Source organism: Cheilinus undulatus, linkage group 5 (assembly GCF_018320785.1).
Source record: "Cheilinus undulatus linkage group 5, ASM1832078v1, whole genome shotgun sequence".
In the NCBI taxonomy this organism is placed as follows: Eukaryota; Metazoa; Chordata; class Actinopteri; order Labriformes; family Labridae; genus Cheilinus; species Cheilinus undulatus.
Window position 1 is genome coordinate 32,974,795 of NC_054869.1, and position 243,921 is coordinate 33,218,715.

The 243,921-nt window shown below is 38.6% G+C and overlaps 17 protein-coding genes across 27 annotated transcripts; 6 read left to right on the forward strand and 11 right to left on the reverse strand.

Annotated features, from left to right (window-relative positions):
* Positions 1–2,583: 2,583 nt before the first annotated feature.
* ikbkb (inhibitor of nuclear factor kappa B kinase subunit beta) lies at positions 2,584–36,360 on the forward strand. Its single transcript, XM_041788283.1, has 22 exons — positions 2,584–2,762; positions 3,789–3,915; positions 8,639–8,733; positions 14,690–14,810; positions 19,213–19,282; positions 21,574–21,662; positions 23,829–23,918; positions 24,005–24,129; positions 24,703–24,810; positions 24,898–25,027; positions 27,006–27,200; positions 27,293–27,407; positions 29,352–29,475; positions 29,555–29,706; positions 29,896–29,957; positions 30,037–30,137; positions 30,229–30,278; positions 30,376–30,475; positions 32,272–32,419; positions 34,149–34,246; positions 35,143–35,236; positions 35,331–36,360. Exons 2-22 carry the CDS (start codon positions 3,811–3,813, stop codon positions 35,388–35,390), a joined length of 2,232 nt encoding a protein of 743 aa, XP_041644217.1. The 5' UTR covers positions 2,584–2,762; positions 3,789–3,810; the 3' UTR covers positions 35,391–36,360.
* Positions 36,361–38,030: 1,670 nt separating this feature from the next.
* Positions 38,031–52,379, reverse strand: vdac3 (voltage-dependent anion channel 3). 4 transcript variants are annotated; one of them, XM_041788285.1, is made up of 11 exons: positions 52,269–52,379; positions 45,925–46,041; positions 42,748–42,819; positions 42,502–42,551; positions 41,988–41,990; positions 41,387–41,539; positions 41,236–41,288; positions 40,803–41,030; positions 40,519–40,669; positions 39,130–39,187; positions 38,031–39,035 (listed from the first exon to the last, which is right to left on the reverse strand). In XM_041788285.1, the coding sequence occupies exons 2-11, from the start codon at positions 46,031–46,033 to the stop codon at positions 38,944–38,946; spliced, it is 969 nt and encodes a 322-aa protein (XP_041644219.1). In that variant the 5' UTR covers positions 46,034–46,041; positions 52,269–52,379; the 3' UTR covers positions 38,031–38,943. The 4 variants fall into 4 exon arrangements, with proteins under 4 accessions (XP_041644219.1, XP_041644221.1, XP_041644220.1 ...); XM_041788287.1 differs by lacking the exon at positions 45,925–46,041; XM_041788286.1 differs by lacking the exon at positions 41,988–41,990.
* A 1,042-nt stretch (positions 52,380–53,421) lies between these two features.
* enkd1 (enkurin domain containing 1) lies at positions 53,422–57,264 on the forward strand. Of its 3 annotated transcripts, none has more exons than XM_041788193.1 (8): positions 53,422–53,639; positions 55,007–55,097; positions 55,350–55,574; positions 55,701–55,855; positions 55,953–56,102; positions 56,302–56,438; positions 56,568–56,704; positions 56,799–57,264. In XM_041788193.1, the coding sequence occupies exons 2-8, from the start codon at positions 55,013–55,015 to the stop codon at positions 56,957–56,959; spliced, it is 1,050 nt and encodes a 349-aa protein (XP_041644127.1). In that variant the 5' UTR covers positions 53,422–53,639; positions 55,007–55,012; the 3' UTR covers positions 56,960–57,264. The 3 variants fall into 3 exon arrangements, with proteins under 3 accessions (XP_041644127.1, XP_041644128.1, XP_041644126.1); XM_041788194.1 differs by having other exon boundaries at positions 55,350–55,544; positions 55,701–55,873; XM_041788192.1 differs by having other exon boundaries at positions 53,428–53,639; positions 55,701–55,873.
* Positions 57,265–57,470: 206 nt separating this feature from the next.
* polb (polymerase (DNA directed), beta) lies at positions 57,471–66,337 on the forward strand. The gene is made up of 14 exons (XM_041788624.1): positions 57,471–57,654; positions 57,972–58,029; positions 60,152–60,218; positions 60,888–60,962; positions 61,050–61,108; positions 61,234–61,283; positions 61,443–61,494; positions 61,627–61,681; positions 61,765–61,837; positions 61,928–61,998; positions 64,298–64,384; positions 64,499–64,566; positions 64,850–64,989; positions 65,114–66,337. The coding sequence occupies exons 1-14, from the start codon at positions 57,594–57,596 to the stop codon at positions 65,206–65,208; spliced, it is 1,011 nt and encodes a 336-aa protein (XP_041644558.1). The 5' UTR covers positions 57,471–57,593; the 3' UTR covers positions 65,209–66,337.
* Positions 66,338–67,960: 1,623 nt separating this feature from the next.
* On the forward strand, positions 67,961–70,544 carry dynll1 (dynein, light chain, LC8-type 1). Of its 2 annotated transcripts, none has more exons than XM_041788513.1 (3): positions 67,961–68,073; positions 68,830–68,968; positions 70,170–70,544. In XM_041788513.1, exons 2-3 carry the CDS (start codon positions 68,837–68,839, stop codon positions 70,305–70,307), a joined length of 270 nt encoding a protein of 89 aa, XP_041644447.1. In that variant the 5' UTR covers positions 67,961–68,073; positions 68,830–68,836; the 3' UTR covers positions 70,308–70,544. The 2 variants fall into 2 exon arrangements, with proteins under 2 accessions (XP_041644447.1, XP_041644448.1); XM_041788514.1 differs by having other exon boundaries at positions 67,961–68,069.
* Positions 70,545–73,657: 3,113 nt separating this feature from the next.
* rpl6 (ribosomal protein L6) lies at positions 73,658–80,688 on the reverse strand. The gene is made up of 7 exons (XM_041788224.1): positions 80,670–80,688; positions 79,771–79,920; positions 79,585–79,683; positions 79,207–79,350; positions 76,484–76,532; positions 73,945–74,129; positions 73,658–73,845 (listed from the first exon to the last, which is right to left on the reverse strand). The coding sequence occupies exons 2-7, from the start codon at positions 79,918–79,920 to the stop codon at positions 73,693–73,695; spliced, it is 780 nt and encodes a 259-aa protein (XP_041644158.1). The 5' UTR covers positions 80,670–80,688; the 3' UTR covers positions 73,658–73,692.
* Positions 80,689–83,487: 2,799 nt separating this feature from the next.
* On the reverse strand, positions 83,488–93,807 carry acaa2 (acetyl-CoA acyltransferase 2). The gene is made up of 10 exons (XM_041788497.1): positions 93,673–93,807; positions 91,290–91,456; positions 91,052–91,180; positions 89,907–90,023; positions 89,600–89,747; positions 89,262–89,437; positions 86,981–87,110; positions 86,798–86,868; positions 84,214–84,368; positions 83,488–84,120 (listed from the first exon to the last, which is right to left on the reverse strand). Exons 1-10 carry the CDS (start codon positions 93,686–93,688, stop codon positions 84,039–84,041), a joined length of 1,191 nt encoding a protein of 396 aa, XP_041644431.1. The 5' UTR covers positions 93,689–93,807; the 3' UTR covers positions 83,488–84,038.
* A 228-nt stretch (positions 93,808–94,035) lies between these two features.
* Positions 94,036–98,063, forward strand: mrpl40 (mitochondrial ribosomal protein L40). The gene is made up of 5 exons (XM_041787746.1): positions 94,036–94,216; positions 94,413–94,496; positions 96,717–96,872; positions 97,366–97,447; positions 97,578–98,063. Exons 1-5 carry the CDS (start codon positions 94,155–94,157, stop codon positions 97,803–97,805), a joined length of 612 nt encoding a protein of 203 aa, XP_041643680.1. The 5' UTR covers positions 94,036–94,154; the 3' UTR covers positions 97,806–98,063.
* Positions 98,064–99,258: 1,195 nt separating this feature from the next.
* c5h22orf39 (chromosome 5 C22orf39 homolog) lies at positions 99,259–102,407 on the reverse strand. 2 transcript variants are annotated; one of them, XM_041788502.1, is made up of 3 exons: positions 101,982–102,407; positions 100,089–100,256; positions 99,259–99,761 (listed from the first exon to the last, which is right to left on the reverse strand). In XM_041788502.1, exons 1-3 carry the CDS (start codon positions 102,009–102,011, stop codon positions 99,630–99,632), a joined length of 330 nt encoding a protein of 109 aa, XP_041644436.1. In that variant the 5' UTR covers positions 102,012–102,407; the 3' UTR covers positions 99,259–99,629. The 2 variants fall into 2 exon arrangements, with proteins under 2 accessions (XP_041644436.1, XP_041644437.1); XM_041788503.1 differs by lacking the exon at positions 101,982–102,407 and adding an exon at positions 100,691–100,886.
* Positions 102,408–102,615: 208 nt separating this feature from the next.
* Positions 102,616–106,845, reverse strand: ufd1l (ubiquitin recognition factor in ER associated degradation 1). The gene is made up of 12 exons (XM_041788501.1): positions 106,711–106,845; positions 106,366–106,495; positions 105,467–105,499; positions 105,251–105,372; positions 104,842–104,972; positions 104,675–104,747; positions 104,516–104,584; positions 104,366–104,434; positions 104,238–104,288; positions 104,041–104,129; positions 103,460–103,544; positions 102,616–103,259 (listed from the first exon to the last, which is right to left on the reverse strand). The coding sequence occupies exons 1-12, from the start codon at positions 106,720–106,722 to the stop codon at positions 103,185–103,187; spliced, it is 939 nt and encodes a 312-aa protein (XP_041644435.1). The 5' UTR covers positions 106,723–106,845; the 3' UTR covers positions 102,616–103,184.
* A 1,656-nt stretch (positions 106,846–108,501) lies between these two features.
* dhx37 (DEAH (Asp-Glu-Ala-His) box polypeptide 37) lies at positions 108,502–119,996 on the reverse strand. 2 transcript variants are annotated; one of them, XM_041787408.1, is made up of 27 exons: positions 119,690–119,996; positions 119,399–119,513; positions 119,143–119,312; positions 117,282–117,394; positions 116,812–117,181; positions 116,568–116,716; positions 116,373–116,465; positions 116,143–116,239; positions 114,462–114,575; positions 114,097–114,313; positions 113,755–113,853; positions 113,589–113,659; positions 113,358–113,493; positions 113,187–113,263; positions 112,739–112,971; positions 112,508–112,619; positions 112,289–112,395; positions 111,739–111,927; positions 111,447–111,571; positions 110,996–111,112; positions 110,744–110,916; positions 110,539–110,653; positions 110,128–110,265; positions 109,946–110,040; positions 109,161–109,234; positions 108,975–109,072; positions 108,502–108,878 (listed from the first exon to the last, which is right to left on the reverse strand). In XM_041787408.1, the coding sequence occupies exons 2-27, from the start codon at positions 119,499–119,501 to the stop codon at positions 108,802–108,804; spliced, it is 3,462 nt and encodes a 1,153-aa protein (XP_041643342.1). In that variant the 5' UTR covers positions 119,502–119,513; positions 119,690–119,996; the 3' UTR covers positions 108,502–108,801. The 2 variants fall into 2 exon arrangements, 1 of the variants encoding a protein (XP_041643342.1); XR_005991896.1 differs by lacking the exons at positions 108,502–108,878; positions 108,975–109,072 and having other exon boundaries at positions 109,188–109,234; positions 109,550–110,040.
* Positions 119,997–120,150: 154 nt separating this feature from the next.
* Positions 120,151–126,003, reverse strand: gp1bb (glycoprotein Ib platelet subunit beta). The gene is made up of 2 exons (XM_041787410.1): positions 125,861–126,003; positions 120,151–123,116 (listed from the first exon to the last, which is right to left on the reverse strand). Exon 2 carries the CDS (start codon positions 123,102–123,104, stop codon positions 122,484–122,486), a length of 621 nt encoding a protein of 206 aa, XP_041643344.1. The 5' UTR covers positions 123,105–123,116; positions 125,861–126,003; the 3' UTR covers positions 120,151–122,483.
* Positions 126,004–128,737: 2,734 nt separating this feature from the next.
* On the reverse strand, positions 128,738–154,888 carry sept5a (septin 5a). Of its 2 annotated transcripts, XM_041788317.1 has the most exons (12): positions 154,773–154,888; positions 154,614–154,627; positions 137,110–137,200; positions 136,777–136,863; positions 135,669–135,792; positions 135,425–135,559; positions 135,122–135,239; positions 134,921–135,022; positions 133,716–133,812; positions 133,480–133,615; positions 133,221–133,323; positions 128,738–129,863 (listed from the first exon to the last, which is right to left on the reverse strand). In XM_041788317.1, the coding sequence occupies exons 1-12, from the start codon at positions 154,816–154,818 to the stop codon at positions 129,801–129,803; spliced, it is 1,116 nt and encodes a 371-aa protein (XP_041644251.1). In that variant the 5' UTR covers positions 154,819–154,888; the 3' UTR covers positions 128,738–129,800. The 2 variants fall into 2 exon arrangements, with proteins under 2 accessions (XP_041644251.1, XP_041644250.1); XM_041788316.1 differs by lacking the exons at positions 154,614–154,627; positions 154,773–154,888 and adding an exon at positions 140,125–140,498.
* Positions 154,889–155,965: 1,077 nt separating this feature from the next.
* Positions 155,966–198,917, reverse strand: zgc:63587 (uncharacterized protein LOC393431 homolog). The gene is made up of 12 exons (XM_041787532.1): positions 198,791–198,917; positions 187,802–187,852; positions 185,074–185,173; positions 184,902–184,988; positions 184,363–184,486; positions 183,387–183,521; positions 180,684–180,801; positions 162,553–162,654; positions 162,219–162,364; positions 161,954–162,037; positions 161,815–161,872; positions 155,966–157,526 (listed from the first exon to the last, which is right to left on the reverse strand). The coding sequence occupies exons 2-12, from the start codon at positions 187,826–187,828 to the stop codon at positions 157,461–157,463; spliced, it is 1,047 nt and encodes a 348-aa protein (XP_041643466.1). The 5' UTR covers positions 187,829–187,852; positions 198,791–198,917; the 3' UTR covers positions 155,966–157,460.
* Positions 198,918–200,353: 1,436 nt separating this feature from the next.
* On the forward strand, positions 200,354–202,089 carry cldn5a (claudin 5a). The gene has a single exon (XM_041788383.1). The coding sequence runs from the start codon at positions 200,582–200,584 to the stop codon at positions 201,227–201,229; it is 648 nt and encodes a 215-aa protein (XP_041644317.1). The 5' UTR covers positions 200,354–200,581; the 3' UTR covers positions 201,230–202,089.
* A 22,881-nt stretch (positions 202,090–224,970) lies between these two features.
* Positions 224,971–232,878, reverse strand: cdc45 (CDC45 cell division cycle 45 homolog (S. cerevisiae)). 2 transcript variants are annotated; one of them, XM_041787681.1, is made up of 18 exons: positions 232,683–232,878; positions 232,465–232,524; positions 230,972–231,064; positions 230,736–230,873; positions 230,396–230,542; positions 230,242–230,300; positions 230,114–230,162; positions 229,868–229,929; positions 229,715–229,765; positions 229,502–229,621; positions 229,219–229,350; positions 228,992–229,090; positions 228,730–228,891; positions 227,343–227,481; positions 227,169–227,252; positions 226,967–227,085; positions 225,823–225,899; positions 224,971–225,359 (listed from the first exon to the last, which is right to left on the reverse strand). In XM_041787681.1, the coding sequence occupies exons 1-18, from the start codon at positions 232,731–232,733 to the stop codon at positions 225,295–225,297; spliced, it is 1,707 nt and encodes a 568-aa protein (XP_041643615.1). In that variant the 5' UTR covers positions 232,734–232,878; the 3' UTR covers positions 224,971–225,294. The 2 variants fall into 2 exon arrangements, 1 of the variants encoding a protein (XP_041643615.1); XR_005991903.1 differs by lacking the exon at positions 224,971–225,359 and adding an exon at positions 226,789–226,846.
* A 1,235-nt stretch (positions 232,879–234,113) lies between these two features.
* On the reverse strand, positions 234,114–243,402 carry plpp5 (phospholipid phosphatase 5). The gene is made up of 8 exons (XM_041788557.1): positions 243,258–243,402; positions 241,823–241,966; positions 241,599–241,707; positions 240,590–240,680; positions 240,423–240,486; positions 240,203–240,327; positions 239,709–239,879; positions 234,114–238,317 (listed from the first exon to the last, which is right to left on the reverse strand). The coding sequence occupies exons 2-8, from the start codon at positions 241,891–241,893 to the stop codon at positions 238,148–238,150; spliced, it is 801 nt and encodes a 266-aa protein (XP_041644491.1). The 5' UTR covers positions 241,894–241,966; positions 243,258–243,402; the 3' UTR covers positions 234,114–238,147.
* Positions 243,403–243,921: the final 519 nt, after the last annotated feature.

The window sequence follows — 243,921 nt, forward strand, 5'->3', positions numbered from 1 at the left end:
TTAGGTGTCCCAGCTGCAGCTAATCCTTTGCAATCAAGACTTCCTCACCTGGTGATGAACCTTCAGACACCTGTGTACTACAGCTTCTTATCAGGTAACCTGGCTCCTCTTCAACCTTTGGTAATCGAGTGATTTTAGGTGAGTTCCTGCCTTGTCTAACTCCATTTTGTCCTCTTTTTTTTGCAGCATCTCCATCTCACTGCCAGTGATTCTGCAAACCACCAGCCAGCTCACTGTCATATGCAATGTTGTTGTCAAATAAACTTCTTTAACCTTACTGCCTCATCTCGTGCTCTGCTCCTGGATCCTTGTCATGTTCATCATTATTGTTTCTGTAATATTAGAACACTATGTCTAATATGTATAAGCAAAAAACCCTCTTTTGCTGTTGTCCCATTTATAGGTGGAAAGGTAGAATTATCTATTAAGAGGAAAATGTAGCTCTTTATAAAGAGGAAGATAAATCTGATTAGAGTAAGATACAGTTATACATAACAAGTGTTATCCAGTTGTAAATGGAGGAGAAATTGTAACCTAAGGAGTGGAGAACATTTCTAAAAGGAATGGAAAAACAGCTCTGAGGACTACATATCACTTTATATTGAGGAAAAAACTCTATAATGAGTAAACAATGCTCTGTTTTACTCTCTAGTAAGTACAGTTGCTGTAGAGTTGTTTTTATTTTGTTCATTATGGAGCGCATAATCATCATTTAGAGTTAAATGAAAATACTTTTTAGAGTAAAAACAGCTCTGAAAACGTTATCCTACAAGCAGAGTAAACTTTACTCCAAAAAGACTGGGACCAAATGTTATATTTTTAGAGTAAATTTTTATTCAATTTGAGTAGAATTTACTCAGGTAAATTTACTGTGCATGAACATTCAATATGAACGGGAAGGTTTGGAGAACCTGGCTCCAACGGAGCTCCAAAGTGGACTAATTTTACTACAGTGTAAATTTTTTTTTATATGTCATATTGTATGATTTTATAAATTTATGAATAGGCTATATTTCTTATGCAACACAGATATGATCCTCCTGACTAACTGTTAGTTATCATCACCTGTTATTTCTCTTCCCTACTTTGTCACTTATTTCTCCCTTTTTCTATCTTCCTTAATGGTGTCTGTATTACACTCTTACGTTCAGACACAATGCTAAGGTGCTCCTCATTCATGCTGGGGGACACTCACCCTCGTTAAAAGCAGTTTTGAGGCAACTCAGAACGAGTTACAAGCACCTACTAAGGAGACAGTGACAAGATGGAATCAAGTTTGCAAACGTGTTTTCTTGCTGGAAGTGCGACAGTCAGTGGTTTTGAATGTGCTGTTTTGCAGGCAGCAGATCTCCTAAGGCAGTATACCATACCAGCTACTTTCACCTTGGTTTGTAAAGTCAAAGCATTAAGTTGACAGCTTGAGGATGAGTGTGCACTCCTAAAATCCGCTCCTCAGCTGTCAGCATCGGTTCCATCTCCACTAAAAAAGACAATTCTGTCTAAGATAAAAAATACCATAGAGACATTCATGCCAGGGGTGGTCATGGACCCCCCTGGCCACTCCCCAGATTTGTGGAAGCCTTGGAAACATTTTACAATAACTACACACTATTAAGCATGAGTAGAGCATTAGTAAGCATTAGTTAACTCAAATCATACCATTTACAAACACAGTTATACATGCTTTGGTGATGTATTATAAAGAATCAGTAAAGGGGTGCAGCTGGGTTGAGGGCAAGTGTTTGTAATGTTTACCAGTGTTTGATAAAGCATTGATTGCTGTGTTCACAAATGACATATAAATTACTTCATAATGCTTCGTAGATGACTACTTTAGCTTTATTAATGATTTACTAACTCATTACAAAATGTTTATAAATGCTCCAATGATGCATTTATAACTAAGTTTATAAATTACATGTAAGTAATTATTAAAGAGTTCAATATTTACTATACGTTATTAATGCTAAAAGTGTGTAGTTATCAGGTTGTTATAATAAAATAATAATCATGAAATAATGGTCAGATTTATTCTAATTGTTCACAGACTCCAGAGGCTCCAAAGCATCAGTTTTTTGCCCTGCTGGGCTACAACACGTACACACAGTAACACAGGTTTCAGCGTCATGAAACTCCTGCAGCCTTTTCTATATAAACTGATCATAATACTGTAAATTTTAAAATAGCTCTGCATTCCTCATCATATATCATAAATCTTAAAATTCTTGTTTTGAACGTTTTTAGATCAACAATTAAGGCTTTTAATATACAAAGACATGTATCAAACGTTTTCCTATACAATCTGAGTTAGTTTTATTGTTTTCTTCTCATCATTGCTGTTGCCTAAAAGTGATGAACACCTCCAAGCCTCCAAGCCAATCAAATCCAGGGTTTATATGACCAGGATTGTCTTGTGTATTTGTTGAATCTGAGACGATGAGTGGAAAATGTCATGTTTTTCTTCTTGTTTATGTGTGACATTTGATGCACGTGAACCTCTGATGGTTAAGAAAAGTGGGAGACAAGCAGCTATGGCCCTGAGCCGAGCACGAGGACTCTGCCTTCTTGTGGGCGGGTCTCTTCAGGTTTACAGGAAACATGGGTATCAGGAAGTAGAAAGTTTTTGTGATTTGTTGTGACGGTAAAATAACCACAATGGTGTTTTAGTGTTTAACCTGGTTTACACTAGAGTCGTATTTTCTTTACCGTGATCAGAGAAAGTAGGGCGCTAAAACGCGGGAGCACAACAGCCACGTTTGAAGGTAGGTTATATCAGAGATGAGCTGTTGCTGGTTGAGTCGCTGCTCTACATGAAAACATAAACGAGTAGCTACGTGGAAAAGACACTGTAATGACTTAAGATAGCTGGAGAGAGGATGAAAGCGATGACTGATTTTTGTGTTTTAAGCATGATTTTGTTATTAATATAAAGAGTAGCTCAGAGCATGAGGTCAGAGACAGACATGGTAGTGTTGACTGGACAGGTCAGGACAGGACCACTCAAGGCCTTCTTACTAAAAGGTCCAAGTTTTAACTAGATGAAGATATTCAGGGATTGCGTTATTCACTTTTCATGTACTTTCACCTCCTTAGATCATGAGAAGTATATCTGGCCAGTGTAGATCACTTATAAGGGATGCAAAATACAAAATAAAACACGAAACACTGAATTTTAAGCTAATAGGTCGATTGATTTTGACATTTACAACATGCTGCATGAGCCAACATTATCTTTAATATATTTAAATAAAAGTGTACATTTTTGACAGGTATTCAACCAAGTGTAAACTGTTTTAATGATACTGAACAATGACCAGAAAATAATGTTGGTTTTATGGCCTTACCTGCCTTTCCCCCAGGAAACACCTAAAACTGTCATATTTGACACAGCACAGGTGAAATTAGGTGCACATGTAATTTATCCATGATTCAAATTGTTACTTGTTCAAAGAGGGGATGCTTTTGTGCTTTCATACAGTCATCATTCGGATATCCGGTACAACAGCACAGCCGAGGGTGCAATATTGCATCTGCACAGCAAGCAGCATGTATGAGTATATATATAAGTTTCTAACATAGATTTTCCCCTTGATAGTCAATTCTGGCATGAGCACTAATAGCGGATGCAACTGCACAGGGGCTTTTTTATCACTTCCTTTCAGTTCTAAATGTCTTATTACTTAATATTTTACATTTGAACACTTCATATCACTACAGCAGTTATTTTTCTGCTCAAAGTTTAATGCTAGACTCTATTTAATAGTATTTCTTTGTTTTATTGGTTGTAGCTGAGGGGCGTCAGCTGAGGCCATGAATCGAGTCCCCCTGCAGCAGCCGCAGTGCTGTGGCTCCTGGGAACTGAAGGAGCGGCTTGGCACGGGCGGTTTTGGGAATGTCACCAGATGGCAGAATAAGGTACACAGTCTAGACACTTTGACACACTTTAAGTCCTTTTCTGTGACTATGTTAGACTGGAAATTTTACCAAGTGGATGGTGTTAAATAAAACAAAATGTTGAGCATAAGGGCACAGATGGCCTATTGGTTAGATCAAGTCCCATGCACAGAAGCCACAGGTCCTAATCTGACGTGTGGCTCCTTTCCTGCTTGTCTTTCCCAGCTCTCTTTCCATGATTTCCTACATTATTATCTTTGGTAGTTAAGTTCCTGTCATAATATTCAATCTACCCAAAGTTCATTAAGGTAAAAACAGCTCTTTATTTGAACAGGAAGTCAGTTACCCTTAGTTTAAGACAATAAAAAAAAAATCCAAAATGAAACGAAAACAGGTTTAAAAGCATCAAAGTTAAGTTTCAATATGCAACAAAAGTGCAAGTTTAACTGCAAGTGGCTACAGAAGATCTGAGGCTGATTGCAACTCTTCCGCCCTTATTGTTGTTTTCTGTGATTTCTAAGTGTGTTGATGGTAGTTTATGATGGCATAAGATATAGCATAAGATACAATTTTATATGTGTTTATTGTCTCTGGATAGATCCTTTTCTTTGTCAGTCCAGTTCAAGTTACAAACAAAAAAACAACAGGAAACTAGAAGGAAAATTCAGAAGGAATCTGAGCATATGTCACACACCGAGGCTGTTATTACATGGATGTAATGGCTTTCTATTGCAAAGATATGAATAATGTTTTGCTGTTGTTACATATGGATGAGATCATGTGATTTAAACAAGGTGCAAGTCATGCTGAATCTAAGAGAATGTGTCATATCTCTTTGTGCAGATATGACTGAATTTTGAGTCAGTTAAATAATTTTGAATCAAAATCCCTCATAATATGTATATTTCTAGTTATAATTTGTAATTAAATAAAAAGCAAATTGTGTGTTAAAATGTTGTTTTGTGCATGGTGCCTCACCCACATCAGTTTTAGTACAAAGTTTGTTGAAGGAAGCTGTCCTCTTCACTTACCTAAGCTAGGTTGAAATTGTGTCTATTGTAATGATATCACGATAAGTCACAGGATGAGAGCATTGTAGAGTTTCATCATTTGCAACAGGACACTATAGGAGTATGAACACACCTGCTTAGTGGACCTTCCTCTTCCTCTCTTTAATCCTCAGATGAGTTACTCACACTGACATATGAGGTGGACTTTGAGCTGCGTTTAAGCTCGGCAGCTTCATCATGTGAACAAACATATACAAGTGATGAAGAGTCAAAAACTATAGGACATACAAAAAAATCTCTTGGAAATAAATTTTAAGAAAGCGACATTGAGATTGATAAACTTTTAATTTAAATCAGTTCTGTTCACAGAGAGACAGCGCTTAAGAGTGATTAATGTTGGTTTATCAGAGTCAATGGGGTTAAAGATGGTGGAAATGACCTAACTGAAGAGGGGACTGATGGTGCTGCTGCTCCTCTGATGACTACACATCCTCTGTGGGACATTTCCTCTAAAAGTGACAATACTGTGGGCTATTATTAGGCCACAAATCAAATAATGGGAAGCAGGGTGGGAACCTTTTCCTTGATGATGCCATGAGAAACTGGAAGTGGGACACACTCATGTTGGTCATCATTTTTGGCAGCTGGTTAAATGTTCAATATACTGTAGGTTTGTGTCACTAAATATTAGGGGTGTAATCACAGGATGACTCATGATATGATCTGATATGAAACAATATGATACGAAACAATATGATATGATATGAAACTAAACAATACGTTATGATTATGGGTGAGTATTGGACCTAGGTGCCAACATGGCGCTGGTACCAACATAACATTGAAACTTCAATTTTAGTACCCCTCCACCCAGACATGACCCGCTGCTACTCCAAATGAAAGGCACAAAAATAGGTTGTGGAATATTTGCAATTTAGGTGTGCTTGCTTTATTTCAGCAAATAATGTCTTCTAATCTTTTCTGCCAAAGCAATGTCTGTGTTTTCCTACTAAGGACACAGTCACACTGACACATTTACTTAATTGTTTGTCTCTGATGCAATGCCACTATACAGGAGCCTGTTACAAAACATGTAACACCTTTTTTTCTTATCCTATGTTCCAAAGGCATTTTTTAGCTGTTTCTCTGAATCACTTATGATACTGAGTCAGCTTTTATTCACTTGGTGACTTTGAAAACTATTTTTCTTCTCTTAAAAGTATTGATTGAGGCACCATTAAGGCAGCTGCAGCATTAAAAAAGATTCATTTTAGTACTGGTATTGAGAAAAAAACAAACAAGGGGCTTGCAGATGGTCAAGTGGTTTAAGGCAGGCACCATGTACGCGGGCAGCCCGGGTTCGAATCCAGCCTGTGGCCCTTTGCCACATGTCGCTTCCCACTCTCTTCCCTGTTTCCAAGTCTATCCACTTTCCTCCTCTATCTAATAAAGGCAGGAAAAGGCCCATAATTAAATCTTTAAAAAAAAGCAAACAAACAATACCAAACTCTAGATACGCTATGATGTGATGCAATACAATAGGATATTATACAAAACAATAATGCTGTCTAACATTATTCCACAGTCACCTTCTTCTACTTGTATTCTGTTGTCAACCTATTTTGGGCTATTAAACTTCTGTATGCCTCATCTCCATTTGTGTAAAAAATGTTCCTTGATGAGTTACAATGTAATGTTGCAATGAGTCAAACAAGGAAGGAAATTCATTCAGAATGCCTTTTTTTTTTTAAATTAAATATTCATATTTGGGACCACACGGCGGTGTTTGGTTTTGCGCTATTACCTCACAGCAAGAAGGTTCCTGGTTCGCTTCCCAGTCAGCGCCTTTCTGTGCAGTTTCAGTGTTCTCCCCGTACATGTGTGGATTCTCTCTAGGGGTGGGGATTAGGCACCTCACGATTCATTTCGATTACAATTCATAGGGCTGAGATTCAATTTTTAATCAATTATTGATTCATTTTGATGCACTTTTTTATTTTTTTACATTTCTGTTGTTCTCACTGTGTCCAAAATAATAAAAAAAATACATTTGTGTTTAGAAAAAAAGAGATAAATTTCCCCTGTACTAAGATGTGTGTAAAGTGGAAATTTACAATTGCACTGAACCAAAGAGAGCAGCATCCTTTCCTTGTAACATATCTGAAACATAAGAATGTCCTTTTCACAGATGAACAACTGGGAATCTAAATCTTGCTGTTACACGCTGCGTGTCAGAGTTCCACCTGTTTGTTCCTGCTATTCCACAGTATTGAATATTTAAATTATTATAGATTATCGATTATTGGACATTTATAAATCAATTCAGAATCTTTCACATCACGATGCATCTAAGAATCGATTTTTTTCCTCCCACCTCTAGTTCTCTCCAGGTACTCCAGCTTCCTCCCACCACCAAGTACCTGCTTGTTAGGTTAATCAGTGACTAAATTGGCCGTAAATAAGTGTGAGGTGAGTGTGCCTGGTTCTGTGTCTCTATATGTCAGCCCTGCAATTGACTGGACCAGTCCATGTTGTACCCACCCCTCACCCAATGACAGCTGGGATAGGCTCCAGCCCCCCCACGACCCAAAAAACGGCATAAGCGATATAGCACCTACGTCAACAATTAACCTAAGAAGCATGTTTTTGGTGGTGGGAGGAAGCCAAAGTACCTGGAGTACTCCGGGCTCCTGACTGAGAAGCCAATCAGGACCCTTCTTGCTGTGAGGCCACAGTGCTACCCTCTGTGCTACCGTGCAGCCCACTAGTCAAATAATCGTTTAAACAATTTGTCAATCTAGGCAGGTAAACATAGTGATTACAGGTTCTAAGATTGAAATATATCTGCTGTTTCCTGAGGTTTTATGAACCAAACAGTTCATAATACTAGTGACACAAGACAACTCTAAGAATTAAAATTGGCATCAGAAATGCCTTAACATGAGGTGCACAGCTGTTGTTGCTTCTTGATTCTAAATCACAATTTAGATTTTGCTTAGTCATAGTCATGTCCTCCTGGAGGTATTTTGGCCAGGCTGGAAAGTAACTAATTACATTTACTCGAATTACTGTAAGTGAGTAGCTTTTTGTGTACTTGTACTTTTTTGAGTAGTTTTTAAAATCCCTACTTTTCCTTTTACTTAAGTATATTTTGAGTAAGATATTGTTCTTAATTACATTTTAAAAAGCATCAAAACTGAGTTTAAAAAAAAAATAAAACACCAAATGCCACAACAAGGAGGTCTAAGCTTTCTGCTAACAGTGGTTTGGCTTTCACAATGCATGACTGTCAGTACATGCACACAGCAAGAGGAGGATTCTATATTTCCTCCCAAAACAGCTGTTGCATTGTACTTTTGGTCAAATCTTATAATAAACAACCTGGCTGGAGGTCCATATTTTCTTGATGTTATTGCACATTGAGGACAGGTCATATTTCACTGTGAAAGCCCCATGGGTATCAAAGGTAGCTACTCTGTAGTCAGTACTTTAAGTAAATTTTAAATCACTTACTTTAAACTTTTACTTAACTAGATTTATAGACCAGTACTTTTACTTGTACTTCAGTACATTTTAATCAGAGTAACTGTACTTTTACGTGAGTACAATAGTCTGGTAATCTTTCCATCTCTGTATTTTGGTGGTTACATCATACTAACATTTTCTTTACTATTTTACATTTCTGTTGATAATGTCTTTGAATAAATTGTCTGTGTGTTTTTCTTTTTACCCAGGACACAGAGGAGCAGATCGCTGTAAAGCAGTGTCGTCAGGAGCTGAGTGAGAGAAACAAAGAAAGATGGTGTATGGAGATCCAGATCATGAGAAGGTTAGTTTCGCCCTTTAATCAGGTCATTGACTCGATAGTTGTGTAAACGACATGTAACAAACTTTTGTGTGACCTTTAAACTTATCCATCGTTTTTAGATTTTTTGTAAGATTATGTAACACAGGCACCACCATAACTGTGATTTCCCATCAGATTTCTACAGGAAACACTGCAGGACTAAGCCATCCTATTGACTTGGCTTGACTTTTCTATTATTGGCAGTCTGCCTTTATTATAAGATGACATTCATCGTGAAAGCAGGAAACATAGAAGAGAGGGAATTTACCAGCAACAAGAGTCCCTAGGTATGATGTACGTAACCACACATTAACAAAGACATCCTGTTACCAGCATGACTGTGCTATTAACAGAAATATGTACACTTGCAGGATATGATATACTGAAAAATAAAAATAGATTGTAAAGGACTTGCTTTAACAGCATGCTTTAATTGGGGTAACTGCCAAACAACATGATGTTGAAGTATACGCAATACAGTATTACCATTACCATTATTCGGTTAGTCCCATGACAACTCCAGAGGCTATAAATACCAGAATATATTAAAATATGTCCTGGTATTTAGGGTAACTTTTTCTCTTAATCTTTACAACGATTAAACCCCCCCCCCCCCCCCCCAAAAAAAAAACAATAAAAATTCATATATTTTTTATCTGGAATGACAGCGTTTGATCCATACAGAAATTCACCTGTCAGCCATTATTATGGAACATTTAATCAGGAGTATGAGCTACTGTTCTCAACAAGCTTTGTTTTCTGTGCTTGTTGTGCATTGAGATTCACATAGCCGATGGATTGGCCCTAATCCATGTCTGTCATCAGGCAAATCTTTCTTAAAAAGCTCTAATCCACAAGGTTTGTGCTGAACAATACACGGTTCGGACCAACGGGTGTCATTTGAGGAGAATGAGGCAGTAGCTAAAGGCGGAGTTTATTTGTACCATGAGCTGATAACAATGGCTTCCACTTAGCATAGCAGCTACCTGGATGTAGCTTTAGTATAGTTCCAGTTTTATCAGAATGGGAGCACATGTCTTTTTATAATAAAGAGCCAATAACAACACTGAAGGTTGTCATGATGATAGAGATGTTCTCACACTTCTGCCGACCTGCCTCAGCATGAGTTAACGATCATTACAGGGGGGTTGAGTGGTACTACAAGCCAGGAGGCATTAGCTTGGATCTAGCTGTAGAAAAGTGGCAGTCTAATCAGACCTCGACCATATTTTCAAACAAGAGCAAAGAGCCACACTGTAAGCTCCTCTTGGCTAGGAAGACGTTTTCGCTCATCCCCCTATCGGCCTTGGCATTCATTTTATCCACATCATGCTCCACTGCTCATTGAGACGGTAGCGTTTGCTTGTCCAATTCAGTGTTTACCTAAAGTAGTGGTTTTCAGCTAGTCAGACATCAGGAGCCACCACCACCTCCTTAAGAGGATTCAAGACTCAGATTTTGAAAAATTGCAAACCGTTTAAACTTTTTTAAATTAACAATGTAGTGCGGACCCTAAACTGAACAAAACAAGGCTGAACAAAGAAAAAAAAGACGTAAATCATTACAAAAGGACATGCATACATCTCTTTAACTCCATTTTCAACAGACGTTTGGTTAAAATGTGTTAAGGAATCTCCTCTTAACTTGGGAAAACCAGTTTTGTTACCCAAAGAAAAGGATATACATAGGTAGAAATCTTGAGACATATACTGAAATTAATTTGTCATCATGGAAAAAAATAGTTGTATTAATTTACAGTGTAGCCACTTTGACTTCCGTAAATGGACTTTTAGCCTTTTTTTTTTTTTTTGTCTTGGCACACACATTCATGACCCACTTTTGGGTCCTGACTCACCAGTTGAGAACCACTGCCCAAGAGCTCAATTTGTCTTGTCACTCACATTGGCCCAGTCGTGAATGTGACAGACAGAATATTTGTCCAATCACCTTTCAAGAATTTTTAAAAACAGCCCTGCCCTCCCCAAGTGCTCTCTATGGGAGCTTTCCTAGATGAATCAGAATTATATCCATGCAGTGAATATATGAAACAGTCTATCTGGCATGTCAGGCTATATTGAACAGTAGTAACTGAGCATCAGTAAAACTGAAACAAAATCTACTCTTTGTGCCTCATCCTATCAACATCTAAGAATAAGGACAAACTGGAAGTTAATCATCTCAAATGCTGTTCTGAACTAATGGTGTTTTTATGCATAAAATTGTATTTTTCTTCAAGTCTAAATAAAAAGCCTATCAAACTGCTCATAAAAGAGACACACAGGTAAAACCTGTAAGCTAACAAGACAAACATGCACTTACCAGTCCATTCTTGATTATAGCTGTAGTTTTCCATGTCAACTTTCTACTTCAGGCTCTATGAAAAAGCAATTTTCCCTGCCTGAGAGTAAAAACAACAGACCTGTTGCCTGCATGTGTTCTTCACTAGTCATGACACAGCATGTTAGCGTCAAACTCAGTGATGGATAACATGACAGCCTCAGAAATTTGGGGCCAAAAGATCTCGACTCCCCCCATGTGGCTGGCTGCTTTATATGTGATAGAGACTAAAAATGTCATATAATTTGGGAAGAAAATAAAATGTATTCATATATTATTATATTAGGAATAATATATTCCTAAGGCCAAAGTATTTATTTTATTTTGAATAGAGAGGGCCCCTTGCTCATATAGAGTTGATGACCCCTACAATACGAACCAAAACGATGTGTTATGTGGCCCACAATAATGGCACACCACTGTGATTGTGTGATAATTGATCTATTTCAGGACAACTATGTAATGAAACTTCATGATACCTGATTAACTGAAGAATATAAAATGCTCATTTAAAGGTAGATTTCTAGATTTATTTAGCAAGATATGGGGCCAATTTCATCTATTTATTCATTTTCTCCACTGTTAAAGATAATCCTCCTGTCTTCTTTTTATCCTGCTGTCTCTCTCTTTATCCCCTTCATTCGTGCAAAATGGCTACCTTGTTTCTTCGTACGCAGTGGGTCAAATCTGTTTAGGGCGCAATATTCTTCATTAAAACACTGATGCTGTAAATGGCATCCCAGTGATTTGTTAATTGTTTTTGTCTTACTGCAGCCTCTTGTCTGAGCTTGTCTATCTTTCTCATTCAGACGACTGAGATACTATTTTCGCTGAGAAATTAATCTGGGTGTGTGACAGTCAATGATTTCTCATCTTGGCTTAAGAAGCAGGTGATTCCCACCATTTCCGTTCACCTTGCTTTGCCTCAAGGCTGTTTTCTTGGGTGTTTTACTTTGACGTGTCGTGACTCACTGTGGTATATTCCCTGGCCAGCTGCGTGCCTACGACTTCGATGTTTGTCTTTAATTTACCCATCTGTTTCACAAGTTTTCTCAAAATAAAAATAGACTTATGTGTATCCTTAAATAGTAAAAAAATAGCACAAGCCATTAAATAATTAGAGCACTATGGAAGTTTGAGTTATTTTGGTCTGGTTGTGGTTTTTATGACAGGGTGAAGAGCCGCCTCCTCATTTTGTTCTGCTTTTGAGTTTCACTTCCACACGTCTGTGTTGTCTATTAACCGTTTTAGTTTGTGTGCCAGCTCAGTTTGGTTTTTTCATTTTTTAAAAATCCTTCTCTTATAATATGTTGTGTTTCACATCTGTGACTGTTTATTTAAGCTGCTTCCCGTGTTGGTCAGGAAAATGGGTTTTTAAACTCACATAGGGGTCACTTCTGGTTAATACGTGTTTGTGTGAGTGTATGTGTCTACTCTGTCAAACATGAAAACCATTTTTTCCTAATCCCAGTTTAACAAGTGTGTTGTTCTCAGACAGACATGGTTACAACCACAGACCTCTGTGCACCCACGCTAACTTGTGGAGAAACCACAGAGCTGGCGATACATTCATGGCAGCCTACAATTATATTATTACAGCCACTTAAAACAAATGTACAAATGCACATATTCTCAAAGCACATTAATTTGACATATTTACAGTCATGATGTGTAAATAGAGCTCGTTCTGTATGACCTCTGCTCCCACTGATTGTTACTGGGCCTCATGTACATCCTATTCTGGGGAATACGATATTTTAGGATTCATTTGCTTGTGAACACAGCATCTCAAGAATGTTTAGAGATAAGATAACTTAAATCGCTGTTGTCAGATCCCTCACCTCAAATGCATACTTGTACTAATTACCTCCGCCAAGGAGGAGGAGGTGTGGTTGTTTGTTTGTTAGCAACATAACTCAAAAAGTTATGGACAGATTTTGATGAAATTTTCAGGAAATATCAGAAATGGCATAAAGAAGAACTGATTTGATTTTGGGAGTGATCCGGATCATCATCTGGAATTTTTTTAAAGGACTCTGTACTATTGGGAGATAGGGCTAATGGCGGAGGTCTGCACTATCTGTGGTAAAATGCTTCACCTCATATGCACATTTGCACCAAATTAGCTGTCTTGAATGATCATATCTATCCCGTGTAAATCTGCCGGCATCGTTGTGTATATTTAAATCTCAATTTTTCATAGTTTTTTAATTCTATTAATTTTTTTATGTTTATTTTTAATTCCTGTGCATTAAGAGCAAAGCTAACCAGAGTCAAACCCTCTGTCGGGTTAGCATATTGGCAAATGAAGCTGATTCTCATTCTGAACACTTGTAGGGATTTTCTTCTAAATTTTCCACAAATACCCACTATGATTCAAGGATGAATATTCAGATTTTGGGGGTAAGGGTCATTGGGTCTCATGTTAATCCCTTGTTTATTAGATTTCTACAAATTACATTACCACAGAAAACAATTCTTATTTTTGACTGACATCTGTACTCACACTGTTCGACAGGAGTATAGCCCTCACAGAGGCATATCTCTACCAGATGGTGGTTCTAGTTTATTAATAATATTGTTATCATAGTATCATTGCCATAACTGTGTGCATATAACTTGTTCATCCCACTTCTTATACTAAAATTAAGAAAGTTGCATCTTAAAAACAGGCAGAACAATGATGACAGAAATGTTCCCCACATTATGTCATCCTCCTCAGCACAGAGTCCAATGATAACAAATAACCAACATAACCAAACAAAACATAATAACCAAAGTGACTGATCATTCCTGTGATGACTTTCGTCTGTCTTCTGCTGTTGTAGCCATTACAACACTCTGACTCTATGCATCATAATAAGTTTTGGCAATAATCAAATCTGGTTCCAGTTTGAGTTTGTTATCTTTACATTTCCTCTTTTTTTTGTTTTAAGATCATCCTGATCCTCTGATTATCAGAAACACATTGTTTCAGGATAAACCACAAAGTGTGAGACACAGAGATCGTAACAGAGCACGTCAGAGATAAGAAGAAGTGTGGGGAGAATGAGTTATGTCATGAGCATAGCAATAGAGGAGAGATGCAAGATTCAAGTTTATATCTATGTGGTGCAATGCTGGTATAGACTGTAATACGGCTGTATCCTGTTTCTTCACTTTAGTTAACTTATCTTCAAAACTTTAGCGACGCCTCTCCCTGAACAGTATGGTGCAATTACATGAGAACAGCATATTAATATGTTAAATTAAATTAAATATGTTTAAAGTTTAAGAAATAAATGAGAGACATTATAAAGAAGCAAGATATGTTTTGTGCTGCGCAAATCCTCCTGATCTTTCATTTTCTTGTCAAGTGCTGTTTTTTTTTCTCTTCAGGCTTCTACAACATGTAATGATTGAACAATGCTGGATTTTTTTCATCACACCCATTTTCATCATATCAGACAAACGTCGCTCTGACTTGCACTTTTATGAATCTCTAATGCCCAAAAGTCTGTCCCAGGCAGAGGGAATGTGGTTGAACTCATTATCTTAGTACTGAATGAGCTAGAATTTAATATGTTTTTTGACTGTTGTCTTCTTATCTTTACCCCCACAGGATGAAACATGTTAATGTCGTTGCAGCCAGAGAAGTGCCTGAGGAAATGGAGAAACTGGTGGGTGCCAACCAACTGCCCCTGCTGGCCATGGAGTACTGCCAGGGAGGAGATCTAAGAAAGGTAAAGGCTTGAGAGCCATTGTAATAAATGTGAAGTTAATGACTGTAGATTTGAGCCCACAGGCCTTAAGGACAGAATCACATATCAGAAGAAATACTTCTTTTTTTTTAAGTTTTGAACCATGAATAACTCGGCAAAAGAAATATTTCCATTAGAATTAAGTGTTAGAAAATGTTGCTTTACAGTAAATATAGGAAGGCCTGTGATATTAAAAAAATCAAACCAAAAGATGAAATTAACTTCTTTGTAGAATTTTAAAGTTTATATTGTCAGGCATTAAGTCGCCTTCCTGATTAATGTCTTTCAGCCTGTCTAATTGAAAACTGAGGCTCAAAAAACAAAACGTATTTTTAAACAGAGGGACACCACATTTGTTTTTCTATTGTTTACTATAATTTTACAAAAATATCCCAAATGCAAAGAATAAACAAAAAAGAGGCCAAAAATAAACTAAAGAGGAAGAGGTGCTGGGCCATCCAAGCACTAGACTGTCACTCAAAGAAACTCTCCCTAAACAAACTAATAAGCTAAACTAACCTGACACACAAAAAAGCAAAAGAAGGTCCTGCAATCTGAAATGTAAAAGGGAAAACAGTCACATGATGTACAGCACCAAGATTTTTTTATGAGGAGGTTGTGGAGGTATTATGCAATTTGGGGGAAATTATTTGTAAATATTTCAGAATTTTATTAGGAATTTGGGGTGTCCTTTGGATTTTCTTTTTTTTTTTTTTTTTTTTTGAGATTTTTAATAGCAATTTCAGGGAATTTGTTCGAATTTTTGCAGAATTTTCACAATTTTCATGGAATTTTCTTGGAACTTTAGGGAATGTATTTGAAAATTATTGAGAATTTGGTAAGAAATTTTAGGGGGTATTTGCTTTTAAATTTTTAGGAATTTACAGCAATTTTGTTGGAATGATTTAGGATTTAAGGCTTTAGGATAAGGAAGGCTTCGGGATAAATTTTGTACTGAACTATTATGGGAATATTTAAAGAAAGTTACCTTTATGGGGTACCCTTAAAAATGTGCTGAAGAATTTTCACAGAAATTTTAGGGAATTTCTTCAAAATTTTAGTGAATTTGTTGGGATTTTGGAAAGGAAAATTTCTAAGAAACTCAGAACTTTTCGTGTGAATTTTGTTGATACTTGGCCTTTACAAGTCCTTGTGGTCCATCTTCAAAATGAATCCCTCTCAATGACTGGCACCCTTTCTTACTAACTGAAGACCACAACGGACAGTGAATGTATGCTTTAAAACCTATCCAGTGCTGTCTTTTCTGCAGAAACAGTAGGATCTTGGTAAAAACAACTTCCTGTTCAAAGAAAAGGCTTAGCTTTCAAACTTATCAGGCCCTACGTATCCCAAATAAATGGGAGTAACTAAAAATGCATTCCAAGCAAAAGCTCAGGTGTCAGGAGGTTAAACAGGAAGAGTAAGAGTGCATCGAGTCATAGATAATCTCAGTTTAGTCTTTCTTCAGTAGATTGTAGTTTTTACCCAGCAGACCCACACAATGTATGTAACAACTGCCAAGTATAACTGCGGTCAGATTCTCTTATCGCTGCAGCTGTCTTTTCCTTTCCTCTTATTCACACCTTTTCTTGACCCTGTGATGCTTTTCATCAATGTCAGGAAAGGACTTAAGTTATTTTACTTTTCAAATGGACTCCAGTGAACCTGGGAGAGAGACAACAGGGCCGCACATGGTTCCTCAATCATGAAACTTATTGCAGTTGTAGTTCTTCAGTGGGAGAGATCAGCAGTAGTTTCTATGTGTAACCATCTTGAATGTGCAGCCCGAAGTGATGGACAGTATTTGCACCAGGAAGGGGAGAGAGGGAAAATGCCAACCAACAAAAACCACAGTGCCATAAAATTTTCAAAGCATCCCAGATGGTTGGAAATAGACAGATGGGGGCAGATTAGCGGAAAACTGCACTGCCCTGTATTTTTTGTCAGGCCACAAGTTTCCAGCACTTGATTGCTTAAAAATACTGTTAGAAGTACAACAAAAGACTGTGAAAGCAAATTGTTGCTAAGTTTCCAATTTTTAAAAGAGATAAATGATTGTTAGATTAGCTTTTGTCTAATCCTCCATAAATGTGACGTAAAGTGCCATGAAAAAGTAGAACCATCCATTCTTCTCTCCACCAGAAAACCCTGAAGGAGAACATCTGGCCATCAGTTGGTGACCTCAGGCTCAAGCACACTTGGGTTATGCAGCAGGACAATGATCCAAAACACACCAGCAGGTCCATTTCTGAATGGCTCGAAAGAACACAGAAATCAATCATATAGCATTAGTTCAGGCAGGCCACAGAGTCAAGTGCTTCCATATAATTGAGATCAGCTGACCACACACAAGCCCTCATCGGCTGACACGCTCTGAGCATGCTATTAGCTAATTGCACTCATACTACCATATTTAAACAGCTCTAGCCTGGCTAAGATTTGCCGGTCCCTCTACACGCCAATTTTCCAAACCCTCCTCAACCCCCCCAGAGCTTAAGCTGTTCCTGCTTGATGCTTTCCACATAGGCTCTTGGAAGGGCAGGGGGATCCCACAACAACCACATCAATAAATAAATAAAATAACAGCAATCACAGCGATGACTCTTTATGTCAAAATAACCCTCCAGTATAGCTGAATTAAAACAATTTTGCAAAGAAGAATGGGATAAAAATTCTCAAAAGACCAAAGGACCTATTGCCAATCATCACAAACGCATGCTTGCAGTTGTTGAAGCCAAGGGTGGCACAATCAGTTACTAGGTCAAGAGGGCAGTTACTTTTTCACATAGGGCCAGACTAACCTTGCAAAGCAGATGGATACGCCCGTTTCTGTGTTTCTCACTGGTGAATCCATCTTGCAAAGCTCCCATCTGAACCGTTTGGGCCCGGTTAGAAAGTGACAGGACCAATCAGCGATGAGGGGCAGTACTTTCGGGCGCGGCGGAGTCATGACTATCAGCAACAAGAGGCTGGTGCAATTATGGCGGAAGAAATTAGTGTGAATGCTGCTAAAGTGCCAGTTTTATCAGAACTTGACGACATTTCTTTGTTAGGGAAATATCAAAAGTATTCACATTCATTACTCAGGTAGAAGTATAGATACTAGGGTTTTAAAAGACTTCTGTAGAAGTTGAAGTATCAACTCAAGCTTTTTACTCAAGTAAAAGTGTGAAAGTACTGGTTTCAAAACTACTTAAAGTATAAAAGTAAAAGTAATGTAAGGGGGAAAAAATGCCATGAAGGACAAAAGCTTAGGCCGCGCCACAGGGGCCTATAGTGCACTACCCCACCCCCCCAAAAAAACATTTTTCAAAAGGCCATAATGACTATAATGTTATATTAAAATGTTAATGTTGAAAAACATTAGGATTCACCCGTTGCAGCCGCATTTATGCCCATTGAAAATGAATGCATTTTAGTACAATGCAAATACATTCACGAATCATAAATGTGTACTACTGAGCATTAACATGTGTTTCCTTAAGCGGAAGATATGATGAGTAGTTGCCTATAAGTATTGGTCTTCCTGGCTACCAACCTCCTCGCTGGTGCTTGGTTGGGACATTTCGCTCGAGTTCTCTTGAGTTTCTGCCACGGACATCTTCATACTAGCCTACATACATCTGCTATTTCCTTGCTGGAGTGTGACGTGATTTGTTTAATATGCGCAGGTGCGATGGATCGCGTACAAACCAATAGGGTGTTGGAATGGTATTATGTTTATACTTCTCATCCAACCACAATCAAATTCACTCTATCCAGATGGCGCGATTTATTTGGATAGGTTTTTGTTTTTTTTTTGTGTGTGTTTTTTTGAACAATGAAAAGCCAGAATAAAAACAAGCTAAAATGGAATAGGAGTAACGAGGCTATTTTTTTTTAAATGTAAGGAGTAGAAAGTACAGATAATTCCGCGAAAATGTAAGGAGTAGTAGCTCTGATTGGCCCGTAAAGATGTGATGGACAAAACGTTCATCCAATCACCCTCTGCCCTTTCCCAATCGCTGTCTATGAGTGGTTTTCCAGATGGATGTGTGAAACAAATCCATCTGACGTGTGAGGTTAGGGCTAGACAGGTTTGGATGACTTTTTTCAATTAAAAAATGCATTTCATATTAACTGAGGTTATCTTTGTCTGATATTGAAATTTATTTGATGATCTGAAACATTTAATGAAAAATATGCAAAAAATAAATAGATCAGGAAGGGGGCTTATACTTTTTCGTGGCACTGTACTAAGGATGGAAAAGAGTTGTTTTTAAGAAGAAAAGTCCATAATGTTAACAGAGGAGACAGATTAATTGCTTGTTTCAAACACTCTGTCAGCTTATAACATAGCAGATGTTACATAAGTATCAAGTGTCTGTGTCTGTGCTCTCTACAGTATCTGAACCTCTTGGAGAACTGCTGTGGGATGAGGGAGGGCTCTGTCCTCATTCTGTTACGTGACATTTGTGAGTATCAAACTCCACTCGCTGCCTCTACTCTAGCTTTTTTGATCTTAGGTAATAATGACAGATTGATTGTGTGATATGAGTGAGCTGGCAGTGTGATTTGTTTCCTGTTGTATGAAGGAAGTGGTTGCAGTGGTGACCAGCATCGTGATGTCATCAGTGACCCTAAACCACCAACCTCTTAGTCACCATGGCGACGTATACACACACATCAAGGCTTACGTCAGCAATCAGACACTCACACTCTGTCACAAACTTAAACTACGAATACTAACATCTTGGAAACGTAAAAGGCTGTATAAACATGTTAGAGACAACACATATGGAGCAGACATCAAGATTCAAGAGCTCAGCAAAAAAAAAAAAAAAAAGACATGCTCACAAAGAAACTCCTTTTTCCTGCTACCCACTGGTGGACATTTCCTGATAATGAGTGATCCCCTTTAAACTGCCTCATGAGTGAGGGTAAAGACTCAGGCATGCACACAAACACATAAAGGTGCCCAAAGGTTACGAGTTCCGCTTGGTCGCCAGCACACTCACTAGTCACGCTTTGACGCAGAGGTAAAGTCACATTAAAGTTTCAGCTGTAAGTGAAGACAAAACTCCTTTATTGAGTTCCTGCAGATTAAATCTGTTAGAATGTAACCACGTCTGCTCCTCTTATGGATATTATTAAATAGTTATATAACATCAGGATGTGTTCACATGATGTTCATTTTAAGTGTTAAATCCCTGAGCTCACCCAGCAGTAATGTTACAGGAACATCAAATGCATCTGTGCATGACAGCTCTGAGGGGAGAAGATCAATCAGCAAAACACCTAAGTCTTAAGTGGCTTAGATTTACTTTGTAAAGATCAGCTTGACACTTCTAAATATTTTTTGGTGCCAACTTATCTTAAATGTTAAAGGGGACATATTTTACCCTTTTAAGACAAGTTTATATTATTCTCAGAGGTCCCCAAAACATGCCTGTGAAGTTTGTTGCCGAGAAAACACTTTAGTATAGGATTTCTGCATGTCTAAAAACCCCTCTGTTTCAGCCTTGATCATAACGAGCTGTTTCTGTGTCTGTGGCTTTAAATGTTAATGAGCTCTCTGACTCCGCCCCTGACTACACCCCTCTCAGGAAACGTCACCTGATGTTACTGTCTTACAGATATTTTTTTCCCAAAGTTTAGGACCTTACTGGGATTTAGGGAATGGATTTTTTGGTACTTGAGGGGATTGTGGACAGGCCAGGGGCACATATTTGTGTTAGAAAAGCCTGAAAAAAGTGATTTTTACATAATATGTCCCCTTTAAAGTTGTCCTAGCCAAGATTGCCAGCAGCAGTTAACAGAATTTTAGACAAACAACAAATAACAGGACATAATACGCGATAGGAAGTTAAAATACTATGCTATATGTCCAACCTGGAAATAGTGAGCCCACAACAGTACAGAGGGTGGAGTGGATGGAGGTCCTGTGCTAGGCATTTAAACCTACAACTGATGTCAGAGAATAACGTAACATCCAGTGTTTCCATAGCAACAATAAACAAGTTGTGTCTTTCGGGGTGGTTCCACCATGAGAGCTGCTGTGACAGAACATGTCCCATTACGAATATAAAAATTAGAATTTTACTAATTTTCATATTGCATCTTAAAACTTTTTTTTTTTTTTGGCTTTAAACGCAGTATTAGAGTGGGTCTCTGTCTTTTTGTGTCTTTGTATTTTATTTATTTTTCAGTAAGAGAAGGATGAACGTCACAATATAAACTTTTTACATACATATTGGAATTACCTTAATTTGTAATATATGACAAACAAAAACGTAAAAAAAAAAAAAAAAAAAAAAAGTGGGAGGGAGGTTCTACCCTGGGTTTGTTAGGGGCAAAGTCTTCCTCAGAAAAATCCAGTGGTTATCATTTCCTGTAGAAACGCTTTTTTTTTTTTTTTTTTCAAATGCAAGACATTTCATGGCACTAAAAGATCTTATGAGATACAGACAAAGTGTGTAAGGCAGAACAGAAACACTTCAAACAATGCAAAATGACTTCATGCAATGTAAATATATTAAGTGACACACAAAAACGTGTGCTCCCTGCCTCAAGTGATGTCACTTGAGGCAGTTTAAGTCTGGGGGTGTGGCTTGAAAGAGTTAAGCTAACCAGACTGCTCTACTTTAAGTTAATGGATAAATGCAACAAAAGCAACACTTAACATAACACTGAACCATAGGCAGTCAAGAGGCATTGTTGGTAATGTGTCAATGTTTTATTGACTTATGTTTTTTTGTCCCTCCAGCCTCGGCTCTGACCTACCTCCACAAAAAGAGGATTATCCACAGAGATTTGAAACCAGAAAACATTGTGCTGCAGCAGGGAGAGAAGAGAGTGAGTTAAAGACACTCTTAACTGTCTTGTTATGACAAATACACCCAGACCACAGCAAAGAGGGGCTGTTTGTATACGGCTTTTGTGGGTTAAGTTCAGGAGACTCGTCTCTCTTATGTTCTCTTGTTTACCCTCAACAGCTGAGCAAGTCTACTGCAGAGAATATTATATTTTGAGAACAGAATTATTTAGCTTGATGCTTTAAAAGAGACACAGAATAAACTTGTTTTGACCTTCACATTAGGGCCTCGGTTTGTTTTGTGCCATATGTAGCCCACAGGACTCGGTAACATAAAAAATGCCGTATAAACGATGCCAGACATATTAAAGAGGTTATATACTCATGTTTATGCACACTGCTGTGTTTATAGAGTGTAGCAGCCAAACTATCTGTACCTATTTTATGGTTTTGCATGAGGACTTGTTTTTGACATACTACAGGCACAGAACATCAGACATACAGACTTTTTTTCTTAGCTCGTGAGGCTTTTAAGACAAAAAGAGGTTGTAAACAAATGTATAGTAAAGCATTTAATTTCATAATACTGCGCTCTGCTTGTTTTATTTGTGTTTTTGTGGATGGAGAAAGACTATATACTTTATAGAAGAAAAATGGAGTAAAAAACTAAATATTAAAGCATTAGAAGACTGCAAAAAGAAATTAAAATGAAATTTATAGAACTACAAGGTCAAAAGAAATACAGAAAATTATTATTTTTTTGTTTCTATGGTCAGTCCATTTGTTTTAATTGTTTTTATGTTTTTTTATAATCCAGTCCCAGACATCCTTACATCGTTGCTATGTGAAGACTGATATAATTTTTAAGCATTTCCTTCTTTGATAAATAATTTTTAAAAGGGAAGATCAATGGATGTGGAGGGGCCATTTGCCTGTGCTCACCGTGGGCTCCAAAGTTGCTAAGTCTGCCACTGATCACATGAGTGGTGGGCATGTATTGTTATATGATTTTTAGCTTGCCTGAGAACAATGAATGTTATATTTATTTAAATGTGAGTTCCAGTCATATTTTTACTCAAACAAAAGGTGATGTACGAGGACATTGCTCACATTAGGGTAAATCCTGTAGTCTTGTAGTACAGTGGCTATGTTAAGTGCCCTGATAGTTGAATTCCTGCAAAAGAAAAAGTCTAAAAAGCATCAATTTTACAATTTTCTTTGCCACTTGCTAATTAAAGAGGTTTCAGACATGTCCTCGCATCCATAAAGCAAACAAGCAGAATTTCCAAAATGTCAAGCTATTCGTTTAAAGCTCCTGTGAAGAACTTGTATTTGTGTTAGTTTTGGTGCCCCCTTTGGAGGAATTATATAATATTGCTGTGCTGAATTTATCCTGCAGGTGATTAGGTAGTGTTTAATGACAAGTAAAATCCTGCTTTCTTGAAACAGTAACTTTTCATTTTTAGTGAATAGGCTGCAGTGTTAATTTTGGCAGCTATTTTTAATTGTAGTCTTAGTCTTCAGGCGAAATGTCTTTTAGTTTTACTCACACTTTAGTCCTTTCTACTCTTTTTAGTTTTAGTCTAGTTTTAGTTGATGAAAACTAAAGACATTTTAATCTAGTTTTAGTCCATAAAAATTCCTCATGTTTACTTTTAGTCCAAGCTTTTATTTTCTTGCCTAAATCTGGTACCAAGTCATGGTAGTGTGTTCGGTGCACTCTGCTAAACCTGGGGTCCCTGCTTTCGACAGCTGAGAGACAGAAAAGCTACAGATACATTGTTTTTGACAGATTTACCACCAGTAGAGAAATATCATTGGATTTTGAATGTCAGACAAAAACTAAATTACATTTTAGTCTAGTTGTAGTCATCTGGATGAAAACTAAACTTACTTTTTGTCAGTTTTAGTCATCACAGATCTGTTTTTGTTAGTCTTAGTCTAGTTTTTGTCATAGAAAAAAAGGCTGTCGAGTCATAATTTTAGTCGATGAAATTAACACTGATATGCTGTGTGTCTGACACCTTCTACACTGCAGCAGCTACAGGCATTGAAAATAATTACATAGACACTAACAATCCATGTTCGTATCTCTGTCTTGCACTGAAAAAACAACGTATCACAGGAGCTTTAAGTTATCCATTTGTGATTATAAAATAAAGTTTTGCTACTAACACATTTTTATTCTTCTTTAATCCTGACCACAGTTGATTCATAAGATTATCGATCTGGGCTATGCTAAGGAGTTGGACCACACCAGCCTCTGTACCTCATTTGTCGGAACACTTCAGTACTTAGTAAGTGCTAAAACACGGGCAGAAGCCTTTTATTCACATCACAATGTACGCAGAAAAAGCTGAACTTTTTTATTTTTGTGTTTCAGGCTCCAGAGCTCATTGAGAGACAGAAGTACACAGTCGCTGTGGACTACTGGAGCTTTGGCACTTTGGTGTTTGAGTGTATCACAGGATTTCGTCCTTTCTTACCAACCTGGCAGCCTGTTCCTTGGTAGTACCACCTTTCAAATATTCCTATGTCTAAGCTGGTGATTTCTTTAAATGTCATGGTAAAGTGGAGTCACATTTTCTGGCCTAGTTAAGGGATGATGCATGACAAAATTTCCACAATTTCGTTCCTTTAAAATCTCCTGTACTTGTTTTTTTCACTAGTGTGATGATGGTTTCACTTTTGCAAAATGAACTAAACAATGATGTTGACAGTGAATGGCTCACCATGATAAGCTCCATCCCAAAATAATATTTTTGTTACATGACTGGATTGTAACCCACAAGGATTATAAATATATGGGTTGCCAAAGCAAAGAATTGCAGGAAATGTGAGTTATGCCAACATCAATGCCTCTAGTACCTCACTAATACGATGAATGAAAGGTATGAAGTCAAGGGAGAGCAGTGGTACGCAGTGGAAAAATACTCCCTAATTATTGCAGAAAATCAAGTTTAGTTGGAGCGTAACTGGCTGTGCTTACAGGGCAGAATTAAATCCAAGCACTGGTAAAAAAACAGGATTCCACAGAAACCTTCTTCTGAAATGTTCTGTAATTCACCTTGCCCCTTGCAGGCACAACAGACTGAAGCTGAAGCAGGACGACGATATTGTTGTCTATGAGGACCTCTCAGGAGAAGTACGTTTCTCTAAACATCTGCCCCATCCAAACAACCTCAACAGGTGAATGTATCTATGACAGACACATACATGCACGTAAACAGGCTTTCCTTATTATGCCAGTCTAATGTGCTGGTGGTCATTTTTCAGTCTGTTACTGGAGAAAATGGAGAGGTGGCTGCAGCTGATGTTGAAGTGGTCTCCTCAGGAGAGAGGCAAAGACCCCAAAGCCACACCAAGCGATTGCTTCTCCCAGCTCGACATCATACTGCAGCTCAAGGTGAATTATATAATTCTTTTGTTTTTACAGGTTTTCTCATTTCCTCTTCTTTGACATGATGTTCTTTTGCTCTGCTGTTGGAGATTGCTCACACATTGCTCATATTGACAAAGCTTATGAGGATTTGATATGTTTGAATCTTTCCTCCAGCTGTCATTGAAGGAAACATTTCAAACGTCTAAAGGTCCACCCCTGTTTAGAATATTTGACCTGTATGTTGTCCTTGGGTCATTTTTTACCAGTTTTCAAAAGTTCTTACTACACAAATATGGGGTTCTTCAGTGTCTGTAGTGGTAGTGGTCTGTAGCAACTGACTCTGCAGAAATTTGGTGACCTCTGCGCACTATGTGCCTCAGCATCTGCTGACCCTGCTCCATCATTTTACGTGGCCTACCACTTCGTGGCTGAGTTGCTGTCATTCCCAATCGCTTCCACTTTGTTATAATGGCACTTACAGTTGACTGTGGAATATTTAGGAGCCAAGAAATTTCACGACTAGACTAGTTGCACAGGTGGCATCCTATCACAGTACCACGCTGGAATTCACTGAGTTCCTGAGAGCGACCCATTCTTTCACAAATGTTTGTAGAAACAGTCTGCATGCCTAGGTGCTTGATTTTATACACCTGTGGCCATGGAAGTGATTGGAACTTCTGATTTCAATTATTTGGATGGGTGAGTGAATACTTTTGGCAATATTGTGTACATTGAAATGGACCTGCTGGTGATAATCTATCATGTGTTTGTAACTACATTTAAAAAAGTTCCATGTTTCTGCAAAATTTGATAATAAAAAGGCTTAATTTCAATTTTACTGAGGATATTCGGCTACATACTCTATGTAGACTTTAAATTATAAAAAGAAATTTAAAAATTTGTGTGAAAGACTTGGAATATAGTTGGCTAAAAAGTCTAATCACAGAAATGGGTGATAAATCCTAAATATGCTATAATGGGGCAAACCAAAGCGGGTTAAACCGGGGATTAATTGCTGCCATTAAAACTTTTATTGTTTTCAGATTTTGAAAAATAAAATAAATTTAACATATGCCAATCATCAATCATAAAATGTTCCTCTAAACATAACTAGAGTGGGAAAAAGTCACCTATTATTTGAAAACTCAAACATGAGGAATAATCGCACATCAATGAGGCATGATGGACATACATTTAAGAAAAACATGTAAAACTTGTGTTAATAAGTAGTCAGAGATATATTTGGAGAGAATTATGTCACACAGAAATAACAGACACTTTATGCTATCATACTTTAAAATCTGTAAAACCAGGGTGGATCAAATTTGACCCACAAGGACAACAAACCCATAGTCCAAAATAAGAAAACACAAGGATTAAATAAATACTTGTGAAATTTTCACATTTTAACATTTAGCTTAGCTGTATGATAATCCCCCTGTAGCCAGTCACACTATCTAAAGAAACAAGACTGCAAAACTCAATATTATCAACTAAAACTGGCTAGTTTTTCTTAAAAAAAAAAAAACACTTACTAAGAAGTCTAAGTTTTTGCATTAAGGTCGCATCATTCCCCTTGGCATCAATTATCAATTTCTCACACAACTTAGAAAAAAGTTGTTCCTTTCACTCTTTGAAAAATGTAAGTTTTTCAAACATTTTATTTTTCAACAAGGATTGGGAAAATGGCTTGAACTTCTAACATTTATTTGTAATTTATCATTTTTATTTCACAATCATTGAGCACTGTTTGAATACTAATCTTTCTTTTATAATTACATTCTCTCTCATCAAACTGATATAAAGCACTTTTACAGAGGGAGGGATTCCCTGAGCCTTTTTTCAGAGCTAAACAAGTATTCTGTTTGGATTTTTGGACATGTCAGAATAAATGTGTTATTTATTGGTGTCCTCATTAATTAAAAAGGATTCGAGGAGATTTTGCACACATTAACCATTTCTTTCTTCACCATGTTTGGCTCCTCTGCTTCTTTACCTTCAGCTGGTTCACGTACTGAACATGGTATCTGCTAAGATCCTGACGTACTCAGTCACAGATGATGAGACTGTTGCAAACCTGCAGCTGAGGATCGAAAAAGACAGCGGCATCCCTGCAGCCAATCAGGAGCTGCTACTGGAGGCAGGGTTAGCTCTGGAGCCACAGGGACTGGCTGCTCAGTGTGCCATTGACTATGCGGTAAAATCATAAGAAAAAACAGCATATAATACCTTTAACAGAACAATGTATTCATGGATCGAGCCTGTAATACGCATCCGTATCGTCTGTAGGAGACAGACGGGAGACGGACGGACCTGCCTCTGGTCTTCCTGTTTGATCGCTCCTCCTGCACTTATGAACCTCAGTTTGCTCCTCGCACCCTGCCAGAAAACATCCGTTTTGTTCGTGAGTACACAGCCATAAACAATATATAAATAATTCAGAAGCCTTGGGCTGCTGTTGGCGAGATCATCACTTATTATCTCATTATCTCCAGATAACAATGCAAAGAAGCTATTTCTCATTATCTCTAAAAAACATGGTTTAGACAAATATGTAGAGATTTATAGAAATAAACCAAATTTAACTTGTTATCACAAGATAAGGAATAAGGATATGATATTGCTCAGTTGGTAGAGCAGGCACACATTTACAGAGGCTGAAGTCCTTGATGCACTTGGAATCCTGATCCCAGTACTGTTTTGTCTATGTCTTTCCCCACTCTCTCCCTGCCTATTATTTCCTGTCTCTCTTCAGCTCTCCTATCACAATAAAGGCAACAAGCCCAAAAATTATCTTTAAAACAAGTACAGATACATGTCTTTTAAGGAATTCCATGAAATCCCAGTACTCCACTAACTTTGACAGTGCTCGAGATACTTTTCCTCTTTTCTTTCTATTTTGCATATTTCTGTTAAATCTGCCTTATCTAAAAACTTTTACATATTTTTCAAGCAATTATCACAATTAATGTAGTTTTCATTCAAGGTTGTAACAACTTTTAGGGTGCATTAAACTAAGACCAGTTGCCCCATATCCTACTTCCTTCATCCCCAGTCCCCTGCTGCCCTGCACTCACTCTGCTCCAAGCTCAATCAGGTCTTCAAGACATGTGCTCTCGAAAAGTCATTACAACGGAGAAATACACAGACAACATGACAGTAACTACTCTCTTTGTGACTCACTGTGAGCTGATTTGTCCAGATATACTCTCTAACAGTCTACCATTGTTTAAAGTGATTGATTTTTATTGATTATACACATCTCACACCCCTGCTCATGCATGTGCATGAGTCATTGCGCCATGCCAAAGTGCATCTTTTCCATCCGTGCCACGGCAAAGGAAAGGCATTGTGCACTCACACTGGCCAAACTCTACAATATAGCTTTCTTTTTAAGATGCACCTTACATATATTTCTCATATTACACAATTCTTTATGAACCAGTCAACAGTCACAGAGTTACTCTGATGACAATTCAGCAGTTACAGATTCTGTAAAATTGTCCTTTCTAGCACCAATACACATCTTTATACCCAGTTTTTTTCAATTACAGCTGTTTATATTTTTATTGATAATTTTTATTTTATTTATTGTGCTACAGCCACTTTGTCTACTCAGTGTTGTTCCATTTTCAAATTGCTATGTATATATATTTTTGGTTCCTACTTCTAAATGTCATTACTGTCAAAATCTGAGACTAATATTTAAAATGGTCTGTACATAGTGTTCATTATTGTATATAAACACATGTGCTATATGTATAGTTTATAAATTTCTCTTTCCTATAATAATAATGTTTTATTTGCAATTCTGTTTTTTGTTAGACTTCTGCTCTTTGCTATTCTGCTGCTCTAAGTGCCTTGAATCGCCCCCCTGGGGACAAAAACGTTTTGAATTGAATTAATTGAATTGAATTCAGTTTAACAGAAAAAAAACAAACTGGCCTTTGGAGCTCAAAAGTGCTCAGGCACAGTACAGATTACCTAATTTGAGTGTGCCCTTAAATCTTATCTCTTAAATCTTTTCTCTGAGGTGTTTCAGGAATTTAAGACTTATGGCTACAATTTGTTTTTAAAGATACTCGGCACAAATCTGTACCCTCTGAAATCATACGCTGTTTAATTAAAGAGAAAAAAACACATTATTATCTTCACAAATTAAGACTTATAGATCAATTTCTGATAACAAAATAGATAAAACTGTACAGTAAACATGCATGCAAACTAAAAAGCTAATTATGTGCAGGAATAGAAAACAGTGGGGTAAAAAGCTCTTTTAATGACTGAGTTGCATAACTGGAAACATCATATGTTTTTGTTTGACTGTGCGTGATGTTCTTACTCATAGAAAGCGACCCGAAGCACGTCCTGCATTACAGCCCTCTGAGGAGGACTTGCGGTCAGGCGTGGCACACCATCCGCTTGCTGAAAGAGGACTGGCAGAGACTGCAGCAGGGACAGAAAGCTGCCATGTAAGACACACAAATGCCTCTACTTTAACTTTTGTTGTATCAACATTAGTTAAATAAAATCTCTGTATGTTTCTTTAAGCATGAGCCTGCTGAGACACAACTCCTCACTGTCCAGACAGAAGATTGAGATGGTGTCCATGCATCAGAGACTCATGGCTAAGCTGGACTTCTTCACCACCAGTCTTCACATAGACATGGACAAATACCAGGAGCAGACAACCACTGGGATCAGTACTGTGTCACAAAAACATGTTTGTAGATAGCAGGAAGCTTACTCTACAGTTGCAGCTAATCTTTCCTTTAATCGTAATCATTTATAGTTTATTTGGATGTTCAGTTTACCTCAGGAGGTCCAAACACTTCAGTGTCAGGGACAGTTTATCTTTCTGTTTACTAATGTTAGTCGTTTACATTTTCTAGCATCAGAGAAACTCCTTGGCGTGTGGAGGGAGATGGAGCAAACAGCTATCAGCTGTGGTCAGGTAGCGTGTTTCTGCATGTGCATATACTTGTTTGAGTATGCTTTTAAAAGATTATAAACCAATGTGTGGATGTCTGTAGGCGAAGGTGAGTGAACTGGAAGAGGAGATGTTGTATCTGCAGCAGGACATCATGGATGTGCAAAGACAGCCATGGAGGAGTGGAGAGGCTCTGGATACCCTGTAAGCCTGAACCAAACTTCACTATAAAAACAGCTCAAATAAATCCTGTAATCATGGTGGATTTTCTTTCTTTCCCCTTTTTATTCCTCAGGGAAGGAAAAGGCATGGAGCTGTTTCGTAAACTCAGAGAGAAACCCCGAGGTTAAGACAGCACGCATGTGTTCTTTTTTTACCTTGCACTCATGATGGTGATTTCGTGTGAAAATAAACTTTCTTCTTCCTTTTCCTCCCTGTTCAGACCAGAGAGGTCCAGGGGACAGTCAGGAGGTGGTGCGCCTGGTCCTTCAGGCGGTGCAGTTTTATGAGAGGAAGCTCAGAGACTTCTACACCCACCTCAGGTAAAACACACACAAAATAACCCTGGAAATTATTGCATCTATACTGAAATGAAGAGCAGATTTACAAGAAAGACTTAACCTTAATGACTCCATTATACTGCTTTGTAGAGCAAAGTTTGTTACTCTCAATAGGCTCAGTCCAGTGGTGGAAGCAGGATGTTTGAGGGACTGAAAATAATAAAAAGTGTATCTGCTATATGGGCACCAGTGCACCAAAAGTAATCATATGCTGTATTTAAAAAGTGGAAAATCCTGGATAGTACCAGTACAGCTTTGCAGATAAGCCCATGAAATTCTGAGGGCACACCGGGCTGGCAGATTTATCTGCAACTTTTCAGTTATTTCCAAAATATAAATATAGCATGTTATTCCCCACAGAAAGCTCTGATCCTCGGGTTACTGACCATGTAAAACATTTCAGGGTAAATCCACCACAGCAGCCACAATTAATGCATTTTTTAGACAACAAACAATCAATAATATAAAAGACACAGCTCACCATAATAAGCTCTCCTGTTCTCTCCTGATCATAATATTCCACGATCAAATACAAACCGTTTGCATCAGAAAGAGTCAACACAATCTAGATTGAGTCAGATACTTAGTCCAAAAACACAATTTCATCCTTAAAAATCCATGGACTGTCGTTTGCGGCGGTGTTTGAGCCATGCGGTGTTTCCCCATCTCCCTGCAAAAACTACGAAAAGAGGATATTTTTAAACACAAAATTAACGCTTTTAAATATCACATTTGTGTTACTTTTTTCACTGAATAAGTAGTTTAAATGTCAGACATGCATAAAATGAGAATAAACGAAAAATGATCATTTTGAAGAAAACGACTTTGTATCCATTTTTCTCAACCACCGGAATGCTGACTTGCAGGAACTTTATCTGGCTTCGGTCACAAATGTTGCCACACCCCTGACTTTTTCGACATGTTGTCAATTAACGGGAAACAAAAAAAATAAAAACACATGACGCCCCCCTTCTCACCCCTGCAAAAAATTGATTCTTCCAATTAAAGTAGCACGTGCAATTGTTCGACCAATTGGATTTTGGTCGGACATGAGGCCGTTGACCAATTAATCGACCAATCGACTTGAGGCTGTCAGCCCTAATTTTCTCTTCTAGTGTTATCATCTTTGAACCTAAATCAGCTAAGTCTTCATGCTTTGGTCCACTTGAGTTTTCTAGCTACAATCATCTACAGGCCTCCGTTCTGTTCCGTTTCTGGGTAGGAGTTTTTATCCAATTTCACCCTGAATTCTAAGTGGTTAAAATTATGATTGAAAACCTAATGTTGTAGTCCTTTTCTACTTTCCAATATGAATGATAATTAAAAAAACAAATATTGTATTGTTAGAATCACTAGCGATTTTGACAACCTAAGTATAGACAACCACACAGTCTAGAGAAGTGATGCAATCAGTCTGAATCATTAAAAACAAGTGCTGATGACGTATATAAATTTACAGCTGTATTATGATGTCCATATTTAATGTGACAAATTTATAAGACTTAATTAAGAGCATACTGACATGTATTAAAATGTGTTAAAGTCACAGCCTTGTGCTAATGAAAATGGTTTTTTTAAAGCCCATCCAGTCTGTGGTTAGTAATGTCACTAGGTCATAAAAATTTGGCCTCTTTCTTAAATGCTGCACGTCTGGAAGAGGGATGAGATCAATCCATCCGTTAGAGGCGACACTCCTGTTCACAAGCCAGGAACCACAAAAATTCTTTCCTTTTTGAACGTCCTTGTTTGACCATTCTTGTTATGTGTGCTATATGCAGTAAGACTGAGGTGTGCCGTCAGCGTGTGATGGAGCTGCTGCCTAAGGTGGAGGGGGTCGTCCAGAGCATGGCGGAGAGTGGGCAGGTCCTGATGGGTCTGCAGGAGAGGAGACAGAGGGAGCTGTGGTACCTCCTCAAAGTTGCCTGTGTAAGGGTTTAAAAAATACACACAAAGTTTTATTCTTCCTTTAAATGTGTTCATTTATGCTTTATACTGTATTTAGTTATAGTAGTCAAAATATCCAACACAACACAACTCAGTTCTGATGATTTACTCAAAGAGCTCACAGGGGCGCCGGGCTTTGTTTGCTCTGAGGTTGTCAAAATTATATGTGCTCATGTCAGGTAAAATCATGATAAGATACTTCATATACAGTTTATACAATATTTTTTCCCCAGCTTCTCTGTGATACAAGGAGGGGGGGCTCCAAGGAAAAATGGTTGGGTAACACTGATGTAGACCCTGCTGTTACGGTCCATCCTTAATGGAGTTAGATAGAGATTGTATACGAATTCAAAGTTTTTTTTACAGCAGTACAACATTTTTTTCTTTCTTAGGGGAGGAAGGGGATGCTCAGATTTTATTATATATAAGGTGGAGGGCTTCCAATGTAAAATTGGGAACTGCTGGTCTTTGGTCAAGACTTCCAGAGTGTTTTCTTTTTTTTAAATACAGCTTCCCCAAATCTCCTGTCCCTCTGACGCTAACGACTTCTCAGTTCCTGTTATATTTCAGGGAAGAGACCGAATGATTAAATCCAGAAAATTTTTTGTTGTGAGAAAATAGGAAACTGAAGCTGCACTGAATAGCCTAATAACAGCAGAAGATGGTTCAGTACAGTGTTGTATTCGAGTCACCAAACCTCGAGTCTGAGTCGAGTCCCGAGTCCCTAGTGTTCAAGTTCGAATGGAGTCTGAGTCACCAAAGAAAAATCCGAGTCGAATCCGAGTCAAGTCCTCTTTATCTGAGTCTGAGTCAGGTCGATTATTTCTAAGCCATTTCAGCTTTACAGGTGGGCTACGCTGATGTGTTTTATTAGTATATGTATTTCTTCAACTTTTTATCTAAAAGGCTAGAGGAGCTGTTACACTCTTCATCGCTAATGTTAGTTATATTAACAGAATTCTGAACTCATGCTTAACATCTATCTTGTACTAAATATTCCTCCTTTAAAATGACTGATTTATTCAGATTTCTCACTAAAAACTAAAATTCCAATTTTCTCCGTGGGACATTTAAACACATCATAAAAGGGTCTTAACTTCGTCCCCCCCTTCGATACTCTAAAGTCTGAGTTGCCATAAACACATCATAATTTTACTGTGTGTCACCTCGTTTAGCTTACTAATCAGCATTACCTCACCGTTGTTAACACAGATTTCAACGTTGGATGATATTTTTAACTAACGGGCTCACTACAAGGTTTAAGAGTTTTTATCACTCTGTCCAAGACTGAGGATTACTGTACAGCAGCAACAGCAGCTAATATGATGAGACTGAGCAGCTGATAGAGATTTTCAACGATTCAGAGGTAGGCTGGCTGCATTTTAGTTTAATTTCTTGGCATGCAGCCGAACGCACACACCGGGCGCTGCATGAACACTGATCAAGTTATGAGAAGTTTTCACACAAAAACAACAAATATTACAGAATAAAAAAAGTCTTCAGTAAAAAAGGTTTGAGTCCTCCTCTTCATCCTCAAGTCCAAGTCCTGGACTCGACTACTACAAGACTGGTTCAGTGGTATTTACCTCATTTCAAGAATACCTTGAAAGTTGAAATGCAGAGAGTAAGAGGTTGTAACAAACCAGGACATTTAGATTCATACCTGAATGTGTGGTTTTTTTAATGAAGTGATTCATCTTGTCCCCTGCAGAGTAAAGTTCGCAGCCCGGTCTGTGGGAGTCCTGACGGTTTAACAACCCCCTCCTCAGTGCCTCCCTTACTGACCCCCAGACCCAGCTTACAGCAGTCGTAAGTGCATTTTCACCCAGGCACACAGACATGCACACGGATATGAGACAAAATATTAAAAGAGAAGAAAACTACCCTCTTCTGTATCAGACTCCTGGAACTAGAATCCTGTAGATTTAATTATTAGCTATCAAGTTGTAACCATTCATAAGCTACCAAAATGTGAAACAATGCTATATGCTCCTGTAGAAGATGACAACTGATGAATTATCAACCTTAATCTAAGAATGGCATTCTCAGTCTTGGGGAAAATAACACTACCACTATCCTTGTGTGTGGCAATAACATTTCTGATCGGTGAAGCCTGATGTTACTTGAAAATTCAGGCTATTGCCTGCTACCACAGAAGGTAACAGCAGGTAGTAACTGTAAAACTTTGTGGTGACTAAAGCTGGCACCATATACAGGTGCATCTCAACAAATTTGAATATCGTGGAGAAGTTAATTTATTTTTGAAGTTCAATTAAAAAAGTTAAACCCATAGATATATACCCATATTATATAGATTCATTACACATGGCGTGAAAAATTTAAGTTGTTCTTTCTTCAAATTTTGATAATTATGACTTACAGTTAATGAAAACCAGAAATGAGAAGTATGTTCATTTGTAAGCACTCGATGCTTGGTTGGGGCTTTTTCATTAATTACTGCATCGTCACCTTCTACCAGATCAGCCAATACAGATAATTAAACTGCTGTGTCCTGGTTTCGATCTGTAGAGGGCAGTCGCTCTGCATATCTCTGTCACAAAACATAGCATTAATTACCCTGTTTCACATGTCAAGTTATGTACCCTAACAGATATTAGTGCTACTTCATAGCCACACACAAAGTTTTTAGCTTTAAAAAAGTCTTGGAGTTTATTTATTTTTTATAAACTTGTGTTTGTCTACAGGGATGAGTGTCTGGTGGAGGAAAACAGGACATTTGAAAGTCGACTCCAGAGTTTGCTGCACGACACCATCCAGGAGTCAGAGAACAGTATGGAGGTACAAACACTCAAACTCATCTTTTCCTGAAGTCAGAACAGTGTGATATTAATTTTAAAAAATGTTTTTCCTGTTTTGTGTTGTTTTATTTTAGGTGTTGAGTGAGTGGACCTGGCTGCAAGGAGGGCAGAACTTTTCCAGTGACCTCTCCTAATAGGGTTCAGTTCTCTTCTCACAACAGTACTCTACTGCCTCCATGTGGATAGGATGTCAAACTGCACGGGAGGAGGCAGTCACCTGTTGAGTAATGTGAATGGAGTAAAAGATGCTGGCACATATTTGCTTAGGGGAGTAAGAGAGTAGGTACTGACCACTGCTATTTGTATTTTAAACCAAACCTTGAACCCCCTACAGTAAATTTATCAGTTCTGGAGAAATTACTAAAGACCTAGTTAAAGACCTGGGACCTAGTTATTTACCCATAACATAATGACAGTTTTGGGTATAATAAGCATGTAACACATTTAAATAAGATTATTGTAACAATCGTTATTGGAGAATTAGAAGCTGCTAACAGAATGTAAAATAACTTTTCAAATGTCAAGCTGAATTTCCTTTTAAAACATGACCTTAAAACAGCTGACACACATGTAATGCACATTTTCTCCAAAGGTTAACAAGTGACAGAGTTGATGAATGTAAATAATGTTTTGCCAAGAATAAGACAAAAGAATTCGCTGATGTTTAAACTACATATATATTTAAATTTTATCTTGTTTTTAAGACTTGGGAGTTTTATTCTACTCTAAAGATAGACTTTCTGCCTTTGTTACAAAATCTTAATGTATTTGTCTTTATTTTGTATTGAATGGCAATTTTTAATGCAACTTTTCTTTCAGAAAGACCTTGAATGAATGATGTTTTTTAATGGTAAAAAAAAAAAAAAAAACGGTCTTGCCTGTAAAACTGAGAATGTGATACTTTATATTTTTGATACTACATAAATATGTGATTTGGACAGTCAAATAGAAAAATGTCAAATTAGATGCAATAGTTACAGATGATGTGAATCCCATACTGTATGAGGAGGTAACATGGGTTATAGTTTCACTTGCCACAATTAAGACGGTTTACTCTCTTCAGCGGTACAATATGAAAATAAATTGGGTTATTCATGGTCTAAATCTCTATTTTTAGACGTTTCCCTCTTTCTTGAAACTATGCAATTTTAAATTAGTTTTCAAATGTATGTTTATGAAAAAACTGTGAAAGTGAGCACAAACTAATTATTTTGATAAATATAATACATGATCTTTTTTCATGACACTTGAATTGAGCTCTAAGTGCTTCAGCCATAAAAACAGCTGCTGCAACCATCTGGAGGTAGTTTTTACTACGCATTCACCGACCACTTCATTAGGTATACCTATTCAGCTGCTCATTAGTGCAAAAATGTAACCACATATAGTACTATGAAGGAAGGCTTAAATGGCAAGTAAGCCTGTCTGCAGGCACCATCAGGCAGGAAGGAGGACTGACACAGCCCCGGTATTCCCCACATATTGCCAGGGGAATGGGAAAATTATCTGTTGAAAAAATAACATAGTTGATACCTTTAAGGCAGAGTAAGGGGTGGAGTAAGCACAGCATTGGGACCATCTGGGCGGGTAGCAAATAGTGCCCCTGGTCATGCTGTGGATGTCCCAAGGGCCCAAAAACTGCCAGAGGTCTTCAGGCATAACACAAGGGGTAAGAAGGACTAGACTAAAGAGATGCTGTCGAGCTTGACTTTGGATGCTGACCTTGAGGTCCTATGATTAATCCTTAGCGCCCTACATACCTACAACTTACACATATGACTGTATAACTAATCACATGGCAGCAACCAATGCATTTAAGCATGCAGACATTGCCAAGATGATCTGCTAGTGTTCAAACCAAGCATTAGAATGAGGAAGAAAAGGGATTTAAGCGACTTTGAACATGCCATGGTTGACAGTACCAGACAGGTTGGACTGAGTATTTAAAAAGAAAATGCTGATCTACGGGAATTTTTACCCACAACCATCTCTAGTGTTTACAGATGATGTTTAGAAAAAGAACATATTCAGTTCATTTGAGACCACACCACAAATGTTTGTCAGCCCTGAAGAAGACCAGTTTGGTCGAAACATATTGGCTTTTTAATGATTTGGCCATTACAATAAAGGCTTTTTAGTATTTCTTTCCTCATTTGCTCATTTTGTTGTTTGGAGTGCCTGGTTTTCTCCTCTTTTTTGGACAGTTTTTCCCCCCTGTTTTCCAAGAGCACCAAATTTTGGTTTATTATTTAAGCACCTTAGTCATATTGAGCAGCCAGTCAACCTCCCTCTTTTGCTGTCAACATATTCAGTGAGTTGCAGTTCTCTAGGCCAAAAACCTGGATGATGGCAGAGGTCAGATCAGTCCAAGACGATTAAAGGCTAAAATATGCATTCTGATGCAGCATATTGTCTTGACCTTGTCTGAAAGCATAAATACATGCATTGCTGCCAAGTGACTGATTAATGAGATATTTCTGTCTACAAAGAAATTGAACAGGTGTACCTATTGAAGTAGTCATGAGTGTATAACGATGACACAAGGTGATGAAATATGTAAAAAATGTGCCTACTTTTTTGGTGTTTGTGTTAATTCTCTTTGTTTTTATGAAATTAGGTTTAGAAAATGTGAGACATCTCTATCATAATTTAAAAACAAAGCTGACAGTTATTGACATTATTATTTTACTTTCCTGGTAGTAGGCTTTTCTTTCTTTCTTTTTCAATTGCTTTATGTCAATGAAAATAAAAAGGATGACATGAATATCATAGTGTTTAACATTCTTTATTCCTTTAATTGAATAAAATCAGTTTGAGGTCCTAACTGGCGACTAAGTCTCCTATACAAAGCACAGCACAGATCAAGTGAAATGTAGTGGTAAAGGTTGAACAGGTACAGGATGTGAAACCAGACAGAGGTGACATACAGGACCTAAAAAATAGGCATTTAGGCAACTGAAGGTCCACAGTACAAAACTGTGTTATTGAGGTTTAAATAGTGAACTGAAGTCAGTCCACGTGGTCTGAGAGGGATCAGCTGCTCTGTCTTTATTCCCTCCAGGTTTATTGCATCTGTTTAGTGTCTCTGTACTCGCCCATTTGACACTGAAAAGTCAAAAAACTTCCCTCAAGCCTTAAAAGCATGCAACAGAACCAAAATACACCAAAAAAAGCATTCTCTACTATATTATTAATGTCTAAAACTTAGACTGAGCTGACCACACATTCAAAATTAAAAGGTGCATTGAATCCTTGTTTAGAAAGATAAGATAAATCTGACACACATGAAGGCTTTATTTAAATTGCACTTTTATCCTGTCAGTGTGGTCAGAAGTTGCACATCATCTGGAGGTTTTGCATTCATTTCCTGCTGATAAATCTTTATATCTGATGTTTTCTGACAATATATGCTCTCAAGTCAGCAGTGTGTGACCAGTAAATAATGTTTATTTTAAAAAATAATGTTTGAATCCTTGAAAAGTTACAGTACTGGAGGTCTTGGAGGCTGCGTAGGGTTTCAGGGTTAAGGCCAAAGAATGTGTGCGTATGTGTTTAGGACTCAGAGGAAAGATGTGTTTACGTGTCACTGAGTGGACCTTTTCCATGTTTTCACATTTGGGCTCTTTAATCATCTTCTTCCTGTGTTGCTTCTCTCCTCTTTTCTTGACTGTTTTCTCCCATGATTCCTTATGCCTCCAGCTCAAAACCCATGCCCACTTTGTGTCCGCCACCGTTCACGTTCTTCCCATCAATCAGACCAGAGAGGGTGAGCTTCACTCCTGCAGGAAAGAGGATCAGATTATGCATGAAGTCATCACACCTGTATGGTTTGGATTGTTGGTAAGAGGATAAAAACAATCATCAATAGCTTACCTGGCCTGAGGGTTTGTGTGTATCCAACTCCAACAAGGCAGGCATTGTCAACTTTGGCCTGTGAAGAGAGAAAAACAATGTGGGAGAGATCATTTACAAGACATAAGGAGACAGAAAAATAAAAACAGGGAACAATATGATACTTTCTATCAGATACTATACAAATAAATCAATTTTCTAAAACAGAACGTGAGAAAAAAGTTCTGAAAAAAATTTTTCTGACTGATCTCAACCACTTTGTCTCAAACGCTAAAAAGACTTTTCCTTATGCAGTTTTTGGAGTTTGAAAAATATATTTTGAATTTTTGTCTGGATTATATTGATGTTATGCAGTGCCTATTAAAGGTATACAACCCCTTGGATATTTTAAACTTTCATTTATTTTATAAATAAATCATGGTCAATATTATTTGACTTTTTTGACCAAAAACAAGAAAAAAGTGGCTGACCTAATTCAAAAGAGCTCCAGCCAATTTATCCTAGTAGTCTTGCAATAAGTGAAATGAGGATCACCTGAGTGCAGTGAATGTGTCTCAAGCGATTGTAGTATAAAGACACCTGTGTCAGGAAGGTCCAGTCACTACTTAATCAGTATTTCTAGCTACTATTACACCATGTAGACAAAAGAACACTCCGAGCAACTCAGAGGAAAGGTAACTGAAAAGTAAAAGTCAGGGGATGGATACAAAAAAAATGCATGGCACTGAACATCCCCCCGAGTCCAGTTAAATCCATCATCAAAAAACGGAAGGAATATGGCAAGTGTTAATCCTCCTAGACCAGGCTGCCCTCACAAACTGAGTGACTGTGCAAGAAGCAGAATAAAGAGAGAGAGGCCACCAAGACACCTATGACTACTCTAAAGGAGTTAAAAGCTTCAGCAACTGAGATGGGAAAGACTCTGTATGCAACAACTGTAGCCTGGGTTCTTCACCAGTCTTTATGGGAGAGTGGCAACCAGAAAGCCACTGTTGAAGAAAATTAAATAAATGTAAACTAGAGTTCACCAAAAGGCATGTGGGCGACTCCATGGTCATGTGGAAGAAGGTTCTTTGGTCTGATGAGACTAGAATGGCACTTTTTGCCATCAGAAAAGACACTATTTTAGGACACTAAACACTGCACATCACCACAAACACATCATCCCCACTGTGAAGCATGGTGGTGGCTGCATTATGCGGTGGGGATGCTTCTCAGCAGCCAGCTCTTGGATTTTGAGATATGCTGCCTTTTTTAAAATTATAAAACAGGATCAAATCTCAACATTTTGTTGGACTTTAACTCAAATTACACTTAATTGTTCTCTACCCACTGTCAACTTGAGTTTCATAGGGGTGCTTTTAATCTATTCATTCAACAAGTCTCCAAACATTTGAAGTAATTTCTTACAGACAGGGAGGCATCCTTATCCAGCTGGTATTTTGCTCCAATTCCAAAGCGTGTGTTGTTGCTGCCAGCTGTCCAGGCCAGTTGGACCGCTGTCTCCAGGTTGCCATTCACCTTTTGGTAAATGGAGCCACCAAACTCTGTGCCGTCATTACTGAAACAATACAGAGAAGAGACATGAATAAACAAGGTGAGCTCTAGTCTGATTTCGCGTTTCATCCTGGTGAACGTTTCCTTTACGGATGCATCACTTCCACTTCCTGTGTCTCTGAGGTGCAGTGACTCACACGCTGGTGTGAAGCTGGAAGTCTCCGGCTTTGTATCCCAGGGCGAAGTTGTTCTGGGTCAGTTTAGATTTGGCGGTGTCAAAAGCAAGCTGGTAGCCGGCCAGCCAGCCCTCGTAGCCAAGCACAGCAGCCCCGTGGACGGTGGGTCCAGCCATGTCAAAGTCCAGGTCACAGCCAACGTTGACATACTCACGCTTGTAGCCAGTCTTCAGTTTGGCACTCTTCTTACTACAGAAACAAGGAAATTAAGGAGGTAATGTCATAAAATTCCCGAAATATTTTAGTTTATTTTACAGCTCAAGAAGTATTAAACCATGCTTGGGCTTAATCCTCAAATAATAGTTCCTTAAGTTCATCTTCCCTCATCTTATTTATTCACTTTTGCATTTTTTAAAGACTTAAATCTACTAATCATTAGCAGGATAGTTCTTACCCAGTATTAGGCACAAACGATGTGTCCAGACTGAGCTTCAGGCCTTTTGCCAGCTATAGACAGACAACCAAACACACCATGAGCCTGTGACTCTTTTAAAAGTGGATTTACTGTTGTTTTGAAAAATCTAAAGGACTTTTTTATACTCTACCTGGTCCTCAATGGTGATTTCTGTGGTGAGAGTGTTGTCTGTGTTCCACTTCTGGCTGAAGTTAAGGCCTAGATCGCTCACTTTGTACTTGGTCTCCAGGTGGCCACCTGACTTTCCTGTATCTGTGTTGTTGGAGCCAGAGGTGTTAAACTCCTACAGGATAAAGCATAAAGAGATTGGTAGGCAGTCATGGATTGGGAATGATTTGGGAAAGGAAACAGGAAGAACATTGCAGCTTGAACAACAAAATCCAAAACTAGAGGCAGACGTAGCTAGAAGGACATACAAAGATTTTTCCTCTGCCACACAATCCCTCTCAGGTTTGCATGGCTGCTATTTAACTTAAAAACTACACCTTTAAGATGGAGAAGTAAACCGGGAAGGAATAGTGAAAATATGGGCAGGACTGTGAGGGAGAGGTTGAGTTTCAGTGCTGTTAATGGCTGCAGCAGCTTGGTGTAAATGTTGACACTTGGACAAACTAGTTGGCACAAAGCCTGCACAAATTGTCTGCACACAAACACGTAACTGGTACCACTGGCTTACCCTGCTGTGTACCTGTGTTTAATCACTACATACGCATAAGCACACTCTCTCTTACCATCTGACATCAACGTCCAAAGAAGAAAGCAGAAAAAAGGAGAGAAGAGAGGAAGTTAGAGAGGATCACCCAGAGTTTTCATGCAGACATTTATCAGCTCACTACGGAAAAGAAAGCGGCTACAGAGAGCAGAAAACTGTGAGTTTGGTTGCAGTGGGAATACTTTTACAGCATTGTTTTCCAATAAGGTTTGAGGCATGTGTGGATCTCCGTATACAAGCAATAATTATGGCGTTACCATGGCAAAAAGGACACGCAGCATGTCTGGAGCACACTAAACCTCTGTTATGATGCAACACGTTGCTTGAGGGGAAAGAGTTGGGTGTAAACTCGTCTGTCAGACTGTTTCTTTGCTGACTCTGAAGGTCAGACCAAGTACATGTCAGGCAGCAAACACAGTCTGACATGAGGTGCTGTAAGGCCATGAGTCAGCCATCACATCTACTCTGCAGAGCTGAGGGAGAGGCCTCAACATGCAATACATGAGGAAGAAAAAGACAACAGAGGTACTCACAACACCACTCTGAGACTTGGTCTTAACGTCCAGCTTGAGAACGCCATATCCTGCAGAGAAAGGAAGTTGGGAGATTCAAAAGAACAGACAAGGTGGAATAATAACTCACATCCTTTAACTTCACAGCATGGCTCTCAAACAGCTGTAGTTAAAATAAACAGGCTGTATTTAAAGTTAAAGAGTGTAAAATGGTTTCTGAAATTAACACTACTGCATACAGAGCAAACACATGAAGCATTCACTTACCAAAGCCCTTGCCAAAGATGTCTTTGGCAGATTTTCCCAAGTCTGAGTAGGCAGGGGGGACGGCCATTGTGCCTGAGGAAGCAGAACTGTATTAAAAATGCAGCCTTCACTAAATCAGACCACCTGAAACAGGGATTGGCAACTTGGTTTGGAAAGAGTTTAAAAGTTATTTTATTCTTACTGCTAGAGGAACACATTTTAAGACACTGCTGGTCTGTCTTTATTGGATAATAATAATTACTTACATTTAAACAAAAAGAGACCAGATAGGGCTTTTGGGAACTCCGACAACACATCCCCATTGATTCAAAATGTATCAGTCCAACATTTTTATTGTTTCAACTCAAATGGTAACAGTGATGCTTCATTTATCAGGCTAGCACACTATATAAGAAATTTGATCTATTTTTAATTGTAATGAATGCGACTGAGAGGAAAGTATTCTTAGGTTATTTCTTACTCAGTGGTTAAGAAAAAGAATCCTGAAATCAGGCAATAATAAACAAATGTTACTTTGACCTAAATACTCACTATAATCTATTTAATAAACACAATTACACATTTCAATCTTTGGTGATTCTGAAAATGTAGCCTATTTTACAGTGTAAGTCCTATTTTCTTAAAATTGTGTAAACCTTTTTAGAAATAATATTAACATCGTAACGAGGCCAACTAAACGTCAACTACTGGTTGGTTTATTGCCACTACAGCACCTGCGCAAAAGCTGTGATGGCAAAAAATTAAAGGGGAAGAAAAAGACAGAGCTAGTCAGGGCATTTAACCCCAGAAATAACCTGTGAACAAAACCCAGAATCTAATTATGTTCTATAATCATTTCTGGGTCTTTCAGGGGCCCTGCCATTTATGTGGTTAGGCCTGCTTGCACATCTGTTTTTAATGCATTTAATAATGCTTCATAAAGGAGTTTAAATTACATCTTATGATATCTACTTATTTCTTCATTCCAGTTTTAAAGGTCAAATATTATGCAAAATACACTTTTTCAGGCTTTTCTAACAAAAATATGTGCCCATGGCCTGTCCACAATCCCAAGAATTAGACCCCCCACCCCCACCCCCCCTTTATCCACCTCTCAGAAAATGTGTGCTGAAACAAGCTATTGTCAGATTTTCCCCTCATGATGTCATGTGGGGAGTTAGCACCGCCCTCAGGTTGGAAGAAAGTTCCACCCTCCTCTCCAGGAGAGCCACTTCTATTAAGCTTCATCCATTTCCTGAGAGGGCCAGAGTCAGACAGCTGATTAACATTTAAACAGCTCGTTCTGAGCAGGGCTGAAACAGAGAGGTTTTTTAGACATGCAAAAATCCAATCTTGGAGTGTTTTTTCAGCAAAAAAAACTTCACAGGCATGGTTTGGGGACCTCTGAGAACAATATAAACTTGTCTTGAAGGGGTAAACTATGTGACCTTTAAAATGGTATAGTTTACAGAAATATTTCTGTTTTCCATGTTCTAATTGATCAATTCTTTAATGTAGACTATGAGATGGTTTCACTATGTTTATGACTTAATCATGGGTGAGTTACATGACGTGCATATTTTTGTGTCCGAATCACATATTTCCTTTAAAAAATGTTTCTGACTCATGTGCATCACTGAGTGAGGAGAGGGGTCACAAGTTGCCCATCCCTGATCAAAGTGACTAAAGAGAACTTGGAAAATGGCAGAGGGCATAATACTATAAAAAGCAATGTTAAAGATTGAAGCAGGAAAGGCCTAGATATGCAGATCTTCATTTTTCTTAGCACAAACAAAGCTCTGAAATCCACATTCTACATTACCCATGGTGTATTCCCCATAAAACCTGCATATCTTTATAATTCTCCAGTTGTGAGACAAACTTTCTGCTTAGATGATGTGTTAAAAAGTCTGCAATTCAATCAAAGATGTTTTAGGCTTTGTCTGTGACATAAATTATATTAAGCCAGAGAAAATTGCGTCAAATGTGAAACTGATGTAAAATTGGTAGGGGGTGGGGGGAGGTAAAAGTCTATTAATAATCATCTTTATTATATCTTTTCATTTTCAGTGTCTTTCTTCTCAGTGTCCTTTTTCCTGAAATATCTGGCTCTAATGTGGACATGAATACTGCGATAATTACTGTTGATTACCTAGAGTTCAGCTCTTTCTTGCATTAGTGTTTATGCAAATGATAATAGTTGGAATGCCCTTTTAAATATTAATGCCTAAAAAGAAAACAAGCTGAATGTCTCTCAAAAACACACAACGCTCTGCACTATTAAGCAATGACACTCAAATGATCAGTGCCCCTTCAGGAAAAACATGCTTCTTCCCAGAAACAGGAAGCATTTACTATCAGATATTAACTAACACACACGCTGAATACATCTGTGCACATATTTTTCTCAGCTGGCAGACCCTCGCCATCTGGCAGGGCCTGTCTGGGCACAGGTGATAAACAGCCTCTCTCCACCCCCACCATGTGAACCATATTGATTACTCAACAGCAATCTATTTGCAAGCAGCAGAGAGACTGTTTAACTAATGGAGGAAGGGACCAGAAAAATGTCTGTTTTTTAAAAAGATATAATAGCCATCTGACAAAGGAATGTTGCATCCAGACTCATTCTTATTTTCATATTAACAGCAGCCCCATAATGCAATGCTTGTGAAGTAAAAAGGATGTAATGTGTATGATGTGTAATGAAATACTACCAAGCCAGTGTAGTAGAGCTAACCTAAGCAGAAGCAGGTTTGGTTAGTCAGCATGTACCACTCCTGCACACCACTGCACTGCACCCAGCTGCACACAGTCATCAGGGTCTCCTGGGTTTATGTATGTGTTCGCTCTTTGCGCATGTGAAGAAGACACTTTTTGACAAGGTGACTTTGTCGGCACATTCAGAATACCCCATATTCACTTAGAACCTAAAACTGGTTAATGATTTACTATTGACTCTGCTCGTCTGTGCTTCTCCCTCCATATCAGCAGCACAAATCACCTTTTTTCAGCAGAGGATGGAGACAAATAGCATGTAGGGGGACACTGGTTAAAGCAGAAAATCAAAATAGTCTGACTACTCAGACACAGTACAATTAATAGAGGGAAGAGATGAAGGTTTACCAGCTAGAGCTCAATCCAGGGACCCTGATGATGTGTAATCTGTCTCTATCTACACACAAACCCCCCACTCACCATGTCCCTTGGGTGCGTGGTGTTCACATGTCACACAGTGGCCTTTGTTCTCAGCCTGCTTGCCATTTCCTGCCTTTTCCTTCTGCACCACCACTCCTTTATCTGCCATGTGTGTCTCTTCAGGGGAGAGAAGTGCAAGGAGGGACAATGGAAAACTTTGGCAAGTAAAGTAGTAGTGTTTGGACAGCAACAGCACACAATATGTGGGTTGTCTGCAGTTTCTGTGTCTCTTCAGCTGCCCTTTCAATGCAAAGAACTGGTCAACTATTGCATCACATTATACAGTCTGTGCACAGGGGTTATGCACATGATGAACATGTGTACTTTGTGCATAGCATTTGAACATGATAAGCACGGTGTGCATCCACAGTACAGCTCAAAGAAATTACATATTTATCAGATAAAGAATACGGATTGGCTCCATGAGGTGAACAATGACGCCCTGATGACCCTTATGGAGGTGTAAAGAAGCACAGCACATCATCAGGTAAGCACCATCTGTCCACAGGTATTACGTCAGCAGGTATTACACATTACAGCAGCAGTGATGTAACTTGATGTTGGTGTCATTACTGCCACGTAACACCATGAGTCCTACTGTTAATATACAGTATTGGATCTAAGGCATTTACTTTTTCACATTCAGACGTATAAAAGTCGGAAGTTGAAAGTATTTATTTAAGGTTTATTTTTGTGCCTTTATTTGATAGAGGAGGACAGTGGAAACAGGGATGAGAGCAGGGGAGAGACATGCGGTGAAGGGCCTCAGGCCGAATTCAAACCCGGGCCGTCCGCATACATGGGGCGTGCGCCTTAACCAATCGGCCACCTGTGCCCCAAGTATTTATTTTTTAAGATTAAGTGTAACTACAACAGAACAGCAACTAAAACACTGATGTATCATCATATTTTGATTTGATTTCATACTCATCAGCCAGTAATTGCTGAATTACACATTAAAGCTTCTTATTATTCCTATAAATTATATTTTTAATGTCTGAAACTGCTACTTAGGGGTGGTAGGAGGGGGTTGTCACCAAGTGTTTCAAATAACATTTCTAAAACAGACTATGTACGCAATGATTGATAAATATGGGTATCATCATAAATTAAAGGCTTTTTGTGAAATACATGACATGTAAAGTACAGGATCAGCAAAAAGATAATACTTTTTGCGCTTAAGTCAACACAAAAGTTTCTCACAGGAACTTTAAGCACTTAGTGAGCAACATTTTGATTCATTTGCAGACATTTTCTAAACTGGCAAATGTAAGTACAACATTTACTGTTTAGCTGTTTTTGGCCTCCACACCCTTCTGAGAGAAAACTTGGTTCTGCTTGCAGTTGGTGGTCTTTCATTAAAGCATTTAAGCTAATCAGACAGCAATCCAACTTTCTCACAGAGAGCGTGTTTTCTGAAATTTGAATGCATACAGATGTGACAGCAACTCTCCAAAAATTATTTTTTAAGTTAGGATGAAACATTTAGTGGCTCATGGCTTTATTTATTATATATCATAGGCACGGTTGGATAGTAGCTTATTCAGTTTACTCAAATTACTGTTAATGAGTAGTGTTTTGGGGAACTTGTGCTTTTTGAGTACATTTTGAAATCAGTACTTTTACTTTCATTTAAGTAAGTTTTAACCAGAGTAACTCTTGAGTACCAAACTCTTGTATTTCCCCCTCTGTTGACGACACAGTAGCACGTAGCGACAGAACGATTCCACTTCCCAAAACAGCAAAAACTGGAGTGATCACTTGGGTTACTGTATGTTTTTCACTCATTTTGATTAAGAAAAACATACATAAAACACAAAAAGGAGCCATTATTAAAAAAATGACACTTGAATGTTTGCATAATGTGCATAAAATCTCTGCCGCTGCAAAAAAAAAAAAAAAAAACTGATTTATTAAACTGGTATTTTGGCAAATTTCAAGTTAAAGAAATATTGCAACTTCTGCAATTTGAAAAATGCAGCACGCCATATTGCAATTTTATCTAATTTGCGATTAATTGCCCAGCCCTATTTCCTTCCACTCAACTTTCTATGAATATGCTTGGATACAGCACTCTGTGAACAACTAGCTTCTTTAGCAATGACCTTTGGTGGCTCACCCTCCTTGTAGAGGGTGTCAATGACTGTCTTCTGGACATCTGCCAAGTCTACAGTCTTCCCCATGATTGTGTATCCTATCGACCCAGACTGAGAGACCATTTAAAGGCTCAGGAAACCTTTATTGAAACCAATATTGAACTTCTTTTGAACTTGAACTTTTTCACAATTATCTAATTTTCTGAGACACTGAATTTTGGGTTTTCATTATCAGTAAGCCATAATCATCAACATCTCAATAAATAAAGGCTTGCAATATTTCACTCTATGTTTAATAATATATGGGTTTCACTTTCTGAAATGAGTGACAAAAAGTATTGAACTTTTTCATGATATTCTAATTTTTGAGATGTACCAGTACTGTTACTGTCTGTGACACTGTTTTTATCTTTGAATTTGAAAAAAAAAGGTTCTCTTGAGTTGTGGGTGCTGCTGGCTTTTTGTGTAGTAAAACATTAAGTAACCTGACTTCACTTCCTGATCACTTCTTGCCCTAAAAAACAAGAAAGCCATGACTGGATGCTGTATCTGAGGCTTAAATGCTTTGGTCCTCATAGCAAATGGACTTCATCAAAATGTCAATGTTAAATTCACATACATATGCTCATTTATTACATTGTTACATGTGAATAGAATTGGTTTGTTGGCCTCATCAAGACCATCTGTGTTTTGATCATAAGTAACTGTGCTGTAAATGTGAGAAAGCAACCATAACTTTACAATTTACACGCTGTAAATCTGAGAAATCACTCAAGAGAAATAACCAAATCTGATCAAAATTTAGTCTGACTTCTGGCTTACCATGAGTCATCATCTTATCCTGAATAACCTAACATATTTACAGCTCTTAAGGTCTCTGTCTTTCTCACCCACAAACACATGACAATAAATCACAGTAGGTGTCAAAATGCCATGTCTGTCTCTGCTGTCGTTCTTCATTTCTCAAACAGTAAGCAAATGTGTGCCAGCTGACCTGCATTTTGCTGACCAAGTGCAATCCCAGGACCGTCACGCCACCTCACAAACAGTCCTTCTCATCCGCCTAACTCCTCCACAACACAGTCCATTTTTGACCCTGTCCCTCCTCCTCGCTTTCATCCCTCAGTCTCTACACTCAGCTCTAAATTTAGCTCAGGTGAACCCAACACTACGGCGCATGTGACAAGGATTTCACTGGGTGTCCTCCTCCAGGTTCAGCCCATTAACCCCCCCTGAATAATGGCTTTATTTATCTGTATTGTGCCTCATTGTTTTATTTATATACAACACTTGATTGTGCTGCAGCTAGGTGACAGTCTTGACTGAGCTCAAAGTCAGCAGATGTGTGTGAAAAGAGAATTGTAACCACACGGTAAAGAGGGTTCTGAAGATGTCAAATTTAAACACAGACTAGCCTGATCTAACGCTGACACTGCCAATTTATTGTGATTTTTCTAATGATCTGTGCAGTTTAGACCAGTGGTTCTCAATGGTGTGGCAAGGCATACTGGTGGGTATGCCTTTGGAATCCGTACAAGCATAATTATAACAACAATAAAACAACAGAAGGTTGTTGTTAGGGATGTTCCGATACCATTTTTTCCTTCCTGATACCAAGGTGTTGGGTATCGGCCAATACAGAGTACTGATCCAATACCAGTCTGAACTTTGAGAACTACCAGTCTGAACAGGATCGGTGCATAAACCTGTGTACTTGCCGATACTGATACCTGCATTTTAAGCAGTATTAGACATTCCGATACAGGTATTGGTACAGCCCTAGTCTTTTATTTTGCATGGATGGGAATATGGTGTGCCTTGAGATTTTGGTGTGGTCATAGGTGTGCCTTGGGCAAAAAAAGGTTTTGAAAACCACTGGTTTAGACAGTGTGCATTTTTTGAAAATTAGTGAGATGTTTTGGGTATTTAAATCAAAGAGTTAACCAATATTGAGTGCCTAACATTGGGTCAATCATTTCATATCAAAGTTATAAAAAAATCTGGTATCCTGACAATGCTAAAATACTGTGGCACAAAAACACAAACTAGGTCTGCAATGTGCATCTACCAGTGAGTATGCATTTTTTTGATACCCATAAAAATGTATACGTCAGTTTCTCAATTCCCAAGCCTTCAATATGTCAAAAATAAAGCCAAATTGAGATGCAAATCAAGATGAACGTTTAAATCTGTGTAAAGTGGTTTAAAAAAAATCTGTATTTTAGGTTTGTTGTATGACAGGCCACTGTGTTATGAAAAACCAGGCCAAATTTCAGTCATGAAAAAACATACCTAAATTTATTAAATTAATCTTCAAATTCATAAAAAAAAATTTGATAGCTGAATCTGCTCTGGGATGGTGTGGGTGTTTCGTTTGAATAAACTGAAGCCACAACCACTGACAAGAAAATCCTCTCAAATTTAAAAAATGCTTCTCTGATCAGAGTGCAGCTGTGTGGCTCCTGACCCTGTGCCAGAGCAGAGAGATAGAAGTTGGGGATTATATTTTCTGTTTTCTGGCACAAATGTCTCCATTAAGGCACTTTTAGTGACCTGTAGGCCATTGCCCATCTGGGAAATTTACCTCACAATGAACAAAAACAAAGCATGTAAGGCTGTTGACTTTCAACGAAGGCAGTGACATCAGCTAGCAACAGACTGAACTGAAATGAACTGCTGGGTTATTTTATATTGTTGTAGTGTTATGGGGGGGGGTTGGGGGGGGGGGGGTGCTATGGTGATGTTTGTCCAGCTCAATAAAACCAAGGAAAGATGTGGCCAACTTTTCAACAGTCTAAATCAAAAACTCAGTCACACATAGATCTCAGTGTTTTACATGTTTACTGTAACCTTATTCCAAAATATCTTGTGTGTTAACACACAAATTTGGGATTTCACTTTACAGGTACTTTACGAGTGGAACTTTTAAAGAAAAAGCCCATTTGTGAGTTTTCTTTACTTTATAAATATTTAGTTATTCATGAAAATAAGTATAGATGATCTAAGTAATAATCTGACATTCATTCAACAGCAAAATTGGGGATTTTGCTGGTTTAAGATGATGCCCCTCTTCCTAGTGATGAACAGATGAAGTTGAAGTAGTTTTCTGAAGTTGAAAACTATAAAATTGTGTAGACAGTTAGTTGCCCAATAGCAACATGACCCTTGGACAAGGTGAAACCATGGCATGTATGTACAGCATATAATGGAAGGAATGTGTATGTGTGAGATAAGGTCAAGTGCAGTCAAGTTACACCTAGACAATTTATAGCCTGGATGTAAACTGCTTGATGTATTGATGCACTTGTTTCATAGTTTCATCTGTCCAGCACGGGAGTGGGAGGTTATGAGGTGAACAGAAACAACACAGTACCAGCTGTCTGGGGGTCATGTAATGCTGGTTGCATCACTCTTGCTGTTTTCCCCCAGCTCTGAAAAACAACAACTCTGGGGACAGATTTTGACCTAATCCTTACAAAAATTAAAACCACTATCATCGTAAAACATGTTAACGTGTTCGGCCTTCATCCAATGGTTTTACTTATTTCCTCAAGCTGACCAAGATGTTTGTTAATAACTAGCCTACTCAGTGTGGGTCCCTATCATCCATGACGTGCGTAAAAGTAGTGCCAAAAGATAGTTTTTCTTAGCAATGTAACGGTCCGTGGACCTTGTGCTTTAAAATAAACTCACAGATAAGAATGTTTTATGGTTTCACGTCCCGTTGTCCCATCAGCGGACGAGTTTGTTTTATTATATGCCAGATGCGTCCAGCTCTGCCTTCTTTGTTCCTGCGACTGTGGACGTCTGGTGTGTGCACAGGGGGGTCTATTACCACTGAAAATACTGACAGCAAACCTCCCATTACAAAACGAATCCTTTCTCCCTTTTCAATGTTGCACTACAGTTTATTTCTCAGTATTCTATTTAAAGCATTTAAAGAGAATGTGAGCACCGCTGTGTCTGACAGAAACCATCCCAATTTGAAAAAAAAAATCCTCCCCGAGTGGAGACAAGTTTTGAGGCAGTTAAAACGTGAATTTAGGGGAACTAGAAGGATACACAGGCCTGAACTGGCACTTAAACCACCCTGTCGGTCCCGCAGCTACACTCCCACCTCTTTATGTGTGACTCATATTTGCCTGAGAGTCAAGCCACACTGACAACTGCGAAATCACCATGCAGATAAAACAACATAAAAGCAAAAACTTTTCTACCCACAAATCTGTTTAAGTTCCCTTTACTTACCTTTATTTTCAGGAGGAGCGTGCAGTTCCTAACCACAGTTGGGTGCAGCGGGGCACAGTGAAGGAGAAAGCAGAGTCAAGCACACTGAGCACGCGCAAGTCAGACCTCCGGTCGAGGGCGGGGCCGTTGTGTAATTGACATTGAGCAAAAAAGTTATACCTTTTGTAAATGTTTAACATGTGTGTATTGTCATCGTAGACCCTAACAGATGTGTTGGACCTGTATGTGAATCGTTTCTTGAAGGCCGTTGTTTCCAAACATCATTTCCCTACCTAGTCATTGTTATGATGGAATTATTTTATATGTGATTGCTTGATTAGTGATAAAATTGTCTAGTAACTATATAAAACTGGACCCTGCCTTTTACCACAAACTGTCATAAAAAATCACTTAAATACATCTTTTGATAGTGTTGATGCTGTATCAGCTTAAAATGTTTAAAACTAAGTTCATAAGTAATGTGAATACAATCACTGCAATTCTAAATATTATGATTCATTTTAAAGTTTCATATCCTTCAGGAAGGGCAAACAGCAAAAACAAGCACTGAGGAGAAACTGCAATTGTTTTGATGTAATTTGACTCCAAGACCACTCGGGGGCAGTGACCTACAGCCAACATCCCTGACAGGCACAACGTCAACAACTAATAACACTGGGTTTTGTTGTCCAGAAGTTCGCCTGCCAGGCAGACCGTATTCTAAAAGGGATAAAGTTGTTTCCCCGTCAGCCCTAACAATTTAATGATTCGTTTTAAAATCTTGTAAAACATTGTTAAAATAAGGGAAATGGTCTGTGTTCTGGTTGGGGAGTCTTAATAAATAAGGAGCAGGTGTTTAGTAAACCTGTAAGGCATATGACAGGGATTAAATTTCACATAAGCATTATCATAGAATTGTACTTGCTAGAGCTGATAGCTGCTTTGAGGTAGGTAAACAATAGTTTAAAGTAGCGACCTGGTTTACCTAACAAACCCTTAATTCGTTGTTATCAGGGCCAAGGGCTGTAACTGGTTTTATTTGTTTTTATCACTGGTATGGAAATTCCTGCTGTATTTTTCTGCTTGTCTCTATACCAATACATCATTCTTTTAACAAACGCTGACTGCGAAATGCTTGATTGAACATACTTTTCATTGAATTAAAGCGATTATCTGCCTCAGTGTTATTGACGAACCCCCAGCTGTAGAACAATAAAACAGTTTTGATTCACTTTGGCGGTCATTTCCAACTTGATCATAGTCTAATAGATATAGGTCTATGCGCGGCTGCTCCGTTGCCATGGTGGCGAACATTTAAACAAGTGTTGATACCTCAGCGTCATCAGTCTGCGTGAACAAAATCCTCAACTGAAAAACAAGACCGCATTAAAGGTGAGATTATTATCTTATATATTTTGTATGCGGGCTAACCGGTTGCATTTAATATAGAATGGACGATAAATGCTGGGGACGAGACTTTGAATGCCTGTTTGTATTTTGCGTTAGAGGATGTCGTCGACAGAGCCTCTTTTGAAAACACAGCTTGCTAATTTTACCACGTTTATTTACAATACCTGTAAGTTAAGATTGTTTGGTAAGCCTGGCGATAAAGTGGGGGGAAACATCTAGATAAATGTTTTAGTTTCACAGAACGAATATTTATAACATACTGTATATTTGTGTCACTTTATTTGAGAGGTGATGATTGTTATATACAGTGCTTAACAAATTTATTAGACCACCTGTCATGTTTGTCTCAGACACCATCCAGCATCAGGAGTGCTTTAATGCGGACTCTTTCATTTACAGTGAGCTCTGCACGTTTTACCATTTTGAACAGGAATGAGGACTTTCAAACTGAATTCACCTTTTTATACCCAAATTTGAGCCGGCTCACTGGGCTTCTCTGAGAAGTCAGAAATGAATCAAGCATAACATTCAACCACTAAAACTCATTTTTCTGTTCAGGAATGCAAGTAAATAAATATATTTGACATAGTAATCAATAAATAATAATGTGCTTTACTATTTTTTCAGTTATGTTGTAAATCAGTAAATTTGAAAATTCATGGATAACAATAATGGTTATATTTTAGCATTAAAAATATCATTTCAGTGAAAGAGCTTCTACATATTGGTGTATTAACCATTGCAGAAACATAAAAAAGGATTTTGGTAATTACCAATGCTGTTAATTTAGGGCAGCTGTGGCATAAACCTTACTTTGGGTGGTGGTCTAATACATTTGTTAAGCACTGTTTGTATTGACTAATGGACTGCAAACCGATATAGCTAAAAACTAAAAAGAAGAATAAATAAGCTCTTACATGACATGCATGTGTTTGTGTATGGCACTGGATGAGTAACAACTGAAACAAAAAGGTTGAATATTTTTTTATATCTCATCTTGATAGCCACTGGTGTATTAATTCACTTGTTCGTTTTATCCAGGTGTAAACAAAATAGCTGTTGTAGTATTCGAAAATATACACATGTAATGCAGTGCAGCACTGCAAATATTCTTATGCAGAGGTTTTTTTTTGTCATTCTCTATGATTTGTTTTACAATCATTCAGGGCTTGTATTTATTATGCTACCTGCATTCATAGCTAAACCAGTAGTTTATTACTGTCGTGGTTTTTAACTTATCACAAGGTGGAATAAATCTTTGTCCATACTTTTTTGAGTTTAATAGTTACTCTTAATACGTTTAAATTCTCGATTTTTGCTTGTTGTTTTTATATTTTCATGGATTACAGCTTCAGATGTGTGAGGGACCTTCATCCATATCTGGCCCTATACCCCCTGACCCTTCTTTGTTTCCTCAGTACTACAAGCGACCTGCTTCAGGTATGTTGCAACCTAAAATCTCCATGAGACGGTCAGTGATATTGTTCTATGTCAAGCCTACTTAGCATCTGTATGACAGACTGAAGCAGCCTTTTTTGTCAGATAACTCCCAGCTCAGCGTAAAGAAGTTGTCAGTCATTTGGATTGGACTGATTCTCATGTGTTTTGTGTGTGTTCATAAGAACCATCCCAGATAGTTCCTTTTTAATGAATGATTTACATTATTTGATATCCTGATTTTTAACTCTTCAGCTCGTGGTCGCTTAGAGGGAAACCACAATGGGACGTTGGACCTGCTCTCAGGGCCGCTTGCTCCAGATCCAGTATTGTACCCTGGCTGCTACAGTGCTCGTACCCCAGCACATCCTCCCCGTATTGGCCCCAGTGCTGCCCATATCCTGGAAAGAGGACAGAGAGGGGTAGTGGGGGAACTACTCAAACTAGACGGTATTGCTATCACCCCTGTTATCAAACAGAGTAAGTGATGTTCATGCTATTGGTGACTTCTGTTTTATCTTGCACTTTTTCCAGCTATTAAGGAAGCACAATAACTAAATAAAGAACTGAGCAACTTAGATCACCATTGTGATTCTTTACCCACAGAGCAGCGAAGTCACGATTTTGGTAAAGAGAATGTACGCCGGCTCAGAGAGATCCAGAGACGCTGCAAGGAGCAGGAGGCTGAGAGAGCTCAGTCTCGTCCAGTTCCTGTCAAAGCTCTGTGGACCTCCTCCAAATACCAAAATGTTTCATCAAAGGTGACGGCACAGCTTCAAGTAAGGAGTACATCTGCACATTATAGAAGATTTGGACTATTTCACATTGATTGCCTTTAATTCATTTTCTTCAATGTAGGTGTCTAGTTCAACCCCAAAACCAGAGTGTCAAAACTTCCTGAAGGCCCACTCTAAGGGAGGATCTGCTGCCATTCCAAGACCTCAGTCCACAACCTCTCTTGTAGCTCTGAAACGCCCAGCATCCTGCAACTCTGTAGAGAGCCTGCAAGTGAGAACTACCAAAAGATTTTTACTCATAAACATACACTTATGTAGTTGAGGATATATTTTTTTCTGGTAAAGAATATTAAAGAAAAGTGAATGTAACTCTCCATTTTCAAACATCATGAAATTGCATTTTCCCAAATCCCTAATTATCTTCAATTGTCTTTGATATTTTTAATTCTTACATGTATGCATGGTTACAGGTGCAAGGCCAGCCAATAGACTTCATAAAATATAATGCAAGAGCTGCAGGGAAAACTACTCTGCGCCGGTCCCAATCACTGACAAACCTCAAAAACAAGCCAATCCCCACTGCAGTAAAGGGTCAGGTGCCTCAATAGTGAGTATTATTACACCCTATTCACCTAATTATTCTGAAAACATTATTCTTATCAATTCAAAACATATTCCTCCATACTGCTTTACTATTGCCGGTAATTTTGTTCTGTCCAAAACGAAACACATTCAGTCTTGAGGAAAGGAAGGAGCAGTGGCAAAGAGAGGAGGAGGAAAGGAGAAGAAATGCACCTGATCCTTCAGCTCCAGCTGGTCACACACTGATGCCTGAAAATGAGAGACAGGAGACGCTGAAGTCCCTCAAAGACAGTATGCCCCAGTTTCCCTGTATCAGCCCTTAAATTAACAACACACATAATGAGTATTTGCCTCTCTAATTGTTGCCCTGCTGTTTTTCCCACAGCCCATCGCTCCCTTGTCACCGAGTTGCTGTCACTCCCTCTCAAAGCAGACAATCTGAGTGTTCGGACACGTCGGGCTCAATTTGATTGCAGGCTTTCAGAAATCGAGGAAGCCATTAAAATATTCTCCAGGGACAAAGTTTATGTTAAAATAGATTCCTAACACGGAGGGAATGAGGAGATGGACCTGTACATGCACTGCTTTGTTGAGATAATTTCAGATTTGGTTGAATTATGTAACATGAGGCTGACCCTTGAATTAAATTGATGTCTGTGTCATTATATATAATTTGTCTACAGTATTTGTTGTGCTTTGAACATTTTTTTAAATTAACTTATTGGATTTTACAATGTCTAGTTAATGATCATGTTACCTCTAGCACCTTATATGCTACTGAATAACAGATGCACTGTTGTCTTCTTCTGATCCATAGAAGCGTTATCTGATTAGCTTGTTCATTGTGTAAAACTGGCTGGTGCTTTTCAATATATAACATTTTCGTTATGTTATGGTGTTTGTGTGTTTTAATGTACGGGGTATCAAAAAGTGCAGCGCGGTTCACTGCTGACAAAGTAGAAATGGTACACATACTTTTGTCTATGGCTGCTGACGTCCCAACTTTGGGCAATGACGTAACACGTACGTCCCACCCCCTCAACGTCCTTCGGTCATTGTTCAGCTTTGGCTAGCTACTCTGCTAGTTAGCAGCTAGCGAAGATTTGAATGAAACTTTAAGGTTCGGTCGTGCTTAAAGGGTCAAATTCTCACTGACATTAGAAAACTTGTTAAATCAACAATGAGCAAGAGAAAGGCGCCACAGGAATCTCTAAACGAGGGAATAACAGACTTTCTTGTCGGTAGGTGAAGAGGAGTCAGAATGTGTAGCATTACATTAGCTAACCATCTCTTACAGTGTGACAGTTGGTCCCGTTTAAAGTATAAATAACACTGGTTACACAGCATGCACAAGTAGCAAATGTTATACAGCAGAGAAGATAGTCGTGTGTTATCCCAATGTTTGCCATCTGGTTTGTTTTGAAACAAAATCCGGGTGTCTATGCTTAAACATTCAGTGCTTAGTCACTTAAATGGCTCTGGCTGACGTTGCAGATCCTGATGTATTGGTATATGACATATATTTAAAGCCATAGGATTTCTTTTTTTCGATTTCCAGAGCTGGCCAATTACGAGAAAAATGTCAACAGGGCAATTCATAAGTACAACGCTTACAGGTAAGCTTCTGAATCTCTAGTTGTAAGGTTTGCTTTGTTTGAATACTGGGGTTCTTATTGTGCATGAAACAGCAAAGCAAAGACAGCTTGATCGCTGGTTTATAAAAAACGTAGTACAAAGGGTAATGGAATTTGTATTTGGTAGGTTATTTCTTTGTTGAAAAAATGCTTCTTGGCATTAAGTCTTATACCGTTGGAAATGATGCTTCCCTTTAAATAGTGCCACATTTGTGAGTATTTGTATTTGTGGGATGAGCAGCAGAGCTGAGTATGTGGATTGTTCCCATGAAAACTTGACAAATCTTCTCTGCCAGTGCCAAACAGCTTATTTCAGTGTTGCTGTTGTCTTTTGTTTTTTAGCGTCTGGTACCCCCAGGTACTGACCAGCAGGTGCCTGATTGGCACCTGTTATGTTCAGCGATGAGTCCAGGTTCTGCCTGTGGCAGTTGGATCATAGGGTTAAAGTGTGGTAGAACGCAGAGAACGGGAGGTGGAGAGAGAATGGCTGAGGCAGTGTGATGGGGTGGGGTGGCATCCTCCTCACCTGAAAAACTAAGCTTGTCATCATTGGAGGCCATCTCAATACAGAGAGAAATCAAGAAGAGATTCTGCAACCAGTGGCAATCCCATATCTCCACAGTCTGGGATCGAACTCTGTCCTCCAAGATGACAATGTCTTGTTTCTTCAGACTTCAGTCATCCAATGCACCATTCAACACCAAAGTCAAGAGCAAAATAATCTGAGAAGATCTGGCACATTTTTCATGAGTGCAACCCACATACTCAGTTCTGTTGCTCATCCCACAAATGCTAACCTTGCAAAGCAGATGGATTCACCAGTTTCCGTGTTTCTCACTGGCAAATCCATCTTGCAAAGGTCCCCTCTGAACAGTTTGGGCCTGGTTAGAAAGTGACGGGACCAATCAGCATCGAGGTGCATTACTTTTGGGCGCAGCAGAGTCGTGATGTAAGCAAACAGTGACAAGAGGCTGGTGCAGTTATGGTGAAAGAGACTAGCATGGATGCTGCTATGCTGTGTAAGTTTTATCAGAACAGCACTGAGTATTTTTTCTTTTCAAAGACAAAAGTAGGTTGTGTACTGACATGTCTACAGTGGCCATGGTTCACGTTATGCAGTTCGCTATGGAGTTTATTCCTTGGTAGTGGCGCACCTCAGTATCAGCAATGATGTCACGTGTTCTGTTCCTCTGATTGGCCCATAAAGATGTGACAGACAGAACATTTATCCTATCGCCCTTTGAGCTTTTTTCAAAGGCTCTGCCCTTTCCCAAACACTGGCTATGGAAGGTTTTCCAGATGGATGTGTTTCACACATACATCTGGCATGTCAGGCTAAAAAATGCATGATCCTTATAAATGTGGCACCATTTCAAAGGGAAATTAAGTGTTCTCACAACAAGGAAATAATCTACAGAGCAGAAATTTCCTTACCTTTGTGCTAAGTTTACTAAAGTAAAGCTTAGGTTTACTTCAAGTAGGCAAAGATCATAGATCACATTAAATATAAAGTCTTTCATATCCTGTGAGATTCATCAATCCTTTATAATGCTTAGTACAATTACAAATAGAGCAGTAGATAAATAAAGAAACACCCATCCATCCATCCATTTTCCATACCGCTTATCCCGTTGGGGGTTGACCCTATCCCAGCTGTCATTGGGCAAGAGGTGGGGTACACCCTGGACTGGTCACCAGTCAATCACAGAGCTGACATGAACAGACAGACAACCAGGCACACTCTCACCTACGGCCAATGTAGAGTCACAAATTAACCTAACAAGCATGTTTTTGCCCTACATAAGAAAACACATCTTCACTTGAATTATCATTTTTAAAGAAGAGAGAATACATTACTAGATATAAAATATAAAACTGGATTTACCTTACCATATGTAGTAAATAAACAGGAAATAGACTATGTAGCAGATATGATGTCAGATGAGATTGGAATTGATCAGTTGATTTCTAACTTTGATAAAACTTGGATTCTGTAACACCTAAAAAATCTTGGAATTGTTCTGAATCTTCATGTTTTTGTATTGATATTTACAAATTTGCATTTTCACAAATTGTACCTTATTTCTAAATATTTTCTGTCTAGGAAAGCAGCATCTACCATTGCCAAATACCCCACCAAAATCAAAAGCGGAGAAGAGGCCAAGAAACTGGTTTGTGATTTTATCTTTAGTTGTTACCTTTCCAAAACCTCATCAATTTATCTTTTTATGGGCAAATGTAACGCAGTGATAACAGTCCAATTAGATATTGAAATATTGTGTAGCAATCACAGTTTAAGAGGCTTTTAATGCAGTGTCATACTGATACGTGCTAGTATACTGTCAGTGTATTTTAGATTTGAATAATGATATTGGATGTGTCTGTCTCCTTTTTGCTGCCTATATATCAGTGGGTACATCTTTCAAACTACTCGTCAGAAAGTTTGTTTACAAGGAAGTTGTCATGAAAGTAAAATGGTGACATTGATCATAATGATTGTCAAAGATGGATCAAGACTTAATTCAGTTTTCCCTCAGTCATATTGTTTCATAGTTTGACACTTTGTTTGGAGCTGTTCTTAATATCTGTCCCTCTGCACTGAACTTGACCGGGACAGAGGACTTTATCTGCTGTAAGACAGTTCATTTCAGTATAATGGTGCCTGGAAACTGGAAATGACAACATCACTATTTGTCTTCTCTTCCACGGTTGTGTTCATGCCAGTGTGGTTTGTGTTGTGTGATGCCTTCTGCTGTAGCCTGAAAGATTTTATCATCTTATGTAACTGCTGCTGAAAGCACTATTCAGCACCCTCATGTTTGTTGTCCACACTTTAACAGGAAGGTGTTGGAGCTAAAATAGCAGAAAAGATTGATGAGTTTCTACAAACAGGCAAACTACGAAAACTAGAAAAGGTGAGTCTTTGGGGGATTTTGGTGTGTAATAATGACCTAATGTTAGCACATTACACTGACCTATGATGTGCTACTTTTCAATCCTAGATTCGAAGTGATGACACAAGCTCTTCCATTAACTTCCTCACAAGGGTCACTGGAATTGGGTATGTTCCTTGAGTCCTTTCAGTATATGAACAGTTTTCTGACCACTGCAGAGTCACTGTTCACATTGATTTGCTGTTTGCACTTCATGTAACCAACCAATATAACTTCCGATTTTTTACTCAAGCCCTGCTGCTGCAAGGAAGTTTTTTGAAGAAGGAGTGAAGACTTTAGAAGGTGACTTAATTTTTTTACTGTTTAAGTAATCAGTTAATGTCATGCCATATCGGTATGAATCAGTATCATTTTGGACAGTCTTCTGCTGTCTCAATTATTGAAATAATGTGCACTCATTTTTTAAATTTATTTCTATGACCATCATTCATTTTTTTACAGATCTGAAAAAGATTGAACATAAACTAAATCATCATCAACAGATTGGACTCAGGTAAGTTTAACTGAATGTGCTGATATTTCCAAATATCTAATTTATTACTATTGATAAAAACGCTTTAAAGACTGAAAAGCCTTTTTCCACTGATACCTGAGCTGTATGTGATGGATCAATTCATGCCTTCAGGTACTTTGAGGAATTTGAGAAAAGGATCCCTCGAGCTGAAATGGAAAAGATGGAGGTAAGATCGCCCGCTAAATATTTGTTGGCATATAATATGAATATTTGAAGTTTTTTTACACCTTATATTGATGCTTTATTTAGGCATTGATTCTAGAAGAGCTGGAGAAAATTGATCCAGAATATATTGGAACGATCTGTGGAAGCTACAGGAGAGGTGAGACTTTTAGGTTCTTCTTGTTGATGCTCAGTTTCCAATCAAACCCATGTAACCATTAAAATTAATTCACCTATTTCTAATTTCCAGGTGCTGCATCAAGTGGTGATATTGATATTTTGCTGACTCACCCAAACTACACCTCTGAGACTGAGAAACAGGTGGGGCTTTTCTACTACAGTAAAAAATTATACAGTGTGAATTTAAAGTCAGTAATTTAATGTAGAAAATAGTTTTTCTTTGGTTGAGAAAGGAGCACATTTACCACTACCCCAGGTCTTCAGAAACTGTTTATAGTTTATATTAAAGTCATTGGGGCCAGCAGTGGCTCAGTGTGTTGTGTTGGGAATTGGAACTGGAGGGTTACCTGCTCAAGTCCTGTCCCTTCTTTGCTTTACTGGGATTAGCGGATGTGTATTTCCTTTTCTTTTCATCCAACATCTTCAAAAAAAACAGTGTCTGTTTCTTTGTTCTTTGTTCCATTGAGTCCTTGAGTGAAGCCAGAAGCGATGGGATGGCCTTTAGGGGGGGGGGGGGGGGGGGGGGGTGAAAGCACCTTGTAAATTGGAAAGCTGCCACTTAGCTTCCATTAAAAGTCATCTGTGATTGTTTGCAGGCTTGTGCTGTGACCTCAAGGTTCAGTGAAACAGCTTTAGTGAGGGATTATTAGTTTTTAGTTGGAAGTGTTATTGCTCTGAAAGCTGCTAGAACATCAGGTGTAATCAGCTGTTTTTGCCAGCAATATCACAAAAGCTACATCTGCCCCTGATGCAAGCTAGTAAGTGCTAAGCTTGACAATAGTCTGCATGCAGTTTTAGCAGCTCAGTTCCAGCCTTTCCACAACATGTGCAGTGTCTTTCATGGAAAACTGGCTATATTAAACTTTTTTTTAGGATCAGTGCATCAGTTTAAAATTGGTTTTGGCAGGTCACAGCCCTGTTGACAGACATTAGCCCCTCAGAAAATAATGTGACAAGAATCAGCATCAGTAGCAGATGTTTGTCAGTGGTGTGGTATTAATTTAATTCTGGCATGTAGCATACCTAAAGGCTGATTCAGATAAAAGGGTATTTTAATTGGCTTGAAGAAACGACGTGACAAAGTAGGTACATTCAGTGTATTTCTACTTTTTTAGCATGCAGCATTAGCAGTTTAACTCCCGCTTTTCCCACTGAGAGTAGATGAGTGTAGTTTAATGAGAGAAAAAAATGAATTTAAACAACTGTGGTATCAGGTTGAAACATTACAAAATTGAAAAAAATTAAGAGGGTATACTTTCTCAATACTGTCTGAATGCACTGTCTTTAAAACTTTAGCATGCAGCTTTAGCAGTTCAGTGCCATCTTCTGCACAATATTTGTCACCTTTCTAAAATAATGGCGTAAGCCATTTTTAGATACAAATTATGATTTTCTTTGCCTCAATCAGCTCTTCATTAGGCTGGCCACCTCTGGTAAAATCATCCACATCCTCAGTTGAACAGATCATGCGATTCTACCCCTGTAATAAAATGGCCTAAGTTAAGAGTGTGACTTAGGCCATTTTATAAGCTTTTCAAGATGGCAGCCCCTTCAAAAAGAAATTCTAGCTAGCTAGTAGAGCTATTGCCATGGTGCGGGACTTGTTCACTATTAGTTAGTGATAAGGTTTACTATGATATAGGCTTGGCTCTAAATGTTGCAGTTATCAGTCTTTTTAGTCTGCAAGCAGAAGCTAGCAGTTACTGATAATTGGAAAAGAGTGGAGAAGCTCCAGAATCTGAGGCTGCAATGAAAGTTTTTCAGAAGTATCACATTTGTGACCATACCAGTGTTAATTTAGTCAACTAAAACTATGACTAAAACTGCTCTGATAATTTGTGGATTACTCCGGATGTCAGTGTTTGGTGCAGTCCATTCACACGGGATAAGTGGAGTCTGTAATGTATTCAAATTTACAGACATTTCTGAAGGAAAACATGAAGGTGCTGCATTGCTGCAGCAATGAAAATTCATAGTGAATTTTTATTTCCAAAGTTCATACAAAAATGCAGTGTTGTGCACATTGCATTCTGCAGGTGATGTGTCCTATACAGACAGTTAACCAGAGTTTATAATAGACAACAAAAAGTGTTTTTCCCTGTCTCTCTATTTATTTTAAATATTTTATATCTGTAGAAAGCTGTCCATGACTGATAAACTAGTGAAATATCTCCCCTAACGTCCATTACCCATCAAGGTTGTGTAAGTCACCTATGTGTATCTACAACTGATCAGACACAGAAGAAGAAAGTTGGGCATTCACAGTAAAGCATCAGCTTTTTGAGCATGCAGAATTCATGGCACAGTTCCCTCACAGTTCTGTTTGTGTATCATTTCTGCCTCAATCATGCTACTGGAGACCTTTAACTCCGTTATGAATTCAGTGTGTTATCTTGTTGATCTATTGATACCTCATGGTTCAGTTTATTTTCTTTTTCAGCCTAAGCTCCTCCACAGAGTGGTCGACCACTTGGAGTCCATTGAGTTTGTGACCGACACACTGTCTAAAGGAGACACTAAGTTCATGGTAAGGTTACTGCTGATGTTTAGCTCTATCTTGATGGTGTTTAGATTGATAATTAGGTACACATAAAATGCATTACTGTTGAGATGATGTGATGTGTGGATTTTGTTTTTCCAGGGAGTCTGCCAGCTGCAGCAGAGTGATGAGGACGAAGAAGAATACCTTCACAGGCGTATTGATATCAGGTGCCACAGTTTATATTGCTCTGGACATTTACAGTTAGCCACGTAGTTCATGTAGTAATTATCCAATACAGCTTGGACTGAGTCAGTGATGATGAATCATTTGACACACGTTTGTTGAGGGAATCAAATCTGGAGGGAATCAAATGAAAGTTTCACTCAGCAAATAACAAACAGATCTAGTAACAAACAATAACAGTGGAATAAAACTGAAAAAGAGGACTTCTTCTCATTCTTATCTCTCATTGCTCCAACCCTCTAACTGTCCTCTCTCCTCTTCTTAAAGGTTAATTCCCAAGGACCAGTACTACTGTGGGGTTCTGTATTTCACTGGAAGTGATATCTTCAATAAAAACATGAGAGCTCATGCTCTGGAGAAGGGCTTTACTCTCAATGAGTACACCATTCGACCACTCGGCGTCACTGGTGAGTCTCAGTCAAATACGACACAGTGAACTTGGTGAAGCTAGCAATGTTTGAATTATTTTGGTCAGCTAATGATTAATAATTCCTACTTTCCACATTAGTAACAGCTGATTTTTCTTTGTAGGTGTGGCAGGGGAGCCTTTGCCTGTGGATAGCGAGAGAGACATCTTTGAATACATCCACTATAAATACAGGGAGCCAAAGGACCGCAGCGAGTGATTCAAATTACAGCTTACACTTTTTCAATCCCTTTGTCTTTGAAGCTACAAACAAGATGGAATGCAAGTTTAACAAATGTGTGTTAATGCTTCACTCTTTTAATCGCCATGAAAGTATGCTATTGAAAAAAAAGAACTGTGAAAGTCATTTTAATCCTTGGTACTGGGCAGAAAAAAACTTTTCATATGGTTGTTAAAATAAGATTTTACTTTGAATGTCAATCTCTATCAGTCAGGTATCTGTTTTAAGGCCTTTTGTCTCATTTTTAAAGTTGTAAATCATGTTGTACACTGATTTATTTTATTCAACACTTTGACTTTTAACTCTACATATACCATAAAGGATTCTTGCATAGCTAATGATAAATTATATTAAACTAGAAAGGCTTCAGATACAGTTGTTGCTCTTCATAAAGAATAGTGATCATCACTATCATCACAGCATTTAAACACTGGTGCCATTAAGACTTAGCCTTAGACAAGTCATGCAAGGATGCAAGGAAAAACTTGTTAGACTATAAAACAGTATCACTGAAATATCTTGTATTTAATTTTGTTGTTTTTTTCACTGCTGAAGTTAAAGAATGTGTTCAAATTTTGCTAAAATAGAAAAAGTAGGAACACTGATACAAAATGTGTTTTTTGTTGGTTATTTGATTATAGACAAGTATTTGGCATGGGGTCTTTTTTTAATGCGGATATTCATTCACCGTGGTTATTGATTGAATGGAGCTGATTTGGTGTGAATCTATTAAGAACTATAACATTTGTTAGCTCAGAGCATTACTCAAATATGTCAGAAATGTAGTAATTGGGAGATAAAGCTATAAAGTACCAAGGTAACTGAAAACCTGCTAAAGTGTGCCTTGGTCAAGAACTTTTGCTTTAATAAAATGCCTACAGTTTGGCCCAATTTAAAGCCATAATCTGAAACATAGGTTCTTCTCCATTCTGTAGCAGGATATCAGTTACTTGGCTACTTTATCACTTTATCCACAACTTTCAAATTCAAGATCGATTGTAAATAATTTAAAACATTTAGGGTATTTTTTTTTTTTTTTACCAAAAACAAGGATCAAATAATCTTAGGGAGTTCCTAAGCTGTTACATTTTTGGTGTATGAGTGAAATAAACAGATTGAAAAATATAAATGATTTGTGTATTTTCATTTCCCTTACCTTTAAAACACAAATGGAAAAAAACATAGTTTTCATCTAACTTATATAAATACAATGTATAGTGTTTAGTGTTTTAAAAGTAGCAGGATGACTAAACACATCACATATTACATATATTTTATTCCAAGGGACAACAATACCCATCTAGTTATGTTTTTATCTCTCTCTTTTTTTTTCACCTGACAGTGGCTTCAGTCTGAATGGTGATTTACATGTTAATTTGTCTTTTTCTTAAATAATGCTTTTTCAGAAAGATACACTAAGAAAAATAGCAGTGTACACAGAAATACAACAGAATAGCAAAATAGAAAAGAAAAACAAAAGACAAAGCATCTCATTTTTGGACAGCAATTATGTTGAACAATATGCCATTATCTTTGTACACAATTTTATATCAAATGTCCTGATAACTTTGTTTATGGCTTTCAAGAAATGTGAATTTTAAAGAAAGTCCATATTTCCCCCCTAGAAGCATGTCAATTCCTCTGAGAGGGACCCAACTGCAGTCAAGATGGCCGACATGGGCGTCGTGATACATCCAATTCATGCCGGAAGTCCCAAGCCGAAGTTTCTTCTTTTTGTTAGACTAAGCTGCCAGCGCCTAAACCTAACCCTTGGTACTGGATCTCAAATATATCACCTTCCCCATTGCCTTACCCTGACCACTTGGGTTTTAATGCCTGAGCTTAACCTTAGACGTACAGACTTCCGGTTGAGACTTCCGGTAAGGACTGGATGTATGTCGGCCATCTTGCCTGCATCAAGGTACTCTTGGGATTCCTCTTAATCCATGGTTTTAGAACTAGTGGAGGCATAAAGGACCAAAACTAATGAAAGTTTGTACTTTATACAACACGATAAAAGTTAAGTTGTAGAAGAGAATTTTCTTGATAACAAACATACTGTACAATTGTTTTTGGGAAAGCACATTTTCGCCACGTGAAAAGAAAAATAAGAAACAGTTCTATCTTCAATCGAAATTATGAGATCAAAATTAAAATAATTGATACAAATTTTACATTATGAAATAGTAAAATCATGGGATGAAAAGTCATAGTTATCAGATACACTTTCTCATAATTTCTACTTTAATCATAATTGTGACTTACTATCTCATAATTTTGACTTAGGATTTTTATCTATTTATTTTATTATTTTTAATTGCCGTACTTTAATTTTTTCCTTTTTAAAGTGGCGGAAATGGTCGTATACACTAGTTCTCATTGAATCTATGGAATAATTGTGTATTTCTTATTTTGAAAAAACTACAAAATTAGGTTTTTCTAAGTAGAACGTTAATTTACCAAAAAGAAAAAAACTGTAATCACATTTGTTTTTTTCTTTCTTCATCTAAATGACAAACCGCTGTCTGAACCTCGAATGCAGTCGCCAGTGAAGCGGCATGGGCATGTTATTTACAATGGTTTCCCCGGCAACGATGGTCCCGCAGTGCATCATGGGTTGAAACAAAATGCAAGCAGAAATACCAGGAAGATTGGTAGGACTGGACCAATGACAGCGGTTTGTGCATTAATATCAGCCAATCGAGACGCGTCAAAGCAGCAGTCTCCAACCGCTGCACACCCACATTACTTTTGTGTCAACCACTTCGCGGGAGTTGTCGCAACAGGAGAGGTCGTCTCTTAATAACTAAAAAAAAAAAAAAACACTACCCGGGAGACCAGTAGGTAAATTTCATATGCATGCTTGCTGACAATAAGCATGAGTAGTTTGTGTTTTTATACTGTACAAAGCGGTAACGTCTCTGTTCACTGTACCACGGTATTTTTTCCTTTTGCGGGATGAATGAGTGGCTACTTATCGTGCTTTAACGGTGGCTAATCAACAGCTCATCGTCGCTGTATATTGCATGTGGCAAGGATTTGCTGGCAAACTCTTTCCCTATAAGATCTTACTTCAGCGAATTAAAAGTCATATTTATCTCAAATATTAGTTTTTGTTGACAATTTGGTGTTAATGATGGAATCTTGCACGTATGAGGGGATTTGGTGTGCTTTCCAACGTTTGGTTGTGTTCGTTGTTGAAATGCGCTCTCATTTCGCAGGCTCTTATGTCATATGATTGTTGTTGAATCCTCGGGTAAATTTGAGACGATAATCTCAAATGTCTTGCGTATCCATAGAAACTACGCAGAGCGCGCATCCAGCGAGCTGATGGAAGTTGTTATGTAACACTTGAAGAAATGGCTAGTTGAGATATCGTGGGTCAATTATTATGTAATGATAGCTTCGTCACTTAGATGCCGTTTTCTTTGACTTGTTTAAAAGTCCTTGGGTGCTCTGCATGCTGTGTTATTGAAGTCAGAGGAGGCCGAGGACTTTTGGGATGCTCAGGATGTAGAGTCGATGGCATGCTGTGTATAAGAGTGAGTGCCAATGCTCCTGTGAAGATGATGAATCCACCGCTGTGTTTTGGTTTCCCAGGGCAACCATGTCTGACAGGAAGGCAGTGATCAAAAATGCCGACATGTCGGAGGACATGCAGCAGGATGCCGTGGAGTGTGCCACTCAGGCGCTGGAGAAGTTCAACATCGAGAAAGATATCGCTGCGTACATCAAAAAGGTAAAAGCACTACCGACGCATTCAACACCATTAATTTTGCGAGGGATTTATAAGCCAAAATCTAACTATTTAAATCAGTCAGTAGCTGTAAAGTGAAAGGGCTGCAACAGCTTTTGTAAAACTATCTCGCACTCTCTGACTGTCCATCCTGTGTATTATCTTGTTTTACACCTAGCCTGCAATTGTTTCCACTTCCTGTGGAAACTGTTCCTCATGGACTGACTTTCCTGCAAAAGACACTAGCCCACATTTTTGTCTCCTTAGTGGATTCCCGCTTAGTACAGGGAGAGGCCCCACTCTAACCAAGATGAATAAATTATATTTTAATTTTTTATTTTTTTTAAAATATTGCTCTTCCCTCAAGCCATACCATACAATTCCCAACAAAGGTTAGTTTTTATTACAAGATGGTGGTGGTATTACAAGCTTGTTGTTATACTTGCAAAGGTAGCAGTATGATTGGAGACTGTTCAGTCAAATGACATGAAATATTGATCTCTTGCATTAGATCTCAACCTAGTGTCTGGGCCTCTTAAGGGGAGCCAAAGGTTTAAGAGGGTCGTGAGGTTTTGTCTGCTTGGAGGTAGTTCAAATTATCTTTCCATATATTAACTAAAATCAGTGTAACACTCACTGAACAGTTCATAAAAAGGCCTTGTTGGTAATAAGAAATATGTATGGGCCTGTTTTATTGCAATTTCTTTCACTAGAATAAAAATTAAGTTGATGCTAATCTTCGACAGCAATGCATCATTTTTCCCCCCATGTTGGTCCTGGGGCTGCTCACTGTTTTTTACATTGTAAGTTGTGGACACTCCAAGGAAAAAAGTTGAAGCCCTGATCAATGGAAAATAAACACATCTTTGATCATATTTATTTTATCTTTATACTGTGGTTTATCCTGTTAGACAACCAATGTTCTTTGTACAATTATTATTATACTGGCTGAGATCTTTTTTTCTGATTAAAATCACAGAACTTGAAACAGGTGTTTGTACAGAGTTCTTAACATCCAGCTTTGGTGTGACCATCAATAAACAGTCTCATGAGTACAGACTGATGAGTACAGACTGATGACAACAGCTTGTGGTTTCCCTTTTTTCCAGTAAATTTATCATAAAGGAATGTGTTCTTGTCTGAGATGCGTCCCTTTACTCACCATCATATTCATCTCAAACCTTTCTGTCTTTGTCCCACACAGGAGTTTGACAAGAAATATAACCCGACCTGGCACTGCATCGTTGGAAGAAACTTTGGCAGTTATGTGACTCATGAGACCAAGCATTTCATTTACTTTTATTTGGGTCAGGTGGCCATTCTGTTGTTCAAGTCTGGCTGAGAGAACACATTTTCTCCACATTGGCTGACCATACATACAGTACTGACTGACTCGACAAAGGCACTTATCATTCCTTGGCAAGGGGCCGCTGCCTTTTTCTGTGCTGCTTTCTACTTTGTTTTTGAGTATAAAAAACCGTGGCCATGTTAAAGAGATGAAACACTTGTATTTATTTTTGTCTTGTTACATTAGACATGTCATTTTTTTAATTAAAGCATAGCTTTTAAGCTGTCTGGGTCCAATGTCTGTTGTGGTCTTTTCATTAAACTTTTACACTGACTAAATGGCAACTTAAATTTCTTCAACTGTTCAGTTATATTACTGCAATTAACTTAGGCCATGTTCACACTGCAGGTAATGGTGGCCTGCATCTGAATTTTCACAACAGTGTGAACAGCACAAGTGATATAGAATCTGAACTTTCTAAATCTGTTTTGGTCCACTGTCAAATTTGGATCCCAGCTGGACACGGCAGATCTTCGGTAATATGGCCTCAGTATGTACAGCGAAGTCCACCACTGGCAGATCATGTTTTACAAAGAGCACATAATGATGGTAGGAAAAGTTTAAATTAAACTACATGCCAGACTAAAATCAACAGCTGCAATGACAAATGCAGGAGGAACTGACAACTACTGTAACATCAGTGTGAAAGAATCTGAAGTAGAAATTATCAGTTTAATACAAGATGGTTTGTGGGACTTATAAAAATAAATATGAAATCATTATTTAAAAGTAGTTGCATTTAAATTGAACATAAGCCAGACACGAGAGTGTTGTGTTCAGTGTATGGTATAGAATTACTGTAAAGCTTTATGTATTTCACAACCTTTTTCATAATGAATAAAGAAAAATATCAAGTGTTTGCTGGTGTATCTCACTCCATCACACAATCAGCTCACAGAGCTCTTGGATCTGATTGTTCAACATAAGTAACCGTGGCAAAAGTAATAAAATCCCTAGGAAGGCCAAAGACAGAGTTAAATATTTTTAATAACTGTAAAAGAGCACTGTTCTTCTGGATGTGGTAGTGGGTCACCATTTCAGCCTATTTTAAAATAAGATCTTCACAACATGTTGGGGTTTCCAGGTTTCTCCTTTGCTTGTGCAGGTAAGTTCAGGATCTGTTTCAAGTTCCTGCTCACACTAGAGTCTGATATAAGCCTTGTTAAAAAATGTAAACTGCCAAACAAGCTAAATTTAGTCTACCCCAAAAATAATCAAAATTGAGCATTTGGTCTTGCTGTGTGAATCAAGCCTACTATAATTAGCATAAATTATTGTAAGCCTAATGTGCATATGAAAATTATCAACTATCTACAACAGTTGTTTGTGTGTGCAAGTTTACATCTACTAGTGCAACTCAAAAAATTAGAATATCATTAAAAAGTTCAATATTTTTTGTCACTCGTTTCTAAAAGTGAAACCCATTTATTATATAGACCCATTATACATAGAGCGAAATATTTCAAGCCTTTATTTCTTGAAATTTTGATAATTATGGCTTATACATAAGAAAACCCAAAATTCAGTGTCTCAAAAAATTAGAATATTACATAAGATCAATTAAAAAAGGGTATTTTAAACAGAAATGTCAGGCTTCTGAAAAGTATGTTTATTTCTATGCCTTCAATACTTGGTTGGGCCTCCTTTTGCATGAATTACTGCATCAGTGCGGCATGGCATGGAGGCGATCAGCCTGTGGCACTGCTCAGGTGTAATGGAAGCCCAGGTTGCTTTGATAGCAGCCTTCAGGTCATCTACATTGTTGGGTCTGGTGTCTCTCATCTTCCTCTTGACAATACCCATAGATTCTCTATGGGGTTCAGGTCAGGCCAGTTTGCTGGCCAATCAAGCATAGAAACACCATGGTCACTGAACCAGCTTTTGGTACCTCTGGCAGTGTGAGCAGGTGCCAACTCCTGTTGGAAAATGAAATCAGCATCTCCATAAAGCTTGTCAGCAGAAGGAAGCATGAAGTGCTCTAAAATGTCCTGGTAGATGGCTGCATTGACTGTGGACTTCAGAAAACACAGTGGACCAACACCAGCAGATGCCATGGCAGCCCAAATCATCACAGACTGGAAACTTCACACTGGACTTAAAGCAACATGGATTCTGTGCCTCTCCACTCTTCCTCCAGACTCTGGGACCTTGACTTCCAAATGACAGCAAAATGTACTTTCATCTGAAAAGAGGACTTTGGACCACTGAGCAACAGTCCAGTTCTTTTTCTCCACAGCCCAGGTAAGGTGCTTCTGACGTTGTCTCTGGTTCAAGAGTGGCTTGACACGAGAAATGCCACATTTGTAGCCCAAGTCTAGGATTGGTCTGTACGTAGTGACTCCAGCCTCAGTCCACTCCTTGTGAAGCTCCTCCAAATTCTTGAATGGATTTTGCTTGACAATCCTCTCAAGGCTGTGGTTATCCCTTATGCTGGTGCACCTTTTCCTACCACACTTTTTCCTTCCACTCATCTTTCTATGAACATGCTTGGATACAGCACTCTGAACAACCAGCTTCTCCAGCAATGACCTTTTGTGGCTTACCCTCCTTGTGGAGGGTGTCAATGACTGTCTTCTGGACATCTGTCAAGTCTGCAGTCTTCCCCATGATTGTGTAGCCTACTGACCCAGACTGAGAAATCATTTAAAGGCTCAGGAAACCTTTGTAGGTGTTTGGAGTTCATTAGCTGATTAGGGTGGGACACCATGACTTTCCAATGTTGAACTTTTCCACAATATTCTAATTTTCTGAGACACTAAATTTTGGGTTTTCTTATTGGTAAGCCATAATCATCAAAATTTCAAGAAATAAAGTCTTGAAATATTTCACTCTGTGTAATGAGCCTATGTAATATATGGGTTTCTCTTTCTGAAATGAGTGTCAAAAATTATTGAACTTTTTCATGATATTCTAATTTTTTGAGATGCACTAGTATACGTTACAACTTAAGACACTGCAACTCGTTTGATACATTTCAGCTCGTCTTCTGATATGCCTTGGGAACTTAATAGAAAATCACTAATCTAGAAAGTTGATAAAGGGATTAAAAACCTAGAAAATCAAAAAAGTCCTAGGCCAACAGGTTCAGTGTTATCACATTATCACACAGCAGACAACTCCTTTATTTCTACAAGTGAACTGAACCTGAATGAAGCTTTGAGACAGTTCAGATATTTATAGTCAGTTGCCATGGGTATTTCTTCAGCTCAAGACCACCACGTGGTTCGGCCATGTTCAAAATAAAACTAGTTCAATATACTATGAGCTTTGGAAATGGTCCAGTGTTTCTCGGGAAGCTGCAAATAAACCTCAAACCAAAATTTAAAGCACTAACAAGGCAAGAGTTCATGTGACGGTGGTACTCTTTATTACAACACATTTAGAAAACCAGCTTGTGGGGGAAGACCCCATTAGACAGGCAGAAAGAAGAGCGCAGGTACCCTCTCAACTGTGGGACTTTCTTGATCAGAGGCAGAAGCTGAGAATCAACAGCTTTCTGGTCCTCCTTCCTCTGCTCTGTCAGCTGGTACTTCTGCAGATGGAGACAAGGGGAAATGATTAAGATTCTTCCACACAAAAGGGTCCAAGTCTGATTAAAATGGTATAATAAATTCTACCAAAGTTAGCTTACCTCTTTTTCTGTATCAAAGATCTCTCCCTCCTGGTGACGGGGCCTCCTCAGCTTCTTCTTCTTGAAGTAGGTGTCATTCAGGGTTTTGGGGATCTTCATGCCAGAGAGGTCGATTTTGGTGTTCGTGGCAATGACGAACTTCTGGTGAGCCCTGCGCAGGGGGACTCTGTTCAAGGCAAGGGGGCCTGAGAGGAAAAATGAAAATGACTTTAGTTTAAAGTAAAGACATTTTTCTCCAAAGCAACCAAATCCCAGAGTTTCAGCTGAAATGCAGCTACACCCTGGAATTAAAAAAAAAAAAAAAACAAAAAAAAAACACCTTGAGGAAGTCATGGACTGGGACTGAGCTGGTAAGACTTGTCCACTCCTCCTTTCTGCTGTCTCTCATCAGCCATAGTATACAGTTGTATGAAAAAGTTTGGGCACCCCTGAAAATTCCCATTACTTTCATTTATAATTCATTGGGTGTTTGGATCAGCAATTTCATTTTGATCTAACAATAACTGATGGACACAGTAATATGTCAGTAGTGAAATCAGGTTTATTGGATTAACAGAAAATGTGCAATATGTATCAAAACAAAATTTGACAAGTGCATAAATTCAGGCACTCTTGTCATTTTGTTGATTTAAATACCTGTAACTACTTAGCACGGATTAATTGGAACACAACATTGGTTTGGTGAGCTCATTAAGCCTTGAACTTCATAGACAGGTACATCCAATCATGAGAAAAGGTATTTAAGGCAGCCAACTGCAAGTTGTTCTTCTCTTTGACTCTCCTCTGAAGAGTTGCAACATGGGGGCCTCAAAACAACTCTCAAATGACCTGAAAACAAAGATTGATCAACATTATGGCATAGGGGAAGGCTACAAAAAGCTATCTCAGAGATTTCAGCTGTCAGTTTCCACTGTGAGGAAATGGAAGACCACAGGCAGATTTCTTGTTAAGGCCAGAAGTGGCAGGCCAAGAAGTAAATCGGAGAGGCAGAGGCGAAGGATGGTAAGAACGGTCAAGAACAACCCACAGACCACCTGCAAAGAACTACAACATCATCTTGCTGCAGATGGTGTCACTGAGCATCGTTTAACAATTCAGCGCACTTTGCACAAGGAGAAGCTGTATGGGAGAGTGATGCGGAAGAAGCCTTTTCTGCACACACACCACAAATAGAGTCGCTTGAGGTATGCAAAAGCACATTTGGACAAGCCAGCTTCATTTTGGAATAGGGTGTTGTGGACTGATGAAACAAAGATTGAGTAATTTGGACATAACAAGGGGCGATATGCATGGCGGCAAAAGAACACCGCATTTCAGGAAAAACCCTTGCTACCCACAGTAAAATTTGGTGGAGGTTCCATCATGCTGTGTGGCCAGTGCTGGTACTGGGAATCCTGTTAAAGTTGAGGGTTGCATGGATTCCAGATCAGCAGATTCTTGAGAATAATGTTCAAGAATCAATCACAAAGTTCCAACAAGACAACGACCCAAAACACTGCTCAAAATCTACTCAGGCATTCATGCAGAGGAACAAGAGCAATGTTCTGGAATGGCAATGCCAGTCCCCAGAGCTGAATATCATTGAAAATCTGTGGGATGATTTGAAGCGGGCTGTCCATGCTCAGCAACCATCAGATCAACTGGAGATGTTTTATTAGGAGGAATGGTCCAAAATACCTTCATCCAGAATCCAGACACTCAGAGGCTATAGAAGCGCCTAGAGGCTGTTATTTTTGCTAAAGGAGGCTCTACTAAACATAGATGTGATTTTTTTCTGTTGGTGTGCCCGAATTTATGCACCTGTCTAATTTTGTTTTGATGCATATTGCACATTTTCTGTTAATCCAATAAACCTGATTTCACTAATGACATATTACTGTGTCCATCAGTTATTTGATAGATCAAAATGAAATTGCTGATGTAAACACCCTATGATTTATAAATGAGAATAATGGAAATTGTCAGGGGTGCCCAATCTTTTTCATACAACTGTATATGCTGCCTTTCAAATCTGATTTGCAGCCGTAATGTCGCTAAAAAAACATGGTTTATCCATGCACTTGTAACAAGGATTTATGGTCATGCAGACAATCTAGTTGTCAGTCCATTTGCAATCCAAGGAACTAACCACAATCCTAGATTGGTGGTGCCCACCTCAACCTGTGACTTTCAGCTGTAGGCTGCGACTAGTGAATTAAACATCATGGAAAAAGTGGGTGGTCAATGTTGAGCTCTGTTCTGTAGCAGAATGGCATAACATCTCTTGCCACCTGATAGACAAAAAAATTTAGAAGTAGTTGACCATTTGAACCTGTAGCGAGCAGTCCCAATGCTTATTTTTCACACAACATAGAATTTAAATACTTTGTGCTCAAATGTCAGGATTTGGATCCTGACCAACAGTAATACTAGACTCCTGTAGACATTTCATCTGAGAAAGTAGTCTGAGATTGTTATTACTCAGAGTTAATGAATTTCCACTTTTGTACATAAAAAATGGGTTAATAAAATTGAGCCACCATGAACTCTTGATACTTACCAGTGACAAGCAGGAGACCACTTGAGAGCTGCTTCAGGAACACCACACGCTGAAAAGAAACAAGTACAAGCAAATAACTGTTTTGAGTTTTCGAGCTACAAGCTACTGCATCAACTCTGCAAAAGATAATCACTCGGATTTAACTGAGTAGCCTTAAGGTTGGAATATATAATTTAATACCATTTAAATTTCAATCTTGGTTCCAACGAGCATGAAAACAAAAAAAACTGAGATTCAAAGATTGTGCTGCATGCTATGTTGTATTTCTTTCCTTCATAGGTTTTGACATGTGTGGTAAATGGAGCACACCCTCCATTCACAGCACTGTCTCCTCTGTCCCTCTCACCAAAACAACTCATTTTTTTTAAAGTGAGGAGCAGAGGGAGTAACAGCCTGTACACCATTTATGTTGAAAAGCAACCGCTGAAGAAAATGACAGAAAAACAGCCATCAGTTAACCAAAAAATAAAAATAAAAAAACCAGACCTAAAATAAAATAACCCTAGTCACATGGAACCACTTTAGTTTCAGGAGGTCGACTTGGAAAAAAAACACAGAATAAAGAATGTGTTAGAGTACTCTGCCTGCCCCTCAAGACAGTACAACAAATATTTGAAATGAATGCACCAAGTGTTGTATATAATTGTGTTCCCAACATTAATAAAAACAATTGTGACAGACTTCTTCCATATTCAGGCAGCCCTAGTTTGTACCAGATAATCTCATAATTGCCATCGACTTTATCTTTAAAGGTGAAAATACTTCACACAAAGTGACTGCCATAACCAGAGGGCTCTCTACCTGTCCGTTTAATAGCTGAAACATTATTTAGGTCAGCCACCGCTCAAAGTGTGTGTGGGCACACTACACGCTTCCATAACTTGCCCATGTAGCGAGGGAGTGTGGGAGGGAGGGACAATGTCTGTGGGGCTGAGGGTGTGTGATTATAGTGGTGTGTCAAGCACACTTGTTATTTTCACCGACATAAGGATGCACTACTGATTTCAATGTGTGGTCAATATCTTTTCATACAATAGCAGCATCCCTGGGTAGCCTCTTGAGATTAATCACCTTGTTTATGATTGGGTCCACTATGCATTTTATGACTGACAAATAACTGTGATGGACAACAGCTCTCTCATTATGCTGCAAATTTTGGGATTTATGTCAGACATTTGGGGAGGGGGGCAGGTTTACAAACAGGTTGGTGTTAACAAATCTGACAGTTTTCCAGCAGAGTACTTGCTTTCAACATCAGACTGAGTATTTCCAAAATGACATGATTGTTGAAGTGTAAACTATATTCCACTAACAGAAAAATCAAAGTGTCTCTTTCACAATTTATCAGTTTTTCAGACAACCATAAAACTCCAAAATGGTACTGACGCTAGGAAGCTTTCAACAAATATGTATACTGTGGGCAATCTTTCACTGAAACTTGTTGATTGTGTTCCCACATTAAAGTTTGCTTGTAGGAACTTTGTTGGTTTTGGTATAATGCTCTATACTGCACATCTTTATTTGAAGAAAGTTCACCAAAATTCTCATAACCACAAACTTCCAACAACACATTATCGATTATTTTCCTGCTCCCAAGTATTCAAAGTTGAAGTAGCAGCTGTTTTCAACCAAAGGCAGCACACACAATGGGATCAGGATCAAACATGGGTGACTGGAATTGAGACCAAGCAGAAAGAGGCCAGTGGCAAAGAACTCTGGTACAAATAAATGGGGCCCCATTTTCAAAGTGTTTCACAGCAGTTGTGCTCTAAAAAGCTTGAAACATTTACACAGCTGCACATAAAGAAGCAGAGTGATGCTGTTCTCTGACTGCTGCATGTATTTCTGCTGCACACTCCATCACAGAAACAATGGCCCCAACTACTTTATCCACTGGTTGCCTAATATGTTTTCATAACCTCCTTTTGGTGTCTTAAAAATGCACACATTAATGCTACTGTCTATCACAGACTGGAGAGGAAGGAGACAACGTTGTCTGGTCTGTGTCCCCAACCTGTAGACTTCTGACTGAGCTCCACATCACTACACAAATATTGAAACCCATAAAATATCCTAGGAAGAGCAGAAATACTGCATGCACTTCTGGATTAATAATGATGGAGCAGAAGAAACATATTTGGCTTTAATTACATTTTTTCCAGGGTTTTTTGTTTGTTTGTTTTTTTTATTTTACCTTTCAGGAACATAAAAAGTTAGCTTGGTAAGAGTTCAGTGACTTTTTGGTCATGTCATGTGACCAGTTGGTCTTTTTTGGCATCCATGGTACTGAAAGTTATCAGTTTGATTTTTAAAGCACTGGTCATCAAAAACTTGTGTTAACACCTGATGATAACACCTCAGCATACATAGTTAATGAAGCCTAGTTAAGTATAATACATGTTTCTGCCAATTAATGAGCATAAAATATATATCCCAAGTTTTAAGTCTTGCTGACAATATTTATATTCTAATTACAGAGTGGTATGAACACATGTTAATGTGTTAATACGGGGGTCTGCATAGACAAACTAATAAGGCACAATAAAATTGTACTCTTTACAATTACCTCTACACCCTGTACATACAATGACATGAATAAAATATTAACCAAGTTTTTTTCCGAAGTACAAAAAGCACAGCATTTCATCTTCTTAGCTTGTTTGTTAGCCACTGCTGCAAACATTTACATCATTATCAAAACCCATATTGAACATTATATTTACCTTTCCACGGTGGCGACCAGTGAGCAGAATGAGGACAGTTCCTGGGGTGATGGAGGCACGCAGCTTCCTCTTGTGCTGGCTGAAGGGTTTTTTCCCATGGCTCTTCAGTTTGCGGGGAACATCCTCTGTGGGGTAGTAGCGGGGCTACAAGGAAATATGGTACAATTATTTCAATTATAGGTTATCCAGATTATTCCAATGAAAGGACTACATTAACAAAAGGCATACCACAGGCACAGAACTGTCAGTTTTGATGAGTTAAAATAAAAATGGCATAAACTCGCTGTCTTTCACATTGATTTGACTGCTTCTAAATTGTACCATATACCCTTAAAATATACATTAAAAGGGAAATACAGGAATCCAAAAATTACTCACCATCTTGCGCAGCTTGACAACACGAGTGCCTCCATTCTTGTCTCCTCCAACAGTTTTAACCACTGTAGCCTGGGGCTTCACCTTCATCTTTTTCTCCACCTGTACCGAAAGCAAAGTAAGAGGACATCAATGTCATACTCACATATACTGTTAATAGTCTGTAAAACTGAACAGATCTGCCCTCACCTTGGTCTCAGCGGTCTTGGTCTTGCGCTTATACATGGCCCTGCGGGCGAACATCACTGACCGGGAGTAGCGGCCAATGCCCCGGGCCAGAACCGGGTTCCGGCTCCCATGCTTCTTCTTGGCAGACTTCTTTGCGTCTCCCTCTGCCATCTGACAAAATCAATACGTGTAAGTATACCACTCTTAGAATATTCATTTCAATGCCAGTAAAATCGCAAACTTCTTCAGGAGTTCAATTTCTTCAGGCACCTGAAAAAGTCAATGTGCTTGTCTCCTTACAGTGCACTGTGCTAGTTCAGTCCTACAACTGGTTGTGATGTCAACTACAGGAAACAAACAGACTTTACAACAACCTCTGAGTGCTCTCAATTCCTGCTCACGTGTACACAATGCCACAAAACACGCCAATATCGAATGAAACCTTTTCTGTATTCAAAGAGCTCTACAAAACATTAGCTGCTTTGAATGTAACACAGGCATGACGAGTAACGTTAGCTTATGCTAGCCGTTAGCACCACTGCATTGGAAGAGTCGCTTTCCTGCTATAGGCTAGCATGGCATTGGTCAACTTGATAACTCAATATTTATCGTACAACATTTACTATGACTGAAAGAAACTGTTTTAACAGCACAGAAACCCGACGAAGGGCAATACGTCGCTTTAGCCATTTAGCTCACGTAAGAAATAGCATGACAGCTAGCCGGCGGCCTTGTCCAACACATTAATCTGCTCATTAATACACCAACTTTGTGGACATATCACTCCAATAATGACATCTACGGTATCGTCAAAATACAAGATTTCATCTGTTGTTAGATGGACACTGTATTATTTCTTCTGTAACACAGATGATAGCAGATTTTATTCCTACAGTTACACGAAGGCAAGGGTGTCTTACCTTGGCTATGAAAAAAAGACCGACATCCGGGCATGTGACGTATATAAGGACGCAGCATTTTGACGTCAACACGTAAGGATTCAAGGACGTGATGGACCTTGTAGTCCATTAATACATGTTATTTATTCTCTTTGTAAAGTGAAAGACAAAGTTGTTGGTCAATCTATTACTGATTCTCTTAGATGTATTAAAATCATTTCTATATTAGAATTTTGAGTTTCTGTAGTAAATATATTTTTATAGGCAACCAAATATGTAAGATTTTGGAGTTTGATAGTTTATATTCTTATCAATTGAAAGTATATGGGGCTTATTTTCACTAAGGAAAATTGATACATTTCAAAAAACAAACTTCCAAACCTTAGACTTTCTGAATTTATGTAAAAAAAAAAACAGGTCAACTTTATGATATTTCAACCTTCTTTGTAGCAGTAGCTTGCAAATATATTGTTTAAAACAAAAATTTTGATTTATTAGAAAATGTTGTGTGCTCATGAAAAAAAACATAAAACTAAACATTGTGCATGATGGATGTAAAAATCCTCTTTTCAGTGACGTGTAGTGTATTTATGTCCTACTTTATATATGTACAGTATGTACACTCATCAGTCACTTTATTGGGTAGGCTACACCTTGCTAGAAGGAATGCACAATATTATCGGTCTGGTATCGGTATCGGCAGATATTAGCTTAAAAAAGGCAAATATCGGTATCGGCAGATATCAAAATTTCTGCCAATATTTACATCCAATATTTTGTCTGTGTATTTCAGCACATATCGTCTGTGAATTTTGTCCATATATACTAATAAATTAGTGGAATTTTAGGCTGAACTAACAGACCTATGTCAGTATAGGTCTATTTCTTTATTTATCCTCATTTTTCAAACCTTCAAGTGTTTTTAAGGACTAAAGTTTGTTTTTTTGGTCATCCTTAAACCTTAAACTGTGTCCAAAGGACTGAAATTTCTTGTCCAAAGAGCATATTTAAATATTGGTATCGATATCGGTATCGGCTAAAATGAATCTGTAAATATCAGCATATTGGATAGTGGCAAAAATCCAATATTGTGCACCCCTACTTGCTAGTTCCCCTTTTTCCTTCAGAACTGCCTTAATTCTTTGTGGCATCGTTTCAACAATGTGTTAGAGACATTCCTCAGAGATTTTGGTCTGTATTGATATGGTAGCATCACAAAGTTGCTGCAGATTTGTCGGCTGCACATCCATGATGCAAATCTCCCTTTCCATCACGTCCCAAAGGTGCACTATTGGATTGAGATCTGGTGACCGTTGAGGCCTTTGGAGTACAGTGAACTCATTGTCACATTCCAGAAACGGGATTGAAATGATTTGAGCTTTGTGACATGGTGCATTATCCTGCAGGAAGTAGCTATCAGAAGATGGGTACACTCTGGTCAGAAAGGGATGGACATGGTCAGCAACAATACTCAGGTAGGCTGTGGTGTTAAAGTATGCCAAGAAAGTATCCCCCCACACCAGCCTGATCCACTTACACAAGGTAGGATTGACCTATTGTTTCACGTGTTTACTTCACTGAAATTGAGACTCATCAGACCATGCAATGTTTTTCCAATCTTCTACTGCCCAATTTTGGTGAGCCTGTGTAAATTGTAGACTCAGTATCTTGTTCCTAGCTGACAGGAGTGGCACCAGGTGTGGTCTTCTGCTGCTGTAGTTCATCTGCTTCAAGGTTTGACGGGTTGTGCGTTTAGAGATGTTATCTCAACCCTTCTGCCCATTCGTCTCAGAATTTGACATGAACAAGCCATTTTCGTTCACACGACTACTGCTTACTGGATATTTTCCCTTTATCGGACCATTCTCTGTAAAACCTTGAGATGGTTATGCATGAAAATCCCAGTAGATCAGCAGTTTCTGAAATACCCAGACCAGCACGTCCGGCACCAGCAATCATGCCACGTTCAAAGTCAATTAAATCCCCTTTCTTCCTCACTCTGATGTTTGGTTTGAACTTCAGTGAGTCATCTTGACCATGTCTACATGCCTAAATGCACTGAGTTGCTGCCATATGATTGGCTGTTTAGCTATTTGCGTTGACAGGCAATTAAATTGGTGTACCTAATAAAGTGACCAGTAACTGTATGTAAGTGTGTGTTTGTATGTACAACTGTTTAGAATTCACTCCACTTTAGGATAAGGATTGTTGTTGTTTTTTCTTGTATTCTCATACTTTCCGTATGTCTGGCTATAGAGCAGGGTGTCAAGATGATGAAAAGAAAAAATCCAAGTCCATCTAAATTTAGCAAAAAAGCACTTTTAGTCACCCTAAAGCATATAGGAAATGTGTTTTGGTCTGATGAGACTAAGGTGGAACATATTTGACATACCATACCAAAAACCATGCACATTACCAAAAAGATTGCCTCCCATTGCCCGGTAACTGTTCCTGTCTGTCCACCACCATCATGCTATTTCTTTACCTATTCAGTGTAGCAAAATGTTATTTAATGTATACATTATAAGGTATAAATTTTCATATACTGACTGACATGTTTTTATAAGGCCGGAACACTGAAAACAGTTTCATGTTCTTAAATACAAAAACAAAGTACCTATTGTTTTTAAAACCCTTTTGAGCCATGTTACAGAAAAAAGTTTACAGATTTATTCAGAAGTAAAGACAAAGGACCATGTTTAAAAAATAGTATTAGAACTTAAACAGTAACTTACAGGGTCTTACTCTATCAGACCTATTTTCCCTGCTTTACTGGTTACGAAATTGCACTGAATGTGATTAGTTTTCATCAAGCAGCCATAAAAACTTACACCTGTACTTCTTTGAAAATGTTATTTATTGAGATCCTTTGACACATAAATACAAAAAGCAGAATCAGTTTTGCTGCAGTCATATCAGATCATAGGCCACAGGCCACATTTTGTTGTTGTACAATTCTCTGATAATGGAGTGATTAGAACATTTTAAGGCAAACATCAGAGTTTATTAAGCCTTACTGTAACCAAACACAAGGTGTACTGTATGGGTAAATCTTTTGCTACGTGTTACTTTAAACAACAACCTAAAAGTTTTTTAGGCACAAAAGGAGGCCCCTTGCTTTCACTGTACAATCAGCACTGAGCATAGTGCACTTTTATAGAAAAAGGCTAAAATTTAGCACAAAGAGGAAGCAAAACATCCATGTTGATGGTTTCATTGTGTGCCAGAGAAAAAATGAGACCTCATTAGTCATGTTGAGGAAACCTCATGTGACTACTTTTTATAAAATCTCCTCTAAGTATGTGTCGTTTGTATTTCATTTATTACGAGTGGACGTTGGTGGGAGACATTCTTCCACAGGAGTTCTTCAGATATCTGGATCTTCTTCATTCAGCAGTTCTCAATGATGATGGCGATGCCCTGACCACCACCGATGCAGGCAGAGCCCACAGCGTACTTTCCTCCACGTCGCCTGTTAAACAAAAAGCTCATTTTTCAATATCATTACATGTAGACATTTCCCTTGATATACTTTATCTTTTATAACTACAGTGGTAAATGTTACCTGAGTTCGTGGACCAGATGGCCAGTGATGCGAGCTCCAGAAGCACCAAGAGGGTGTCCAATGGCGATAGCTCCACCGTTAACGTTGCTCTTCTCTGGATCAAGACCAAGAGCCTTAGCAACAGCCAGGTACTGAGGGGCAAAAGCCTCATTCACCTGTAAGTAAATGATGTCAGTGATATGAATGAAAACAACCTCCTCTAACCATTAGATACATTGAGAGAGATTTTGCTCATGCTACTAACAACCCAAAGGCACTTGATTATTTTCAGTTTCACTTAGCATATACTCTGACCCCATGTTAGAGGAATTGTTCTATTTTTCCTCCACTGCATTTTCTGACAGCTCCAGTAACTTTGAGTGTTTCCCACACAAACACTTGGATGGGCCACCTTGGTATAGGATGTATGGCTATCAAAGACTGAGACTGCGCTTACAAGGATAAAACCAGTCCACGTGGTTCACAGTGACATTGAGTGATATATATTTAAGGTTGAGTTCAAACGCACAACTTCTGTAAGTTTCCAGTTAGTAGCGTCTTTAGTTCACTGCTAGCTACTGATTGAAGTGCAGGTATTTTTGTTATGGTGTTGGAAAACTATTCGCTTAAAAATTGAGCAATGCATTATTTCAAAAATTTTGGGAAATTGAACAAAACAGCAGCTGAATCTTTTGGTACATTAACTGAGGTGTATGGAGAACACTGCATGTCATGTGTGTTTGAATGGCACAAAAGGTTTAGTGAAGGGATGGCGCCCATGCACATAAAAAAAAAAAAAAACTTCTGAAAACATTCAACAAATTGAACCAATCATCCAAATTGTTCGACAACTAAGCATGAGAATGACAGAAGAAATTGTCTCCATTGATAAAGAGATAGTTCATTCAAACTTTGTATGTAAATTTCAGCTTAAAAATGTGTGTCAAACCTGACTCTTGATCAAAAGGAAAAATGTTTCAGAACAAACTGAAGGACAACCAGATTTTTTAGGAGTGACAACATGCAATAACACTCGGATCTTCCAATACGATCCTGAGACAAAATCAAAGTCAATGCATTAGGAAACACCGTCGTCACAAAGGACGAAGGAAGCACAACAAAGCAAGTCCAAATTCAAGGACATGTTGATTGTTTTCTTTGACATTAAGGCTATAATTTGGGAGGGGTGGGTTCCAGGAGGGTCAACGGTTTATCAACACTATTGTTCAGTCCTACTGTGCTCTTGTTAAAGCAGTTTCTGGCCCAAAAACAAATCAGAATACTTGATCACCCTCCCGATTCACCTGATCTAGCATCGTGTGAATTTTTCCTTTTTCCTAAGATCAAATCTGTGCAGTGTTCATTTTGACAGCTATTTTTAATTTTAGTCTAAGTCTTATCTAAATTTAAATGTACTTTTTGTCAGTTTTAGTCATCAAACATCTTTTTTGGCTGGCCTTGGTCTAGTCTTTCTCAGGGGAAAAAATATGTTTGACTAACATTTTTAGTCACAGTTTGAGTTGACGAAATTAACACTGAATCTGTGCTCAAAAGAAACGTTTGAGTCTGTGTCAAAAGTTAAGAAAAGAACAACAGAGGTTCTGAGACAACTGTCCGATGAAGACCCACTGCACTGATTTGATCATTGTCTTTTGTTCACCCAAGGCCACCGAATGCACCGGTGTGCAATACAGAAGGGGAGTATATTGAAGGAGAAAGACATTTAAAAATGTTTCTGTTGGCTGAAGCTCTACTTCAGCATTAGTCTTGTTTTTTTAAAGGCCATACCCTGTATAATCAGAGTAGAAAGGTTGCCACCAGTATGTCCCCCCAGCAAATGCACCATTTGAGGAGTGATGTCTCATGTTAAAAATTAAGCTTCTTACAATGCTGTTTTAACATTATTTTGCAGCTGCTGATGTCCTTGTGTACTGCTGCTCTCCAAGGTGATGGTTGCAATATGCTACGTCATCAACAATGAACATTCATACACAGAGCACCTGCAAAGATTACGTAAAATCAGAAGAAGCCTTTCAAAAGATGAGTGATGGTTTTAAAGCATCTTAATACAAAGCACTGCTGATGAATACTATCAACAGAACAGAGACACACAAAGACCTATTAGGAAGGTTGAGATGAGCCCCTCTACCACCTCTAGCATGCAAGTATAAATACTGAACATGACAGAGTGAAATTAGACTGAATATAAAAAAGGCATTTTTAATTTTTTTTTTCTCTTTTGACCTGTCATCAAAATAACAGTTGGTAGCTATAAGGTCTCAGACTTGACTTGAATGAAAAAGTAATATTTTGTGTTTCACAACTTTTTTCCTTTTTAGATTTGTCTTGTAACATTAAGAAAGGGGGAGACCCTTCACTGAAATTCACCTAACTGTCTAGCTTACTAATTAACACACTGTACAGGTTACACATTAATGCAGCAGTGGAAGGTTCTGGAGAACTCTGCAGATTTCATATTGCTATTTGAGTACATCTGTTTAACTAAAGGAACTAAGAACTTCCTTGACCACTGATTAAAGTAAAAAAAAAAAATTTGTGGCACAGCCGGAAAGACTGAGGAAGAGTTATCCCACTGGTTACAAACCTCCACAAGATCCATGTCATTGAGAGTTAGACCAGCCTTTTTTAAAGCCTCTGTGATTGCTGGAACGGGACCTAGAAGGATTTTAAAGAACCAGAAAAGTCTCATGATAAAGAAACCATGATAATTACAAACATAATGTTTTTAGTCATTCAAAGGCATAAAGTAGTTGTGTCACTCACTCACCGATTCCCATGATGCTCGGGTCACAGCCTGATACATGGTAGGCCACGACTCTGGCCAGCGGCGTAAGTTTGTGTTCTTTTAAGGCATCTTCACTTGCAATCACCAATGCAGCAGCACCATCAGATACACCCTAAAAGTAGAGATGGTTACACTCTGTATTGGATTTCAGTAGAAAGAAATCTACATCAATCTACAGTATATTTACATGTTTTCCATTCAAACTGAAGCTGATTCGGACTAAATGACACATTCATGTAGTGATTGGTCCAATAACTCAAAAAGATATTTTCAGCTATGAACATGACAACCCCATTTCCAAAAAAGTTGATATTTCATTGTAACTAGTAAATCGGCAGTAGCACAAAGATGAAATATAAAACACTGAAAATTGAGAAAATCTTTGTTTTTGTTTTTTCAGATGTAATGCCCACTTTTAATTTGATTCCAGCCTCTCAGATATGCCCTTTTAATACCCAGTTATTTTACTCACCTGTTGACAGTTTATTAAATGACCTTATTAGGTGACACGTCCCATCCATCCATTCAGTTTCTTCTGTTCACCCGAGGCCAGTGATGAAGGACAGGGTATATGCAGTATACAGAATATACCTACTTCTTTATTTTTGTCTACATAGAGTTTACCCACTTATTCTTTAGTCTCCATACAGTACATACACCACTACATCCCATTTAACACACATCATTCAGTAGTATGCTTCATTTTTCCCTAAGATGGAGAAGGAACTTGCCTTACTTGCCTCTATATTGGCTATTGCTCGTAATTGCGTTTACTGGTTCATAAATGCAAATGTAGCTAACAATGTTTCTTCTCTCAGCTTGCTTCCTTTATCTAACCTTGCAAGGCAGATGGACACACCTGTTTCCGTGTTTCTCACTGGTCAATCCATCTTTCAAAGCTCCCATCTGAACCATTTTGGCCCGGTTAGAAAGTGACAGGACCAATCAGCGTTGAGGAGCAGGACTTTCGGGTGGGGCAGAGTTGTGGCGTAAGCAAGCAGCAATAACAGATCGGTGCAATTATGGCAGAAGACATTAGTGTGGATGTTGCTAAAGCACCAGTTTTATCAGAATATGATGACATTTCTTCATCAAAAGAAGAACAAAGAACAGCATTGAGTTGTCTTCTTTTTCAAAAACGACTAAAGTTGTGCACTGACATGTCTACAGTTGCCATGGTTCCCGTTATGCAGTTCTCTATGAAGGTTACTCCTTGGTAGTGGTTACGTCACGTGTTTTGTTGCTCTGATTGGCCTGTAAAGATGTGACAGACAGAACAATTTCCCATTTACCCTCCAAGTTTTTTTTCAAAGGCTCTGCCCTTTCCCAAACACTGTCTATGAGTTGTTTACCAGATGGATGTGTGAAACAAATCCATCTGGCGTGTCAGGTTATCTTTATCATAATTTCATAATTATCCCCTCTACTTGAGGTCAAGCACCAAAGACGTTTGGTGTCAAGATGCAAATACAGAGGGTCCGTTTTAAGATGTTCCATGGGCAGTCTAACACAGGCTGTTTATCCTTTCTTGGATGGGTTGCTAAAAATGTGGAGCATAAATTGAGAGTTTACCCAATTCTGCAGGCACCACTACGCCCCAACCTGAGGCAAGGCTGTGTTGGCAGCAGGCTAAGCAAATCAATCTGACATCCCTCTCCCCTGCAATGTTTTCCAGCTCTTACTGGGGGTCCCAAGGTAGTCCCAGTGCAGAAGGGATATATTATCCCACCAGCAAGTCCTGGGTCCGCCCTGTGGCTATCCCCCAGCTTGACAACTCTGGAAGACTTCAAAAGGAAGGCAACCAGGAGGCATCCTGATCAGATGGCCGAACCACCTCCCTGGCTCTTTTCGATATGAAGATGCTCCATCAGGTTTTCATCTTTTACTCTTTCATAACTTCTAAAGTCTTTTGCTGTTACTGTCCCAGCTGTTCTGAAAGATGCTGCTTGGTTCAAATTTATAATGGGCATATGTTTTTCCAAAAACAAATAATCCTCAAATCCAACATTTGATGAGTTACTTTTGTGTTATTTTTAATCAATTATGAAGTTTCAGTGTTTTTCAAATCATCACATTGTTGTTTTATGAATATAAATAACATCTCAATTTTTGGGAAATGGGATTGTAAATCAGCCGAGTGCTTTTAAACGGGAAATGCTTATGTTTGCAAACAAGACTGCTTACTTGATGTAGGAGTATAAAAATATAGAATAAAAATAGCTGAGCCCCCCTACAGAGGAGGAAACTGCAGGCATAAACTCACTGAAGCGTTAGCAGCAGTTACAGTCCCTCCCTTCTTAAAGACGGTGGGCAGTTTGGCCATCTGTTCCAGCGTGGTCTGAGGACGAGGGTGTTCATCCTGAGACATGGCCACTTTGCCCTTCTTAGCTTTCACATCAATGGGAGCGATTTCTGCAGTGAAGTGACCACCCTCATGAGCTAGGAAAAACAAACAAACAAAGAATTATGATTACAAAGCTGTTACAAACTAGCATGTCTTAAGCAACGTCTGATCTGTAAAAATACAGTTTATCTCCTCAAAACTACATTTTTTCTACGTTATGATTTGAGCAGAAAATATTTTTGAAAAGCCAGTCTTACCTGCCTTCCACCTCTGTTGTGTCTGGTGAGCGTAGTTATCACAGTCTTCTCTTTTAATCTGGTATTTATCTGCCAGATTTTCTGCTGTGATGCCCATGGGGATCTTGACATGCAGGTCAGTCAGACCCGCCCACAAGGTGTCCTCTAGCTGTCAATCACATGAGGAGAGGTTTTATCTTTGTGACAGAAGTTCTTGAGTTACATAACAAGCTGTCTCTATGATCATCGCATGGCTTCAGGAAGAGTTTTCGTCAACTCTTTGGGGATTAAAACGAAAAGAGAAAAGAAAGTAAGTCCAGAAACCAACCTTGAGATCAAATCCAAACTTTGTACCAAATCGTATATTACGAACAGCATACGGGGCCTGGCTCATACTCTCTGAGCCTCCACACAGAACCACCTCCGACTCCCTGAGGCAAATCTCCTACAGACACACAAGCAGCAGGCTTTTGTTTTAGAGCAATAAGATACAACACACATCTTGTCAAATGTGATAAATGTTCAAAACATTATACCAGGATATCCAGGGGGTTTTACACATATCCCTTCTATAGCCATTCTATTAGATACACCTTCATAATATAATGAACCATTACAATAACCACTAAGAAAATCCTTACGTCCACTTTTGATGATACTGCCATTACATACGCTGTGATGTATCACCAAAACATAGACATTTTATTATGTTGCAGAGATTAAAGTTAAAAATGGAACTTTACTGCTATGCTTTACACTGAGAGAGGTTCTTTTAGTGTTTTCTTCCTAATTCATTTATGGAAATCCTGAGTAAATACACTATTTAACTTAGACCTCATTGCTACTGCAACAACTATTGCCAATGCTATGCCTAATGATTGTCATCAAAGTGGACTTTAAGCTCATGTGAAGAACTTTTGGTTTGTGCCAAACTGTGGACGAAGCTGCAAGTGTTATCTTTCCCCTGATTTTGTCCCTCCAATGAATAGATGGTGTGTATTGACAAACTAAAATCATCGTAGTTTCTTTGAACAATGGAAAGAATTCATTATTTTGTATATCTGCTGTAAAAAAAAAAATTTAAAAATCTTCTCCGTTGGACATGGTAATCAAACCACTAAACCATAGGACAGATGTAAAAGTACCCAATCCATCCATTATCTATATATTGCTTATCCTGTTCAGGGTCACAGGGGGCTGTGACTGAGTGAGAGAAGAAGTACACCCTTAGCTAGTCAGTCAATCAAAGGGCTGGTATAAACAAACAAGCAAAAGGGCATTAGTATGAATTTCAGTCTCTTTTATAACTAGCAAAAAAACTCCTCAAAGGAGCTCTAACATAAGACTAGAAGTACTGAATTGCACATGGCTATCCAGCGGCACCTTAGAGAGTGGCCTTTTCAATACAAAGAGCTGCAATTTACTCTACATTTGTATCCTAAATGTGAGAATGATGTTGCTCGTTTTGCTTACTTGAGCACCGCTGATGATAGATTGGAAACCAGATCCACACAGTCTGTTCACAGTGAGAGCAGGCACTGGGATAGGAACACCACACCTTAGACCCACGTGACGAGCTATGTAGGGAGCATCTGCTGAGCTCTGAATTAAAATGTATAAAAAGAGGCACCAGTCAGCAAAAAAAGGTAAAGTCATGTTATCGTGATTCTAACCTGTTGAATGTGTGGTTGATCTGCTGGATTTTAACTACCTGCATCACATTTCCCATGATGACACTGTTCACAAGTTCAGGTGCCACAGCCCCTGCAGCGAGCGCTGCTCTGGCTGCATGCTCAGCCAAGTCTGTTGCACTGTGATCCTTCAGCACGCCACCGTAGGTACCAAATGGAGTGCGCTTGGCAGCTACAATGAATACACCTGCAGGGGGACAGAATAGTGTGGTACAGTGACACAGACTTCACACCACCCACCAGTGAACGACAGCCAGATCACAGCGGCAGAAGGTGCTGGGTGCTACATACTGAGCACTACAGAGAGGGCTGATATGTGTACTTCATTAAGATGCAGAATATAATGATGGGATGACAGAGGATAAAAAAAGACATCACATGGAGTCTTCTGATTGGATTGCAGGATCAAGAGGAGCAGCACCTCTTGGACTTTCTGCCCTATAGGTATGATTTATGTATCTTATTAATCCCTTAAGGGGAAATTCATTTTTCTACTCTTTTAGCTCAAGAGAATAAACACCTCTCCAGCTGTCAGAACAGTATCAAGACTTGGTCCTACTGGGACTTGGACTGGCGACCCCTTGGTTCCAACACCCATCCTTGCAGACTGAGCTACTTCCAACTTCAGAAAATGTTTGCACCAGAGACCATCACTTCGTGTTCACTTTAGCGATAAAGGTTTTTTTATGTCATAGATTTTACACCAGTATCAAGAAAATTGTAGAACAATGCAGTGTGTTAGGGTTGACTATAGACAAAATATGGCAATTTTCTGCATATTTCTGCATGAACTGAGCATAAAAATCAAACAAGTGGTTCACTGTTGATGAATGGTTTTATTCTTAAATACCCAGACATGTGCAAACTTGGAAATATGATTTCCAATATACCTACAAGAGCCATACATTGCATTGTTATTTTAGCTAGCTTGTCTGTAAAGAGAAGTACTGAGTACTGACTTCAGCTCATTCAACAGACATGCCTACACCACCCTTGAGCACATTTTACTGCCTCATTTTTCATGACTTTTAAGTTTAGTTTTATGAACTTAGAGTTTTTCATTACTTAAATTTGACCTGTTGGTTCATAACAGAGTGGCCTGTCATACACCAAACCTTAAATAAAGCTAAATATATTTTTTCATTTTACAGGGACTTTAAAACTTTTATTTGCAGCAGAGATTTTATGCCCTACATGTAAAGCAATTATTCATCCCTTTTTTAGAATAGTTTACAAAAAAATCCTACTTTTCTCAATTTTGCATATGTTCTTCTTAATGAAAATGAGAATGACATAAAAATAATCGTTCCCCTCAAGAAAATAATTCATATCAATATATCTATAGTAAGCCAAAATAATCCCAATTAGATATTTTTTCCAAATTGCTCAGCCTTAGTTTAATCTATCCACATAACTGCATAATAAATCACAGTCGCAGTGTTGGGGGGAAAAGAAATCGCAATTAGATTATTTTCACATATCGTTCAGCCGTAACTGTAAATGTTTAAAAATTAAAGATAAAGGTTAATTAACACTATTATAATTACAGTATTTTAGTCCTTGCCTGACTAAGATAAGGTAACTCCACAAGATTGTGGACCCCAGGAAGAGTAGTTTCTACTTAGGTAGTAGTTACTGGGGATCCAAATAAATAAATTAATAGTAAAATACACGGAACTAGTTTAAACAACATTTTTCTGGACATTTTAAATTATAAAATGTTTCCGTTATAAAAAAAAAAGTCACTAGTAGATTAAACCAGCATGGTCTTGAAATTCTGTGTTGATGTACCTTTAATTTTCTTATCGGACATTTAACTGTTGTTAACTCCTTCATGTATCAGCCAGCCTGTGATAACTTGACCTGTCATGTTGCTGCATTTGAACTGAACTTTTGCTTTAGTTGGGAATGACCTGAATATATGACCTGACTTTTGCACACAGGGCCAAGTGGTGTGACAGGTCTTGTATAACATCCCTTGAATTGAAGATGTCTAAACTTCAGAATTTTAATAGTGTGGTTTAATAAATTAAGAAAAGACCCCGGGTGCTTCCTCCAGTATAGATGACAATTTGGTGACCTATTTTTAGAAATAAATTATTGAATGCTGTTGAAAGTAAACGACCTAAAGCTACGAACAGAAGTTCATGGTTTTGACACCATCTTGTCACCTTTCGCCTAATTTTCAGTGGCGTTGAGTGCAAATAAAACTTTTTCAAATCCTTTTGACATTGAAATGTACCTGCATTTACTTCACAGTGATAACGGTCCTTACACTAAATCCAATCAAGCGTGTTTGATTTTACAAAAAAACGAATTATGAATCAGTTTTATAAGCAGTAGAGCTTCAGTCAAGCAGCATGCATGCCTCCTTTGTTGTTGATTTGTAAAATGTTTGTTTACCTCTGAGGAGCGCCATGATACCGATTCAAGAAACCACCACAGCCAGAATCAAATCTCCCCACAGATTCTCCTCTTATGGTACTCTGAATGAGTACACGGTGTATATAAATGCTGGCACAACTGCGACCTTTCCCCTAAATACGAAACAAGAAAACTTACATTCTTGCCACAAGATTCGACAGATATGTTGCATAGAAAATCTAAAATATCCTTTATTGAATTGCCAAAATACGTAGGTATATATCTTTTGTTTTTATATCTGACTGAATATTGGAACTGTTGTGAAGTTAATTCAATTTTTTGTTATTTTAAGCAATAAAATAAACGAAAGTGCGACCATTAAATAGGGATGTTTGTTGACGTCATCTCCCTGCGTCTGGTTTGTCCTGTCACTCACGCGAAAAAAGTCACTCAAAAAAGAGGGCAAATGCACGTGAAGTATAACTTGGGGGTGAATAGGAGGTAAACAGCACATTGGAGCCATGTCTCTGGCTTTATCGCGCTGTCTTTGTAGGGTTTTATCTCAGCGCCCCGCTCCGTCGAGGTAAGTTTTTGTAGGTCTGTGTTAACCCTGATAGTCAAAGGAATTAGCAGCGATGAGCTAATGATGTTAAGGTTATCCAGCAGAGAAATGATGCTAAAAAGCACTGTGAGAAAAACACCTCTTCGTCCACTCATGGGTCTAGTGAGTGGCATGTTTAAACCTACATTTCATGTTTTGTTGTGACTTATTTTATTAGTTTCCTGCTGGGGGAGCAGCACCATGCTGGACAGAGCTCCTGGTTTGTCCCGGTGATGACACTGAAAACTACAGCTGCACTGAGGTAAACCACCTGTTCAGGTGATCCAAGGCACTCTGAAGTCTCAGCTTCACCGCATGGCGACTGGGTTTATCACTTGATTAACTGCACATCTTTTGTTTACATTAGTTATGTGTTCCCCTTCAATGGTCTGACTTTGACCTTAAATCACACTCAGTGCCAGTGTCATAGTCAGATATGTTTGCATCATTCATTTCAGTTTTGTATTATTAATAACACAAAATTAATTTCAATCGTTTGTTCTATTGTTTACTGAGAGGATCTCGAGATTTCATGATTTGATCATGTTGAAGGGTTGTCATGATACCAAAATTATAAAATTCAGCATGAGTAAAAAAAATCTAAATATATTAATATCTGTTTAAAAGGTACTAAAATAAAAAATACTGAGTTTTTTAAAATTATTTTTGCACCTTTCTATAATCTCAATCTCTATGTTCAAAGGGGAATTTATCTTGAACTGTGTTATCACATTTTATCTACAACCTATGATGTAGTAGTTTCAGCAACCCATTTTCTGTTTTCTTCTCTGGTTATATCTGTGTATTTGTTAAGCCCTCTCTCTAGGGATGCACAATATTAAATCAAAATCACGATTTTGATTTTTGAACTTTTGACCTGGATTGTGATTATTGAATGAGTATTCGTCCTCCGACCTCCGACTGTATGTTCTGTAAATATCTGTATAATTTTAAAATAAACAACTGAAAGGAATAGGCACAGGTTAACAATTTATGGTTATTCACTGAAATATTTGAAATCAAAACACACATCAACTGAAATAAAATTGTTGTTTGTAAAAAAGTCAATATTTTCCAAGAAAAGGGGGAAAACTGAAATAATTGACATGGCAGATTTACATTGGTTCTAGAGGCTCTAGATATCGGTTTCGATTATTTTTCGATTAATTGCCCAGCTCTAGTTCAGACCAAAAATTTCAGTCCTTAAAACAGGCAAATTAAAGTTCGAGGTTGAACAAATCAGCTATTTTCAGTCCTTAAAACACACTCGGCTAACATAGGTCTGTTGGTCCAGCCTAAAACTCCATTAACTTTTATGCCAATAATTTCCACTGATATAGGTAGTAAATATCAGCAGGAATTTTCATATCTGCTGATAATGATGAGGAACTTTATAGGCTTATATCTGCCAATACAGGTATCATGCTGATATTATCATGCATCTCTATAGATAGCCATCCATACTTAAATTTACAGTTGCCAATATTTAAGGATGATACACAATATGTATGCTGATATATTCGCTGAAAATATTAGCAGAAATGTTCATATCTGGCATTACCGATATTTGAGTTTTTAAGCTTCTATTTGAAGATACTGATATTATTTTGCGTCCCTACCCCTCCCCTGTGCCCTTGTTATACAAGCCCCTGTAGGATGAGATCTCAAATTGGCTGAGAGGTTAACATGGAAGTTATGTCTGTTCTTTCTTTGCCAGAATAAAACATTATCAATGGAGAAAATCATGGTGTCACAACATCAGTCTAATACAACATAGTGTTGAAACCCATCCTGACCCACAAAACTCATAATACAAAATTCTGCCCTTTCATTGTGTTAGTTGTACACACTAAATAAACTATTAGTTTACAGCTTTTTCTTAGAATTGTTGAGTATGTTTGTCCCTGTCCCAAGAAGGTGATGGAACCGTCTTGATTTAAAAATGACAATTATTTGACTACACCTGTCAAAAGTTGCTACAAAGTTAAACATTAAAAACATAAACGGACTAGTTTTATCTTTCTCATTAGTTTTTGGCTGTGTTAGTGTGCACTAAACTTAATGGTAACTCAGATTTATTGAGGCACTGTTTAACTGTACATAGAGGGCCAAAGGCCTAATGGAGGATGAGCAGCATACTAAAGGTTCCCTAACAGGTTAATCCTTTAAAGGTATGATCAAGGTATTTAGATTTGATTATAAAATGATGGTGTTCTTTTTGAGAAAGCTTGAGAAAACTAAATGGTTCCTTTGTTGTTCAGAACTTTAATTAAGAGAACGAAGTTACTATAAAATTGTAAGACGGCCTTTACATGACTGAATTTGCTGTTTAATTTTAGATCTATGACAACATAGATTTCTGAAAATATTTAGTTTCATGTCATATTTAGAGTCTTTATCTGACATTATATATTTCTCAATGAGGTTTGAGAATTTAATTTCCAAAATAAAATGCTCATAGAGGTTCGTTTTTGTTTTTCAGAGCGGAGCCCAAAAAGAAGAAGAAAGTAGACCCAAAAAGGGAGCAGATGGCAAGAGAGAGGCTGAAGAAAAGGTTGAAAAAGCTGGAGAAGGTTCCTCCTGAGCTGATCCCAATAGAGGACTTTATCGTGCCTGCCAAATGTTTGGATGAGACGAGGTACAGCTTGTTTCACTTTTGTCTGCACTAATATTTTTATGTTGATCTCTAATTGCCAACAAACCAGTCTGAAGCTGTGTGCTAAGACATCTGTATTTAAGAACAAGACTGGTGTTAAGCATTTTCTAATGTTCAGCCCTCACTATGATTAAGGGTATCTTAATCTGGGTGAGAGCTGGTCATCTTAAGAGACGTATTAAAGAAGAATATTGTTCTCATATTTGTTTGGTAAAAGATCTACAATACTGTGTGAATTCAGCAGCACAGTCAGGACCTGCGTTTATTTTCACACTGCAGCTTGATAAAATGTAGAGAACACTGAAATATTTGACCAGATCAAAGTTAGATTAATATTGATAATGCATGATCTGCTTTATTAATTAAATATAGCATCATTTCATGTATCATGTATTTAACTTACTGTGCCTTTGTATTACTTGCTTATGATCATTTTTGAATGTTTATAATTTATGTTTATCCTTCTCTTACAAAGGCAACGCTCCTCACCAAGGTTGACGTTTGAGGAGAGTGAGCGTCGAGCTCTGCTGCTGAAAGAGTGGGGTGTATACAAGCAGGTCAACACTTACCCATCATACCTCCATCACTTAAGCTTTTAGAGAAAGTGCTGCTCCTGACCTCTGCCCCCCTCATCATGTGCACTCAGTGAGAGCTTTATAAGGTGCTCATCTGTCTTTATTTTTGCAGAGGCAACACCTGGCTGAGAAGGAGGCTCTGGAACGTGCTCTGATGTCTCAGAGAGAGGCCCTAGAGGAACTAAAGCTGGAGTCAGAGGAGCTGTATCAGGCTGCCTTGAAGCCAGACCCCCTTCTGTTTCCCTTCACTCATGAAGGACCCGTTTACACGCCAGCAAAGGCAAAGTATTATGCTCCTGATGGGAAATACAGTGACACCACTAAAGTCTACACCCAGTAAAGAACAGGGAGAAACTTAGTAAGCATTGTTTTATTTAATCAGTGTGTCTCTTTGTTTCTACATGAGACCATGAGCCAAGATGCAGCTTAAGCAGCAAACATGGCAGTGACATTTTTCCTATTCTTTGTTGTAACGTCACCTTATTTGTTTTCTTTATTGAATGTGACATTTATTGAAATATTGTGTAGTTTGACAGATTTATTCAAGTATGTATCTCTATATAAAACCTGATATTAATAAAACTGGCTTTTTGTTTAACATTTGTTCTGTGTACATTTCACATTTAGGCTCAATTTAATAAGGTTATATCTGTAAAAAAAAAAAAAAAAAAAAAACATATATATATATATATATCCTGTGTACAGCAGGGTAAAGCACACTGTGCTAAACACTGGTGAGTGCATAATTTTTTTTTTTAAGTTTTAATCAAACCCATTACAGTACATCCTAGTATTTAAAGTTTCTGAGGATTTTTTCATGTGGTTATGGGACTGAAATTAAAATTGATGGTTCCTACTGAGCTACAAAAGCAAACACATTCAGGAGAAAGACTAATTGTTTGTATTTAGTTATTTTGACTGCCTGTAAACACTGCTGGCAGCTCAGTGCCATACAGTGATAAACAGCCGTCCGCTACCAAAAAGAGAGGTTTTGCGAGCCCAAGTCATGACATTACCTCCACTGTGTTTCACAGATGAGCTTGTACATTTGGGATCATGAGAAGATCCTTTCTTTCTCCAAACCTTAGCCTTTCCATCACTTTGGTAAAAGTTAACCTCCTGATCATCTTTGTCCTATCAGTCCATAAAACTGTCCCAGCAGATGGGGATACCTTCACTCTTGTCCTCTGGAGGTTGTGGCTGAAGTCACTAACAGTTGTTTTATGGTCTTTCTTTAAAGCTCTCACAACATTTCTGTCCTCAATTGCTGATGTTTTCTTTGGTCTACCCATTTGACATCTGTTATTAAGTACATCAGTGGTTTCTTTCTTCTTCAGGACATTCCTAATGGTTGTACTGGCTATGGCCAATATTTGTGCAATGGCTCTGATTGATTTTCTATTTTCTCTCAGCGTCACTTGATTAGACACCTCTCATAGGCCAAACCCAAATCTGAAACTGAGCGTAGACATTCAGTGTTATTTATTTTTTGAATAATCAATTTAACAGGACACACCTGGGCAACAAACCCACCTGCAAGTCACATGTTCCAATACTTTTGCTCACATGAAAAAATGGTGGGTTCAAACAGGTACTATCTTCTAAACTGTGTATCAGATCCACATGTAAATACCGGGAAATAAAAGCTGAAATGTCTTGAGTGTAGATCGAGTCAAGCTCAGAAAGATGTGAGTAGAGCAATGCAACCACTACTGTCAATTTAATAAGCTCAGCACATTTTAACATGCAGTGTTCTCTTTAAAAGAAATACGCAAACTTGAATTTAGCCAACATAAATTCCCAAAATAGTTTTATTTTTTACACTAGACAAGTTTTTACACTGAAATATCATGAAATTATAAAGGCAGTCTGCCTTTATGGTGTGATTTAATTTTAAATATCAGCAGAGGACAACACTTTCTTACAGACATATTCTCACTGACAGGTGGCCATGGTCGTCATTGACCACTAGAAGCTGCCATACTGTTTTGACAACCATTTAATTGTAAGGCAGTTCAATGAATACAAGATAAGAAATCAATAAGTGATGAAGTCTCTCCTTTGTCACAATAAGCTTTTGTGAAGTCCTTTAAAGTGACAAATCTGGAATCTTCATTTTGTGTTGGCCTCCATGGAAAAGATCCTGTAGCTTAACAGTGACAGATCAAGAGTCCTGTGGTCTATCCTGATTCAGGGGCAAGTGCCAGTCTTTAGGAGGGTCTTGTCTCAGTTCCCAGATGGGGGTAAACTTCTTCTGCTCTGCCACTCTGTTTCTCTCACTCCTCTGCAAGGCTTCCTGCAATACACATTCAGTAAACATGGTGTCAAAGAAATATTAAATGTGAGCCTCTCAACAATAACCTGACAAACCAGATAGACTGTTTCACATATCCATGGCATTGGATATATTTCACATCCATCCATCCATCAGCACACAACATTAAAAAAAAAAAAATCTGAGGGTGATCGGATGAATGGTTTGTCAGTCACACTCACTACAGAACAATCTGAGCAACAAACCTTTGACAAAGTAGGCATAAACAGCCCCTGGAAGTAAACTACACTACTTCCAACTGATTGCCTTTGCAAAGTTATTTAAACAATATGAATTATTACACTGTACCTTGGCCTCAGCACTTCCATATTTCTCCCACTCCTTGCAGTTTTGGTAATCCTCTTTCCACTGCTGGCAGGATGGTGACGTACCAAATGTGTAGTAGTGGTGAAACCGATTCCTCCAGCTTTTGCAATGTCTAAATTCACTCCAGTATTCATCACAGGTCCGAGGTGACTGTATAAGGAGGAAAAAAGCAGAAACCATTACCAACAACTAGCACAAATCTTACAGACTTGCAGTCTGTTGTGTTTCTGGTGTAGGGCCTTGCATCAGACAGCAGCGAGGGCAAAGGATGAGCAGGGTTAACCAGGAGGGATACAGATCATTATTACTGTTGCCCTGAAGGTTAACTGTTAAAATATTTCATGATTACCAAAAACAAAAAACCCTTTGGCAGACAGCATAAACTTAAAAAATATATATAAAATGTTAGTCCATTAAAAAAAAATAAATAAAAGTCAGTCCTGCTTAAATTTTATTTGTTTTTTATATTTATTTATTTATTATTATTATTGTATAAGTTTAAATAGTCTTTAAATTACTTAAATATTTTAAATGTTTCTTTGAATAAATAAGTTACTGTTCAACTTCAGGACCACTGTACTTACATTACAGATTATTCTATCCCTCATTAAAGATGGTCTGTTTAGTTTCTTTAGGAATAAGTGTTTTTAAAAACTCATACTTAAATGAAAAAAAAAAAAATGGGAAAAATGAAACTGCAGGCTGCACAGCTGTGTCGCCTCACAGCAAGAAGGCTGCTGGTTCGTTTCTCGGTCAGGGCCTTCCTGTGCGGAGTTTGCATGTTCTCCCCAAGCATGCAAGGGTTCTCTCCGGCTTCCTCCCCTCCCCCCAAAAAAAGCTCATTAGGTTAATTGATCGCGGGTGTGAACGTGAGCATGCCTGGTTGTCTGTCTCTATGGCTATGTTCACACTGCAGTCAAAAGTGACCTGAATCTGATTCTTTTTTCTGTGTGAACAGCGCAAGTCACATTGAATCTGGCCTTTTCGAATCAGATTAAGGCCATTTCCGTATGTGGTTCTCAATCAGATACGTATCGGATCTTCTGGGAGTTGACTAAAGTGTGAACAGGCAAACAAAAAAAAATCAGATCTGAGAAAAGATCAGAACTGAGCATTAAGGCCTGCAGTGTGAACATAGCCTATATGTCAGCCCTGCATTTGACTGGCGACCAGTCCAGGGTGTACACTGCCTCTCGCCCAACGACAGCTGGGATAGGCTCCAGTGAAATCGCAAAACCTGTTGAAAAAGGCCAGCTTCCAGTTATTGTATCATAACTTTCCGCAAAAAAATCTGAATATAAAATGAGTAGGAAAAACACATTAGATATCAGTGACGTGGGCATTCAAGTATTAAACATTACATCGTTTTGACTGTCTTCTCCCATGGTGTCATTTATTTAAAACTTTGCTCCACATGTACATTACATTAAATTAATCAAATATTACACTTCTCCTTTTTTGTCATTAGGAACCCTAAAAGACCTTGAAAAATCTTGTTACACTATATTTGTCTTCTTTTCGTTGATTAATTTAGTTCAGAGAAGACAAAACATAAATGGTCCAAGAGCAGCTTTGGACTGAGGAGCTTAAATGGAAAGCTTGTCATGCCTAACATGACTCTAATTTTACCTTTAGTTTGTAAAGCATGACACATGTTCCACGTGATTCAAGAAGAATTAATCTGTCATTAAAACTCTTAATCACTCTGACTTCAAGCTAACGCTGAAGGTTACCTCGGCAATACAGCGATCTGTTAATCACATTACTACATATTTTGTATATATTTATCAGTGTTAAACTTGTCATTGCTATGAAGAACAAAAGACACAAATGACGAGACGAGGAATTTAGGTAACAAAATATATGAAAATGTACCCTCCACAGCCTGTGAGCAGATCCGTCCATAGCCGCTGCTGTGCTAATAAGCAACGCTTCTTCGTTTTATGCAATTGCCGCGTGGAAGCCCGATGCAAGGCGTATTACTGCCACCTACCGGACTGGGCGTTTGGCAAACAGAAACACTCTTCAGAGGAGCTTTAAGTTTTCTTATTTTAACATCTAATTAATGTATTTGCCATCTGTGCCTTAAACTACACGATAGTAATAATTTGTCAATACAGTTTCAGTTGATCATATTATAACTGAATCAACTGAGTATATAAATAGTTTTACTTTTGTTAACTAAAAATAACCCTTTTATTTACGCATAGGGAGTCCCCTCTGTTATCTGCGATCATGTTTCCACAGTACCACAGAAGGGAGCAAATAACAGAAACCCATTTTGACAAATTCCACTGATTTTCATGTTTACAAAAACAATAGAGCACTGCAATTTAGGATCACGCTGTTTGATGTTGCCAATATACCCCAATTTTACATACTGCACCTTTAAGCCACGCTCAAAAAAAAAAAGTCATACAGAAAAATCTCATCAGTCTAGTCCAGTCTAATTTAGTAGTATATGTTTATGCTTAGTAATGCATTCAAAATATATTCTTGATATAATTAATGAACTGAAATACATAGTCCTTTATTTGTCTATAAATAAGCCAGAACAAATCATCCTTGAAAATCATTCCTGAAGCCCAAAAAAATACTCAAACATAAAATTAAATCCTTTATAATTAAAAACAATGGTAACGAGCTGTTACTGTTCCCAATTTAACAGTAAACGGATCTCTTATCAGAGTATAGCTAAGGTAAGTTGAAAAAAAAAAAAAAAACACTTTAGAGAAAGGAAAGAAGGGATGGAGGGTCAAAATCTGAAATTGTTCAAAGCCAATTACATTGTAATAATTTTTCACAAGTCTTTCTTGTGTTTATTCGGGGCTCAGATCACACATTTTGGGCTTGTGGGTACCAAATTTCAAATGGCAGCTCAGTTTTTGTGGAACTGGACACCATGGTCATCAATTTGCGTAGTCCAGGGTAAACAGCAGAGCTTTCTACTCAATGAGATAAAGACAAAAAAATCCCACTGTTTCTCAAAGCCAGGTCTTTTTTTAACATTGCTGATGAAGGTGATGTTGGATATGGTGGGTTTAGTGCACATCAGTCAGTCTCTCTTTGTGAATCTCTTCAAGGCTTTCTGCCTTTCTTGCGCAGTGACTGTCCTTGTCCAGAGAAGGCAATGAATCTGTTCAAAGCGTCATCCTGAAAGGATTAAAACAGGAGATATAATTGAAAATTACAGAACGAGAGCAGCATGAAAGAAAGTATTTAGAGAACTACATTAGAAGACTCTCGTAGTCTGTGTAGTTCTTCATTGCTCTGTTTCCGCACAACAGCTTAACCGTAAGTAAAGCCTGAAAAAAGTATTTTTAAACAATTGTTAAATTCAGCACATTGCTTACATCTTCTACGACCTTCTTTGGCAGAGGCCTTGAGTTCCTGATGAAGGTGATCCTGCCGATTTTGAAGTCGTAGTTGGGAATGCCCCTGGTGATGAAAGATTAGACAAAGGTAGACTGGTTAAATTACAGATGCTAAAAAGACTCTTTAAAGGAATAGAGGCACAACAAATAACAGGAAATACGAGCAGAGGGAAGCAATATGCAAAATGTGGATTATATACACAAGTAAACAATACAGGATTCTAATCATCACTACAGACTCTTGGAGGAATTTTATTGCTCCATATCCCATCTGATTACATTGAGGAGGCAAGGTTTATGACTCATACTGCGGGCAGTCAAAGGGGGAGTGCTACACTTTTTTGGCTTCACTTTGAGAGCACTGTTGTTTCGTTGTTTCCATCATTTTATTCAATTTTTGTTGCTGTTCCAAGTTCTCTCTCTGTTGTTCCCCCTGATGTCTCATGAGGACATAAAGCCAGAGTCCTAGCTGGGGTTTAGCAGCTCGCAAGGTTATTATGTTTAATATTTAATCCACCTTTTCAGTGTAAGTACTTGATTTTTTGGGCAAAGCTTCTCACCTTTTGATGTCACTTGGGCCAAGAGGAGCAGGGCTGGGCTCGATCCCTTTTGTCTTACCATCCAAACGATTACCAGAGCCAGTGAAAGCCTGATGATTACACATAGATCTTCATGTATATCGGCTTCAAATACCACTGTTGTTTTTACACACTTGAAAACGTTTCTTTATACGTAACTCAGAGCTAATATTACTCACTCTGAAACCCATGTCCATGTCAGCATAACTGCTGGGATCCCCTTCTTCCTCCTGTAAAAGAATTTATTATACTTAATTGTTCAGAATATTAAATACAGACATAAAGTGTTGAAGGGTTTGGTCCTTACAGTTGGTTCTTCCTGGTGCTGAGGTCGACGTTCAGGCTCTTTGTAACCCAAAGGAGCATCAAAATCCACCTGACAAACAGTCACAGAACATTAATAGTATAGAACAAAACAGAATAATTTACTCTTGTGTGGTAACAAAGAGGCTCTTACATTCATATCACACTCAATGATGGATACTGCTTTGTCTGGCTTTGTTTCCATCACTCGCAGCTCATAAATCTGAAACAAACACACAGGTTTCATTAGCGGAAAAAAAAAAAATTACGTAACAGATCAACATATTGGTCCAGTCTGAAAACAATGAGGTACCTTTTCATTGTAGTTGATGGCGATGACATCACCGGTTGTCAGGCAGGCGAAGTTTCTTAAAGCGTTCTCTAGACTGTAATAAAATAAGAACTTAGTTTACTGCTTCAACTGAATACACAGTGTGAGCATTTTTATACTAATTTACTGATACTAATTGATATTCTTACACTGCTTTGGGGTTTGTGATGTCTAGGAAATCAGGACTCTGTGGTTGAAACTTTGAGTAAGTGGCCACCATGAGGTTCACACTTTCCACCTGAACAAGACCGCCTTCCTCCAGCAGGAGATTCTGCATCATCTGAAGCAATAAAATTGAAATGAACCAAGTATTAGTATGAATGGGGTGCTAGGTAAGCTTAGCCCCTAAACAAAAAACCTGATGAACAGTTAAGGAAGCTTCTGGTTGCACCCCTGTCCTCTGACTGCGTATCATCACCCACTCCTTCCTTTGAAAACTTCCTCTCTCTCAAGCTGTCCTATTTTGCCATTCATGAAGGTAACCTAAGCTGAACTTGTGACATTGCGCCTGTTGTGAATCTCATGTCTCTGCAATCACCCATCTTTCTCTCAACTTACCCAGTGTGGCAGGTAGCAGATTCCCTCATCTGCCACAAACTCCAGAACACCACAGTGCGTCTGTCTGTCTGAGTTCTTGTTGGTCAGCTTGAACAGCATTGGATATGTGATATTAAGCCTGCCTATACACAGAAAAGGAGAGGAGAGTTTAAAGTTGTGAAAGGTTTGTACAGGACTTTATGTAATAAAGAGGAGCTTGTTTAAACTTCCACTTACTGAGCTGGTCGAGAGCTGAAGGTGGCATTATTACTGAAAAAATATCACACGGAAAAGACATTAACAAAAACACTATATATAAACACCTCATCTTCAAACTGAACATATACAACCTCAAAGGGTGTGACTGAAATTTTTAGACTCTAGAATTCTGTTCATCATGGATAAGCCATATTTACTGACAAAAAATAAGAACAGATCACCATACTTGGACAGAAGTAACTGGCTAATTACTTATCCTGATGCACTGTCAATATTTTTATCTATTGGCTTGATTGTTGGTCATTTCCCTGTTTCTGTATAAAATAAAGAAGTAGCAGTAAGATCCTGCGAGTTCAAAAGTCATCCACAAATCAAGTCTTGGTTAAAGGATACCAGATGTGCCTTGCAGAGTTAATAATAATAATGAGAAGACTAAGAATTCCCAGTATTATTTAACTTGACACGCCAGATGGATTTGTTTCACACATCCGCCAGTGAGGATTGCCCAGTGAGAAACAAGGAAAAGAAGCTATCCATCTGCTTTGTAAGGTTAAGTATTATTAGGAATGATAGAAAAACTACAAAAATGCATCTTTTAACATTGGTTAAAAATAAACGGCATGAAGAACTGGCCTTGAGCTCATATATTTTTGACAAACCCAGATTCAAGCACATGTTGTTTAGGATGTTGACATGTTAGAAAGATTAGTAAAAGCTTCTAAACAGAAATGAACTGACCATGGAAACTCTAGACAACACCATAAAAGTGGTTGAGTCCATTTTTGTGAATATCTTTAAATGGGTACCAAAACAACCTGCTTAGTAGGTCGGGGGTCTCTGGGTGGTCCAACACAATCCTACACATACATCCAACATTGAATAAACATTTCGACAACTAATGAGAGAGTATTTCTTACTTTTGCCTCCTTTCTCCACGTCAGAGCGGTCATTGGGACCTGCCAACATGGACACCGAGTAGCAGCGGTACTGAGTGGAGAACCGGTTCTGAAATCCCCGGGTCATTGGGTCAAATACGTGGAAGGAAAACTGTGAAGCAAAAAGCAACCCGATGGTTTAAAACAGTCTATTCAGACAGAATACACGAGCATACAATATCCACTTATAGCTTTAATTTCAGCATGACAGAGCATCTTTCTGCTGTCATGTTGTTGTTAGCCGTTGGCTAGCTGAACTATTCTGAATCAGGTTCGTTTGGATTTAAAATAATTTACAGCGATGGAGCAAACACATATTTAACTCACCATGTCGACCATTTAATTCTGTGTTAGTTAAACGACTGAAATATCTATGTCTGTTTGTGTTTAAAATTAAACCGAAGTGATGTGAATCCCCACTGTTGTTGTCTGCTTCTTCAGGAAGTATGAGTTAACAGCAGGAAGTGACGACACAACAGAAGTAACCAATAGCAGCAGCTCACTGAAAAAGAGGCATCTGCAGGCTCGCGGAATAGTTATTTTCGTGTGGCCATAAAATGAACGTAATGCCTGTAAAATAATAAGAATATACATTTTCATTTTCCAATTGAATTATTAAACATGAGATTAAAATGATGTAAAAACGCCTGCAGTTGTAGGTATTTCTTTGACAGCGAAATATACAACTATAATGAATAGGGTTTGAAGGGTAAATAAAGGATGTTAAGTCAACTGTGACCTAGACCCCCCCTCCAAATTCCTACATAGAAATAGTACCCTCATCCAGCTTTGTCTGACTGTATAGATCATTTAGAGATGTCTGCATTATTTTCAGTGTTTCATAATTAAAAACAAACTCATATCTAGAGCCTGTGTTATTCTACCAGCTGCTCTTCAAATAGGCTGGTTGTTTCAATCTGTAAAGTGAACTTCAGTGTTGAGAAAGGCGTTTATAAATAAAATGTATTTGTATTATTATTTAAATAATAAAGGAGATTTCAATCATTTTTTTCAACGGAGAAATATAGCGAAAGACAGAGGCTGAGATATCCAGGCTCTGTTGTACTGGCGTGTATCTGCCAGCTCTAAAAATGCCTCAAACTCCTTGTAGAATCTAAACAGTCCACGTAGTAGTTATTTTACTTATTTTGCGATAAAACATTTGCTATTTATAAGGGGGGGGGGGGGGGGGGGGGGTTAAAATAAATTATCCAGGATCAGCCATTAATATATTCATTGTTGGAAATCTATATGCACATCATGCAGCGAGGACACAAAAATTAACAAGAAAACAGTCTCACACACTTACACATTGCTACAAAAAATCAATTATCACCATGTTTTAATTCAGTGGTCTTTGTCAAGTAACAGTTTAAAAATGGGTCGAAACACTGTTAAAAGTACACATTTGAAGATTGATTGTGGTTGCCTTTCTTCTTTCCTTGATGTATTGACACTACAAATATGACATATGAATTACACTCTCATATTGATGGGTAAAAAATCAGTGGAAATGCCCTTTATGATCAATGGACAACAGCTTTTGTAAAATGAAGCTTAGTGTAAGTTCAAACATGAAGACTGTTTCAGTTTCATTCATGAATAATCACTCATTCATGTGTCTCCCTTTCCCTGCCCTGGTAATCTGCTGGTATGTGTATATGAGTCAATCCCATTCTGCCACAACCTCTCTCGGTCCAATAATCCTGCTGCCGTCCTATTTTAAAATGTTCTCCTCTCCTCTGCAGTCACTTTGTTGTTTCAGGATGCCAAACCCTCCTCCATCCCAGCCACCTCCATTTTCTCAATGGTTTCCAGGTCCAGCTCCCTCATGCATGCTGCATCCCTTCTTCGCCACCTCCAAGTCATCTCATCAGTGTCAAGCTCCTCAGAAGCCCACTTACCATCATATCCTACTCCCTCCATCAATACCACTAGTGTTTAGACTGCATAGGGCGGTATCCTTTCCTGCTGTCGGCCTCACAGCCCCTTCAAGCACATAAAGACATCATGGTGGAGCCTATCCATGAAAGACATTTCACATTTTCAAATCATTCCCAAATGTTTAAAATGAATCATTGTTTAACTCATATAAAGTCTCTCCTGATTGAAGTGAGAATAAATCACAACAGTTTATTCAGAGCCACACTGTTTTAATGAGTCTTATGAAGACCAAGTAAGACAAACATAACTGCCAACAGCACATTGACAACAAGTTAAAAGTTATTATATACCACTAGTTGGATTTTTGTTCCTGAAACAAAAGCTGTACAAGTCAAAGACACAGTTTATAAAATACAAATAGAAGAAAAAGGCTCTTTGTGGGTGCTGCAAGGAGCCAACTTATTTTTAAAAAGGGTTTTCTACAAATCTGCAGTTTAATGGAGAACTGTGGTCAAGTGTGGGAAATGTCAGCGTTCATATTGGTGGCCAACTTTTGGCTACTTCTTGATGCAAAGACTCGGGTAACCACTGGCAGTATGCAGACAAAAGAACTGAAAAGAAAGAATAATAATCATTAAAACAAGATTTAAGAACACAAAGGACAATTATACTTGGGTAACAGCATGCAAAACACAAGAAGTCCTCACATTTCTCTTCAGTTTTCCAGACAGTGAGAAGGGCGTCTCTGCAGTCAATTCTCTTTGGGACCAGCGCCCCCAGTACAGCCTCAGTCCTTGGCTGCAGCCTAAGGCAGTAAAGACACGTTAATACAGAAAAGTCAATTTTTGAATCAAGACAGAAGTTGAGCTGCAAGTGTGGGATCATCTACTTACTTTGCCCATGTTTTCAGCATGATGGAGGGGTTTGAGAGTAGGTGGGTGCTGTATTTCTTTAGTTTAGGACAAACCTGCAAAGAGGGGTCTCTATCAGTTCAGTCAGGTACATTTTTTACAGCATTTTGTCCAGTTTGGTTAAAATATTCATTTTTAGATTCAGCTCTGATGATTTTTGTATTCCCTCCTTAATTTGTACATTTTCCTGTTAGCGGGCAATAAATGATGGGCTTATTTTGTTACAGAAGCTCTCAGCAGACACACATCCACACATATTACTAACTCAGTTTTCATGAGATAAGTCATTTCAGTTGTTTCTCAATACCTCCATATCTATCTTTCATCCCGAGAGTTGAATAAGCCAACAAACAATCACAGACCTAACTTACCTGTGGATAATGGCAGCATGTCATGGTCTGACCTATCACAATAAAAAAATCTATCATTTTGCTTTATAGACTGCCAGAAACAAGCAAAAATGGATTAACACAAAGAAAATGAAGTTTAGGATGCATGTCTGCAAACGGTGTCGATATGCTGTAATATCTAGGTTCACATGTTTAGTTTAGTAGCCTTTTATTAGATTATTACTGGGATAAAGTGGTTCTTTTAGTGAACAGTTTTAAATAACTTGTGTATGAGTCCCAGGAATAGTAGCCTTCACCAAGACCAGGAAATAGTCAGGACAGCTGAGGATCAGACGTGTTGACGAGCCTCAAGCTATGATGCTGGATTGAAATTTCAGTGAAGAATGACCAGAGACCAGAAACTTTGATCTGCAGTACCTGTCCCTCAAGAAGAAACCTTGAGAACAGTTTGTAGTGCTCCAGGCTGTCTGGATATTCCTTCTCCACTGCTGGAAGCTGCCATCCAACACGGACTGCAGGAGGGACAGAGAAAAGTACACAAATCATGAGAAATAACAAACCATTACCACAGCATGGGTATTCATCAGCAGCAAACTTACAGAAGGTGCTTGAACGGTGACACCTGATAGTGCCGGAAGATGAACAGAACCACGGTGATGGTGTCTCTAGAGGAGGGCCAAAATGACAATACTGAGGCAGAAGCTGAGGGACCCACTCTGCTTCTACTGCTGACACACCTGAGAGATGAAAATATCAACAGACTCAATCATCAGCCAGCAAACTTCAATCAATAACAACAGCAGTGTAGACAACTTGAGATAGACATGGCTGTCTTTTTGTTGTTTCTCTTTAAAAAGAACAAGATGTCACTTCATTTTATTCTGAATAAATTTGGTAGCCTCAAACTTTTTCTTGATTAAATCTGCTTCCAGCCCTTCTCTGTATCTAAAAGTTCTCTCTTATTCTAATGACATATAAAGTTATCTGGTGTTTTCACAAGGCTGATTTACCTTTCATGTACATCTTGGTTGTCTCCATGATCTCCTGGTAGACGACAAACTCAGGCAGAGTTTTAAACAGTGCAGAGGACGGATGAATGAACACCGGATCATCCATAAGGGGCGTCTGTGAGCAAAAACAGGGAAAAGTTGAAGAGGTAAAGTGTAGGAATGCAGACTCTTTTCTATCAGAGTAACAGTTTGACAATTTGCTTACCTTGTATCCGTTTTTCCATTTAGGGTCTAGTATATCTTCAGCCTGTACACGCCTTGCCAGGTGATCTCCCAGTCCAGCCAAAACTATCTGCCGCAAGCAGACCACCTGATGCTCTGTGGGAGGAGCCATCTTTGGATCCACAAAAACTCCCACCTCTGGACACACAACGTTCACTAGGATGAGAGAAAACAATCTTTGGTTTAAGATCTGAAGAGCAATACATGTCAGGATTTCTCTGTGTTGTGTGTTTACCTGCATTAGTAAGCTGTCCTCTCAGCCTCCTGATCTCCACCATTGCTTTATACCTCAGTCCATTCTCCTCACAAAACTTCGGGGTACAGCCAGCAAACTCACAAGCACCAACGGCACCTATAACAATATGTTCATAGAAATATTATTGCATTCCTATAAATAATACTTTAAATAAAATCTTCTTGCAAAATGATATTTTTCTGCATTTTTGCATACATTTTATATCTATATCTTATATTTCATGTCTCCTATTTGTATCTTACATCAGTCAAATAAAGGGCATCCTGAGGTGAAATTGCCCTGAAGTCCTTCTTTATTCTACCAAAAAAAGAAAGTTTCTAAGCCACATTGTGGGTCCTATTCAGATTAAAACAGGACCTAACAAACTCTACTAGCCTATACTACAGCACTGCCCGTCTGCCATTACAATCTGAAGAAAAAGTAAACGTACCCAGCATGACCATGAGGTCACCCAGCAGAAGAGATGCTCCTTGTCCGGCCCACAGCCTCCTCATCTGGGTGAGCCGAGCTCGGCGCTGGGTAAGCTTTGTGCTCTCATCTTCACTGCCTGCAGGTCTGCAGGGAAACAAAAGTGTCAAGAGAATTGTTTTTAAAAATAAGCTGAATGAGAACACAAGTAATATTTAAAGACGTTGTATCTCTTTATGTTGCCTTTTTGTGTTGATCAATCTAAAATTTGTTGTCTTGTGCACTAATAAACATTAGAACAGACGTGTCCTCACCTGTCAAGGTCTTCAAAGAGCTCTCTGACCGTCATGGCGGCTACCACAGCGATGACATACGGCAGACAATCCTGCTGTTTACCCAGAGCTAACATTTTAGCATAACGAGGAGCCACAGGGAAGGAAGCCATGGCTCTGCCCAGAGGGGTGATGGGACAGCTCAGCCTCGCTTGCTCCATCTCTTTTACCCTGATGAGAAATAAAACAAGCTTGTTGAGCTCATTTGATAAAAGAAAGTAGCTCAGTTTTTAAAACGGGGTTAAAAATGTATTCAAAAAAGCTTTGTTGAACTGTTAAATATTCATATAAAAGGACAAAAATGCATATAAATAAAGTTTTTACTGGGTATGACTGTTAGATGACCTTATATATAAATAAATGCCTGTTTTATTGACATGACTTTCATTGAAAGGAAAATTTCTGAGAATCAGAGTCCTAATAAAAAACTACAAGCCTTAAACTTTACCCAAACTAGTCTTTTAAACAATATTACACTACATTAAACCAGATGTTTTGATCTGGGTAGATATGGCATTAGACAGTGCTTTACCTTCCTGTGCGAGGCGGCTCTTTTAGTGCTCCCAGTGAGACTAATAATTGCTCAGCTGCAACCAGAGCCTCTGCAGAGGGGGGCGTAGGGAACGGGAAATTCACCACCTGCATTAAAAATATAGACCATTATGTTTATATATTAGCTGTTGTGTTCTTGTCTGCAGCAGCTTTCCATTAAGAAGCTGTTTTCTAAGTTTTTTCTTTCGCTATTCCCGACCTTGTCGATGTTAAGGTCCTTCATCTGTAAAACCAGGTCCTCCACAGGTCTGCGGGTGATCTCTGCCTCTGAAAACAAACTGAAGTCTCCAAAAACTGCAGATGAGTACAATCTGCACCAACAACACAGGAACAGAAATAAACACGTCAGGGTTTTCCTTCTGTAAAGAAAATAATGAAATGAATAATGAATAGTGAAAAATCTGATCACAGAGTTTCTGAGTGTCCTGACCTGTAGCAGTGCCCAGGCTCTGTTCTTCCCGCCCTTCCTGCTCTCTGATTGGCTGAGGCCTGTGAGGTCCATGTGACCTTGAAGGATGACACGCCAGTGACTCTGTCATAGAAACGTTTTTTGACTCGACCACAGTCTACCACATACTTTATACCAGGGATGGTGAGGGACGTCTCGGCTACATTAGTTGCCACCACACACAGACGAGTCCCGGGTGGAGGAGACCTGAACACCTGCAGGTACGGACACACAGGTACACAATGTCATTGTATATTTTCAAATGTATTCTATAAATGATTTCTCAAATGATGAACTTGTACAGTGCAGATACATCTACATGCATCAAAGTTTAAATGTAGATCTGAAATCTTAAAAGTCTATAAAACTACATCCTCAAATGGATCAACCCTTTATCCATTTTGTACTGATTGATTCTTGTTAATCTTACCTTAGCCTGCTGCTCTGGAGCTAACAGAGAGTACAGAGGAAGCACATAGAGAGGAATAGAGGGGTCGGCCTTCTCCTCTACAGAGACAAAACACAGAGCTGAATTATTAAAAGAACTTTTCTGATATATTTCTGATTATTTATGAAGAATTATCTATTTGTTGTGGCTTGCCTGTGTCCTCTGGATCATCTCCAATGTCGACATCCGAGCCTTCGTCCTCCTCATCACAGATCCCTGCCTCTCTGTCCTCGTCTCCTTCATCAACAGGGAGGGCAGAGTAGTTATCCAGGTCAATTCGAGGCAGAGCCTAGAGACAGAGATAGCATTCTTTATATGTTAGAAATATCTGTTAAATGTAAATTAAAGTGGCCTTTCAGGATGTTTTTGTAAAACCTGACTTACAACAGGCTTCTTCTGTTTGGATTTCTTAAATTTCCTCATTGCCTCTGATGTGTCTGCTTCTTCGTCTTCATCTGAGCAAAAAGAAATTGCAATAAACGACATAAACTCTATGCCTTAAGATTCGTGTTAGAGTGTAAGGGAGCAGACAGGTGTGTGTTTCACTCACCTGTGGTTGTGTTTCCTTTCCTGAAGGGGAAAGCTTTTCTCAGTCTTCTGCACAGACTGTGGACCTCGGCCTGACCAGTCAGAAACACCAGGATACCTCCTGAAGATGAGACATGAGGGTGATGCTGAGTGTTTCTGAAGGTTAAACTCCACCAACTGAAATTTACGCTGCTTTCTAGAAAGACTACACTAATCAGTATTACTAAATATTAACTTGAACTGGGCAGTGAGTTAGATATCCATGCTCTGAATTGGAAAAAAACATGAATTAGTTAAAAGAAATAGAAAAAGGCATTCCTTTAAAAACAAAAGAAAATCATCTCATAAATGTGACTGTGTGAACCTGGAGGTAGCATCCGGTGGATCTTGCAGGTTTTGTGGAAAACTTCTCCAGTGTAATCCTCCATCGGGGTGCGTTTATTAAAATGTATTGTGACTGGAAACTGGCGAGCATCCACCTTGATAACGGGGGGAGGCGTCCGAAAAAGTTTAGTGTTTTCTGTGAAGTCCTCCACTCGCAGAGTAGCCGACATGACCAGCAGCTTCATGGGTAAACCTTTCTGCAGAGATATGGAGGAAATGAGATAAGAATAGGTTTAAAATAAATAACAGTCAAAGATAGTCATACAGATCTGTGATTAAGGAACAGAAAAAATAAGCAGAGCAACTTCCCACACTAAATCCTTCTCACAGAGCACATTCACTCACCTTGTTTCTCAGAGGGACAATACGAGATAAAAGTCCAATGAGGATGTCTGTGTACACACTCCTTTCGTGGGCCTCGTCGATGATGATCACACTATACCTCTGCAGCAGGAAATCCTACCAGACACGACAGAGTCAGACAATGCAGAGACATAGAGGCAGTCAAAGACTCAACTTTCTCTCACAAAAAATATTATCCTCATACTCTCTCCTCTAAATACTGATTTTTAAGGCAAGATTATAAATATATTAAGATTAATACTACTTTTAAGCAACTTTTTCAAATTTCAAAGGGATGACATCAAACTCAGGTAAAGAATTTAGAGCTTTGGGGTTAAGTTTAAGTTTTTTAATCCCAATTTTCAACCAAATAAAATCTGAATGAAGAACTGCATTGCTCACTGTAAAGTGTAAAGAACTGAGGTGTTGGTAGCCTAGAAGCTAAGCTTGTGCACTCTACAGACTGTTTCCTTGACATTCAAAGCCCAGGTTCAAATCCAGCCTGTGGTTCCTTTCACAAATGTCATTCCCCTCTTTATCCAGTTTTTGACTCTACTGACTGTCCTATCTTTCTAATAAAGGGATACAAGCAAAAATAAATCTAAAAAAAAATGTAAATGTTTTTTGGATTGTAAGTTTTCAGTGGCAGATAAAGATGCACATAGCCATTTCATTCACAAAAAAAACTTCAAGACACTTTCAGCTTTTTAGCTACAAAAAGGCTACATGTAGAAAGGAGCTACATGGGGATGCAGTGGTTGTTGTTGTGGCCTCACAGTGAGAAGATTCCTAGTTTAAATTCCCCTGCTGCGTGGAGTTTGCATGTTCTCCCTGTGCATGTGTGGGTTCTTCCCTCTCTTACTGATTGTTGACTCCTCAAAGTCTGAATGGCGGTAGATTAGAAACAGTGGTAGCAAAGCCATGAAATGCGATAGCATTATGTGCTTCAAAAACCATGATGTGCTCTCAAGTTTTATGCCACATTGCAGTCCTTTCTATCTTATGTGGTAACAATAGATGATAATGATACCATAACATCTAACTGATGACCCTAAAATGTCCTCTAAAAAAATTAATTTATTTTAGTTGTTTTTTCCATATTTTTGTTTTTCATTTTTATACTCCTCCTTTCTTTCAATCAAACCTAATGTTAAATGATTTTTTGTATTGTTGAACTTGTCTGTTGTTTTAATACTATAGAAAAAAGGCTGACATTTCTTAAATGGTAATTATTTTTATACTCAGATAAAGAATAAAAAAACAAGTGTAGGCCATGTTTATATAATCTTTTTTCTTCTCAAAACTGTACTTTGTTTATGTGAAAATGTCAATAAAAGAGACCTTCAACAACAACAAAAAAATTAAAACATGATTTATGACTTTTAGCCAGAAATCAATCTGTGACAGAAAGAGCTGTAGTGTGCTTGTCTGTAAACATATTCTTCACACGTTCACTAACGTATTACACATTTTATAGGTAAGATTCATTCGCCCACTTATTGTGATGTCAGTTTATGACATTTCTAGTCACAAGATAGAGTAATTTTTCCAGTTTGAGAGAAAGGGAAAGAGTCAGACCTTTAAAGGCATGAGTGGTATAGATAGATGGATGAATGTGGGTATCAGTGAATGCTTTCTCTGTCATGTTTACACTTTGTAATAAAACTCTGGGGAGTAAAGATACCTTCTGAATCTCCTTCAGAAGAACACCATCTGTCATGAACTTGATCTTGGTGTCGCTGGTGACGTTTCCTTCATATCGAATCTGGTACGACACCACCCTGAAAACACAGAAACACAAACATCGGCCATGCAAATATTTCTTTTTTTATTGTAATATTCTCTGTTTTTTTTTTTGTCTCCAAGCTTTGTCGCTGATATTTTGAATATTCCCAGTGAGCAAACTTTGTTTACCTCGTGGACAGGTTCATCTCTTTGGCGACTCTGTGTGACATACTGACAGCTGCCACTCTTCTCGGCTCTGTGATTCCGATTATCCCAGTGCCACTGCAGGAAAGAGAAAGAAATGACTGTAACAAAATGAAAGACTTTTTTTCCCTGTTAAATATCCTGTGTTTGATTTACTGCACCAAAATGACCGTTACATACTTGGCGTAGCCGGCTTCATAGAGAAACTGAGGCACTTGTGTGGTCTTTCCACTTCCTGTCTCACCACAGATGACGACACTGGGGTTTTCTCTCACTGCCTCCATGATGACCTGCTCCTCTGCCAGCACTGGGAGCTTCAGTCGAGCTTCCTGAAGAAGATTATGAATGTTTGTAATTCAACAAGCTAAAGAATATCCCATAGTTATACAGTAATGTACAGCAAGCACAACAACATCAAACATACCTGTATTTCCGGTGTTCTATCAACAGGAACAAAGATGGCCGGCTGTGATGGTGTCTTGTTTTGGACTTTCTCCTGAGCTGAAATCTTTTTCTCATTCTGTCCGTCTTGTTCTACTTTAAGTTTTTCTTCCTCCACTTCTTGTTTGTCGTCTGTCTCCTGAGGGGGGTCTGGGGTTTCTTTGGATTCACTCGCTGTGGTCTCTTTCAGTGTCTCATCAGCGTTGTCTTCATCAGAGGAGGAGGTGTCAAGCTCACTACTTTCTTCTGCCTTTTGCTCTTCTTCCTCCTCTTTCCACTTTCTTTTTCTGTTCGCTCCACTAAGGCTGCTGATCTTCAGCTCCGAGTCTCCATCTTTTACTTCCTCCAATGACCTGGAATTGAGATTAATAAATGTCTCCAGAGGCCAGACCTTTATCCTCTGATAATTCAAATGTATCTCTGTTTGGGTAATTACTGAATTTGTGCACTTACTGTTTGGTCTGGTAGAGTTTGTCTCCTGTTCCTAGTTTGGATGTGGTGTACAGAAGCTTCAGTTCAGACTCTGGAAGCTGAACCTCGGCCAGTTTGGTCAGGATGTCTGCTCTCTGAACAGGATACACAGAAGGACAGGTAAGTGAGGCTGTGAACTACGTTTTTGTTAGCAGAGCTGGTGCGTGTTAAAAAAGTAGATATCGAATGAAGCCCGCGTTGTCAATATACAGTAAGGTTGAGCAATTAATATACATTTAGATTATATCTCAGACACAGTATGTTCTAGTGTAATTTCAAATTGAAGAAGATGCAATATTTTCTTATCCTGAAATATGCCAAAGTACCAGAACAATTATTTTGCTACAGCAGCAGAGTCATCATAAAAACATTTAACATGCAAAAACTGGCATTTTTTAAAAGAATGGTTTACAAAAATCCTACTTTCTTGTTTTTGTTTTTCTAAATCAAAATGAGAATCACACAAATAATCATTCCCTTCAAAACAAAAACTATACTGAATTTGTAATATGAGGCAAAATAATTTGTAATCACAAAAAAAAAAATCACATTTTAAAGCGCAATATTGGGAAAAAATGCAATTACATTATTTTCCCAAACCGTCCAGCCCTAATGTACATTGTAATGATACAGACAGATTATCAAACTTTGATACAATTCTAGTACAATAAGTTGATATCTCTTTCTTTCAATATTACAAAAACAAAAATAGAAGACCTATGCGTCCATAATTTGGTCATTTCTTGTTATAAATTGACAAAAACTGATGGCAAGCTGCAGCACAGTCTAACTTGTACAAATATGTACATTGGAAACAGTTCAGCCCTAAAACATTAACAATGTAATTGTGCAATTCATAAATTGCTTCCTCTCCTTCTCTCTAAGCTTTGGTTAAACATGTGGCTGAAGATCTGAGGTGTTTTTTAAACCTTGGTTCTTTTAGACACTATTGGTATTAAATTAATAGAGATCTTATCATAATAAAGTAGGTGGATTATACAGACTCAAAATTTTGAGTTGCAATCTTTGTTTGTATGGTGCCAGTTCATAACCAACGCTATCTCGAGGCACTTTACAAAGAGGGCAGAGTCTAGACTGTACTCTCTGATGTAGCCTACAAATAGAAAGACCACTGCTAATCACCAAGAGCTCAGCACTAGCTGTGTTTAGCCTCGTAACAATGGCAAGAGAAATCTTCCCTTTAACAGGCAGGAATTATACATTGACTGTCTCATAATGCATACAGATTTATCAAACTCATCACCTTAAATGCACATGTTCAAACTTTACAGAAAGACAGCAAAAACATGCATTCAAAAAGTACTTCATAATAGACAGTGGCCCAACACAAATCAAAGCATGCGAATAATACCAAACCATCAAATCCAACTGAGGCAGCACAGTTTTGATGTTTTTGATACAAATGTGTTTTGGTGAAATTGTCAAAATTCTGATACTTAATAGTTTTCAACAATAATACAATTTCATTTTAATGATTGGCAGTCCAAAAAGTAAATCTATGGACATGTGTATGAGAGAGTAATACATGCATAAATACACTGGCAACATGTCAGTACTTCAATGTTATCAACACATTTGTGTGATTAAGACAGTGTGCAGGAGTTTCATTTTGATAACTGAAAGAAGAAACTACCCAACAATGGGTGCTTAAAACATCTTTTTGATGCCATGGTATCTGGACAGATGTTTCTATCATTTATTACAAAGATTAAAACAGGATTAAACTCTAAAGACATGATTCGTCTGTGTATGTGCTGAGTGGATTGATGGTTAAATACCAGTCCTAACTGCAGGTATAAGCTGAATGATCTTTGTATCTAACCTGGGCTTTCTTCTCCTTTCTCTCCAGCACTTTCTGCAGCTCTTTCCTCTGTTTCTTGGTGAGGGGCTTCTTGGTGGTCACAGGTGTCACTGAGGATTTCTTCTTCTTGGCTTTGTTGGCTGGGAGGACCAGAGCGTTGCTCTCATCTACACCTTTCAGTCTGCCTCCATCTGGTGAAAGCAAAGCCCTGAGACTGTTACAAACCAAAACTAGATAAATACATATCCCATTATAAATATAAGGACGAATGTCTCACCTTCTAGCTCCAAAACAATCTCTGATTTATCTTCATCTGCGGGCTGTTTAGCCTCACTTTGTTGTCTTCCCTTCCAGTTGTGTTTCTTCCGTAGTTTGCCCATTTTAACTGAGGTCTAGGAAAAAATAAATGACAAACTATCTTTACTAATCCCAAACCTGGGGAATAATGTGAGACACAGAGGAAAAAGCCAGCCAAAAACGAGCTACCAAGCAAACAAAAGCTAGCAATAACAACACAAACTTCCGCCACACAAGCTAGTTATTCTTTACAGATACTAAAAATACTTACCTTAGAATTCAAACAGACCAAAGAAATGCATGAAAGTTTAACAGTAGACGTCTGAGACTTCTGCGGCCAGTAACCTCACGTGTAAACATACACGAGTCCGTTGGGTTTAAGAGTCCGAAGCTAAACATTGTCACAGCAGAAAGTTCCGCGTTAAGAACTAAATGGAAATAATCCCAAACTACTTTGCCTTTTATCACTGCTGCTTTGTTAGATGTTGTACATAAAAAAAACTTAAAAGTTTTTTGACCTGTTATAGGTTGAAAACGATGCCTCGTTTGCCTGTCCAGATTAACTTGTGTAGTAAAATCTATAAATAGAACTCGCTCCAACATCATCTCACTTACTAACACATATTTATAAACGATGTCCACTCATTTTTTCGATTTGATTTATTTCTAGTTTTACATACAATTCACGAGGTTAAAAACAGAAATGTTAAAAAAGAAGATTAACAAAAAATATTCAATATATTGACGTTTAATAATATAGTTCCACATTAAGATGTCTGAAATTTGACGCAGAGTTACATGGTATAACCTACATCACTTCATTTTTAAGCTGATAAACAGCTAGCAGATATATACATTGGAATGGAAATATAAGTGCATCTCAAAAACGTTAGAATATCATGTAAATGCTCCTTTTCCCCATGATTTACGTCAAAAAGTTCAACTTCAAACTACAAATTCTAGATTGATCTCGTTCAAAATGAAAAATTTCAAGACTTTTTTGTTTTAATCCTGATGATTACAGCCTACAGCTCATGATAATCTACAACTGACTGTCTTAAAATACTGGAATACTGTATAATTGTCTGATTTGCAAAGGTTTCCCGAGTCTTCACTTTCTCACTGTGGTCCAGTTCACACAACCACAATCACGTGGAAGACTGCTGACTTGACAAATGTCCAGAAGACAATCACTGACACGTTCACAAGGAGGGTAAGCCACAAAAGGTTACTGTTGAAAGGTCAGGCTGTTCTCAGAGGCTGTATCAAAGTGTATTCATGGAAGCTGACAAGAAGAGGAAAGTGTGGCAAGAAAAAGTGCACAAGCAACAGGGATGACCTCAGTCTTCAGAGGATTGTTACACAAAGCAGATTCAAGAACTTAGTGCAATTTCACAAGCTGTGAATGGAGGCTGGAGTCAGTGGATCAAGAGCCACCACACACAGATGTGTCCAGGAAACAGGCTACAAGTGTGGTGCTCTTATGTGGAGCCAATCCTGAACCACAGACAACATCATAAGCATCTCACTGAGATAAAGAGACAAAGAACGGGACAGTTGCTCAGTGGTCTAAAGTCCTGTTTTCAGATAACAGTAGATTTAGAATTTCATTTGGAAACCAAGATCCCAGAGTCTGGAGGAAGATCTGAGAAGCACAAAATCCAAGGTGCTTGAAGTCCAGTATGAAGTTTCTATGGTCAGTGAGGGTTTGGGGTGCCATGTCATGCCATGCTGTTGGTCTACTGTGCTTTATCAAGTCCAGAGTCAACGCTGTCAGCTATCTTCCTGGAGATTTAGAGCAATTCATGCTTCCATCTGCTGAGAAGCTTGATGGAGATACTGATTTCCTTTTCCAGCAGGACTTGGCTCCTGTTCACAATGAAGCCAGAACTACCAGAAACTGATTTGTTGACCATGGCATTACTGTGTTTGATTGGCCATCCAATCAGTCTGACCTGAATCAGAGAATCTCTGGAGAAATGTCAAAAGCAAGTTGAGAGACACCAGACTCAACAATTCAGACAAGCTGAAGGCTGCACAGACTGATTGGCTTCATGCCACCATAGATGCATTAATTTGTTTAAAAGGCATTACAAACAATTACTGAGTGCATAAATGAGCATCATTTTCCAGAGGGTTGACACTTCAGTATCATAAATCCATCTTTGGACTGATATTTTCATGATATTTTAATATTTCGAGATAGTGGATTATTGTGACCCCACCACCTCCAGTGGGATAAGCAGTATAGAAAATGGATGGATGGATGGATATTGTGAGCTGTAAGTCATAATCATCAAGATTAAAACAAGTCTTGAAATATACAGGTCCATGCAAAGATTACCAGGCGTTAGAAAAGTTAAGTAAACATTCACACGTTTCTCAACCCTAAAAAAGCTTTAAGAATACTAAAGTCAATCTCTTAACCATATCTGATTTTGATTAAGTACTTCTGGTGGGAGGGAGTGGAATGAATGTATAATAAAGCTCAACTTATCCACAATTTTACCACCAATTACTGGTGCACCAGGGGTCCCTGGGTATTATAAAATATCTCATTAATGTATGACTGAAGAAATCTTTATCAAAATTTTAGCAGTTTTTAAAAAATAACATCATCCAGTATACCGTAATCTTACTCTGAAGTTCAATGTATTTCATGCTAAAGTGTAGACTAATCTTTGGCTCTTATGGCAGCTTTATTTCTACCTTGATTCACAGGTGTATACAGGAGAATAAGGTGGTCACAAAACAAACACTGAGTGCTGACACAGTAAAAAGAAAACAACTGACAGAACAGCTTCAGTGTTATAAATCAGTGCATAGAGAGGTGGTCAAATGTAACAGACGTTTTCATACTTAAACCATTCCTCTTGTGTCATATTCGGACCCTTTGCTTGTCCTTAGTTTTATTTGCTCTAAATTGTCACCTGAATGTACGTAAAAAAGATTTTTAGAATTGAAGTCAAACTTCAAAAACATAGAAGGAACTTTTTCTGTCCAGTGTGCAAATGATTAACTACTCTTCTCTTCTGTTAGGTAAAAAAATCAGACACAGCTCAATCTCAGATGCTGCTGTCATTTAAAGGAGCATAGTCGTTCTCCCTCTGACTCTCCCCCGCGGTGAAGCTCTCCTCCCTGGTCCTCCTGGCCTCTTTGGAGAGCCTCTCAAACCTCCTCAGGAACATGATCAGAGCCACCAGAAGAGCCGTCTGCACCAGCACAAACACAAACAGACACGCCTGAGAGGTCAGAGCCAGGTCACAGTACCAGTAGTGACAGGAGTCCAGCACCTCCTCCTCCATTAAATACACCACCATCCGTCCTCTCAGGCTGAGCGGGGAGCTGCAGGTGACTCCCAGGTGTGACCTGAGGCTTGGGGGCTGATGCAGCAGCCAGGACCGCAGGTAGAGGATGCCACAGTCACAGACCCAGGAGTTACCATGGAGGGAGATGGAGCGCAGCGAGGGTAGGTCGTCCAGGAGCCCGTTAGGGAGGTGGGTGAGAAGGTTGTTGTGGAGGTGGAGCTCAGTGGTGGCTACAGGGTATCGTGCTGGCAGAGAGGAGGAGGTCAGAGATCTGCTGCTGCAGTTCACCTGGCTGCCCTGACAGGTGCAAAGGCGAGGGCAGGCCGAGGCTGACGACAGGCTGACGAGGAGCAGACTAAGGAGCTGGAGTCCCTTCATGATGACCGATCTCTGGAGAGAAGAGGGGGGGTTAGTTTCATCTGAACAGCTGTGGAAAAGTATTCATCAAGTAAAAGAACAAACATCGGGTTATATATATAAAAAATAAAAAAATAAATTACACATTAAACATCTGTATTTGACATCTCTATTCTTCTGTAAAAGTGGTCCATCTTGTTTTTGGATTACAGCTTCTCTTAGGACTATTAAAAAACACAATAGGTATATGTAAGAGCAGCAAAGATAGATTTGTCCACAGGGGGTGCCAGAATCAACACAAACCAAAAGTAACTCACAGGAGCTTTAATATTAGGGCCATACTGTTACATTGTATCGCTGAACTTTAACCTTATTTTAAATACTCTTGGCTAGTATATTGAATCCACAACCTTTAGTCTTAACATTTAGTCCAAGCATTTCTTTCTTGCCTAAATTTTCTACTAAATTGTGGTAGTATGTTCTACGCACCCTGCCAAACCTGCAGTTCCTGCTTTCTACATCTGAGAGACAGAATAGCTACAGCTGCATTGTTTTTTGATAGATTTATCCACAGTGGAGAAATGTCACAGATTTTGAATGTCCAACGAAAACTAAATTACATTTTAGTCTAGTTTTAGTCATCACAGATCTATTTTTGTTAGTCTTAGTCCAGTTTTTGTCATGGAAAAAAGGCTGCCGATGAATAGTTTTAGTCACAGTTTTAGTCAACGAAATTAACACTGCTGTGAACAAGAGATCTCACAAATGCATCTCAGAATTTTTCTTCAAACTTTGCACAAATGTCGACTCTAACTCAGAAATGAACTGGATACATCTGGAGATCAAAGGTCATGGTGACCTTAAATCTTGTGAGCACGATATTTCAGGAGTGCAAGGGTGGATTTTTGTCAACTTTGGTACAAACCTATACTTAGACCTATGGATGAGGTTATTTGATTTTGGAGGTCAAAGGTCATTATTTCATGTATCAATTTGACATCCATGCACTTAACTAGCTCTGTTATCCAAAGTTTATTACAAAACATGCCCCTACTAACCTTGCAAAGCATATGGATACACCCGTTTCCGTGTTTCTCACTGGCGAATCCATCTTGCAAAGCTCCCGCCTGAACTGTTTGGGCCCGGTTGAAAAGTGACCGTCACGGCTACGTCACATGTTTTGTTGCTCTGATTGGCCAGTAAAGATGTGACAGACAGAACATTTATCCAATCATGCACCGAGGTTTTTTCAAAGGCTCTGCCCTTTCCCAAACGCTTAGTATTGAAGGTTTTCCAGATGGATGTGTGAAACAAATCCATCTGGCATGTCAGGTTATGCACCTACATTATTAAGAAAATAAGATTAATACCAACCATTACCACAAACCACCCCAGCCCTAACCTTGCAAAGCAGATGGATTTGCCTGTTTTCATGTTTCTCACCAGCAAATCCATCTTGCAAAGCTCCCATCTTAACCATTATGGCCCGGTTAGAAAGTGACAGGACCAATCAGCAACAAGGGGCAATGATTTTGGGCGCGGCGGGGTCTAACACAAGCAAGCAGCAACAAGAGGCTGGTGTAATTATGGTGGACAGTTCTTCGTTAAAAGAACAAAGAACAGCAGTGAGTTGTTTTCTTTTTTAAAAAACGACAAAGGTCGTGTACTGACATGTCTACAGTCGCAATGGTTCGCGTTATGCAGTTCCGTATGGAGTTTACTCCTCGGTAGCTGTGCAGCTCGGTAGTGGCTACATCACGTGTTTTGTTGCTCTGATGGCCCGTAAAGATATGACAGACAGAATGTTTATCCAATCACCCTCCGAGTTTTTTTTTTTTTCAAAGGCTCTGCCCTTCCCCAAGCGCTGTCTATGGAAGGTTTTCCAGATGGATGTGTTTCACACATCCATCTGGCGTGTCAGGTTACCCCAGCCCTTCTTCTTCACCCAACGCTGTACTTTTACTGTCCAGCAGTTCTGGACTTTGCAGAGGCATAATCCAGGGTCAAGTTTTATTGTAAAAAAAAATATAGAAAAACAGCAAATCACAGTAAGGGAGACACATTTTGCATTATTTATGGTAACACATGTTAGATTATATAATAAGCTTGTTCTTGAAGAAGCTGTGTTGAATTTGAACAAAAAACCCTTTCAGAATTGACCACACAGCTTATATTCAGTCATTATCTGGTCAAAGGAGGCAAATGTTTGATCAGTGTAAAGAACTTTTTTCTGTATTTTGTTCCCATGTCGGGCACAAGCAACTTAACAACTGGTGTTAGAAAATGATCATGACAGAAGCCATTTCTGCAGGGCTTTTTCATTCTAAAGTGCATCAGTCATCACCTCTTGACCTTACAAATGTCACTCATTTTGCCCCTAGTGATACAAAAATGTCTCTGCCCTCTTCAGCATCCAAATATCTAAAATCTAGCCAGCCTGAAGATTTGGATTAAAACCACTGTCATGTTACATATTTTTAATGTTTATCATGCACTGAATTGTGAGCCGCAGTGCTGCTCTGATAAACTGATCCTAACATTTCAAAGTGTTTTTGTGTGAGTTTAAAGCTGATGTTGACACAAAACACATAAAAAAATACAAGATAAACTCAGAGCCGGCTGAGAGAAGCCTGTGCAACATTCATATGTCTATTTTTTGGAAGTAATGGGTTAAAAGATCTGTAAGATGATGTGTTGTACATTTATGAAGTTGCACAAAAAGACAAGATTCAAGTTAAATATATCAGATTTTTAAAATAAAGTCTGAGTCTTTTTACCTTCGGAGCTGTGTGTCCCCAGGAGAAGGTTTCACTTCTTACAGTCGCTCTGAGAGGCTGAGTTCGTGTGTGCGTGTGTTTTCAGCAGCTGGCTCTCACTGATAAAGAAAAGTGTCAAAAACGGACCAAGAGACACTTGTGTAGAGACAGACACAAATTCAGGCTGCTAACTGAACAAAGGAAGTACTTTATCTCAAAGTTTTTAATGTCTCATGAATTTCACAGAAACAGGGGAATTTACCAGAGACTTAAATAAACTGGCACTTATACTGGTGCTTTTATGCCTCTGTTTTTATATGCCTCTCTTTTTTATATTTGACCTTGTACCTCCTAAATGTATTAACTTCATCCTTGAGTCAGAGTGGACATTTGAGGAAAGCTTGGAGAAAATCTCTAAAAGCATACCGTGATGTTAAATCACCTTGAAATCTGACCTTCAACTTCTGAAATCAAATAAGTTGATCCTTGATAAGGACCAATGACCTTTGTCTTTGACCTAAAAGAATGGATGTCTGAGCAAAGCTAAGAGGAAACCTCGTAAAGCTTTTTGGTTACCTCTCTTAGAAAGAGGCTGAGCTCCAGAGATCCTATGTGGAGATGGGACAAACTTCTAACCTGACGCGCCAGATCTGGTAAACTGTTAATAGACAGGGTTTGGGAAAGGGCAGAGGCTTTGGAAAAAAACTCAGAGTGTGATTGGATGAACGTTCTGTCTGTTACATCTTTACAGGCCAATCAGAGCGACAAAACACATGATGTAGCCGCTACCGAGAAGTAAACTCCATAGAGAACTGCATAATGCCAACCATGGCGACCGTAGACATGTCAGAACACGACTTTTGTCGTTTTTGAAAAGAAAACAACTCACTGCTGTTCTTTGTTCTTCTTTTAACGAAGAAATGTCGTCAAGTTCTGATAAAACTTACACTTAAGCAGCATCCATGCTAATGTCTTCCGCCATAACTGCACCAGTCTCCGGTGAACCTTAGGCCCAGTCTGGGGCTGTGAAGCACCCAGCCAAGACAACACAGGGGTGGCTTAAAGACAACTCTGTGAATGTCCTAGAGTGGCCCAGCTACTGATTTGAACCCATCGCACATTTTTGAAGATACCTGAAAATGGCTGTGCACCAACGGTCTCAGCCCAACCTGACAGAGCCTGAGGGGATTTCCAAAGAAGTATGGCAGAAAATCCTCTAATCCATGTGTAAAGCTTGTTGCTTCATATTAAATAAGACTTAAGGCTGTAATTGCTGCCAAAGGTGCTTCAACTAAATCCTGAGTAAAGGGTCTGAATATGTCACTGTGATATATTTGTGTTTGTTTTTTTTCTTGAAGGAATTTGCAAAAATCTCTGAATTTCTGTTTTCACTTTGTCATGATGTGGTACTGGGTATTGATTGATAAAAATAATAATAAATTTAAATGACTGCAATATTAGGCTCCAACATATTAAAATTTAAAAAGTGAAGGGGGTTAATGCTTTCTGAATGCACTGTTACCTCCAAATACAATAACTCATCCTTGAGTCAGAGTAGCCTACATATGCACCAAGTTTGAAGAAAATTCCTTAACCCGTCCTTGAAATACTGTGTTCACAAGACCAGACCATTTTAACTACCCGCGTTATCCAGAAATGTTCTTTAGGCAAGTTACAGGTAACCTATATGGTAATAATGCAAAATAAAATAATAACTTACCTGGATATGAATGAGGTGCCTCCAAATTTTCTTATCAATAGGGAAATACTGATAGTGATCTTTTTGTGAAACTACAAGGAATAAAGGAAGTACCAAGTAAAACTTATATCAAGAACTGTGATTCAAGTTATATGGAATATCTTTTTCCATAAAATCTGCTCTCTTCTAATATAGGGTTTTATTGATCTCTGCATTCACCTCTGCCATCACTCTCTACAAATAAAAATACTGACAAATTTTTCATCTATGTGATTTGCAGAATTATTCTTCACAGATATTATTTTGGTATTTTTATGTAAACAGAACGAGGTTAAATAAATAATTTGATTAATAATTAAACCTGGGATTATATCCTTGATCATATAATTTATTCATTTGTCATAAAAAGGAGAACAACGCTAAAAGTTTGGAATTAATTTAGTAGATGACGACAAGTCCATGACTTGTTGCAAATTCAGATGCTTGAGGTAGGGGTCAACTGATAATCAGCATGGTGGATGATTGAGGCTGATTTATAGCATTTGGGTGACGGGGTTTATTTTAGCGAGAGCCAAAAAGGGCACTACTACTGCAAGGTGTGTCTACCCCTCGGGCTCTGCATTCACATGATGACATTTCCTACACCAACAGAGCTGGTGCTACATAGTTCATTTCCCTTTATTTTTTTTTAACATGTGTTTGACTTTTGACAAATTTAGTTCATTTTGTTTGTGATAATAAATGCATATTAATGACAAATAGTAAGTAACTGTTTTATGGACAACTATAAATGTGTACCGTGTCAGTCCTAGCTCATACTTCTCCTTGTAAAAGTAATTTTACATTGTGGAAAAGAAAAGCTAATGAAAGTACACAACGTCAGAGCCTTTGGTAATACTAAACATTAGGACTAAAACAAACATTCATGGGTCAAATACTGATATTTCTATTATTCATACTGATGCTCTTTGTGCCTGTGTCTCATCTAACTGTCAGAGAGACGATGCTGTGGGCAGAGAAGAGGAAGAGTGTCTACTGGAGATAAACATGAATCAGCAGATAATGTTCCTGCCACAGCTCAGGCTCAGAGCTCTGCTGCTGGGATGCTGACAGCCGGAGGTGACAGAGGATGTCCATCTCAGACTACTGGACCCTGATTATGGCTGCAAAAACTTTAGAGAAACATGTGAAGCCAGAGCGACGAGAAACAAGAGTTTATTCATCACACCTTTATAAACAGGGCACAGGCTGAGCTCACAACCTTCAGGCAAAATAAGTACTGTTTATCAGCATCAGCACACACAAACGCTCTGAAATAATCCCCACTCACACACATCTTCACTGGCAGGAGGCAGCAACTCACAGGAGAGAGAAATGAAAACAGAAGCGGAGACAGTATTCTCTCCTTGTTATTGATCTTTTCATCATAAACAAAGCAGGCAGTCGGCATTTTTAATACAAGCACAGGGCTTCAGCTATAAAGACGTAAAAATAGGCCCTCAGAGTTTGGTGGAGATGAGTACTGGTGGCATGCTTGCACATGTACCATGCACTGCACCGACCCTCTCATTATGTCAAAGGCTCTCCATTCACAGTAAGCCACTGGCAATAAGTGCATTTCCAGCTCAGCCAGCATGTAAAAAGTGCTGGGAGAGGATATTTTGATTTGCCATATGTGAAAAAAAAAACATCACATGAAGGTTTTTATAAGGATTGGAGAGCTGATTAACAAAGGTCAAAAGGACTAATAGGAGTAAAATGGACGGATAATTGGTTGATACTGGTGGAAATGTCATGTAATACACAAGCTCACGCACCCAAACATACACTCACAAACACATAATAAAAAACAACATCCATGTTCAGATTAAAACATCATCTACAGTCTAAATTTCATTACAAAACAACTTGTAGCACGCATGTTCATACCCTGACAAAATATCCAAAAGTTTAGCATTGCATTTATAAATTAGATACACTGAAGTAGTAATTTAAATTATGCATTTATAATATATATGTTAAGACTGTTAAACCACAGCAGGGGAGGCTCAAGACGGCATATGGATAGTTTCAGAGAAGAAAACTCCCTCTGACACACAACCCTTCAGGCAGACAAATTATACCAAGCACCAAACTGAGGAGAAATGCACAGCCAGAGTCGCCACTAACACGTGATATCCATGTTCGTCATCTGAAGGTCTCACTGTTGTTTGGAGGAGAAACAGCAGGGGGCACTGCAGCCCACAGAGAGAGAGAGAGACATCACTGTTCTTTATCATGCATCTGCTGCTGCATCTTGTTCAGCATCTCCTGCATCCTCTTCAGCTGCAGACACAGAGAGAGGAAGAATTGGTTAGTCTCAACATGAATTAATCCTCAACAGTTCTTTAGGTTGCACAGTTTAAGCCACAGATGTAGTCTCTGATCATGATGCTTTTCAATCAAATACTAATCTGTATTTAATCTTGGAAAAGATTAAAGATACATAAAGACTCTGGCTTAAAGGAAAAAAATCTCTGCTTTTAAATGAAATATATATAGATATATACATAGATATTTCCAGGAATATTGGTTTTGATTAACACACTTGATTCAGGATAAATCTGATTTTATACCCAAATTTAATCTGTTAGATTACCTATATTGAGGTAATCAGTCCAGTATAAATGGGATATTTTCACAGTAGAATAAAAGATAAAATGCATCTGACTCTTAAATGTTATGAGAATACAGTGCTGTGAAAAGAATTTGCACCCTTCCTGAATTCTTTTCTCTAATCTATTTTTGCATATTTGTCAGACTTAAATGTTTCAGATCATCAAACAAATATTTAATATTCGACAAAGACAACCTGAGTAAATACAAAATGCTGATTTTAAATGGTGATTTAATTTACTAAAGCAACAAGACTAGGTTAAAACCTAGTATACAGCTGACCGCAACTATCTGGGGTGCCTGTTGAAATGCCTGACTGAATTGAGTGTTCTGGCAGAGTGATTTTTTGTTGGGGTGTGTAATTTTGCTGTCCCTAATATCTGTAGGTTGGGAATTGAAGGATCCCAAAAGTTTAAAACATAAAGCCCTTTCAGCAGGAAACAGCTAACCTGACATGCCAGATGGACTCATATCCATTGCATAAATCTATTTGACATACATCCGGGAAAGCTAATAAAATAAATAACACTGCTTTAGCAAAATATTTCCCAAATAAATCAAACTCTACATGGAGCATGGGGACAACAAATAAACCATAAAATTAAATTAAATTTTACTTAATGTTTTGTATAAAAGCTGTGTTACACAACCTGTTTTTTTAAGATTTATTTTTGGGCATTTTTGTGCCTTTATTAGATAGAGGGGGACAGTGGATAGAGTCAGAAACAGGGTCAAGAGTGGGGGAGAGACATGCAGTGAGGGGTCTCAGGCTGGATTCGAACCCGGGCCACCCGCGTATATGGGGAGTGCCTTTAACCACTAGGCCACCTGCTCCCCTGTTTATAAGGAATTTATTGTTACGAATTTATACAGCTCAATTGTCTCCTCTCTCTCTCCCTCTTCATCTATCTCTGTGTGGAGACTGAATGGTACACAGAGCCCTGAGCAATATCATCCCCCCTCCCCTCCTGATTGTCTTTAATCGCATCTGATTGGCTAAACAGAAACACACAGACACATCAGTTAGTCACAGCACTAATTTTGTTAGCAGAATGGTGAGTAGAAAATACCCTCCCTTTTTTCTGTGCTCTTTTGTTTGGGGCGGGGACACGTCACTACAGGAGAAGCACAAAACATCTTCTCTTCCAAGACAAGCTTTCGGTGTGGCTCTCTGCTCTGGTTTCAACAAGAAATGTGGTCCAGTTCCACGTTAACAGGCATTCCTACAGTGACATCCAAGCTAACAGCTAATGCTGCAGCAGGCCCTGGATAAGCTGACCATAATGATCAGAAACCCACACCAAAACAGACTGGGAGTAAAGCAAAAACATAATTTCTGTCATGGAAAGCTTTTAATATTCTCTTTGTGCTTGTTCTAATAAAGAAATGCTGTCCATTTCTGACAAAAGTGCTGCTGTGGCACTGATACCGACTTAACAACTTTGTCGCTTTATTTTGTGAGTTTTCAGACCCCTCTAACAACTCTTTTTCAAAACTCTCAATGTATAGTTTTAGTATGTACCACAGTGAAGGCAGCCATTACTAACGACTTTCAGTACAAGCAATCCTAACTCTGTATGGTATGACTCTGAAAGTAGCATCACTTAGTCAGAAAGTCAGTCAGACACAGACAGAGCCATCTGTAGGGCTGACCTCAGGGGTCAGCCAAAAAAAGCCATCCAAAATTACTCAAATAGAATCTGTCTGACAAAGTGAGGTAGGCTAAAAGATCTCAAAAATCAACACATTATGCTGCAATCTGAAGAAATTCAAGAACAGGTGAGAAACAAAGTCATTGACATCTATCAGTCTGGAAAGGATTATAAAGCATTTGGGACTCCAGCGAACCACAGTGAGAGCCATTATCCACAAATGGAGAAAACTTGGAACAGTGGTGTGTGCTCAAATGTTTAAAATGAAACGTGATATAACAATAAAACCATACTGAATAGTTTCCCAATGATAACTGCACATGAAGATTATAAGGTGGTTTGTGAGTAGAAGTTAGTTTGAAATTTATATTGATTTGAAATCAATATCACATGGGTTTGAAAACTCATGTTTGACACTTACTGTTAACACAATACTTTGCTATGCTTCTCTTTCAGTAAGCAGCCCAGATTGACTATATTAGATGTTAAAATTAATGTCCTTTGCTAAAAAGGGAGCAAACATATGGAATACACTCCCGCAACACTTTGACGGAAACTGTGAGTCTTCATCATCGCCACTCTCATGAAAACAGCAAAACCTGAGAGGTGGTCCCTACTTTGAAAATGATGGAGACCTTCCTGAGAGACACAGAGTTATCTAAATGCTCTCCACGGAGAAGAATTATCTGAGACATCTCTGACTTCAATAAGAGAGTTAATGAGAGGTTTGCTTGTAAAGAAAAAGAAAGAAACCCAACAACAACAAAACAAAAACATGCAGTCTCTCACCACATTAATTCTTGCCAATACTTGTCCCCAGTCTGATTTGTTCAAAGAATCTTTAACTAATTGATAGTTTTAATTTTTAAAACAATTTTATAGAGGTTATTGTATGGTTCATGCAGCTTGTTTACTGCATAACTTACAGATTCAGGGGCTTTGCTTGATATTCTGCTTATTTAGCCACAAGACAGGACAGCAGATTGCTTCTTTTGGAAAGGCAGGACTCTGCACCTCACTGCTCTTTGATACAGGCCTTTACCCATTGTATGTGTCATTATTGGTAACTCATCAACGCACCACATGTTCACTTGCATGTTGCATGCTAACTGACTCTTCCCTTGATAATATGGTAAGTTTTTAAAAAGATTTATTTTCATTCTTATACTTTCCCTTTTTGACTATAAATAAAAGAGGACGTGTTTTTGAATCGGACAGCCCCACCTACAAAAATGACCACCAGCCACCACTGGAAATTACTATATTTCTGTGACGCATAACTCCCTAGACATGAGAGAATAAAAACTCTGAACTAACACTGTCAGACAAATATAATATGTTGATCTGTGAGACTGAAAAAAACCCTTCTTCATACCTCCTCATCTTTCATTTTGATCAGCTTCTCAGTCTCCACATCAGGCGTGGAGAGTGGCAGGATGGGGATGGGACTCTCCATACGGTTATCCTGAGCCAGTTTACTGATAAGGACAAGAGGAAGAAATGAGGAAGGAGGATAACTGAGAATATCTTTACTGAAATCTGTTGATGCAAGCAGTTTTAAGACATGTTTACAAAACACTCTTTCTCTCTTTCTATCTTTCTCTCAGTTGTTTTTTAATCTTTTCAACACTCACCTGGTCATCTCTTGTATACACTGTGCTCTGTAGTTTTCATAGTGGACATCACAGGTGACGTCTTTGAGGTCATGCATGTGTGAGCGAATCAGCATGTTCCTCAGTTTCACAAAGTCACAGTGCGACTGGTTCTCCACTGAAACAAGTGTGCAAAGGATAACGTTATGAAATCTAAAGTATGTCTGCTTGCTTCAGTGTTGCACAGATGCTATAATAATAATAATTTATGATTGTACCTTCAACAATGCCCCAGGGGTAGAGCCTGCCTCTCACTCTCTGTCCTCGAACATCCAGCACGGTGTTACTGCCGATCACAGCGAATGGGGTGCACTCCTGCACACACAGACAAGAGGGTGGATTGTTTTTATTATCCCTTATCCGTCCAGGGAGAGCAAAGTGAGCGAGCTGGTCCCTGGTACATATTCAGTTATTATACACATTCACAAAAGGCCAGTGAGAAGCTCAGAGGGGACTGAGAGGAACAATTAAGACTGTCTGTTCTTTAATAGTCTTACACAGATTTCCCCAGCTGATAGATGGATACAAATGAAGACTATGAACTGTCATGACAAACATCTTACATCAAATCAAGTATCACAATTTCACTTCAGCTTTATGATGACCAAAGGTACTCTGTTGTTTTATCCAAGATTTTGGGTGCTTTTTTGTGCCTTTATTTGGCGAGGAGGAAGGTGGATAGAGCAGAAAACAGGGATGAAAGTGGGGGAGAGACATGCGGGAAAGGAGCCACAGGCCTGACCTGAACCTGGGCCGCCTGTGTACACGGAGTGTGGCCTAATCACTAGGCCATCTGTGCCCCAAGTAGCACCTTTAGAGGTACTGACATTAGTGTGTGCTCATTAAAAAAAACACTGATATTATAACTTTAGCAACAAATTAAGGTAAAAAATGCTGAAATTTGTGAATAGTACTAAAATGTTAAAACTGTATAAACAGTTGTATGTGTGTGAAAAGACTTAAAGAAAACAGAACTATGCAACTTGAATTAATACATTAAAAATAAAGTAATAAAATTAATCCCAGCAAAGTAGTGGTTTGTGCAGTTACCTCACAGCAGGAAGGTTCCTGATTCCTATCCAGCAGAGATTTTCTTTGAGGAGTTTGCATGTTTGATTTCTTTCCTAAACCTTGACAAAATTTGGTACTGATTGCCCCACACTTAATCAAAGTTTCTTAATATACCCCCACCTCTCGCTCAGCTTTCATTGGCTCCAGCCTTTTGTGACCCTGAGCAGAACAAGTAGTTCAGATAATGGTGGATGTAGAGCAACATTACTTTTGGACTATTTTCTAACAAAACCAAGCTGCAGTCCTGAGGAATAAAACCAGTGAAATGAAATCATCCCACTCTAAAGTTACTTTAACCTGCAGTGAGTCTTTAATAAAGTGGACTCTCTCTGAAGTATCTGACCGTACTCACCTTTAGCTCTTTGTCCAGCTGTTTGAACTCCTCATCCTCATCCGAGTCACATTCAGGGAATTGGTACACTTTAATCCCGAACTTCTCTATTTCATCTCGTATCTGTATACGCAGACACAACAGATTAAAGAAAAAGACGTAAGTGGTCAATCTGCAACCAGACAAGCACTCAAGTCGCAGAGAAACTGTTCTGGGACTCACTCGGTCTTTGAGCTTCTTTATCTCGTTGGGTGTGAGGCAGTCAGCTTTTGCAATGAGTGGGATGATGTTCACCTTTTCATGCAGGGCTTTCATGAATTCAACATCGACTGGACGGAGCCTGAGGACAGAAATCCAGACTGAGAATGAGGGAGAAGTCCTTCAAATAGGATGAGGAGAAAATCCAAGGGTAAAAGGAGATTGTTGAATCATGACCTTGTAAATTCTGTTACAGGGTCATTAACTTATTCTTTTTTCTTTCTTTTTCACAGTGTATCTTTGTGTTTGCATGCATGTGTGGTTTACCCGTGTCCAAATGGAGGGATGAAGTAGAGGCAGCAGTGAACTCGGTTGTCCTGGATGTTCTTTCTGTTCAGGCCGCTCTCATCCCTGAAGTATTGCTCAAACTGCTGATCGATGTAGTCCGTGATTGGCTTCCAGCTAGGACACAAACGCAAAGACAGCACAGACTAAATAAGCATCTCCTTCATGCTCGGTGGATTCAGGTGAGAGAAGTGAATCTGGCACATCAGCAGCTTTTCCAGCTCACCACTCGTTGTTGTTGACAGCGTCTCCAAAGCCAGGTGTGTCAACGATGGTCAGCTTGAGTTTGACTCCTTTCTCCTCAATGTCTACAGTGTGTTTGATGATCTCCACAGTTTGGTTGATGCGCTCTGCAAAAAAAAAAAAAAAAAAACATAGTAGAATAAGATGATGTGGTTAAAATACAGGTCAGGGTTAATGTAGAGCAAGTCTGTGGTACATATCAAATCATCAAAGAGTAAGTCAAGATGTGCAACCCTAGCAGCAATTTAAATTGATATAATGCAAGTCCCAAAAAGACTCAAATCGACCAAATCTTGAATATTTTAATTAAAATCTATAAAAGGAGGTAATACAAATACATTTTAATTCTTAAAAAGATAAAAACATTTCCTTAATGAGCTGGGAACTTGAGTTTTTAGCTTATACTGCATAAAATGTAATGCCTAGAGTTCCATTTGACAACTATTTTCACTGAGAGATTGAACAAAGTTCAAACTGGGCACAGTTACAACATGCTGGCTAAAGTGTTGTTATACAGAAAGTATTTACTAAGATTAACTAAAATAATTTCTGCAACTAAAAGCTGCTGTAGCTGCTGTATGGCCCATGTAACTAACTAAAAAAAGGATCAGCTTGCTAATATTTGAGCCATTCAGTTAAAAGTTAAAGCGTTAGTCTAATCCATCTAATCACAAGGTTTTGACCCTTGAGGTTTTATACTGATGTGAACAGAGAAATCACAAAACAGGTTGATGTGATTCTAAAGCAAACTTGATGTCAGAAGTGAACAAGGCCACCTTGACGTGGCCTATTGTTTTGCAGGCAAGCCTCAAGTTATTTTGGCTGTCATAGTTATGCTTTTTTTGGAACCAGAGATAAGCATATTTGGACAAGAGAGAGGACAACATCAGAAATTCTCTGTCCTGACTGAGAGGTCACAGCTGCACTAAACGTCTGTCAATCAAAATGCAAAAACTCAGCATGATTTCTTTACTGCAGCAGTGTGTCATATTTATAGCTGAATGGCAGATGGAGAGTGGTCTCAGAGTGTCTTTAAAAAAACCTCACAGTGACTAATGGGATATAAGAAAAAAAAAAATATAAAGACTTACCCTCAGCATTCAGTAACTTCCTGTCTTTGTAGAGGTCTGTGAGAAACAGGCTGTTAACAAGGGTGGATTTACCCATCCCAGACTCCCCTGTAATAAGAGATCAAAAACACGCTTTAGCAAAATGCAAACTAATTCATAAACTATAGTCTAAAAATGATGGCAAAGCTTATCAAACACCCAATCAGACAGAATTCAACTGTATTGAATGTTAGTTAACTTGTAGGGCTGTTTTTCACTCTTAGTTGGCATGAGCTAGTTGCATCTTAAACCCGGGGTACTGAGATGTAAGTTATGGATATTTTTTTATGCTTTCTTCTTTGGCTGTAAACTGACCTGCTACCATCAGTGTAAAGTCGAAGCCTTTCTTCACAGACTTCCTGTGGACCTGGTTGGGCAGAGTTGCAAATCCAACATACTGTTTCTCCTGCAACAGATAAGAAGAAGGAGATGCTAAGTATAAAGACATTTGTATCAGAAATAAAGGGTTGAAAGTGGTTAAATGATATGATTTCTTGCCTATTCTTTTGAGAAACTGGGTTCTCACTGCCAGTTGTCCAGAGTTACTTAGTATTTGGGGCCCCTTTATTGAACATACACTATATGGACAGAAGTTTTCTGTTAATTATTGAATTCAGGTGTTTCAATCAGACCTATTGCCTCGGGTGTATAAAATCAAATGCCTAGCCATGGAGTCTCCATTTGTAAACATTTGTAACAAAATGAGTTGTTCTGAAGAGCTCAGTGACTTCAAGCATGGTACTGTGATGGACGCCACCTTTGCAATAAGAGGGTTCCTGAATTGTCATCCCTGCAGGATATTCCACAGTATGTGGTATTATTAGAAAGTGGAAGCGTTTAGGAACAACAGCAAATTAGCCATGAAGCCGAAGACCACATAAAAACACAGAGTGGGGTCAACGACTGCTAAGGTGCATGGCGCGTAAAAATTGCTAACACTCTGCTGATTCCATAGCTGAAGAGTCCCGAACCACTGGCATTGATGTAAGCACAAAAACTGTGTGGCGGAAGCTTCATGGAATGGGTTTCCATGGCCGTGGAGCTGCATGCAAGCCTCACATCACCAAGTCCAATGCCAAGCATTGGATAGAGTGGTGTAAAGCACAATGACTCTGGACTGTGTAGCAGTGGAAATGTGTTCTGTAGTGTGACGAAATCACACTTCTCTGTTTGGCTGTCAGATGGGTGAGTCTGGGTTTAGCGGATGTCAGGAGAACGTTATCTGCCTGACTGCATTGTGCCAACTGTAAAGTCTGGTGGAGGAGGGGTAATGTGGGGCTGTTTTCCAGGGTTCGGGCTAGGCCCCCATCTTGAAGGCCAATCTTAAGGCTTCAACATACCAAGACATTTTGGACAATGCTATGCTTCCAACTTTGTGGCAACAGTTCTGGGAAGGCCTTTTCAATTCCAACATGACTGTGCCCCAGTGCACAAAGCAAGGACTATAAAGGCATGGTTTGATGACTTTGGTGTTGAAGAACTTGGCTGGCCAGCACTGAGCCCTGAATTCAACCCCACCGAGAACCTTTGGAATGAACTGGAACAAGATTACAAGCCAGACCTTCATGTCCAACATCAGTGTCTAAGAATGAACAGAAAAATGTCTTGCACACTGCAGGGCTCCAAAAATACAATTATTTATTGCACCAAAGTAGTGACGTTTTGAGCATCAGGCTGAGTCTGACGAAGAGCAGCAGTGCTCAAAACGTCACTACTTTGGTGCAATAAATAATTGTTTTTCTGGAGCTCTGCAGTGTGCGAGACGTTTTTCTGTTCATTCTCTGTATCATCGGCTCGGCACCTGCCCACCTTGGTTGGATGTGCGTGTAAGGCTTTTATAAGACTGACCTCATAAATGCTCTGGATACAAATTCCCACAGAAACACTCCAAAATCTTGTGGAAAGGGGGTAAACTCCATATTAAAGTAGATATATTTGAATACAATGTCATTACAGTCCCTGCTGGAGTAATGGTCAGGCAGCTGAATACTTTTGTCCGATATAGTGTATATCAAGAAGGAGAATTATCAAACTAGCTAACTGTATTGCATTGGTAGTGTGTTGTGCTGCTATGAGCTTCATTGTTTGAAGCCTGCTGGTCTTTGCGGTTAAGACTTTGCCCTGTGCCTAACTCAACCTTGTACAGCCTGGATTAATGGACTCTCCATCTGACCTTCAATCAAAGTACAGGCACTGTAATTATTCACACTGACAAACACGTTTCCTTTCTTTTCCTAAGGTTTATGGTCTGTGTTGCTAAAAACTACACATTCCTGAATAATGTCTAGAAAATTAGCAATGTTTTAAACCCAGTAAAGGCCCACATACTTTTACCAACTGTAGTTCAACTTGTTTCTTTTGAAAGAGAGCATCGTTACACTGCTTTAACACAAGCAACAGTACAGAATACTTCTATCAGTGAAAAATACAAACCTCTAAGACACTAGGGTGACAAATAATCTTGCTAATATTGTATCAACAAAAAATGAAATGATTATTAAAACAATGAGCCTTCTGTCATTCCTGCTCTACAAAACACATGAAAAACAAACAGCTTAAAAACAGAGGTACACCATGTAACTGTGAGAGAGCTTAGAGGGTTTCTAATGAGAAAACTAAATGCATTTGGCAGCGTCTGAGTCAATGAAGTAAACCACAACAGACAGAAGACGTCTATAACACAGAATCAAGTGTACAGCATTCCCCAAAATAACCACAGCTCAGACTTTCCACTGAAACTGTAAAACACAAGAGAACCAGAGGATACCAGCCCCTCATTGACAGACGCTCTCAGTGCACAATCTGGCACAACGTCATCTTCACTCTACATGTGTAGATATAAATACACACTCAGAGCCTGCTAAAGCATTCTCACACACTCACAGAAGCTTCATTCAACAGACCTGAGAAGCTCTTTCTCTCACTCAGCAAACATACAAGTCAAAGACGCAGCGAGAGTCCTCATATTCTGTCATAACTTGTCACTGGCATTTCCGACAGTCGCCTCGGGTGAGGATTGTGTTTACAAAAAAGGCGCACCATCACAAAAAAAAACCACAGGCGGTGAAAATAGAGAGCGCTCACTTGCCAGAGAGCCAGAGTGAAGAGAAATCAATGTGTGATAGTAAAAACATCTCAGTAGTCAATCTGTTTCTGTGAAGAGATATCAAAAGAGCAAACTCCTCCACAGAAAGAGTCACTCTCAAAGAAGCTGAAAGGTGTGAAAGCTTCCTGTTTACACATTCTAAAGTCAATCTGAGCTCTTTGTTTATGTTGTCTTATATTCTAAATTTTTCTTGTTTTTTCCCCCAAGAAATCCCTCTTTTTTACCTTCTGCCTGGCTGTTCTCACTCGTGGGCACAGCAGCCGTTCCACCAGTTTTTCTTGCAACATGATGGCATCCATCCCAAACCGCTCCAACACCAACAGACCAAAATAGCCACGGGTCTCAGAAAAGTTGAAAACAGCCCAGCAAGCAACGGGAAAAAGGAAGCTTGAAGCCCTGAGATCTTGATAAACTCTTTCCTCACTCCCTGTCTGTTCCCAAGTTGTCTCTAACGTACCTCTTTCCTGTTTTTGCTCTTTAAATATGCACCTTTTGTTCCTCCTCCTTTTTTCTTTTTTTTTTAACCTGCCTTCCCGCTTTCTTTCTTTATCTCTTTCCCCTGCCCTGCAGCGCTCCGACTCTCCCTGTTCAGACAGGTACGGAGGAATTCTAACTGAGAGGGAGGGAGATGGAGCAAGGGAGTAAAGAGAGAGGTGGCAATTTGAGGGAGGAAACAAGGGAGGGATGGTAGAAGCGAAGGTCTAAAAGAAACTCATTCATTCGGCCTAGATTCCCTCCCCCAGCTTTGACAGTTGAAAAATAAAACTCTGCACTGAGAGAAGTGACCACTAGCTCGCAAAGAGAGACGGCAGAGAACAGAAAGTGTAGATCTTTATTTGACCTCAGGGCAAAAAGACAAGAAACTGAAAAGAACTAGTTTGAACTTGAAATTGAAAATGTTGCAGTGCGCCTCAGAGATGCACTACGCGTACAGGACAAAGGCTGCAAGTTCAGGCCTGTGGAGTGAGATTATCAGATTATTCAGTAAATAAACCTGTCAATCAGTGTGTTGAGTGAACGCTCTGTGTGAACAGAGGCTACTCAGAACCGTCTAGACCAATGGATTATAGAGTCTTAAGATGAGAAGAGAACAAATAAATGGATGTGAATTACTTATATACAAAGATATCCAGCATTTAAACTCTAAAGTAATACAATCTTCTACATGAGTGAAAGTGTAGTGGTGCTGGTGCTGGGGCAGATGTAAACTGAGAAACACAACCCTTCATTTGAAAGGTTCCGGCATTCAATCTCCAACTCCTGCAGTCACATGTCCAGGTATCCTAAAGATACTGAACCCCAAAGTTTCTCCCCTGCTACATCAGTGGCATGTGAATGTGTATGAATGAGATTAGTTAATAATAACAGATGCTTTACATCAGTGTATGGATGGGTCTAAATGGGTAAGTGTGATCCCTTTGGCTGATAAAGTATTGCAGACATTATTATTTCTTAACTATTAATGCAGATGCAGAAATTTTCCATTGTCCCCATTAAGGTGGATTTGGTTTGAATAACCTGAAGTTTAATCCACTCCTTGCCTTGTGGTTTTGACCCTGCACAGGTCACAAGTTTAATCTGAAGGGTTTCTAAATAAGTAATGGGATAAGAGAGATGGAAAAATACTGACACAAACACAGAAAAACAAACCATTCATGCGCTTATTGTTGGTTCACTACTCAAATATTCTAGTAGTAGATGTTTAACTGCTCATAGTGTGCTGGTATGTGAATTCTGACTGTTGGTGCGAATTTTTATTTATTTTTGTGTCTTTTTTTTACCTTTATTAGAGAGATAGGACAGTAGACAAAGCTGGAAATAGGGATGAGAGAATGGGGGGGCATACGGTGAAAGAGAGAGCCACTGGCCAGACATACAGTACATGGGGCCCAAACTAACCACTAGGACATCTTTGCCTACTAATTTCCTTTTGACAACCGAGCCAGTAAGTGTGGGATCGAATGGGTCTGCCAGATTCCATGTCTGCCATCAAACAGATCCATCTTGTAAAGCTTCAATCTGAAACGTTATGCCTGGGCTGAGAATGACCAGACCAATAGCGTTATTGAGGTGAACAAGGTGGTAGCTATCGGCTTTGGTTTAGTCGTACAGCAAGCTGATAAAGAATGGCTGCAGGTTAGCTCAGATGTAGCTATAGTGGCAGTTTTATCAGAACTGAACATTTTAATCAAAAGAAGAGCAAATAACCCCATTGAAAGCTTTTATTGCTCTTCTTCTGACCGGCTCAGGCAGGAGTTTTACTCAGACTTTAGCAGACTTCTGCTAACATGTTTATTGTGAATGCTCAAATAGCAGCAGCTATTAGCATATGATCATTTGTGTAGCCCTATATAGAGTTAGTCTGACTGTGTTAAGTTCTCAGAACAGTGAAATTAACATGTTCATACACCTTTCGTTGTTAGAACAGCCAAATAACTGAACATGTTAATACAGCAACTTTTCATGAGATGTTGGTAATATTTTTCAAACTTTGGCAGAGCTGGTATCAAAAGAACATAATCAATATAACACTTGTTAAAATCAAAGTTAGGATAAATGGAGCCAAGAAATTCTTTCAGCAGAAAACATGAGAGATCTGTACATTTGTGTGTGTTTTGCGGGCACTGAGGGGTTAGACATTGTAAAAACGTTTGTGTGGCTCTGGTCTAGACTGATGAAAAGGATGTAAAGCAGATCAGTCACCATGCCGTCTCCTCTGGTTGGCTCAGGAGTGTGTGTCAGTGAGCGTGGAGGTGAACGAGGTAGACGGCTCACAGAGGTTGAAGTCGATTGCTTCCAGATGTGACCGTGGTGTGTATGCGTGCATGGGTGTGTCCAACTCGTACATGATGTGGGCAGCAGAACCTAAATACTCTTTGAAATATAGACTCTTTTTCTCTTCCCTCTCCCCAAGCAGGCACACCCGGTCATGATGCCACGTAAAGGATGTTACAGTCCCACTCCACGCCACAGGGGGGAGACAGAGGACTCAAATCAGTACAATGTTTAGGTTCTGTTTCCTTTTCAGGAGGAGAAATGATCCGTTTAGTCTCCTGTTGTGTTGAGGATGCAGAAGTTGGTCAGGATGCTTGATGAAGAGTTTAGGCCATAAAAGAGACATTAAAGTGTGTGTCAGTGTGTGAGGGGGGTTGGGAGGGTCAATCTGAATAGGAGAAAGGAACAGATGTCTTGAAATGGTAGTCGAATAGCCCCCCAGCTAACCCCCCCTCTCACCACCACCTTTCCTTTCTCAGTTGCCAGCTGTCCCGTTCTCCAGCACACATTTTATTCTACAAAGCAAAACATGGCATCTTTAACATCATACTTTTGATACTAACTAATTAAACATTATGTTTAACTGTCTCATGACTAAGTGAAGCTAAAATGTTGTGTCTTTATTTACTCCCTCACCCAAGATACTTTAAATAGTCTCTTTAAATTTCTGAAAAATTAATGGGCTTCAGAGTTAAATATTCATGAGCAGATTAGATAAGATTAAGAGTAAGTGGATATTCAAAGATTGGATTTAAAGGGATTAAAACCTACTCATTTTCATTGTCTTTAAATATTGGTTTAGACTCTGTGTTTCACTTAGTGTGCATGCACAGAAGCGTTTTTGGCTGTTTTTGTCTCTCCTGGCTCCAGCGAAGACAATGAGTTGAAGTTGGCAAAAAGGCAGCCTATTCATCTAGACTGAAAACAGCTCATCTTTATCTTACAAACAATATTATCAACGGAATTTGGTATAAATTGAGTGAACAAGACTATTCAGAGACTTCCTGAAAAAGCGTTTGATTCCGAGACTGTCCGTTGTCATCCCTGAGCCAGTGAGTTTAAATCAATATTTCATTTCAGTAATTAACTATCCATATCTCTGAATAGGTTACTCCATGATTTCCAGGATATTAAATTGATTTGATTTGATGTGTTTGTTTTATTTGTTTTAATGCCCTTATTATTTTGATGGCATTGGAAATTAGGGAAGCCTCAGTCTCCCTGTGAGAATAAATAAAGGCTTGAATAAATGAATGAATAGAATCCTATCCTATCCTATCCTGTCCTGTCCTGTCCTGTCCTGTCCTGTCCTGTCCTGTCCTTCTAGGCACGTTTAGGCCAAAAACTGAGGCTGAAGTAAAGTATTGATGTGGCAAGTAAGCTGGGTAACACTGGGCAGGAAGAAGGACTGACACAACCCAGGTAGTGCTCTGGATGTCTTTGCATATTACCAGGGTTATGGGAAAATAATCTGTAGAAAAAATAAAGTCCACACCTTTAGGGCAGTTTAAGGGGTAGATGTAGCAAGTAAACAGAGCCTAGGGTACTTTCCGGGCAGGTAGAAGAGTTTCCACAAGCCCCTGGTCGTGCTGTGGATGTCCCAAGGGCCTGAAAACCACCAGCAGTCTCAAGTAAAATTATCGGGTGTGAAAAGGCAGGACAAAAGAGATGCCTTCGAACATGACCGTTGCTGCCACTTTGGCTGCTTTCCCCCCCTCTAGCCCCTGATCGTAGATTGTCAGGTCCTGCTGTGAGTCCATACTGCCTTACATGCCTAAAACATATGCACAGGACTGTATATGTATCCAACTTTTTAATTAATATAAATAAATGTCTGAATGAACTTTAATAATTGCATCTCTACCTGCACTGTGTTTACACACATTAATTCTATGGCAGAAAAGGTAAATTACTTTTCATACTTTGCCAAACATTTATGGTATTGCTAGCTCACTAACTTGGGTAATTTTGATTATGGCTAAATAATCAATTAATCAATTAATTAATCGATTAATGAATCCATCAATCAATCAAAAGATACAATTTGTTAAAAGGATTAGTATGCCACTGGGGACATGTTCATCTGATTTATCCAGGATCTTATGCTTAGCTTAGATAATTAGCTTATGGCTGAAGGTGTAATTAATGGACAAACAAGGCAATTCCAATCTATTATTGTAGGTACAAGTTATGTTTGGACTTTTGTGTCTTTGTTTGATTGAACATTGGATAGAGTCAGAAACTGGGGAGAGGGAGAGGTGAATGACATGTAGGAAAAGAGCCGCAGGCCAGATTTAAACCAAGACCTCTTGCTTTGAAGACAATTGCCCTGATGTGGTGCACAGACACTAGGACTAGGCTACCAGCATCCCTGACCAATGTTTTTAAAAATTTGAATGTACTTTTCCTTTAGTTTCAAATGAGGCTTTCACCAGGCCATAACCACCTGTGGACAGCCAACAGTCTGTCACTTAGAAAACAGCTTATAATATATTATAAAGAGGATCAGGATGAGGACAAAATTGTATGTGCAATGTTGTGATTTCTGTTCAATAAGTACAAAAATGTATTTACAGTAAGGATAATTTAAATGCACCATGACTCAGACACTAAACCGCCACTGAGAAAATATGCTGCACTGAGCTGCAGAGGCAGAGGTCCAGACATCGTCTACTCAACCAGCAGGCAGCGCTCAGTGTCTTCCTCTCGGTCATTTAAAGTCATGGCTTTACAGGAAACGGCTCTCAAAAGGCCCCAGCAGTCCGCTCCATTGCCAGGACACACATAATTACACAAACACACAACTACAAACATAAAACGTCAGCCATATGAGTCAAGTTCAGCAGAGTACCCATCATTCCCTGCAGCCAAACTTTAAAGAAGGATGCAGTGATGAGACACAATGGCACAGTTAGGCTGAAGAAGATGCCTTACATTTTTAACCAACCATGAAAAGACTCAGAGCAACACAATTCCTTTAGACGGTTTCACTGGTTAACATGTTTGTGTGAGATCATGTATGAGGAGTATCCATGGTGACATGTTCTATTTTCTGCACAGTTCAGCGTGCAAAAGAGGCACAAAATATATTTCTCAGATAGAGGGGAACAAACTAGAAGTGCCGGTGAATAAGCAGCTATTCTTAAGAATTTATTGATTTTAATATTCAACACTTACTTACTGTTTGTCAGTATGAGTATCCTTACATAAAACACATTGGCAAACCTCTCCAAATATGCTTCTGTCAGTGGTGACTTTCCAGTCTAGGTAAGATAGCTTCACTTAACAGGCAATTCCACTGATTTATACATTGAATTCTGCCTATGTGAAAGCAAATTATACAAAGATATTTGTGTTTCCAAAAAGCTGAACAATGTTTGAGTGCCTTCTGGCTCATTGCAACTGTGAAATGTCTGCAGTTAACTCTCTTTGTGTCTTTGTACCTTTTCAATTTAATGAAGTAAAAATCTTAAATACAACATTCAGTTATAGAGTAAAGTAAGCAGATAAGTCAGCAAACTGGCCAAAATGTCAGTCGTATCTTGAGTTCAAGTGGAAAACCGCTGATAAAACCTAAGACCTGAGTGCCCTGATAAAACCTGAAAATTGCTGGTCTTGTTTCAGACTGACTGCGATACATCAGTGAAGAGCGCTGACCTTTACTGATGACTCTCTGCCTCTCCCAGTTGTCCAGCTGACACTTTCACACCATTAAGCCTGATCACTTTATATAAATTGTTGGCTGCTCACCAGTAAGTGAGGCAAGGAAGGGCAAGAGGGAGATATGGTGTAGATAGGAGGGGTGATGGTGAGATAGACCAAGAGAGGGGTGTAAAAACAACACAAATGCACCCCCCCCCCCAATCTTTTTTCTCCATGGAGATGCCAAAGGCCTGCATGCACTTGTCTCTTTTACATGCTAATCTGACAGCATGTAATTGGTCAGACAACAATAAAACTGCTTTAGTGAAGGACTCTCGGCGATAGGAGTCCTGTTCTAGCATCCGCCTATTCAGTGACAATGGGCCCTTGAGGGAGCGTGGCTGTAACCTTGAATTGTATTATACACATGTAGCATCCCTGAATGTTCAGCATTCAGAAAACAAAAAGTGTAGGACACAACTTTTCTCCAAACCAACAACGAAATAATCCAAGTCTAACTGACATATTTTCATGCCTCTCTACAGAGGAGATGAAACACACTCTTATTTCAGTAAATTAACACTGTGTGAGTACAGTACAGTACAGTCTCAAAACATTTTAGCAAACTAGCCGAGGTGGAAAGAACACAAACTTTTGTCCTCAAGTTAAAGTACAATTACTTGGTTAAATTCACTTTAAAAGTTAAATAACTGGCCAATAAATCAACTAAAGTAAAAGTAAAAAGTATTTTAGTCAACGTATACTTATAGTACTGAGTGCTTTTATTTACTGAGTAAAATATGATCTTTCCATATTGGCAGTACAACGTGAGAATATGACTCTCAAACACTGTTGTTCAGGTAAAGTTGCACCTCGAATAAATAAAATAAAGTGAAATGCAGCAGCTGTTTTTGGATGCAATGTGGAATCCTTTTCTCACCATGAGCTTCTGACTGTCATGTGTAGTTAAAGCCAAACAAACGGACAGTTTCATGCCACTGACAGAAAGATTGAACTTCTTCATTTTGACTTCAAGTTGGTTTTTGTACTTAGTACTCGATGCTTTTTAAAATGCAATGAAGTACAATACTTCTCCCAAAATATACAGCACATCAGGGGCGGAGCCAGACGGGTTAAATATCAAGGGCTAAGCCCAAACAAAGGATCATCCAGGGAGTTGCTTCCCCAGACTCTCCCAAGAGCTGGTTGTCAGAAGCAGAATCAGAATCAGAATCTCTTTATTGTCCCGTGAAGGGAAATTAGTTTTGCAGCAGGGGCACACAAAAGACAAGGTACACAATGACAACATCAGAATTAAAAAACATAAAACAACACAATCTAAAAAACACCATACACATACACAAAATCACTAACTAAAGTTTAGTCCAGAGCTCATACCAAAAATGGAAAATGACTACCAAGTAATTGTCCGGCCAATCTGAGCAATTGGGGGAGAAGGGCCTTAGTAAGGGAGGGGACCAGGAACCCAGAGGTCACCCTGACTGAGCTCCAGAGATCCTGTGTAGAGACGGGACAAAGTTCCAGAAGGACAACCATTGCTGAAGCCCTCTGTTGATCTGGGCTTTATGGTGGATGTTTCAGTTTCTTTATGTGATGTTTCTGTTTTTTTTTTGTTTTCAATAAATTTGCAAAAAATTCTAAAATTTTCTTCAATTGTAGAATCAGGTTGCAATTTTACAAAATTGAAAGAGGGGGTTCTGACTACTTTCTGAATGCACTTTACTTAAGTAAAAGTAAAATACTGATTTAAAAAGTACGGAAAAAGTACAAGTACACAAAAAGCTACTCAATTACAGTTAATTGAGTAAATGTAATGCGTGACTTTTCACCTCTACAAACTATATATGCTGATAAACACAGCAATTTTGAAAAAGTGATTAACTAGACCATGAGGTAATATTGTTTAGTCAACAGTTGTCTCAAAGCCAAGATTAAGACTAAAACCTCAAGAATTATGCAGAATAACTCCAACAATGTGCCACAAGAAGATTTCAAAGCAACCTCTTAGTGTTTATGGCCAGAATATGATCATTGCGTGTGATCACAATAACAACTCTCTTTCTGTTAATTAGGAAAAAAAAAACAGTTATGAAATCTTAATTCTATTCATATGTTTCATTGGGCAACTGCTAAGACTCCTGATCCTTTTTTCAAAAGAACTAGTAATCCTGAACATATCGAGCCCAACGAGAAAGATTTTTCAAAGACTCTATCTGGGTCAGTCAGCCTCCAGTTACTTTGCAAAAGCCTCTTGAAATCCAGAGTCAAGGCATGACGAGCGCTGCAGCGTCATGCAGAAAAACCAGGGAAGAAGATAAAGGAGGTGAGCTGCTGCAGGTACAAAACAAACAGAAACACTACACGCTCCACTGAAACACAGGTGGTACATGCATGTTTGCAGCATGATAGAATTATAAAGTAAGTGCATGTGTAGAGTATAAGCTCCTCAGGAACCTGAAGAACAAAGGCAGCGACTGTCACAGAGAAAAAAACTCCTCAAAGGAAACGTGTAGAGGCAGAAACACACTCAGCCTGTATGACATTCAGAAAAGTAGGCTACTGTGATGATTCTCAGACACCATGCTTAAACACAGCAGGATTACACAGAGGGGTCTCACGGTCTGTTGTAAATTTATTTTTTAGCCAAGCTGGAGGCCCAGCTCCTTGGATGGAACTACTGGCCTTTTGATTATTCATTCACTTTCTTTTATAGGAGACTGATCCTCTAAATACTGTGTGTCGATTTCATGACACTTTATAAAGATACACACCATCTCCAGAGCATTTACCTCCTTATCTTTTCCTACAAAGCCATCATCGACTGAAAAAAATCTACAAACATTTCACTAAGCATGAATTAAACATACTAGACTAGCAATGTAACAGTTCTAAAAAATACCTTCTGGTTGGCCCTGTTGGAGTTAGCATTTAAGCACATTAACACAACACACACATATTAACACTTAAGTACAACCTCAAAGAGCCTTCAGTACGGCTTTGAGTCTTTCAGCATACACAGACGCAACACCAGGGTTGCCAAGTCTGCTTCTTGTAAGTGTAAAGTTGCTAGCTAATGTCTTCAGTTGTGGCTTGCAGGTTTTTTGGCTTGTTCCTAAAGTGTAGTAGTTTATTTAAGCTTGCCTTGAACCCCTGGCTCTACCAGCTCTCAGTTTGTACTACTGCATGATTTGTCCACATTCCTGTTTTAGGGTTTTATCTACTTATTTGAAGAGTTGCTTCTTAGATCTTGTTTTCATAGAACTGGTTGCTTGTTTCTCCCATGAGATCTTGCAAAACAAATACACAAAAGCACGTTTATAGCAGTTCAACAGCTATTTCAAAACTTATTTTCCCCCTGAAGTGCGTCAACTAAAAAACTTTTGACGCAGCAAAAGCTGCAGGCTGACTGTTGCAACATAGAAAGCTTAAACTAAAATGATACCAGCTGTTTGGAGTCACTTCCACCAATCCCAGCCAACAACTGATAAGCTTGATAAAGCTGAGCATGCCTGCATCATGAATATACAACAGAGAGCAGTGTGTTATTGACACAAATGCATTGGAAAAAGTTAACTGACACACAGTGATAATGGAAATGTCTGTGTTAGTTTTTTTATAATCCTCACAAAGCCTCAATTTTGTTAATTTACCAATGTTTAAGAGTAGACAATGACTTTGTTCTTCAGGGCTTTTGTCATTTGTATTAAAATGTCTTTACTTCCTCTTAAATATGTACTTTGGCTGTAAGTTCATCCGTTATGCATATTGCAAACTGGTGCTGTGTTGTCAAACAAAACTACAAATCTTAACTTTCAACTGTAGTGAAGATTTGGGAATTAAAAAAAAATCCATCTGAATTTTGGGGATTTCTGTACAAGATGCATAGAAGTTGATACACAAGACAGGTCACCTAGCTTCCAGGATGCTAAATATGCTATGAATCATGAAATAAGATAATAATTCTACATTGAGAAACAAAAGAAACAAAAGACAAAACTGCTCATCAATTTAGCAAAGAGTTATTAAGATGAAGAACATTTGAGGAATCATATACCTTCCTTTTTCTCTCCTCTTACTACAACTTCTCTTTCTTCACTAAAGATGTAGCCACAGGGGGTTCAAACCCCACTTTCAGCACCCCACCCAACCCCCAAAAGTTACGCCTATTCCTGGTTCACACAGCTGGTCCTCAATGGGAGACGATGAGGCTCCCATCTGTGGCAGTGCTAGTGTGTGTTTGTTAGAGGAGTGAGGGGAGAGGCAGTAATGGAGGAAGAGTGAAGTGACAGCAGGAGACGAGAGTACAGTTTATCTGAACTGAAGTGGCACTCGTGGACCCCAATTTATGCAACTAAACTTCTATTCACTGCTGAGATGTGACCACTGAGCTGATTCAGCTCAACAGCGATGATAATAGACCAAAAGAACAACAAAGTGTGACAATGCCGAGATAACATTAAAAACTGTAGTCACTGTCTGATTATACATGCTTCATTAACTGTTCTTAAGTTGTGACTGAAACATTTGGGTTGCCAGGTTGTGATAAACTAACAGGCTACTGAGTAATTTACACTCAGGTCTTAGAGGTAAAAAGTTGACCATGAATCTGAAATAATAAATGTGATTTTATTCTTAACTTTGAAATATGAGTTGCACAGGTATATAGGGTTTCAGCTGAGTCCCTGAGTGACAATTTGTACAATGCAGTCAGCAAAGAGGACAGCATGCAGTTTCTGTACTGTTATGCAGCTCTTTTAGTACAATCAGTTTTCAACAAGTGGAGTTTGCACTCCTGTGAGCCACCAGTAGGTAACTGAGGTCTCTGCCTACAGTGATAGTTGTGAAGTATGGATGGCTGGTGACTTTTCACTGAAATTGAGGATTCTTTCCAATCAAACATGCACTATAATAATAAATGATGAATGGGGTGAAGGTTTCTCTGTGTCAGTGTCCAGTGTAGCATGTCGTAATAGTGGCAGCTTCTTTCAAGTAAAAACAGAATATTTTAAACAGCTACAGTATATTACTCGCACCTTTAAGAAGAACACAGTCAACATTTTTGGAAAAGAAAGGTATTAAAAGTGTGTTTTACACCAGATTTTAAGGCAATTAATAAATCCACTAAGTCTTCGACAGTGAATTTTTACATGCTGTGACTAAATGACCTTTGTCAAGAACATCTGCATTTTTCCAGGAGGTCAGAGCCAATTAGATTAGAAGTTCTCAGAAGGCTTCTTGATCTGAATCACAAACAACACAGTCTGTTTTTAAATGCTGAGTGCAGAATGGAAAAACTCCAACAAGAAAGAAAACCTCTACAAGAACAGTTCAACTAGTGATTGATGAAAAAAGTACATTTATACTTGAGGTAGAAGTTGAATCTTATAAGATATAACATACACAGTAAATGTATGCAGTATTTGTGACTGTGTTTACTGCACTCCAATGAAGAGATACATATATACAGGGCACATGTCTTTCTGTTGCATCTATGTATTTCTGAATTTTAACACCAAAATCTAATGCCATCACTTGCTAAGGACCTCCTAGTGAAGTTGTTACTTTAACTGATGCTTAAACAGCCTTGTTCATTCACGACTATGTTGAAAAATCATCATCTAATCAGGTAGGATAGGTGTTTTTTTTTAATAGATTTTACTGGATTAAGTTCATGCTTTATTTGATCCCTCTGTACTTCATAGTATCAAGGTTGACGTTTCTCAGGTAAGTGTCAACTTTAAAAAAGACTTTAGATTTTTATCTGTAATTAATAAATCTTCAGTGCATATATGCCTACACACACAGAAAACCCCCACACAGGATTGTGGGTAGGTCAGATAGTGTCAGCAGCTCCGTCAGAGAAACACTGAGAATGGATGTTGCCTGGCAACATACTATCACAGCAAAAGGAAGTGACGCCATTGTTCAGGGTGAAGTGGAAGAAAGAGATGTGGAAAGAGGAAGGGGAGAAAAAATATTGATTTAAGATTTTTAACAGTTATGATTCTTTCAGCAGCTATGATCTCAGCATTAAGTCAGTCACAGCGTGAAACTTAATCATTTTCTATTTCCAGCTCCCTTCTCCCTCCTCTTCAGCAGCATGGATGATCAAGAGTGAGTGTTTTTCTCAAAAATGACCAGCAGGGTCAGCTGTGGTAGAGTATGTGGGAGGGTGACTGGATAAAGCAGAATGCACAATGTGTAAAAACTGCATCATGATGTGAATACAGGGCATGAGTAAATGAATATCTATAGAGAACAGCTGTTTTGGCTATGATTTAGTGTCATTATCAGTATGTCTGCACAAACTGAGTATGCAGTATCTGAAAGCAACAAATCCTCCAATAACCATACTAATCCAGGGTTTGCAGAAATCCACTCATGAGCTTGTGTGTGCACATGTAAAATAATTTCTACTGGATTTAGTCCAACTGTGAAATTCAGGCAAATCTGTTTGCAACATGACCAGCTTATATCTACCAGTGATGAGGGGGCGGATGGGGACAAAGATCACCTAAGAGGCAAAATACTGAACGAATATGACTGTGAATAATAAAATACTACACAGTGAAGAGATGTAAGGATAAAAGAGGGATACGGTAATAAGAAGATCACCTTGAATATACTTGTCACCTCCCTTGTGACTTTAGGCTTCAGCTACATCCAAACCTAGTCCGCATTTTTTTCTAACCTAATTTTTAAATGTAGGTTGGAGGTTGGAGCTTGGTTAATCTATTTTAAGTTAATGCATTATTCATTCTAATGAACATGTTTTCAAAAAGACAAATATTTTCAAAAAAAATGTAAAAATATTCCAATAAGTTTCTATTGTATGCATGATGAGAACTTTAATTTTTGAGGTTAGATTTTCTGTAATAATCATAGATCAGGACTCTTGTTACACCGTAACTCCTATATCATTGTAGATTCAAATTTAAAATGTGAATAAAGGGTGGAGAATACTTTACATATGGCTGTTCAACTGCTCATTTATGCAAATATCTAATCAGCTGATCACATGACGGCCACCAAGACCAGACAGGTTTGAGCTGATAAAAAGGCAAAGATAATTCAAATGACCACTAATTAAAAGAGAGACATAAAGAAGAGGATCTCTGAGCGTACATCATATTGAAACTTGAATCAGATGGCATTCCCATCTTACAAAGAACAGGAAATTGGATCTGCAACTCATAAGGGCTCACCAAACTGGACAACAGAAAATTGGAAATCTGATAAGTTTTGATCACCACTGTAAGACTTGAGTGCTAGGGTTGGAATCTGGCGTTAACAACATGAAAGCCTGTCAGATCACCTGCAGCCACTTTAACCACATTTCTCTCCCATTCTGATACTTGGATTGAACTTCAGCAGATTGTCTTGACCATGTCTACATGCCTACAGTAAATATATAAACCCATGTACGAGCTGCTATGACTTAGGCTAGCACTAACTTCTGCCTGGCTAGGCTGATTCTCTACCTCACCCTAAATACAAATATTAAATATATTACACTGTATTTTTATGCATTTACTATTGCATCATCCATTACTGACTTTTTTAGCTGTAAGGCTGTTTCTGTGCTCTTTCTGCATCATAAATTATTCACTTCTTTTCCTTTTTTTAACCATAAATAAGGCTCCCTGAATCATCCAAGCACACTCAGGCTCAGCATATGCAAATACACCTCCCCGGTCAGCAGACATGACCGCATGTGAAGATGGGAAGAGTAGAAGAGGGGGAGGAGAAGCTCCAGGGTCATCAGAGATGCGACCTCCCCTGCAGGCTCATGTGGCAGCTGTATTTCAGAGCTGAACAATAGTCAGGATGGGTTTATTAATGGCAGCCAGTAGCAGATATAGTAATCACGAGGGGTGCTGATGCAACATTGACAATTACCAGTGGCTGATAATAATTCAGCAGAGTAGAAGAGGGATGGATGCTGCTGTTTGAGGGGCATGTTGGCTGCACGCCGGCCTGCTCCACATATGCGTCTAAATATGAAACCTTACCCCTCCTCCTCCTCCTCCTCCTCCTCCTGTCAGTCTGCTGATCATAGCTCAGCCTGTGATGGCATGGCTGCCCTAAGAGCATCTTGCGTTTATTAAACATACAGGCACATCGATTTAAGAGCGAAAATGTGCGAACTGAAACGCAAATACTGTAGCTGATGCATCCTGGAGTACTAGACGATTCCCTCAGTGGACAGCATTAGAAGTGTACCCACAAAAACGTTAAAAAGCAGAAAAATAAACATTAAATGGGTGTCTCTTACCTCTGTGCTCTCATCTATTGGCCATCACGGGATGGATGAGGAGAAGGCGCAGGTGCAGGGATGCAGAGCGACGCCCAGGGACAGAGAAACATGGAGCAGTCATTGCATCGATTCTCCATCAGTACATGGCTGTAAATAAAATCCAGAAACCACGCTCACCTGTTTTTACCGGGATCCGGCTCTTGTACCTGATGTTGCTCGTCATGTTGACCGCTCTCCTCCTTCGATTATACCGAAGCGACGGCTCACAGATAAGCGCCCCCCTCGCCTCGCCTCCAAACCTCGTACAGACACTAGGAGGGAGGGCCGAGCTGAAAGATGAAAGCCCCTCCTCCTCATCATCAACGCCGCAGAGTCAGCCAGTCACACCGCCGAGTTTCCTCCGAACAGCAGGAGTCGTGTCAGGATGCAGCGAGCGAGGCTTGGCCAAGAAAATCCTCACTCATCAGAATGACTGCTTTGAGTTATGTCTCAAAAATAAAAAAGTAATAAAAGAAATCTACGCTTATACATTTTACAGATCCAAATATTCAGTCCTATAAATATAGGGCTGTAATACAAATAACTGCAATAAGTAGCATAAATTCTACAGAGCCTTTAGGGACATGGTGCTTACGCAAAACTTCCTGGTGCTGAGGAGTTTCCCCATCTCACGTCCCTTTGCGCGCTAACAGTTGAAATTGCTAGCTCAAAGCTAATGCTAAATGTTTCAAAAATGGCCCAAAACATATTAATTATTCATGTTAAAAACGTGAATCGAACTTTTCTCAAAGATTTGAAAAAGTAAAAAAGTCACAATAAAGGATTTTAAAACACTACCTTACACAAACTGACCAACGGTTGACCAATATAATCACAAACTGACAAAACCTAAGAGTAACGTTTGAAATTACTCTCAAAGCCAATGCTCAATGTTTGAAGGATTACCTTAAACTTCTTAAATATTAATGGTTACAGTTAGGCTTGACTTGTAAAAAGGGACATAAAATTATTTAAAATGCTAACATAAACAAACTGACCAACGGTTGAACGAGGTATAGCAAAGTGACAAAACCAATTAACAATAGTCCAATAAAAGATTAACGATTGAAATAGCTAAAGTAACGGTTCTAGTGAAGAAAACTGCAATTTAAAGTATAAACGTAATAGGCCTTTATGGATGAACTATTGAAAAAATATGCTTTACTTACATGCGTCTAACTCTGTTAGATAAACATCAACTTTAAGAATATATTAATTAAATGCCAGGCAGGGATGCATAAAGGAGCATGTTTCATTAAAAAGACTTAAAATGCTCCCAACATGTTCAAGATGTTTCAAAGTAACAACAAACTCAGTGTAAACATTTTTTCTCTAAACAGATTTTATTGAGAGGAATACAAAAAAGATCAGCACAAAAAAAAGTTTCTACTGAGAAATGATAGACATGATTAAGACACAAAAATTGTGTATATTTATATAAGTTCAAATGACAAATTTGCGTAAGGGAGAAAACTAAAATAAAAACAAAAATACCAATGAAAGCACAGTCAGTTTCACTGATGAGGAAAAGTTAGGATGTTCAGTCTGCTGCTCACAGAAAAGCTGGTGGTGGTTATAACAGTTAAATGTTATAGTAACTGTTTTTAAATGGGAAAAAGCTAAAAAACAATATAACATAAGACAAAACATGTAGTGTACAAAAATAGTGAACACATTTAACAATATTGAATGAGCACATATGGACACATTTAGTCACCTGACTGAATAGTTTGATTAATTTTCAGTCTGTAGTTTGGCACGGACATTAATATCAGCAGCTATTGATAAATACCAAAATATTAACAATATAACCGTTTTAACTAAAACATAAACCTGGTTACTGCCTTTAACAGCCGAGTTGTATTAGTTTTATTTCTTGCATTAATATGCTTTACAACAAAAAAGCAAAAATAACTAGAATTACAGTGTTGGCAGCGGCTACAAAACAAGGTTACAAAACAATGTTTCTCGTTTCATATGATTAGGTGAAATATGTTGCTTTGAAACAAAACAAGGGCAATCTTTTCCCTCCGCTAAGACAACTGATCTAACTAATAAGCCCACATTATTGACTGTCATAACTTTCATAGCTGTGGCTTTGTCAGACAAAAGCACTGAAGGCACTTAAAGTCTGAAACCATTGTGAGGTTAAAGTGATGTGCTATTGAGCAAGTCTAAAACTGATGGCAACATAAAAAGCACATTTTATTCTATAAACTAAAAACAGATTACCATTGCCTTAACCTGATAGAAGTATTTAGGGTATGATTGCATATGACACTAGACTTAAATGATATGTATGACTATACAAATATTTTTGTAAACATGTTAGCAGGATTGAAAACAACCTAGTGCCGTACTGTCTTCCAGCTTTGCAGACCATAATTTAATCAACCCCATATTCAATCCCAGTTACTTTTCCAAGTTCATCCTTTTTAAATGTTTTGCCCAGTCTGACTCATCTATTCAGTTGCAAACTAGAACATTTACTTTTTATATTTATTTAGATCAAGAATTCCTTTACAAGGGTGACCTGGCCAAGAGGTCAGCAGCACACAGCAAAATGAGATTCATGTGTGGATTGTGAGTGAGGCGAGCTCCTGAACAGCTGATGGATGGACGTTTGGAGGGAAGAAGAAGAAGAGGAAGAGGTTATTGGTGATGTGAGGAAACAGACAACATGATCCTGGATGCTTGGACTCCTTTTGAAAATTCATATTGACAGCAGGAAGGGATGGACTCTTAGGAAGACCAGGAGTGTGTACATGTGTGTATTAGAGTGTGTGTGCAAGTGTGTTAGTGTGCTTCCCTTTAACTCTGACTGTTTCACTCGTCTGCTTTCATCTTCATCTGTGCCTGCATCTGAGCGATCATCTCTTGCATGCGCCTCAACTACAGAGATAAGAGAGAAAAAAATAAATTTAATGAAGAGTGCCTTCCATTTAAAACACTTGAATTAAACATCCTGGGATTTATTTTTGATTCCTCAACTGTAATAAAAATAGTAAACCAGTTTTAATCAATAAAACACAGATCAGTGAGCTAATTACCCACACAAACTGCTTCAAAATCTTTTCTGGGAAAAAGTACTGTGTTCCATCATTTTTCAGTATGAAAAGCATGTAATATAAAAATGAAAACACAAATGATTTGGTATTTAGAGCAATTACAGATTAATTTACTCAGGGGTATATCTGCAGAAAAAACTTATTTAATATACTGTATAATCAGCCCAAGAAGATGACAGTTGAAAGTGTGTTTGGCAGTCCAACTGAAAGCTTAAGACAGAAATATGCCTTTTATTGTTCCTGTTCTTTAATGAAATGCCCAATTAGCCAATAATGGCTGGCCAGTTGAAACAAAATGTCTAAACATTTTTTACAATTTTGAGCTGTAATTAATAAAAACATATTTTTATATATACAAATTTACTTTATAAATGGTTTATTTAGCTTGCAAAAAGGTATTTGAAGGAGATGCACCATGATGTCATAAGGTCTTAAGATAAACTGAAGAATTGCGCAGAGTTGTACAACATGTCATTTAGCCACGTCTGAAGGAAAACCACCAGTGAGTAACAGGAGAATCTATGTAGCGACACATGTAGAAGAGAAACCTCATGACGACATTAATGGGTTGTTCACATGGTGGCATCTGGCATGTGATTAGTAATGCAAAAACAGCATGGCCATGAACACTAAACACCTGAGGACATCACCAAAATGAATAAATGACTACTGGAAAACAACAACTTGACCCAGATTTGGGTAGCATAAATTAAAATTAGTGTTCCCTGCTGCATTACTGGAAAATGAACTAAACAAAGGAAAACTGAAACCCTTAACATTAAGAGGCTTACCACAGAAGCATACCAGTAATTTATGGGGCATTTACTACATTAAAAAATATGTATGCATTTATAGAAGCAGAGCAGGAGAAAAGTGTTTAAAGATTGATGGGGTATAAATCAGTTTGAGACAATAACTAATAGTCAAAATATAAATTGATGTTAAAGGGACACAAATAATAGGCCCATTAATAATTGAATTATTTCAAAACTCATTAAAATAATGAAGATGTGAAGCTTTCATTTCAGGTAGTTAGTTCTTATGTCTCTGTAGCTTCATTTAATGTCTATCGCCATCTTGTGGCCCAGCACAGAACTTCAAATTATTTATCTTCACTGATGTTTCCAGTCCAAGGAGTGGAGTTTTCTCCTTTTATCAGAAAGAAGCACTATGCAATGTTATTTATTTCAAATTTTCATGGATGTACTTTTATCTGTATAAGGTATATATTTTTGTTGCAGGGCAAGACAACCTAACCAGCAGAGCATCTATAAAAAGTATTCACTCCCTTGGACGTTTTACCCTTTTTAACTATTTATTTTTTTAAACAATCATGGTCAATATAATCTAACTTTTTGACAAAAACAAAAGTCAAAGTGAAAACAGATTTCCACAAAGTAATGCGAATTCAACAAAAATATGTAATTTGAAATAACTGATGGCATAAATATTTGCTCTTTTTACATCAGTATTTAGTAGATGCATCTTTGGCTGCGATCACAGCACTGAGTTTGTGTGGATTGATCTCAATAAGGCATGCACATCTGGGCACTGCAATTTTACTCCATTCTTCTCAGAGCTCAAGCTCTGTCAGGTTGCACTGGGATCAGGTGTGAACAGCCCTTTCAAGACCAGCCACTAATTCTCAGTTGGATTGAGGTCCGAGCATGACTGGATTCCTATGCTTTGATGCATTCATTTTACCCTCTACCTTTACAAGCCTTCCAGGACCAGCTGCCAAGAAGCATCCCCACAGCATGATGCTGCCACCACTGTGTTTCACAGCAGGGATGGTGAGTTTGTGGTGATTTGCAGTGTTTGGTGTCTGCAGACTATAGTAAAGATTTAATGAGTTTTCTTCAAACACTACTCTCCCATAAAGCTTTGACTGGTGAAGAACCCAGGCAACAGTTGTTGTATGCAGAATCTATTCCATCTAAGCTGCTTAGCTTGTAACTCCTTCAGAGTAGTAAGCAGGCAAGCAAGCATCAGAATAGTCATAGGTGTCTTGGTGGGCTCTCTCACTACTGTCCTTCTTGCACGGTCACTCTGTTTTTAAGGTTGGCCTGATCCAGGAAGATTTGCACATGTGTCATACTCCTTCCATTTCTTGATTATGGATCTAACTGAACTCTGGAGGATGTTCGGTTCCTTTAATTTTTTTTTTTGTATCAGTTCCCTGACTTATACTTTTTTAATAACATTTTCTCTGAGTTGCTTGGAATGATCTTTTATCTTTATGGTGTAATGGCAGCCAGGAATACTGGATAACCAGTGACTGGACCTTCTAAACACAGGTGTCTTTATACTACAGTCACTTGAGACATATTCACTGCACTCAGGTGATCCCATTTCACTAATTGTGAGACTCGGTCTCTGTTGAATTAGGTCAGTAACTTAAAAGGGTTTGAATATTTATGAAATCATTCATTTCACCTTACACATTTCTGTTTAATTTAAATTACTTTGTAGATGTCTGTTTTAACTTTGACATTAAAGAGTACTTTCTGTAATTTAAAAAAGAAGCCAAATCATATTGACCAAGATTGACTGATAAAATCAAAAAAGAGTTAAACATCCTAGGGGATGGATACTTTTTCTAGGTACTTTTAAATGCTTTAATTTTAGGCTGCTTCCAAATCTTAATGATTTTTTGAAAATGAGAAAGTACAGAATAATTACCACCTCACCCTTTTAAAGAAACAAACAGGACCTACAACCCACAACACAACCCACAGTGATAATGACTGTAGTAGAAATAGAGAAATGTACATTTACACTAACACAAACAACTATTACCTCCGCCAAGGAGGTTATGTGATTGGCAGGGTTTGTTAGTTAGTTAGTTAGTTTGTTAGCAACTCAAAAAGTTATGGACGGATTTTGATGAAATTTTCAGGAAATGTCAGGAATGGCATAAGGAAGAACTGATTAGATTTTGGGACTGATCCAGATCACCATCTGGATCCAGGAATATTTTTTAAGGATTCTGTACTATTGGGAGATAGGGCTAATGCTGTTCTGCGCTCTCTGAGTGCTTTTCTAGTTTCAGATACCTTATTGATGATGGTTATTGTATTGATTGTATTTAAAAAATAAATATTTAACTTTAAGATGAACGGATCAGCTTACAACTACCATTGTGCTATTTATCTATTTCTCTATTTACCTTGTAGTTGTTACAAAAAAGCAAAGCTCTTTCAGGAACATTTCTAAGAAATAATTATTGTTATCAGCTCCTTTCCAGGAAATAAAAGGAAGGTAGGGACCAATAAAGTAAGTTCAAGTACAGTCTAGGAACAGTCAGTTATTGTGGTCTTTCCTTCACAGCTTTTAAACAAATGGACCACTGACTCTCCAGCTTTGTGTGTGGCTCCCTCACATTTCTGAGGTCATTCCCACCATAAATCTGGACCAGGACATCCAGGCAGGAAGTAATGCTGTATCCTGGCTCAGTGCATTGTTTACAAACAGCTCTGATTGTGCCCTGCCCAATAACAGTGATGCACTGCAGCAGCAGGACAAACAGACCAATCAGGAACGACCAAATAACATAAGAACTGCAGTCTCCATGTCATAGAAGATTACTAATACATATGGATGGTAGCAGGATGAAAATAGATAAGACTGTTTCTTAAAGACAGTCACACTGAAGTAGGAAAGATTTCCAGACAGACCTTGGGCTAGAGCAGCTGGTAAATCAATCAGTATTGTTTAGGGGATAATGTAATGGCATCATGATCAGGTAGGCTGACTTCAGCTTATATGACAATGAACACTTAGAGCCAGAGGAAGGATGGGATGATAACACCATCTATTAACCATTTTAACTGCACAGAGTGAGATGAAATAAATAGAGTACTTGCCATTCCCTGCGTTTTCTTGATTGGTTACAATTTAGTGTAACCAACCTACTTGTGTATTGATAAAATCCCTACATATACATATACTTGTCTGCCATGTTTGTGTGATCTGCATGCTTACAGTATGTTCTGTCCTGTATTATGTAGTCTTTTTATGTATCAGGATGCCTTTTCTCAGGGCCTTGATTCTACAGCATAGTTTGAATTGAACTGAATTGCACTGAATTGAACTGAACCAAACTCAGTTACCTCAGCCTCTTTCTGTAGCAGGATCTGGTCTTTGTCCACCACGTCCTCATCCACAGCCCTGCAGAGAAACAAACACGTAATTAGATATTAGGCCTTGCATAAAAAGAGCAGCTCATCTGCTGTTCAAATGTATTAGTACCTGCCCGCTCTCTTCAGCCTCTCGGAGCGGAAGTTCTCATAGTGCAGATCCTGAGTTACCTCCTGGAGGTCTTGCATGTGGGTCCTGCAAAGAACAAACATGTAAGGCTTTCTTTACCCACTGGGAGGCAGTACTGCTCCACTGTGACCTTTTCTTTTATTGGGTTTTTACAAGCAGCTTAATTGGGAAGTTCTGTCAGTGCTTTACAAGACTTTCCTTCTGAAAATCTTTGTACTTAAGGAGTTTTATTGCCAGAGAGACTCACACAAGCATGGTTCGAAGTTTGAGGAAGTCATTGTGCTCTGGGTTTTCCACTTCAACAACTCCCCAGGGGTAGAGACGACCACGAATCTTCTTCCCCTTCACCTCAATCAGCTGATTGGAGCCAATCACAGCAAAGGGAATACTTGCCTGGGAGAGGAAGATTGAGGTTATGGGCCCCAAGTGAGAAATTAAATCAGTGAAAGTTGACAAATCATGAAAAGAATAAGAAAGAAATAAGTATAAATAGGAAGAAAATGACAGTCCCTTAATAAAAAGAAAGAAGTATCTGGTTTGGTTGTATGACTTCTGACATTAACTGTGAGTCCCTCTCTCACCTTTAGGACCCTGGTCTGCTCCTTGAACTCTTCATCCTCGTCAGAGTCAGCATCAGGTAGCTGATAAATTTTGATCCCCTGCTCTGCGATCTCGTCCAGGATCTGTGTGGTGGTGACAAGAGAAAGATGGGGTGAGTCAGAAGGATCATGACCTCAGAGTGACCTCCTGACTAGTCCCACTGCACAGGGATGACTCAACTGCTGACCCCTGCAGAGGGTCAACATGGCTCTCTCAGTCTGCACTCGAACAGTCTGGGAAACAATGAACGCAAAACCACATTGTTCAACAACATCCTTTCCTAACCATCAAAGCCAACAAGGTCTCCTTAGAAATAAAATATCTGTCTATGGGTCAGTGACATGACGTGGATATTTTTGTTTCTGAATGTATTATTTCCATTTGGAAAAAATAATCAGTTAATGCCATATACTGTATCAATTTGTTCTATGAAATCTACTTTGTTTGAATACTTTTTTTCCAGTATATTTGAATAATATAATTGACTTGTATTTCTTCATCTTAAACCCTAAAATATCAGGTGGCACAACCATCTAAGTACATGAGCAGATTATTAATGCTATTAAAAAAAAGCCCTTTTAATTTGGAGAGATTCAAATTAGAATACTTTGGCATTATTTTATGGTTGAAATCTATGTAATAAAAAGTGTAATCAAAATGTATCACTTTAAAGCTAGTAAGATCACCAGTAAAATTTTGTCCTGGAATTTGAAAATTCTTAAATGCTGGTGTGGTGCAACTGTGATCATGGGTATTTTATTTTTAAGTGATAAAAATGAAATGTAGCATATTTTTGCATTTATTTGACTCCTGCTGACACTCACAGGCATGCAAAATGGTTTTCTACATTTTTACATCTTTTCAGTCACAGGTGGACCAACACTTTGACTGTCAGGTGGTATGACCAATGTAAACCGCTAAAAAATGTATTTTACCATGAGACAGGGGGATTGCCTGTCTCCTTTATTATTTAATAAATAAGGCACTGGAGCCTTTGGCAAATAAGATAAGAAATCACTCGCACATAAAGGGTATAGCAGCTGGTGTATCAGAATGTCTTGTGATGCTCTATGTGGATGATTTACTAACACTTTAATAACTCCTGAAATAGGCATTCCCCATCTTTTACAGTATATAAAATGTTTGGTAAAAATTTCTGGTTATACATTAAACTGGGATAAAAGTGAACTCGTGTTCACTAAAGAAAGTAGGATTTTAAAAAATTGTCCCTTCAAGATAGTCCATGAATATATCACCTATTAGGTATTAAAATCTCCAAAAATCCTTAACACCTGTTAAAATTAAACTTACTAGCGGGCATTGATGAACTAAAATGTAGCAAAGAATACTGAGCACTCTTCCACTGTCTATGATCGGCAGAGTTAATGCTACAAAGATGGTATCTCTACCAAAAATGTTTGTACCTTTTTCAAAACTTGCTAATTTGGATCACATATGATTTTTTAAGAAGCTTGAGACAATTGTCCTAGACTTTGTTTGGGGTTATAAAAAATACATAGACTCTCCAAAAAGCATTTACAAAAACCAACTCAGGATGGTGGTCTGGGCCTTCCAGTATTTAGGGATTACTATTGGGCAGCTAATGCTAGGGCAATGGCATACTGGCAATGGGGTTCTGCAGACCACGAATTACTCAATTCTGCCCCCCTCTGGCTAAAATTGGAGCTTACATCTTTGATAAAACCATACTCTTCACTTGCCTCCGTACTTTTTACCAACCTTTCTTCTGCTGTCAAATAAGTCTGTCATAGCTTTGTTGTGAGAAACTCTTGTAAAATTCTAAACCAAATCACACATTTCTTTAAAACTCCTGATATATCAGTTTATATGCCGGTCTGCTATGATCATGCTTTTTTTCCCAGCATTGCTGCCAATACATTTACCTTATGGTTTACTAAAGGGTGAGGTGTATAGGGGATTTTTATTTAGACAACAACTTTGCATCATTTGGGCCGTTAAGCTCCAGATGTGATATACCTCACTACAGTTTTTTTCGTTATAGTGCTTGGTGCAACTAAGGCACTTTATGCGAGAAAACATACTTCACTTTGAGTCATACTGTCAGAGACATACCCTTTTGGAATTGTTTTTTCTTTTGCCAAATAGTAAGAAGCTCATGACCAAATTTGTGACTACTTTTCAGAGGACTCAGTACCTGCCAACAGTATTAAGAAAGTGTGGGAAAGAGAAACTAATGTGTTTTCTGATAAACTATGGAAGACTGCACTTTCCCGTATTCATAGCTGTTCAATAAATAGCAGACACAGGTTAATACAGTTTAAAGTAATTCACCGTTTTTATTATTCTAAAGACAGACTTCATAAGTTTACCCCTCTGTGTCTCTTAAATGTGATAAATGTAAAGTCAGTGATGGTACAATGTTGCATTAATTTTGGGACGGTCTGTTAATCTACCAGTTCTGTTCTAGAATTTCTGTCTTTTTCTCTGGGGTTTATAAGAGTGTTAAGGGTTTTCTTCTATTGTTTATTAATGTAAATGTAAATCTCCATACTGAAATGTTTGTGTTTAACAGGATCAGCATGGAAGGCATAATAGATACCTTTTTGTGTCCATTGTCAAGAGTCATGATGAAATTTTTTTTTAGTATCTGTACCCCTCCTCATAAGTCAGAAGTGTGTATTGGTGACTTTCTGTGGGGTTTTTTTTTTTTTTTGGGGGGGGGGGGTGATGGGTGGGGGTGGGGTTATGATGTTTAATGTTTTGTTATTAAACTCTTGGTTCTATTGTAAAAATATATGTGCCCATTTTCTAACAAGAATAAAAGTAACATGTCAAAGCATTTGCCTGTTAAGCTTGACATTAGTTGCAAATGTCAGGTGGTGCAACCAGTGTTTCAGGTGTTGAAACTTGAAAAAATAGTCGATGTATAAAATAAAAATATTTATTTTACATCTAATTAGGTAAACAAGATATCACATATTTTTGAAAATTTAATTAATCACAGTTTCGCTTCTGTAAGGGTTTACACTTCTCATGTCAGGTAGTATAACCAAGATGAAACAGCTACATTTTGTTTTACCATAAAAAAATCATTTTGTTCAACTTTTACCTTGTCATTTCAACTCAAGTCTCAAAGTCCATCCTTCATCTCTTGCCCTAATCCTCCTCTGTACAAGTGTACTGAATACTTGGGTTCAATAATGTGCTCTGTACCTTCTAAATAAACAAATAAATACATTTTGTTTGTCTCTTTTTATGTCTGTTTCTAAAACATATAGTCTGTCAAAACAAGAGGAACCACTCAATTCTAAAACAGGGGAGACTCTGAGATCTTCACAATTAAAAAACGGTGCATATATATTGGTATTAGCTAAGATCCACTTGGAAATAATGGCATATCCAACATCATGCATCCCTATTTTTGAAGCTACTTGTCAGTTGCATCTTATTGTTTTGTACTCGTTTTGTATGGTGATGTATTATTCACATTATGCTGCAAGTTATAAAACAGCTGCAACTTTGCCCCTTAAAATGAAAGTAAAAGTGTTAAAGACTAATGAGAGGGTGTGAGTGAGCACCTGTTGTTGCAGCAACACATTTAATTAAAGCCCCCCTTGGAGCAGAAGAGGGTCAGAACAGGAAAGGGTAGGCAGGTGAAGTATAATAACTGTCTGTGTGTGTGTGCAAGTTCTGAAACAGTGAAAAACAAAGCTCTCACCCTCCTTTATTCATGGGCCGACCGGTGAAGAAACAAGTTAAAACAAAGGAGCTTCCTTCTCTACTACCTCGGGGACAGATGTCAGTATTTATTATTCTAAGAATCAAAGCTGCATTTTCTTTTGTTTTCCCAGGAGCAGCATTTTGAAAATCACAATGTGGTCTTATGTAATGGAGCCAAAAAATGTCAAGTGTTATTTTCCTGACTTTTTGGATACTTTCATGTACTGTAGTGCGTAAAAGGACAGTGGTCAGTCAGCCAGGAGCCTGGGAAGTGAGCGCAGGTTTTCCTACAGAGTGCAGCTTCTGTTTGAGCCGTTGTTATGGCTGTCGCTTGTTTTCTCAGTGAGCTCTGTGCGCAGTGTGAGCGAGATAGTGTGTGCGCATGGGGAGAGTCGGGTATTGTTGTGGGGCAGATCAAAAAACAAACAGGCTTTGCAGGACTCAGAGGAGAGCGTGACACAGGACCAGAGCCTCTTTTTTCCCTTCATTCAGTCAAACATACACGATGTACAGACCGGTCGAACATGGAGACTGAACAAACAGTGCTGTGGACAAGCGGGCAGAGCATAAAGAATTTTGGGAAATTGTGCACTCAGTGGGAAAATAAACATGAATGACACAATAGCAGGAAAAAATGAAACAAACTACGCAAGATGGTAAGATGGAGAGAAATTCTCATAAAAATGTAGTAAAATGGGAAAATCAAACTGAAGGACACCAAACAACTAACATGGATGACATTTTTGAAGATAAAAATTACCGTTGAATATCTTGAAACAATATCAGGACATCTCTGAGACATGAGTCCGTTGACTGCCATCATCTCTTTCCAGACCTTGCTAAGCCAAAAGCTGCAAAATGGCTGTTTACCTGAATTATTTTGTCCCGTAACGTGTGCTTAGTACAGCCTGACACCTATAATCAAGACCTCTCAGGGATCATCATGTCAAAATCACCGCCTGCTCCAAATCCCTGTTGTCTGCTGCTGATTTACTGCACACAATGTGGGCCTTAATCCCTAATGTTACACCAGTCTCTCCTCCTCCTGCTCTTCCCAGTAGTGTATTTTCGTTGGTGCGGAGATGCTGGCAGTGGGGGCCATTTTGATTTTATGACCATCCTGTCCAGCTATAATACACCCCTCACACCCACCTCTCTATGTGCTGTTATGTTTGGCCCTGTAGGTTCACTCAATGCTGTCAAGGCAGCGGAGAAACAATACCATTCAAGACTGTGACTCAGTAATAATTATAATAGGAAGCCAAAGATTTATCGCCTATGCTTCTGGTGCATGTCGTTGAATATGGAGTATTGTTTGTGGAAATGTTGCGTCATGTTGGGAACTTATGATAAGTGTAAGGGTGAAGACTGATGCCGTCAACTGAGAAAATGGGTAACAAATTATGCTTAACTGCTGGTGAATCATTCAAGCTATTTGCTTCCAATCTAAAGTCACTCAGTTCTTGGAATAGCAGAATTAAATACACTGTGGTGGATAAGAGTCCAAAAAAAGTAACCCTAGAAGTCTATACATAGATATAATTATACAGAATGAAGTCATGGGAGGCATGGCTAAGCAGTTTTTTACAGGGATTGCACAGCAAAACCTCCAATCATAAAGAAACAGAGTGCAAACCCATCATTAAAGGGATCAACGCGTCATTTCACCAACCTGCTGAGAGAAAAATATTTTTACTATCTGTTAATTCTTGCAAACAAACCCACAAAAATAAGACTGAGTCAAACAGCTGCTTAACAACGAGAAATAAATGCTGGACAAACAACAAAAGATGAAAACAAACAGCTTCAGAGGAAAAGAGCGAACAGAAAAAGCTGTGTAGAGCAATTCTGGTAACATTCAACAGGTGACTGCAAACAAACGCTGTTTTCTGTGTGATTGTGAGCACAGAGCTGAGCCTCCACTTGCTTGGCATGGTGTTTATATCTACCAAACTTCAACCCTAACAGTGAACAATACTTGGAAGTAGAAATGTGCACCAGAGCATTCTTAGGAAATCAACAATACAGAGAGGGAGAAAAGATACAAAGGAAAACAATCAAACTGCATCTTGAGGCTAATTAGTCCTGACTGAGAAGAGCAGGGATGGGGGACATGGAGGGACCAAAGCAGGCGCGTTTTTACGTAATGTTTATGTAACCTCATAGCTGCCTGCCAGCTACTGGGGGGCGGCCATGGGAATGAATTGGTGTATCATTGCCATTAGCAGCAGAATATCTGATCAGCTCTGAGTTGCTTTAAAACCTTTTTAAAACACCTTGTGAGTGAGAAGATTCCTTTTCTTTTACAAGACTGAAGTTTATTAAATAAAAAAACAGTCCTGGTGACTGTGAAATCTAGTTTGTTGACTTTTTTCTGTCCCTTATGACACTCTTGTAGGTCCAACTGTGTCTCTACTTAGGGGTGAACACAAGTGATTTTTTTTGCATGACATTTGTTTCTAATAAGTCTACTATCAAGATCCACCACCACCTAATAAATAAGAATAATACAATTTCTGTCAAATTTCAACCACTAAAATGTATTTACTAAAAATGTTGCAGTTTGAACCTTAGATTGGTGGAGCAAAACATGAGTGAACAAAGACACAGTCTCAGAAAAGCATCATTACAGAAGCCCTGGGCATACATGCGTGCAATTTATCATACTCCATTTCTAATAACAGCATGAGCATTTTGGTTGATATCTAGAAATCTTGACAAATTAACTCATTACCATGGGAAAATTGTTTTCTCTGGATTATAAGACAAATAAATCCAGAGCTTGAGAAAACAAACAGAACTTTACTTACTATCATGGTAAAACAGAGTTATTGTTATCCACTATTTTAGTGTGTGTGTGTGTGTGTGTGGGGGGGGGGGGGGGTGTGTGTGTGTGTGTGTGTTTGTGAAACAGTGTGTGTGAGTGGGTGTGAGTGGGTGCACATGTAACTGTTGTCTGTAGGGTGGTTGATAGTGGGATAGGGTGGTTGCGGGTGTGAGGGAATGACTCTAATTGTCTATATTACGCAAAAGGTGGGGGTGGGTGGGTTTGAGGGAATGTTTTTAATTTGTCTATGTACAGCACTTTGAGTTACATGTCATGTATGAAAAGCGCTTCATAAATAAAGTTTGATTGATTGATTGATTGATTGATTGATTAAAAACAAAATGATAGATGGCTTCCGTAGATCACTAACCTTTTTGCCAAATTAACGCCTTACTGAAAAAAGCTCTACAAGCCACTTTTGGGTTCTGATTCATCAGCAGAAAACCACTGGCCTAAAAAAGCACCTGGTTAACTCCATTATGGTCAGAAACCAATCTTGTTCCTGTGACATATTTATGCTGTCTGTGTTGTGCCAGTTATTTTGTTTTTAATTTGACTTAATTACTTCACATTTCCTGAAATGAGAGTTCAATAATGTTCGCTAAATAAGCTGTAGATGCATGAACAGCTCCATTTACTAAATCAACAGGATAGTATTCACAGACAATAAATGTCATAAATTAGAATTCTTTTATTTAACCATTAAAAGGTGTATTAAAAAAGATGAAGCACTGACATTTTAGTCTCATTTTAGTCTCCTTGACACAAAAAATTCACTTGCTTTTCTTCAGAGTTTAATCATCAAGGATCTATTTTTTTGCCAGACTTAGTCTAGTCTTCCTCATGGAAAAAAGGTAGTTGACAAACATTTTTAGTCATAATTTTAGTCAACAAAATTAACACTGCATAGTAGGTCTAAATACTTTTCAAACAAAATACCTGAGTCATCCAGTGAGTGTTTACTCATGGTATTAGTTAACATGTGCAAATCAAATTTTCTTCTTCTTCTGAGATCTTTGGTGTCCCAATGAGGGGCCTCAGACTCCAGGTTGGGAACCAATATCTTGTGTACACTTTTTTTAAGGTGCAAAATATCTGCATAAATAGTTCTATACTTAGAGGATAAAGCAGGATGTGGTATCTTTGAAAAAAAAGTGTTAGTGTGCAAAAAGTTTTGAGCTGGGATGGTTAGGTTTTGAGTATGTATGAATGTTTGTGTTGTATGAGTGGTGGTGAGTGTGATATTGGTGGTGGGGGGTTGCAAAAGTGCTGCTGGGCTTTTTTGGCCACGGTGCTGATGTTGAGGGACCAAGTGAGATCATCAGATAGGTGGACACAATCTCTTTGGTTTAGTCCACATTCAGGGATAGGTTATTGACTTTGCACCAGTCTGCCAGTCTGTTAATTGTTGGGCTACTTCTCGTAGTTTTAACTGGTGAGACCCACCACAGTCGTACCATCAGCAAACTTCATAATATGATTTGTGTTGTGCAGGGCAGAGCAGCTGTGACGCAGTAAATCTAAGTCTATTTTTTTCCATCTACCTCTGATGTACTCACACTATTGAATACCAGAAAATTTTCTTCAGAAAATACATATCATTTCATGTTTCCATCTAATTTATATTTTTTTGGCAGTCCATGAAAGCAGCCAGGACTAGTGGGCCTGATAAATTCCAACCATTGAGCCAAAAACACTAAAACATGAAATATAAACTATGAATGAGTCCCAACATGGTCTCGATCATCATTAAAAAAATCACCCCGCCCCTTTTTTTCTGATAAAGAATAAAAAATGTGGATGAGTACCAGCCTCTTCAGCATTAAATCTTCAGTCTTGTAAAAAGCCTTTCAAGTTTCAGGTGGAGAATATCTATGAAATGAAGTGTAAAGTTTCTTTATTATCTGAGGCCAACATACTAATTTTTTTTCTTTTAATTCAAAATAACAGAGGGTTAAGTAAGTCCTTCTCATGGGGCAACAATTTGGCTCTGGGTTAAATATACTGAAAGAAATATAATGAGCTATATGCCACTGTAATTGATATTTTAGACAACACTTATTAAATATCAGAGTGACAAGTTTACAAGACAAACAACTGGAGTCTGATAGCATCAAAGAGAAAATAAATTCATGCCAGATTCCTACTGGTGTTCATTAGTTTTCTAACTTAATTTGCTAACCTTAAGACACATGAGAACAAATGTTTCTCTCCTTCCAGGAAACTCGTTTCAACTAACTGGCTCCTTTGCCTGCAGGGAGTCTGAGGGGGTGAGGGAGCCCCAACAATACCTAATCCAGGGGGGTCAGAGGGATTTGGTCCTCATAGCAGCCTCCTGCGCAAACACACACACCACTAACTATTGCCTCACTTTGTGAAATAGTACAATCTGGCGTCAGGAACAGGGAAAAAAAAGTTTAAATGTGGGCTTGAAGCTCCAGGAGTCCAGCAGATCACCAGAGATTGGAGGATATCCCTTAGACCATCTATAGAGAAAATCCCTCAAATATCAAAAAGTACCCTTAAAACACAAATTCCTTCATGCAGCAGTGCTGGGAAAACAATACTTTACTGTTAAGGGGATTAAAGACACTTGCATGCATGCACAGAAGCACATTCCTCATATATTCAGTAAGTCTGAGAGGCGATTCAGACGTAAATTAAAAAGCTGACTTTGCGATGCCAGGAGGCACTGGAGGAAAGTACAAAGGAAACCACCACCTCCATGGAAACGTGCAGGCATCATATGAATTATGGTGATCGACACACTTGTACACACACACTCCTATTGTCTTGGATAAGAATTAGTATAGTAAAGACCACCCACCTCTCCCCTCTGATCAAAGAGCATAGGGGAAACAATCAGGCTATTCATGTAATCTTCTATCTGAGTGAGATTAAGAAGGTGACAGAAGGAGTTTAGGATTTCAGCTACATGTCAGGTTCTGTGACTTAGTCTGGTAATCATAGAGGGGTCTCAATAGCAAGCAAAGTGTGACTCATTAGCAGCACGGCAATGTCCGGAAACCATCTTTTCAGGTCGGCGCTCGAACAAGGAAACCTGCTGTTTTCACACTGTGCTATGCTTGTACTTTCTTTACTTGAGAGCGGATGATTGTGTGAAATAGAGCTGCTCGCTTTATGGAGAAAGACACATATTTATTGTTTTAAAATCCACAGAGACGTGAACATACCACTGCACAATGAGTGCCAGAGGGCAGATAAATAAATATAGCTGCGTGTTTGAAACACTGGCAGGAAAAGGACCGGCCAAGAGCTGACCAGGGGGTCAGACACACAAAACATGCACCTACGCTTACAGGAAAGCAGTGAGGTAAGAATGAAGTGAAACATAGCTGAACCTTTAGTCAAGGGTTGCCTAGACATGTAAGAAGCAATATCAAAATGGAGTTATGCACCAGATTCACATCATTTTACATCACTACACCTGCTGCCTCACATTTCCCTTTTTAACCGCACATGGAACCTTTTGCAGTTTATCCTCTGTGCTAAAACAGTTTCACTCTCTGTTGTTGACATTTAACAAAACCTGGTGACAATACTGGCCAGTGCAAACAATCCAGTGCTGTTTATGGCTCCCAGTGGGGCTGTGTTGAGCCGGTTCACACAACAGGACTAGCGTGGAGTGTTCGGGGAGAGCACAGAGGGTTGGACAACAATATGGACAACAGAGAGCTGGGAAAACGCCATGACATTACCTTTGCAGGGGTGTGAGTTATGGCAATTGTTCCCAACCTTTTTTCCTTGGAGCCCCCCATAAACCACACGAAAAGAAAAAAAAAAGATGCCATGCCATCAAAAAGCCACATAAATTTGAACTGTTTCATGAACAAGGCCAGAGTAAGGTTTCTGGGTGTTATTTTTACCAAAGGGTATGTGAATAAACTTAATGTTTTAGCATTACTTAAGTTCATATGTGAAAATCTAATTTTAACTACCTCACAGCAGATAAAGCTTTACCCCCTGCCTCTAAGATCTTGGGCAGCCCCCTAGGGAGGTCCAGGACCCTGGGTTGGGAACCATGAATTATGGCATTAGAGGGGATGAACATATTGAAGGAAGGACAGTTCTGCATGGGAGATAGTGAGCAGTGACCAATAGGCAGAGACAAGAGAGAAGAAAGGAGGAGATGAAGAAGATGAGAGGTGTGAAAAGAGTTGTGGGGTGTGGGGACAAAGAGAGAGAGACAGTAGGGAGGGAAGGGAGGTAAAAAGGGCGTGACTTTTGTCTGCTGCTTGTGCGGGAACAGCAGAGGAGCTGTGTTCTCTTGCAATCTTTGACCTCTGGCTTAAAAGGAGAGCAACTACAGCCTCTATTTCCATGACAGATGAGTTAGGACATCAGGGAGAGAAGGAAATGACATGCAGAAAAGAGCCACAGGTCAGAATTGAACATAGGCTGCCATCTTTGATGACCATAACCTCTTAGCATAGGGCATGGTGTAACAGCAGGGCCATCAGTGGCCCCGTTTGTGATCTTTAAGGCAAATTTATTTCTGGGAATCTTAAAAAAATGGAGTTGTAGACTTCCAAAGTTGCTGTTTTTCCACAAAGAAACATCATATCTAGACTGTAACTTAAAGTAAATCAAACTAAACAGGTTGTTTTATGTCAATTAATATTTTTGCATTTCAAACAATTTGTAAAGTAGAGGATAAAAACGTCTTCTATTTAAAAATGCATTATGGCCAAAAATGAAACAATACAGTGGATTAAAAAAGTCCTGAAATAAAACCCTCAGATTATTCTAAATGTGCAAGATTTGAATTTTTGTTGTATTGCCTTCATCAAAGAGCAGTTGCACAAAATCTACATGAACGTATCCTCTAATTCCAACAGATTTTCACCCTGAAAAATACAGAAAATGCATGTTACTTTCAAAATGAAACTCAATTACAGTTTGACATTATAACTGCATTCATTAGCTTTGAATCTCTTGATTATCTTTTTTATCTAATTAATTAACATAAGTTTAAATGACAATGTCTTACAAGGGAGCAAAACCTCCAAATGAAGAGGCTGAAACTTCTCCTTTACATTATTACAAAGTTGAATAGTTGTACTTTTTAATTCAAAAGAAAAGAAAAACTTAAAAAAATATCCTCCCTCTCAGACAAAAGAATGTATCTTTGCATTTTTTGCTTCCATCAGGACTCTAGTCTGAACCAGCTGTGTGCCGTCATGGATGTTCAAACAGAAAACAACCAGTAAAAATCTTCGAGACTAAATCCCCACACAGGATATGACTGTAAGGTCCCAGACTGAGAGGATCAGTCCCTCAATATACCCTCCTCAGGGAAACTTATGAGCTAGAGACCACAGCGACCTCAGAGAAGGAAATTGGCATTAGTGCAAATTAAAAGAAAAAAGGACACAAAGACGCAGTGGAAGAAAGTGAGGCAGCTGAGTGAGGCTCTGCCAGGAGAGGAAGGACTGAGTGAGAGGAGAGCAGAACTAAGAGGATGAAAGCTGAACGGTGGGAGGTTCGTTAACTTTGTCCATGAGCCTCAGCTGCACGGTTGTGTCTTGTCAGTGGAACAGTCTTAACACGTTGCAGGAAACCTATATTGTTTTGTACAAGCTGTTTCCCGCTAATAAAAAGAGAAAGGACTGTACGAGCCTTCAGAGAGAAAGAGGGTGGTCTGGTTTATGAGAGACAAACAGCTCAGAACGGTGAGAAAGTACCCCGCGAATAACAAACTAATAAATTCAGTGGGAGGTACACTGAGCTTTATCAATCATCCTTGAGTGCTCAGCTTCCTGGCAGGTTCCTGGCTGCTGGTGCTCTGACCTTAAAGGAAGGCCTGGTGCCCTGCTGCACTGTACAGGACTGTATGGCAGGAATCAGGCACGTATACATAAGAGCCACTTCATCTTATCTGATTGCACTCACAAATACTCGATACAGATGCCTTTGTTCTTCTGAGAGACACTTGGAGAGATGAATGAGCCTTTCTACATTTATCAGTTACAATCATTATGTTAACATGCACACAAGAAGCCAGAAAACTATGATGCTGTGATCACTTAAGGCAAAAATCCAAATGCACACCTACAATAGAATCAGAGTCTTGTGTATACTGTAAAAGTGTACATTCCAAATATACTGCACATAACTTAAGACATGGTATTTTCACGTATGTACCAAAAGAATTTCCAGAAGTTCTTGGATTGAGCTTTACTTGTGAACACAGATAGTCACATTTTTCACACACCCGTGTTTCAAACACCTGGATGCCCTGAAATCCTTCCTGCATGTGCCCTAGTAACAGTTTTCCTACAATGTTGTTGTGAGTGGATTTATGAATGCAGCCAGTAATATTCAGGAAATTCCTCACAAGTGAGCAGGTGGGTGTGATGAAATTTACATATTCAACTGATGTGATCATTTACCAGTACTGTGAATAAATCTACTCACATGTAGCGCTCATATAAATGCAGAAAGCTTTCATAATAGGACCATGTCCTTAAGTCTGCCATTTTTTTGGGTAGCATTTTTTCTACATCTGCCTCCTGACCCCCCCCCCATCCTTTCTGTCAAAAAACGTTATGCTTTGCTTTGTTATACGGCAGTTACTGCAAACAGGATAAGAGGATACATCAGTGGAGATGACATGTATGGTTGCAGAATCAGCTGAGTCAAAGGACGGGAATGTTTTGGCTTTTGTTTGGCCACTGAGAGGCATGGATTATGTAATGCACTTCTGATATTTTCGGACATCTGGAAGTAGAGTTGATGAACTTGTTTGTTATCTGCAGCCATTTGTCACACAATATCCCTGTATACATTACTCAGAGACCAGCAGTCACCATATGCTACCCTGTGGACAAATCACATGCCTTGCAGATTGCATCATTTCAACACATTTTAAGGAGGTGCATGTCAATCTGCAGGCGTTGGCTTCTGCATAGGGTTAAATAGTCAGCACTTTTTTCTGCTTAATGTATTTCCCTACCAAATCATGGTATTTCTTTCAAATCTAGTTTCTTTGTTTTCAGTTAAGCATAAACGAATGGATGGTGGAATGATATATTGATTTTCTGGTCATAAAAATTTGTATTTAAAAAACATCAAGATTACAAAAGTAATGTTGATAGTTAAAGAAAAAGATCAGGTTCTTCAACTCAAATGCAACAGTGGAAAGCACAGATCAAAACTGTATGAACTAAATACAAACTCTGTATCTTGACAGTCTCGTTTCATAAGAGCAGGGCTACTGCTACAATTTAACATTCTCTGACACTGTGTACATGCACGACTGCATGTACACTGTAACTATTCTAACAAACTGACGATCAAAGTTGTGTATTCCCAAACTGTGACCAAACAAGAGATAACATGCCTTCCTTAGGGACACAAGATGCCATTACTAAATGTGGGGCACATCTCTAATTTAGGACACTGTAGTTCCTGCCAAAACTGGATTGTCCAGGAACTCCCTATCATTACACAGTCAGTCTAAACCCTTTTTTCAACCAGTAAAAAAATACACTTCTATAACTATTATTCATAAATAAACATGTTGCCAATTGTTTAAGCCAGTATGATTTTTAGAAAAATGAGTGTGTTTTCTGAGTGTGGGCTTGTGTGCGTGAGTTTGTCCATTTTGTTGACTCAGCAGCTAATTGCTCCTGACTGCAGAGTGGGAAATGTCTGTTAAGGGAACACTTAACAGAGCATGTGAACAAACTCTTAAGGACAGATAGTGATACTGCAGCAGAGAGGTCAGATCAAAATGATAGTGGGACAGAATTTCCGCTGCTCCACTTTTTCAGTAAAATATGTCAAACAGCGAATTGAAGAAAAAGAAAACAAAGAGAATAAAACTACTTTATGTCAAAACTCTAATCAAAGGCAGCTGACCTTCAGTGAGCTGCCAGCTGGATCTGATGACAAGCTCAGGGGTTTCTCTAGTTTGGGGCGGGGGTCAGTGGTGGCAGGAAACATGGTTTTGAGCCAGAGGAACACTCAGAAGGTTTGAGTAAGGTCACAGTGCAAAACAACTGTGCAGAGACGATTCAGCTGGTAGGTCTCTTAAGGACATTACAGTGCAGGATTGCCACCTTCCTCTTTACCGACTCAGATTACAGGAAAAAAATCTCTGTATTTTTCTAAAGGCACTTCAATAGCAAATGTGAAATCCTGTTTTCTGAGGAAATTCAGGAAGAAAGTAAGGCATTGTCATTGCTGCATCAGCTGTTTCAAGCACTCCAACCGTTTGGGTGTACAACAAAGAAGAACTCGTACTGAACTGGACAGAGCTGAGCTGGACTCCAGTCAGCCTGACGCCCTGCCAGGACACCAACTCTGAGACCTGAATGAGAGGCAGGAGGAAGGTCTTTGCATGTGCGGGCAGGTGGAAACACCAGGGCTGACTTCCAATTAAAAACAGAGTGAAGTAGTCTGAGGTGAGAAATGTAATCAGCAGCAGTTGTTCGCCCGCAACAAATGAATTTAGTTCTTTTGTTATTTGGAATCAGTTCATCCAACAGTCCCATTACTTTCTTTATAAAATAACAGTTTTGTCAATGAAATTTGACAAAACAGTACAAAGGGGAACATAACTATCATGAGCCATGAATTGAATTTTAAAATCCCTTGTTTTGGTTTCAAAAGATTCATTCTGATATATAAAGCAGAAAACAGCAAGTACAAGAATTTGGGAAGTCAAAGTCTCCCCATAATATATTTTTCTGTCTTTGCTTATAGTGAGTGTTTTAGGAAACATGTTTTTTGGAGATATCTTGTCAAACAGTTATTTTAGGAAAAAATAATATCTCACTGAGGGCAAAAGTATGTGTATGTGTGTTCTTGGAAATTATTATTATATATTATAATAATATTATATTATTATTATTTTCAGAACTCTGTTATAACAACTCAGCAAACAAATGTGATGAACTTCTAACTTCTTCTTCAGAAGACTTCATCATCTAAGAAAAATGTTAAAGCACTATCATTCCAGATGTGGAGAGGGATGTTGACATGTCATGGGTTTGAGAAATTAACATATTTATATTTAAACAAAAATGAAAGACGCAAAGTGTTTAGGAACGGCAGAACCTGTTAAAGGGGACATATTTTACCCTTTTAAGACAAGTTTGTATTTTTCTCAGAGGTCCCCAGAACGTGCCTGTGAAGTTTGTTGCTGAAAAAAAACTCTAGTATAGGATTTTTTCATGTCTAAAATGCCCTCAGCCCTTATCAGAACGTGCCATTTCTCTGTCTGTGGCTTTAAATGTTAATGAGCTGTCTGACTCTGCCCCTGACCACACCCCTCTCAGGAAATGGATGTGGCACTCCTGATGTTACAATGTTACAGACACTTTTATCCAAAGTTAAGGACCTGACTGGGATTCAAACCATCAATCTCCCAAACCAATGTCAGCAGGGTAACCCATTGAGCAGCATTTCATCTGGCAGCTGAGAGGAAGATCAGGAGAGGTGGGCAGAACTTTCTTCTAAGCGGGAAGGGGCCAACCAAACCTTGGGGCGGTGCTTACTCCCAACATGAGATCATGAGGGTAAAATCTGAGAACGGCTTGTTTCAGCACACATTTTCTGAAAGGTGGAAAAGGGGGGGTGATTTCCTGGTATTTGAGGGGATTGTGGACAGACCAGGGGCACATATTTTTGTTAAAAAAGCCTGAAAAAGTGATTTTTTCATAATATGTCCCCTTTAAAAAAATCTAGGACAATCTGGCCTAAAGCAAGCTTGAAAAGCAGCCCTTAATTGCTGTTTAGAAGTAACTAAAAAGATCTTTTCCACCAAAGAAAGCTTTCAGTGCTGTTCCACGCTCTTCTTTTAATAAAGAGATGTTGTCCAATTCTGATAAAACTGCCACCATAGCTACATACATGCTTATCTCTTCACCATTTGCCATTGTTTACAGAATGGTGAAGCCATGGGTTTCCCTTCACCATAGTTACTGCTTTGTTCTCCTCAAATGACATTGAACAGTCCAGTCATTCTCTAACTGAAACCAGTGTATCAGATTTACCCTTTCAAAGACATGGAATCTGGCCAATCAATCAGCTTTGCTAAGCTGAAACATTTGCAGGACATGCAAAATGTCTTCATAAAAGAATATAGAAGGTAAAATACTGCACGCCAATGTTTCTAACCTTACTACTATAATTGGCTGCGTGTCAGTGAGACTGTCTCAATTTGCACACTACACTGTTGCTCCAACTGTCCTTTCTACCTCTCATGAGACTTTTGGGTGTACTGGTCAAACTGGTGCCATAACGAAATCCTAAATATGCACTAATTTTCTAAAAAATCTCAAAGTGTTGCATCTTTCGCTTCAGTTTGCCCCCATCCCCCATTCAATGCAATCATATTTCTTAACACATACACTCACTCCGCCATTTGCTGTTATTTGTCAGTTGTAGCTGGCAGTGCTGCGTAAACATGTACCAATGTGAGTCTGTCTCCATGCAGCCAAACGGTGTGATGCTTTGTTAAAGCTTCACAATTAAGTGTGTGCCTTAAAACTTTGTAAATAAGTCAAAGGCACAGTTTTAATGCTCCCCTAATTATGTCGTAGGCCAGAGACATTGTGCAGTTATTTGGGGAAAAAACACACCTTTCCATGCAAATTGGGCTTACTGCACCAAGTATCTAATGACGAGGTTGGTAACAGCATGGCTTTAATAGAGTAAAGACTAGCCTACTGTCTGTGAGAGCTGATGGAAGTACTGTACTAGTACCGTACTGTACCATTCCTTTAATAAAATGCACTCTGTTATTCTAGATATATAAAAAATTATCATGGGAAAACGATCATTGTTACCCAAAGATAATGAGGTAAATAAGTTCAGATATCAAGAACTCGCGCACCGCATACGCATGTTTATTTTGCATTACAGAGGTAATCAGATAAGTTTGCAGTGAGCTGTATGTGCGTGGTATTATTACTGAGTCTTTCCCTCTGAACAGCAGGAAGCTGAGGAGTGTGCGGTCAGGCAGATACTTGGATCACCTCCAACAGGAAGTATCTGGGACAGTTTGAAACTGGATGAGATGTGCTACTTCTATATTATATACAACCTTTTCCTACTGTTGTGCCTCTCCTGTGTTGTCCTTTCCTTTACTCCAGTACAATCTAGCTGTATCCTCAGATACAAGGTAAGTTATACAACACTGTATTTACAAAGGGCTTTCCCACTTCTATGAACGGATGCAAGGCACATCAAGCTGCCATGCAAGGATGGATGTGCGATTATTTACATGATTAATGCATTGTTCAGTGATCCACTTCCTCAGACAAAAACTGCAATGAAACACCTATGAAGTCCCCCAACATCCTAATAACAAGCATTACAACTTTCTGGCTTTTTGCTTGGGCCAAGAATAAAATCTGAAGCAGATGATCTCATATTTGGCAAGTGCTGAGTGTCATTAAATCATAAATCACCATTGTGGAGACAATCAATAATTACTAACATTCTTAAATGTAAAACCATCTTAAACAAACTTCTGTATCAATGTCCACAGGCTTGTTTTTTTTTTTTAGTGAATATGAAACAAATACTATTTGTGTGTAGTGACAAACTCACCCTTCTCTTCAGGCGATCCCTCTCTCTCAGTGTCAGTGTGTCAGCCTTGGCAATGACTGGGACAATGTTCACTTTGCTGTGGATGGCCTTCATGAACTCCACATCGAGAGGCTTGAGACTAGCAAAAATAAAGATCATAAAAAAAGACAACGGACATTAAGGCTTTTATCTGCTGGTTTTATAGCCTCTGTTAAAGACAGCTGGTCCTTTGCTGCTGCCTGTCTTGGACAGGTCACTCTTGTAAATGAGATTCTTAATCCCAGTGAGGTTTCCTGGTTAAACTAGTGCAAATGAAATAAATAAAAGACATGAACAGTCTAAGAAGCATTGTTACAGCCTCTTCTAAGCTTACTGGTGTGAAATAAAGATGTGAATTCCTTTGAAGCCACCAGATGCTCCCAAGGGCAGATTGTTTTTAGACTTTTCTGGTCATGTGCTTTTATGTTAATTTTCTCAGAAGCCATCTGAACATTGTTATGTTTTACATGCCTGTATAACTAATTGCCATCCTAAATTGTTAATCTCGTCGATCCCCATTTAGATTACAAAATGCTTGAGAGGTTTTCTATTTCTTTTAAGACTTCTTATCTTTTTACCAACAAAGATAATTTAACCCCATTTATAAGACAGATACTTTGTTTTGTTCAATCTGTTAATTATTGATTAATCATTTTATTATTAGTATTTCTTTAAGATCCATTTTCTCAATATAAGTTCTTCTGTGTGATTTGTTGTTTTCTGTAGAGCACTGTGTTATATTTATGCACTTTACGTACAAGTTGATTCAATTCATTTGCCCCTTGATCAGTGGTTCTCAGCTGATGGTTTGGGACCCAAAAGTTGGTCCCAGAGCTGTTGTAATTGGGTCAAGAATGTGTACCTGGAATAAAGAAATTGTGGCAAAAGTCTATTATATATTGAATCCCAAAAGAGACATACATCTATACAATTAATTTTACTCCTTTTAGCGGTGATAATGAGTAAATTTTGTTCTCTAAACCTGATTATCTTGGGGTAACAAAGCTTGTTTCTCCAATATAATTTGTCAACTTCCTAAAGATCTCTGAAAAACAACCAAAACGTACAGGCCATCATGCGAAGACATAAATGAAAGGTATGCCTGCATGTCCTCCCAGAGCTTTTGTAACAATGTGATTTAAAAATGTTTTTTAATCATGTCTATTTGCTCAGTCATTTTTATTTTATTACCTAATTTTGAGTGCACAAAATGTTTTACAGGAATTTGGGTCCTGTTTTTTAATTGAGGCGGTGGTGGTGTATTATGTACAACTGCCATCAGAAGATAATTGAAGGTGCTATGTAAGATTTTCAGGAGCTCTTTCTGGAGTACTCAGGGCTTTCTTGTGCGCTTGAGTTTGATGCCAAATCAGCAAAGAGAAACTGGAGGCAATTCAGGAGGTTTATTGAAAGGAATAGGCAAGACCAGTTGAACTACTGCCCGAGATGGATTAATCAAGCTATTTTGCAAGGGTGCGTGGTACATAAAAGTCCCAAACGCTCTGCTGATTTTATAGCTAAAGAATTCTGAACTTCTAATGGCATTAATGTAAGCACAAAACTGTGTGATAAGAACTTCATGGACTGTGTTTCTATGGCTGACTAACTGCCTGCAAGCCTCACATCACCAAGTCCAATGCCAAGCGTTGAATAGAGTGATGCAAAGCACACTGACACTGGACTGTGGAGCAGTGGAAACATGCTCTGTGGAGTGATGAACCACGCTTCTGCTTGGCAGTCAGATGGACAAGTCTGGGTTTGGCCTATGCAGAGAGAACATTACCTGCTTGACTGCATTATGCCATGACTGGCCAGCACAGAACCCTGACCTCAACCCAATAAAAACCCTTGGGGATGAACGGAGATTGCGAGCCAGGTCTTCTTGTCCAACATCAGTGCCTGACCTCATAAATGCTCTACAGAATGAATGGGCACAAATTCCCACAAAACAATGCAAAATTGTGTGGAAAGCCTTCCAAGAAGAGCACAGGCAGTTATGGCTGCAAAAAGGAGGGAATTTTGAAAACAAGCACAGAAACTGGATGGAAGGCATCCATTTACCCAATTGAAGTCGGCTGCAGAGGCTTCACTGGAAAATCATTACAGCAGTTCCTGAAGACTCTTGGAATCGCTGGGCCCAGGCAGAGGAGGGCTCTCAAAGGACTGGCTGAGGAAGCGGAGCATTGAAACTTTTGGATTTGGCTCTGGCGTAAGGATCAGAGATGGGAAAGAGGATCTTGAGGCCAGCTGCAGAGAGCAGTAGGGAGAGGTCCCTATTGCTGCCCTACCCAGAGATGTTCTGGGCTTAAAGGGGTGAAACATCTGAGATGGGTGGCTCCCAGCTTATGACGCTGCAGCTGGCCTGATAGCACCGGTGGAGGTACGCCAGGCAGAAATGCCCTGTAAGCAGAGATGCCTGTGCTCCAAACTGTCATTCCCCTACCCTTAAGGTGTATTGGTCAGACAGCCAAATGCTTTTGTCCATATAATGTATGTGACAATGCACAGCCTAAGAAACAATAGTAGCTTAGATATACATAGAAAGTAAATACAAATCAACAAAAGTCTCAATATTTTGCCTTGATGTTATAGTGCAACACTTGCAGAGTAGAATAAATGAGCTAGGTAGAGACAACATAGATCTTAGCTAGCTGTTGATGTCCATGTAAGTTACTGTTTGTTTACCCGTGTCCAAAGGGAGATATGAAGTAAAAGCAGCAGTGCACCCTGTTGTCCACTATGTGTCTTCTGTTCAGGCCGCTCTCATCATGAAGGTAACGCTCAAACTGATTGTCGATGTACTGGATGATGGTCTTGAAACTGAAATTAGACAGAGAAACAGCCACAAGACTCTTAAATCAGCATGAAAAATCAGCTGCACCATTAACAATGAAAACATCTTTGGCTCCAAGGAGGGGAATTTGCACACATCATTTTGAAGTCCAGCCAAGGTTCTTCGCTGTCAAGAAACTGAGCCAAAGACTGTGGTAAAATCTCACATAACTCTGTTTAAAACCTGCCTGGAGATACATCATTGCTGCCAGAAAGACAATATCCCCAGTTTCATGATTAAATTTATTTTAGTGGGAATTTGTCTTTTTGTATAACCCCAGATACCATTTGCACTCACTGGATAAACTTTTCAGTCTTTAACAGTATGAAAAATAAGCTGAGGAAACAATATTGTCTCTTATTTGATTTCTAATGTTTTGCAGAAAAAAACCTACATGTATACATGTATGCTATATAGTGCTTAACTGTTCTCTGTTAATTTAAAAAGCTTATAACTATCACTTTATACAGTCTTCTAATTATAATTTATCATCTCTTCTGAGCTTGTTTCCTTTTTAGATTTTGACATAAGTTTTGTCTGAGTGTATAAATCCAATAATGCCAGAACAACCGCAAGTAAAAAAGAGAGAAAGGATAAACTGACACCACTGACATCAGACATCAGGATGTCACACACGCAAACACACAAACACACCAGTTTAGGAAGGGAATGCAGAGGGAGGAGAGGTAGGAAATGGGGAGTTTGAGCTGAAACTTGAAAAAAAAGGGAGTTGTTCAGGGCAGGAGGAAAGGATGAGTGAGCATGCTGGACAGGAAACCTGTCCCATGTTGTTATCGCTCCCTACTCCTCCACGCCTCATAAACACACCAGTCCTGGCTGTTGATGGCATCGCCGTATCCAGGGGTGTCTACCACAGTGAGGCGAAGCTTTACCCCTCTCTCCTCGATCTCCACGGTTGATGCCTCGATTTGCACTGTCCTTTCAATCTTTTCTATGGAAGGAGGAGAAAAAGAGTAATTGATAGGTGGGTTTACAAACAAAACCCTTCAGAAAATTAAGTCATAACAATAATTTGCAGGATTCCTTCCCGAAATACACATTTACACAAGCCACAAACCACATGGCTTCAAGAAGGTGGAAAAGGTGAAATCATGGGGTTTGTCATCTTAAAACACACTTTTTGACACACATTTTCTATAAAAGCTGCACAGGGGAGGCCTGTATAACAAGCCATAACAAGTCCTAATCTTAGTCGAGTCATAAGAAGGGCAGGGTCATATTTTGAGACTAAGGCATTCCCAACATTCCTCTTTAAATAATGCTCTGCAGGAGATATTGCTGCAGACATTTCTCTATTATTACAGTGTGCGTGTGTGCATGTGTGTGTATTGGTGTGTCAAGTATACCTGCAGCACCAGGGATGTAGCGTTCCGGGTAGAGATCAGTCAAGAACAGGCTGTTTATAAGTGTTGATTTACCCAAACCAGACTCCCCTAAAATACAAATAAGACAAAAAATAAAGCCCTGTTCTCCAGAAAACCGAAAAGTCTTCATTAACATAAAAGAATAATCACTCACCAACAACCATCAGGGTGAATTCAAACCCTTTTTTCACTGATTTTCTGTGCACTTGGTTTGGGAGGTTAGCAAAACCTACATAACCCGTTGCATCTGGGAACTGCAGACCACAAATTAGCATACAAAATGTTATAAATACAAACTTGGAGAAGTCCTTAAAATATGTTAATTCAAAGGGATCAAGACACTTAGATCATAATTATTGAACACAATTACTTATTACTGCTCAAAATAATCTGTGCAATAGCTAATATTTATATGTATAATCTGTACACATGTTTGTATATATATATTTGTGTATGTATATATGTGTATATAGGCGTACATATAAATATCTCCACCACACCCAATCTGTAACATATCCAACCTGTACATAACAGTTTGTAAATACTATTTATAACTTGTAAGGTGATGTTTTATATTCTATATGTCTGTATTTATTAATGCTCTTGAGTTCACTACTGTTATTTGTCCTCTATTTCTATTGTGTTATCGTCACCAGAGGCCTGCTTTGTCTATACTACTCTTGCTGTAAATTGGAATTTCCCCTTGGGGGACTAATAAAGGAATATCTTATCTTACCTCATTTATTTTACAGCATCTACAACACATGCACTTACTGAACTTTTGTCTAAAAGGTGCAGTGTTTAGTATTTTGCTTGGTAGCATTTTACTGAGCAAACAAATTAGTGTCTAATCACCTGAAAATATAAAATTGTCTGATAATTGTCTTCTGTGGTACTGTAGAACAATGCAAGATGCAAAAACCCAAGATGGCAGCGCCTATGAAGGAGACCCACCATATGTATGAATAAAAGACTTATTCCAACTTAATAAGGATACATTTTTTTCATATAGTCAGGGGATTAAACACTTATTTAGCCCACTTACTATATATTATGTTCCAATTTTAACCAGGTTCACTTTGCAAAATGCTACTTAGCTAAATATTACACACTGCAGTTTTAACACTTAAATATTATAAACACTTACAAAAAACAAGCAATTAATGAAAATAAATAAGTGGAAAAATACAAAATAAAAAATGTTTTTTCAGTAACACTGTTTTACTCTTGCTGCAAAAATAAAGCAACAAACTCTGAAACATTTACCACACGACAAAATTTATGGACAAAATCAGTGCATCACAGCATGTGGGACAGTAATCGTTAAATCTCAATAATCTTATTTTCATGATCCTGGGAAGCCAAAATTATAATTTAAATTAAAACATGATTAATTGCAGCACTACTCTCTTTCTACAAAGGAAATCTGCCAATCTATAAGAATGAGAGTGATGATGATCCATCACTAAATATTTCAGCAGGCATTAAAGTCCAGCCGTAAAACACTCACATTTATTCAGGATATCCTGTCTGGATGCCTGTGTAAGCGTGTGTGCTGGAGATTAAAAGTAAGATGAATCTTAATGACCACTAAATTCCCCCTGTACACTCATTTTTTTCATCCCAGTTCCATGTAAGAACTATAATAAGAAAAAAAAAACAAAAAAACAACAACAACAAATGTGCCTGTTATTCAGTGTTAATTAAGCAGCTATTTTAAATTAAGTCTGAACCTTAACATTAAAACATTTCTAAGTTTTTGTCCTATTTTAATCATTTTTTAAACGTTGAAGTTTTAATCTGGAATTTGTCAACAAAACCTCAAAATCATTTTTTTCCAGTTTATGTCAATAAAAAGTCCTTATATTTTAGTCACTGCCCTTAGTCATAATGTTAACTCTCTTTAAACTAACTTCACAAGCCAAACTATAAACTAAATAGAAATGTAAAACACTCAAACTCATGCACTATCAGTACTCAGAATAATTTAAAATAAACTGATGAAAATACTGATGCATCTTCAATGAAGGACTTTAATGTGCTGTGGCATTTGGGATCATTGATTTTTATTGAGATTAATACCCTTATAAATGACTGTTTAAGAATCCAAGTCTTTATCTATAGAATTAAAACTTCTCAACTTCTCTATCTCCTATTATTTGGTGCAAAGAAGAGACAACAATCTGTTTCTAACAGGACTTGTTTCTCCAATTTATGTTTCAGGGAAACAAGCGCATCTTTTCTCTAAACAAAAATATTTATTCAAGTTTCTCACCAAACATGATTTTTTTTTTTTGTTTGAAGTTACAATTCACAATTCTATTTCTAGTCTGTTTTATCCTGTTGGTTTCAAAATGGATTTCAACATTAGATTCATATTTTTTACTGCCGAGAATTGATGCAAACTTTGGGCATTTTAACCATAGCTGCATGGAGAAAAGATGATGAAGAGGACAGTTAGTATCATAAATCCAAATTCCACTATTAGCAGCATGCAGAGCTGAGTTTGTTCAACCAGGCACTGCTTTGGTTTCATTTGCCAGTCCTGGCATACACAGTAAAGCTAAAGATTAAATGTACCTAACAGCTCATGCTCTTTCTTGTCACACTGCTTCTCACAAGAACACACACACTCTCCACTCACTTATTCACTCTCTCACCTCATCTCTGCTTGTGTTTTGACGGATAAATGTACAGAACTTTGGAGAAATATCATCATACTCAGTCTCCTTATCAAAAAAACTAAACTTAAATTTGTCCGTTTTTATTATCAAAGATATATTCTAGCTTGTCATGGTTTCATCTTCCTCATGGAAAAAAAATTGTCAACAAACATTTTTAGTCATATTGTAGCTGACAAAATGAAGACTGCTGTTACTAACCTTCCCTTTCTCTCCAGACTGAGACATGTCTGCTGTTTACTGATGAGCCTGCTGGAGGAAAAACAAAACAGTTTAAAACAGATGAAAGCAACTTTTTCCCCCAACAAGCAGAAAACCACTTCCTCCATGTCCACTTCATTAAATTTGTTCTCTTAAGACTTTATCCTTAAAAAAGAAAACTCGCACAGAAGGGGAAAGGAAATGCTATACTGAGAACTTCTCTTTTATTATTCTCGTTCATTTTTTTTCCCTGATACTGGCACTAAATTGCTTCTTTTTTATATGGTGCCAGTGCTTGATCAGTGCCTGAATCAATACTTTTGAGAGAAAAAAAGTGTTGAAAGTCAGCGGGAGAATAAAAGCTTTCTTGGTATCACGAATGATTCGCAGTAATATTCCTTGCAATCTTTGCAAAACAGATAGATACGCCCGTCCTGTGTTTTTCACTGGCGAATCCATCTTGCAAAGCTCCCGTCTAAATCATTTGGGCCCAGTTGGAAAAAGACAGGACCAATCAGCTACAAGGGGCAGTACTTTCAGGTGCGGCAGAGTTGTGACGTAAGCAAGCAGCAACAAGATGCCAGTGCAATTATGGTGGAAGAGCTTAGCGTGGATGCTGAAGACATTTCTTCATTGAAAGAAGAACAAAGAACAGCAGTGAGTTGTTTTCTTTTCAAAAATGACAAAAGTCATGTACTGACATGTCTATAGTCGCCATGGTTAGAGTTATTCCTCAGTAGCTGTGCATGCGTACCTCAGTCACGGCTACGTCACGTGTTTTGTTGCTCTGATTGGCCCGTAAAGATCTGACAGACAGAACATTCATCCAATCACACTGAGTTTTTTTCAAAGCCTCTGCCCTTTTCTAAACGTTTCGTATTGAAGGTCTTCCAGATGTGTCAGGTTATGCCAGTAGACCATGGGATAAGAAAAGTGGAGGTCATGCCTTTCATTTGGGGTGACAGGAAGTCACACAGGGCTGGCAGGGTACTGAAATGAATGGATTTTGATGCTTATCCCTACCTACAACTTACTGGTACCCAGAAAGACACACTCCTGCCATAAGAAGTATTTTTGCCCCTGTGAAGTTATTCGTATGTTTAAGCTGCTTTGCTGTAAATAAACCTGTTTATGTTTCAATTCAGGAATCTGTTGAGCTTGATGTGCTTGGTAGAGACTTTGAAAGCCAAAGCTTTTTTTCAAACACATACTATACTGTAGGGATTTACCTTCATTTGTTGTCAGAGCTCTTTTTGTGACGCTTTACTTTAAATCCCTGACAGAAATGCAACACATTGGTATTTATTCAGTACTGTGCATAATTTTTAGGCATGTAGGGCACTTGGGATTCACCTCGGGGCTCAAGTGCCACAGCCTGGGGCTGGAGGAGCTTGGCATGTGCTTGGCAGGTCAAGCTTGACAGCATCTCTTTTTTCAGGACCATATTTCACCTGGTACATCTTGAGACCACCGATGGTTTTCAGGCCCTTGGGACGTCCACAGCATGTCAAAATGCTAGGCTATGCTTACTAACCACATCAACCACTTACTGTGGGTTTGGATATTGTTATTTTTTCAACAGATTGCTTTTCCCCATGCCCTTAGTAATATGTAAAAACATCCAGAGCACCACAGGGGTTGTGCCAATCCTCCTTCACACTTGATGATGCCCGTAAGCGGGCTTACTCGCCACATGTACAACTTACTTCAGCCTCAAAGTTCTGCACAGTACTGTATATGAATCAAAATTAGACCAAAAGTGTGTGATTTGAAAAAGAAATCTCCATATATTGTATGATATACATATTTTATATTGAAATACAACTCAAATTTAAGTGTATTTCTTTGGAATCTTTGTGGATAAAGCTATAACTAAACAGGAGTTGGAGTTTTGGCTAGTTATGTTTTATTGTGATAATTCCTATTAAATGAATAAAATAATATCACACGGCTCTTGAACAAATGTATTCCAAAAATATCTAATAGTCAACCAAAATTATACAACCAGATTAATGTACTATACCATGTGAATATCAACAGCCATGCCATATTACAAATCCTTACATGCATCTTTTATACATATGTGGCTTCTTGAATTCCTTTTAGGATACTTTTGTTGTAAATTCTGATACATAAATTCCCTGCTGATCTTAACGCTGACAACCACTCTGTACTTTCGTACTACCGCACAGAAGGAGAAAATATTAAGAGCTCCAGGCAACACACTTGTTCCCAAACTTCCATTAAAGTGTTACTGTCCTGTGCACACCGTACTCCTGCAATACTCTGTGACCCTCGACAGCTGACAGAGCAACAAGCCTCACTGATAAATTAGCCGCTTAATGACTGAGCAGGAAGAACAGGCTCCATTTTATCACCAACACAGTGGCCCTTGACAGGTGGGGTGTGATACGAATTGAAAAGAGGCTGGCTGCTGTGCTCTGCCAAAAAGAGATGCACACTGGTTATGTAACGTCAGCGGTGGCATGGGAACCTTAACTGACCGCTCTCTTCTGGCATGTGACCAGCACACATTGGTGGATGTATTAGATAGTAGTCAGGGGGCCCTCTATGTCTACATGTAAGTAGGCAGAGATCTCTCACACTGACAGGGTGGTTTTCATCAAGCCCACAGGGAGAACAATGGCTGTTTATCCCTCTGGTTCCTGAAGCTTTTCCTATATGGGGGAGCTCAGCAGAGGCAAGAGGGAGAACACGTGCCTCACCCCTGACCACATTCAAGACCCACCACATGTCAGGGCAGCAAAGAGGGGGGGCACCAAAATATTGGCTTAAGGAAAGTCAGGTTAGGGTAATGGCAGAGGTCAAAAAGTTATCCAAGTCAAAGCAACAGCCAGGATGTACAGCCTTGTCAAGACATAGAAAATCAGTGAAGGAGAGCACTGAGAGGCACTGATATTAGGTGTGAGCACATCATAGAAGACTTTCAGAAACTTCACTGACTGAAGATAGGAATGGTTGGTCAATCAATCAATCAATCAACAAAAGAAGTCAAATAAAAAGTTATCTTTAAAGTCTTATACAAGGCCAAACAAAACGTGTACCAGCTCCAGTTTTTGAAGTTTAGATGCATGTATTCCTCTATGATAAAAAAAACAATTGTTTTGTTTTGTTTTGGTTCACAACAAGTTATTCAGAATATGTCAACTTGGAAGAGGTAAACATGATCAATGAATATTTCGCCAGTCAAAATAATTATACTTTATAGGGGAAATTTAAGCACATCAATAAACCATGAAAGCAAGAAAAATATTCCAAAGTTACACAACCAGAGCCTATCAAGGCCTGAATATGATTTGTGATAAAGCAATTCTATGCTTACAAACAGCTGACATAAGGCCAAAACCTTGTATCTCCATTTTTCATCTTTCAGAATTCAGTGATATTGGTGACCCTGTACATCTGTAAGTGGCTACACAAAGCGTAAAAAGATGCTGACTATGACCATTCAGTGTTAACTGTTAAATCATTTGAATAATAAGGCGTTGTTTTTTCTTTTCATCCCCTGAAAGGTGATGATTTTGGAGATATGAGGTTTTGGGCCAACACCAGTGATATGGAGTTAAGCAGCTATAATGCTTGTCTTATACACTATTTTTCAGTAGGATTTTTACATATGATGGATATTTATCCTGAGGAGAACGTGAATGTTTGGAGACAATAGTCTGCAATAGTAATGACACTAACTGGTTTTTGAAAATGTGTTTAGAATTCCAACAGTGAAAGTCACCATATGAGAAATGCTATCTTCATTTAACTTCTGATCTTCTAGAAAGCAAGCCAACAGCTCAAGTTAAGGTGGACATTAAGCCTCCTGGAAGCAACTACAAAAGGACTGATGCCCAGCCAAAATTCAACTTTACTGCACCCCCAGTAATGCAAATATATGCAGAACTTTACAATCAAAAAGCATGTTTTACAAAAAAATTCTATTAAGTTTCTACTTGGACACGGGCCATAGAAAGCAAAACGTGTTTGATACGAGGTGTTAACTTTTTATTTCTGCTGTAAAATGGGCACTTCAAGATCAGAAAGTCCTCAACTGGACACTGAAAGAACTGCATTTTTTTGCACTTCTGCAACAGCTTCATTTTCCTAACCTCATTAAGCAGATGGATTTCCCAGCATCCATCTCTGTCATGAGGCTAATCCATCTTGAAAAGCTCTGATTGACAAACTAAACTACAACTGAAACTGGTATCACTGAATCGTAGACAATAGGGCATTGCCAAGGAAAGTGCTGCTGCCTAGGTTGCAGCTTAGGAAACATATAAGCTTTTAACAGATGTCCTGTTTTCTTGTTCTAATCTGCTTCCATTTCCATGATTGATTTTTTACCTTGTCTGAACCGAGCGTTAATATGACGAGAACGAGGCAGTAGCTAAGGGCAGTAGCTAAGGGCGGGGTTTAGTTGTACTCGATGGCTTCCACCAGTGTCGCAGTAAGATCTGATTTGCTATCATGTAGCAGCAGTTTTATCAGAAGTGGATTATTTATTTATTATCTTTATTAGATAAAGAGCAAAGAACAGCTATGAAACTTTCCAATATTGAAAAGATGTTTTCACTCTTCTCCCAACCGGCCTCAGAATAAGTTTGTTGTGGACCTGCACATGCATACAACCTTAATTTTTTTCTCGCCACTCTGACTGGCTCATATTGAATGTGCCAGAATGTTTTCTGAGAATTTTTCGAAAATTCCTGCTCTTCCCAAATGCTGTTTATAGGTGCTATCCCAGATGAATGTGAAATATATCCACACAAAGGATATATGAAACTAACCCGCTCACTTGTAGTCCAAATATTTTTCTTATGGTGTCAAAAGTAAAGGTGCATTAAATGACTTGAACTTTTGAAGCCTGGCAGCCTGCCTGATGTTTGTCTTGATTACTAAAGCAAGAGGTGCACCATTTGTGAAATAACATTTAAGCCAGTACTGATGTTTTTAATCGCTTCTTTTGGAGTCAGACTCCCACTATGCCAATATTTTCTCATGTTTAAACATGACAACAGATCAGAGTTTGTCCAAAAGCTGACTTCTTCAGCCTAATAAAAAAACATGTTTGAATCAGCAGTTGAACTGGATGTCAGCTTTAATTTGATTGGACACAACAGACAAACACTGGCTAGCTACTGGTGTTCTCTCATGCCACATTATTCGCCGATGGACAATTTGGGTCAACTAGGCCAATATCTGTCAATTCCAATGTTAAACTGATAAATCAGTGCATCCCTAGTCAAAACATGAATGTCTGATTTTATGATTCATGGCATCCTACTACAATTGTTGAGATATTTGCCTAAAAAAATGCAACAAAGAAGAGCAAAGAAATGAACAGAACAACCATCCAACCAAAACTGGCATCTGTAAGGCTACAGCACTAAAATGGCTTAATCTTCAGTTTTAGCCATTAAAACACAATAAAAATGGCTTTCTTGATTAACACACCCCTAAATTAATTAATTTAGTGGCCCACACAGGTGTCTCCATGAGTATCACACACATACACACACAAGTGTTATTCCCTGACAGGCTCTGTGGGAACCAGCAGCAGATTAATTAAAGCGTTCCAAGATTGTAGTTGTAATATCACAAAGACAACACTACAGGACAGACAGGCAGGAGGCACATTTCAATAAAACTCTCTTAATAATGGCCATTTAATCGGCTGGGCCGCTGAGCTGCTTACACACACGTACACACAGCTATCAACGGGCCAGACATGAGGGAGATTAAACTGTTAGGGCCAAAAGGGAAAAATGCCACCTTAGTTAAGCCAAAGTTGTTGGCATGAAGTGCATTTACAGTTGATTTATTGCCTGGACTGACGCCATGAACGTCCTGCAGAGCTAGTACAACTATTCACCTTCCTGAAAGGCAGTGATGAGGGTCTGCACACCCGCTCTCCATGGATTAAGGACTTCATGCTCTTATTGGAAACACTGAAACAATAATTTTACACCATGGAGACCTGCTGAACTCAGTGACACAACAACAAAAATGGTAATTTACTGGCAACTGATCACAGCAACCCCAGACCCCAGAACTTCTGAACATAATAAAGTGATGTTTGGCTCATGTGAAAACACACACAACAACAAAAAAGGACCAGAGGGTATTGACTGTAATTAAGTGGCCCCTGGAGACCAAAGGTAGTGGTGTGGGCTACAGTAATAAAGATATAATACTGTTTTTAAGCTGTTGTTCGAGAAACAATTTCTGATATGAGCTCAGCGAGAGGAAAGAAAGCTACAATGGGCGGAATAAAAAAGCCTTTTAACCATGAGGAAACTAGCAGGGTTGTTTATAAGACACACTGAAAGTTTAAAGCACAGGATGGAGCGTTTATGATGATGGGGACAGGAAAGGAAATGACTAAAAATGAGTGGGAGTTATACAGTTAAAGAATAATATCCTTAGACTGGCTTAATTAGCTGTTATACAATAATGACGCTCAACAAAGATGAGTGATTGCAAAACTAAGACTATGGGCTCAATTTACAGTGAAAAACAGAATCATTTTCGTTACCTCCACCAAGGAGGTTATGTGATCGGCAGGGTTTTGTCAGCTAATTTGTTAGTTTGTTTGTTAGCAACATAACTTAAAAAGTTATGGATGGATTTTGATGAAATTTTCAGGAAATGTCAGAAATGGGATGAGGAAGAACTGATTAGATTTTGGAGTGATCCGGATCACCGTCTGGATCCAGGAATTTTTTTAAAGGATTCTGTACTATTGGGAGATAGGGCGCTCTCTGAGTGCTTTTCTAGTTTCTATGCTAGTTTCAGATATTTCAAGGTGCAGTGAAACTGCACCTTCTGGGGGCATTGAAAGAATTTACTCTTGGGTGAGTGACTATAGGAGGAAAATCTAAAAATTGCCAGAGCATGCTGGTGTCAGGTCATGGGATCTGTTTAAGTATGTTTGGTGAGTGGACATGTATGAAGGGGTGATTAATAAACAAGCATTGATTCATTCTCAAAATCTCTGCAATTCAACTTCTTTCACTGCATGAACAGAATATAAAAGCCATTAGAATTACACTGAAAAGTAAAACAAAGGATGCTAAAAGATAAACTACCTTAAATGTTCAGTTCTTTTGGTGAGTTATCAAAATTTTTTTTAATTTCCTCGAGGTGAACTGAAAAAATATCTTTCTTCTTGATCTGTTCATCACATTAAAAAACTTCTCTAAGGATGTAAACATAACTTGTCTAAAATAATGTTGGACAGTTTTCCTGATTTTGAGAATATTTATCATCCAGCATAAGGATGTACAATATAACAGCCATTATATGAACCGTACATATTGGCAGAACATATGAACGTACCATAATGGTTCACCTCATTATAGCTGAGTTTTAACCAACAGAAGTCAGCTGAAGTTCATTCTTTTATCATCTTTACGTCTTCATCTTTAAATTGTGTTGGAAGTAGTGCCCGACAGATATGAATTTTTGGGGGCTGATTCCTAAGCTGGGCAGTTGCTGACTTGGGTTAAGTTTTTCAGCTAGCTAATGTGAAGCTAACTTTAGTTTGCTAACATCAACAGATATGCATAACGGACACAACGAGGCACATCATGACTCGTACACAAGCAGGTTGAGCTGAAACAGGAAACTCATGGAGTTATTGTTTTTCACAAACTAGTTATATACTTAGCATTGACGCAAACTGTTCTCTTCAGCAAATTTGATGCCCAGCCAAGCTGCTCTGGGCTCCGGTTCACTCTGCTGTAAGAGCGCAAATATGGGGTCTGTGACATGAAAGGAGTGGGAGTGCCCTCTACTGGACGAATAATAGCATCAGCATCAATCAGCCAACTTTTGGTAGAGTAACGACTATTTCTAATAGGCTATAACTGGCCAATTACATCGGCCGGTCGATTTGATGTTTGGGCCCCAGTTGTAAGTACTGAAATTCTATGTCTTAATTACCGCTTGTTTTATTTTCTGCACTTGAGAAGAATGAGTATTTTTTTCTCTGGATTGTCTGAGGGAACCGCCCTGCAAACCTGAAGTTTAATTAGGAGAATTCATTTAACAATTACAACAATTTCATTTAGCAAACGCTTTTATCCAAAACAGCTTACAACTGGGACTGGTGCTCCTGGCGTTAAGGACCTTGCCCAGGGATCCACACTGGACACTTGTGTTCTGACTGGGATTTAAACCCCTAAACTCCCATACCACAGTCAGCAATGTAAACCACTGAGCTATACAACCGCCATTTTTAACTTGAAAATCCGAGCTTCGGGGTGCTGGTAGCCTAGTGGTTATATCTGCGTGTCCCATGTTCAGAGGCTGTGGTCCTCCAAGCATGTTCAAATCCAATCTTCTTTTTTTTTTAAATAAGGGCATAAAATCCTACAAATACAAACCTTAAAATAAAGACTTGATAGAGCTCACTGTGTCAACAGGCTGATACACAAAGCTTGTTTAATACTCTTAATATTAAAAATACAGTTCTCATACTATGAAAAAGTGATTCAGATAAATTAAGTTTTTGTAACCAAATGCCTAAATTTGAAAAATAAGTATATACAGTATTCAGATGGATCGATAAATGATTCATCTGGTAAGTCAGAATAATGTGCAAATGTGACACAAAAACACAATCTTGTAAGGAAAATAGGCATTATCTGTAAACTAAACATACAGTCATGAACTAAAGTATTGGTAACCCTTGAATTTTTCCAGGAAATACACCATTTCTCCCAGAAATTGCTACAATTACAATTGTTTTTGGTATACATGTTTATTTCCTTTATGTGTATTGGAACAACACAAAAAAGCAGAAGAAAAAAGCCAAAATTGACATAATGTTACACAAAACTCAAAAAAATGGGCCGGACAAAGTTATTGGCACCACTTTTAAAACTGTGGGTAAATCATTTTATTTCTAATAGGACTTAAGAAGCAAAATTGTGGAAAAATATAAACAATCTCAAGGTTACAAGACCATCTCCAGAGATCTTGAAATTCCTTTGTCCACTGTGTGTAATATAATCAATGTAAACATTTTGTATGCACAAGTGTGTTGTATAAATTTAAATTTATTCTCTTGTTTTTTATTTTGTGTTTTTTCTCCTTTATTCATTTATTTGGATTTGTTGTAAAACAGTTTTGGTTGTTTCAGAGGAGGTTGTGGAATATGTGTGTGGGACTCTGAGTGGGAGATGGGTAGTGTACTCCTGTATGTTTGTAGGTTTCTGTCATATTCTGGCTGATGCACACATCGTGAAAATTAAAATAAAATATACAGCCTATAGAAAAAAAACATTTGTAATTACAACAATTTCTGAGAGAAATGGTGTATTTTCTGGAAAAATTCCAGGGGTGCCAATTCTTTTGTCCATGACTGTCAGTCATTATAGCCCCGCTACAGCTAACACTTAACTGACTTCAGTTTATCGTGTAAATTATTAGTCAGATATAAGGTCAAGGATTTTCCATGTCTTTGAACTTTATACAATCTGATAATGAAATAAAGTTGTCAATTGTGGCCTTAAGTTGATGTCATATTAGCCTCATTACAGTTAGTCATGCAGTCACAGCTTACTGTGGAAAATATCAATCTAATGTTTGTTGTTATCCTGCTGATCTGGACTTTTCAGAGTTATTTCAACACCTGTTTTATGAATACAGACTGGTGAACCTACGCATCCTGCTGTGTAGTATCATCATTCTAACTTCAGTTGAGATCCACTTTGGTCTGTCATTGTGAATCAAGTTTTGTTTTCCCATTCACACCAGAGTACAAAACAGTAGGAAACATCCACTGGTAGTTTATATAGTCAGACAGATGTATTCCCTGGCTCTCCTGTGTCCGCCTCTGTTTATGAGAGCAGGTCACAGGAAGGGGAGAGGTCAGGGAGCGGTGAAGGTTGCTGGATCAGAGGCCCAAGACATCTTTCAGTACAAAGAGGTGTTGTCCCTCAGATCTGTTTCAGGCTTGGTATAAATCTAAATTGTTTCCCAAATAAAGGTCAGCTGCTGGCCTCAGATTACATTTTATACAATTCACCATGGTGCTGACCACTCTGCCAGAAAGGAAGAGAAACGTGCATGTTTTCACAGAGCGAAAACACAAGCAAAGATGGATGATAAATCTTCAATAGTGGCCCAATGCCACATCTTAGATGGGGGCATAATGAGAAAATGTTATGTTTCCCTCTGTTATTGTAAAGCTGTCTAAACAGAAAATTTATTTTCATCCAAATGTGCTTTACAATCAAAGGTCAAGGATTAATCGGATGTTAGAGAGCGACTTCACAGTCTGGGAATGTTACACAGGGGAGATTTATGAAAAATTTGTGGAATTCAAGGCTTTAAACTTATTGTTCACATATTTTACATGGTTCTGATTATGAATATTTAATCTTAAAGAAGAGTAAAGTTCCTCATCAGTAATCATATCAACAAGGACAATGAGAGACTGGCTGTGCACTTATTAGACTCTCGTTCTCTTTAAAGTATATGAAGAGGAAGAAGAACTTATTATGATATCTGAATGTTACTTTTAGAGGACAAGATAAAACAAAGCTTCGGTAACTTGCCCGGGGATTTTGATTTTGAAACGGTTAGGCCTGCTGGTCTGTTAGTTGGGTGTCCACCACACCCAGTCTGTCAGAAATTCAGTTCTCCAAACATCAAGGGGGACAATGGCATTTAAATGTCTAGTCTATGTAAACTGTTACATTTAAGGTCGTAACCACTTCGACTTTACTGCTGTTTTCAAAAAGTCTTTTGATAAACTGAACTGAAGGGTAATAAGGCGTCGAATCTTTGTTAAAGTTAACATTACATGTCAAACTCCTCCAGCAACAGTTGTTACCGCGACTGGTGTCATGTTGCCAGCTAGTTGTGACTGACTCTTTCTGTGTCCTCTTCACTGTGCTCTGTCCCACTCAAATACTCTGTTAAAAGAACACGAAAACTTCATAAAAACACAGCGAGGAGCCTTACCTGAGTGTAACTTTTAAATATAGCAAATCAACAGGAGATCTCTCCTCTTGCCGCTGTCCCAACCCAGGAAGGGAAACCCGGAAACTGTCGCCGTAAGTCCGCCCTCAACCCCAATGCTTTTCATTACTAACGGCTTTCTTGCTGCGCAACTGACGCCATTACGGCTCACCGGCGTCATCGGCTCACCGTTGGAATTATTGTCCCTGTAGATCCAACATGGCTGCCTGCGTGTGACAGTCTCTCCATGCCACCAACTGTAACCGTTGTTTTTGTGCCTTCAGGCGAAGATAGTGGGCAAAGTTTTATGTACAGACGAATAATGAAACGCAAAGACTTTAAGCAGTGTACTCAAGTGGATGTGGTGTGTTAAATTAAAAGAAAAATACATACATTTTTGTAAAGGTCAATTAGGTGTCGATATACTTTATTTTAGGCCTGCAATATTGATCAGAACGTGTCATTAACTATTCAATCACACATACAAACCATTTATATTCAACTGTTACAAAGTGATAAAATAGATTAGCCTACCTTCAATTATAGATATAATCCATTAAAGCTTCTCCTGTTTTAAAAGTAAAGTAAGTAAAGCAAACTGTGAAAAAAATCTATTTTTTGCCAGTAAATTTAATTTCACATTTATAATCTCGTTTATACACCATAGTTAAAACCTCCTCTGTTAAACATGCCTATAAAGCATGCTCTCACATAAAATGTGAATGCAGACTAACTATATAAATTAAAGCACCTCAAAGAACAATTGCTAGGATATTTCTAGTGTAAATTTGAATGAATATATTGTTTGCAATAGGGAAAGGGGTCTTTGTAACTCAAAATATTGCACGCATAATTCTATACATTTTTAACTTCAATATAACCAGTTGGTACTAATAATATCCTGAAAATAATAGGCTTACACAAATTTGATGGAATTATCGGCAACTTTTTGTTTCGTAAACAACAAAATTACCTCTAAATCCTTTTATTACGCCATTAGTAACGTTTTTTTATGATTTACAGAAGGAGAGATCAACTCGATCAGGAGTGAAATGACAGTTTTTGATGGTCCAAAAAGATTATTTGATGTTAATAGGTAAGTTGTGACAATTTTTTTTCATTCTCTCTCACATTCATCAATTCAAATTACTTCATTTACGCTTATTTGACATCTCTGACATTTAAAGTCACCAACTAACATCTGTTTTTTAATTTAATGTTATAAATCGGCATTTTATCCAGTACATATACCACAGACGAGTGAGGTAGCCTCCATGTCTGAGAAATCAATAACAAGCACTCTGACTCATCCAATCACTGCATTTGAGCTTCTTCGTACCCTTAACTCACCCCCTGTGCGCCCTTGCCCCCTCTCCAGCCCCCCTCTATTCATTGTAAATAACTGTTCAAACGCACAATGCGCTCTGGACCGCTTTATTCAGCCTCACAACTTCCCTGCGTTTCAATTGGTCCTGTGAGGATGCGGTGAAAGCCGATTGGAGGAAAGTTTCTCCCCGAGCCCTCACACCCCCACCCCAACAGATATTCGTGGTCCGGTGCTACTGTGATTCCAGTTGTTTTCACATCTCCTCCACACTAACAAAGAGAGTCAGGGCTACTGTCTCTTTCATCTCAGAGTAAATGTGGTGAGTGACGCGCAACTAACGACCGACGCTCCTGTACAGCGGGGGGAGAAGAAGACACAAAGAGCAGAAAAACACCTTGCTCTGGAGAAGAGAAATAGGGAGACTTTGAAAAGCTTCTGGCGGACTTGATTGAACATAAAGAGCGAAAATGGTGTCGGCTGGACTGGAGATCCTGGGACTATCGCTGTGCGTAATTGGCTCGCTCCTGGTGATGGTTTCATGCGGGCTGCCCATGTGGAAGGTGACGGCCTTCATCGAAGCCAACATCGTGGTGGCCCAGACAATCTGGGACGGCTTGTGGATGTCGTGTGTGGTTCAGAGCACGGGCCAGATGCAATGCAAGGTGCATGACTCTGTCCTCGCCCTCAGTCACGACCTGCAGGCTGCCAGAGCACTCACCATCATCTCCTCTGTGATGGGCGTGCTGGGGCTCATGGTTGTCATTGCTGGGGCGCAATGCACAAACTGTATCCGCGCCGAGTACGTCAAAGCCCGGGTGGTGAACGCCGGAGGCGTCATCTACATCATCAGTGGTCTGTTTGTGCTCGTTCCACTCTGCTGGATGGCCAACAACATCATATCGGACTTCTACAATACGCAGGTGCCCCCATCCAAGAAGAGGGAGATCGGCGCGGCGCTTTACATCGGCTGGGCAGCCTCAGCGCTGCTGCTGATCGGAGGAGCGCTGCTGTGCTGCTCCTGTCCCTCCAGCGGGAACTCTGGATACTCTGTAAAGTACGCACCGACCAAGAGAGCGACGCAGAACGGGGACTATGACAAGAGGAATTATGTGTAGCTGTAACAAACAACAGGTGGTGCGTAAAAGTGACGTAGGAGCTTTTAAAAACAGTTTCTGACGGACGTTCTTTTTTGCACCTGCTGTTTTTGTTTTGATAGAAATGTGAACTGAAAATCAATGGAAGCACCTCTGCTGTTTTTACACTGGCTCTTCCTTCAACACACTCGGACCGCATTTTCACAACTCTTTTTGTATCTACAGGAGATTAAAAATAAGACTATCATCAAGAGGTAGCTCACGACTAAAAGGAGTATCTTTGTTAGGTACCTGCTTTTGTAAGTCTTTAAAAAATATCATTAGCAGTTTGAATTGTTTACTGTTCTAAATACTGCAAAGTTTTTCTTTTCTAGAGGAACCACTGCTGTCGAATATTTACACTGTTCTTTTTACCTTAATGTGCATCGTCAGCACAAACTTGTACAGTAACTGAGAATGATTGCACCCCCACAAAGAACCATTTCCTTTAATGGAACTACGCCGACATGTTGAGGACTCCAACACTGACCGATAGCGAGAAAGAACGAAGAAGAAAAGTGCAGACAAAGCCCTAATAAATCTCGGACTGGCTTTTGTGTTGTTTGAGACACGGAGACTTTTAAAAGTTTGCAGCCTGTTTTTGGACCTGTAGAGACGCTCATAGTGAATCTACAGGTCCCAGCATAGCAAAGTTACAGACCGTTATTTGGCTGCACTAAACACCTGCAACGTTTATGCATCATTATCAATGCAGGAATTCTTTAAAAACATTTTTAAGATGTTTTCTCTGTTGGTTTGTTGATGTAATGATTCATTATTCGTGTATATGAAGATGCAATATTGTTTCATGTTATTAAGATTAAACTGAGTATATTGTCTGACTTCTGTAGTTAAAGTGTGTTCTTCAGCAAAACATCTGACACGTTGTGATGATCAGGAATGCCCTGCACGACTGTGCGTAATGCATGCCGTTCCCACCATGAATCCATAAACCCCCACGGCGGGAGAAAGTATTTTGGTTGGCCATAGAAATCCAGATGACAATACCCATTCAGCTAGAGTGGGGCTCTGCTGTTCAACTCACAATACAGCACAACCCCCACCACCTCCACCCTTTCAGACCACCCCCACCCCTCCCCGTCCGCGGTCAATGAAAGGCGTCCAAATTGGAACTATGGAGAAGTTGCTCGAATCGTCTTCCTGCAAGTCACTCCATTCATTAGTCGTCAGAGCCTCATCTCTCTCCATCAGAAAAAAAAATAGATGGGCTTAAGGACAAAAGATTACACACCATCACTTTGAGGCAATTAGTTTTTCCACAGCTGCCTCATTTATCCACGCTCTGGCGTTTAAAAAAGTTGTAGGCTATAATAAAGATATTTGAGACATGGGATTTTTAAACTTGTGACACACTTACAAAAGACATTTCAGACCATGAGTAGCAGTCCTCTGATTTAAGACTGTGCCTGGATTACCAAAGCTTATCCATTCTTGTTTTGCTGGTCACATAAGAATCTTAGCCGGTCATATGCCCCTTTAAAGTTGAAAATATGGCCATACAGAAAGTCTGCATACAATCAGGGGAATGTTTGATCACTGTAAATCCTCAAGGAAACTTCTGATGAAATGCCAATCTCTTATTTCTATTCTATAGTAAGTTACACTGTAAAACATCTGGTCATGATAGATTATTATCTAAGTTAGAGTCAGTGTTTATGCCACCTCAATGAGTGCAAGGTTGTTCAATTTACAGAAATGAGTCCATTCCAAGAAAAGCTCTGACAGGATTGGGAATTTGTCACACGATGCATTGTCCTCCAGCGCACCTGTCTTATGAAAAATATGTGTGTAGCATTTCCTCCCTCATAATAATTCAACTGAAATTCAAAATGAGACAAAATGATACACCTTACTATAAAGTTGACCCAAAATAAATATATAGTTTTGACAACTTTATGAAATTGATACAGAACAGTGGTTACAGCTGTTGCCTCTCTCACTGAGTCCCAACAGCATGCAGTGCAAAATAAATAAGTGACAAAATCAGCTTAATTTCATTGGCTGCTTTTAGAGCGCTCTTACAGCCCAATTCAGAGTGATACGGGGCAGTTTTTACCCTGTTGCCTTATTGTCCTCTCTACTTCTTTTATTGATTTTGATGAGGAATAAGAAAAGAGTTGTGCCAACAGATGAACTGACAGTCTCACATGGTCTCACCGGATGACTGGAAGTCATGGCAGAGGGTGAATATTCCTCTATTCCTCCCAGCATTGTGAGAATTCTCGCTACGCTCCGACTCGTCTCCTCGAACAGGCGTGCGTCTTTCAAACTCTATCAACTCCAAAACTTTGAATAGAAACACACCCAAAATGCTGCTGGGATTGAAGTTACCCATGTCCGCCATCTCCTGGTGTAAAGTGGTAACAGCGCAGACCTCCACCATTAGCCCTATCTCCCAAAAGTATAGAATCCTTTAAAAAATTCCTTGATCCAGACGGTGAACCGGTTCAGCCCCAAAATCGAATCAGTTCTTTCTTATGCCATTTCTGACATTTCCTGAAAATTTCATCAAAATCCGTCCACAACCTTTTGAGTTATGTTGCTAACAAACTAACAAACCCACCTGATCACAAGGGAAAGATATCGTACTGTTGAAATATAAATGAATTAACCATTTAGAAGATTCAGTGTGGACAGTGAGCGTCTCATTGCTAGGACATGGTAGAAGGTAAATAAAAAAACAACTGAAATTTTTTCTGTGAACATTCCTCTCTTTGTTTAAGTTGATGCAACTTCAACTTTTAAAGTTTAAACAACTGAATTGTTTTTACAGTGTAAATGTAGTAATCATGACTCCATAATTATGTTTTACAGCAGACTACATAGACCCTTATAATTGTTGTCTTTAAAAAACAATCATAATTTAAAGTCTACCTACCTTGAGCTTATTTTGAAGCAGGTAGTCTTCATCAAAGGAGGGAGTTTCCCTTGTCATCATGGAGATTAATCCACATACAAACTCAGTAGCTGTCAGCATTTCATGAAAACATGACAGTTTTAGCACTTCTTATCTGTTTGGCGTACACATTTTAACATGAAAGGTCATTCTGGGCCCCCGAGTAAACAGAAATTTGACAGACAGATAGAACTGAACCTGTAATTCCAAGCATATTAGTTCATTTAAAGAGCAAACTCATCACTGTGGTAAATAAAAAAGTCAGCGTAACTTGAATTCATAGGCTCTTTTACCACAGGGCCAAGATATACTTTATAAATTAGTTCAATGATTAGGAGGATTATTCAGAATGTAAGGATAAAACAACACAAAAAAAGTCTGATTGTCCAAAAGAATCCTTGGAGGGACCCCTGGACCCCTTGTGAGTTCAAGCTCCTCATACAGCCTAACTCTGTCTTCAAATAAAACAATTTTAGCAAGGTAAATAAACATATAATCAGTGAAATAGAGCGGTGGTTCTCAAAAGCTGGTCAAAAATTGTGCCTGAAAAAAAAAGTTTCATCAATAATGATGAAATGACGTCTCCTTGATTCGTCCTGTTTCTAACTGTCTGAGGTCCAAACTTCACTATTTATCATTAAATTACTCTGACTGGTCAAAAAATTTCAGGAAAAATGGTAAGGGCAATCTCTTATTAAGGAGTTGATGAATGGTGGATTATGGTTGGTAACATGGCATCAAATACTTTTGTAAAAGTCATGATTCTGGTATAACCCATACTGCAGATCTGTTTTTTAACATTTCTTACCTTTAGACGTGTTAAACTAGACAACATTAGACGTGGAGACTTTCAGTCATGTTCTTTCTCAAATAAAATAAGATTAGCAGGCACTGCTTTCTGACATTTCTGTTATCCTGAGTGCTGCCTGGGTCTGGAAAAATGTCAGAAATACTTACAATAATGTGTGTCACTGATGCTTTTCAGTGTGAGGATCTAACTTAAAGTCACTGAAGAGACCTGAGGGCTGGTTAATAAAAGCCTTTATTTCCCTGATGAAGGCCTGTGAGGATGAAACATGTTGCCATGTTTATATGAGTCTGTAGCCCTGATGAAATTAACACCCTTTTTTTTTTTTTATCAATTATCTCCCTGAAGGCCTCAGATCTTTTCGGTTTCTTTAACTTTTTTTTTTTTTTTTTTTTGCCATTTTCTTAACTTATTTGAAAAGTGTTGCTAGTATTAAATTTAAGAATGGCAAACATTTTTCAAATCGGTCACATTTTGTATCAAGTTTTCTTCCCATGTTGTCTTTGTACTATTTTAAACATCATGTAGGGATTCAGTGTGTTGAAAATATGTTCCTATCTATTTATCTCATTCTGTTTCCATTTACACTGTATGTTTTCTGTAAATGAGAATGTACACGAACAACCAATTAGGGACCAATTAAGACATAACTGCTATAAGGGTTTAAGATTATGAAGCTTTTAGAGGTGGAAAATAAATTACATTCGGCCAAATTACTCAATTGAGTTGTTTTTTTTCCTGCACTTGAATTTTTTTGAGTACATTTTGAAATCAATACTTTCATTTCTACTTTATTAAGTTTTAACCAGAGTAACTATACTTTTACTTGAGTATAATACTGTTGTATTTTTCCCGACTCTGTTGACAACACAGTAGCACATAGCAAGAAAATGATTCCAGCTGATTAATTTTGACTCCATTCTGAGTAAAACAGTCTTCAATGTTGGAGTTGTTTGACAATGTTGATCCACCAGAGTTATTTTAACTCTGTAAAGAGTCAAATAATCTAAGCTCTGCCCACTGTGACTATAACTCTGAAGGGATATGTGGCTGGAGTTCCCCATCATGCCCTTGGGCAGTGTGTTTAGCTGTGTTTTTTATGTGTCTAGCTGTGTTTGGGTGTTGCTTTTGTGCAGTAATCCATGTTGGAGGTCTTTTGCTCATGTTTCTGGTGGCTTCTGATGTGAGACACTTTTGCACCATGAGTGAAGTTATCCACTGAATTAGAGTTACCTCCTGTGGTGTTAGGTGTTTCTAAAGGGCAGATCAAGCATGTTCTTCATCTCTTCTTTACTTTTACTTGAGTAGAATTATAAACCAGTACTTTTGCTTAAATACATTTTAACTTGAGTACAGTATTTGTGTACTTTATCCACCTCTGGTAGCTTTACGATACAGATTAAGTGCAATATTTTTATGAGTCTGTCAGAGCACAGCTGAGAAAACTTTTGATTTTGTAATGGTGTCACAATGAAGTTAAAACATCTGTACAACTTGATAAAGTAATGATATTAGCAGAGAAAACTTAGATATTTGGTTTTGTGAGTCTTGCCCAGTGTTCCCAGTACAGTAGGCGTTCCCACTGTGGGGTCTGTATGGGTTTTTCTACACAAAGACCCTCCCTGAAGGGTCCAGTCTGGTCCGCCTCAGTGAGATGTTTTTGTGGGATTGTTAGTTCCACTTCTTTAGTCACCGCTCAGAGGGTGACGAAGCGCTGGGTGTGTGCGTGAGTAAGGGGTTAAGTGTGTGTGTGTGGAGGGAAAGTTGGAGTGGGGGTGCACCTTTAAAAAAGACCCTCATTCCAGTTTGGAGAGAAGCAAATAGGGCCAGCAACGTCACTCAATGGGCGCTAGCCATGGTAACCAGCCAGAACCTGCAGTTGCCTGGCGACAAGAGCCTATAATGTGGTGGTATGGATGAGCCTAATAAAAGGCCTGGCTAGCAGACATTCCTGCAGGCACGGACACTCAGCCTATGCACAGCAGTCTTGAAGATGAAGGGGGGATTTACTCAAAGCCTGTAATGGTTACTGCAAAAGAGCAATGACAGCAGAAACACATTTGTTTCATTTAAAGGGTTAAGCATTGAAATGAACACCAGAAACACAAACACTCTCTCTGGTTAAAGGAGGAGAAAACACTATAAAGAAATAAGAGATAAAATGTGTGCTGATATCACAAAAATGTCCAAAAGATGCAGATGACATAACGCCTAAAACAGCCAGCTTAACCTCTAAACTTGACCTCTCCCAGCCTGGCCTGGCGAGGGCCACATGGTTAAGGTCATGTCAGGAGTCTGTCAGGTTTTGAACGGATATCAGATGAGCGCAGCAGCCAGAAAGGGAGGTGCGCTTTGGAGTGGGAGGTTGGCTTTGCAGGGGCGTAGTTTCTCATGACATGAACTTTGATCTCTGAATCTGGTGTCAGGTCAGGCAAGTCAAAAAAAAGTCACTTCCCTCAACTGACCAGGCATGATCTCATCGATGCAGAATCCCCCCGCCATCCCCACATCTGATAAGGGTCACAACCCTCAGCCCTGTTCTCCTCACACAAGCAAATAACTCCAGATATAGGAATGTTTTTTAACAATTAATGGCATTTCACAAATGCATAAAATTCTAGAAAATGCTCCATGAGCAAACACCATGTTTTAACCCAACTTTACCTGGAATACTTCCAGCAGTGTTTGCTAACATACTTACTGTCATAAAAACGTTTCTGTGACATGCATAAGCATGGTTTTCATGAACGTAAAGAAGCTGCTTTTTGCTTTTTACAGCCCACCAGTGTAGTCTTCATTCAGCTTTAATGCTGTAAATATATCTGATTCACAAGCAGTGACATAAAGAAAAACACCTGTTTCAAAAAATGATGTCCCAATTCAGGGGCTGAATCCTTCGGAGGGAACATTTGATGGCCAATTCCATCAGTATCAAGATTCCATCAGTACCAACTTGTCTACTGTGTTAGATTTCTGCAGGGCTATTATGTTTTTACATCATGTCTTGCCTCCCGGGACAGCTGTCTGACAGGGCAACACTGTAAGGGGCATGTGAACAAGTAACTCAGGAACATTTCAGGGCAGGCTGTCCTGAAAAATTTCAGACGTTTTCAGCATGTCATGGATTCTTAAAATACACCAAGGATGTAGCCGCGTACGTGAGTCAATAAATAATAGTCTTCTTACTCATTTCTTCATGAAGTGACCCATGCTTACATCAGAGCAGGCAGGTGCATGCAGTCGTCAGACATCCCAGCTGGATAGAGCTTACTCACTGATACTAAAGCCAGGAGCCAGCAGGTGGTAAAACGTGGAGGACAAACGTGGCTTTGTCTAGACGGGTTAAAGACCCCGTGAGCCGTTTGTTTGAGAAACAATGAAAAGCCTGGTTAGAGGTAAGAGATGGAGATCAAACAGAAAAAAAGTCATTCTTTTCTGCAGCAAATATCCACAAAGTTTACAGCTTGGTGACTCACAGGTTTTTGTTGCAGGACCAGGCTTCCTGCGCAGCGGACAGCGGAACAGGAAACAGGAAGGAACATGGAGGGTGTGGGAGAGGAGGACAGATGGATTGTGTGTGTGTGTGTGGGTGAGTGCATGAGGTTTGGTTATTGAGTTAAACTACTGTAATACAGGTACAAGGGAACTCACGTGTCGGATAAAAACAACTGAAAAACTTTCGTTACTTTGTCCATTTTGATGCAAACATAAATAACTGTACCTCAGTGACAGCCAATGAAATAAATTTTTTATTTGATCAAAATCTGCTTTCACTGGTTCCATCTTTAGAGAATTTCTTTGGACTTTGTGAGGATTTGGAAGCTGGGGTACTCAAACCAGGACACTTCTTGCTATAAGGAGTCAACTTAAAAAAAACAGCACCTTCCATGCTGTCTTAACCAGCAGCCCCTGCCCACCATGCCACGGCCCGTACCGATCCATGGGTCATTTGGTACCGGTCACACAGAAAAAATAAAAATCTTTTTCTAGGGCTGTTAACATTAACATGTTAACACCTGTTATTAATCTTGAAACCTTAATGCATTAAAAAAATAAAAATGCAATTTAATTATATGACGAAGTTTGACCACAACTTGCTCCCGTAGTCCTTACAGCGCAGATGTTTATGTCCTTGAGGGGAAGAGGTAAGAGGCGGGTCAGACACTGCCAGCAGTGATGAGTGAGGAGACAGACCCAGGTCTGCTTAATGGCAATTTTCTCTTTAAAAAGCTGGTGAATGTTAGTTAAGATAAAACCAAAGCTGTGGGTACATGCTGCAGGGATGAACTGTCTTTACACTGTAGCACGAGTCTTAAGTACCACCTTCGGGCAAAGCACCTCTTTGCTTATGTTAGCAAAGATGCTAACAACAACACGGGATCAAGCCACGGTCATACCACTCTCTTCAGCTGCTTCAGGATAGTTTTTTTTCTTCAGCTGCTCAGATGAATGCTGATAAGTGCTCCAAAACTTTGTAGCAAATCCTGTTTGTTAACAATATTAATCCACTGCAGAAATACACAGAGGAATTGGTCAAATTGAAGTTAATTAGCGAACTTTATGAGCAAAAGTCAGAAAATACGACTTGTTCAGTTAAGCTCAGTAAATTAGATGACTGTATTCTATATGTTATGATGTGTTCAAATTTCACATAAAAATGGGAAAATTTAGTTTTTGATGAGAAACTTCAATACAGTGTGAATGTTTATATTTGAGGGATGTACAATAGATGTGACAGATTTAATCATAGCTTTTTAACTCAAGCACTACTCATCTAAGATCACTTGTAGATTAAATATTTGCCCTTATTTTGTCTTTCCACCAAACTACAGAAAGTATTGATAGTGGTATCGATAAGGACTCAGATCAGCCCTTTCATGCGCTGCACTTAGAATTAAAAGAATAAAAATGAACACACTTGACAATAACAACCTTTAAAAATCTAAGAATATACTTCAACTATAAAAAATCTTGTGATTAATCATGATTAATCACAGCATAGTGATGTGATTAACTTGATTAATCTTTTAATCGAGTAACAGCACTACTTCTTCACCTCCATTTTTCTGATTATCAGAGTTTTTTTTTTTTTTTTAATGACCAGATTCTCTTCCGTTATGTCATCTGTCTGTGCCTTTTGACCTCCTGACACATGCCAAGACGCTTATCTCGGTCACATGATACACAAAACAGATACACAATGCGGAATTTGAGGGTCAAAAGAGATGCCAGTATATGATGTCAGCTATCCTTAACTGCCCTGTTATTGTAAGTTCAAGATTCCTCAAGGGTTATTACAGGTCAATACCCTTCAGTGAAGGTCATTGAAACTGCTGGGGACTAACAAACTTCCTCCCCTAACATAACCTTAATATTTATTGTAAGAACTGCCAAATATTTTCCAGAACTAAACAAGATTTAAATTACCATGTGCAGTTTTAGACAAGCTTACAACAGTTTTACAACCACAGATGAGGTTTTTTCCTTACAGAATGATAAACGAAGCACACCGTGAAGGTTTTATCTCAAAAATATGAGAGAGGAGAAGCCGACACAGGGAGTCTCGACTCCTTTTCATGCCTGTCTGAGTGAGATCATGTTTCCATACAGTACATCATCATAAGGAGGCCACTTTGAAGAGAAGAAAAAGAGACTTGTGATAACCTGCACTCATCCATCACACACAAACTCACATGGACAGTGTAGTGAGAGCAGACATCGTGTTGACTGACAGCCCTCTGCCGAGATGAAGAGGACGCCCAGTAGCATGAGGAATGTCTGGGTAGGATCAGGAGACATTGGTGTGGTAATCGAAGAATGTGATGTCAGCTTCAAACAAACAAAAGAAAAAGAACACCCCCTACCATCGAGCAACTCAACCACTGACACTTCAGTGATCAGTTAAAGCTTAGTGGCACAGGTGTTATTGCTTTTAGCTGCTGACCTCACTGGTAATTTGGTCTTCCGAATTAACATGGGATATAAAAATCAGTGGCTGAGTACACAAACAGGATACTGTTGTTCCCACGCTAATTGCATCTTGCAGGGAAAAACCTGCCCTAATGCTCGAGTGTTTTTAACGTCTCTCTGAGCTCTTTTGACTCTGTGCATGAGAGCACAGTGTGCTTCTTAGAATGGATGTTGTAATGCATGTCGTCTAGTAAAAGGAGTCCAGCATGACTGAACCACCTACCACTGAGAACTGAAGAAAAGAACGATGAAGCTGCTGTGTTTAAGCCAATTTTAATTTGCCTCCAAGTGTCTTTTTAAACCTAAGTATACTTCAAACAACATACCAGCTGGGTTTTAGCACATCGTGTCTTAAGAAGCAAGTTGTGGTAAACACAGGAGAAGAAAGTTGATCACATCCTAAAAATGCCACATGTAACAGGTGGGTTATGGTACTTTTATTAATTGTAATTTGCTTGTACAAATGGGAAGAATGTTGTGTTCCAGTTGATCTTGGAACTCGGAAATGTCAAGGTGCCAGTCAGATATATCATCTTGAATGCCCTCTAAAGTTTGATTTCTGACTCAGAAACTCTGAGGCTCTCAGCACACCGAGTTACTAACTTGTAGTAACTGGATACAATCAGATTGGGCGTGAAGGAATTCCTAGCTTCAATTTCCAAGGTAAATGTAATACAGCTCAAGCACAACCACATTTCCAAAGAAAGGAAAGTGAAAGGTAGGTAGAAATAGATTGTGATGATTTGCAAAATGATTACAAATTCAAAATGGGAAATTTTTCTCCCAAAACAATGACCCTTCTCAGTTTAAACATTTGACACATTTATAATGTTCATTTTTTTATATTTACTTTTTATATAAAGGGCCTATCAAAAGTATTCATCCCCTCGGATGTTTTACTCTTTTATTGACTTTATAAATTTATATTTACAAATTCTTCAGCCACATTCGAGGCACCTTTCAAAATGGGACATCCTTCAGGCACTGGATTTGTTCAGTTGGTAGAGCAGGCGCCAATATACATCGCCTATAAAAAGTTTTACCCCCTTGTATGTTTTACCCATTTATTGATTTTATAAATCAATCAAGTTCAATATAATTTTTTCGACCCCAAAAATTGCAAAAAAAACCTCTTTAATGTCAAAGTGAAAACAGATTTCTGCAAAATAATATCAATTAAACAAAAATATCTAAGGTAAAATAAGAAAACTGCATTAATATTTACCCCCTTTAAAGTGACTGACCTAATTCAATAGAAGTCCAGCCAATTGGTGCTAGTAGTCTCACAATTAGGGAAATAGGGATCATCTGAGTACAGGGAATGTGTCTCAAGTAATTATAGTAAAAAGACACCTGTCTCTGGAAGGTCAAGTCACTGATAAATCAGTATTCCTGGCTACCATTACACCAGGAAGGAAAAGAACACTCCAAGCAACTCAGAGAAAAGGTTATAAAAATGTATAAGTCAGGGGACGGATACAAAAAAAATCCAAAACACTGAACATCCCCCGGACTTCAGTTAAATCCATCATCAAGAAATGGACGGAGAATGGCACATGTGTAAATATGACTGGATCAGGCTGTCAAACTGAGTGACCGTGCAAGGTGGAGACTACTGAGAGGTCACCTAGACACCTTTGAGTACTCTGAAGGAGTTACAAGCTTTAGCGGCTAAGATGAGAGACTCTGCATACAACTGTTGCTTGAGTCAAATTGCAAGCATAGCAAGTAACTAACTACTGCTGTCCTCATTTATTTAATACACCCCGCTGTAAGTGTCATGCAGCTAAATGTAGAAACTGAAGCACAAAGTCGTTTGCTTAGAAACTGCATTTCCCCCTCTAACTGTAGTGTCATGAACTTGCAGAGTGGCATGTTTCAGCCTGTCTCGTCATCAATCGCTTGTCTGAGCTGGGCTGAAGAATGAAAGAATTAAGTTCTTAATGGACAGGTATGTTTAGATTTTTGTTTTGAAAAAGCATCCAAAGATGCATTGTCCAGATCTGCTAGAAGAAAGGTCCAAAGCACACAACCATGCTGAAGGGTCCATCCAAAGTCTGCAGGCTTGTGTGGGGGGTGCTGATCAGGCCCATGTTGGAGGAAAGCAGATTCCTGGGATGGGTGTAGGATTTGAGGAGGTTTGATAGATAAGCACAGACATAGAGGGATTTATAGGTGAAGAGGAGGATTTTGAATGTTGTTTGGTACCTGACCTGGGGTCAGTGATAGGTTGAGGGTTGAGGTTATGTGCTGCCAAATCTTAAGGCCAGTAACAGAGCTGGCAGTGGAGTTCTGTAAACACTAGATCCTTCCCATGGCTTCACTGAAAACACCAGATGCAGAAGTGGAGCCTTGTCTTGGGGTCTCTAACACAGTGTCAGGGAGTGATGTCTGGAGTCTGCAGGTGGTAGAGACCAGATTTAGAGAGTGGAGGATGTATGACTGAGATGAGAGATCAAAGCAACCCGTACCCTGGTGGAAGACGATGTGCAGGTGGAAGCTCTCCAGCTTCCATGAGCAGCACCTTTGGGATCCATAACAACTAGCTCTGTTTTATAGCTGCTCATCTTTATTAAGCTGAATTACAGTCAGGTTTTTGGACTTAGGATTGAAGCAGTGAAAGATCTGATCAAAAAGAAAAATGTAGATGTGAAGTGAAACATGCAGCTGTGAGGTAGACCTTAGCTGACTGGCAAGGGATTGGAAGTAGAGCCTGTGATCGTAATTTAGAAAGACAAAATATCTGTGAAGTAAAAATTATTCTTGGTTTACTTACTTAAATGGGTATTCTTCGTCAGAAGATCAACAAAGACTGAGTAGACATTTCCCCATGAAAAACAGTCAGTAAAAGTATTTTGAGTTCTTGAATGCTAAAATGATAAAATCAACATCCTATCAGTTTTTACATCAAATTCACAGCAAGCAGGTGATATTTTAGCTCAGCATTAAGACTGGGAACAGGTGGTAAAAGCTAGCATAGCACAGGAGCAAATGTTTAAGCCAGTGTTACTCAACCCCCTTCTCAATCAAAGAGCCAAAATGTTGAAAAAAATGCCATCACCAGAGCCACAATCTAAATGGTGAAAAGTGACTAAAATGGGCCAAAAGCTGTAAAAAGGTGGGAAAATGGGGTAAGAGTGGCATTTAATGGCAAAAAGCAGCTGAAATGGGTGAAAAAATGCAAAGAAGCAGGATAAAAGTGACTAAAAGTGATGAAAAAGGGCAAAAAGTGGCTAAAAGAAATGGTAGAAATGGGCTAAAGGTAGCAGAAATTGATTAAAATTGGCCAAAGAAAATTGGGGCTAAGGGGCAACATAGGCATACAATGGAGAAAACCGAGTGAAAAGTGGCAAAAATGGGTTCAAAGTCAAAAAATTAAGTTACAGGTGGTTAAAACGTGCCAAAAAATTAGTGTAAAGTGACTAGAGTGGGCAAAAAAGCTGTAATGGCATTTAATGGCACAAGGCAGCTTAAATGGGCAAAAAATTGCAAAGAAGCAGGATAACAGTGGCAAAAAAGTGGCTAAAAGAAGTGGTAAAAATGGGCTAAAAGCAGCAGAAATAGATTAAAAGTGGCAAAAAATGTAAAAATTAGGGGAAAAAATAAAGGCTGGCAATTAAGTTTGACCATTAAAACCTACTGTATAAGTGGGGAAACAAACTGGTTAATGTATCTTGCAATGACAGATTTCTGAGGTCAAAGTTTAAAAGAATAATATTTCAAATTAAGATATAAAAGAGCCACAAATCATCACAAAAGAGCCACATATGGCTCAAGAGCCACATGTTGAGTATCCCTGCTCTATGCTGTGATGGCAGATGATCTAACGAAAGTTATAACTTACACTGAGTCTTGAGGTAACCCTTGCTACTGGAGATGCTATGTTGCTGTTTTGTTTCAACATCTTCTCTACAAATTTGAAAAATGGCATCCCAGAAGTTCATAAATCAACACGAATTATTTAATTTAAGCATAAATGTGTTATTTTAAATGGTGAAGTGTTCCTGTTAGACTGGAAAATTGGTTATCATTTATGAACCTAGATTTGTGAGGCACAGCATAACCTGAAGGGTGAGCCAGGGGGATGTTTGGCATTTTAGTTTGAAATTTAAACTTTTTATAACTCTTTTTATATTTCTCTCCTTTTCAAAATTTTGTTTGCTTTAGTACAGATTTGCTTTTAATATTTGCATGGGAGGCAAGGCAAAAACAGAACAAAAATAAGAAAAAATGAGAGCACATAAAATATAACTGTATACAACTTTAAGTAGATGAAAGAATCCAGCTGAAAACTGTAATAAATCATTGTAAATGTTTTCCAGGCAGTACTAATCTCTTTTGCCTGAAAGCACTTTAAAACAAAAGAAGAGAAGAGGCCGATTCAGGGACTAACACCCCAACTGTGAGAGGGCTCGAGGGGTTAAAGCTCACAGGGGTTAGGGATCATTAAGGGCATCTGTGGGCTGACGGGTTGACGGGAAACAACAAGAAAGAAATGACAGGAGTGAAGTCTGTACACTTTGGACTATTTGAGTTAAATGGAGGTTTACATTTACTTTTCCAATCATACTGAGCATGTGAGTGTATGTATGCGCCTACACAGGCATGTGTCAGCATCCTCTCACAGCGTGACCGGCAGAAACAGTCAGCTGTAGCTCTTTGTCTCTGCCTTTCCAGTAAAACTAATCCTGACTGGAATCTGGGACTGTTAGGGATGGAGAGGCAGGAGGAACAACTGTGAGTGTTCAAGACAAGATTCAGAGTCTGTAAGACAAGACTCAGAGTCTGTTAAAAGTGCTGTCATACTACATTAAAATTAAGACTTTGATTCTGGTCACAGGCACTTGTTTAGATACTCTACTGAATTTACTGACCAACCTTTTGTTCGTAGCTGTGGGATTTTATTCATTTATCTTGTTCAGTTTGTTTCTTATTGTTTTAATCTTGAAAAGCACCGTAATGAGTGTGGAAAGTGCTCAGTGAACAAAGATTATTATTGCTGCACACAGACACTAGTTAATAGGGCTTGAGCACTGAACCTTGGAGCCAGGACCCTATTGAAAAGCTATTACCATTCGGTTAAAGTAAACGCTTAAAATGACTGAAAAGTCACCAAAACCTTGAAGAAAATTGTGCCCCATGAGAAATTTATGTTTCTCCTGGTTTCATGCAAGTCCATTGCACAGGGGCCCCAAACATCTCTTAGGGGACTGGTAAGAGCTACATGCATGAACATTGGTACAAATATGTATCATGATGAGATGAAAAATGTCTCTTAAAGCCATTCCTCTGAAAATTTACAGGAACTGTCCAACAAACAACCTTTGGCCAAATCAAAAGTGCCCCCTAACAGGAAGTCACGCTACTTCTTTATTCCTCTTACTGTATTGAACCCATCAAGCTCAGATTTGGAAATGAAGTCCTCAATTTGTCTTTACAACACTGACATGTTTCATTAACTAACACCTCAGTGGCGATGGCAAGCATTTCAATATCTCGCCAGTTACACAGGGAGTTGGTGTAACACTTCTATGAAACATCAGATTTCATTCAAATATGGCATGTATGATTCAAGTCTGCTCCTCTACATGATCAAAGATTAAATTCTTGGTTTTGCTGTAGTGCCACCTGCTGTGAGAAGCCATTAACACCTCTTAGCATTAAACATCCCATCTTCATTGAGTTTTATAATAAATATCAGTCTTGGCCTGATCATATCCACACATAGCATCTTGCTTTGTCATACTACCATCTACTGTTGAGAGCCAGTACTGCCTCATATATAAAGTGCATTTTTGATGTATTGACAGTCCTGGGATGATCTAAATGGACTCTCAGAGGAGTAAGTCACCTTAATCGGTGGCCTCCAACATCAAATCAGTTCATCATTGAGTTAGAGTGGACATTTGAGAAAAACTTGAAGAAAGACCCTAACCTGGCACGCCAGATGGAGTTGTTTCACACATGCATCTGGTAAACCACTCATAGACAGCATTTGGGAAAGGGGAGAGCCTTTGAAAAAAAACTCAGAGGGGGATTCGATGAATGTTCTGTCTGCCACATCTTTACGGGCCAATCAGAGCAACAAAACACGTGACGTAGCCGCTACCGAGTTACACCCCATACCGAGGAGTAAACTCCACAGAAAATGCATAACGCAAACCATGGCGACTGTAGACATGTCAGTACACGACTTTGGTCGTTTCTGAAAAGAAAACAACTGTTCTTTGTTCTTCTTTTAACGAAGAAATGTCATCAAGTTCTGATAAAACTGGTGCTTTAGCAGCATCCACGCTAATGTCTACCGGCATAACTGCAGTGGCCCCTTGTTGCTGCTTGCTTACATCACAACTCCGCCGCGCCCGAAAGTACTGCCCCTCATCGCTGATTGGTCCTGTCATTTTCCAACCAGGCCCAAATGGGAGCTTTGCAAGATGAATTTGTCAGTGAGAAACATGGAAACGAGCGAATCCATTTGCTTTACAAGCTATAATACACTATTTTGAACTCAAGTGTTTGTGGGAATGACAACTGATTGGCAGTTTTGCATGACTTTTCATCATCCACCAGAAATGAAAAGTGACATGTAGGAGTCTTACAATAATTTTGACAAGCTAATAGTTATTATTACCTCTGCCAAGGAGGTTATGTGTTCGGGTGGGTTTGTTCTTTTGTTAGTTTGTTAGCAACATAACTCAAAAAGTCAGGGATTGATTTTCATGAAATTTTCAGGAAATGTCAGAAATGGCATAAGAAAGAACTGATTAGATTTTGGGACTAATCCGGATTACCATCTGGATCCAGGAATTTTTTAAAGGATTCTTTACTTTTGGGAGATAGGGCTAATGGCGGAGGTCTGCGCTGTTACCACTTTACACCAGGAGAATCCCAGCAGCATGTTTTGGTGTTTCTATGCAAAGTTTTGGAGTTTATAGAGTTTGAAAGACGCATGCCGGTCAAGAAGACGAGTCGGAGCGTAACACAGAGAAAGACAGAGAATTGCAGCGAGAATACTCACAATGCTGGGAGGAATAGAGGAATATTCACCCTCTGCAAAGACTTTCGGTCGTCCGGTGAGACCATGGGTGCTTCCGCCATGACAGTCTACATGGAGCGAAGCCAACACTTTGCCTCACTGTGTTTCCACCCCATCTGGGAGGAAGTAATCAGCAAATTAGATTTTGCGAGTGATCCGGATCACCGTCTGGATCCAGGAATGTTTTTAAAGGATTCTTCACTATTGGGAGATAGGGCTAACGGTGGAGGTCTGCACTCTCTGAGTGCTTTTCTAGTTTATACTATTTTAGAACACCTCATCATAAAAATAGATTCTTAAGCATTCAAAAAATCGAAATATAGGCTTCAACTTATAAATCACTTCATGATAATATTACAGCATATTCGTATCAAATCTTTGTGTGTGTTGTTTTAATATGTATGTTTTGCCAAGTTTCTTTTAATTGTCTTTCATGCTCGTGGTGTTTCATTGTGGTGAATATGTTGTTATGATCTTATCCAGGACTGTTGGCAAAAAAGTGTATCCTCCTGAATTTTTAACCCTAATGTAATGCATGTTAAGCCTAACTGTAATTCAATGTGCAATAACAGTTTTATGTTATGCTATAAACCTCCTATTACCACATCTCATTAACACAACTGTTTGAGTTTGAGGCCTTTAAATCTGCTGCTCTGCACATCCAAACATCAGCCACACGATCCAGCCTTTGGGGGTATGTTTCCCTCAGTGTGTGTGTGTTTCATGCCACATTCCTGTGATGCAAAGCGGCGGAAAGGGCAGTGGCCCCACTTCACCAGAGGTGCAAGAGGGGATGGAGCGTAGAGTGATTGATGGCCAAGGGGGAGAAGGCCAAATGATGGGCTGAGCAGGTGGAACATCACCAAAAAGACAGGATGTATCGGCTCTCTGAACAAGGTGCCTGACGGTGAAATACAACAATGTCCAGACAGCAAAATGTTGAATATTGGGTTCTTGTTTTCCAGATGTGTTTTTCTAGGAACTAAAGTTTAGAGCTTATTTTCATGAACAGCAGTTAAATTTGAGACACCAGTCTCATCACAGCAATCCTTTAGGAGCGTTTAGGTAGGTAGCCTTTATTGTCCCACAGAGAAAATTGCTCTGTCTCTATAGACACTTGGACATGATACATCCGATTAAAGGCTTACAAACACATGAGCAAACAGTGAAAACGTGACATAAATGCAGGGCTAGGTATGAAGTAGGCATAGTTGATGATTACCATGGGAGGTTACTAAAAGCTGCCATCACAGAAGGAACAAAACTCTTACTGATAGGAAAGTTCTTCTCAACTTCTACATCCTGTATCTGCAGCCTGATAGCAGTGGTGTGAAGGGTGGCTGGGTGGGGAAAATGAGCAGTGATGGAGTTCTAGATCTTATTTTATTAAGCAATTTACAGGTAAACTAACCTTGCAAAGCAGATGAATATGCCCGTTTCCGTGTTCCTCACTGGCAAATCCATCTTGCAAAGCTCCTGCCTGAACCATTTGTGACAGGACCAATCAGCTTCGAGGGGCAGTACTTTTGGGTGCAGCGGAGTCATGATGTAAGCAAGCAGCAACAAGAGGCTGATGCAATTATGGCGGAAGAGAAATTAGCTATGCTGCTAAAACACCAGTTTTTCAGAACTTGATGGCATTTCTTCGTTAAAAGAAGAACAAACAGTATTGAGTTGTTTTCTTTTCAAAAACGTGTACTGACATGTCTACAGTCGCCATGGTTCACGTTATGCAGTCCTGATGGAGTTTACTCCTTTGGTAGGTGTGCAGCTTGGTAGCAGCCACGCCACGTGTTTTGTTGCTCTGATTGGTCCATAAAGATGTGACAGACAAAATGTTCCTCAAAGGCTCTCCCCTTTCCTAAACGCTGTCATTAATCTGGCATGCCAGGTTACAGGTAAACACTTTGGAAAGACAAAAATTGGTGTGATATTATTTTGATATAATGCATTATAATATGGAGAGTTCTATTCGACTAGATAAAAGGCTGGATATTACATTGCAGACGTTGCAGTACTGTAAAGCTTCCTATTCCTATGTGCAGTTTAGACTGTGCAGAAATTGGCATGCAGGTTTTGGTAAATGAGACAAGTAAATAAAATTTGGTTTCTTGGACTTCCATAATTGTTGTTGTTGTGCTACAGAAACAGGTATCACTGTTCAGTCTTTTCTGGTCATGTTTTGAAGTTTAAAATGTTTGCATTATGACAACTAGAAATGGGAATCACATGATAGTTCATGATACAGATATGATATACTGAGCTCACAATATCAATAAGGCAATATTGTGATTCTGGTATAGAAGTCCCAGCTCCATAAAAGGTGGGACATTGGTTTAAATGGGAACCTAAACAGAATACAGTGAATCTTTTTCAATTATTCCCTGCAATGTAGCGTCAGTGTCTCTCAGCATGCCTCATGCTTCAGCTTCTTTTCGTTGCTGCTTTCTTTGCACATTTACTTCTGTTCATGTAACCCTCATTCATGCCATAACATAAGGAGTCATCAGTAGCAGTAGGGAAGTAGTCCGTCTTTTTTAAAGAAAATATCCATATTTGTCACCTGCCATCATATACTTCTGTAACTTCAGTGAGGCCAGGAGTGCATTCCTTTATCAATATTTGAATCCCATGTAACACTATAGAAGCTTCCAGAGGGGTATTCCATGAAAGTGGATAAAGGGTTAAGCCTGACTCTTTTCGGTTAGTCCGGCTTATTTTAGTAGGACTTTCATTCCATCAACATGGCTAATTTGAGTCATGGAATGGGTTTCCATGGCCTAGCAGCTGCATCCAAGCCATACATCACCAAGTGCAATGCAAAGCGTCAGATGCAGTGGTGTAAAGCACACTGCCACTGCACTCTAGAGCAGTGGAGACGCGTTCTCTGGAGTGAAGAATCGCGCTTCTCCACCTGGCAATCTGATGGATGAGTCTGGGTTTGGCAGTTGCCAGGAGAACGATACTTGTCTGACTGCACTGAGCCAAGTGTAAAGTTTGGTGGAGGGGGGATTATGGTGTGGGGTTGTTTTTCAGGAGCTGGACTTGGCCCCTTAGTTCCAGTGGAAGGAACTCTGAATGCTTCAGCATACCAAAAGGTTTTGGACAACACCATGTTCCCAACTTTGTGGGAACAGTCTGGGGATGGCCCCTTCCTGTTCCAACATGACTGTGCACCAGTGCACAAAGCAAGGTCCATAAAGACATGGATGAGAGAGTTTGGTGTGGATGAACTTGACTGGCCTGCACAGAGTCCTGACCTCAACCTGATAGAACACCTTTGGGATGAATTAGAGCGAAGACTGAGAGCCAGGCCTTCTCGTCCAACATCAGTGTGTGACCTCACAAATGTGCTTCTGGAAGAATGGTCAAAAATTCCCATGAACACACTCCTAAACCTTAAGGAAAGCCTTCCCAGAGGAGTTGAAGCTGTTATAGCTGCAAAGGGTGGACCAACATCATATTAAACCCTATGGATTAAGAATGGGATGTCACTGAAGTTCAAACGTGAGTCAAGGCAGGTGAGTGAATACTTTTGGCAATATAGTGTAGATGGCTAGATTGATAAATAGATAGAAACTAATGAAAAACACATGTATAAATATCAACTAGCAACATGACATGAACATTGTAGAACAGTAAAATAACACACAAAGCAATCCCAGAAGGCCCTGCCCCAGGTGACTGCTGGATCACCACAGTAGGACTGTATAAATGCCTTTAATCCACCATTTCTTGACAATAGCATCCTCTTTTATTTGTTAATAGTGGAAAATGTTGCCATTTTTGGTCAAAACTTGTTCACCTTCCTCCTAAAACTCTTAAATATATGTTGTTTGGTCACGGAAATGTCCTCGGCTCACGTTTTCACATTTAGTATCCTCTTTTCAACTATTGATTGATTTGGGGTTCATAATCATCCCATGCACGAGCACACATGCTGATTGTTTAAGCCAGACTGGAGTTAGCTGTGCTCAGATGCAGCTGAGTCACGTTTGTGGAACGAGTTGAGGCCTAAGTCGGAGTTGTAGCTAGGTCAAGTCAGGTTAATTCAGGAAAGCTCAGCCTTCGTTAGCTACTTTGATGGAATACCCCCGGTCAGCTATTCTAAGCTAAGCCTTAAAGTGAGCAGTCATCAAACTCAAAACTTACGGTCATGAGAGGGAAAGAGTGAGAGGAGAAAAACAGATAAAAGTCAACAGTACTATCTAAAAATAAACTCTCCGCCCTGTTAATGACATAAATGTGTCTTTCTGCTTCCTCTCCTTGATAACATCTCTCTGCTCGGACTGTAAACAACACAATTATGGATGTAAACACATTCAGGACCTCAGCTGGTGACAATAAGACATTAATATCCTCCTGTGGTGTGATGCACGTCGTTGCACGTTTCAGTCTCGCTGCTGCCAATCAGTCTGGACTTCCCTGTATGACATCCACCTTCCTTTCCCCTGAAGGTCATGATCTCATCCTGCTCCAAAAACGATAACGATCTTAATCACCCCACAGAGAACAGCTCTGAACCCCCCCACACACATTTTCATTTCACATTCTCTCTGGACACAGAGAAAATATCAACACTTGGAGGCTTGGCCTACTTTCTCTGATGTGGGCCAAGGTCCCAGCCCTCACCTTTGTCCTACATGAGAGCGCTGAGCTCAGGAGAAGACGTCAAGGCTTTTAGAACAGCAAAACTTTCATCACAAGTCTCACAATAACATTTGCAGCCATTTGACTTTTCTATGGAACCAAAAGTCGTGCATCATTAAAACAAAAGACTGGATTACTTTGGAAAGACTGTGACTGCCAACAGCAAAAACTCTGCCAGATCTTTGTTTTATGACAGAAGAGAAAGTTCATCCTCCTCCTGACAAACTGATTACGTTTTGTGTGTCCATAATGTACAAAGCACTTCACTTCTCCCAAAGAAATGGCACTAATTTACGATGCAGCTTTCGCCATTTTGTCTCCTTCCGCCATGCACTGATATCCTCTGATCAGCTGTGTGGGTATGCAGGCTTCTACAGGAATAATAACACCACACCAAGCTTAACAAAGATAACATGAGCGATATTGACTTACCTGGTGGTGTAGGTGTGGAAAATACAAACCCATGCTCAGGATCTCTCCTATTACCTCTCTGAGCTAGTAATAAACACCAGAGCAGCTTCCACAGAAATCACTGGAGGTTAAAGCCACTACTATAACCAAGTACCTCTTACGACTCAACTTCAAAATCCTTTAGTATCCCTTTAATCCTGCACTTTTAAGGGCCTTTATATGTTCTTCAGTCAATCAGCTATAATTGTATCTGATTAACCATCTGTGTGTGACTGTATTGTTATGGGGTTCATATCATAATGTGAGTTAGGACTGATTCCCACTCCTATTATCATCAGTGCAGTTCTTAATAGAGTTCACAATGTGAAATATTCAGGCCTGTCAAGAGTAATTGTAATCAATTAAGGTCCATAATTAGTGCATTAACTTTATCAAAAGCATCATTAATTACATGCTTTAAAGTCTGTTTCAACACACTTTGGTTAAACCAATGTAGCGTCCCCCTGCAGCCACAGCGATGTAAAATAGGGCACCACTGCCCCTTAATGCCTCATTTTACTTAAAAAAAAAAAAAACCTCAGACAGCTCAGTAGACAAGTCAAAAGTCATCTGCACCATGTTATCAGACATTTACTTATTTTTTTTACTGTTCACACCAGTGTTAATTTTGGAAGCTATTTTTAATTTAAGTCTTAGTTTTAGTCTTTAAATGAAATGCATTTCAGATTTAGTCACATTTTAGTCATTTCTATTCTTTTAGTTTTAGTCGACGAAAACTCAAAACATTTAAGTCTGGTTTTAGTCTATAAAAATTACTCACATTTTAGTCTTTACTTTTAGTCCAAGCATTTATTTTCCTGCCTAAATCTGGTACCAAAATCACGGTAGTGTGATCTATGCACTTTGCAAGACCTGTGGTCCCTGCTTTCTACAGCTGGGAGGCAGAATTGCTACAGCTGCATTGTTTTACGGCAGATTAACCTACAGTGGAGAAATATCACAGATTTTGAATTTCCAACGAAAACTACAGTACATTTTAGTCTAGTTTTGGTCATCTTGACAAAAACTAAACTTAGTTTGTCAGTTTTAGTCACCACAGATCTATTTTTGTTAGTCTTAGTCTAGTTTTTGTCATAGAAAAAAAGGCTGTCGACCAACATTATTAGTCATAGTTTTAGTCGATAAAATAAACACTTGTGGCACTCAGGGGCAGTTTGAAAATGCGTGTTTCGCAAGAACACTTCAAAAGTTAGACTGCTGATAGCTTAACTTCTGCTGAACATGTACTGCTGATATTGGCTCAGTACTCTGCAGTGGCTGCCAGTGAGTTCAGGTACTGGTATGAGGTGTACAACCTTATCTCTGTGTGGAGGAAATAAGCTTAACCACTTCCTTTTCTCATTTCCATGAACTGAAGTCACAGCGACTCACTTTTTTTCTCAAAGTGCAGAAGAAACACCTCATAGTTCCTTGTTAAAGAAATATTTGTGGGATGTCCTTTTGAACTTCAGTTGTAATATAAACTTTGTTTTCTTTGTACTTTACAAATTACATTCTCTTTACAGAGTAATATTTTATGTCTTCTGGAGCCCAGAGACATTTTAACCCAGATCCCATTAATAGTGGTTAGACAATTTTAAGATATTTGAAAAAGCATGTGACTTATCAGTTATCTTAAATCTCTGGCAGCGAGCAGTTACCATGGGATTTCCCTCTGGGAGCCATGGCAACACAAACAGAAGAAAAGATATAATGCAAGTCCGAACATTGCTTGCTGTTTACATGATTCTAAAAAGTGAATGCTAGGCAAGTAATATGGAATATGGACAGAAAAGTCTCATACAATTCACAGCGCTCATATCTTGTAAACTGCTGGAAAAGTCAACCATCACATAACTTGTTACTCTCTGACCAAAAGAGAACAACATGTCTAATTTACTATGCTGATTTATTGAACATTAAAAATGTAAAAATGCCATAAAACACTCACATACATACACATGAATAAAAGACAGATCTTAAGAGACATTAAAAGAATACACTTCCACAAAGACTGTACAATAATATACAAACAAAACTGATTTTTAAAAAATCTAATCATGGATTGAATCCCTGTGCTGGTGAAACTATTCATGTCTGACAGACAAGACCCGTTTTGGTCACATCAGACATAAAAGTGTGGACAGCAGACGCACTTACACCATTTAACAGACAAGCCAAGAACTCAACCTCTAAACTGACGCTCAGGTTGGCTCTCACGACAGCAGAGTGATGAGTGCATCCAGAAACTTGCTCCTGTCCTCCGTCTTAAGCTCAATAACTGCACAGAAAAAAAAGTGAAGGCAGAAATGATTATATAGTCCTCAGCACATCTGTCAGCCTGTTAAGATGAATGGAGCCACGGCAAAAATGAAGACAAGGTTGCCACCTTCTGTCCACATAGAAAACTACAACTCCCTATATGAAATAACTAAAAGAGGACCTGAACACAAAGTGGGCCTTGTCTAGCTGAGTGCCAACCTCTTATTTATGTAAGTCTGTCTGCTTGACCCACAGCCAGTGCAATTATTTAATTATTATGCATGGACATTTGTAGTCTGATAAATTCTTGATGAGGAAATGTATTCTACATTTACAGCTGTGCTTATGTGATGTTTGTATAGTCTGCCAAGTTGTCTGTTATCTTTACACAGGTGCTTTAAAAAACTAAAATAAATCAAGTACATTTCTTTTAATTTAGCTAGACACAGAGCAGTATGAAATTAAAAGCCAAAATGACTTACTTGAAGTGTCAAAGTGGTCATGAAGAGTTCTGGAGCTGGTGCTCTCTGCGGCTTTCTCAAAAGCTCGGCCGAAGAAACTGAAGATACAGACGGAGGGAAGAGTTCAGAAAATAAAGGCATTATTCTAAATGAATTGCATGTATGCATATTAAGCCTGCATTTGTTAATCATTCACGTCAATTACTTAACTGTTAGAGGGTTAATATGAAAATATTTGATAAGCATCCACTACTTCAATCATTTTAAAACAAAACCAAAGATCCCTAATCAGAATCAGAATCAGCTTTATTGGCCAAGTATGTGTGCACATACAGGGAATTTGACTCCAGTAACTTTTGCTGTTTACCGTGTCAATGTGAAGGCTTTTCTCTATTTTTTATCAATGTGAATATCTCACCTTATCATAATCAATTTTTGGTTATGGAAACACAATCCATCTCATTTTATCAACACTTCTGGCTAACTTTGAAAATTACAAACTCTGCAAGGCAAATGGGTATTTAAAGCATTCCTCAGGTAGTTTGTTGTACACTGGGACATGGGATTAAATCTACAAAATATAAAAGAAGAAAGGCCTATCTCCCCTTTACAGGATCACATAACAAGGCAATAACACGTTTTCACTGGTAGGTCTGCAGAGTTAAAATCCAAAACTTATAAGATATGTGCAGACTTAAACTATACAGCCAAAAAGTCAAGTTATGTTCTAAACACAAAGAGGCTACTAAAACAACTTCTTCATGAAGTCTTAATTTTTGACTAATATATTGGAGAAGCATTTATATTTATTTTGTCTACATCTGATGTTCATAATTATCTGGCATTATCCTAAATATCCAAAATATTTTACACATTTATTCCCGGATATTTCAGGACAGATTGCCCCTATAAAATCTTGACTTGTCGGTTCTTATGCACCTTACAGCAAGAGGAGAGGGGTGTCTTGGGAGGCAGGACATGACTTACAAAGGATGGTGGGGAAATGCCAGACAAAGCAAAAGTCAGATGCTTGATGGTATTTTACCTAAGTATGGGTAAAAAAATGTGGCTGTTTACTTTCGTACATGAAGCTCTCCCTAAAAGTAGAGAAGATTTTCTTTGGTTCTATGCATGTGTGGAAAAAACTTTAAAAGAGAGGCCTTACTTCTTCTTGTCAGATGTTTCAGACTCAGGTGGGATTCCCACAACAATCACAGTTCCTTTCTCCACATCCCTGGGAGCAGCCATGATAAGGGGAAGCAGTTTGCAGCGCTTGTTCCTCGTCTAGAGGATAAAAACATCATGAATCATAGATTCAAAATAAAACAGCATCTTCTTTTAGAGCCTGAATCCAGTTCGATACTTACAGAATGAACAAAGGCCTTCAGGAGGTATTTGCAGAGCAGAGTCAAGGCCATGGGCTTAGAAAACAGCTTCACATCAGGTGTTCCCTACATGAGTCAGCAGGAGGAAAATACCGAGCTCATAAACTGTTCACCGTTACCAAAAGTCTACACATTAAGCGGCACAGACACTCGTACCTCCATGAGGTAGCAGTAGAGGAAGGGTCCCTGAGACAGGATGAGATTGGTACAGATGCAGCTGGCTACAGTTTGCTGGATTGCCATCAGCTTTTTCTTTGCCAGGTCGATGCCTAAATGTAGACGCTCGAGGTTACTCCTGCACAGAGTAAAAGACACAAGCCAGGGAAAGACAGTTTACTTTGAGGTATGTTTGCATTCTGAAGAATAAATGTTCTTTCATAGCTTTAAACTCAACCTGCACATGATTGATCCAGAGTTTTGGTCAATACGCATTTTTTATTAGGGTTCTCATCAACTAAAAGATATCAGATGAGCCAGCATCATCACTCAGAAATAAAGTTAAAAAAAAATAAAAAAAAATAAAAAAATAAAAACACAAACATTTCTGTAAAACTGGTCCATCAGTTCAGCCAGCCAGTGACCATTTTATCAGGATATTTTGACTTTATAACTAAAAAAACAATGATGCATTCACGTGGACTCTACTTTTCCTCTACAAGTACAGTTGACTTAAAGTCACCAGTTAACACGGTCACTGATAAAACCATCACACCAGGAGCATCATAACTGTGCATGGTGGAAAATATTGAAAAAAAGAGAGAAGTGTAGACAGCGCTGATCTGACCACCAATTACCATGATTACTCATGTTTATTAGTTTTGAGCTCAGGATTATCGTATTTACTGTCTCCATGTTTGTAGTTTACTTCCCACAGATCAGGTAGTTTTATACGGCCTGAGCTCTCTCCTGTTTCTTCTAGTGGTATCCTCTAGTAACGTCACATACAAGCAAGTATATTTGCAAGAACGCTCATGAGGCAGTTGGAGGTATATATAGTGAATGATAAAAAAGCAAGTGTATCTAGTCATTACAGAAGCCCTGGAAAGATATGCATACAATTTATTTCACTCTGCTTCTGTGATGGCATGTCAATTTTGGATGTTTTCTAGAGAAATCAACACAATGCCATGGGGACGCATGCTTCCTTATCCCAAATAAGGACAAAAAATAAGTCAAGATCCTTAAGTAACAACCACAATTTACTTATTACAGTGGAAAAACAGTAAAATCAAATATAGGGATGGTCCTGTCTGAATGTTGAATAGTCCAAAATTTACTCCGCCTCATGCCCAGTGATAGCTGGAATTGGCTTCAGGCCCCCCATGACCTCAAACAGGATAAGCAGTGTAGAAAATGGATGAGTTTCCACTTAGGCCTTGCAAACATTACTGACTTTGTCACATTTCTTTTCTGGGCCCACATTTACAAAACTCACTGAAATCAGCTCCACAACCTACCAGTAAATACCACTGATCTTGGTTCTGCTGAACTGATGCATGTTCTCCCCATGCATTTCAGTAAGGCAGTTTAAAGTACTTCACACCTGGAAAGAGAGTCCAGAGCCTTGATGAAGTTGTCCCCATCACTGTCGTCTTTCTCTGTGCTCTCCAGTAAGGAAGCAGTAGCGTGCACCATGTCACTGGCCAGGAAACGGTTCTTAAAACCAAAGTGAACGCCAAATGTCTGGATGCGGATGTCCTTCATACTTAAAGAGGATGGAAAGAAAAATCAACAATTGAATGTCAGTGTTGCAGAAAATTAAGATTTTTTTAAATCAAGTTTCTCAGAGGATTGAGGATTCATACCCGTATTTATTGGACGATTCCTCAATGACGTCTCTTAGGTTCTCTTTGATTGACATGTCCATGGAGTTAAACTTCTGCCTCACTTGCTTCAGCGGTAGTCTGTTAATAAGACAGTGAATGCCGTTATATGCAACCTCATAGACTCGCATCAAAGTCCACCTTGATATCATTTGTTAATAGATGCTGCATTTGTAAAGAACACAAAGACTTGTTTTCTAGTGCTTTACCCCATGTCAGCTAGAAACTCTTGAAGTTTCTTTTGCCCATTAAGCGTCCAAAGCTTGAAGCTGCATGCTGTGTAACAGGAATTACAGATGCTCTCATACAGGGACCAGTGCTGGTAGAGGGTTAGACGGAGGCTTGAGCACAGAATTAAAGAAAACTGGAGGAAAAAATAAAAAGAGCTACAGAGTTTGAACAACTGATTTTTTTTTTCCTATGACAGGTAACAAGGTACAGGCTGTGATGTATTGATCTGTAATGAGAACTTTTCAAGTGATTTGAGGATACTCGTATTCGAAGGAAATCCTCATGCAGTCAATGGAGAGGGAGTTCTCGTCGTCCTCATTGCGGTGGTTATGGCGGGAAACATGCCTCTGCATTGTGGCAACATCTGTTATATACTTCATACTACAGGAAGCAGCAGGCAAGGATAACTATGTTAGATAAGGCAAAATATATGCAAACACTCCATAATTACATCTTATATTAGGGAATTCTTACTGTGTGATTTTATCATGAACCCACTGGTCAGTCAGTCCAATAACTGCCCACCTAAAAGACAAATAGCAACTTTTCACATCAAAAGGTTTGTACTATGACCCATGCATTTCCACAGTTATGTTATTAAAAAAAATTGTTTATCTGATAGATTACCAAAGCATGTCTTTTGTGTCTTTAGTCAGCACCCACGCCAGCTCAAAAATCATCATGGCAACCTGACAAAGGCAGAGAAAACATTTATTTAATCTATTAAGGGTCAATAATAGAAGAGTACTAAAATAACGACTAATAAATCAGTTCTAAAGCATCATGAATTAAAATCATGTTTAATTCTATCATGTGCCTTCCATTATTTTTGATCGCTTCCAAAACAGAACAGAAATAAACTTCTAAACTTACAGAAGTCCCATGATATTCATACTGCTCATAGTCAAACAAGATTTCCCTCCTAAAAGAAAGGAAAGAAAAGTGTCTGATGAAGCGTTCAGGATGTGTATAATCTAAACACCAGCTATTACAAATGTTACCTTCGTGCCTCCCACTCCCTTTTTGCTCGCTGTCGTTCAATTCTCCTCTCAACTGCTCCCTGTAGCAACGCCACCACAAACACAAATCACTTCAGTCAAATCAACACAGTTCTGATTTATTTCAGTGCCATGTTTGATCCTGTTTAACACGTACTTCATCAAATCTCCTTCGTTTCCCAGAGGGCTCTGAGCCTTCATCACTCTCATTTCCAGAGTCATCCCCCTCCTCTTCTTCGTCCCTGAAGATATCATCATATGAGGGAACACCAAGGTCGTCATCCTGTTTAATTAGCAACTTTATCTGCAGTGAAATGAGAAAAGTGATATGTCAAATCCTAAAAATTAACAGGTGAAGAGTTTCAAAATCTGACTGAAGAACTTTAAGCACCAGTTTTTAAATACAGATGACACAGTGACTGAGAACTAAAACTTGAATGTGTTGCCCATGCTCTGTTATTAGCTATAATTTAAACTATTTAATTATAAATCATCACCTGGGTGTCATTGTAAACATTGACAACATCTACAGGCCGGTGAGTGTCACAGATGAAAAAGATGGAGTCATCATCTGGTTGCAGCATCTCAAGAAGGTCCACATTTGCCCCACAGTTGATGAGAACAAAGTACCGGAACTAGAGGACAGCAAAAATACATTAAGAGTGACAGAAATGCTCCCTCCACTTTTACCCCGCAGTCACTTAGCCATAAAAACTCTCACGTTTGAATTTACCTGCTCTTTGTGTTCAAGGAAAGCTGTGCCGAGGTCCTGCCAGCCTGTTACTGGCACAAGCGTGTACTGGACCTGGTCACAGTGGAACAGCGCCTTGTAAAGAGACAGAAAAATTAATCAATTGTTTTAAGTTTAAGTGTCAAAACACATGAAGAAACTTTATATGTAGGTGAAAAGGAAGAATAGATACTTTATTAATCCCTCAGGGGGGAACGTAGTTTCTATACTATGTTGTTCAACATGCACAAACAGAATCCTCAGTTGCAAATACTAAAAGATTCTATAGACATGTCTTGTTTTCTTAGTTAACATGATCTCAGACCTCTAGATCTTTACATTAACCCAAAATATAACTGATCCAAAGAGCCAAAACATTTTGTATTAAATAGTTAAATAGTCACTACCTGTATCTTAGGTACTTTATTAGGTATCCAAGATATTATCCACATGATATTGGTATTTATTTTTCTAAATTCCTCATCTTAAGTATTTTTCAACAAACACAAGCAATAATAATAATAATTCTGTATTATAATCAACACAATAAAAGATATATTAAACTAGTGCTAAAAAATGTGAAAAAAAATCTTATTGCAATTATTCTGACTCATATTGACAATTTGATAGAAATTGTAGTAGTGAAGGGAATAATAATTTTTAACAGAGAAATACTGCACCTTCTGGGGTTTGAGAAGTTTTAGGTCTGAACTACATTTTAATATTGGTATCAATGTTGGCTCAAATCAATTTCCAAATATTGGCATATTGGATATCTGCAAAAAACAATATAATGCATCCCTATATTTGATTATTGATTTTATTACAGTAAGTTCTGCTCTCCTGAGACACACCATCACTTACTGTCAACACTTCTGGCATCTTGGAGAACTACTATTTTGTGTCAATGGAAATTAAAGGCAAATAGGATTATAAAAATGTTCTTTTAGTGCATGGACACCTTAAGCCTGAAATGTTAAGTGCAGAGGAAAGTAGAAAAGGCCTGCATTCCTTATTGGACAACATAAACTCTTATTGGCAGGGCTGCACTGTTGATATCACAAACATAAGAGTATGCAGCAGTTGATTATACATCATGGTCAACATTGAAACACATAAGATACCAAGGCTAATTTTTACACAATAATAAGCTATGAGAACAATCAGTGTTATTCCAATAGTAGTATTAAGTGATTATCAGTGAGTTTCCACAAATCACTGAGCTCTGATCTATGCTAAGAAATATAAAACGATACTGGAAACTTTAAATCCCTTATCGTAGCAAGTGTAAATAAGGCAAACAATACCAGTAGAGCTAAATAACCCTCTTATCGGTTCATTCAAACAACATGCTTCGGTGGAGCAGATTAAACATTCCTTAATTAAAAATGTAAGTAACTTAATGACAATGAAGCAAAGTAAACAAAAGCCAGCTGCCTGTCAGTGAAGGTTGGAAGAGCTAATGTTTGCTAACTGATGCTAGCTTGTTATCTTACCTGCAGTATCTTACAGGCACAGAGAGCGTCGATATCTGACGCCACCAAGAGTGCGACTCTCTGAAAGTAAAATATTTGGTAAGAGCGGCATATACAATATTAACTTCACGTCTCCAAATTCTAACCATCAAAAGAAAGCAGGAATCCTCTATTTACGTTAGCAAACTGTTCCTCATAGTACAAGTAAGCTAACGTGCGACAGTTAGCTCCAAACTTACCTGGTTGGCAACAACTTCATAAAACTCCTTCCTTATGTCCGTGATAAACATTTTAAAAACTTTCAGATAAAATCTTCGTAAAATGAGATGGAACAGCGCTAAAGTGACATGAACTACTGTTTATCTGGGGTTTGTTGTCAGACGAGGGGCTTATGTCGCTGAAGTGCTATGTTGGAAATGTGGCGCCAAATCTGCACGTCAGTTCCAACCAATCACTGTAAAGGAATCGACGTACGTCATTTAGCGTAAGCAATACGCGCCACAATGAGAAATTGGAAAACAAAGCTCTTATCCCTCTGAGAACCAGCAGAGGTGGACAAAGTACACGACTGTTGTACTCAAGTAAACTTACAGTTATTCTAGTTAAAATTTACTTTAATAAAAGTAACAGCTCTGGTCTGAAAATCTACTCAAATAAGAGTAAAATGCATTTAATTTAAAGTTTACTTTAAGTACTGAGTGGCTACTGAGGAGTTGTACTTTCAATATATGATCTTTCCTTAGTGGCAAGAACAACAGAATATATATACAACCAGGGTCAAGTAAAATAATACCTCTACAATAAAGTAAAATACACAGCAAAATGTAATTTTAATCAAACTCACGCAGAGTTAAATTTCACACTTTAAGAGAGTCTATGACAGATCTGCAGTAACTCGTGAAAACCTGGGGCAAGGTGGGTCTCCTCTAGCAAGAACAAATCAGAGAGTCGATCTCATTGCAAGGCAATGCATACTGATTTAAAGTAATTAAATGGAGGGTGTCAACCAAAGATGTATAAAAACATATTATTTCATGTTAGTTTGTATGTGCAACATATATGTGGACGTAAATGCAAATGTATATTTAACCCATGTATATCCTGGTATGCATAACATGACTCAATAATTATCTACCATATGAGTAACTATCAGTCTTGGAAACTTATTTTTGAGACATTGGTTTTCACATTTTCTTTTGCTTCTTTCTTCTTTTGTTTCTTTTTGACATGTCTTTTTGATTCTATTCTTTGTTACAAAGTCTAATTATACTAGAAATATAGTGCGGTTTAATTACAATCCCTTTTCATACCTCACCAGCACAGTCTTTATTTGACTCTTTCCCCGTGAAAGAGGCTTCAATGCCACAAAAAACTGTGTATCTCATGTGCAAATAAATAAAATAAATAAATAAAAATAAACTGATGAACAATACGTGGTATTGGAACACCTTATGTCACATGTTGCAGGAACTATAACACTGTGGATAACTTCACTCATGGTGCAAATGTGTCCCACTATATTGCTCCAACTGCTGATAATTCTACTGAGACATTTGTAACTGTTGTTAAATCTTTTACTCAAACCCTCAGTCTTAACAGGTCTTGTAACTCTAAAACACTTCTAAAAAAATTGATTCTGACTCAAAGAAAAATAAGCAAAGGACAGCATATAATATTATGTAGAAACATCATTAAGTGTCACAAAAAGTCATTGAAAGCATCACAACATGTACAATCAGGAAACTGTACCAGCATGAACTGCTGCTATGTGCTCCTGCAAGCCAAGGCAAATCAGGATGACATCAATAAAGCAAACAGGCAAGTTTTAGTAGAGTCCCTTTTCATGACAGTAGATCTGTAAAGACCTGATACAGCTACATGTACATCAATAATTTAGTGTAGATGAGATTTTGTGGGAGGTACTGAAGGAGATATGTTGCCCCTTCCTGTGCGAAACATGCAGGAATTTATCAAAATGCAGCAAACTCTAATGAATATTTCCCATGGCTGTTTGCCTAAAACCTATGTGCCCTCAATCATGTTTTCTATTTGCATGACATAAAATGATTACATTTAAAGTAAACAAATATTCAAAGTCGAGTAAACTCCCACATATCCCAAAACAAAATACTCTTAACCTGTACACCATCACAAAAATCCCTTTTAGATTGACAGAGATAATACAGTTTTTTCACTTTACATGATTCCACCCTGAAAACTTCACATTTTAATCTACAAAACAAAAAAATATGAAAATAAATTTTTTATGAGGTTAAGAGAGGCTGCATGCCAAGATTTCACATCACATAGTATCATCCCAACTGAATTCTACAAACTGTAAAATATAAGTTAATCAAAATTCGAGAACAATTTTCTTTCCACAACAGGACAGTGAACATACACTGTGACGTGCAATATATACTTCATTCATTACCTAACAGCGATAAAGTTATGTAGTTAACAAAGGCACAAATTCATCATTTTTTTTCTGCCAAGTTTGGTCTGAAACCACTGTCATCTGGCTGATTTGAGCCTGACTCACAGCAACGAGCAAAAAGTGCTTTGTTGACCCTGCAAAACTTTGGCTGGTTTCACATAAAAACTGAAACACAATAGTTTTGTCTGTGTTCTACAGAGGAGTGTCAGGGTCAAACATGAGAGATACACAAAAGGAGGAAGAATTGTTTTCAATATGCACTTTGAGAAAAAGTCAGGTTGACAATAATGTTGAAATTCAATTTTGGAGATGCTTTTCTTGTTGCTGCTTTGAACTATTTTTCCTTGAAAATTTGACTTTTTTCTTGACAATCCATCTTTTTTCTTAAAATGCTTAAAGATAAACATATTTGTCTCATTTTTTTAATGCCTGACCCCAACACTCGAAAGTAGTTCTCACATTTCAACAAATTAATCACAAATTAGTAAAATGTACCACTTTTTAAAATTAAAACCTATAATGAAACATAAACAGATAAAAATAATCCAGAAGAATAAAATAACTGAATCACCAACTGCAATGTTTTTCTCCTTAAATAAAAAAAAAAAAAGAGGAAAGGAAAAAAAAACACTGAATTTGACCCGCTGATTAAAGTATCAACAGGATAGAAAACCTGACCAGCAGGAGCGCTGGGAGGCTAGCACCATCACCTGGAGAGGTTACGTACAGTCTGACCTGTGAACAGAAATTCAAACCAGACCTACATCAAGCCTGAGACCACTGAAATATTTGTACCATAGTTCTGTTCAATCGTATTAACAGGTGTGCTGTCCACTTACTGCTGAGATGTGATTATCGTTTAAGAGAAGGTAAGCTGCTACATTATGGCGTTCACACTGAGGACTGGGTACGCGATACCAACTCCTTCTAGATACTAATCAATGTGTGAAAATATTCAAAATATAATCGAGGAAGACAGAAGGATTTAAAGCAATGAGCTCAGCTGTGGAGAACAAAGCTGTGGTGTTTCTACAGTGGTTTTCATTAATCTGCTTTACACAATACAGGCATCCGAATTGGTGCTTCCAGATAGGAAAGGATCTAATGTTAATACGCATGAAGAGAACTCAAAAAAGACAGAGATAACAGAAATTACTCGCATAGACACCCCTTTACTGTTCCTTCAATTTCTTTTCTTAGTATTTTCAATAAATTCTGTGAAAAGACCAAAACCAACCAATGAACTCGTCATAACCATCTCATTGAGCCTACTCTCAAAGCTGGTATGCTTGAACAGATTTTTTTTCCAGATCATTTTTTGCAAAAATCCCCAATTTTCTTGAGCAGTGAAACTGACAGATTTCATACATACTTTTATCTTTACTCAAAAAGCTATACTATCTCTAGTTGTTGCTAATTTCAAAAACAAAAATATTTAAAGTAGCACTGGTTTGCAGGTATACACACGTTAGTATTGCATATCTAAAAATTTAAACTCTAGTTACAAACCAGCATGTATTTTTGTGTTTAATTGTACTGCTGCATGGCACACATGGAAAAGATGAATCATTGCTGTGAAAATGACGGGAAAATTTCACAAAGAGGAGTGCCACAGACATTCCTGTGGACACTGTCAAATTTAATACATTATTGGTCTTGGCTTTTTCACTTGCTTTGTTTAAGACTAAATAAACAGAACTAAAAACTGCCTTATTCTTTTATATGTTGTTAGACACTATATGATAAAATCAATTAATCCAAATTCTAATAAAAATGAGTTTTCTCACCAAACACAACATGGTTCTGCTGTTGACTAAACATTAGCATCAGGCCCAAAGCCTTGTATCTCATTTTTTTTTATTATTTATTTTATAAATCAGTACTACTGGTCACCCTTTACATCCATCAGTGGGTGTTAATCCCATTTTACAACAATAAAAGGCATCAAAGAGATGCTGACTATGACAATTTAATGTCCAATTAATTGAAAAATACAGCCTTTTTAAAAAAAATGTATTCTCTGAAAAGTTGGGATTTTGGGGATAGGAGGTTTTTGCCTGACACCAGCTTTTAGCTAATTAATTGAAGTTTCAAAGCTTATTTTGGGTCTCTTCTTTGAGTTTCATCACATAAAAATAAAACCCAAAACATTCAGGTACATTAAACTAAGTTCTCATGTGCTTAGGAGAGGTTTTTTTTGGTAACCTCAAGAGTTATTGAACTGTTTACTTTGTTCATGGTTTGACTGGTCCAGTCTGGCGTTAAACAGCTACAGTCCTCTGCTAATCAATCACTCTCAAGTTTTTGGTTTGACCTGGTTCCACATTTGATCTTGCGATTATTTGTCAGTCGGCTTCAATCTGAATACAACTTTGAGATGCACTTTAAAAAGTTTCAAGCATTGTAGTTGACCCTTTCAATCCAGACTTTAACCAGTGATTACTATGTTATCTTAAATTTTAATTCTGTCTTTCTTTCAATTTTCTGTTTCTGACAGTCTAACAATTACACATTCCCTTTATGATAATCAAAGCAAACAAATTTTAGCATTTTAGAAACTGTTACCATCAGCTATTTGGCATTATCAATAGTTCAAAAATAAAAAAATAATTTAATCATCAATACTGCTGTTTGCCCCTTTTCTGTGTGTTTGCTTTATGTTTCTCCTCAAGTATCAACTATTCATTTTAAAACTTGCATTAAAAAAATAAAAAATAAAAAAAATAAAACAAAACAGGACACAGCAGCGCCTGTGTGACAAAGTGTTTCATAGCAGCTGAGACAGAGGCCGATAGGCAGTGGACTTTGAGTGCAGTGCTTCTGTAACTGACCTGCTCAGCTGCTGTGAGGATATGATCAATAGGCACAATACAAATGGTGTGCTGGAATGGGCCTTATGGATAAATAAATTGATTATTAAATTCTGTGCATATTTTTTTTTTATCAGTTTAGCATTTAAAAGTCCACCTCAAGTTGTTATTAGAGCTGTTGTTCAACCTATTTGGGCTGTTGAACTACAGCTAATGTTAAACATTGCAGAAACCATCCAGAAGAATAAAGTGTCATTGAAGTCACAAAATTAATCCATGAGTCAATTTTCACCAAACAAAAAAAAAATATCCCACAGTACACTTACAATGATTGACATAAAACAATAAATATTGACAACTGTCCAGCCCTAAAGACATAAAACCCAGAATAAGAAGGATTACGTCGTAACCCTGTATAAATGACACCAGTAAAGAGAGTAATCCAGTTAGAGCTGATCTACAGGGGCAGGATGTAGTTGGAGTTGGCCAATTTGCGCTCCTGTGCAGCGGGAACAGTGTCTCTGTGACGCAGAGGTCTGTGGCAGTCGGGGTCTGAAAGAGGAGGGTAGTGCTGTCTGTAACACAGCCAGGAGAAGGCGAGACCCAGCAGAGAGCCCACCAACACATCTACATAACAGGAGAGAAAAAAACATATGGATGAGGAGTCTGACTTTTACAGCTTCAAATCAACAGTCTAGTCACCCCAAAGACACTAGTATTTTAGGAGAACATTCTGCATGCACTCAGTTTTCATAATAAGGTTCTCTAAGAATGGCTAGCTTCTATACTTCATTAGTTAAACCCCCCCAAAACAAACACTAACTTTTAAGTTAAACGGGGGGGGGGCTGGAGTGTGAAAAAATAACACTGCATATTGCAAGATAAAACTTTGTAATACTGCATCAATACTTATAAACACAATATTAACCTTTTACAACAATTTACTTGCAACAATTGTATGTTTACTTGTATTGGAAATACTAATGCCTTTGCTTAGACTGTTCAGAGTATTGTAATGATACTGGATTTTCAAGTCAGATTTAATTCTGCTGGATTCTAACTTTCCAACTATGACATTTTCCATAAAATAAGATGGAAACGATCATAGTATATATCTTTTTTTTTTTTTTTACAACATATGAACAAAAAAATCAACTATCAACTGTATTATGATGTCTTTTGGTCCCATAGATTCTAGCAAATGCACATTCCTAGTAATTACAGCGAGGAATATCTTTAAGTGGTTTTGAGGTTTAGAGGGGAAACAAGAGGCTGATACAAGAGCCTGAGATACAGGCTCAGAATGGAAGGCCTTTATGGGCATTTTGTACAATGGGGTGAATGTTTTTATAATGTTTAGATTTGAATAAGGATCATGATTTATACATCATGAGGGGTATAAGTGATATAACTGCAAGCTGGCTTGCTGTAAATTTGTTTGTCAGAAGACCTGCCTCAACTCCAATTCCCTGTTTTGTTTCAAAGTTGATGTTGTGTCAGTGTAAGACATTTTCAATATCACAGCTGCTGTTGCTTGAACTCAAAAGCTCTCTTCAGTAACCAAGTATCTGATGTCACTCAGGCTTCATGCAGTTTTTCTACGGTCTACATTATGTGAAATCAGGAGAAACTTGAAAGAAAGAGAGGGTAAATTCCTGAAAGCACAAAGCACAGTAGCGGTAAGGGCTCAGAAAAATTGCATATAAAATGTCTTTTCTAGGCCCCTGCAAGCTTTCATAATCAGAGGACAATGTGGACATTAGAACAGAGTTTTAGAAAATAACTGGACATAAATGTCTTTAGCTACTGACTGGCTGGAGCAAAACAACCACCCTTTATGGTAAATAAGGGTATTATCAGGTCAAACTAAATAAAAGGGAAACAAAGTGGCATTTCTGCCTTGTAATCATACTGGTCTGATTAGTTATTCTCCCCTCAAACCTCCTTCATTTTATAACTAAATACAGCTTTTTTTCTATGACTCATTGTGTGATGTGAGACATTTCTGTGATTCTGACCTTGCCAGTGGTGTTTGTAGTCGCAGGTTCTGGAGAGGGCGATCACTGTTGCGATGAGTAAAGGGATGAGGAAGGCACACAGCCGCCACGCTCTGCCCTGGCCCGCCGCATTAAAGCAGCGCAGCTTTCCTGCGATATATAGTGCTGTGAAACCCAAACCCGCAAAGGCGACTGGAACCGGAGGGAAAGGACAGAGAGGGTGGTCAGAGCTGGAGAAAATATTATTCAGAGACAGAGAACACTCAGGGAAAAATCAAAAACACAGAAAGGGCAAGAAAAAGGAGACAGAGATGCTTTTGTGGACTGTCATATGATGCTAAATTGCCTATACAATAGAAGAAGAGCCTGGAGGCTAAGATAGACTTACATAAATCTATTTTCGGATACATTAAAAGCCCTTTTGCCCCTCTTTGTGTATTTACTTCTCTTTCTTATTTCCTGCTAGTGAAAATGCAGCAGCTACTTAGGCACATTAGAGGTTAAAAGGCTCTTACAGGAAGAGTGCCCACTCGGAAAGCTTTTTCTGCCCTCTATGACCACATCTGGGTCACCGCTGCAGCGTAACTCTGGGTTCATCTGTCCATCTGGGAAACAGCGATAGAAGAAGTCTGGTCGTGGTCTGAGGCAGTGATAGAGAGGAAAATTTTAGGCTTTTATCTGCTGTAACATTAAAATTATAATCATCTGATAGTTTGTTGGGAAACTTTTTTTTACCTGCCAACAACAAGTTTGATGACATTTGTAAAAACTCCATTCAGCACCAGAGTCAGAGTCACAGCTAGAGAAAAAAAAACAAAAACAAGAAGTTAGCAGGATATCTGACAGTGGATTATTTTTTAAATAGAAACTGAAATGCAGATGTTTGTATGAAGCTTTCTCACCCAGTGAGGCCTCCTTCAGATCTCCTCTCTCTGTTCTCTTCATGAAGGTGAACGCCAGGATTACTATCAGTGGGGTGAAAACCGCCACACTCTGAAACAAGCAAAAACATTCATCACAGCTGTAGAATAAAAATGTAAAACAAGACTCAACTGCAGTACGTCTGTCCATGAGCTTAAATGAAACAATGTTAAAAATGTTTATGGATTCAATAAGGGTAATGAAAGAGTTGCATAATGTACAAGGCGAGGTAAGTGCAAAAATTGTACAGTATCAAAATCAATATCAACATAAATCACAATTAATGTCTGTCTTTAAGCAGAAATATCCAAAATAATATTTTCTGTCATTCCCTCTTAGTGTTTTAGCAAATGGCTCTGGTCATGCTCTAGGTTTCTGTCTGATATAAGGAGGTTGTTCTTTGCCACAGTTACTTTGCTAAATGATGCTTAGTGCTACGTTCATGGTAGATCAATTTTGGGTCTTCATAAATAATAACTAATGTTAACAGTTATGATCTTGCTGAGAAGAAAGGCTTTGAACAGCCAACTTCTCACAACTAAAGAGGTTATCTTGAACAGCTTTTGAGTTTGTTTTACTGAATTATAAGTCTAAAAAAGTGATTTATCCTCATACTGCAGAGCTAGAAATATTTGCAATTTTCATTAGTAATGGACATAAATTATTAATATAACATAAAATGGATGTCAGAATTTTTTTCCTTACAGACTTTTTGATTAATCCTAACTATTTCAATTTTTTTAATTGCTGCATTTGAAGCCGGGCTCTTCATGTTAATTTTGCATGATTTACTTCTCACATATATACTGTATATATATGACAAACATGAAGGAAGCGATAGCCACAGTGGAATAAATATTTGCATGTTTTTTTAGATAGAGCAGGAAGGACATGTGTTCATATTCTCTGCTGTGAATGTCATGAGGGAATGACTGCTAGACATGATCTATTTATCATTTCATGACAGAAACATGCAGAAAAATTACTTACAAACATAAGAAAAGTTGGGACATGGTCTCGCTCTACACGGTGAAATTTATATAGCCACATCTCCTCTGCCTGGATCTCCCGGAAGAAAGGAGGAAGCTGCTCTGTTACACTACACAGACAGAGAGGGAGAGGGGGGGTTTGTTTGTTATATCTCATCATTAAAACAAAGCAAGCCTCATAAATTATGGATCCAGAAAGCAACGCTGCAAATGATTTAAACTTACAGGAATACGACCAACAGCGCGATCCTGACGGAAACTTCCGACAGGAAACCTCGGAGCAGCCTCTTCTTCATTTTTATTTCTTCTTGAGAGGACTTCAGCCAACAGCAAACATTATCACTCCATTTTCACTTAACTTAACTAGGACTAGAAAGAGAAAAGCAGGAGTTAAATTTCTATTTGTGACATTTTCTGGTGTTTAAAGGAAAACAGACTATGTATGGTCACACTCTCTATATTGTGTAAAGTACTTTCACCCCAAAATTCCCTCCACACCCACACAGGTGTCAACACTGGTTTTGCCTGACAGTTTCTGTTGGTCAAACCTGTCCGACAACTTCCAACTAAACCTGATTTTTAGTTTATTTTTAATGTAAATGTTGTTCAGATACCTGCAAAGCCAAACTGATTCATACCAATGACTGAAGAGACTTTGTAATCCCTGACTGTGGTGACACCCACAACTTAGAACATATCAGCACAAATCTATCTTCATAGTGTTGTTCTGCTCTTAAATAGTAGCACTGATTGAGATGCACTTTATTCCTTTTTAAATTGCAACTGCATTTGTGTTTAAAAGAATGAAAATCACTTTCAAAACAGTTGCATAAAAAATGACATACAAACCTTATTATTTTCATTCTTGGTATTCATAATTGTTTTCCAATATTTCTATTTCCCATGAACACATAAAATAAACTAAATCTTAAGAAAGGGATCCCTGTACCTTTTTGAAGACCAAGATACTGTACAACTTCTATAGACTATGTATTACTAACACTTTCTAAGCACATAAAGGCATCTCTTCTCTGTTTTTTACTGATACACAATGAATGTATTGATACTAATACAGAGTTCCTTTGAGAAGACGCATCTCACTTTCAAATGACCATCACGACTGAAGCTCACAGTTTCTCAGTGAAGCACACAGTCCCACATCAGCAGTGGTTACTGACCCCTGTACTCTAGTTTACTTGTATGTAAGAAGGAAAAATGAACCTAAACAACAATAACATCACGAGGTAAATGTTCCCCACCCTACAGTGTACACCTCCACTTAAATCTGAGTATATATCTGTCAAACTTTTGAAAAAGATATAATATATCCCTCATCCTGTTCTCAGTATAACCTCCCAGACCAGCTGATACCTGATACAAAAGCTAGCAAGCAGCACCTTTACCTGTACTCCCACTTTTATTTGAATGTTATTTAACTGGACACTTTGTGGAAAATGCTTCGTGCAAAAATGTAAATATGCACACTCTCCCGCCTCTGTTAAAACAACGAGACAGACGAACAAGTTCGCATTTCCTGCCGGAGTGGAAGAAACAAGCTGTTAGCAGACTAAGCTAAGCTAGCTAGGAACATCTGTCCAGGAAGACATCTGTCCCATTTCCGCGCTGACAAAAAAAACATAATAACAAAACCATCACAAACCTTAAACATGTGTTTTCTTCTTTTCTATCTTTTTATCCTCATGTTTGCATGTGCTCTTAAGGTAAACCAGGCCTCGGCATCCTCTATTCCTGCCGACGGTTGAAGTCCTACATAAGAGGAGCTTACTGGAGCAGGGAGGGATGCCACGGAGGAGATGGGTCCTGTTAAGTTAACGGCTGAATTATTGCTACTTCTGGTCGAGGACTTTCAAAATAAGAGGGCGAATTTAATTAAGAAACGCAGTTTGGCCCCTTAAAGTAACATGGAAGTCGTTTACTTTAAATATAACTGTTCACACTCCATTGCTCTGACCAGTTAATTCGTGTAAAGCAAGTCTATATGGGTTTTATAGGGAGAAAAAACTACTTTTTTAAGTAGGGGACATTGTTTAATGACGCCTATTAGCAAGTTGTATGAAATATTTAGAGCAGAATTAAAGCAGCTATTTTGTTAAACATGGCGTGTTTTACACCATGCTACCTTACAAGATGATATATAAAATATTATTAATAGTTTGAAAGGTAACATAAGTCTAAAGTCGATCATTTTAAACTTGTAAACTGTTTGACATCGCTCATCTCTCCAAGCATAGCTATGGGAGCAAATTATTAAAGTAAAATGGAAAATGGGAGGGGAGGAGAGGGCTAAGTTCAACTTTGTTGTG

Coding starts and splice junctions, on each gene's coding strand:
- rpl6 (XM_041788224.1), bottom strand. CDS start 79,920: ATGGCAGAGGGAGACGCAAAGAAGTCTGCCAAGAAGAAGCATGGGAGC. Junction 79,351..79,584: donor TTGTCAAGCTGCGCAAGATG/GTGAGTAATTTT, acceptor ATTTCCTTGTAG/CCCCGCTACTACCCCACAGA. Junction 74,130..76,483: donor TGGTCTCCTGCTTGTCACTG/GTAAGTATCAAG, acceptor TTTTCCTCTCAG/GCCCCCTTGCCTTGAACAGA.
- dynll1 (XM_041788513.1), top strand. CDS start 68,837: ATGTCTGACAGGAAGGCAGTGATCAAAAATGCCGACATGTCGGAGGAC. Junction 68,969..70,169: donor TCGCTGCGTACATCAAAAAG/GTAAAAGCACTA, acceptor TGTCCCACACAG/GAGTTTGACAAGAAATATAA.
- sept5a (XM_041788316.1), bottom strand. CDS start 140,199: ATGGATGCCATCATGTTGCAAGAAAAACTGGTGGAACGGCTGCTGTGC. Junction 133,813..134,920: donor AGCTGGACAAAGAGCTAAAG/GTGAGTACGGTC, acceptor CTGTGTGTGCAG/GAGTGCACCCCATTCGCTGT. Junction 133,324..133,479: donor TGTATACAAGAGATGACCAG/GTGAGTGTTGAA, acceptor TGTCCTTATCAG/TAAACTGGCTCAGGATAACC.
- plpp5 (XM_041788557.1), bottom strand. CDS start 241,893: ATGAAGAAGAGGCTGCTCCGAGGTTTCCTGTCGGAAGTTTCCGTCAGG. Junction 240,487..240,589: donor TCTGAAGGAGGCCTCACTGG/GTGAGAAAGCTT, acceptor TTTTTTCTCTAG/CTGTGACTCTGACTCTGGTG. Junction 239,880..240,202: donor TCCGAGTGGGCACTCTTCCT/GTAAGAGCCTTT, acceptor CTCCGGTTCCAG/TCGCCTTTGCGGGTTTGGGT.
- vdac3 (XM_041788285.1), bottom strand. CDS start 46,033: ATGGCAGATAAAGGAGTGGTGGTGCAGAAGGAAAAGGCAGGAAATGGC. Junction 41,289..41,386: donor AAATCACCATTGAGGACCAG/GTAGAGTATAAA, acceptor GTCTGTCTATAG/CTGGCAAAAGGCCTGAAGCT. Junction 40,670..40,802: donor TTCCAGCTTCACACCAGCGT/GTGAGTCACTGC, acceptor GTATTGTTTCAG/TAATGACGGCACAGAGTTTG.
- cldn5a (XM_041788383.1), top strand. CDS start 200,582: ATGGTGTCGGCTGGACTGGAGATCCTGGGACTATCGCTGTGCGTAATT.
- c5h22orf39 (XM_041788502.1), bottom strand. CDS start 102,011: ATGGACGGATCTGCTCACAGGCTGTGGAGG. Junction 100,257..101,981: donor CTGCTCACAGGCTGTGGAGG/GTACATTTTCAT, acceptor CTCCTTATACAG/TCACCTCGGACCTGTGATGA. Junction 99,762..100,088: donor ATGGAAGTGCTGAGGCCAAG/GTACAGTGTAAT, acceptor TGTGTATTGCAG/GAAGCCTTGCAGAGGAGTGA.
- mrpl40 (XM_041787746.1), top strand. CDS start 94,155: ATGTCTCTGGCTTTATCGCGCTGTCTTTGTAGGGTTTTATCTCAGCGC. Junction 94,497..96,716: donor AAAACTACAGCTGCACTGAG/GTAAACCACCTG, acceptor TTTGTTTTTCAG/AGCGGAGCCCAAAAAGAAGA. Junction 96,873..97,365: donor AAATGTTTGGATGAGACGAG/GTACAGCTTGTT, acceptor TCTCTTACAAAG/GCAACGCTCCTCACCAAGGT.
- zgc:63587 (XM_041787532.1), bottom strand. CDS start 187,828: ATGTCTCAGTCTGGAGAGAAAGGGAAG. Junction 184,487..184,901: donor CTACATCCCTGGTGCTGCAG/GTATACTTGACA, acceptor CTCCTTCCATAG/AAAAGATTGAAAGGACAGTG. Junction 162,365..162,552: donor AGCAGACCAGGGTCCTAAAG/GTGAGAGAGGGA, acceptor TTCCTCTCCCAG/GCAAGTATTCCCTTTGCTGT.
- ikbkb (XM_041788283.1), top strand. CDS start 3,811: ATGAATCGAGTCCCCCTGCAGCAGCCGCAGTGCTGTGGCTCCTGGGAA. Junction 21,663..23,828: donor TGCAGCAGGGAGAGAAGAGA/GTGAGTTAAAGA, acceptor TCCTGACCACAG/TTGATTCATAAGATTATCGA. Junction 30,476..32,271: donor GACTTCTACACCCACCTCAG/GTAAAACACACA, acceptor TGCTATATGCAG/TAAGACTGAGGTGTGCCGTC.
- gp1bb (XM_041787410.1), bottom strand. CDS start 123,104: ATGAAGGGACTCCAGCTCCTTAGTCTGCTCCTCGTCAGCCTGTCGTCA.
- polb (XM_041788624.1), top strand. CDS start 57,594: ATGAGCAAGAGAAAGGCGCCACAGGAATCTCTAAACGAGGGAATAACA. Junction 61,284..61,442: donor AGGAGTGAAGACTTTAGAAG/GTGACTTAATTT, acceptor ATTTTTTTACAG/ATCTGAAAAAGATTGAACAT. Junction 61,495..61,626: donor CATCAACAGATTGGACTCAG/GTAAGTTTAACT, acceptor TCATGCCTTCAG/GTACTTTGAGGAATTTGAGA.
- enkd1 (XM_041788192.1), top strand. CDS start 55,013: ATGTGTGAGGGACCTTCATCCATATCTGGCCCTATACCCCCTGACCCT. Junction 55,098..55,349: donor CTACAAGCGACCTGCTTCAG/GTATGTTGCAAC, acceptor TTAACTCTTCAG/CTCGTGGTCGCTTAGAGGGA. Junction 56,103..56,301: donor ACTCTGTAGAGAGCCTGCAA/GTGAGAACTACC, acceptor GCATGGTTACAG/GTGCAAGGCCAGCCAATAGA.
- dhx37 (XM_041787408.1), bottom strand. CDS start 119,501: ATGGGCAAACTACGGAAGAAACACAACTGGAAGGGAAGACAACAAAGT. Junction 113,660..113,754: donor GAAAGGAAACACAACCACAG/GTGAGTGAAACA, acceptor CTTTTTGCTCAG/ATGAAGACGAAGAAGCAGAC. Junction 110,266..110,538: donor AACCAAGATGTACATGAAAG/GTAAATCAGCCT, acceptor TTCATCTCTCAG/GTGTGTCAGCAGTAGAAGCA.
- ufd1l (XM_041788501.1), bottom strand. Junction 104,748..104,841: donor ATCACAAACCCCAAAGCAGT/GTAAGAATATCA, acceptor ATTTTATTACAG/TCTAGAGAACGCTTTAAGAA. Junction 104,289..104,365: donor AGCACCAGGAAGAACCAACT/GTAAGGACCAAA, acceptor ATTCTTTTACAG/GAGGAAGAAGGGGATCCCAG.
- cdc45 (XM_041787681.1), bottom strand. CDS start 232,733: ATGTTTATCACGGACATAAGGAAGGAGTTTTATGAAGTTGTTGCCAAC. Junction 231,065..232,464: donor GTGCCTGTAAGATACTGCAG/GTAAGATAACAA, acceptor TCTCTTTACAAG/GCGCTGTTCCACTGTGACCA. Junction 230,301..230,395: donor AACGAAGGAGATTTGATGAA/GTACGTGTTAAA, acceptor GCGTTGCTACAG/GGAGCAGTTGAGAGGAGAAT.
- acaa2 (XM_041788497.1), bottom strand. Junction 91,181..91,289: donor TCATGGGAAATGTGATGCAG/GTAGTTAAAATC, acceptor ATTTTAATTCAG/AGCTCAGCAGATGCTCCCTA. Junction 89,438..89,599: donor ACAACAGAGGTGGAAGGCAG/GTAAGACTGGCT, acceptor TGTTTTTCCTAG/CTCATGAGGGTGGTCACTTC.